At 54.0% G+C, this 244,425-nt stretch overlaps 2 protein-coding genes across 2 annotated transcripts; both read left to right on the top strand.

Annotated features, from left to right (window-relative positions):
- Window positions 1-22,496: 22,496 nt before the first annotated feature.
- HMCN2 (hemicentin 2) lies at window positions 22,497-171,872 on the top strand (the record flags this gene model as incomplete). Its single annotated transcript, XM_079706160.1, has 98 exons — window positions 22,497-22,746; window positions 42,542-42,612; window positions 43,914-44,072; window positions 45,146-45,268; window positions 51,420-51,591; window positions 52,248-52,354; window positions 53,234-53,354; window positions 55,381-55,644; window positions 58,060-58,204; window positions 58,742-58,863; window positions 60,680-60,952; window positions 62,052-62,193; window positions 62,670-62,797; window positions 63,515-63,628; window positions 66,122-66,271; window positions 73,398-73,586; window positions 74,494-74,589; window positions 74,894-75,021; window positions 76,668-76,812; window positions 79,938-80,050; window positions 80,178-80,337; window positions 81,390-81,555; window positions 90,942-91,069; window positions 93,521-93,775; window positions 94,407-94,493; window positions 97,787-97,981; window positions 98,876-99,006; window positions 99,335-99,482; window positions 99,893-100,019; window positions 100,846-101,000; window positions 101,991-102,269; window positions 103,778-104,059; window positions 104,716-104,824; window positions 105,071-105,240; window positions 106,094-106,248; window positions 106,691-106,787; window positions 107,262-107,357; window positions 108,876-109,052; window positions 111,018-111,175; window positions 112,015-112,138; window positions 112,562-112,737; window positions 113,762-113,858; window positions 114,054-114,173; window positions 116,662-116,823; window positions 117,647-117,928; window positions 118,955-119,122; window positions 120,278-120,391; window positions 120,824-120,910; window positions 121,644-121,835; window positions 122,696-122,869; window positions 122,998-123,111; window positions 123,614-123,756; window positions 124,350-124,500; window positions 125,098-125,316; window positions 126,949-127,062; window positions 127,471-127,658; window positions 128,303-128,399; window positions 129,167-129,328; window positions 129,503-129,616; window positions 130,590-130,792; window positions 131,496-131,577; window positions 133,159-133,290; window positions 136,212-136,355; window positions 136,444-136,603; window positions 136,692-136,816; window positions 137,276-137,459; window positions 139,720-139,817; window positions 140,363-140,629; window positions 141,373-141,563; window positions 142,015-142,096; window positions 142,194-142,330; window positions 142,951-143,092; window positions 143,179-143,323; window positions 144,213-144,340; window positions 145,198-145,354; window positions 146,153-146,274; window positions 147,127-147,291; window positions 148,565-148,672; window positions 148,906-149,040; window positions 149,354-149,488; window positions 150,046-150,236; window positions 151,617-151,830; window positions 153,128-153,262; window positions 154,256-154,446; window positions 155,871-155,952; window positions 160,155-160,424; window positions 162,563-162,712; window positions 164,383-164,520; window positions 164,621-164,742; window positions 165,078-165,315; window positions 165,459-165,521; window positions 165,633-165,755; window positions 166,443-166,577; window positions 167,659-167,787; window positions 168,349-168,666; window positions 169,418-169,537; window positions 170,386-170,512; window positions 171,527-171,872. 98 exons carry the CDS (start codon window positions 22,497-22,499, stop codon window positions 171,870-171,872), a joined length of 15,219 nt encoding a protein of 5,072 aa, XP_079562286.1.
- Window positions 171,873-189,633: 17,761 nt separating this feature from the next.
- On the top strand, window positions 189,634-234,045 carry ASS1 (argininosuccinate synthase 1; the record flags this gene model as incomplete). Its single annotated transcript, XM_079706623.1, has 14 exons — window positions 189,634-189,738; window positions 191,676-191,744; window positions 194,013-194,201; window positions 200,012-200,068; window positions 202,058-202,132; window positions 205,440-205,510; window positions 206,088-206,118; window positions 211,086-211,176; window positions 214,139-214,223; window positions 214,755-214,819; window positions 222,958-223,089; window positions 228,311-228,467; window positions 232,477-232,542; window positions 233,767-234,045. 14 exons carry the CDS (start codon window positions 189,634-189,636, stop codon window positions 233,810-233,812), a joined length of 1,239 nt encoding a protein of 412 aa, XP_079562749.1. The 3' UTR covers window positions 233,813-234,045.
- Between the last annotated feature and the right edge of the window lie 10,380 nt (window positions 234,046-244,425).

Below are 244,425 nucleotides of genomic sequence, written 5' to 3'. Positions count from 1 at the left end.
AACCCTGAACTGTTTGCTAGGGTCTCAGGCATCATCTCATTTACTCCTTACGGCAGTGTCCCCTTGAGGCCAATCCTAGTATTACACCCCACATTTTCACACACAAGGCTATGGAGGCCCAGAGAGGAAGTGGCAGGTCCCATCTTCCAGTCTGTAAGGGGCTTGCAGGCTCCAATACAACTGTCTTGGCCAGAGGCAGGGTGTGGCGGGAGTAGCTTCTGTTAAGTCCAGATGTGGGCAGTGGCTGGTTGCCTCTGGTCTCTCCCAGATGCTGCTGCTTGTGGAAGTGAAGTCTTCGGGGAAGGGGGCCTGCCCAGCTGGGGCACATCAGCGGCGGGAGCCTTGCATCTGGAGGGAGAAGCAGCTCAGAGGGAGGCTGGGGGAGATGAGGGGAAGGGGGCAGGGGCTGGGCCCAGGGAGGAGAGTCCCACAAACAGCCTGCTGGGTGCTGGGGGCACCAGACCCTGAGAGTGCCCAAGCCTTAGAGCCCCTCTCTGGGCGGGGAAGCCAATCAGGCATAACTTACAAGAGCAGGTGGGAGGGGGCGGGAGGGGTGCAGGAATGGAGGTGGCCAGTGGGGAAGGGTCCCAGGGTGCCTCCTGGGCGGGCCTGGAGCTGTCAAATGGGGTTGATCAAGGGACTCACCCTGCAGGGTGTGGTCGGTAGCATCCCATGATGGGGGGCAGGGAGAGCTTGGCCCTCCCTGCTGGGCTGGGCCACATACAGCTGCTGCTCCCCTTTGGCTCTGCCACCACTACACCTGTGTGCTGTCCTCTTATACCCAATGGGGTAGCTACTGTCCTCATCCCCATTTTCAGATGAGGAAATTGAGTCCCAGAGAGGTTCAGTGGCTTCCCCAGAGTCACACAGCTAACACATAGAAGAGCAGGGATTTGAAGCTAGGCCTACTGGACACAAAGCCATAGCCATCACTGTGATCCATCACTTTTGGCCTGGCGTCCCCTCTCTCGGGATGCCTGGAACTGGCACTTCCCAGAGTCTGATTTTCCACCAGGCCATAGGCTGAGTCCTCATGTGGAGAGATGTCACTTTCTTGATGCAAAGACGAGTCTGACCCTTGGCTCCCTGGTGCTGCTGGCCCCCAGCTGGGCGTCCCTGGCAGGCTACTCCCTGCCCTGGATGCTGCAGGAAGAAAAAGATGCAACAAGCCAGCCACTCCCATGACCCCCACCCTCACCCTCCTGGCCGGTCTTGGGACAGGGCAGGGAAGGGTTTCTTCCACAAGGAGGGGTCAGATGGACCTTCGTGGCCCAGGGAGGCCTGGAATTCCAGGGGCAGGGTGGGGCCTGGGAAAGCCCGCTCTCTTCAGTATTTTTTGGCTGGCTTCAAGACATCCCCAAGCCACCCCACTTGCTGTACCAGCTGGCTATAAATTAAACACTGCAGAGGAGGTGAGGGCTGAGGGAGGATTTTCCTCTTCTCCCAAAGTTTTCCATCTCATAATGTAGTTATGTTTTTTCCCTGGGTTCCAGTCCTGGCTACACCCCTACCAGCTGTAGGATCTGGGCTAATATTGACTGTGAACCTAACTGAGCCTCAGTTTTCTCATCTGTCAAGTGGGGATGAGAGAAGCCAGAAGCCCATTTCTCATAGGGCCGTCAGTGAGAATCAATAAAATGATGTGTCTGAAGCCCTTCTGTAAATGGAAGCAGTTACTATTATTGTTTTTATCCAGTTCTCCCTGCCCCAACGTTGCTGCCCTTTCGTTTGGTCCAGCAACATGGCTCCTAGCTTCTGTTTCTCACTGCCCCAGCCACTGGAGAAACTGCACTCCAGATCCTGATCCGGGTCCGAGTCCGAGAGGAAAACACCTTGAGTCAGGAGCTCATGCTGAGCCAGTCAGTAGCAGAGGCAGGCTCCCTCTGCGCTAACACTGCATCTGCCCTGCCTAAGATGCCCCTACAACTGCCCAGGGAGCTGTCTCTGGAGCATCTTAGAGCCCGAAATTCCTCGAGGTGGGAAAGGGACGTTTGTGCAAACAGCAGGAGAAAGCCCCTGCCTCCCACTCAGGTGGGGCCCAGGAGTTCATGGTCAAAGCTGCCAAGCGCATCTAAGGAGGGGTTTAGACCTGCCCTTGCCCTTGCTTTACTGGAGCTGGGAGGATTCACAGGGAAGCTGGCCCCAGGGCCTGTGTTGAGTCTGCATCAAATGCAGCCCTGCTCTTTGGCAGCCTCTTTTATGAGAATCGATTCTTGGGAATTCCCCAGGTCAATACCCAGTGCAAAGTGGGCTGAGCTTCACTCGGGCCAGAGGAAAATTGAGAGGTTAGAAAGATGCAGGGGATGGTGAAGGATGTTAAAATGTTCCCCATAAAGTGAAATGAAATGATTTATAACGTGTCTCTATTACTTTACAAGTGGAAGGAGCTTCTCCAGGGAGCGCCAGCCAGGAGGACACACAGCCACTTGCAGGGTGTCACCATAACAACGCCCTGGCCTCATGTCAACCAGACGAGGTTCAAATCCAGTGGAGGCGCTGGCTGGTGACTCTGACCAGCTTCTGTCCCAAATCTTTGTGTGTGAATGTGTTTTACAATTGAAAACATTATATATATATATATATATATATATATATATATTTTTTTTTTTTTTTTTTTTTTGCGGTACTGTGGCCTCTCCCGTTGTGGAGGACAGGCTCCGGACGCGCAGACTCAGCGGCCATGGCTCACAGGCCCAGCCGCTCCGCGGCATGTGGGATCTTCCCGGACCGGGGCACGAACCCGTGTCCCCTGCATCGGCAGGCAGACTCTCAACCACTGCGCCACAAGGGAAGCCCGAAAAAATAATATATTTAACACCCTGGTGCTGTGAGTGCGCTACAAAAATGAAAGACCAAACTAAATTATATCAGTGGAACGGGTTCAAATATTTAACAGATCCTACCAAAAACACAGGGGAAAAAAGATCTTTTTATTCCCATGAAGTTTGAGCATTACTTTCTGATACTATGTGTTACTGACTACACATCAGCAGTTACTAACTGAGAGTGTAAACACTCTAATTGTTTAGACATTAGGCAGCAAAGTTGTTCCTCTCCTGAGTCATTTTCTTTTAAATCGAGGTAAATTTCATGTAACATAAAGTTGACCATGAATCATTTTAATGCGTACAATTCAATGGCATTTAGTACATTCATGATGTCGTGCAGCCATCACCTCTGTTTAGTTTCAAGACATTTTCATCACCCTAAGAAGAAGCCCTGTTCCTATTAAGCAGTCACTCCCATTGTCCCCTGTCCCCAGTCCTTGGCAGCCACTAGTCTGCTTTCTGTCTCTACGGATTTGTCTCTTCTGTATGCGTCATGTAAATGGAATCATGCGGTATTTGTCCCTTTGGGTCTGGCTTCTTCCACTTCGCATGATGTTTTTGAGGTTCATCTACGTTGTAGCAGGTATCAGGGCATCCTTCCTTTTTATGTGCTCCCTATCCTTTAAGGTGGGGGTCACCAAGCCCATGTAGATCCCTGGGAGAGGAGGAAGCTCCACTCCATAGTGGGTTTGATAAAGGACAGACCCTCCAAGTGGCTCCCGGGATCTGCCTCCTGGGGTCAGTGTGAGACTCATACAGTGATGCACAGAAACTTTGTACATAGAAAACACTCAACATTCCTTAATTTTGTATCTATATGAGATGATGTATGTTCACTAAGCTTATCGTTGTAATCATTTCAGGATGTATGTAAGTCAAATCATTATGCTATATACCTTAAACTTATACAGTCCTGTATGTCAATTATATCTCAATAAAACTGGAAGAAGAAAAAAGAAAGAAAGAAAACACTCAACAAATGATACGATGATCCTCATTGCTATTCCTCCTCCAGGCAGACCTCCACAGGAAGCCCCACTGGTCAGAGGGTCTTTGATACAGTAAACTCTAAGGGCCAGAGGCTCAAGTCCCATCCTAGGAATTCTCCAGATCTAAAGGCTGAAGTTTTCTCTCTCTGGACTGTGCTGGATGTCACTGTTCACTTGTGCTTTAGTCCCTGTCTTAATTTCAGATCCCCCAGAAAAGGTTGTGAGTTAAGGATTCGAAGGCAAGAGGTTTTTTGGGAGGTGATCCTAGGGAACTGAGGGCAACAACCTTGGAAGTGGGTATTATTATCCCCATTTTACAGATGAGAACACAGAGGCTCAGAGAGGCTGAGTAAATGGATATTAATATTATAATTGGACTCGATAGATTTTTAAATTGTATTTTTCTTTCTTTTTTTTAAAGTGTAAAGAAACTGGAGGGACTAAGTGGTCTGTGGGTAGACAAGTTATTCTGGTTCTGTTTGGTACCATTGGATAAGACTTGTTCTTTTTTTTTTTAATGCTAGGCTTATTTATTTATTTTTGGCTGTGTTGGGTCTTTGTTTCTGTGCGAGGGCTTTCTCTAGTTGTGGCAAGCGGGGGCCACTTTTCATGGCGGTACGCGGGCCTCTCACTATCGCGGCCTCTCTTGTTGCGGAGCACAGGCTCCAGACGCGCAGGCTCAGTAGTTGTGGCTCACGGGCCTAGTTGCTCTGCGGCATGTGGGATCTTCCCAGACCAGGGCTCGAACCCATGTCCCCTGCATTAGCAGGCAGCTTCTCAACCACTGCGCCATCAGGGAAGCCCTCGTTTTTTTGTTTTTTAAAAAAATTTTATTGTAGTTGATTTACAATATTGTGTTAGTTTCTGCTGTACAGCAAAGTGACTCAGTTATACATGTATATATTCTTTTTCATATTCTTTCCCATTATGGTTTATCACAGGATACTGAACAGAGTTTCCTGTGCTATACAGTAGGACCTTGTTGTTTATCCATCCTATTTATACTAGTTTGCATTTGCTAATCCCAAGCTCCCAATCCTTCCCTTCCCCACCCTTCTCCCCCTTGGCAACCACAAGTCTGTTCTCTATGTCTGTGAGTCTGTTTCTGTTTTGTAGATATGTTCACTTGTATCGTATTTTAGATTCTACATACAAGTGACATCATATGGTATTTGTCTTTCTCTTTCTGACTTATCTTAGTTTGATAATCATACTGATTATCTTAGTATGATATTCTCTAGGTCCATCTATGTTGCTGCAAATGGCATTATTTCATTCTTTTTAATGGCTGAGTAGTATTCCATTGTATATATGCACCACATCTTCTTTATCCATTCACCTATTGATGGATATTTAGGTTGTTTCCATGTCTTGGCTACTATGAATAGTGCTGCTATGAACATAGGTAAATTGTATTTTCTTAAAAACACCACTTTCATGGCCAGAAAGCATGTTGAAAATGTTCAACTTAAGTAGTAAACCAAGACATGTAGACAAAAATAAGTATGAGACATTTTCATCTACCATATTTGTACAGATTTTCAATAGTGGGGAGGGTAGAGGAGAGTAAAGACTTCCACCCGCTGCAGACAGAACGATATATCGGTACAGACTTTTTGAGGGCAATTTACAATATGTACCAAAAGCCATAAATACACACTCTCTTCAACTCAGAAACCTGCTTGTGGAAAATTTTCCATTGAAAATGATTATGGATATGTGCAAAAATTCAGCTACAATGTGCTCACTGAGTGTGAATAAAAGTAATAGCCATGATCACCATTGCTTTGTTTGTGTTGAGAAAAACAACTCAAAAAATGGAAATAAGGCAAAAATAGGGCTCGGAATCCTTTTAATGTCGGTAGAGCATTTTCTAACAAGCCCACATGAGGGCCAACTGATTCTCTCAGGAGTTGTAACCTCCTTTGACTTTCTAATTGCCATCAATTAAGGATCAGACGTTTTACAACTCTGTGAAGTTAGAGGATAATTTGTAGACAACTGATTAGGTGCAAAGGTTGTCTTTTCTGCCAGGTTAGAAAATAACCTCAAAGATGATCCCAGTGCTGTATCTAATTTAGCAATCTATATCCACATTCTTTCTTTCAGCAGCTATATACAACCCCAATCTTTTCCACTCTGCCGATCCCCTTGCTAATGGACTTGGCCACGCAACACTATTTATTTGTTTGAGAAGTTTCATCATTTTGAAAAATTTGCCTTCACATATGTAATATTAAAGACAGGACACAACATACATGTCTCATTATAGGGCATTGGCTAAACAGGTTATGGTATACTCATGGTCCAATGGATTACAAAGCAGCCACTAAAAATCCGGTTGTAGAAGACCCTTTCATGACATATTGTTAGTAAAAAAGAAGACTCCAAAACTATAGACACAGGATGATGTCATTCTTGTTAAAAACAAGGTGCTATGGACAGAATGTTTGTGTCCCCCACCCCCCAAATTCATGTCGAAATGCTAACCCCCAAGGTGATGGTATTAGGAGGTAGGGCATTTCGGACGTGATTAGGTCATGAGGGTGGACCCTTCATGAATGGGATTTGTGACTTAAAAGAGGCCCCAGAGGGCTCCCTTGCCCATTCTGCCATGTGAGGATACAGAGAGAAGAAGGCTGTCCATGAACCAGAGAGCGGCCCTCACCAGACATGGAATCTGCCAGCACCATGATCTTGGACTTCCCAGCCTCCAGAACTGTAAGAAAATAAATTTTTGTTGTTTATAAGCCACCCAGCTTGTGGTGTTTTTGTTATAGCAGCCCCAATGGACTAAGACACAAGGCAAAGACAGAGGTCTGAAGTTGTATTCACCAAGATAATAACAGTGGAGTATCACTGGGAAACTGGTTTAAGGAATGGTTAAAATTTCATCGTGTCTTCAGTTTTTCTAAATTTCTGTAATGAACATGTCTTGTTTTTATGATAAGATAAATATTTTTATTTAAAAATTCATATACATTAAGTTCTTTTCAGAACTATATATTGATAGCTCTTACTAATCTACATTAACTTTTTAGGCTTCTGTATTATTATTATTATTTTTTAGAAGATGTTGGGGGTAGGAGTTTATTAATTAAGTTATTTATTTTTGCTGTGTTGGGTCTTCGTTTCTGTGCGAGGGCTTTCTCTAGTTGTGGCAAGCGGGGGCCACTCTTCATCGCGGTGCGCGGGCCTCTCACTATCGCGGCCTCTCTTGTTGAGGAGCACAAGCTCCAGACGCGCAGGCTCAGTAGTTGTGGCTCACGGGCCTAGTTGCTCTGTGGCATGTGGGATCCTCCCAGACGAGGGCTCGAACCCGTGTCCCCTGCATTAGCAGGCAGATTCTCAACCACTGCGCCACCAGGGAAGCCCTTCTGTATTTTTAAATTTTATCTTTTAATTTAATTTAATCATTTAATTATTTATTTATTGGCTGTACCATGCGACATGCAGGATCTTAGTTCCTGGACCAGGGATTGAACCCGCGCCCCCTCCAGTGGAAGTGTGGCATCTTAACCACTGCACCACCAGGGAAGTCCCTATTTTTTTTTTTTTTTTGAATTGAAATACAGTAAAACTGTTTTTATTTTTTGGTGTAAAGTTCTGTGAATTTTTTAACATATGTATAAATTTGCATAACTAGTACCACCACCAGGATACAGAACAGTTCTATGACCTCAAACAAATTCCTGTATGCTGCCCTTGTAGTCACACCCACCCCTCCCCTAACCCACAGCAACCACTGACCTGTTCTCATCACTGTATCACTATAATAGTTTTGTCTTTTTGAGAATATCATATAAATGGAAATACGCAGTGTTGGAGAAGGTCATCAAGAGGACGTGATGGCTGGTCCACCCAAGAGCTGGATCCAGGCAATGAGAGGCTCCTCACTCCCTCCCTGTGCTTGGAGTGGAGTTCTGCCCACATTTCCCACAGTGGGAGCCGCTCTCAAGGACACAGCCTTGTGCGAGTATGGTGTGGTTGAGACCATCTGGGCGACAGATGTGACTGCACCCAGGTAAGGCCTCTATAGACACTTGAAGCTTCTGGCTGGTAGGTGTGGAGATCTACTTGTCCAGCAGCCACCCAAGACAAGCCCCATAAATCAGTCCCTTTGCTTATGAACCCTGCCACCTACCAACCTGGAGTGACCTGCCTCTTTCTTTGGTCTCTCCTGTCCTCCAAGTACAGAGGCCAGTTTCAGATTTCACCTGGGAAGCTCCAGAGGGTGTGAACCAAGATGCAGTGTGTAACCTTCTGAGGCTGCCTTCTTTCTCTCAGCCTAATGTCTTAAGATCCATGCAAGTTGTTGCTTGTTTGTATCAATAGTTCATCCCTCTTTGTTGCAGAATATTATGCATGTAGCGTGAGACTTGTTTATCCATTCACCCATTGAAGGATATTTGGGTCATTTCCCAGCTTTGGTGATTATGAATGGAGCTGCTATAAGCATTCACGTATAAGTTTTTGTATGAACATAAATTTTCATTTCTCTAGTGTAAATACCTAGGAGTGGGACAGTTGGGTCCCACAGCAAGTGGATGTTTAACTTTAAAACTGACAAACTGTTTTCTGGAGTGGAGGAACCATTTTGCTTTTCCACCTGCAATGAATGAGAGTTCTGGTTTCTCTACCTCCTCACTAGCATTTGGTATCGTTGGTCTTTTTTTTTTTTTTTTTTTTAAATCTTGTTTTTCTGCCAGGTATGTAGTGCATGTCACAATGGCTTTAATGTGCATATCCCTGATGGCTAATAATATTGAACATTTGCCTTCTATATGTCTTCTTGGGGTTGTTTGTTTTCTTACGGTTGGGTTTTCAGAGTTCTTTATACATTCTGGATACAAGTCCTTTACTGGGTGTGTGATTTGCCAATATTTTCTCACAGTCTGTAGCTTGTCTCTTCATTCTCTTAACGGTCTTTCACAGAATGAACATTTTTGATTTTGATGGAGTTCGTCAGTTTTTTCTTTTATGGATTGTACTTTTGGTGGTATGTTTAAGAACTCATTGCCTAGCCCCGGATCATGAATATCTTATCCTCTATGTTTTTTTTTTAAGTTTTATAGTTTCATGTTTTTTCATATTTAGATCTATGACCCATTTGAGTCAAACTTTGTATAAGATGTGAAGTTTAGGGCAAGGTGTTTGTTGAGTTTTTGCATATGGATATCCAATGGTTCCAAGACCGTTCATTGAAATGATTATCCTTTCTCCATTGAATTGCCTTTGCACCTTTGTCAAAAATCAACTGGCCATAATTATGTGTGTCTATATCTGGACTTCCTAGGCTGTTCCATTGATCTAGGTAGCTATTCCTTCACCAGTACCACACTGACTTGATTGATAACTTCTGCTGTATAGTAAGTCTTAAAACCGAGTATTGTGAGTCTGTCCACGTTAGCCCTCTTTTCCAAAATAGTTTTGGTTATTCTAGTTTCTTTGTCTTTCAGTATAAATTTTAGAACTGGTTTCTTTATGTCTTAGAGACTGCTAGGATTTGTATCGGAATTGCATTAAGTCTACAGATCGGTTTGTGGAGAATTTACATCTTTACTTATTGAGTCTGCAAGCCATAAACACAGTATGTCTTTTCATTCCTTTAGGTTTTCTTTGCTTCCTTTCATCAACACTTTGTAGTTTTCAGCATATGGAGCCTATAGATGTTTTGTTAGATTTTTACCTAATTATCTCATTTTGGGGAGCTATTGTAAAGCAGTATTAAAAATTTTTTTTTTGATTTCCAGTTGTTCACTACTACTGATATAAAAATAAGATGAACTTTTGTGTGTTGATCTTGACCCTGCCACCTGGGTAAACTCACTTATTAGTTCTGGGATTTTTTGGCGGGGGGTAAATTCATTGGAATTTTCTATTCTGACAATCATGTCATCTGAAAAGAAGGACAGTTTTCTTTCTTTCCAGTCTATAGCCAGCTCTCTCCGCACCCCCACCCACTTTTTTCTTGCCTTGTTATACTGACTAGGACTTCCAGTATGATGTTGAAAAGGAGTGGTGAGAGTGGACATTGTTTCCTTGCTCCCAATCTTAGGGGGAGGGTGTTCAGTCTCTCAGCAATAAGTCTGATGTTAGCTCTATGTTTTTGTTTTTGTTTTTGTTTTGTAGTTGCCATTTATCAGGGTGAGTCAGTTCACTTCTATTCCTATGGCTGAGAATTTTTCCAAGAATGGATATTGCATTTTGTCAAATTCTTTCTCTGAATTGATTGATATGATCATGTGGTTTATCTTCTCTTTTTTAAACATCTTTATTGGAGTATAATTGCTTTACAATGGTGTGTTAGTTTCTGCTTTATAACAAAGTGAATCAGCTATACATATATATATGTTCCCATATCTCATCCCTCTTAGATCTCCCTCCACCCTCCCTATCCCACCCCTCTAGGTGGTCACAAAGCACGGAGCTGAGGGGCTTCCCTGGTGGCGCAGTGGTTAAAAATCCGCCTCCAATGCAAGGCACACGGGTTCGAGCCCTGGCTCGGGAAGATCCCACATGCTGTGGAACAACTAAGCCCGTGTGCCACAACTACTGAGCCTGAACTCTAGAGCCCACAAGCCACAACTATTGAGCCCACATGCCACAACTACTGAAACCTGTGCACCTAGAGCCCGTGCTCCGCAACAAGAATTAGCCCCCGCTCACCGCAACTAGAGAAAGCCTGTGCACAGCAACAAAGACCCAACACAGCCAAAAATAAATAAATTAATTAATTTAAAAAAACAAACAAAAACCAAAGCACAGCGCTGATCTCCCTGTGTTATGCGGCTGCTTCCTACTGGCAATCTATTTTACATTTGGTAGTAAGACAACCTTCAGAATGGGAGAAAATATTTGCAAATGAAGCAACTGACAAAGGATTAATCTCCAAAATTTACAAGCAGCTCATGCAGCTCAATATCAAAAAAACAAACAACCCAATCCAAAAATGGGCAGAAGACCTAAATAGACATTTCTCCAAAGAAGATATCCAGATTGCCAACAAACACATGAAAGAATGCTCAACATCACTAATTATTAGAGAAATGCAAATCAAAACTACAATGAGGTTTTTCTTCTTTAGGCTGACCATATAGTGGGTTACACTGATTGCTTTTGAACAGTGAACTAGTCTTAAATTCCTGGGATAAACCCAACTTGGTCTTGGTGTATTATTCATCTATTTCTGAATTTGGTTTGCTGATGTTTTGTTGATGAGTTTTGCATCTTTGTTCATGAGAAATATTGGTCTGTAGTTTTGATTGTTTGTCTTTATCTGGTTTTGATATCAGGTTGTGTCATAGAATGAGTTACAAAGTGTTCCCTTCTCTTTTATTGGGTAGGATTTTCTCACCTCTTTGAATATTTGGTACAATTCACCAGTAAATTATTCAGGCAAGAAATCTTCCTTTTTGGAAGGCTTTTAAACTATAAATTCAATTTCTTTATTAGTTATAGGATGAGTCAGGTTATCTATTTCACCTTGGGTGAGTTTTGGTACTTTGTTGTTTTTGAAGAATTTCTCCATTTCGTCTAAATTTTTGAGTTTATGTGCACAGAATTGTTCTATTCCTTGTTATTCTTTTAATGTCTGTGTGCCTGTAGTCATCTCTTTTCTTTCATTCCTGATATTGATAATTTTTTTGTTTTCCTTTGTCAGTTTGCTGGCAGTTTATCAATTTTATTGATCTTTTCAAAGAACAAGCTTTTGGTTTCACTGATTTTCTCTGTCATTTTCCTGATTTCAACTTCATTGATTTCAGCTCTTATCTATTTTCTTCCTTATGCTTTGGATTTATTTTAAGCCTCTTTTTCTTGTTTCTTAAAATGGAAGCCTCGATTATTGATTTGAGACCTTTCTTTTCTAATATGAACATTTAATGCTATAAATTTTCCCCTAAACATCGTTTTTCTTATTGATTTCTAGTTTAATTCCACTATGATCAGAGAACATACTTTGTATATTTTAATTCTTTTAAATTTGTTAAGGTTTGTTATGACCCAGGATCTGGTCTATCTTGGTCTCCTAGTTGCAATCAAAAAGAATGTGAATTCTGAAATTGTTGGGTGGAGTGTTCTATAATATGGCACAAATGAACCTAACTACAAAACAGAAACGGACTCATAGAGAACAGACTTGTGGTTGTCAAGGGGGAAGGGGAGGGAAAGGGATGGACTGGGAGTTTGGGGTTGGTGGATACAAATTCTCACATTTAGAATGGATAAACAACAAGGTCCTAATGTATAGCACAGGAAACTATATTCAATATCCTGTGATAAACCATAATGGAAAAGAATATAAAAAAAGAATGTATATATGTGTATAACTGAGTCACCTTGCTGTACAGCAGAGACTGGCACAACATTGTAAATCAAATATACTTCAATTAAAAAAATGAAACGAACAAAAAAAAGAGTTTGAAATGTCAGTTAGATACAGGTGGTTGATGGTGGTGCTCAGTTATTCTGTATCATTACTAGTTCTATCAATTACTAAGAGAAGCTGAGTCACCACAAGTAGCAGTTGCTCAAGTAGGGGTCAAAATGGCACTTTTGAAGGACAAGATGGCTGAGTCCTCATGGCTGCATTGGGTTGTTCATTGCACCATCTTGGGAGGCAGACACACATGGGTTTGAATCTCCACAGTCCCCCTGCTTCCTAAGGGAGAATTCATGGTTAACAGCTGAGCTTCAGACGTCACCTATGTACATCCAAACACACACATGCCTAGAACTAACTTTTCATTTCTTATGACATTTTTGAGGAGGGAAGTTTCATGGAGTCTGGGTATTCACTGCCTTTCCCCCTCCTTGACCTCCTAATAAACGTTTTGTGGTTTTCTCTGAGACTTTGTGGGCTGATAAGGAGTAATGGTTAGAGAAGTTGGGGTAAGTTGAAAGGGGCTAAATTAAGTTGCATTTAAAAAAGAGCTCATTGCTATGAAGGAGAAAATACTTGATTTGGAAGGGAGTGAAGAGGAGAAATTTAGAGGCGCAGCTGTGAGGATGAGAGGGCTTCAGGGGAGACGTGTTGAAGGGGGACTTTTAGGGAGCTGAGCAAAATATCATGAGGTGTAATTCCCCCTCTGCCAATACTCCAAGAGTCTTCGGTAAAGACTGACTTGACTCTTTGATGCTTTTGAGTAGCACTTGTGTTTCTTCGGGCTATGATGTCTTGCCGAATTGGGCCTGAAGGTCAGACAGAGGCCAAGCTGTCATTCAACGCATTACTTTGTGCGACACCCTAAAGGAGCTCGGGGGAGTAGGGTTTCTTTCTTTCCAGGCTCAGAAGGCACAGAACTATGCTCCCTACGCCAGCAGGGGAGAATTGGCCAGAAGTTTACACGTTGGAATTCAGCGAACTCCTTAATTTTGAAAGAACTGTATTTAAAGTGGATCACTTCCTCCAAGAGCAGGTCATCAACTCCCTCAGAGCACAGTTGTCTGGTTACTTCAAAAAATATATTTTTCCCCTTTGTCAAGTTCACAGAACTAGGAGGAACCACTTGGTGGTGGTGGTAGTGGTGGTGGGGCTTTAATTAGAAATGTCTGGGGGAAAGAAAGGGGAAACAACCCATCCCAGATCTTGAACCCACTCCCTCCTGTCACTTGCCCCCAACTCTCTGGGTTTTAAATGGGAAGGAGATAATTAGAACCAATGATAATAATAGCTTGTTGTACCCAGCAATTATTGAGTGCTTGCTGGATGCCAGATCATTTCACATGCTGTGAAAGTGCCTAGGCCAGGACCTGACGTTAGGAAGATGCTCAAAAAGTAGTTGCTGACTGACTAATATTGGCCTATTCTGCCAATGATGTTTCAGTGCTCAGGGATTTTGTTCTTTTTAACTGTAAGTCAGCTGTCATCTCAAGAGAAAGACAGGCCCATGACGCCATCTCCTGAATAAAAGCAACACTTCTCCACCTTCAATATTTCAGACTTTTGTTATAAATGGCAGAAACCCAACCCCAAAGAGCCTAAACAAAAAAAGGGAACTTATCAATTCATATGATCACACCACAGAAAGTAGGGGGTGGGGAGCAGGGACTTCTCTCTCTTCCTCCCTCTGCTTCTTGTCTCTGCTGGCTTCCTTCTCTCCTAATGCGGATGCCCCCCCACCCCCGCCTGGGGGTGGGGAACATGGCTGCTGGCATCTCCCCCACTCACAGCCTCTGAGTCTTGTTAGCCTGGAAACAAGAAAGATTCTTCCCCAGTAGAAATATCCCAGGGAAGGATGTTGATTGGCCCCACTTGGGACACGTGCCCATCTCTAGACCAATCCTAGGGAAGTATTTTGATTGGCTCTACTTGGGTCACATGCCCATCTCTAGACCAATCACTGTAGCTGGAGAGATGGGACAGTATGATTACGGTCACGTGACCCTCTTTGGTTGGGGGAAGTCTGTTGGTATCCATTACCTGAAGGAACGGAGCAGTGTTCTTAACTGTAGGCAACAGAAGCTAACTTTTGCTGATTTAAGCAGTGCAACTGGGTGCTCACACGTGAGCTAGGGAATCATGCTTGGTGCTAACCAGGTGGAAACAAGCCCCCAAAGCCATCGCAGCCCCAGTCTGATAACTACAGGCTGTGGCTAGCACCACTGCCCCACCATGCCGGGAACGTGATCTTGTTGTCACTGCCACCAAGGGGCCAGCAGCTTCTTTGCCTGGCTGTGGACCCAAAGGCCAGCCTGAGTGTATATGATGGGTGCAGCCCATGACACCCATGCTTCAGCTGCAAGGGAGGATAGGAAATCAAGGAGCTGTATTTTAGTGTTGTGGGTGGCCAAAACTCACAAAAAACGTACACCACAGGGTATATACTGTACATTTGTGCGCGGCCACTAACCACTTTGTTCCTGGAGATTTTGTTCCTTCAATGTAGACCTGTTTCTACTAAATGTCAAATGAGAGGTAACCAGATCTCCTTCTGCAGTGGAGTCCACCCCATTAAATCTTGGCACTTGCAAGCGGCTCCTCTTCATGCTAAGAAGGTCACGACTTGATGTCTGGGCTGGCGAGCATCATTTCTCTCTTTCAGATTTTCCGAGTGGGCTTTCTTGGGAAGCAGCTCCAGGCATCATCAATTTAAACATCTTTAATCTGTTTTCTTTTGCGATTCTCTGCTTTAATCAGAGGTCAGCTGTCACAGCTCAGTTGTTAAGATGGGTCAGTTTCCTTGATGGACATCATTTCCGTGACACCTTGGATCCTTTGCTGGAGATTTCCTGAGGGCAAACTGAATTGGCAGGAAGTGAAAGGAGACACGGGGGTAGGGGTCCCGGGTGGTGGGAGAATTCATTATCCTCACTGCAGCGGCTGAGCTCAGCTTCACTCAGAGGCAGAGGGAGGCCCTGGCTGCCCTCCCCAGATCCCCTGGTCACTGGGAACGCCTTACTCTACTTTTCCATCCGCCCTCCTCAGGCAGCCAGGCCCTGCCTTAAAAAAAAATCTTTTTATTGTGGTGAAATACACATACCGTAAAGGTCGCCATTTAAATTACTTAAAAACATACAGTTCGGAGACAGTTTGTACATTTACAATGTTGTGTAACACCACTACTGCCCAGTTGGAGAACATTTTCATCACCCCAAAAGGAAACCCCATGCCCACTAAGCAGTGGCTCCCTCCCGGCTCCTCCTCCCAGCCCTGGGCAACCACAGGTCTGCTTTCTGTCTCCATGGGTTTGCCTATTTTACATTCTGGATATTTCCAGATTTGATGCATGTGATTCCATATACGTGGAACCATACATACGTGGCCTTTTGTGTCTAGCTTCTTTCATAATGTTTTTGAGGTTCATTCATATTGTAGCATGAGTCAGTGCTCCATTCCTTCTTATTATTGAATAATATGACATATTTTGTTTATCCATTTATCTGTGATGGACATTTGGGTTGTTTCCACCTTTTGGCTAGTGCGAATAATGCTGCTGTGTTGGTGTACAAGTTTTTGTTTGAACACCTGTTTTCTATTTTTTGGGGTATACACTTAGGAGTGGAATTGCTGGACCATGTGGTAATTCTGTGTTTAATTTTTTGAGGAACTGCCAAACTGTTTTCACCGTGGCTGACCCATCTTACATTCCCACTGCCCTGCTCTTCTTGACCTGGCGTCTTTAAATGCTTTGCAGTGATTTTTCTTGGCTGTCACACTTCCCTTCCATTACCTTGGAGTCAGGCTTTCAGAATCTTCTGGTTGACAAGAGCCAGTCTGCTGAACAGTCCAAGCTAATGTACTGGGAGAGGGTTAGGGATGTCTTGTCTGAGCCAAGTGCTGTATCACGGGGGCTTCTGGAGTTAATCCCTTCATCTGTGCCACTTAACACAGAGGAAGTGGTGCTGACAGTGGGCATTTAGTCCTGGTAGGAGGGGAACTATGGCTGTGACAGGAGTGGGGGGTGGGTCCCAATTTGGGGGCAGGTGGAGCTTTATAGAATCGCTGGCTTTAATGACCCTGTCCCCAGTACAAAGACTGTCCAATTCTGACCTTGTTCTACAACCATCTGAGGGAAATTATTCAAATAATGGGCGAGTATAAATTAAGGGGAATTACTAAAGAAACTTGGGTACAGCTTATGGTGTTTAAAATGTACTGATTAAGCTCGTGAGTTTATCAAACAATGAATGAAAGGGCTTGGACTCTTCTTGTTCTATCCATCCATTCACACCACTTATTGAGCTCCTACTATATGCCCGTGTGTGCTAGGGCTTGGGGACATGAAGGAGACTGAGTCAAATGTGGTCTTTGTCCTTTGGGGGACACTTTCTCATGGGTCACTTTCTGCAGTGGACAATCACAGCTCTTTCCTCAGGGCACCTCAGCACCTCCTCCAGGGGCTGGATTCCAAAGGCAAAACATAAGAAGTCTAGGTATAGAAAAATTGTTTGTTGATTCCTTTAACTACTCATGAAGATCACTGTACATGGGTTTTTTGTGTGCTGCTTGAGTAGAAATAGTTGGGTAAAGCTGTGCACCATATGAGGGGAAACAGAAGGACAGGAAAGTCACAGTGAGTATGCTATTGGCTGCAAGTAACAGAGAATGCAATGCAATTGGCTTAACTCTGAAGGAAAATGCATCATCACACGTGACAAGAAAGGCATACATAGGGCAGCTCCAAAGTTCTCTTCTCTTTGCTCTTTTCTTCTCCCCAGGCTGGCTTTCCTCATGGTTTCAGGCTGCAAAGTTCCAGGGGTCCTATGCAGACAGGACATCACTGAGTGGAAGAAGAGGGGCTCTTTCTTCCTTGTGCCTCTTTTTCTAGAAGCTTTATAGCTTAGCTTTTACACTTTGGCCTATGAGTCATCTCAACTTAATTTTAGCATACGGTGTGCGGTTGGGATCCAGGTTCATTTTTTTCCATACAGATATCCAACACCATTAGCTTAAAAAGACTTCCCTTTCCCATTGGCACCTCTGTCAAAAATCAATTGCCCAGGGATGTGCAGATCTATTTCAGGACTCTTTTCTGTTCTATGGGCTGATTCATCTTTCTTTTTGCCTATATTACTCTGTCTTAATTACTGTTGCTTTAGAATAAGTCTTCAAATCACGTAGTGTAAGACCTCTAACTTTGTCTCTTCTGGAGACACACTAGCAGGGTTCCTTCTTGTCCCATTGGCCAGGACAGCCTCAAATGCCCATTCCCAGCTCAACCACTGGCCAAGGGACTGGGACCACATGGGTGACCTAGCCCATCAGAATTTCCCTTGGAACGGGTCACTTCTTCTTCAAATCACGTGGAAGAAGAGTAGACACCTGAACCTGAAAGTCAGAGGGGAAAGCCAGGCTTTCCAGGAAGAAATGGGTAAGACTTTAGGGTAAGAAGCCAAGAGTGTCTGCCAAAATGCACAAAGCAGTTCAGTGGAATTTTTAATTATAGGAGAGAGAGAGAACAAAAGAATAAAAGGGACATACAGTAAACCTCAACTCATTCTGGATATTCTTCCCAGCCACTGATGACGATGACAAAGGTGACATCATGGCCATAAGTGACAACAAGGCTTAGCACACAGCACAGTGAGCAACGACCCCTGCCAACGAGGCCAACGAGGCGGGCTCCTTCTCCCCCGACAACAGAATCAGGGGCTCGGCAATACATGAGCTCCATCCGGGGGATGACAGGCCAGGTCTGGGTGGTGGGGAGCGAGTCTTTGAGCTCTTGGCTCTGGCTTAGCTCTTGTCATTGTTCGTTCTTGAAGGCATGGGGATGAGTAACAGCTCCTGTAACTCTCGAGCTACTCAAATATTTCTTGGGACCATCTCGAACCATTCCTTATGGTACATGTGACTTGGAGGGTGGTCCCACAGAGGGACGGCTTCAGCAGTACATCACTCAAGTGCCCGCACACAGCTATGCCGATTCTGACTCCCTTGTCCCCCTCCTTATCCTCAGTAGCTCCATCTTCCCAACTTATTTGTCAGCTCCTTCGACTCCCCACTAGTCCTGTCCCCCGGGGCCCTCACTTAATGCTTCAATTCCTTCTAGAAGAGAGAAACAAGGCTTTGAGGCTGTTTCTACTTCTCAGGCCCTGGGCGTGTGACCGCAGAAGGATGGGCAGACTTATCTACACCATTGCTTCTCTCTCTCCCTTTCATTTTCCCCAGGCACTTTGGTGAGACATGGTAGGATATGACTTTACGGCATTTCAAAGGTGCTGAGGGTCTGAAACTTGAGTCCAAGTCCAGCCCAAGGAGCTGCCCACCCAGGTCCACGTTAGCTCCAGAAGTGCTGCTTGCAGGGAATCCTGTACAAATCATCCCCCCGTGTTTCTGAGGCAGCGTGGAGGAGCTGATCGTGGGTCCTGTAGAAAGGAAGGCATGGATGCCAAGTCCAGCCTGGACACAGGACTTCACCTCTCTGAGCCTCAGTTTCCCCACCTGTCACATGAAGGGTAAATATTGACCTCAGCGGAGATCTAAGGGGGTGTTTTGCAGGGTGTCTGGCACTCAATAAGGATCTGGCAACTGCTATCCATCATTAGTCTTTTCACTCTTTCAGAGGAATAAAGCAGTTTCCTTCAGGGAGAGGGCTGGGGTGGGATGAGGTGAGAGGTGGGTGTTAGAATCACGGAGGGTCTGATAGGACGGAGACTAGGACGCCTTTAGGGAGTGGGACGTGAGGAAGCGAAGGGCCCGTTGGTCGGGAGGGGCCGCTTTTCTGGGACCAGCCAAGTATCTAGAGCCCTGGGTTCTGATCCAGACGCTCAGCTGGTCTTGGATCCCAGTGAAGACACAGTAGACAGGCCTGGATTTCCAAGCCAAGGCTGAGAGCAGGTGACGGGTGGGGGGAAGCCATAACAATGCACGCCTCCTTTAAGCTGATGGGCCAGACCCACGGGGCTGTCTGTAGCAAACATGTGGTATGCTAGGAAACAACTCCACTGAGGCTACTCTTTCTGGAAACAGGGGGAGAATGTGGATTATCTCGAGTTCAAAAATGTGGGCTCCCAGGAGGTCTGTAAAGTCGAGGTGGGGTGGGATGGAAGTTGGTTGACGAGGTTCGGTTGTGTTTTCTCTGGCCTCCTGGGCCTCCTGTGCTCAGGCTTGGCACAGTGGGCCTCGTCACTTGTGTGACCATGTTTACATTCTTGGGAGCATTGAGCGCTGGGAAAGGCTCAGCTAGGCCATCCTGGATGACAGGTGCCTGCCCAAGGCTCCCTTCCACGGCAATTGGGGGAGGTTTTGCTACCATGAGCTCAGACGTTCCCTTGCATCCTTCTTGTGTCTCCAAGGGACCCCGGAGATGGTTCTAGAGTGGGGGAGTTGCAAGAACCACTGGAGGCCATCTTGTCAGCCCCCTTCCATCTCCCAGATTCTACAAATGAGGAACCAAGACAGAGAGGGTGAGGACCTCGCTCAAGGTCACAAGGCTATTTGGGGACTCAAATCCATGGTCCAACTTGTTCTTGTGATCAGCCTGAGGAGAAGCATCTTGCTTTCCTTGGGACCAGTTCTGCTCTCAGCTCCTCGGGGAGAAGGTTTATGGCTTCTTGGCATCTACAAGTTTGACCCTCTGAACTTCGACCTTTCTGAAATGCAAATTGGAACAGGTTGCTTCCTGAGGGACAGTCTTCAGTAGCTCTCCAGGGCCTCTGCAGAAACCCCATGTCCTCTGTAAGACACGTAAGGCCCCTCAAGATCTGGCCTTTGTCCTCTCGTCTGTCATCACCCTCCAGTTGTATGGGGTAGCAGTGGTAGCTCGTGTCCTCCTGCCTTTGCACATCCTGTTCCTACTCCTCGAATGCCCTTCCCCTCTTGTTCTTGAAGGCTTCTCAAGCTCACTCTGTGGCCTCTTTTGACTCCTGGGCTCAGCCACTCCTTCCTCTGAGCTCCCAGAGCTCTTGGTAATTCCTCTATTAGCACTTAGCTCATTGACTTAGAATTATTTGTTTACATGTCTCTTCTCCCCTGGGTAGGAAGCATGTCTTACACATCTGCATGTCCCCCCTTCCCCAGCAGGGCCTAGCAGAGTGCTGGACACCCAGCTTAGGCTCAGCCAATGTATGTATGCAGAGTGAATGACCGAAGGACTCATTTGTCCTCAAAGGTCCCCTGCACGGTGCCTGAAATGTCACCGTCTGTGAGCCCTGCCTGGTTCCTGGCTCCTGTTCGCCTTTGCCTTCCCACAGCTGGGGCCTCTTTTCTCTCTCCAACAGCTGGCCCAGCCCTGCCCAGATTCTGGGGCCAGCCACAGCCTTAGCACAGGAAGATTTAAAGAGCCAGTGTTCAGAAGTGCAGGTGACTCAACCTCCCATGAGCTGGACCGTGAGTTCTACTGTCACCTGGGTCTAGGCACTTGGTTCCTACCCTATCCCATGAGACAGGCAGCTCCCCGGAGACCATTTTCCCTGGACCCTAGTCCTTCTTATAAAAGGTCCTTTCCCTGGTCTAGAACTGGGTCCCTGAGGATGTGTGTCACTTCTTCCCCATGGCCAGCGCCCAGACATAGGGCCTCTCTGATACCTGCTGACCCATTTAGGTGGCAAACCTTCATCGGGCACCTACCATGTGCAGGTACTGGGTCTCTGCTGCCCCAGAGCTCAGAGTTAGGGTGGGAGGGGCAGAGAAGACATTGGTGATATAGTGTGGTCAGCACTAGGACAAGGGGTCAGACAAGGGGCTGTGGGGTCACAGGGCAAGGTGCCGAAGTGACCTCAGAGGCGGGGTCTGAGCTGAGATGGAGGGGGAAGGAGAAGTTATGGGCAGGAGGTGGGGGGGCGCTTCCTCCTGGTTGAGGGCTCCGGAAGGGAGGGGCTGGAGAAATCCACCGCCCCCACCCCCCATACAGACCCAGAACTTTCAGCCATGTCCATGGGGCTGCCTGTCCCTGTCCTGGAGCATGATCTTCTCAGGGGAGGGACTGAAAAGTGAGAGGACCAAGCTGGGCTCCCTCCCATGTTTCTCAAAACCAGGCAGGCCCACAAAAGCTGTCTCTTCTTTATTTATTCAGTCAATATTGAGTGAGTCCCCCCCACGTGCCAGGGACTGGGCTGGGGAACTGGAGGCTGACTGGGGGAAACAAGATGCAGCCCTGCCCTCAAGGGGCTCCTAGGCCGGTAGGGAGAGAGACTCAGAAATAAGCCATGAGAGCACAGGCTGAGCTGAGCAGTGGTGGGGTGCCCGACCCTCTCCAGGTGGTGGGAGGGAGCACTGTCTGGGAGGGGATGGCTATAGGCACCCAGGCAGCACCACTAGCATCTCCCATGTGTCCCAGAACCCTCACATGGGATCCAGGGGATCTAGCGAGGCAGGTGGGCAGAGGGGCATCCCCCATCCTCTGGAGTCATCAGATGACCTTAGACAATGTCTGATAACACTTAGAAGAGGCAGCAGAGCCCAGGGGCTTCGGAATCTTTCTAGAGCTGGCTTCTAATCGACTCTCTACTACTTGAGAGCTGAGTGACTTTGGGCTGATGACTGAGCTTCAGTCTGCTCATCTGTAAAATGGGTCTAGTGTTAGAGCCTCCCTCTAGGGTTGCAGCGAGCACTCGAGGAAATAATAACTATGTGAAAACGCTTAGCACATAGTAGCTGCTCAACTTCCGTTGCTTGATTATGATAACAGTAATAGACAATAACTGGGGAAAGAAAGGGAGTTACTGTGTGTGTGTGTGTGTGTGTGTGTGTGTGTGCGTGTGTATCGGGGGGTCAGTTTTTAGGGGGCTGGGTGGAGGGAGCCACAAAAGCCAGGGCCCGTGGGCAGCCCTCCAGGGCAGGGGCAGCGCCGTTCCCCCTCCCTCTCCCGCCCCCGCAGCGAGGCGCGCGGTCGGCGGGAGGCGCAGGTGTCCAGTGCCTCCCGTGCGTCCCCATCCCTTGCGGCTTTGGCCGAGGGCCCAGCTCCCTTCTGCCGTCCGCCCCGCGTCCTCCCCTAACCCCGGGTCTGGACTGGCGAGCAGCGGGGCCGGGAAAGTTTGAGTCACAGTGAGGGGAGCGGAGGAGGCGGGGCCGTGACCCTGAACGGGGTGGGCTCTAAGGCCGCCTCGGTCTCCCAGCAGGGGGACCCCGCCGCAAACCCACGTCCCGCGCGCACCGGCCGCGGTCCGACGGAGCGAGGCGCCGCGCTGCAGCCGTGCGTCGGGTGGCCGCTGGGTGCACCAGGGCGGTCGCGCTCTCAAGGCCCCGCGAGCCTCCACCGCGGCAGCCGCAGCCCCTCGGCCGCGCTCAGCAAAGATGCCCCGGGCGCCGCTCCTGCGGCTGCTGCTGGTGGTCTCGGCAGCAGCGGCGGTGGCCGGCGAGCCCGGGACGGCGCTGCCTCCTACCACGGGGGATGCCACCCTGGCCATCGTCTTAGACGTTACCGGCTCCATGTGGGACGACCTGATGCAGGTGATGCACGGCGCCTCGCGCATTCTGGAGCGCAGCCTGAGCCGTGGCAGCCAGGCCATCGGCAACTACGCGCTGGTGCCCTTCCGTGATCCAGGTAGCGTCCCCCCGAGCCCCCGGCGTCCGCCGCGCCCCTGGCCCGGTGCCCTGGCGCGGTGCGCTCACCCGCCCGTATTGCGCCCCGGGCGCACTGGACGCCCGCAGGCTGTACCGCGGCCCGGCGGGGGGCGCCTTCTCGACGCCTTCACTCTGCCCGAGGCCGGGCACCTGGGGCAGGCCTTGCAGCCGCCGGGCCCTTTCCCCGGGAACCTGCTCTCCCCTTCTCCCGCGTCTCCTAGCTTGCGTCGTCAGGCCAGTGACGGAGAGGCGGGGGCACTGCGTTCAAATGCCGCGCAGCCACCTCCTGGCTCTGCGACTTCAGCAAGTGACCTCACCTTCCGGAGCCGCACCTTCCCCCTTTAGGAAACGGGGCGAGAACTGCCTTCACAAACTTGCTGAGATGTTGAAATGGGTCCTTCGTGTCCAGGGCCTGGCACGCATGAGCCTCCGCAAGGTTTGCGGATTTGCCTTTGTTAATTCTTCCAATTCGCTCCCGTCGTGGGCTTCGGGGGCCAGAAGAGCCACCCAGGATGGAGAACTTCGCGTCTTGCCCCTCACCTGTTCTCGCGAGAAAAACAGCAACCACGTCGCCTCTACCCGCAGTATTCTCACTGCCAGGTCCCCCCACCTAACCCCTTCTACCCTGCAGACAGCAGCTCCTCGCCTGCAGCCCCCTATCTTTCAACTAGGTGTCAGGGGCATGCCCTTGAAAAGATCCCTGGGAGACCCCACTGTGGGGAGTTTCAGGGAAAACAGCTGTGGAGCGTGCTTAGACTCCCAACTTTCTGAGTGGCAGGACTGCTTTTTCTCCAACATTTTTAATGAAAAACTTCAGACTTACAGCAAAATGGGGGGGTGAGGGTAGGAAATACATAAACACCTGTCTGCCCACCCCCCAGATCCTGTGATTAATTTTACTCCGTTTTATCACGTTTCTATTAGTCACCTCTCTATCTAGTAGGATAGCTTTATAAAGCCAAAAAATAAAATAAAAATGGCAGATTCCTTGCAGAATTGCTCTGCAAAGTGTTCTTGTGCTGAAAAAATACACAGTGGCCCAAGGCTATATGAACTAGTAAGCCCTTTTAGAAGAATTTTTCTTTGTTAATCACAGCATCATTACAGATATTTGAAAAATGGGCCACAGTCGGTGTACATAATCCCATGCAGCCCTTCGGCTGAGTGTGGAGTCCCTCTGCTTCCAGGAGTTCTGGGCTCTGTAGGGCTCTGCAGCTCAAAGCACAGAAGTCAGGGGTCTAGAAAAAGTTTCCTGGGAACATCAGAAGGACAGCTCCCGTCTGAGGGTCAGGGGGCAGCAAGGCTGGTGGAATTGTGAAGACGTGGGGTGTGAGGTGTGTCCTGGGGGTTTCAGCTCTGACGCAGGTCACCCTCTACCCCCCTAACTTTCTCACTCCCTTTCTGGGTCATTCTTGGGCTTCCAAAGATATTGCATTGAGAGAGCTTAGGGATCATTTAATCCAACGCTTCTCTTGCAATTGGAGAAACTGAGGCTCAGGACACGGATGGGACTTATGCACGGCCACCTGCCAGGCTGATGTAATTTCTGATTCATAACCCATATTTGTCTCTAAAATGCTTGGCTGCACTTGTAGGGCAGGAGAGCAGCCTGTTGCAACCAGACATAGTGTCCCGGGACCCATAGCATCCTCACTGCCCCCTCTCTGGCCATCATCTTCATGAAGCCCTCGTGCCATCCCCAACCTCTCCTCTCTGGGCGCCGAGCGCGTGTGTGACTCTCCAGCCTTCACTCCATCTTCTATGAAACAAAAAATCCCATCCTTCTCCCCACCCCTGCTCCCCAAACCATACTCCCTACAGGCACCCCAGGTCCAGGGGAGGGGGACCTCAGCATTTATTGAGTCTCTGCTGTGTGCACAATCTTGTGAGGCTTCCGGTGTGAAGGGGGCAGGGTTCACACCAAGGAGCCGGCAGTCTGCTGGCGACAAGCCAGGCAGAGGGTGGAAGTTGTCACTGCTAACGGCTCCTGACTATCGGCTAGCAAGGGAAAGGACTAACCAAAGGCTCTCTGAGGAAGCATCATTGGAGCAGGACTTGAAGCAGATGAAGGGAAATTTAGCAGCTTTGGACCATTTGGCAATGCTATAGCTGCCAGGGATGCAGTGGGACGGAGGTCTCCCTGAGCACATGGAACTCGCTGGGTGGTGGCTAACATGTAGGGGCAGGTGTGTGTGGGTGTGGAGCCAGGGCGTAGGAGGGGTGAAATGGGAAAGCGGGGAGAGACGAGATTGGTCCTGGCTGTGACTGTGGAGCTGAGGACTCGGAGCACTTAGATTTCCTTCTATGGGCTGCGAGCAGCCACTGAGGGCTTCTGAGCAGGGATTGGATCTGTGGTTTAGGTTAGGCTGTGTTTTTTGAATCAACCAATGGAATTCCCTTTGGTGGAAGAGGAGCTGAGAGTCAGGGGTTTTAGCTGACAGTTCAGGCCCCCCTAGGGCTGCATCCTGGGAGGGCCTTCTTAAAGGAACCCCCTACCTTCAACCCCCAAAACCATGCTTTGAAGGGCAAGTTTCAGTGGTTCTGGACTGCACATGCTTGGAGATAAACCAGAACCTGTGCTTTGGAAATATTTTTTTAAGTGTTTAAATGAAAAAAAGTGGTATGTTCCCAAACTGCAAAGTTAGACTTTTGCTAATGGTTTTATTTTGGCTGAAATTTAGGTTGTTTTCGGGTTTTCTCTATTAAAATGTTGCAAAAAGCACTCTGGTGTGTAAATCTTTGTCTGCATCTTTGATTGGTTTTTTCATTGGATTAAGTTTTTGGAAGTGGAATTCCTAGGTCATTATAAACACACTGAGTGGGTAGGCAGCTCTTCAAATTGTTTTCCAATGTTTTGGGAGTTTAAACTTCTATCAGAGGCATTTGAGGGGACCGTTTCAGAGCAGCTGCCCCCAACCCTAGGGATTAGGATAACATTTTTTTTCCTAATTCAAAAGATGGAAAATGATATCTTCTTATTTTAATGGCTAGTGAGGCTCAGTAAGTTCTCAAGTGTTTACTAGATGTTTCCGTGTGTGAATTTCTTCTTTTGTAAATTGTCAGTTCCTTTACTCATTTTTCCATTCGGGGTTTTTAGTGGTCTTCTTATCAGTCAGTGTGGGGACTTCATATTGATGATATTAGTTGTTTTTTGTTATGTGGTTAGCATTTCCTAGTCGTTTGTCTTTTAATATTTGTGATTCGTGATGTTCTGAAGTTTTAAATGTTTATGTAGCAAAATCTATTGCCTTCTTCCCTTTGTAATTTCTTCACTTTCATTCTCAGAAAGATTTTTTTCTATCACAAAATCAGTTAGGTACATGTTCTAGGTTTTTTCATTCGTTTTCTTTTTTTTCTCTTCATATTTAATTTTTTAACCTGGAATTTAAAAAAAATTGGCAGAGGTATTAAAAATAATTTGATGTAATTCTTCCAGAACAGGATAATTGATGGTACAGTTACATTTTATCAAATAATCCTTTCTTTTTCATTCATTTAGATCCTGCCTTTATCCAAAATTACTTTATATCTATTCGTTTACCTGGGCTTTCCATTCTGTCCCATTGTATGACAGTTCTTGTGCCAGGAGCACATTGTATTCATTATTTGGCTTTATAATAGGGTAAATCCTACCTCCTATTCTTTTTTTTTTTTTTTGGGGGGGGGTGGGTAGGCGGGCCTCTCACTGTTGTGGCCTCTCCCGTTGCGGAGCACAGGCTCCGGACGCGCAGGCTCAGCGGCCATGGCTCACGGGCCCAGCCGCTCCGCGGCATGTGGGATCCTCCTGGACCGAGGCATGAACCCGTGTCCCCTGCATCGGCAGGCGGACTCTCAACCACTGCGCCACCAGGGAAGCCCCTACCTCCTATTCTTAAAAAATATATATATATACCCCCAGCCTTATTGAAATATAATTGACACATACTATTGGGTTAGTTTAAGATGTCCAATGTATTGATTTGATACATTTATATATTGCAAAATGATTACCACCATAGCAGTCAGCTAATGCCTCCATCATGTCCCATAATTACCATTTCTTTTTTTGTGGTGAGAACATTTAGGATCTACTTTCTTGGCAATATTCAAGTACATAATACAGTATTATTAGTGATAATTACTATGCTGTTCATTCGATTCCCAGCACTTATTCATAACTGTAAGTTTGTGCCCTGTACTAACATCTCCTCATTTCTCCCACTCCCTGATTCCTGGAAACCACCACTCTCCTCTCTGTTTCTCTGAGTTTCACTTTTTTTTTTTTAGAGTCCACATACAAATGAGATCATACAGTATTTGTCTTTCTCTGTCTGACTCATTCCACTTAGCATAATGCCCTCAAGGTCCATCCAAGTTGTCCCAAACAGCAGGATTTCCTTCTTTCTTGTGGCTGAATAGTATTCCATTGTGTATATAAGCTGTATCTTCTTTATCTTTTCATTGGCTGAAAGCTTTAGAATTTTAATAAACTTTTAATTAGAACAGTTTTTTTAAAAAAATATATTTATCTTTGGCTGCTTTGGGTCTTCGCTGCTGTGTGCGGGCTTTCTCTAGTTGCAGCAAGCTGGGGCTACTCTTTGTTGTGGTGCACGGGCTTCTCATTGTGGTGGCTGCTCTTGTTGTGGAGCACGGGCTCTAGGCACACAGGCTTCAGTAGTTGTGGCACGTGGGCTTCAGTAATTGTGGCCCGTGGGCTCCAGAGCACAGGCTCAGTAGTTGTGGTGCACGGGCTTAGTTGCTCCGTGGCATGTGGGATCTTCTCAGACCAGGGCTCGAACCCGTGTCCCCTGCATTGGCAGGCGGATTCTTAACCACGGTGCCACCAAGGAAGCCCTAAAACAGTTTTAAATTTACAGAATTATTGCAAAGAAGTTCCCATACACCCAACACCCAGTTTTCCCTTTCATTAACATCTTAGATTACAATGGTACATGTATCACAATTAACAAACCGGTACTGATATGTTGGGGGTTCTTTAAAGATTTTTTTTGATATGGACCAATTTTAAAGTCTTTATTGAATTTGTTACAACATTGCTTCTGTTTTATGTTTTGGTTTTTTGGCCTCGAGGCATGTGGGATCTTAGGGATCCCGACCAGGGATCGAACTCGCACCCCCTGCATCGGAAGGTGAAGTCTTAACCACTGGACGGCCAGGGAAGTCCCCATATGTTATGATTAACTAAAGTCCATTACTTTTTTTTTTTTAAATTTGGCTGCATTGGGTCTTTGCTGCTGCGCGCGGGCTTTGTCTCTAGTTGTGGCGAGCTGGGTCTACTCTTCGTTGTGGTGCGCGAGCTTCTCATTGCGGTGGCTGCTCTTGTTGCAGAGCACGGGCTCTAGGCGCGCAGGCTTCAGTAGTTGTGTCACGCAGGCTTCAGTAGTTGTGGCTCACGGGCTCTAGAGTGCAGGCTCAGTAGTTGTGGCAGACGTGCTTAGTTGCTCCGCGGCATGTGGGATTTTCCCAGACCAGGGCTTGAACCTGTGTCCCCTGCATTGGCAGGTGGATTTTTTTTTTTTTTTTTTGGTGTACGCAGGCCTCTCACCGCCGTGGCCTCTCCCGCCGCGGAGCACAGGCTCCGGACGCGCAGGCCCAGCGGCCATGGCCCACGGGCCCAGCTGCTCCGTGGCACGTGGGATCCCCCCGAACCGGGGCACGAACCCGCGCTCCCCTCACTGGCAGGCGGACTCCCAACCACTGCGCCACCAGGGAAGCCCGGCAGGTGGATTCTTAACCAATGCGCCACCAGGGAAGTCCTAAAGTCCATTCTTTATTCAGACTTCCTCAATTTTCCCCTAACATTTGTTCCAGGAGCCCATTCAGGATCCCATTTAGTTGTCATGTCCCTTAAGGCTTCTTTTCATTGTGATGGTTTTTCAAACTTTGTTTTTGATGACCTTGACAGTTTTGATGAGTATTGCCCAGATGTTTTGTCCCTCAGTCATGATTTGCCTGATGTTTTTCTCTGGTTAGACTGGGTAATGGGAGGAAGACCACAGAGGAACAATGCCATTCTCATCATATCATGTCAAGGGTACATTCTATCATTATGACTTATCACTGTTGATGCTGACCTTGATCACCTGGCTGAGGTTGTCAGGTGTCTTCGTTGTAAGCGTACTCTTTTCTTTCTCCTTTTCTGTACTGTCCTCTCTGGAAGAAAGTCACTTACACGCAGCCCACACTTAAGAAGTAGGGAGTTGTGATCCACCTCCTTGAACATGGGGTATTTACATAAATTGTTTGGAAATCTTCTGCATGAGAGAGTTGATTCTTTTCCATTTATTTGTTTATTCAATCATTTATATACATCAGTATGGACTCATAGTTTTATACCTTGGGTTATAATCCAATACTACTTTATTTTGTTGCTCAAATTTTTCCAACTTCAGTCTTTGGGACTGTTTCATTTAGCTTCTGTGTGCCTTTGACATACCCCTATTGTTGTGAATTTTTTTAAAGCACTTTCTTACTTTCTGGCACTACAGGATATTTCAGACCCATCTTATGAATTTCCTTCCCCAGTCCTAGAATTAGTCATTTCTCCAAAGAGCCCTGGTTCCGTTGATGGAAAAATGGTATTAGACACCAGCATCTGGGTGCTAGGTGTGCTTGTTGCTACTGGGGTGTCACCGCTTCTGCATCTTTAGCTGACAGAGCAAGGAGATACATGTTGTATATGTAACCTTTGTGTATACCCATATCTATAAATAGTTCTCTGTTTAACTGTATCTGTATTAAGCTGAACATGAGTTCATTCTGATGTCTCCAGCTCTCATTGATTACCACGTGGATCCTTCCAGCCTCTTATTCTTGCTTATCTATAACCTCCCGCTCTGACAGTGACTAACCTGGCCCTCACCATTCACCACTCACTCGTCATTTACTTAATTTTCAGTTCTAGTCCACATTTATCGTGGTTTTAGCATTGCTAACTTGCACCCCGTGGAAAACAACTTTGTTCACTAGAGTACAGTTCTTTTGCCTTTAGTCTTATAGATGCAACTCATTTCCAGAGTTACTTAGCCCTGCAGATTCTTCATGTTCTTATTACTCATCTTCTTCGTTTTCAAAATATTCTTGAACATGTTTTCTTTTCAGGTGAAAAGTAGAAAACATAGTCAACTTCCAAAAAAAAATTCCTACTGTGAATTTGCTCAGAATTGTGTTAAATCTTGATTTGGGGAAGAATTATCATTTAAAAAAATCTAATTGTTTTCCTCTAGGAAACCTCTTCCTTTTTTTTTTTTTACATATTTATTTCCTTTTGTAAAAAACTTATAGGTTTTTTTTTTCCTTATAGGTTCCACCCATTTCTTTTGAAGATCATTTCTAAATATTTTGGGTTTTGTATGACTATTTTGACCAGGAATTTTTTTCATTACATTTTTTGCAAATGAGTATTGCTAGTATGTTGGAAAGCAATTTATTTTCATATATTTATTTTGTTTCCAACTTTCTTACTGAAGACTTTGTAAAAAAACTAGTTCTAATTTTTTTGGGGGTAATGTTTTGAGTTTTCTTGGTTGACAATCACAGCCTGTCCAAACTGTAATATTGTCTCCTCTTTTCCAATCATATTTTTTGCTTGTTTGGAATGTTTTGTGGTATTTAGCACAGTGTTAAGAAATGGTGGTAGCTGAAGTCGGTCTTGTCTTGCTTCTGATTGTATATCATTGTATGATATTGGTTCTTGGTTTGAGGTTTTCTTCATCAGGTGAAGGAAGAGACTTTCATTCTTAATTTTCTAAAGGTAGAAAAAAACACCCCCAAAACAAAAATCCCAAATGGGGATGGTGCTGAATTTTAGCCAGTGACTTTCTGGCTTTGTTGAGATATTTGTAAGATCTTTCTCCTTTTGACCTCTGGATGTGATTCCTTCATTTTAAACCATTTCCACATTCCTTGCATAAGCCCTCCTCAGTCATTGTGGATTATTCTTTAATATACAGCTGGATTCTGTTTGCCAGTGTCTTCTTTAGGAGTTTTCCATTTACTTCAATATGTATGATCAGTAAATGATATTCTTTCTTTGTGCTCTTTGTCAAATTTGGCACCAGGGCTTAGCTCTTTCAGTGAATAACTGAAGTTATTGTTTCCTCAGAAAATTACAAATTTAAAACATGCTTTTTAAATGTTCTAATAACACAACTCTCAAGAGATGCAAACGCTTTTAATCATTTTGTGTGTTTCCAGACCGTGTGTGTGTGTCGTTCACTTGTATACATATATACACTTAGTTTTTTTATTATATAAAAAACGGGATTATACTATGCATACTGTTTTGCAACTTGCTTCTTCTCCCCCACATGCTATATCAGGGATCTCTTTTTATGTTAGGAAATATTGATCCCCTGCATTGTTTTAATGACTACAGAAGGTGTTACAGGAGGGATCTTAATTTATCTTACCTTGATTTATCCAACCATTCCCACATTATGAAAAATAGTTTGCTTTCAGTTTCCTTACAATATACACACACATTTGCAAAAACATATCTATAGGAACGGGACTTCCCTGGTGTTCCCAGTGGGTAAGACTCTGTGCTCCCAATGCAGGGGGCCTGGGTTCAATCCCTGGTCGGGGAATTAGATCCTGCATGCATGCCGCAACTAAGAGTTATCATGCCGCAACTAAAGATCCCGCATGCCACAACCAAGACCTGGAGCAGCCAAAATAAATAAATATTTAAAACCCACAACATATCTATAGGATAGATTCTCAGAACTGTAATTGGTTCGTTGTTAAAGCATATGAACATTTTTAAAATTTTAATTGGTATCAGCAAACCGTCCTCCAAAAATGCTGTACCATCTAACCCTCCTACCAAAAAGAGTGTGAGACTGCTTTTTTCCCAAACACTTGCTGGCATATGGGGACGTCACTCTTCTCTTTTTTGCTAATTTGATAGGTGAGAAATGGTGACCTGTTTTAATTTGCATATGTCTGATAGAGAGTGAGTTTGAGCATCTTCTCTGGGTCGCCAGGTGTGCTGTCAACTTTCCCCAGGGAAGAGGTGGTTTTAGGGACTTTGCTAGTGGCGCAGTGGTTAAGAATCTGCCTGCCAATGCAGGGAACACAGGTTCGAGCCCTGGTCCGGGAAGATCCCACATGCCGCAGAGCAACTAAACCCATGCTCCACAACTACTGAGCCTGTGCTCTAGAGCCTGCAAGCCACAACTACTGAGCCTGTGCTCTGCAGCAAGAGAAGCCACTGAAGTGAGAAGCCCTCACACCGCAACGAAGAGTAGCCCCCGCTCGCTGCAGCTAGAGATAAAGCCCGCGCAGCAACAAAGACCCAAAGCAGCACCCCCGCAAAAAAAATTTTAAAAAATAATAAAGTATGTTCTGTTATAAAAAAAATGTTTATTAAAAAAAAAGAAAAGAAACGGGAGGACTGAGTCCCGGAGAGGGGACACAATTTGCCCACAATGGTGGCAGATGGTGAGACCCTGCTTGGGGCCCCTGCAGCGGGAGGAGGGGGTATGTGCACACCCAGAGTGGCCCCAGGGTTCAAGCCCTGCTTTCAAGGAGGTGGGAAAGGCAGGCCCGGGGAAGAGTCCTGGACGTGAGGTCTTTCTGAGACTGGCTCTCTAGCGCCTGGCTGTGACCGTGACCACTGGGACACACAGACTGGGTGAGGGACTGGAGGATCCCCCACGTGAAGGGCTGGGTGGTCTTCCTGTGCGTGATCCTCATATGTCCTAGAGGCTCCACACCCTCGTCTTATCGAGTGGAAAATATTTCCCTATGGAGAGGTGGTTCTGGGCCAAGCTTCTGGGGCTCATATGCTCAAGGGCAGCACAGTGGAGACAAGGTCATGGGTTTAATCATCCCTGCACCTGGCAAGCCCTGCTCAGAGGGAACCCGCGCCACATCTGCCCAGCTGTTTGGCAGGTGCCCACCTTCAGTCACGAGCCTCCTGACCCCTTCAGGAACAGAAACGAGGGCCTGGGGAACAAGTGCCATATGTCTGCAGCTTCATGCATGGTTGAGAGCTTGGATCTGGGGTCCGATGGACCCAGGTTTGAATCCTATCTCTGATGCTTCCTCATTGTAAGACCTTGGGCAGTTTGCTCTACCTCTGTAGCCCTCAAATTCTCACCTATAAAATGGAGATAGTAAATAGGAGACTTCATAGGTTTCTGTAACGTTTTTCTCAGTGAATGTATGTCAAGTGCATAGAACAGAATCTGGTGCTTAATCAATATTAAAACAATGGTAGCTGTCATCATCATCATCATCACCCTCATTTTTGGAGGCAGTATAGCCAGTGGCAAATAGAACAGGCTTTGGAGCCAAATATGTGGATTTGGACATTATTCTAGATTGAACAGTGTTGTTACAGAATTCCTGTCCTTCCTAGAACCTCAGAATGTGACCTTTTTTGGAAATAGGGTAATTGAAGATGTAATTAGTTAAGATGAAGTCACACTGAAGTAGAGTGAGCCCTTAATCCAATGTGACTGGTGTCCTTATAAGGAGAGAAGAGACACAGGGAGAAGGATTGGAGTGATGGTGTGTTTACAAGTCAAGGAATACTGAGGATTGCTAGTATCACGAGAAGTGAAAAGGAAGAAGGTATGGAGCAGATTCTCCCCAAGAGCCTTCAGAGAAAGCATGGGGGCTTCCCTGGTGGCACAGTGGTTGAGAGTCCGCCTGCCGATGCAGGGGACGCGGGTTCGTGCCCCGGTCCGGGAGGATCCCACATGCCGTGGAGTGGCTGGGCCCGTGAGCCATGGCCGCTGAGCCTGCGCGTCCGGAGCCTGTGCTCCGCAACGGGAGAGGCCACAACAGTGAGAGGCCCGCATACCGCAAAAAATAAAATAAAATAAAAAAGAAAGCATGGGCTGCTGACACCTTGATTTTGGACTTCTAGCCTCCAGGACTGTGAGAGAATGTACTTCCATTGTTTAAAGCCACCGGGTTGGGCTTCCCTGGTGGCGCGGTGGTTGGGAGTTCGCCTGCCGATGCAGGGGACGTGGGTCCGTGCCCCTGTCCGGGAGGATCCCGCGTGCCACGGAGCAGCTGGGCCCGTGGGCCGTGGCCGCTGGGCCTGCGCGTCCGGCGCCTTTGCTCCGCGGCGGGAGGGGCCGCAATAGTGAGAGGCCCGCGTACCGCAAAAGAAAAAAAAAAGAAAACATAAAAGCCACCAGGTTTGTGATATTTTATTACGGTGACCACAGGAAACCAGTACAGTTATTGACTACCACTTGCTAGCTGTATATGACCTTCAGCAAGGTCTTGGCATCCTCAATTCTAACAGGGAGCTGTTAATAGGACTGAGCTAAACACTGTAAAATAATAAGTACTCGATGCATTGAAGCTGCTGTCAGCATCCTCACCCACTTCTACCTCCACCACCATCATCATCATCATCACATCATCATCACCATCAACATCAGCAGCATCATCACTGTCATCATCATCATCATCAGCAGCAGCAGCAGCAGCAGCATCACCATCATCATCCACATCAACATCATGCTAAGAAGGGCTTTTTATCCAGATCCAGTCCTTCCTGGACTGGGTGAAGGAGGGAGATGGAGAGGGGCTCAAGCAAGCCCTCTCAGTGGGCAAACTCACATGGGGACATGCCAGGTGTCCTGCCCTGTCCTTGTACGTCACTCCGTCCTGCCGGAAGACAGGTCTTGAAATAGTTACCCTGCTGAAAACACCCCGTCCTGGGGAGCTTTGGCATGATGAGTGATGAAGGTGCGGTAGGTCCCAGGAATGACAAATGAAGCCGTGGACCAGCATTAATTAACGACAAGAAGGCATCTATCTCTGTCTCACTGCCTGGAGCTGTAGATGGATGGGTGGGCAGGTGGACAGTCGGGCAGCAAGGAAGACAGATGGAGAGAAGACCTCCGTGCTCCCAGCCCCGTGTGGGCATCTTGAAAGCTGGTCCAGCCCTGGAATGATGGGACTGGTCAGTAGCAACCAGCACCCAGAGCTGGTTTGGGGATTATCTGTTCAGTAAAAGGAAGAAATCAGACTAGTTTTCGCACATCAGTGCATCTGTGTATGTAAGTGTGTTCTCCCCTGAGAGCCTTCTTTGTTCAGAGCTTGGGGCAGAGCTTTTAAAATGCCTGCCGTCTAACTCAAGAGGAATCACAAACACTTTTGTCCATCTGGCCAGCTCTCCCTTAATATGGCCAACCCCTCTGCATGCCCCAAATAACCACATTTGGTTTCCTGCCTCATTTTGGATCTGTTTCTCTGAGTGACGGGCAGCGGCGTGCTGTGGTGGGAGTGCCTGGGGATCAGGCAGGCTTGGCATTCAGAAATATTTGCTGGGTGTTGATTGTATGCCTGGCATTGTGCTGGGCACAGGATATAAAGATAAAGGGTCCTGGACTTACCTGGTGGCACAGTGGTTAAGAATCCTCCTGCCAATGCAGGGGACACGGGTTCGAGCCCCGGTCTGGGAAGATCCCACATGCTGCAGAGCAGCTAAGCCTGTGTGCCACAACGAGTGAAGTCCACGCACCTAGAGCCTGTGCTCCGCAACAAGAGAAGCCACCGCAATGAGAGGCCCGTGAACCGCAACGAGAGGCCCGTGCACCGCAACGAAGAGCAGCCCCCTCTCACCACAACCAGAGAAAGCCCGTGTGCAGCAACAAAAGACCCCATGCAGCCAAAATTAAATAAATAAAAGTTAAAAAAAAAATGATAAAGGGTCCTGACTTGGAGCTGCTCAAACAGTATACTCAAACAGTATTTGTTATGAGTAAATAAATGTTATTCATTTACTCATTTGAACAGTATTTATTAAGCACTTACCATGTGCCAGACGCTGAGGTTGGCAGGAGTTCTGTGACGATGAACAAGAGAAGGGGTCACTGTTGGTGTGATGTAGCCAATCAACCCTAATACCAAATCTTCCCACCTGACCTTGAAGGACTCTCTTCCCCTCTCTGGCCTCAGTTTCCCCATCTTTTTAAAGGTGGGGGTCTTCAGATCTCTTCATTCTCAACATTGTTATGTTTGGCACATAGGTTTGTAGTCAAATCATTTTTCTCCCCAGCGCATTCCTTTTGTTTTTTTTACTTTTTATTTTATATTGGAGTACAGTTGATTAACAATGTTGTGTTAGTTTCAGGTGTACAACAAAGTGATTCAGTTATACACATACATGTATCTATTCTTTTTCAAATTCTTTTCCCAATTAGGTTGTTACAGAATACTGAGCAGAGTTTACTGTGCTATGAAGTAGGTCCTTGTTGGTTATCCATTTAAAATATCACAGCGTGTACATATCAATCCCAATCTCCCAAACTATCCCTCCTTCCACCCTTCCCCCCTGGAAACCATAAGTTTGCTCTCTAAGTCTGTGAGTCTGTTTCTGTTTTGTAAATAAGCTCATTTGTATCATTTTTTTTTAGATTCCGTGTATAAGAGAGATCATACGATATTTCTTTTTCTCTGTCTGACTTACTTCGCTTAGTATGACAATCTCTAGGTCCATCCATGTTGCTGCAAATGGCATTATTTCATTCTTTTTTATGGCTGAGTAATATTCCATTGTATATATGTACCACATCTTCTTTATCCATTCCTCTGTCGATGGACATTTAGGTTGTTTCCATGTCTTGGCTATTGTGAACAGTGCTGCTATGAACATAGGGGTCTAAGCCCATTCTTGAAGGAGACAGGATGGTGGAGGCTATGATAGGCAGGAAAATGCCCCCCCTCCCCTGCAGATGTCCATAGCACCTGTAAATCTCATACTTGACATGGCAAAAAGGACTTCGCAGAAGTGATTAAGTTAGGAATCTTGAGATGGAGAGATGATCCTGGATTGTCTACTTGGGCCCATTGTGATCACAAGTGTCCTTTTAAGAGGGAGGCAGGAGGGTCAGAATTAGAGAAGGAGATGTGATGACAGAGGCAGAGGGAGAGGGAGATATTTAAAGATGCTACATTACTGGCTTTGAAGATGGAGGAAGAGGACCATGATCAAGGAATGAAGGAAGCTTCCAAAAGCTGGAAAAGACAAAGAAATGGATTCTCCCCTAGAGCCTCTGGAAGGAACACAGCCCTGCCGGAACTTTTATTTTAGGGCTTCTGACCTCCAGAAATGAATGTGTGTTGTTTTAAGACACTGAGTCTGGGGACTTGCCTGGTGGCGCAGTGGTTAAGAATCCGCCTGCCGATGCAGGGGACACGGGTTTGAGCCCTGGTCCGGGAAGATCCCACATGCCGCGGAGCAACTAAGCCCGTGCGCCACAACTACTGAGCCTGTGCTCTAGAGCCTGCGAGCCACAACTATTGAGCCTGCATGCCACAACTACTGAAGCCCGCGTGCCTAGAGCCCGTGCTCCACAACAAGAGAAGCCACTGCAGTGAGAAGCCCGCGCACTGCAACGAAGAGTAGCCCCCGCTCGCCGCAACTAGAGAACGCCCGCGTGCAGCAACAAAGACCCAACACAGCCATAAATAAATAAATAAATAAGTTTATTTAAAAGAAAAAAGACACTGAGTCTGTAGTAATCTGTCACAGCAATAATAGGAAACTAAGACAGAGTTCTTAAAGTCCTTTCCAGGGATCTCCAGCCCAGGGGCTCCTCCAGGGCTTCTGGAATTTCCTGCGTCCTGTGTTTGCATACAATCCCTAGTCCTCAGCATGTGCTGGCCGAGTGCTTGGGATACCAGGAGGTTGGATGAGGTGGTAACTGCTGAGGGGCATTGCTGAGAGGTGTGCGGGAGTTGGAACTGGGCAATTTCCCAGAAGACTCTTCCTCCCTCTCAAAGCGCAGAGTATCTCAGAACATTGTTTTTCCATGAAAGAAAGAGCAATTGTCAGCTCCCCGAGCAGGAAGCAGATGGACCGAAGAATAAAGGGTGGTCCTTCCAATTGGAGCACATTTAATTTATGATAACCCACTTTACCAACTTAATTTTTCTCATGTGGCTGTGAATGGGAGAGAATGTGGTCAGCCTAGCGCTGGACCAGCCTTGGGAACTGTTGGGTAGTCTGACACCTGTGATAGATTGTGATGGGAGAGGGCGGGGCCACCCAGATTCAGAACTGGGTACCGCAGAGGCTTCTCTCAGTTTCCAGGCAAGGAGAAGTTGCTGTCGATTTTTGAGCAGGGGTGATGTGAGCAAAACTGGCCCCAAGGGCGGCTTCTCTGGCAAGGACAGGTAGATGGATCAGAGGCAGGAACGTCTGGGGATGAGGAGGACAGTTATGAGGTTACTGAATTTGCATCCAACGTCTTTACAAATGCCCTTACCTTTGGCCCAGCAATTCTGCTTATGGGCATATATCCCAAGGAAACAGTGGAACTAGTGCTTGAATGTAGCGGATATAAAGATGTTCTTTTTTTTTTTTCTTTTTTTTGCGGTACGCGGGCCTCTCACTGTTGCGGCCTCTCCCGTTGCGGAGCACAGGCTCCGGACGCGCAGGCCCAGCGGCCATGGCTCACGGGCCCAGCCGCTCCGCGGCATGTGGGATCCTCCCGGACCGGGGCACGAACCCGTGTCCCCTGCATCGGCAGGCGGACTCTCAACCACTGCGCCACCAGAGAGGCCTTATAAAGATGTTCTTAATAACATTGTTCATTATAAAAATTGGAAACAAAACAATATGGGCAAGACCATTATTGGACATTTATACAAAGGAAATACTTTGTAGCCATTAAAAATGATTTTGAACTGAGTATTTGACCTTCTGGAAGGATGCTTACAATGTGTTGTTCAGTGAAAAGAGTCAAATTAAAAATAGTATGTTATTTATACTTAAATGGAAATTCTGCTTCAAATAGTGTGCACTTATATAAGATTTATAAATATGCATGAAAGTTTTGAAGGTTATATATAAAAATAAGAGTATCTCTGGTTGGTAGAATTCCCTTCTTTTTCTGCATGTGAGGAATTTCTATGTACAGTTCGCAGAGAACAGCTGTCAAGAGCTCAGATTCTGGGACTCCCTGTGGTTAAGAATCCACCTGCCAGTGCAGGGGACATGGGTTTGAGCCCTGGTCCGGGAAGATCCCCCATGCCACGGAACAACTAAGCCCATGCATCACAACTACTGAGCCCACATGCCACAATTACTGAAGCCTGCGCGCCTAGAGCCCATGCTCCACAACAAGAGAAGCCACAACAATAAGAAGCCCGCTCTTCGCAACTAGAGAAAGCCCGCGCGCAGCAACAAAGACCCAACGCAGCCAAAATTAACTAATTAATTAAAAAAAGAAAAAAAAGAGCTCAGATTCTGGAGTTGTACAGACCTAAGCTAATATTCTAGCTCTGCTGCTTACTGACTGTGTGTCTTTGGGGAAGTTACTTAGCCTCTCTGGGCTTTCATTTCTCCTCTGTAATATGTGGGTAAGAGTTGGACTTAACAGGTGGGAGGGAGGATTCAGTGAGCTAATAATACACAGGAAGCATCTCAGCACATAGGCTGGTACATAGTAAGTGCTTAGGAAATGTCAGAATCATTAATGTATATTTTTTAATGAATGTATATTATTATGTAATAAAGAAATAACCAACGTTGAGTAAAATTATTACTCTCCTCAGTCAAACTAACATTTGAGGACCTCATTGGAGCAAGACTGTCTTTGCCTGTCTGCCTCGTGTGAGATTGCCCAGCAATTGTGTGTTCAACCAGCCAGAATGGCCATCGTTAAAGTCTACAAATAACAAATGCTGGAGGGGGTGTGGAGAAAAGGGAACCCTCCTACACTGTTAGTGGGAATGTAAATTGGTGCAGCCACTATGGAAAACAGTGTGGAGGTTCCTCAGAAAACTAAAGCTAGAGTTGCCATATGATCCAGCAATCCCACTCCTGGGCATATATCCAGACAAAACTATAATTCAAAAAGATACATGGACCCCTATGTTAATAGCAGCAGTATTCATAATAGCCAAGATATGGAAACAACCTAAATGTCCATCAACAGACGAATGGCTAAAGAAGATGTGATATATATTTATATATACAATGGAATACTACTCAGCCATAAAATAGAATGAAATAATACCATGTGTAGCAACATGGATGGACCTAGAGATTATCATACTAAGTGAAGTAAGTCAGAAAGACAAATACCATGTAATACCACTTATATGTGGAACCTAAAATATGACACAAATGAACATATCTACGAAACAGAAACAGACTCACAGACATAGAGAACAGACTTGTAGTTGCCAAAGGGGAGGGGGGATGGGAGAGGGAAGGACTGGGAGTTTGGGATTAGCAGATGCAAACTAGTATATATAGGATGGATAAACAACAAGGCCCTCCTGTATAGCCCAGGGAACTATATTCAATATCCTGTGATAAACCATAAGGGAAAAGAATATATATATGTATAACTGAATCACTTTGCTGTAAAGCAGAAATTAACACAACATTGTAAATCAGCTATACTTCAATAAGATTTAAAAAAAGAAAAGAAAAAAAAAAGAATTGTATGTTCAGATCAGCAGGGCCAGCTCCTGTTTGCTGAGCCTTTGCTCTAACCCAAGCCAGGTGTTTCCTTCCCTGCGTTTACTGGATTCTCACAATGATGGTTCTCAGCTAGGAGAAATGCATCATTTTACAGATGGGGAAACTGAGGCTTGGGACGGTGAAGTAAGCTCTGAGAAGCCGCATGACTGGTGAAGGGTTGAGCCAGGATTCCAGGCAGCTCTGCCTGAGGTCAAAGGTGAGGGTTTGGCTGAATGAGTCACTGCAGAGTTCAGGAGGAAGGCAGTGGAGAAGGCTTGGTCAAGGCCAGAGCAGGTGTGGAAGGGGCCGTTGGATGTGGGAATAAATACAGAGCAAAGAGGCAGGGCCCTCCAGGCGGTGATTCTGAAAGTATACAGCAGAAGAGCTGGTGTCCAGACCCCTCCTTGGTAATGGTGGATGAATGCCGGATAATTCCATGCGCTTCCTTTTCGAAGAAGGACTAAGGTCTGTTGACGAGTTGCCAAGTATGGGAATTTTTCTTAGGGTGACTGGAATTTAGAATTTTTTTGTTTTGTTTTGTTTTGTTTGCCGTACGCGGGCCTCTCACTGTTGTGGCCTCTCCCGCTGCGGAGCACAGGCTCCGGACGCGCAGGCTCAGCGGCCATGGCTCACAGGCCCAGCCGCTCTGCGGCATGTGGGATCTTCCCGGACCGGGGAACGAACCCGTGTCCCCTGCATCGGCAGGCAGGCAGACTCTCAACCACTGCGCCACCAGGGAAGCCCTGGAATTTAGAATGTTTGAACTAAAAATAGTCCATTACTAGAGTTCACCAAGGACTCAAATGAAATATTTCCTGAAGAAATCTGATGTCCACACCATCTTGCAAAACCCGCACTGTGCACATGTCCACATGGTGAGTTGGAATTCTGGCTGTGTTCTCAGTGCACTGGTAGCCTTGTCTTATGTTAGCTGTGGCTTTCAATTACTGCTCTTTAATAAAAAACTATTTATGAGGGAAAATTTCAAGTATATACAAAGTAAGCAGAATAGTATAATGAATCCCTATATCCCTCTCACCCAGCATCACCAAATATTCAAAAAAATCTGCCATTCTTGTTTCATCTATATCTCCTCCCACCCTCCACTCCCCCACTCAACGATGATCATTTTTTACATTTCTTTTTTTGTGAGGTAAACTGAACATACATTGAGATGGGCAAATCTTCGCTTTACACTTTTGACAAATGGATACACCCGTGGAACCCACATTCCCATCACAATATAGAGTGTTTCTGCCTTCCCAGACAGTTCCTTGGATCTCCCTATCCCACAGACAACCTCCGTTCTGATTCTGTTCACCTTTGATTAATTCTGCCAGTTCCAGAGCTTTCTGTAAATGGAACCATATAGTAGGCACTCTTCTGTGTCTGGCTTCTTTCGTGCAGGATTATGTCTGCGAGATTCATCCATCTGGTTGCCTGTATTGGTAGCTCGTTCCGTTTTCTGGCTGAGTGGTATTTGATTATATAAATGTACCTCAGTTTGTTTATTCATTCACCAGTTGATGGACATCTGGCTTGTTTCCAGTTCTGGGCTATTGTGAAAACAGCTGCTATGAACATTTGAGTACAAGTCTTGGTGTGGACATATGTTTTCATTTGTCTTGGGTAAATACCTAGGAGTGGAAAGACTGGATCCTATGGTAGGTGCACGTTTAACTTTGTAGAAACTTCCATTTGTTTTCCAAAGCGGTTGAACCATTTTGGCATTCCCACCGGCAGTGCGTGAAAGTTTCAGTTGCTCCATCTCCTCGCCAACATTTGGGATCAGCCCTTGTAATTAATCCTGCTCTTTTCAAGTGAGCTAATATATGGATGGAGTTTCTGGAAGGTTTAGCTTTTGTTGGTCAGTCTGGTGTTGGCCAGTTGCTCTGCGGTCCGAAGCTTTATTTGCTCAATTCTCTGTTTCTTTGTCTTCCCAGAATTCCCTTCCCGCTGATGCGGGGCTGGGTGGGCTGGTAGTGGGGAGGTTTCTAGGGGAGTCATAGTCACAAAAGATCGGGAACTGTGGGTCTGGGGGCGGGACTGGAGGTTTGCCCCCTGCTCCTTCTCTGTGCTCCCCTGGAGCTCTGGGTCCAGTTTGGAGCGGGCGGAGGGCCAAGTGGCCTGACCTCCCTTCCAGATCTGACCCTGGCAGCCCTGGAAGCTGCTCCCCTACCAATTCCCCATTTGTGAGGTCTCTGAGGTCCAGGCCTCAGCTTCTCTCCCCTCTGATGGTGGCACATCATGCAGTTGCTGCCCCAGCCCATGGGGGCTATGCTTCTGGGGGTCCAAGCTCACCTGGTCTTCTCTCTCTTCCCTGCAGATATTGGCCCGGTGACCCTCACGGCTGACCCAGCGGTGTTTCAGAGGGAGCTGAGAGAACTCTACGTGCAGGTAGGCTGCCCCGCCCCTGGCTGCTGGCCCTCTGTGTCCTTCTGACCAGCCCATGCCAGAGGCCAAGGTCTTTGCCCCACTATGACCTGCCTCCCAGCTCTGCCTGGGGCTCCCCCCCAGCTTGGGGGTCCTGCAAATTTTGTATTTTGGGGGGTTCCTTCCTTTATTCAGTGAACCAAGTACCTAAAGGAGTCCCTGTGCCTGGCGTGTAGAAGGTAGTTATTATTTACTGCATGGATGCAGGCTTGGAAGGCGGGGGTATGTGGTAGCTGAGCGAGGATTCAAGAGGGGTCAGTTCAGACCCCCCAAACCTGGCCCGAGACTGGGTCAGATGTCCCATGGCCTCCTCGGCTTTTGGGCCACACTGAACACCCTGGTTCAGCATACGTCTCCCCCACCCAGCCTCCTGAAGGTGGGGATCCCTCGGATAGGTCTAGCTCACCGCCAAGTCCCCCAGGGCCCAGAACAGGGCCCGGCACATGGAAGGGATGAGTGAACCAAAGAGAGAAGCGCTTACTGAAGTTAGCACGTGCACACCCTGCTTCCGGTGCTGGGTGTGCGAACCTGGGGGGCAGAGAGCTCCTGGCTGGTGGGCGGGGAGGGGAGGGCTGTGTGTTTCTGTGGAATCGGTTCCAGGGCGGGTTACAGAGAGGATCTGAGGCGGCGGCTTGGAATGCTTTCCCCTGCCCGCCCCTCACCTCTCCTTCTCCTGGCGACCCCGCTACCCCTCTATCCTCCAAGCCTTGGCTAACACGTGGCTACTTTGGCGTGTCTGTTAGATGTCCCGGTGGCTCCCATCCCTCCTTTCCCACTGGTAGCCGTCCTCACGATGATAACTAAATGCTTGTGTTGTGCTTGTTAATGTAAAGTCTGCCTCCCATCCAGACTCTGTGGGAGGGACCGTGTCGCTCGGGCATGGGTGAGTGAATGAGTGAATGAATGAGTGAATGAAGGAATGAGTGAGTTAATGAAGGAATGAATGAATGAGTGAATGAAGGAATGAGTGAGTGAATGAAGGAATGAATGAATGAGTGAATGAAGGAATGAGTGAGTGAATGAAGGAATGAATGAATGAGTGAATGAAGGAATGAGTGAGTGAATGAAGGAATGAATGAATGAGTGAATGAATGAGAGATGAAGCGGATTGGATGCTACACTGTGTCTCAGGGAAGGGAGTGGCTGGGGCCCTGGCCTGACCCTGGATGGGGGGGACAGAGGCCACTGGAGGGGACCCCCACCTCCCTGGGTGGTCCCCACGGCGAGGAGGCGGGCGGCAGCCGCTGAGCTGCCCTGTCCTGCAGGGAGGCGGGGACTGCCCAGAGATGAGCATGGGGGCCATCAAGGCTGCCGTGGAGGTCTCCAACCCCGGCTCCTTCATCTACGTTTTCTCGGACGCCCGCGCCAAGGACTACCACAAGAAGGACGAGGTGCTGCAGCTGCTGCAGCTTAAACAGTCACAGGTGAGCCACCACGAGGGGCTGCTGGGGAAGCTGGGGTCTCCGAGGGCCGCCCCAAGCCCCGCCCTGCTGTCCCTCCCTCCACCCGCCGCCAGACAGCTGAGCTGGTGCTTCTCTGGGTCCAGCCTCCGCCAGCGGTGCTGACCAGCCCACTGACCGAGCTGGGCTGTGAGGTCCAAGTGTGTTCTCATGCTCCCGTCCCGTCCGCCAGGCCGCAGGCCTCCCTGGCGAGACCCTTTTTTTTTTTTTTTTTAACATCTTTATTGGAGTATAATTGCTTTACAATAGTGTGTTAGTTTCTGCTTTATAATGAAGTGAATCAGTTATTCATATACATATGTTCCCATATCTCTTCCCTCTTGCGTCTCCCTCCCTACCACCCTCCCTATCCCACCCCTCTAGGTGGTCACAAAGCACCGAGCTGATCTCCCTGTGCTATGCGGATGCTTCCCACTAGCTATCTACGAGACCCATTTTTGATAAAGGCCACACCACGCCGCTCCCTTCACACCCCGTCAGAGCCCGGGCAATCCATCTTCCTCCTGGCGTCGCCTCTCCTCCCCGTCATTCTTCTCCCATTGTCTAAGGGTCTGGAAGATGTGCTGGGGCTTTTGCTTTTTGCTTTCACAGAGATGGGTTGGGAAGGAGATGTGTGCAGGGAAGGAAGGAGGGCCCGCCCGCTGGAATCCTTGGAAAAGACCTCAAGGGCTGGGACGCCTCTCTGCTCTCCCGTCTAGAACAAACTCGGGTTCTCCAAGGTTCTTCTAGCTCTGCGGCCTCCAGGGCCCACTTGGAGCAGAGTTGATTTCCATTCCCTTCCTCGTAGATTTGGTAACGGCTCCCATTTATCGAGCACCTACTGTATTCCTGGCCCTGTGATGAACACGTGACCTGCATCAGTCCTGACCCGCACGGGGTGGGAACTCATATCATTCCCATTTTACAGATGCATCGCCTGAGCCCAGAGAGAGGAAGGTGCTTTCTCCAGGTCACTCCTCCCTGGTTCTGGCCCTGTGACTCACACCTGTAGAAGGTGGCAGACGAGCCATGAGCCAGGCTGCCTGTCTCTCTTCTAGGTGGTCTTTGTGCTGACGGGGGACTGTGGTGACCGTACTCATCCTGGCTACCTGGCCTACGAGGAGATTGCTGCCACCAGCTCCGGGCAGGTGTTCCACCTGGACAGGCAGCAGGTGACCGAGGTGAGCTGGCCCTGACATGCTGCATCTCTGGGCGGCTCGGCCCATGGGTTGGTTGCCGTAACAGATGAGCAGTGCTGAGCGCTCACGTCACAGCAGGAAGCGCAGGAAGCCCGATTCTCAGGGATTTGGGGCATCATCTGGCCAAACCCTCTCACTCGCCCCAAAAGCAGGTGCTGCGGGTTTCTCAGTTTTGCCGGTAAAAAGATTGGGGCTTGAAGGAGCACCCTGGGTTTTAGCCCGGGTGCCCCAGGAGGTCCAGGCTGGTAGGATAGATCTAACAAAGACTGGCAGAGTGGGGGTGTAGGGGGAGCTTCTCCCCAGAGTCGAGGAGCCCAGGAGTGGGGGGTGGAGGAGCATGGGGGGCGGCCATCAGATTTGGGCTGTGTTGCTGGGACAGGAAGTCGAGCTTGGGGACTTGGCAGGGAGAGGCTTGCTTGGCCCTGAAGCCTGATGTGCAGGGCTGCTGATGCCCAGCGCCGACCAGGTGTCTGCGTCCTCATCTCGGTCTTGGACCAGGTGCCTGCCCTTCCTCCCCTCCAGGCTCCATCAGTTGCTCAGGTCTCTCCCCGCTTTCCCTCTGCCCAGCATGTCCATTCCTCCCCAGGAGCCGGAGGGATCCTTCCGGTGGCATGTCGGTAAATGTTTCACAACCATCTCTCTCTGGAAGGAACAAAAATGCTCACTTCCATGGTGTAAATACTACTTTGGCTGGTTTCAAGCTGCCGTCATGAAGTCACAGAGCATGGGAAGTGATGCTTATAATCGGCTTTCTTGAGCCTGTATGAGCCGGTCCTGCATCCCACTGGATCCTCTCACTCACTGACCAACAGGTCCCGCCCCATTGTCCCCTGAACAGGTCCAGACCCTTATCTGAGCTCCGTCTCTCTGAGCCTATCGCCTGTGTTCTCCCCCGTGCCCTCTGCTGCCGCCCTGCTGGCCTCTCTGCTCTTTCTTCAGTGCCCCGTGTCTTTCCTCCCCCAGGGCCTTTGCTCGTGTGGCTTGTTTTTCCAGCTTCTCCTCCCCTGGCCCCTCATCTTCCCAGTCTTAGCTGAAATGCACCTTCCTCGATTTCCCATCAAGATTAAGTCTCCTTTCATACCCTCTCCCAGCTCTCTGTACTGCTTTATATAATCGTAATTTTGCAGCTGTGCGATTATTTAATGCCATTAAGCTGTGAGCTCCCTGAGGGCAGGGCCCTTAAGTCCCTGTTTGCTACTGTATCTCCAGCACCTGGTACAGCCACCACCAGCATGGAGCAGGTGTTTGGTAAGTAGCTGGTGAATGGATGACATGGAGTCCCTTGTGCGTGAGGAAGAGGAAGATGAGAGGAACAGCATCTCTGAGGCCACCGTGGCCTCGAGCCAGCCCTGCCCTTGCCTCCGGGAGAGGGTATGGTATGTTGTATATTTATGATCTGCAGGGCTGTGTTTAGGTTAGCGCCTTCGCTCCCTGTTGAAAGATGGCGTTTATGGTTCTCTGCTACACATTAGGATTTATTTCTTTTGGCATGTCAGCTTGCTCTGGCACTAAGCCGCCCAAGCAAGGGTGGGAGGCATTTCAGAGTGGAATGATGGCTTGGTCCTTGTTTGGGGGGTTGTCCTGTCTGGGCAGTTGCTCAGGACCTGGGTTCCTGCTGGGGCAAATCAGATGTCAGGCATCTGGGTGGGTCGGTGGAGGACCGCTTGCTCAGGTGTGGGGCTGGTCTCTCCTAGCCTCTCCCTCGAGCCATGGAACCTGGGGCGAACCCCTGGCTCCTGGCCGTGGTGCCAGCCTTCTGCCGTGGCAGCCTGGCCGGGCAGGACACGTCTGATGTGGTAGGATATCTGATGGCCAGGATTGGCTGCCCCTGGCTAAGGACCTGGATCCCTCTCCTTCCTGAATAGAGCTTCTGCCGTGGCAGCCTGGCCGGGCAGGACACGTCTGACGTGGTAGGACATCCGATGGCCAGGATTGGCTGCCCCTGGCTAGGGACCTGGATCCCTCTCCTCCCTGAATAGAGCTCTGTCGTTCGTTAGCTTCATGCCTTGTACCTGGCCCCTTCCAGATGTCCCCAGACATTTGGAAAGCCTGGGAAAGTAGCCGGGGCAGCCAGGGCTGTGGTCATCCCCCCAGGAGAGGGAACAGTGCCTTTGCCCAAGCCAAGGGGGCTCCGGCTCGAAGAAGTTGCAAAAGTCCCCCAAACCCTGCCTGTGTAGTCAGTTCTTCGACCATTTCAAAGTATGTCCAGTATGGCAGGAACGACACATTTTGCATTCCCTCTTCCCTTCGTTTATCGAGCACCTACTCTGCGCTGGTGCAGCTTTAGGTGCTGGGCGCCGAGAGATAATCCATCAAGCTTAGGTCTCTGTGCTTTTGGGCGTTTAGCTTTTTCCACCTTTGAGATTCCAGAGTAACTAAAGGAGGGTGAAGATCCTCTCCCCCGGGAGGGGTAATCTGTAGCTTTTGCCATCCTTCAACGGACAGGGGAGGCAGGCAGTGTGACCCCTTGGGCGTGTCCCAGAGGTGTGCATTTTTTTTTTGGCCATGCTGCGCAGCATGTGGGGCCTTAGTTCCCCGACATGGGATCGAAACCGTGCCCCCTGCATTGGCAGCGCGGAGTCTTAACCCTTGGACCACCAGGAAAGTCCCCAGAGGTGGGCATTTTTAATTAGGACGTAGCTAGGTCCAAGAACCTCCTTGCCCCGGCACATCTGTCCCACAGGCTTCCCCCCAGCTCAGACCCAGCTCAACGTCCTGTCCCCAGCTCCAACAGAATGGTCAGAATTTCTGGGAAAGCCCATCATCCTGAAGCCCTCTGGGGTCCTGGAAAGTCCCATTCTGGGGGCTCAGACCCTTTCCCTGTCCAGCAACAGCAGGTACAAATATGACAAATTGCTCAGAATCTGGGCATTAACCAGGGGAAAGGTGAACTGCCCTCTAAGACAGTAAGGGGGAGGGGGAGGGGGAGGGGAGGTCAGATTAACAGGTCGTTTGGATTAACAGATCAGGAGACACAGGCCCTGGAGATAACCTCATCCTGGACCCTTCCCAGAGGAGGTGCGGTGGTGGGGGGTTAAGGTCACATGCTGTCTTCAGACCCCAGCTCTACCACCTGTCTGCTGTGTGACCTTGAGCACAGCACTTAACCTCTCTGGGCCTCTGTTTCCTCAGGTGCGCAGTTGGGTTATGAGGGCTACTGCCTGGAGAGATGGTGACAAGGGTAGGAGGAAGACCTCTGCATGAGGCCAGGCACCAGGGAGCCCTGGGTGAGGGTTAGTGGTGGCCGTACCTCCAGCCCCTGTGCTTCTGTGTGGGGCGCAGAATACACCACCCCCCCAGCTCTAGCGAAGCCCCCTCAAGGGTAAGAGCTTTCTCTGGAAAAGGTTCTCAGGAAGGTAGAGGCTGGGCCCCGTGCCCAGTTGTCAAAGGCCCTCAGTTTTCTGATCTGTGGTTCTTGAGGCCCATTTGGCGCCCCCGTCCCCAGCTTCCCCTCTCGGCTTCCTCACCCTGACTGTCAGATGCTTTGGGGGGAGCCTCGGGGGATGATTTATCCGCTGTGAACGGCTGAGCGGCAACCATCTGGCCAGGGTAGCAGCGCCAGATTCTCTCATTCCTTCCCCATCAGCAACAGAGATGAGCCCCAGTGCATTGCTGGCTCCCAGGCACCCCCGTCCTGCTAACATCTGGAAGCCATTACCTTTGCAAATAAACATTACGCTTGCCCGATGAAGTCTCTCTGCTCAGAAGTTTCCCTCGATTCCTCTCTGAGTCCCCGGGCCATCGCCAGGTCCAGAAGGCTTTGCCCGCAGGCCTGGGCCTGCAGCCGCCTGGCCTTGCTGTGGGCAAGAGGGTTGGCACCCCCAGGTCCCGAGGGGTGATGTGCTTCACAGGGCAGCCCTCATGGGCGGGCCGCCTCCTGATGGGGTCGCTGGCCTCTTGTCCCATCTCAGCCCTCTCGGTGCAGTAGCCTGAGCTCTTGGGCATCTTCTCTCCATCAGAAAATCCTCGAAAGAGCTTGTAATGACAGTTGCAACACAGTAGCGGGTGTGACTCGTCTGGGTAGTTGTCAACTGGTGCTGCCACCACCTCCTGGCAGCTTTGCTCATTTCTGATTTCCTCCTGACCCCTGACAAGGCCTGGCCCCGGGGGGAGGAGGACAGTGGTCACAGAGCTGTTGCTTTGCTGTCGGAGAGCTGCCTCACTTACTTCACCAGCTTCTGTCTGCCTTTCTAGCTGGGAGCCTTGGCTGCTGCTTCTGGTCTACCTCCACCTGGACAAAGAGCCTTGTCCTCATTTCTTAACCAAAATAGGTGGGATCTTTTCAAGAGAAACATCACTTAGAAAGTTAGGCAAAACCAGAAGAATGAAGTAGCTCCAAATAAAAAAACAGAGGAGTTTTCAGAACACAGAATTCTTGTCCAGTGATAACTGAAATCTAGCTGTACAATCTAGGCGCATATGTTCCAGCTCAGTCTGACCAAAACATATTCATTTTCCAAATCTCGAGCAATTCTTCCAATTCCCTTCTGTTTCCTTTCCCTTCCATGGAAGATCACATGGTAGGCAGAGCTGGAGGACTGTCATTTAGAGCGAGGAGGGCCAATATGTAGCATGCTAGACACCACGTTCTAATTCCAGATCCATGGCAGACACTGCTGATCAATCACAGACGTTTTTCTAATTGAGGCTGAATGTGGCTTCACATTTCTCCAAACAGTATTCCAGGAAGTCACTTCCTGTTGCCTATGGTTGCTCAGGTATATTCTAAAGTTATGCTTGTAAAGACATACTTGTTCCTTTTAATTGATTTTTGCTTAAAAATTTTCTGTGAGAAGTGTCAAAGATATAGAAAAGGAAAAACAGGGACTTCCCTGGTGGTGCAGTGGTTAAGAATCTGCCTGCCGATGCAGGGGACACGGGCTTGAGCCCTGGTCCGGGAAGATCCCACAAGCCGCAGAGCAACTAAGCCCATGTGCCACAACTACTGAGCCTGCGCTCTAGAGCCCGTGAGCCACAACTACTGAGCCCAAGTGCCACAACTACCGAAGCCCACTCGCCTAGAGCCCGTGCTCCGCAACAAGAGAAGCCGCCGCAATGGGAAGCCCTTACACTGCAACGAAGAGTAGCCCCTGCTCGCCGCAACTAGAGACAAAACCCGCTCACAGCAACGAAGACCCAATGCAGCCAAAAATAAATTAAAAAAAAAAAGATAGACTCCAGCGTAACCCACAATATCACCTGATAAAATGACTAGTACTTTGCTAGTATCAGCTGATGCCAAGCCCATATTCAGCTTTCCCTATTTGTCCTCAAAATGTCAAATCAGGATTTAATCAAGGGCTGTGCATTTCATTGGGTTCTTATGTCTGTTAAGTTTCCTTAAATCTGGAGTAGTCCACCATGTTTTCATGCCACTAACTTGTTGGAGAGGTATTGATTATACAATGTCCCGTGTTGCGGATTCATCTGATTGTTTCCTTATTCAGGAAAATAAGTGGTATGGTATTTTGCAGAGAGAGTTACCTGTTACCTGATTTTCAGTGGGACCTGTCTGAAAGAGTAAGATTTTAGAATGAATAAAGGCAGTTGTAGAAACAAAGGATATAAGATTTCTCAGCATTGTGACAAGGGTCAGGAGGGGGCTGCCTTTGTTGTCTGCTTAGAGACATGGTCCTGCTTAGACAGCATGGTGTCCAGGTGAGCGTGTGGTCTGAGGCCCCTTGGGCAGGGGATGGTGAACCACATTGCTCTGGGAGAGATTCCGGATCTCCAGAGTTCATCAGTATATAGGAGGCATCAGGAGGGCTTCCTGGAGGAAGTGATGGGTGTCACAGAAGTTGGCCATGTGACGAAGGAGGGAAGTCTTCCCAGCAGAGGGCACCCTTTGCTCCTTCTGTCCTAGCTGAGTCCTCTGGATGCCTTCATTCAGGTGTCACAGTTCTGAGCCCACAGGCCAAGAGGGTAGTGACGTGTGAATCGGGCCTAGTAGAGGGCAGTGGGGAGTGGGGTGGCCTCAGGTGACCTGGAAAGCCTGTATGCTGCCTAAAAGCCACTGGGGGACCGGATTTTGCACACAGCTGGCAGCGTGTTAGGGACCCACCTCCTGTGGGCCAGACACAAGCAAGACATCACGGGCACCTGCTAGTGTCAGCTTCTCACACCTGCCTTCCAGGTGCTGAAGTGGGTGGAGTCAGCAATGCAGGCCTCCAAGGTGCACCTGCTGTCCACGGACCACGAGGAAGGCAGTGAGCACACGTGGAAGATCCCCTTTGACCCCAGCCTGAAGGAGGTCACCATCTCCCTGAGTGGCCCCGGGCCCGAGATCGAAGTCCAAGACCCGCTGGGTACGTGCGCCCCAGGGCTGGCCTCCACCTTGGCCCTGAGACTGAGCTGGGAGTCCAGAATGGGACAAAGAGGCCCTGGGGTGATAGGGGGTTTGGACATAAGGCTCCAGGAGCAAGGAGGGTAGGGGGAATGCCAAGTGAAGGGCACAGAGGGTACCCGTGGTAGGTGAGGAAGCAGGAAGGCCATTAGCAGCCCAGCTGGGGAATTAAAATAATGACAGTCCCTGGGCTTCAAGGATCACATGGCCTCTTCCCCGTGTTCCCTCAGTGGAACTGTTCAGTGGTCTGTAGAGTCAGTGGGGGCAAGAATTAGTGGCACATCGTAGAGATGGGAAGCTGGGGCTCTGGGAGGTGGAGTGACTTGTCGGGTCGCCCAGGGTCAGTGTGATTTGGACTCGGTCTCCTGGCCCCATGGTGCCCTGCGGATGTCCTGAGTGTTCAGGTCCAGAGGCCAGGGGTACAGCCGGCACCTGGGGAGGGATGAGGATGGAGATCAGGGTAAGATAGAGGCCCGGGTACCACCTAAGGCCTCTTGTCAGTTCCTCTAGGAAGCCCGAGGCTGGTGTTTGGAGCGCTATGTGTCCCAGGGGACAGGGTGGGCCGCTGTCACCCCCAGGAAGTGGTTGGGGACTAAGCCGTCCTTGGGGCTCCCACAGGGCAGATCCTGCAGAGGGACGAGGGCTTCGACGTGCTCCTCAACATCCCTGACTCGGCCAAGGTTGTGGCCTTTAAGCCTGAGCATCCCGGGCTGTGGTCCATCAAGGTAGGGGGCCTTGGGGAACTGGGGTTGGGGAGACCAGCTTCACCGACCTGAGATACCACCTCCCTCTTGCCTGGCCCCAGGGAGCCTGGGGCCCTGCGAAGCTGAGAGCTGGAGCGTGGATAGTGATGTGGGCATATCAGTAAAAGTAGAGGGTCAAGAACAGAGGAGGAGTATTCTGCCTTGTGTCAGTGAGAGGAAGTGGAGCGGTTTGGGGTTAGTCAGGGAGCTTCTAAGAAGGGCTTACAGGAACCACTTGAGTGTCCAGGTGGGTGACTGAGCTGTCCTGTGAAGAGTGCACAGAAGCAGCAAGGGTGACCTTGGGCTCAGAGGGACAGGGCTGGCGGGGGAGCGGGGTCTGCTCTAATCTGCAAGGTGCTGGGGGCAGGCTGGGCTCCTGACAGAGTATCCTGGGATGGGGCAGGCTGCTGCTTCGGGAGGATATGACTCTTGCTGATCAGGCGTTTGCCTAATGGAGCCCCTACTGGGCGCCAGGCACAGGGCTGTGTGCTGCAGGCACCGCTATCCTTCAAACTCTGAGCATCTTTGAGCCAAGAGCTCTCATGCCAATGGGGAAGGCAAGGCAGGGGTTAGACGTGCAGGGGGACAGACCAGACCCGCGGGTGTTGGGGGCGGTGGTAGTGGGAAAGGCAGGGCAGCTTCAAGAGGGCCGCTCAGGACAGTGCCCTAGCTGGGTTTCTTCCACTTCATTTGGGGAGCATCGTGCTGGGCCCCCAGGGAGCAGGTAAGTTGCCCACCTGTATGCAACGGCAGGAGAATTCCAGCTGCCGACTCCAGGCCGGGTCAGGTGGCCCGCCTCCCGCCTGGAGCTGGGGTGCTGGGTTCGGATGCCCCGGTGACGTGGGCCTGGGCCTGTGCTAGGTCTATAGCAGCGGCCGCCATTCGGTCAGGATCACGGGCATCAGCAACATCGACTTCCGAGCTGGCTTCTCCACTCAGCCCTCCCTGGACCTCAACCACACCATCGAGTGGCCCCTGCAAGGTACGGTGCTCCTGGCCCCAGGGCGATTCAGGGCCGCCTTCTGCAGAGGTGGGGCTTGCCTTTGGGAAGTGGGGGGAGCTCTGGGGGGAGCCACGAGTGTGTGACGATGGAACGGGCCTGCAGAGGCTGGGTCCAGCCTCTCTGTCACATCACAGTGAACTGCGCCCAGGGCCAGCACTCCCTCTGTCGGCTCCAGCCCAGGTGACCGTGGGACCATTTACCTTTAGAACTTCCTCCCTGCCCCCCAAGGCCTCCAGGACCTCACGCAGTCCCCTTTACTAGTCCTTCCCCTTGCTCTTTGCCGAGATTTGTCTGTCCAGAGCCCCACTTCTTCCAGTAAACATCAGGCTGGTCCAATACATTCAGAGGTGCCTGAGTGGACACCTTCCCCGAAAGGGGGACCAGTGTCTCACTCCAAGGCAACGAGTGTCCTGATGGACATTTAGATGCCCCTGGAGGCTGATAGCCTGGGGGGACGTTGGAGGCGCAGGATCAGTTTTCCAATGAGAAGCTGTGCACTGGGTTCTGAGGTCGCCTACATACCCCATCATGGCTCCACCTGGAGAAAGCTGGGCCCCCGAGCAGGCAGAGGCTTCTGGCTCAGGGTGCCAGAGCTTCATGCCAGAAAATGCCATCTGGTAGCCAGACCAGGGTCCCCATTTATAGTTTGGAAAATATGGTGTCTTGCCACGGGTCCATCCAGAGGATTTTGCTAGGACCAGCTGAGCAGAGATGCGGGGGACTAGACCAGGTCAGGCTAACTTTGGACCACGGAATAGTGACCCCAAATGGTGTGTGCTGGATCCTTAGGGCTTTCTTTCTAGTCTGCATCTCCTCTAATGTCTGTCATGCTTGTCAGCCCTTGTAGGTTTCCCTGCCAGGACCAGCAGTAATATCTTCAAAATGAGAAGGGGTCTGCTTGCTCATGTCGTGTTTGTTTTTGCCAGTAGGAGGGAGGGCGCGAGGCAGAGAAACTTAGTTCCTATTCTAAAGCCAAGAGAGAAAAGAAACCCTACATGAAGTGCTACAGTGGGGGTTGAAAACTGGCCAGTCTCCAGTGGAAGAGGGTGAAGGGGCCCATCTGTGACCCTCTTTGGTTTCTGCTTTTGATAAAGATGTGGGTCCCAGACATCCAAAAGAGACAGAGAAACAGCAGGGCAATTGCAAATGATAAATAGCGATTGATCTCAGTGCCAGGGGCACCAGGGAGTGGGCGAGGCTGTGGCTAACTGGACAGTGGGGGTCCGGGCCACAGGAACAGCTGCTACACGCCGTTGGCTGCTTGTTGCAACGTGGGAATGGCGCCCAGCACTGACACACTTGATTTTTCAAAGGAATCTGGACCTCTAGATTTGTATATGCCCCTTCCAGATTGTTTGATATTTTTTCAAAAATTTGAAGGCACTTCCTGGACCACGTCCTCTGGTCCCCAGTTTATGATCAGTGAGAGGAAAAAAATCAATGAAGAGCCATCTGCAAAAGGAGCGACCTGACCGCTTCCACATCAATTTAGGAGATTATAAAACCCAAGTCCAGTTCTGTCTGTCCTGGGATAGTGTGAAAAGTACATTTCAACAAGACAGAAAAGGAAACCAAAGGAAAGATGAGCATGGGGAAAGGATGGGCAGGAGTCAGCATTCCCAAACCGGGGCGTGTGTCTCACCTCGGCCGGTCCCAGAGCCTACCTGACGACCGCCAGCTCCAGAGTTAGTGGCCGGGCAGGGGTGGGGGTACCCCTTCCCAGTTCTGCTCAGTGAGCACCCCAATCTGCACAGTAGAGGGGATGTAGCCCTGGGAAGCCGTGGGTTGGAGGGACACTGGTGTTTCAGGACCACGGACAGTAGCAAGCCCCCGCTTCTCTCCTTATCCCACCCAGCATTAGTTAGCCCGGGGAAGAGGTGAGGGAGCGGGTGAAGGCCGGCCAAGCAGGCTGCTCTCTGACTGTGGTCCTGGAGCCCCTGCTTGGGGAGGATGGTGGAGCCCAGCACAGATGGCAGCATCTCCTTCCTCACCTTTCCCTCTGCAGGGGTGCCCATCTCCCTGGTGATCAACTCCACAGGCCTGCAGGCGCCCGGCCGCCTGGACTCGATGGAGCTCTCGCACAGCTCAGGGCGGTCCCTCATGACTTTGCCCACGCGGCTCCTCTCCGACGGATCCACCCATCAGCTGTGGGGCGGGCCGTCCTTCCGCACCCCCCAGGAGCGCTTCTACCTCAAGGTGAAGGGCAAGGACCATGAGGGAAACCCCCTCCTCCGTGTCTCTGGAGTTTCCTACCGTGGGGTGGCCCCAGGTGAGTGAGTGGCTCTTACCACCCCCAGCTCCCTGGTTCCCTTGGAGGCTCATTTCTTTCCGGAAGGCTCTCCTGATTAGATTAGATTAGATTAGATTAGGAAATACTTTTTCATTCAACTTCTCTGGGCAGCAGGCTCTGCAAGGCATTATGCCAAATAGTGAGATGCTTCAGATGTAGCTTTCAGCTGAAGCATTTGCTGCAAAGTCATCCACCCATCCACACATCCATCCATGCATCCATCCACCTGTGCATTCAACATTCATTTTGTGTCGGTCATGGTACTGGCAGTGCAGACACAGCAGTGGGCAGGGCAGTGGGCATGGGTATGCCCTTTCCTAGTCATAATTACTATCATAGTCAAAATCATGGTAATACTAATCTAGTCACCATTTTGAACACTTTCCATGGGACAGTCCTGGGCCAAGCACTTGCCATGCATTAGCTCATGGAATGCTTACACCAGTTCTGAGATGTGTCCCCATTTTATAGCTGGGGAAGCCGAGGTCACCCATTTTTTAGGGTTGCTCGAAGGGTTCCATAAGCTAATGCACATAACAAGACGGCTCTTGGGTACTCAAGAGGCTGCACACAGGACGTGGGAACCGTGGACCGGGGCCCTCCACACGGCTGCTATTACTGTGACGTCATTGTAGGTCACGTTGTGTTGGTTCCCATGCGTGTGGCTTTTGCTCGTTTCCCGTGTGTCCCTGAGGTCTCACCATCCGGGCTGGAAGCTCCCAGAGGGCAGGGCAAAGTCTTTGGCTTTCCAGATCTGCCTCTGGTCCTGGGGTGGGGTGGGGTCTGAGTTCCCTGGCCATCGGCCTCCTTATTGGGCTTTGTTCCCTCTTCCAGTCCACTCCCCCCTCCCCTGGCAGTGACTGCGGAGGAGTTCAGAGGTGGATGACACTGGCATTCCATCATCAGCTTTGCTGGGGGTCATCCCACTTCATTTAAGGGTGCAGGGAGGGTGCCAATGTGCCGGTGGCGAGGTGGAGGACTTGGCAGACCCGAGTGGGGCAGGGCAGGGTCGGGGTTTGGGACCCCTTCTTTCAGTCTCCTGGCCTCCACTCCCCTGCTGTGACCCCTGGACTTCTCCTCCCTTGGCCTTTACAGCTTTGAGGAGGAATTTTCAGGAAGCAATTTCAGCAGCTTCCGTTTCTCTCTCCTGTTCTTTCAGATGGCTCTCAGAGTTTTGAGTTTAGCGCTGGCTTTTGGTCTCCATGTCAGCTGTAGATTAAAGTGTGGAGGCGGGGTTGGGGGGGGATGTGCCTCCCCTACTTCCCGGGTCTGGGAGGCTGGGAGTTTGACTGAGAGAAGGAGGCTCTGGCTTTGGAGACATGGGGGTGGGGAGGGCGGGGCCTCAGCTCCCTGGGCTCTTCAAGCTCAAGGAAGAGGGAGCCGGAGCTGGGCCGGCAGAGGCTTCCAGTGCGTGGGGGTGAGTGGTGGCTGCTGTGCACGCAGCTGAGGACGTGGCTGGATGGTCCAACGCCCCTCTCCCCTGGGATGTGGCAGGGAGCCTGTAGCATGATGTCACCCGCCGCCCTCCCACCTCCAGCTCTATGCTCAGAGGAGGTCTGGCACGTTGCCTCAGCCTCGGAGCATTTCTGGTGGGGATGGGGGAGAGGGCAGTGCGAGGGTTGAGCCCACGTCCGTGATCGCCCAGTGAGGCACTCACAGTCCAAGACGGACCCTGGGAGACAGTTCTCAGACTTTTCCACTGAAGTAATTCCAAGAGCCAAGGAAAGAATATGTATCACCCCAAGGCCAGGGTCAGACGAGGGGGGCAGTGGCATCTGATGGGGCTCCCAAGAGGCTCATCCCAAGCTGTGAGATTTCATGGAAGTCTCTTATTTAATCTCAAAAATGCGTGTGAATTTTGTATTCACAGCCATGCTCCAAGTATGCTTATTTTTCAATAAAAAAGGTTTCCCTCCCACAACTTTGGGTCAAACTGGCCCTCCAGGCAGACGAGCAGCCTCACAGCCCTACCCACACCCCTGGAGAGTCCTGTCTGGGTAGCATTATGTTAGATTTCAGGGCTGGTTTGACTTCTCTGCCCCACAGAATTGCTAAAATGGTGGCACAGGCTGGTCCGTCCTGGCCAGGCTTCTCACAAACCATAAAAACCCCATGAGTTTTCCTTGACAGAGCCGGTCCTGCCACATGCATGTGCCAGGTGCTTTCCACGCCCCATCTCTCACCAGCTCCTCACAGCAACACGATGAGGTCAGTAACCCAACTAACCCCATTTTACAGAGGTGGAAACTGAGGCTTCAGGAGGCTATGCGACCTGCTCTTGGTGACCACTGGGTGGTGGTGCCAGAGATTGTATCCCGGCCTTCTCTCCCCTGGCTCATCCCCGTGGGTCTCTGTGTCACTGGAGGAATCCTGAGTGCTGGTCCTTGCCCACAGGTGCCCCCCTGGTCAGCATGCCCCCCAGGATCCACGGCTACCTGCACCAGCCCCTGGTGGTCTCCTGCTCTGTGCACAGCGCCCTCCCCTTCTGGCTACAGCTGCGGCGGGATGGAGCCAGGCTGGGCCTGGAGAGGCACTTCCAGTGAGTGGCTCAGGGCCGCCCGTTGTTCCCAGCCCCAGAGCTCCTGGGCACCTGATGCCCTGGAGGGATCTAAGGGGAGTGGGTGGCAGGAGTGGGACCTTGGTCTCAGTCATATTGTCCTCCTGGGCACCTCCCAGCTTGGCCAGGGATGGGGGAGGGTGTTTCCCTGAGGCTCCCACTGCTGCTGGGCCATCACCCCATGGAAGAGCCATGGGCCTTCCTCAGCTTCTGAAAACTCAACCCATTGCAGGCCCAGCTCCGTGCTGGTCAGGGCAGGAAGGACCCTCTTGAGAACCTCCCCGCTATGGTTGGAAGTCCAGGGCTCAGAGAGGGGAAAGCACTTAAGAGTCACATCGCATTTCACGGGATTTGCATGTCCTTGGCCGTCTGCCTCTTCTTACCAAGGCTCCAGGAGGATTTGCGACCTCCCTTCTGGGCAAGATTCAGGGGACCAAGCACCCCAGTGTCTGGACGAGGCTGGGGGACCCTGACTGGGGGCAGTGCGACTGTGTGTCTCCAGCTGTTCTTTGTCCACAGGGGGTCAGGGAACAGCAGTTGGGAGATCCCACGGGCCTCTAAGGCTGAGGAAGGCACATATGAATGCACAGCGGTCAGCAGGGCTGGGACCGGACGAGCAAAGGCCCAGATTGTCGTCACAGGTCTGTCTCTTTGGGCCTGTCCGCGTATCCCCTCCCCACCCCCTTCCTGATCTTTCCCTCTAGGATTTCCTCCCAGGGTTTCTCCACCTGTGGGCAAGCATGCCAGCCAGCTGCTGGGGCCTGTCCATCATCCAGAGTCTGATGCCCACACGGCACCTGCTTGCTGGCTCCCCGCCCCCCCTCCCCGTTTGGGCTGTTTCACCCATGAATGGCCTGTGAGTCTCAGCTGCAGCTCGGGCTGTGTCCCCCGCCACCAGCCTCAATCCCACCCCTGACCTCTTGGCCAGCCCCCAGGCCCTCACAGGGGCCGCCGTCCATCCTGTCGTTCCGAACCCTTAATGCTTCCAGGTCCCGCCGCCGTGGCACTGTTGAGCTCAGGGAGGCTGGCAATGCCACAGACCCTCCTAAAATGAATGGGCTTTATTCTTAAAATAATGAACCTAAGCTGTCTTGAAGAGTAGAAAAGGGGCCCAACGAACAGGGAGAGATCAGCCACTCTAAGTTGTCCTAAACTCACACGCATGCTCCCTGTAGGAAGACTGGAAAATATAAACCAGCAGAAAAGATCGGAATGACCTGTGATCTCTCTGTTCTAGAGATGACCTTGATAGCATTTTGATTTACTTTCTTTCAGACCTTTATCTATGTGTGCATTTTAACAAAAATGGGATAATATTATACGTACTTAAAACAACCTGATTTGTTGTCATCTAACACTGTAGCGGGTCAGCAAATATTTTACTATATATGGTAAGTACAGAAAAGTAGAACAGTATAAGGAAATTTTCACGTGCATTTATTAGACTTAATAATTGCTAATCTTTTGCCATATTTGCCTTTTCATTTTATGGCCAAACTATTTTATTTTAAATTTTAATTTTATTGGAGTGTAGTAGATTTACAACGTTGAGTTAGTTTCAGGTGTACAGCAAAGTGATTCAGTTATACATATAACTGAATATATTCTTTATATACATATAACTGAATATACGTATATTCAGTTATACATATATTCATTCTTTTTTTAGATTCTTTTCTCCTGTAGGTTACCACAGTTATGGCTAAACTATTTTAAACTAAATGGTAGGCATCCTGACATTTCAGTATGTATCTCTTCTAAAAACAGATTTTCCCATATCATAAAGATTCTATGATTACACCTAATAAAATGAATAGTAAGTAATGCCTTAATACTACTTAATTTTGCCCGGGGTCAAATTTCCCCATTAGTATACTTGCACATCATGGTCATTGACATGTGGATCCAGCTTTTTTCCTGCAGGTCCTGCAGACTGTCCCTGGATAGACGGTGTCTGACCTGTCACTTCTTACGACCTTTTCTTGCGGAGAGTGAGGGTTTCTTAGCTCTTTTCTCCTTTGGGGCAGTGGCCTTCCTTAGTTCCACGTTTGGCTGCTACTTGTACAGAGAATCGCTCTGTACTTGTTCCTCTTTCCCTCTTGAGGGTGATTTCCGAGGCTTTATCCCCCAGGGCGGAATTATTGGCTCAAAGGGTGTGAAGAGTGGTGTAGCTCTTGCTAAATATTGCAGTTGGGTGTTGTGTGGAAGGTAGGCGCGCGTGCGCACATGCGCGCACACACGCGCACGCACGCATGCACTCAGTCCCCTCGATGGGTGTGTGATGGCCATGGGGTGGCACCGTCCGGGCATGGTGAGCAGATGCTGGTGAACGGCTCTGCTGGCTGATGTGTCCTGAGGCATGCGGTGGGCTCTGGGGTCTGGACACCACCAGGGCCTGCACGATGGCCCCCTCCCTGTGTCAACCCCTCAGTGCCTCCTGTACTCCTGTTCCTGCAGGCCCCCCGCCGCAGGTGGTCCCTGTCCCCAACGTGACCGTGTCCTCTGGAGAGACCGCCATCCTGTCCTGCTGGGTCCTGGGCGAGGCCCCCTACAACCTGACGTGGGTCCGGGACTGGCGAGTCCTGTCGGCCTCGACGGGCAGAGTCACCCAGTTGGCCAACCTGTCCCTGGAGGTCAGGGACATCACCCCCAGTGACGGCGGGCGGTACCAGTGCATGGCCAGCAACTCCAACGGGGTCACGAGGGCGTCCGTCTGGCTCCTGGTGCGAGGTGAGGCTGCTGTCCTCCCAATTCAACACAATACCTAGCATTTCCCTCCAAAGCCCATCAATCCATCCCTCTGCCCAGACGTCACCTCTGGCAGGCAATGTCAGCCCTTGCAGTGTTTTCTCAACCTTCAGAGGAAGAGGATTCTGTAGCCTTCCAGCCTAAGTGTAGTGGTCTCACTGTTGGGAAGTTCATCCTCATATCTGACCTAAATTTCTGCTGCTGTAGGTCAAGCCAATTGCATTGAGTCCTGTCCTCTTCCCCTGCCATTGAACACCTCCATTACCTACCCCTCTCAATATGCAGGACAGAGATGGAACGGTGGAAACTTCCGAAAGCCCAGAGATCAGACCTGCTTGGCAGGGGTTGGGTAGCACCGACCAGATGGGGGTGGAGGAGGCAGTGGGAAGAACCCACGTCGGGAGTGTTGGTGCCTGGATTAGGTACTAACCTAGGATTGAGGTCCACCCAGGATTTAGACAGATGCTCCTCCCTGGGGTGCTATCTCCCCAAGTGTAAAAGTGAGTGTGTTGGAACAAGTTTTCTCCCTTATGCTAGTGGCTGTTGATTGACTGCCTAGAGTGTGTTGAGAAGGATTCTGAGGCCATATCTAGGCCACTGGTATGGGAGGGGCGTGTTTGCCATGTCTAGATGAGATGGCCCACGATGTCTGTTTGAGCCTGACAAGTCTGCTGCACTGTGAGTTGTCTGAGGGCCAGGATAGAACCTACGTTTGCAGCCAATACTTGGGCAGACCTTGAGGTCCACTCAGGTCTCCAGCCCTGGCATCTCGACAGCTCCCTAAGCCTCTTCAAGGTGCTCAGCTCAGAGCAGAAATCCAGGGAGCTCAAGGCTCCCACTGGGGGGTATTGGGAATTCAGGTCCCCGTGTGGCCTGCGGATGTGCCTGGGAGGCCGCCTGGCAACACTCCCCAGTTCCCCAGCAAGCCGCTCCCAAGGATGCAGGCCCCTTGGGACCTCTGCTTCCTTTGTCTACACCGTCTGTGGCTGCCGGGAGGGGCTGGGGGCCCGGGGCTGGGGGCCTGGGACAGCACAACTGCTCTGACAAGCTCCTCCCCACCTGTCCACTCTCTGAACTACAGAGGCCCCACAGGTCAGCATCCACACCAGGTCACAGCACTTTTCCCAGGGCATGGAGATGAGGGTCAGCTGCTCGGCCTCTGGATACCCTGCACCCCACATTTCCTGGAGCCATGAGGGTCATGCCCTGCAAGAGGACAGCAGGTGAGGGCTCAGGGCTTGGAGGTCTGGGACTGGGAACAGGTGGACTCACAGGGGACCTCTCTGAGGCTCAGTCTTCTTAACTATTAATGTAAATGGGGGAGTAGCATTTGCCCTGCCTTCTTCCTGGGATGATGTGAGGCTGAGGAGAGACATCACTTGGGACACATAACAGTGTGGGCTCAGGGGTCAGGAGCTACAGCTGCAGAATCCAACAGACCTGTGCTTGAATTCTGCCTCTGCCATTCAGGCTGTGTGACCTTGGGCAAGTCACCATACCTTTCTGAGCCCCATGAATGAAAAAAGAACATACGTAAAGTGCTGAACACACAGCCTGGCACAGAGCAAGTGGTCAGTGTAGAATGGTGTCACCAGTGATGTCGTTAGTTAATTTGTTATTAATAATGACTGGGGCAACCCCATGTGACCCGACCTAACCAGCCCCTTGCTGTTGAACACGTTTCATGGCACGACTCCAGAGTCCGCGTGGATGCCCAGGGAACCCTGATCATTCAGGGAGTGGCCCCAGAGGATGCTGGGAATTACAGCTGCCAGGCTGCTAATGACGTTGGCACAGACGAGAAGACGGTCACCCTCTACTATGCAGGTACTCGGGTCAAGGGTATCTGCAGGAGAAGGATCTCCAGCCCATCCTCCCTCCCTCCCTCCCATCCCCAGATACGTACTGAGCATCTACTTTGTGGCAGGCACTGGGGCTACAGCAGTGAACACAGGGTCCCCATCCAGGTGGAGTTTATATTCTAATGGGGAGGCACAAAGCAAACATGCAAACAGATAAGTAAGGTACTTTCAGATGGTGAAGGTACTAGAATGAACACAGAGCAGGGTGGTGTGATGGAGTGACGCGCCCCTGGGCAGAGAGGGAAACGGCTGGTACACACAGGACCAGACCCTTGCCGCAGGTGGGAATGGGAACAGCGGTCCAAGCAGAGGGATCGGGTGGGGCAAAAGCCTGGAGGTGGGAATGAGTCTGGGCTGCCCAAGGGGCTGCAAGGAGGCTGGCTGAAGTGACGGGGCGGGGGCGGGGCAGGCAGCCCCTGTAGGGCCTTTTAGAACCTTGTAGGATTTCGGCTTTTATCTCAAGATCAATGAGGAACAAAAGGGGGTTTGGTCCCGGGAGTAACTGGCTTTGTAGAAACCAGCCGAGGCTACATCTTTCTGGGGTGACTGTCCCGGTTGGTGGGGGTTGGGGAGGAGGCAGGTGCTCAGCCCCACCTTGTCCCCGCTGCCCCTCCCCCAGCTGCATTCTCTCTCTAGGGAGTCTGTGGGTTGGTCCCCGATTCCCCATCTGCTCCCCACACAGACCCACCGTCCGTCTCGGCCACGAATGCCGTGGTGCTGGCCGCCGTCGGGGAGGAGGCCGTGCTGGCGTGTGAGGCGTCCGGGGTGCCTCCGCCCCGGGTCATCTGGTATCGAGGTACACTGGGCGGGGGGAGGGGCCTGTGGACGGTCCCACTGGGGCCCTGGAGGGTCAGCTTCCCAGGACGGTCGTGGGCGGGGGGCACTCCGAATGGGGTGTCTGGAGAGAGAGGACCGTTTCTGGCAGCCCCACTCCCATCCCCAGGCCAGCGTCCACGCGGCTAATGCAGGTTGGCTCCGTGGTTAGGAGAAGGATCTAGAATAGACCTCGATTTGAATTCTGGCTCCCCTGGGTGACCTCAGACAAGTGACTTGGTATCTCTGAGCCTGCTTCCTTCGCTGGAAAGTCAAAGATAGGTGGTTGTATGAGCATTAAATGAGTCCACGTGTGCAAATTGTTTAGAACGAGCCTGGCACACAGGCAGGGCTGTGTTCTTGATGACGGTGACGATGGCGATGTGGTTGTCTGAGAACTAGCAGTAAAGGTAAGAGGGCTGTTCTCAGGCTCTCCTGAGTTAACGAGTGTAGAGGGTCTTGTCTGTGCCAGACGCTGAGCTGGAGTTTGATTGACAGGAGCTGCTCTTGCGCCCACACCAGTGGGCCTGAGTCCTGGGGCTCCTGCCTCAGACGTTCCAGGGGCAGAACACTGGGCTCCTTCTCAAGCACAGGCACCTCCCACCGGGATGCACTCCAGCCTTTGCAGCACCTGTCTGTGATCTTGTCAGAGCCTCACCTTGACACTGACAGGCAGAGTTAGCTCAGAGTTTGAGCATTTCGTCCATGGTCACCAGCTAGTGGTGGCAGAGACCTCGGGACTCCTTACTCTGTGCTCAGGTCAGTGCCTGTGGTGGCTGAGAGCTCTACCAGCCCAGCCTGGGAGCCCCTCTATAAAGGGGGATCTCTCAATGGAATGTGGCTCAGCCTTAAAAAGGAATGAAATTCAAGCTGTACAATGATGAGAATACAGTTACCACTTAAAAATGGTTAAGATAATAAATTTTATGAGTTTTATTTAAAATTAAATTAAAAATTTTCTTAATTTGACTCCTATGGCAAAGAAAAAAAAAGAATGAAAAAAAAGGAAAAAAAAAAAAAAGGAAAAAAAATCAGGCTTATAGCAGCTGCTGTGTAGAAATTTCCCCCTACTTCTAATTTGCTGAATGGAGAAAAAAATCTTTTATTTATGGTATTTTCACAGACTTTTGCTCTAGTATGGTGTATTTAAGTAGTAAAAAAGTAAAAGAAAAAAAATTTTTTTCTTAATTTGGAAAAAAGGAATGAAGTTTTGACACAACATAGATGAACCTCGAAAACGTTATGCTAAGTGAAATAAACCAGACACAGAAAGACAAGTATTAAATGATTCCAGTTATGGGCTTCCCTCGTGGCGCAGTGGTTGAGAGTCCGCCTGCCGATGCAGGGGACACGGGTTCGTGCCCCGGTCCGGGAGGATCCCACATGCCGCGGAGCGGCTGGGCCCGTGAGCCATGGCCGCTGAGCCTGAGCGTCCGGAGCCTGTGCTCCGCAATGGGAGAGGCCACAACAGTGAGAGGCCCGCGTACCGCAAAAAAAAAAAAAAAAAAAAAAAATGATTCCAGTTATTTCAGTGGAATCTCATATATGAGATGCCTAGAATATGCAAATTTATAGAGACCAAAAGGAGAATGGTGGTTGCCAGGGGCTGGGGGACGGGGAAATGGGGAAGTTAGTGTTTAATAAGTAGGGTTTCAGTTTAAGAAGATGAAAAAGTTTTGTGGATGGGTGGTGGGAATGGTTGCATGACGATGTGAATGTACTTAATGCCACTGAATTGGACACTCAAAATGCTTCAAATGGTAAAATTCTGTGTTACGTATATGTATGTACCACAATTTTAAGTGTAAAATATTAAGTTGTAAAAAGAGTTCAGAATCAGGGTGGTCCCTCAGGCCTCAGGAGGGGGAGGCCTGGAGTTGGGGTAGGGAAATAGTGCACAAGGGAAATGAGAATAAGGCCTCAAAGAGGCAGAACTGGGGGTAGAGTGGTCATCTCCGTGACCCTGGGCTCCTCCCAGAGCTGATCCAAGCCTCAGTCTGCACCTGAGCAGAGGGTGAGGATCCAGGAGGGAGGCCCAGGCAAGGAGTTCTTGGGTGATGAGCCTGTCGCATGCAGGGGAACAGGCTGAGACTCACTCGTGGTCAACAAAGGGGCTCAGGGAACTGGACCCAAGGGTGCTGACTTTAAAATTGTGATAAAATTCGCCTAACATAACATTTACCCTCTTAACCATTTCTAGGTATCCAGTTCAGTAGCATTAAGTATATTTACATTGTTGTACAACCATCACCACCATCCATCTCCAGAGCCCTTTACATTTAGCAAAACGAAAAATCTGTACTCATTAAACAATAGGGGTCCTGATTCTGGGGGGAAATCCTTCCTTCACCCACACCCCTCCAAGGTCCCTGCTTTGTGGGGTTGTAGGAACCCAGGGTCAGGAAGGCAGCCTGATCCCCTGGCCTCCTGTGTTAACCACGGGTACCTGCCTGATGTTTTCTCATCTTTGGTCCAGAGGGTCTTGAAATGATTCTGGCCTCTGAGGGCTCCAGCTCTGGGATGCTGCGAATCCCGGTGGCTCGGGAGAGGGATGCTGGCGTCTATACCTGCCGAGCTGTCAATGAGTTGGGCGATGCCTCTGCAGAAATCCGGCTGGAGGTTGGACGTGAGTGTACACCTTGTCCCCACTTGCCCTGCCCCTCCTGCCTTCCCCCTTCCCCGTCCCCCACCACCTGCCCTATTTCTGAGCAGGGAGGAGAGAGTGGGACCCTGTAGCCTGCCAGTGGGGAATTTGCATCATTTGGATCCAGAGCACATGGGATGGGGATTTTAGAGGGAGATGGTGTATGTGGTACCTCTTGCTGCGTAACAAATTGCCTTAAAACTATGTGGCTTAAAACAATAAGCATCTATTGTCTCATGGTTCTGTGATTCTGGGAGTGGCTTTGCTGGGTGGTTCTAGCTCCAGGTCTCTCATGGGATGGCAGTTAATACCTTGGCTGGGGATGTGGTCATCTGAAGGCTTGACTGGGGCTGGAGAATCCACCCTAAGTTCACTCATGTGGCTGTTGGCAGGAGGCCTCTGTTCCTTACCCAGATAGGCTTCTCCAGAAGGCTTCTTGTGACATGAGTTTTCCCAGAGAAAGTGAGTCAAGAGGGATAGAGATAGAGATAACATCCAAGATGGAAGCTGCAGTCTTTATAACGTCTTGGAAGTGACATGCCATCACTTCTGCTATACTCTATTGGTCACACAGACCAACACTGGTATGTGGTGAGTGGGAGGGACCGCTCAAGTGTGAGAATCCCAAGAGGCAGGGGTCACTGCCCATCACAGAGATAGTTTGGTTCCAGCATGGGTGTCGTCATATCCTTGAGACCTGAGTTCCAGTCTTGTCTTCATCACTTACCATCTATGTGCTTTGGTCAAATCATTGACCCTCAGTTTCCCCATCTGTAAAATGGAGCTGACCACGCTACTTCCTTTGTTGGGTGGCTGTGAGGCTTCAGTGAAATCAGACACACAATGCTTAGCACAGGGTTTGGCCCATTGTGAGTGCTTAATAAAGGGAGAAGCTATTATCCCCTTTTTACAGATGGGAAGTTTGAATTCTTCTGTGGCTGGTACATGGCCTTGGCTGTGATTGTCATGATGTCTAAGTTCCAGGCCTGGATCCTGGGCACTGGGAATTGCTTGGAAGTTGTGGGCACAGCTCCTTGGCATGCTGAGCCGGAGCGGATTGTGCTCTAAGGGTTGACTGCGGCCATGACGGGAGAGACAGGTGCTGGGAGTTCTAGGGAAGTGCAGAGAATAGAGAATGGGCTTGACTGGGCCAGGTGGGATGGCCAAGGGGCTCCCCAAGGAGGCTCAATCAGGAGGGTCTGGCCCTGGGGGAGATGGTGCCAACTCAGGCTTGGGGATCCTCCCCATCTGTTCCATCATCTATTCCTCCAACATGTGGTCACCTGGTAGCCAGGCCCTGTGCCCCAGACCCTGTGTTGGGGCTCCAATGGTATCTGCCTTTGTGCTGTTCTTGGTGTCCAGAAGAGAGATGGTAAACAGACCATTAGAATACTCAGTGTACTGAGAATTTGGAAGTGGCATCCTTGGGTCCTGTGCCCAGAGAAGGGGGCTAAGCCAACACTGGAGGCCGGGAAGGCTTCTTGGAGGAGGTGATGTCTAAGCTGAACCCAGAAACAGTCAGGTGACGAGCTGGGGAACAGTGTTCCAGGCAGAGGGGACAGTGTTCCAAGCAGAGGGAACAGCATGTGCCGAGCTCCCCACGGCAAGAGGAGCAAGGCAGCGAGTGAGGCATAGAGAGGGTGGGGAGGGGATGCCGGGGCAGCTGCCCAGTTGTGGGTCACTCCCGGCCTTGGGCTAGGGAACCTGGTGGAGTTTGGGCTTTGTTCTGTGGAGGCGGTAAGAGATTTCTAGGGAGGAGATTGATGTGCTCAGACGTTCCCTATCTACAGTGCACTGTGTGGCTGAGCTCTTGGGTGGGGTGGGGTGGGTATGGAAAGCCATAGGAAAGCCTAGAACTCCTTGGGCTAGGGAGCCTGGTGGAGTTTGGGCTTTGTTCTCTGGAGGCGGTAAGAGATTTCTAGGGAGGAGATTGATGTGCTCAGACTTTCCCTATCTACAGTGCACTGTATGACTGAGCTCTTGGGTGGGGTGGGGTGGGTATGGAAAGCCATAGGCCTAGAGCCTGATAATAAAAATATAATAAGTCTTCCATGAAATCTGCCACATGCCGGGCCAGCTCTAAGCACATTTCATATACTAGCATATAATCCTCATGACAACCTTTTGAGATGGGTTCTACATTATCCCTTTTATAGATGGGGAAAACGAGGCACAGAGAGGTTAAGTGCCTTGCCCAAAGTCACACAGCTGGTGAGTGTCAGAGCTGAGATCTGAACCCAGGGTCCGGGCCTTTAGCCCCTGGACTTGATCCTGATGCTCCCGGCAAGGAGGGCTTGGATGTTGCTTCCCCACTGTGAGCCTCGGGCTCCTCACCTGCAAGATATTTCTGGATGTTGTGTGAGTGAGAGATAAGAAAGGCCTGGACACAATGGGCTCTGACAAATGTCACTGTCCTTGTGATTAGTCAGTAGGTTCTGGGTGAGCAGAGAGGGTGCTCCAGGGAGGACTGCCCTTGGCATTGTTACAAGCAGTCATCCTTTGCTCTGTGTTTAATTTCTGTCCAGCAAAACTTTATTTCTTTGGAGCGCAGGCTGACATGCCTGTTCCTTCACCTGTTAGCCATTGGTCTTGGGGTCTTTTCCCCAGGTGAGAGGTGGCGGGGGATGGCTGGCATCCCAGAGGCAGGCTTCTGGGGCACAGGGCCACTGGTGGCCTCTGGCCTTGAGGTCAGGGACAGCATGGACAGTGGCCCAACACTTGTGTGTCTGGGGCGAGCTGGCCTGGCAGCAGTGGTGGGAAATTCAATTTCCTGCCCATCTGGGTGGCAGCTGTGTTGCAGCCTTCCTGGCCAGGCTGGCGGAGCCTGCCAGAGCTGAGAACGCGTGGGCACTGTGCCCACTTCCTGCTGTTCAGCTGGGAACTGGCTTCCTGGTGGTATTTGGGGCACAGGGAAGACAGCAGCCTCCTCCTGTACTGCCAGCAGGTGCCTGTATTTGTGGACCAAGCCTGCGAGGTGATTTTGCATCCCCTCTGGACCTGGCATTTAGCTGATAAGAGTCCTGGATCAATGTCCTGGTCCTGCTGCTTGTTTGGCCAAGTTATTTACCTTTCTGAGCCTCACTTTCATCATCTGTAAAATGGGGATGATACTGATAGAGGCTGTTCACAAGGACCTTGAGAGATTTAATGAGATAATGTGCTTCACTCAGGGCTTGAATAGAATACATAATCAGTGCACGGCCTGTGGGCTGGACCAGGCTGACAAGGGCCTGGGGAGGCAGAGTGAGGCGGAGTGATTATCACACGGCCGGTGTCTGGGCTCCACGGTCGGTCGGCACAGGCTCCTGGAGCTCGGTGCTCTTTCTATTACCTTTTTTTGTTTGTTTTTTGGCCACACCACTCGGCGTTCGGGATCTTCGTTCCCTGACCAGGGATCGAACCCATGCCCCCTTCAGTGGAAGTACAGACTGAGTCTCAACCACTGGACTGCCAGGGAAGTCCCACTCTTTCTATTACTTTAAAACTGCCCTGAGCTAAGTTCCCTTTGCCCTGCTGGATTTCCCTCTAAATGGATGTTCACTCAGCCCTCTTTCTATCCTCTCGTTTTAGTCTCTGCTTCTTATTCCCAACTCGGAAGCCCCTGATAGCTGGGTGAGTGAGCAGGGAAGCTGGGGGTGTGCTTTTGTGGAAGCAAAGACCCTCTGGCCAGCCTGGGGGAGCAGGAGGGAAGCAGAGCTGGGCTCTGTGGCCAGTGTGGTCAGTGTCTGGGTGGCTTCTCTATCAGGCACAACAGGCAAGGGCCCCGAGCCCGTGATACTTTTAGGGCTGCTGGACAGGGCTCTGATTTTATTGCCATCAGAAGAAAAAAGTGAAGAATAATAAATAGATTAAAAACGAATCCGGATTGTGTTTGTCTTTATAAACAGTCATAAAATATCATTTAAAATATTTTTTTAGAGAGGAAAGTCATCCTGCAGCCCTGGCCAATGGGGCTGTGGCTCCAGGCTCGACCGAACAATCTTTCTATGGGGAAAGGAGTCTTCCAGGGAGGCGGATGCGGAGGCCATCCCCAGCGTTGTCTCATTCACAGATACCCTGGAATTCCCCCTAAATGCAGGGCAGGGCCTGAGGCCAGCCTCTCCCGGGGCCACCCTGCCTGTCTACACAGTCTTTGGGCCTGAGACCCCCTCCCTCTTCTGACCAAACTGAGTCAGGACTGATTGGAGCTCTCCTTCCTGAGCTGGTGCATCCCCACCAGCTCTGCCCCAGGGCTCTGAGCCACAGGAACTGGGGGGATGGTGGAGGAAGCTGGCAGGCTACAGGGTCTCCAGACAATGATAAAGAGTCCTGGAACTTTAAGGTACTGGAATCAGGGTAAAAATAGTTCCCTCTTTCTGGATGGGGAGCTGAGGCTCAGAGTGGTGAAGGGGTTCATCCACGGGTGTCCAGTGGGGCAGGGGCGGCAGGGGGGCCCTGCCCAGGCTTCAGGCCTTCAGGCTGGTGTCCCTTGCCCTGGGGCCCAAGTAAGAGGAAGGGACCGCATCACCTCTGTCAATTTCACTTCTCTGGGAAATCCCTGGGGGTGGAGGGAGTGGCCCAGCAGTGCTGTTAAACGAAGTCTCAGCCTTGGCCACACCCTCCTGTCCTGCCCCCTCCCAGCCTGGTGGCTGGCATCCTTGGTGGGGCTGTTCTGTCTTCTGTGGTGTTCCCGGTTCCCCCGCACAGAGCTGCGTCCCCGCAAAAGCGCTGCAGCTTTCAGGTGATGAGACCTGGGCCTCTCCAGGGAGCACGGTAGCTGCTGTGATGTCTGGCTGTCTCTGGGCACTTGCAGCTCCTGACCCAGAAACCTGCCCAAGGTCAAGGCAGAAAGGGCTGTCCATGGGGAAATCCGGTGGTTGTGAGGCCAGCTCACGATCCCTCCCTGTCGAAGGTCACCTGAGTCTGTGAGGAGGGGTCTTCGAGCCTGAAAGCAGAGGCGGCTGAGCCTCGCTATGGGACCCTGGAAAGGGCATGGGGCTGGGAACCCGTCCCCACACCCGACATGCTGCAGGATCAGGGTGGGCCCCGCCCCCGCCCCCGCCCCCGCCCCCGCCCCGCCCCTCCCTCGGGCTTCAGTCTCCCATCTACACAGTGAGGAGACCAGAGGCCCTTCAGCTCTGGTGTACAGGGTTCTGAGGTCCCGCCTTATTTGGGGGACTTCAGTGAGGGGCAGGGGGATGGCTGCACGGGAGACGGAGTCACAGTTTTCTGGGCAGGATGTGAGTCGGGATTCACCTCTGAAAGAAGATGGAAGAGATGCCAGGTTACCCCTGAGTACTAGGGGGTACGGGGGTGCGGTGGCTGAGAACTTGGGTCTTAGCAGCAGCCAGACCTGGGCTCTGATCCCAGCTCTGCCACTGACTTTGAGCTGCACCTGGGGCAGGTTCCTTAATCTCCCTGATCCTCAGTTTCCACATCTGTAAAATGGGGTTGTGATAATACCCACTTCATGAGTTTACTGAGGCCATGAATGAACTCTAAAAGCACCATCACCATGCCTGTCATTTAGTAGGTTTTCCAAATGCTACCTTTTGTACATGTTATTTGCTTACTATTATAAGTCAGCTGTCCTCTCTCAGGGGAGGAATTCAGGACGAGGCCTGCCTGGAGGAGGGAGGTTTGAGCTGGGCCCTGCCGTGGGCTGGGCAGAGCCGGGGAGGCAGGCTCTGGGGGTACCTGGCCCTGGAGCTGAGCCACGGCTCTGCTCAGGATGGGAAGAGGGGAATAGCAAAGCTCTGCCCCTGGGGCCAAGGCTCTGCAGGACCAGTGACGCCATCTGAGGCACCTGGATGGAAGACTTTCTTGGATTCTGAGCCGAGGCAGCTGCCAGGCCCCAAATGAGGAAGAAAAGCAACTCGCGGGTGGTGTCTGAGGTTGGGTCCAAGACTGTCTTCCTCCTTGCAGTGATTTTCCAAGTTGTGCTTCTATCTCCCTGGAACTTCCCTACTCCCTGAGGCCAAGAGGGAAATTTGATGTCATGATTTGGATGGATGGGGGAGATTTCTGGAGAGAGACAGCAAGAAAAAAAGAGGTGGAGGTTTTTCCACAATGCTGGATGCAATGGGTTCAAAACAGGCCGGGGACCTTCCTGGTTGTGGGTCTGGGGACAGGGACCTGGGGACAGGGACCTGAGGGCAGTGCCCAGAAGCCGCAGGGAACAGGGCCTGGACCTGTCTGGCATTGGACCTGATTCTGGCCAGCAGAAAGGTGTAAAGGATCATGAGCTTCTGTTTTGGGAAATAACTTATTTCCATGCCCACTCCCCCCCCAAATCATAAAAGTAAGACAATGCTTAGAAAAAAAGTTTGGAAGAAACACTACAAACCATTAACAGTGGTTACCTTGTGGAAGGGCATGGGAGTTCGAGTGTGTGCAGCAAAAGTTAAGGAAATAAATCCTCGTGTGTTGCTTGGATGTTTTATAACTCAGGTGAGCAGGGCTGCCCTTGTTTGCATCTGTTATCCTGGTGTCATTATTAATATGGCTCTTTTCACTCTTAAGTGTCCCATTTGGACCATAAAGTATAAGGTCAAGTTATTTATAGGCTTGTTTTGATTTTATAGTAGAGATTTATGTGCTTCTTAGAAAACGTTCAACAGCAGAGCAGGATGAAGCAAGGTAAAGATGAGCTAGAATCTCCCCGTGAAGTTGGCTCTTTGGGAAATGGTTGCCGGAGTCTAAGAGACCCGTGAAAGGAAGCTCCCGTGGCCCAGGAAGAGGGCAAGGGAGGTGACACTCAGAGCTGGTGGGCCTCCTGTGGCTGAGGGTGACTTGCAGCCCCTCTGAGGTGGGCTTCCCAGGAGGTGTAAAGAGAAGAAGCAGGAATGTTGCCCCCCCCCGTATGGCTGGGCAAAGCGGGGTCCCTGAGACCCCATGTAGGGTGTGAGGACTCCATCCTGCCAAAGGGCACTTGCTTTGCCTCATCATCCTCAGGAGCTCTTCAGGGTGGACCCTGCCAAACTCCAGTTGGCCCTGGGAGCCCTGGATATGAGTCAGGCTTATGAGGGCGCGGCTGGAAGAGGGAAACCCCCCCAGCAACCAGAGGGGAGGCAGTCCTCCAAACAGTGCCCTGGGGGCTGGGTGAGGCTGACCGCTCACCTCCCTGCAGATGCGCCCCAGCTGACAGAGCTGCCTCAGGATGTCACCGTGGAACTGGGGAGGAGTGCCCTCCTGGTGTGCCGGGCCACGGGCCGCCCGTCCCCTATGGTCACCTGGCGCCGTGGAGATGGCCAGCCGCTGGGGCCCGGGCAGGGCAGCAGGACTGGGCGGCCCGATTCAGGAGTGCTGTTCTTTGAAAGTAAGAGATTGGGGCTGAGGGAGGGTGGGCAGGGGAGACAGAATGGCTTCCGACACCCTCAGCCCCCAGACTGGGTGGCCGGGAGCAGGGTCCTGACCCCCAGTGCTGACCATAGGTCAGGCTGTTGCAGGGTCATATTTCAGTTGGGTGACTCTGGTCACGTCATCCCACTACTCTGCACTGGTCACAGTAGTGATAATGACAATACCTACCACCTGGGTTTAATAACAGGCCACCTTAAGGAGCTATTGCGTGAATAATACACGTAAATCCCTTAGCACAGTTCCTGACACATATTAAGTGTCATATGTGGTAACCATCATCCTCACCATCATCACCATCACCACCATCCTTACCATCCTCACCATCATCCTCACCATCCTCACCATCACCACCATCATCATCACCACCATCCTTACCATCCTCACCATCACCATCATCCTCATCATCCTCACCATCATCACCATCACCACCATCATCATCACCACCATCCTCACCATCACCACCATCCTCATCATCCTCACCATCATCACCATCACCACCATCATCATCACCAACATCACCACCATCATCATCGTCACTACTACAGCTTCTATTTACTATGCGCCAGGCCGGATGCTGAGCACTGTATTTGCATTATCTATTGACCCCTCCCAATCACACTACAGGCTGCAGTTATTGCTAAATTATCCCCATGCTACACATGAACAAGCCGAGGCCTTCTCACCCTTCCAAGGCCTGCCTGTATCCCCCATCCCTCTCCTCCCTGCCATCCCAGCCCTCCTACCTAACCTCCACAGGGCCAGACTGTGACAAGGGTGCGTCTGCACCTGGGGAGCTGGAGCCTGTGGGCCCTGGAGCCGTGATGTGCTCTGACAGTCAGGCCTGCCTCTTTCCTGCCCCTCAGGTGTGATTCCTGAAGACCAGGCCCTGTATGTCTGTGAAGCTCAAAATGTCTTTGGGAAGGTCCAGGCAGAGGCCCACCTCCTTGTGACTGGACATGGTTCGCTGGTGGATCTGGAGAGGAGGGTTTGGGGGGGACACCAGGCACCCCCAGAGACACCCCCCAATGACTGCCCATCCTTTGGGACAAGTGTGTCCACAGCCAGGTTGTCCAGGAGGAGCACCTGGACCCCTCCTTCCTGGGCAGTGTACCCCAAGAAGTGCGCCCTTTGACCCTTTAGGGTCCCCAATCCTGATGCTTCCGCTGGTTCCCTGGGGAGGAGACAGTGGGGAGTGGGGGCCTCTGTCCCCCGGATGCCCACCCACAGGAGTCTCGTGTACCCCACTGTCTCCTCTCCCTATAGCACCTCCACAGATCGCCAGCAGCGCCTCCACCGTCCGGGTGCTGGAGAGGCAGCCCGTGTCCCTGCCCTGCATCATCCTGGCTGGGAGGCCCCGCCCCGAGAGGCGCTGGCTCAAGGCCGGCCAGCCGGTGAGTGCAGGGCCCCTCTGGGTGCAGGGGAGGAGGGTGCTGTCACATTCACACCTCGGTCTCTGCTTTGCGGTTCCCCTGTTTTGGAATGTCCTCTTCCTTCCTGCTTCTTTCCAGAACCTTCTCTGATAACGCACTGATAGCATCCTTCACCCTCTAGAGTCCTTGGCCGGAGGGGCTTGTGCATCATTAGTGCTGTGTGTGGGGGCACAGACGCAATGCATTCGTCACCCCTGTTCGGATGATTCCAGGGCAGAGACGTGACCCGAGCGGCTAAACATCTGCCCTGGCTGCCTGGCACACTGCTGGGTGCACGGGGGCTGCTTCGCCCATTCCCATCCATTTGGTTTTCTTTACTTCCCTCTATTTCCTTTCTGCCATTCACTCCTTCTTTGCCTCTCCCTTTTCCTCCCTCCTTCTGGCCTGTCCTCAGACATCCCGCGGTCCTTGTGCCCTGAAAGCTATAAAAGAGGTGCCCTCACCCCAGCAGACAGCAGACGCTGGACACCCAGAGAGGCAGTGACTGTGTGACCAGATGGCTGCCCTGGTCCCGGGCCTGTTGTTCCAGTCCCTGATGCAGTGCAGACAGGGTCCAGCTCCCGGAGCAGGCAGGCTTTGCCGAGGCTGCTCAAGTGGATGACTCCTTCCGCAGCCTGTGTAATTAGATGTGACCCCGAGGAGGACCCTGCCTGGGCACGTAGGCTGGGGCTGTGAGGAGCCTTCCTCAGTAGAATCCGATGGGCATGTGGGGAGGGGTGGCCCTGGGCCTTGTCCACACCAGGACAGGAAGTGGCTGGAGACGCAGAGCTTGTTTAGTTCAGTGGGGACACTGGGTGGACCTGCGCCTGCCCAGCTGCCGAGTGCAAGGGGCAGAACCCCCCTCAAGCTCACTCAGCCTGAAAGGGCCTGGTACCGAGACAGCCCAGGAGCCTCTCCCGGAACCGGAGTGCAGAATGTGCAGTCGGGATCGCGGGACAGGGACAGGGAGGCTTAAAGCGGGCTCAGGCCTGGTGGAAAGGGTTTGGGGCCCGTCACCAAGGATGGACTAGCTGGACATCTTTATAGAGGTTGCCCCAGGCCCCATTCTGGACCAGCGCCACCTGCCCCACCCCGGTCCTGATGGGGACATTCCGGGGCAGCCACCAGGAGTTGCTTTCTCTGCTTCTCTCTCTGGGACCACATCTGATGCGGCCACGCCTCTGCTCTGCCCTGCATGGCTCTGTTCTCTCCCCACAGACGGGTTGTCCCTCCTCTCTGTGGCCTCAGTGTGCAAGGGCCTTGGAGCTTCAGCCCCGACTCAGTAAAGGCTCTGGCTCCAACCCTGCACTCCTGGGAGAGGCTCCCATCAGCCCCCTTGCGTCAGGTGTCTTGCCCTGGACCAGTTGGCCCTGGGAGAGTGGGGTCAGCGGGAGGCCGGGGGTCAGGCCCACCTGGCCCTGAGGGTCTGTGGGGGGGTGGATGAACATCAGGGAAGGGGTAGGAGCATCAACGCCCCCCAGATTCCCCCACCGTCTCCAAACCCCTGGCCTCTCTGTCCAGGCTGCTCCCTGCTGGCCTGGTGGGCGGTGAGGTTTCTGGGGTGCTGTCTCTTAGCTGGCTCTGAGTGGGGCCCTCGGCCCAAGCTGGTGCTTCCTCGCCCTCACCAGCTCCCACCGGGCAGCCAGCATTCCGTCCGAGCAGATGGCAGTCTCCACCTTGACCAGGCGCTGTTGGAGGATGCAGGGAGGTACACCTGTCTGGTCAGCAACACGGCGGGCTCTCAACACAGGGACGTGCAGCTGGTTGTCCAGGGTGAGTCCCAGGGCGGATGGTGGGGGCAGGATGCAATGGGGGAAGGCACCCGGGGGGAGCTTGACCTTGAACATCTTTGTTTAGACAAATTGCACAGATAGTACATATTCACTGTAGGAAATTTAGAGATTGGACAACCCCCCCCAAAACCCCAAAACAAAACCAAACAAACAAAAAGAAACCTCCCTTAATACCAGTAGCTAAGAAGAACCAGAATAATTTTACATTTTGGTGTGTATCTTTCATACTTTATACACACATGAGTTTGCACATGTACATATACACACACTGTCTATATGTATATAATATATACATTGTATATACTCTTTAGATATGTTGTATATAAATTATTTTTGCATGATATATATTCTTTATATAAATTAGGTATAAATCTTTTGTGTACACATACATAGAAATAGTTAGAAACCAACTGGAACCAGGTAATACTACTGTTTTGCAACCTGAGTGTTTCTTGTGACAATATTTTATGACTCTTTTCTGTCAGTAATACTCAGAAGCAGTGGTTTAAGGCTGCGTGTCCCCTGTTTGGATGAGCCAGGTGTGTCGAACCTGTCCCCTAGTGTCCTGTTTCTCACCAGCATGAACACCTGGGGATAAACATCCTCATGCTCCGCCTCTGCCCATGTGACCAGTTCTTTCCCTAGGATAAGCTATTGTTGTGGAATTGAGTTTTGACTCACAGAGATTGCACATTTTTAGGGCTTTTCAGGTATTTTGCCCTGTTACTTTCCCACCCACAGCGTTGGAGAGTCCCTGTTTCCCTTCACCCACCCAACCAGGTACCACCGTTCTTTTTAACGTAAAACAAGAAGTTTAAACTAAGTCTGGTTATGTTTTGTCATTTACTGCATATGTTAATATCCTCTTTTTGTTTGTTTGTTTCACTTGTTTTATTAAAACCCTGAGGGATGAGCAGGAAGAACTCATCATTCCCCATTTTGTAGAGGAAAACTGAGGCGCAGAAGAGGCTGGGTTTAGAATCCAGCTGTCCTGTCTCTTCATAATTCCAATTAATAAGAGTGATCAAAGGTTGGGCATGTGTCATGTGCCAGACCTCTGAGAGGTTGTGTGCAGGTTTCACTTAATTTTCCTAACTGCTCCAAGAGGTGGTTTTAAAAGACTCCATGCTTCTTTGAAGTTAAGGAAGCTGAGGCTCCGAGATGGAGGTAACTCACCAAGTCACAGGATCAGCAAAGGCTGCCTCTGTAGAAAGCCTCACCCCCTAACTTCCCACCCTGCCGCACAGCCTCCTCTGTGCAGTGGCGATCAAGCCCATCTCTCTTGGCTAATTTCATTTCCATTCAACAAATGCTAATCGACTTGCTGGCTTTTGCCACCTGGGAAAATCCAGAAGTGCATTTCCCACCCTAAAGGAACTGAGTGTTACCGTCAGAGCCCTTGGCTTCTGACTTTCCCTCCCGGTTCTGGTTTTTCCATGCCCGTTTCCCCCTCCCTTGCTCCTCTTGGAGACATCCCCCCTTCCCGCCCTGTTTTAATGCCTGCAGATCTGGATGGTGCCCAGGGCGGATTTTGCACTTGTTTTCAAGTTCACTGTGTCCTGTGAACACTATTTTCTGCCGTTTCTCATCCGTCCATCCCCAGAGAGTGAGCAGGGAATTAGGGTTAATTTAGCTTTTTAGCTGATCAAGGAATACGGGTACCAAAAGATTAAGTGGTTTATCCAAAGTCCCACAGTTAAGAAACGGCACAGCTGGTTCCTAAACACAGGCTACCCTACGTCTGGGGCATGAATTTACAGCAGTGGTGGCTGTCTTCTTCTGTTAAAATTGTTTTTTTAAAAAAAATCATGATAAAATAGGGACTTCCCTGGCAGTCCAGTGGTTAAGACTCTGTGCTTCCACTGCAGGGGGCACGGGTTCGATCCCTGGTCGGGGAACTAAGATCCCACATGCCACGTGGCACGGCCAAAAAATAAAAAAAATTTAACAATCATGGTAAAATATACATAATATAAAACTTACCATTTTAACCATTTTAAAGCCTACAGTTTAGTGGCATAAATTAAGTGGCATAAGTGGCATTCACATTGTTGTGCCACCAGGTTTGTTTGCCCAGTGCACCACAAGCCAAAAGGCTGAGATGCTGAGGTTTGCAGCAGAGAAAGGATGTATTCACAAGGCAGCCAAGCAAGGAGACAGGAGAACAAGCCTCAGGTCCACCTCCCCAAAGGCCAGGGGCTTGGGGTATTTATGGGATAAGGAAGCAGGGTGGTCTTAGGCATGGGGAAAGGTGATTGCAGGTAGGGAAAAGGTGAGCTAGTCAGTGTCCTGTGCAGGTGTATCTGGGTTACATGCTTCTTCATGGGATGCATGTTCAAAAATGGAGGCGCCTAGCATGATCTGACGGTGGGGTTTTTGGCCCTCTGATGTCAAAAGGTCATTCACCAGATACCTGTGCAGGCCCAGTTTTAGGGTCTGTGGTCCCAACCAGTCTTAGCTGGCTTCAGCTCAAACTAGACACCAAGTTCCTGGAAAACAACTCAGACAAACATCTTATTGTTTAGGCTACATGAAGCTTGGAGGGTCTGCAATTTGCAACGAAACAATTAAGCCAGCTTGCTCAGTGAAGGCGGGCTCAAGCAGAGGGGTTTTTAGCAAGCTGTAAGACAAGCCAAGAATTTCTGTTAACCCCATGGGGCACAGTTTCAGGATGGGTTTTTTTAACCTTATGGGACACGGTTTCACAACCATCACCACCATCCATCTCCAGAACATTTTCACCTTCCCAAACTGAAACTCTGTACCCACCAATTCCCCATTTCCCCCTCCCCTAGCCACTGGCCACCACCATTTTGCTTCCTGTCTCTATGAATTTGCCTGTTCTAGGTATCTTGTGTTAGTGGAATCATGCAGTATTTGTCCTTCTGTGTCTGGCTTATTTCACTTAGCATAATATTTTCAAGGCTCCTCCATGTTGTAACATGAATCAGATGTTTATCCCTTTTTAAGGTTGAATAATATTCCATATGTACACATCATATTCTGTTTATCCATCACCCTCTGTTTGGATTGTTCCCACCTTTTGGCTGTTGTGAATAGTGCTGCTATGAACTTTGGTTTATGAAATTGGTTTGTTTTTAAAAGTGCCACCTAGAATCCAGCCCACTGCCACCCACCATATCACCAATGAAGGCGTTCCAGCCTCTCTCCCCTGTGTAGCCTCAGGAGTGCCCACCCCTACCGTCACCTGGACCAAGGTAGGTGAAGCCTGTTTCCACAAAGGTAACCAGAGAAGTAGGCCCAGTGCATCATGGGGAGAGGAATGATGCAAATCGCCGTGAGGTGTGGTGGGCTCTGCTGATGTCACCTGTGACTCTACCACAGGAAACCAATGCCCTGGCCTCCAGGGATCCCCACTACAATGTGAGCAAGGATGGTACCCTGGTCATCGCCCGGCCATCTGCCCAGGATGCAGGGGCCTATGTCTGCACAGCCACCAACGCCGTGGGCTTCTCCAGCCTGGAGATGCAGCTTTCTGTCAACAGTGAGTGATTGCCGCCCCTGTCCTGGGGGAGGGGCTTGGCAGGCATCGAGGCAGGGGCATGGACCATCTGACCTCACCTGCATCTTCCTTGCATCTCGTCAACCCTGCCTCTAAATTCCTCATGTCTGAAGGGCATGTAGACCAAAGCTGTCCTTCAGAGCACTGTCCCCTGTAGTGTGGGCATGCTCTAAGAGTGGTTCCAACTCAGCCCTTGGTCACCGGATGGGGGGAAAGCGTCACATTAACAAGCCTTGGAAAGACACAAGGCCCTACACTGGACCCCCGCCCATCTTGGCAGCCCCTTCGCCCACCTTTCTCCCCAGCTCTTTGTGCCCAGACCCTTTGGCCTCCTTTCAATTTCTTAAATGATCCATCCTGCCTCAGGGCCTTTGCATGTGCAGTTCCTTCTGTTGGAATGCCCTTCCCTTGCCTGGTCCAGCCTACTTCTCCCGTCAGTCAGATCTCAGTTCTCTCTGATCTCTGAGGCTGTGTCAAGTCACCTTGCTGTGAACTCTCTGGAATGTCCCTTTCTTAGTGCCCATCACAACTGTGATTAAATAATTAACTGTGTGTTGAACTGTTTGGAACCCGTGTTTCCCTGGGGCCCTTGGCACAAAGGGAAACTGGGCATCATCTGATGGTTAATCCCATTTATTCCCGAGAATAAATGGGATAATCAAGGGCGAGAAGGGAGAGAGAGGAGAGGGAGGAGAGAACCTGCCAGAATGTCCCCAGGGAAGGGAAGCAGGATGGAGCGAAGCAAGAGGAGGACATTGGGGCAGGAGGGACCATGTCAGGGTCATCAAAGCAGGACGAGCTTCCAGCGGGAGGATGGGGTAGACAGGTAGGGTGGGGTATGACTAGGGGAAACCATTGGATCTGAGCCCACCCTGAAACCTACACTCTGCCATTATAATAGAGCCCACCCACCTTCTGCACCTCTGGGGTGGTAGTGCCACCTCAACTTCCTGGGGGAGCCGTGCTGGTCCCCTCTGGGCTGCGACCCCTGACTCCCTGCTCTGTTCACACTCCCTGCATGATTCTACCAACAGCCAAGCCCAGGATCCTTGTGAATGGGTCATGTGACACAGACAAGCCTCTGAGGGTCACAGCCAAGGCCAGTGACGAGGTGACCCTGGACTGTGAAGCCCAGGGCTCTCCACCCCCACTGGTCACCTGGGCCAAGGACTCCCTTCCTGTGCCACCCGTCACCGACAGGTAACCCCAGTTGCGGGGCCTTGGGTCTGGGGATGGACGGAGCTTGGGGTTTGAGGAAACGGAGCTTGGGGTTTGAGGAAACTGACCTCCAGGTGACCCGTGAACCGGCCAGTGTGTGGGACCCTGTGGACACCCCCAGGGGCATGCAATCCGATTACACACACAGCACTTTTGGCCATTGGCCTTTAAGGGAGCGTGGATGCCCTTCAGAGGGGGAAGGCCTCTGAAATAACACGCACGCAGTGCTTCACGCATGGCCGAGGGGTGCTGCGTGCAGGATCGCCTTCAATCTGCTCAGCAGAGCAGAACTGAGTGGAACTGGGGCTCAGCGAGGTGGGGTGACCTGCGTGTGGTCACTCAGCTAAGAAAGAGTGATGCCACGGCTGAGACAGCCTCCTGAATGAGACACGTGCGCCGTCTGTGCCTGCTCCGCGGACCAGGTGTCTGGCAGCCGGGATTTCAGGGATCCTGAGAGTAGGCAGAAATGGAGAAGGTGCTGGGGCATCCTTTAAAGCCTGGCTGCGCCTCCCCAGGCAGGGGTGTCGGGCGGGGTGGTTCCAGACAAGAAGGCCTCAGACTCCTGGGACCCTTGACCCTCGAGGAGTGGGGCTGTGGCGAGGGGACAGCTCTGGCCGGTGACATCAGCCCTGGCGGGGCCTTTGTGAAGTTCCAGATGGAGGAGGAGGTCTCAGAGCAGCCTGCTGTGCAAGATCCCACTCCTGACACCCACACGTGGGTCTCTACCTCTCAGAGCATCTGTTTGGTGCGCCCTCCCGTCCTTGGAGCCTGCATACCTGCACACGGCTGGGGTCCTGGGGCTGGGCTGGCGCTGTGCTGCCCCCATCCGCACGCCCTTTGGTGTCTCTGCAGCACAGGTCGTAGGTGGGGGAGGGAGTGGTCGTCTGGGGGAGCCTGCATCTCTCCGCAGAAAGCCTGGTCCTGGCTCCTTGGCTGGGCAGCCGCCTGGCGGGTGCTTGTTTATTTATGGTTTGTTACGGAAATGGCACACCGCATTTCCCATTTGTTCACCCCTCCTTGTTGTGGTGTGTTAATAGATCATCCGGGAGCCATAAATCTGTGAGAGCTGCTTTTGCAATCCTGGAGTTTTGTTCCGTTCCTTCTCCCCTGGCCCCCTCCACTTCGCGCTGGCTTACGGCTTTCTCTTGAGGTTTATGAGATTCCAGGAGTTCACCTGCATGAGGTGGGAAAATATGCCTGGAGGGTGGGGCTAGGGTGAAGGGCTCAGACCCTGGAGTTCATCAGACCTGAGTGTGGATCCCGGCTGCTTCTGTATTAGTCGGTGGCCTCAGGTGGCCACTGGTTCCTCTTGGACCGTTTCTCCATCTGTAAAGTGGACAAGGTTTAAACCCTGTTCTCAAGATACAGTGATGGATGTGCGATGCTTAGTACATTGTCCGTGGTGGAAAGTCACTCCCTTTGACAGCATTTTCCTGCTGCTGCTATAAACGAAAGCATCATTTCCAGCTTTCAAAAATTATCATCATCCTATCTGTCATTTAGTTCTCACCAACTTTTTTCAATGAAAAAGCTTTATTGAGATATAAATCACATGCTTTCCAATTCTGCGTTTTTAAGTACATTCTGAGTTGTGCAGCCATCACCACAATTAACTTGAGAACATTTCCAGCACCCTCCTCCACACAAAAAATCCCCGCACTCATTGGCAGCCCCTTCCCATCCCTGCCCGACCCCAGCCCAGCCCCCGGCAACCACTCATCTGCTTTCTGTCTTTGGATTGATCTCTTCGGGACGTCTCTTGTAAATGGAATCATGCGCTCTGTGGCTTTTTGTGTCTGGCTGCTTTCACTTAGCGTGATGTTTGTGAGGTTCCTGCATGTTGTAGCAGGTGTCAGGACCTTGGTCCTCTTTATGGCTGGATAATATTCCGTTGCCTGGATAGAGCACCTTTTGTCGATTTATTCACCAGTTGATGGACACCTGGGCTGTTTCCGCTTGCTGGCGATTGTGAATAACTTCATAGACGTTTGATGGTATTGATACTTCGTTTGCGGGCTCTGGGTCCCCGTGGTTCTTTGGGCCTCCCTGTGGCATCTGACAGCTTCCCCGCGCAGAGCAAAGCTCCCTTTTCTGCCAGACACACAGTTCCCCTTAGTCCCACAGCCATTCAGACAGAAGATGCAGATTTTTTTTTTTTTTTTTTGCGGTACGCGGGCCTCTCACTGTTGTGGCCTCTCCCGTTGCGGAGCACAGGCTCTGGACGCACAGGCTCAGCGGCCACGGCTCACGGGCCCAGCCACTCCGCGGCATGTGGGATCTTCCCGAAGATGCAGATTTTTAAAAACCCATGGGAAACCCACAGGGAGCAGTGGTGGGTGGGGGCAGCTTTGCTGTCTGTCTGCTCCCCTCCCCTTCTCCCTCCTCCACCTCTTCCTCTTCCTTCTCCGAGGGACCCCCAAGGCTCAGCTTCAAAGCTGCCGTTCTGGAAGCTTGAGAACTTATTCTGATGAGTCGTGGGTGTTCGTCTCCCTCCAGGTTCTGTGCTCCTTCTGCCTGGCTGAGCTGCCCTCTCTTCTGTGGTGGCCCCCTTCTCTGTCCTTGGATGGGGGAAGGCCTGAACCTATTCGGGTTGCCCGGGGCCTCTCTTTCCTGAACCTGTGCCAACCTTGGCCAAGGGCTGCAGTCAGGGTCACCAACAGACCTCCAGTGTTGGTGTTTCTTCAAAGCTCCTTGGTAACTCTGGTGCAATCAGGGTTGAGAACCACAATGTGGCCGAGCCTCTGAGGCCTCCTGCATCTCTGTTTGGGCGGGGGGTGGCCCTCTTCTTCTGCTGGCCATCCTGGAGGTGGGTGGGGTGAGCGGCATCATGCCCAGTGCCTTGAGGGGGAAACAGAAGCCATGGGGTGTGGGGAACTGGGATCCTGATCTTCTCACTTCCCGGGCTGGGCCCTAACGTGCACACCCACACACCCGCAGACACACATAGACATGCACAGACATATACAGACATGCACGGACACATATAGACATGAATACACATGGACAGGCGCACAGACAGACACAGACACACATAGACACACAGCCATGCACACTGACACAAACACAGATACAAACACATGTGGACATGCACACAGACACACCAGAGATGCAGACATGAGAACATGTGGACACACACATATCAGGCTTCTGGGCCAAGATCGGGCAGGCCACTGCTCTTTCTGGGGATTCTAGAGAATATTCCGAACTCAGGGAGCCTTGACCTCCTGGGTCAGAAAGTCCTAATGGAAAGAAAACATAGTAGGAGCTTGAGTAGCCATGAAACTCTAAACCACCCACCTGTGTCCACGACCCCTTCCAGTGTGTTCTTGTAGATGCTTCTAGGGAATTAAATTTAGTGCATCTTCCATTCTGCCCTTATCATTGATATTTTTCCACATTTACCCATTTTCTAGATTCATCCTGGTCCACGTCATTGCTTTCCATTTAAAGGGCAAGATAACATTCCAGGGCGTTCAGCTCTCATCGTTGCTAAGCTCTTTCTCTGTTTGGGGCAGATGCTCCATTGCCAGTTTTTGGCGGTAATAAATGGGGCTATTGGAACATTTTTGCACAAATGCTTCTCTTTATCTCCTGGGTCATTTCCTTGGGGTATAGCCCTGAAAGCCAATGGCTGAGTCCAAGGCTGGGAATGGTTATCGGGTGCCTCTTACCCTGTGGGACTGCTGTTTGTGAAAGGACCATTTGAGTTGTGAATTCAGAACTGAGAAGTCCACAGGATTTATTGAGCATCTCATGTGCCCAGGACTGTGCCGAAACTGTCTAGGAGAGAGAAGACGTGGGCTCCAGCTGTGTGTGACATCAGGTAGCAAAAGACCTAAAGTCCCATCCCAGCCTTGCCCCCAACTCTCTGAATGAACCTGAGCAAGACCCTTCCCCTCTCTGGACCTCAGTCTTCCCGTCTGAGAAATGAAAGGGTTGGACAGAGTGCCTAGTGGCTCTGGTCCCATGATTCAGCCCAGGGATGCTGGGGCGAGGTGGTGTTGCTAGGCAACAATGTTTGTTTCTGGTTCTGATGTGTATCTGGGACAGCTGCGAGTACTCCTGGCTTCAGCACTGGCTCCCGGGGGCAGCCGGCCAGGGTCCCACACAGGGCCAAACCAGCCGCATCCGGGGGAGGGGAGGGGACAGGGAGAGGATTGAGCACCCCGGGGATGCTGCAGGGCAGTCGGCACACCCACTCCCTCTCATGGCCCAGCGGAGAGGTGGGGGCTGCAGCTGGGTTCTGATGATCCAGGAGAAAAGCTGCTTCCTCCTTAGAAGCGAGTGGCATGGCATGGACTGCCCGGGGGCCCCTCGTGGGGTCTTTACCTTGGTGGATCTTCATAGCTCATCTGATTCCTGGCCTGGTGGCTGGGTGACCATGGACAGCAGGACTTCATCTCTCTTGGTCTCTGCAAAAGGGGTGATGATAGTAGGATCTGCCTGCCTTGCAGGTTTGGCTGTTGAGAGTTTCAAGTGACAGTGTGCGCGGAAGGGCTTAGCTGTGCAGTGGCGCATAGGAAGCACTCAAGTGTAGACAGCTGTCACCTGTTAGCATCTCTGGGTTTATGTTGCATGGGCTCAGAGGATGTGTATTCTCCCCTGTGCTCATATATTGTGCTTGGCCCTTTCGTTGGTATCCGGCCCCTCTTCCTAAACTGCTCCAGCTTCAGGTTTCCGTTTGGGGCTTCCTTATAAGGGTCTATGGTGTGGGTCAGGGTCAGAGTGGCCACTGGTGGTTGAAGGTGCTGTCCAGCCTGACTGGTGCTGGGGGCGGGGGGGATGGGCAATCCCTGCTGCAGGCTCAGACCCCACCCTGGACCAGCAGACAAGCGCCCAGCATGTATCTGCATGTGGTGGATGTCTGTTGAGCGCTGTTCGACTGCGTGCTGTGGGTGAGGATCCGCCTCTGGTGGGCTCGGTTCTGCAGGGGGTGCCATTCATTCATTCGACAGCCTCCGCCCAGAAGGCTCTGCTCACACAGTGAGGTTGGACGGGCCCTTTAGAAACGGGGGCAGCAGGGTGAGCATGGGACACAGCAAGAGGACCTGGGCACAGGCCAACCACCCAGATTCTGAGCAGCCTGAGGACGGGGAGCATTTCCTTCACCCCAGTGGCCCACCTTGAACCCAGTGGCTCTTTGTCATGTGAGTGCATGAATGAATGTACGAGAAATTGGCTGAACTCAGCTCCATGGAACTCAGAGCAGGGGAAGTGTAACCTGCCTGCACTCGGCAGGGAAGGGTTCATGGGGGAGCTAGAGGCTGTGCTGCCTTGAAGGGGGTCTGGGGGCAGGAGAGCTGCACTGAGACAGGGTGGGGTGTGGGAAACAGTGTGAGTGAAGGTGGGAAGGGGCACGTGTGTGGACAGGGACAGCTGGGATTTGCCACCAAATATTTATCGAGCACCTGTTGTGGGCCAGCCCCTGTGCTAAGCGCTGGGAACATGGCAGGAACCACCTGGGCAACCTGGCCGCTCCCTTCACGGAACGATCAGACAGCGACAGGTGATTACGGGTGTGTTAAATGCCATAAAGCCTCCAGGAGTGTGTAAGTGAGAGCAGGGGTCCAGCTGGGGCAGCAGGGGCAGCTTCCCTGAGCCACAGAGGAGCTGGAGAGGGGACCCCAAGCTGGGTTGCAGCGAAGGTGTGGCCTGGGATTTGCACTTTCTATCAGATGCCCTTTGGTCTCTCCAGGCGGATACATCCCCCTTGGAGGTCATAGGGCCCGGGGGACACGGCAGGGTAGGTGGATCTCCCTCCCCGTCCCCCATCATCTGCATGGCTGTGTGATCCTCGCAGCCAACAGTGAAGCCTCCAGCGCAGTGGAGGTCATAAACAGGAAATTCCCCTCGAACCTCTCCGTGTTTTCATCTGGGCCACACGGAGCCATCTGGCTGCCCTGCCTCCGCAGGGAGGCTGCTGCTAATTACACCACAGGCACAGGGCACACGGCAGCACTCTCCCCACTTCCTCCCACCTCCCCCCTGCCCCTGACACCCCTCCACCCCCAAACCCCAAGGAGCCTTGGGAATGTGGAGAGAGAGCACCCGGGGACATGGGGCGGGGGGCGGTGCAGAAGGGCTGCCCTGGAACCCCTAGACCTCTAGGTCCTGTTTGGTCTGCCCCAGGCCCCATACCTTTTTCCTGTATCTGGTCCGAGTGGGGTTTGCTCTGTGCCAGGTCTGGGCTAGGTTCTGAGGATACAAAGACAAATAAGATGGCTGGGGATGTGTCCTCTCAGGACCCGCAGGTGACAGGTGGTCACAAGCCGGTGCGGTGGGGGTTGTGATGGGGAGGGCTCTGCAGGCCTCAGCTTGACCATTTGTAAGATGGAATTTCCATTCATTCCGTTTCCTCCTTTGTGGTATAGCGAGCAGCCTTCCCTTTCTAGGAAATGACCTGGGGGTCATCATGAGAAAGACAAGATGCCTACATTTATTGTTGAGAATTGTTTCCACTTTTGGAAGTTTCTTTCATTATTTTTTTTTTTTTATCCCAGAAGCTCCCACTTCCTCTCCTTTTAAGGGCTTGGTGAGGGAGGAAGCAGCTTCTCTAAAGTTCTTAGAAGAACTAGAAGGCAACCTCTGAGATAAAGGAGTCCAGAGCAGCCTTTTCAAATATGAAGAAATTGGGGTTCGGAGACATTCTCTGCCCTGCCTGGGCTGGCTCAGCACGTCTATAGCAGAATTGGACCTCAGATCCAGAACTCTGGTGCTCAGCCTAGACCTCTTTTTGCTGACCCATGCATCCCTGCTTGGCTAGTCGAGGTTTGTGGCAAAGTCCCCTGAGGGAACCGTGTCCCTGCATCAAGTGTGACTCAGTGTGTATGTTTCAGCCTCAAACTGATTTGGCTCGTGTTGGGTGGATATCAACATTATTTAACTTAAGAAAAAAAACTGTGGTTGAGAAAAGCCAAGCCAGGGGAGGGGAGCCGCACAGGGGAAATGTTTACTTGTCACTGAGACAAGAAAACATCTGTGTTGTGTTTTTTCCTTTTTTCTTCCAGTTTGGAAGATTAAGGGACCTACTTAGGGCTGCCCAGCTGATTGGGGGCTGGGGGACAAAACACAGACATGTTGAGGGGGGTGTGGTTTTTACTAGCAGCTGGGCTGTTTATCGAGCACTTACTATGTCCCAGGGACCATGGGCTTTGTGTGCATCGTGTCACTCCATACATGCCGTCTCCTGTGATCCCAGCTGAGGACACCGAGGCTCAGGGAGACAGAGTCCTTGGCCCAAGGTCAGCCTTCAAGAGGCCGAATGGTGGTGGATGCGGGGGCCACTTGCTGTCAAAACCCAGTTCCCACCTGCTCCGCCGGGCTGCTTCTCAGGGCAGGGGCACTTCCCTGTGTCCTGGGGCAGTGCTCCCAAGGGGTGGTCGCCCTGAGGACCTTGGTAAAACCCCGATTCCAGCCTCCGCCCACAGATCGGAGTCTCTGGATGGGGCCTGGGAATCTGTATGTTTCACATATAGCTGGAAGATTCTGATAAGAAACCCTGCTCTACAAGGGGGAATGATGGACCCTACCTGTGAGAGCTGATGGCGTGTGAGCCTGTGGCGCAGGAGTCCTGCTCCTGTGCGTGGGGACACATACATCAGTGTGCAGAGAACTCTGGTGGCGAAAGAAAGAAAGAACGAATGAAGAAGCGGGGGGGGAGGAAAGAAAAACCTCAATGTTTCAATGCCCACCAAAAGGAGAACAAATTAATCCAACTGTGGTACGATCACACCACAGACTACTATACAACAGTGAAAAGTGAATGAATTAGACCCCCACACATACATATGATGCCATTTATATAAGAGTTTTAAACGAGGCAAAACTGCATTGCGTATCGTTATGGATGCACTGACGTCACCATGATAACAGCTGACCTCTGTTGAGCACGTCTGTTCCAGGCACTGTGCTGTGAATTAGGTCTTTCAGTTCTCTGGACAACCCTATGAGGGATAAGTACCACTGTGTCTCTTTTTTCCAAAAGGAGACACAACCGAGGCACAGAAAGGTTAAGTGACTTGCCCGGCCTCACACAGCAAGCACACGGCAGAACAGGGTCGGACCTAGTTGTCCCAGCCCAGTGCCTGGGCCCTAGAGACCACTGCCTGGTCTATCACTCACAACTGTCCTCAGAGAACTTGCCCCAGGTGCCTGCTGGATGCTCAGGGCAAACTGGACGAAGGGTTTACTGGGTAGGGGGATTACAAGCCCACTTTACATATGGGGAGACAGAAAACCAGCAGAGCAAAGCTAGTCACCCGTGGTTGTCCAGAGAGTGAATTGCCAGCAATATTGACCCGTTTAATAAGTGCACGTCCAGCACTTGGCTTGCAGCTGCTTGGGAGATGGGGCTATTGTCATCCCCGTTTTGCAGAGGAGGGATCTGAGACTCAGCAGAGAGGGGAGTGGAGACCAGGACCGGAGCCCAGCTGTACCCTGATCAGCATAGGCGGGGGAAGAGCTGGCCCTTGGAGGTTACCACCCCCACTCCCCACCCCTGTGCCAGCTGCTTGTACTTGGGGCCCTGCTGTGGCCAGTGGCCGCAGCTGCCAACCCAGTTCTAGGGGGGCAGGGGCTGCACGGAGCCAGCACATGTGGGCTGGTGACATCATATCTGCTGGGGCCCCCTCGGGTCCAGCCCAGCTGCAGGAGCCTGGCTGGGGGTCCCAGATCCCTGTGGGATGGGGACCAGGTGACTTCAGCAAAGTGGGACAGGTTGGGGAGCACAGCGATGGGGGACCTCTACAGTTTCCTCCTGAGGGCCCAATACAGCGCCGGACAACAGGACACTGAAAAGCCCTGGATTCAGAGCCTGACCAGACCTGGCAATTAGACGCAGAGGGTCTCTGGGCTGCAGCTTCTCCCTGGAAGCCGTTGGGGGGGACCTCCAAATGGGGCCTCATCCCCACTCTCAGGGCAGGGTCGAGGAACGGTAGGCATGTGCATTAGAGGAGGGAGAGTTACTGGCGACTAGGTACCAGGCCCTGGGCTGAGCCCACGTGGAATCTGTTCACCAGCCTCAGCCAGAGAACTTCTTAATGTGCCCATTTTACAGATGAGGAAATGGAGGCTCCAAGAGGTGAAGGGCCTTGCTTCACCCAGCTGGGAAGGGTTCAAAGTTAAACCCAGCCAGCGGACTCCTAGTCTAGTGCTCTTTGTCTGTTATGCAAGTTGGAGGGGACCTGGCCTTGGCCTGTGGTTTGGGGGAAGTGGAGGCAGGGCAGGGGGAGGAGTGAAGGGTGGGTGGCGGACACTGCCTCAGTCCTGGCAGGCTTCCTGGAGGAGGCAGCTGGTTCAAGTTGGGTCTTGGGCCTTTCCAGCAGAGGTGGGGTCGGTTGGGGTCTTACCAGTGCCCCTCACTCCCACAGGCATTGCCTCCTCCCATCAGGCTCCCTGCATCTGGCCCAGGCCCGGGTGAGTGACAGCGGCCTCTACGAATGCACAGCCAGTAACCCTGCAGGGTCCGCTGCTCAGTACTACATCCTCAGGGTGCAAGGTAAGGCCCTGGCTGGCAGCCTCTGTCTCACACCGCTCCTCCAGCCCCCATCTTTCTTAGGCCTCTCATGCCCCTCCCCCATCTCCACGCCAGGCTCTGTCACCCCCTCATGGCCCTCCAGTGTTTCTTCCATCAACTCTATTTCCTGTCTTTTTCAAGCCTTATCTCTCCTTCTTCTCACCCCTCGTCTTCCCCTCTCCTGAACCCCTTGGTTGAGCCCGGAGAGTGTGTTCAGAGGCCCCCTGAGAGCAGAGGGCAGGGCCCCGTGGCGTTGGAGACTTGGCCGTTGGGAGGGGGACCCACGGAGGGGGTCCTGGTTCCTGGCTCGGGTGGGGGCCCAGGAGTGCATGTTCACCTGGGTGTCCAGGTTCCATTCACAGAAGCCACCCAGTCACTCCACCAAAGAGGCGGGGACCTTGTCATCTCCAGGAGCACGGGGATGAGTTGTCTGAGACAGGGGTCCTCTGACTGCAGCCCTCAGCCACTACTGACCTACATGCCGTTTTCATGTGGCCCACGAGTGAACAATGATGTCTACATTTTTAAATGATTGGGGGAAAAAAGACAAATAATGTGACATGAAAATTATATGGAATTCAGGTTTCAGTGTCCATAAATACAAGCCTTATTGGAGCGCCATCACACACGTTCGGTTACGTAGCGCCTGTGGCTGCTTTCACGCCGTAACGGCAGAGTTAAGTGGTTGAGACAGAGACCATCTGGTCTGCAAAACCTTCTCAGAAAAAGCCCTTTCCAGAAAAAGCCGACCCCTGATCTAAGCTGACTCCCCATTTTACAGGTGGACAGGCTGAGGTTCAGAGAGGGAGGGGCTCAAAGCTTCTCTATAAGTTTGCATGAGCATGGGAGTGAAACAGAGAAGCAGGAAGCAGGGGGATGAGCAGGGCCTCAGAGTCGGCAGATCTGGGTTTGAATGCTGACTCTGCCACGGACTGGCTGTGTGACCTTAGGCCAGCTGCTTGGCTTCTCTGAGCCTTGGATTCTTCTTCTATAAAGTGGAGGCAATAATGCCTATCCCATAGTTGTCAGAAAGGGTGTGGAAGACATCAGGCATTCATCACGGTGGAAACTGCTGTTGTTTGCAGCAAGTGTTTTTGGTGGGGGTGGGGGCGCGGGCAGGGCATGTACACCCTCGTGCTCCTGGACAGTGAGGCTCTGGGCTCCGGGTGGGGGAGCTGATCTCTGCCCAGGGGCCAGCTTCCATAGATGGTCTTATCTTCGGGCTCCTACTCTGAAGCTGGGAAGGGATTGGGTGTCCTCAGCTTCCCCCAAGGGCCCAGGACACTTGTCCTCGTCTTTGAGAATTCTCCCGGGCTCATCCAGTCTGGCCCCACGGAAGCCACCTGGATTTCTGGTCACACAGACTCAGCCTTGGGGCCGGTCCAGCTCCTATGAGCCGACGCAGTGGGTGACTCTGGTCAAGTCACACAACCTTTCTGAGCCTCAGTTTCTTCATCTGCAAAATGGACATAGCATCACCCACCCCGTAGGAGGGACCAACTGGGACGGAGGATGGGAAAGTTGCTTGAAAAACACAAATGCAGAAGAAACAATACCCACTATCCTCCCCAAGCCAGGAAAGGGAAAGAGCGAGCTGGGAACCCTGAGAGTGAGTCTAGCCGCCGTGTTTTAGGCACCGCTGTGGAGCAGGCTCCATGCTGGCTGCTCTAGTGCTGCATCTCATTTCATCCCAGGGCTTCTTTGTGAGGAGGGGAAACCGAGGCTCCAGCCAGTGTGGGGTCCTGTGGCCGAGAGGGGCAGGACTGGGATTTGAACCTCCCCTTCTGTGCATGCTGCCGCCTGGGCTGAGTCAGTCCCGCCGCCTCGTGGGCCTCAATGTCCCCATCCAGCACTGAGCTGGTGTTTCCCAGCTGGTGGTTCTCAAATGGTGCTGGGTGCAAGCCTGGGGGTAGGGATGGGGGTGGGGGCTGGGGAGGGGTGGAAGGGGAGTAAGCTGAGCACGGAGGATCGATTTTTTTTTTTTTTTTTTTTTTTTTTGCGGTACTCGGGCCTCTCACTGTTGTGGCCTCTCCCGTTGCGGAGCACAGGCTCCGGACGCGCAGGCTCAGCGGCCATGGCTCACGGGCCCAGCCGCTCCGCAGCATGTGGGATCTTCCCGGACCGGGGCACAAACCCGTGTCCCCTGAATCGGCAGGTGGACTCTCAACCACTGCGCCACCAGGGAAGCCCGAGGAGCGATTTTTTGATGGCAACACGTGTGTTCAAGGGAAAGGCTGATTCTACTCTTGTGGGGAGGTCCACACGGGATGCCCTACTGTCAATCGCCCCCCATAATGACGATTTCTGCTGGTTGGCGACGGCCAGTGGTGTGGGGAGCCCTGCAGCAGGCTGGGCCCTCTCTGTAAGTCTGGGCTCTGTGACTCCCCCCACCCGGGGCCCCTGCCTTGACATCCCTCCCCGTGGCCCTGTCAGTGCCCCCCCAGGTGCAGCCGGGCCCGCGGGTCCTGAAGGCACTGGTGGGAGAGACTCTGGACCTGAACTGCGTGGCCGAGGGCAACCCGGAGCCCCAGCTGACCTGGTCCAAGGATGGGGTGCCCCTGCGGGGCGGGGGGCCCGAGGGCTCCGTCCACTTCGTGGCCATCCGAACCTCGGACGCTGGGATGTATCGCTGTGAGGCCTCCAGCAGCGCTGGGGTGGATGCCTGGGAGCTGGAGCTCAGGGTGCTGGGTGAGTCTCCCCTGAACCCTATAGCTTACTTCCCCAGCAGCAGCCTGGGCTTCTGAGCTGCTGGACCCCTTCCTTCCTCCCAGCCCCCAAAGCCGTGTCGGGCCGCTTTCGTCAGCCCTGGGGGGGCTCCATCCTCGGGGTGGGGTGCAGGCGCCGCGAGGTGGTGGCTGAAGAGCAGCGGGCCAGCTTCTCCCACTTCCCAGCTGGACAACCATCGGTCAGTCATTTACACTCTCTGACCCTGTAACATGGGTCCAGTAACATGTGAGGGGTCAGTGAGAGAATGTGTGTGAGGTGCCTGGTGCATAGAAAGTTCTGGATCCCTGGTGCTAGCATTTTCACTATGATGAATTTGAAACACACTCAGAGAAGGCAGGGCAGGACGATCCTGAGCTCAGCCCCCCGAGCCCGCAGGGTCGTGCGTGGCACTGAGCGCTGTTCCATGGGCCACCCTGCAGGGGGTGAGCTGGTGCCATGGCCCTGACTCTCCCTGAGGCTGAGGGCTGGAACGCCTTATTCCAGCTGGGGTTCTGGATGGGAATGCCCCCTCCACCAGCCCTGGGCTCCTGGTGGGGGGAGCACCAGGCTTTGGGTTTGGGCGTGTGAGTGTGGCCACATTACCTTCCACCAGAGCCGCCATACTGGGGGCCCGATGAGACCAGTGGCCTGCTGGAGAGGGTGGCAGGAGAGAACGCCAGCTTGCCGTGCCCTGCCAGAGGTGAGGCTGGGCCCTGGGCTCTGGGCTGGGAGGGGGAGAAAACCCACCCATGTTTCAGTGCCCTCGGTCACTGTGGGCAGTGCGCGTGGGTATGGAGGCTTATGGGGTCCCCACTCCTGTCCAGGACCATGCCAGGCACTTCATCCCATCAGCAGCCCTAAAGGATGGGTATTAGCATTAGCTCTATTTTTTATTAGGGGCAATTTAGGCCCAGAGTGGTTAAGAGGGTTGCTTGAGGTCACAGCCAGAAGGTGACTCACGGAGTATAATCTGCTTTAACCCCAGCCCCGAGTGCCCGTTAAACCCTGGGCCCCTCTGCGCCTGGGTATTGTAACAACTGGGGCTGAGGAAGGCCCCAGGGTCCTAGGATCGGTGCTTGGTGACCCCTGCCTCTCCCCAAGACCCAGGCTTTCTCACAGGGCATGGATTCACACAGTCCTGGGCAAACCAGTCCCTTGGGACCCCCTTTGGGCTACAGCACAGTGTGGGGTGGAGATAGCCACCCCTGGGTCAATTCCCTGGTGCCGGGCAGTTCACACCTCCTTTCTGAGCCTCAGTTTTCTCAGCTGTCCAGTGGGGTCACACCTGTCCCTCCACACAGGGCTGCTGTGAAGGCCCAGTGGACAACAGGAAGTTTAGGTCCCAGCACCGTGCCTGGCACATAGTAGGAGCTTGAGGAAATGTGTTGAATGGATTCCACTGTTCTGTAAAATCTCCCTGCGGCACCCAGTGGATCCCACTGGCTGCCAGAGTTGCTTCTGGCTTTGGGTCAAAATGGCCAAAATGTCTCCCCTGTGCATGGATGGTGCTCTCTAGAAGGGCAGGTGTCTGGGTGTCTAAGACGTAAGTGGTAGCTTACAAAAAGCCTGGCAGGAGCCAGCAGAGCTGGTTCTAGTCTGCACTGCACTCCTCATGCCACAGGATCCAGGGAAGTCCTTGGAATGGGACAGAGGGAGGGCCAGGTAGGAGGCAGGTGGGAGCAGACCACCTGGAGGGGCCATCGTCCCGCTCTTGACCAGGGCGCCACCTTGTGTCAGTATCTGGTAACAGCAAGGAACCTGTAGTGCCCTCCCGGGACCACCAGCCCCAGCCTCCTACCCTGATACCCCACAGTCACTCCCAACCCCAGCATCATCCCTGGTCAGCCAGGGGCCTGTCCTCTGGGCCTGACTTCAGCCAAGTCAGCATAAGCCAAGTCGCCTCCATCAAAACTGCCTGTCCCCGCCCCGCGCCCCACCCCACCCCCCTTGGCCTTCTCTCTTTCAAGCAGGTGGCTGCCCGGTGGGCAGTATTGGGCGCTGGTATTCACCAGCCATGTGACCTTGGGCTCGGAGGGCTCTGAGGGAGAAAGGAGAAAGCCTGGAGCACCAGAGGGCGTGCCCCATGGGAACCCTGGTACCTGCAGTGGGTGGCACCATCCGCCTCCTCCTCGTGGGGTGGTACAGAGGCCAGGAGCCTGGCCACCAACTTGCTGGTGATTTTGGACATTGCTCCTCTCTTGGTCTCTGTAAAATGGGAGTGGAGGCAAGGTGAGTGGTTTTTCAGCAACAGCCCTGAGTCACTGGAGCCTTCCCGTCACAGAGCAGTGGTGCAGTTCTGTGTGGTTAGAGCTCATTTAGGGATTAGATGTTTGCATTAAAAAAAAAAAAAGCTTCCAGGGTTCAAAACTCAATACCCCTCAAGGCTGGCGGCTCTGAAGTCCTGGTCTCTGGGTGGTGGGAGGATGGGCTGGGGCCTTTGGGAAAAGATGAGGAGCTGGGAGGGGCATGTGTGTGTCTGTGGGGTATATGTGTGTATGTTGTGTGTATGTGTTCACACATGTGTCTCCGTGGTGGGGAGCAGCTGGGACACTCCAGCAGGCATCCTGGGCAGACACAGAGGAAACGGCAGAGGGTTCTATGAGAAAACAGACACACAGGATTAAGTAGCCCAAGGATCGCAGAGCATGGGTGGCCCTCCTTTTCCCTCAGGGCCAGCGGGCAGAGTCCCCAGCACTTAAGCAGGAGCAGTCAGTACAGGGTGGGGTGGGTCAGGGGCCCTCCCGAACGAGACGACACCCAGGATGCCTTGGATGTGCCGCATCTTGATCGTAGCCCCATTCCCCCCTAGATGGGGTGTCTCACCCCTCCCTCTGAAAGTGAGGATAAAAGAGCAAGTGAGGCATAGAGAGTGTGCTTACAAAGCGCCCCGAGCTGCCAGGGGAGTCAGCAGATTGAGTGGGGGGTGTGGTGCATGATAACTGGTATTTAGCAACGATTATGACCCCAATGGGGGGTGGTGGAGGGGCTGCAGGCTGCCCTCCCGCTCGGCGCTAGCAGAGGTAGGAAGGCAGGTGAGGGCCCAGCAGGCAGGGCAGTGAGTAAGGGCTGCCCTCGTCCTGAGATCACTCAGCAAGTCTGCGGAGTTGGGGCTCACGTGACCCAGGCCCCGCTGCGACCACTGGGCGCCATGCCTCATGGGCACGTGTGCTGCTTGGAATGCTGGGTCATTCCTTCAACACTGATCTGAGGGCCTACTGTGTGCCCTGGCCCAGTGGGGCAGCTGTTCATCCCGCACCCACTGTGCGCCGGGCCGTGTGAGCCGACAGGCTGATGGCAGAGCCAGACGCTGCACAGTCCGACGTGAGGAGTGTCGGAGAAGGGCCTCCAGGGGGACTGCGGCGCTCACGGTGGGGCTAGGGGTGTGTGGCCAGCGGTGCCCGCCTCATGCCTGTGAGGGGAAGCACAGGCCTGGTCCACCTGGGTCCTCCACCGTTTATGTGCGGATCCGATGGGACAATATGGGTACTGAGCACGGCGGTCTCATTCATTCATGTAGCACCTACTGTGTGCCAGGCGCTGGGCTTGCAGCTGGGGGTGCAACAGGGGACAAAGCAAAGACTTCGGACCTTGTGGGGGGAACAGACAATAGGCCAAAAAAAAAAAAAGCCTAAAGAAGTGCATCTTATGTACATTAGGAAGTTGGAGATGGCAGGCAAAGGAGAAAACACAGGGCAGGTGAGGGGGCTGGGAGTGCGGATGAGGTGGGGCCTCTGCGAAGGGGACCAGAAAAGGCTCTGGCCCCTGTGCCTGTGGCCCTCGGGCCGCTGGGAGGCCATGTGGACGCACAGCACTGGGTGGGGAGGTGACAGGTGTGTGAGCACCTGCTGCTCCTCCAGCCTGGGGGGCAAGGAGGTACCTGAGACCTCCCCCCACCCCGGAGGGTCAGCATCACTTGCAGGGGGGTGGGGGGCAGTGTGGGTGTGGACAGGGAAGGGGACAGGTTTTCGTGCTGATGACTCTGTGCCCTGCCAGGGACGCCCAAGCCACAGGTCACGTGGCGGAAGGGCCTGTCCTCAGAGCCCCTGCGTGGCCGGCCGGGCCTGGCAGTGCTGGATGAAGGCTCTCTGTTTCTGGCCTCGGTCTCTCCCACCGACGGTGGAGACTACGAGTGTCAGGCCACCAACGAGGCGGGCTCCGCATCCAGGAGAGCCAAGCTCGTAGTCCATGGTGAGCAGGGACCCCAGGGCTGGGGAACGGCTTGTACACACCTCCCAGTGGTACCCATGGATGCCTGGGTGGGGCAGCGCCAGCTCCCCAGCCTGAGAGCTCACCGCAGGGGAGGCCGCAGGTCCCTGCCTTCCCCCACCCCATGCTTGTTGGGGAGGGTTTGAGGGTGTCAGGAAAGTGGCAGGTTGCATGGGCATCCCCATCCCCAGAGAGACCTCCACCGAGACAGTGTAAGGAGAAGAACCTGGAACTCCATAAATGGCTCTGAAATGGTCTAGTGAATTTATTCTAGAAGGCTCACTGATGGCAAATGAGAGTCCCAAAGCCCACCTTCCACTGAAGCTGCTGAAACTACCCAAGGTTCCTATTCTTCCCGCAGCAGGAAGAGCTTCCCACAGCTCCCGCCCCTGGTGCTGTGTGCAGGGGGAGGGGAGCCCTTCTCCTCAACACGGGCTTATGGAGGGGGTGGGAGAAGCAGTTTTATGGTTCCCGGGAAGTTTGTTTCAAAGACATACCTAGGCCCCATCTTCGGAGATTCTGACTTGGGGTGGTGGAGGGTACCCCCCTAGGTGACCACGACAGCAGTTTGGGTGGAGAGCCAGATGGATCCCGGGGCTCCCGCATCTTACAAAGCTGGATGTCAGAGCCCGTAGACAGTTCCTGGGCACGACCAGCACGAGGTCCCAGGGCGAGGCCGCTGTGGCCATTCCCAGGCCCACGGGGCTCCTGATGGCCACAGCAGGGGCTGGGGCGGGCATCCTGGAACCCCAGAATCTGGGGAAGGGCGGGAGTTGGGGCTGCCCGTCCAGGTGGGGAAGAATGGCCCAGAAGGGGTCCGGGTGGCCGTGGCTGTCCTGGGAGGGGGCAGCTCCTCTATTTCTCCTTGCTCCCAAGTGCCCCCCAGCATCCGGGAGAACGGGCACAGGGCCAACGTGTCAGGCATGGCCGGGCAGTCCCTGACACTGGAGTGTGACGCAAATGGCTTTCCGGCCCCCGAGATCACGTGGCTCAAGAATGGGCAGCAGGTGGGTGTCCCCTGGGGTGGATGGGCTGTGGGGGGGATTTGGATAAAGTACAGACCTTCTGGACGGGTTCCTGCATGTGCCAGGTGTGGCGGGGAGGTGTGACAAGTGGCAGGAGTCTTTGGGGATGCACTGGGGCTCAGGGCCACGGAAGACCGTGATGAAGCCTGAGGGGCTGCCTGGTGGAGAGGGCACGGCACCGTTCTGGGAATCAGAAGCCCTGGGTTCCCGTCACCAACCAGCTCCCTGGGCCTCAGTTTCCTCATTGCTGATGGGGGGTGCGGGGTGGCCAGACCCCGCTCACCAGCTCCCTCTGGCCTCTTCTGCCCAGATCCCCGAGGTGGGCAGCCACCGCCTCCTGGACGGGGCCCGGGCCCTCCACTTTCCCAGGATCCAGGAGGGCGATTCTGGCCTCTACTCCTGCAGGGCCGAGAACCAGGCTGGGTCTGTGCAGAGGGACTTCGATCTCCTTGTGCTCAGTGAGTGAGGCTGAGCCCTCCCAGCTCCCAAGTGTGTCTGGCCCTGCAGCCCCTCCCCTTTTAGGTGGGGCGGGGGAAGGAAACTACTGGCTGGGAGCCGGGGGCATAGAGGGGCGCATGACAGACCTGGTCCCTGTCTTCACAGAGCTATGGGGGCAGACATTAGATAATCACATCATTAGCTTTGTAATTACATTATGCATTATATGCTACAAAGGAGCAGCGGCGGCAGCTGAGGACACACAGAGCAGGGGCCGATCCAGCCAGGGGTTTGGGGGAGCTTCCCATGAGGGCCGGGTAGGAGAAGAGAAGGGTGACCAGGCAGGGGTCCTGCACGTGCAAAGGCCCTGCAGCAGGCGGGGCTTGTAGGGGTTGAGGATTTTTCTCCGCCCACCCTTTCTTGCCCCCAGTCCCACCTTCCGTGCTTGGAGCCGAGGCCGCCCAGGAGGTGCTGGGCCTGGCTGGTGTAGGGGTGGAGCTGGAGTGCCAGACCTCGGGGGTCCCCATGCCCCAGATGGAATGGACCAAGGATGGGCAGTGAGTGACCCCCGACGGGTAGTGTTGGGGTGGAGCCTCGGCCTGGGCTGGTGGAGAGGGCCTCTGGGGAGATGGAACTCTGCAGGGTTAGAGCTTGACAGGCATTGCACGAGCCAGCCAGGGCCCAGGCAGAGGGCGGTGTGGGGCACATCCACCCCCCAGCCTGAGATCACCCAGGTGAGACCCTGCTTTCAAATGGCAGGGTTTTCTCATCACTTAGCCAGCCTTCCTTTCATTTTTAAAACTTTTTCAAAGGTGTTTTTTAAGGTATTTAAAATTTTAAGGAATTAATATGATGTTTACTATTCCAAAGTGCACAATTCAATACGCTGTGTTCAGTACTAAATACAAGTACATCCACAGTGTTGCACATCCGTCGCCTCTGTCTGGTTCCAGAACATTTCACCACCCCCAGAGGAGGCCCTATACCCATTAGCAGTCACTGCTTTGTTCCTCCCCGGCCCCAGCCCCTGGCAACCACTAACCTCTGTCTCTGTGAATTTCCCTATATTTCATATAAATTTCATGCAGTCATACATATGTAGTCTTTCGTGTCTGGCTTCTTTCACCTAGCGCACAGTTTTTGAGGTTTTTTCATGTTGTAGCAGGTTTCAGTACTTCATCCCTTTTAACGGCTGAATAATATTCCATTGTAGGGATGAACCACTTTTTGTTTATCTGTTTATCCATTGATGGGCACTTGGGTTGTTGGTACCTTTCAGCGACTGTGAATCTTCCAGGCTTCCTTTTCCCAAGCAGCAGGCTCCCCTCTGTGTAGCCTGCCCCTGCCAGCTGGCCTTACGGACAGACTTGACCACCTTTCCAGACCTGTCCTTCCGGGGGACCCTCGCATCCAGCTGCAGGAGGATGGCCAGGTTCTCAGAATCACCACCAGTCACCTGGGGGATGAAGGGCGGTACCAGTGCGTGGCCTTCAGCCCAGCCGGCCAGCAGGCCAAGGACTTTCAGCTCAGAATCCACTGTGAGCCCAACCCCTTCCCGGCCCCCACCATGGGCTGCCCACCGCATGGAGGGCAGACGAGGGCAGACACGGGGGCCTATGAGGAGCGAGCCCCCGGTTCCGTAAAGCTGGGGGGGGGCCGGGGGGGGTGGGGTGGACCGCGAAGAACAGAGGGAATCTGGCCCAACGTTTCCCAAATCCCACTGTCCCCATCTGAGCTTCACAAGTTTTCCTATTCCTGATACCACTCAGGATGATTGTTTGCTTAAATCAAGTCACTTTTCTTTACACTGAAACTCATTTATGTAAAAGGATGTGTAACACTTCAAAGGGAAGTAGGAAGCAGGGCTGCTTGGCCTTGGTGGGAGGAAGCTGTGAAAACAAATGCAACCAAAGAGGGATTTTGGAAACCCTTAGGCTGTGAGCTGCCTGCATGTGGTAAAAAGGGCAGAGTAGAAAGTTCTAGAAAGGTTACGAACATAGTCGCACCAAGCACACCAAACAGCCTTTTCCTTTGTCGTAATCAGGCAGGAAGGAGATTTGGGGAGGGTGTAGCTGTTCTGTTACGAGATGCATGCCCACGTGTCCTGAGGATCAGCTTAGGTACCACCCAAGGTGTGTGACCTGCCCTGTAGGAACCCCGGATCCAGTTCGGCCCCTCGTTTTACAGATGGGGAGACTGAGCCCCAGAGAGGGGAAGTGACCTCTGCGGGTCATACAGCGAGTCAGAGGCAAAGTGGGGTCCGGAACCTGACCTGTGGCCCCTCCCCCGCTTTCTGCGCCTCTTGTGATGGCCGGGCTTGCCCCCCACGTCAGCGTGTCCCTAGCCGGTATCTCCTGTCTGTCCCCAGAGCCCCCCGTCCCTCCTCCCACCCCTGCAGTAGAAGCCTGTGACATGTGCGGTGCTTGTGGCCCACAGACAGGTGCATGGGGCTGCAAGGGATGGGACACCAGCCACCTCGGTGCTGGGCAGGCTCCCTGTGACTGCCCCCCGCCCCCCATTGTCCTCAGCACCTCCCACCATCTGGGGCTCCAACGAGACAAGTGAGTTGACCGTCATGGAGGGCCACCCCATGTGGCTCCTGTGTGAAGCCCGAGGAGTGCCCACGCCTGACATCACCTGGTTCAAGGATGGGGACCCCCTGCTGCCCAGTGCCGGGACCGTCTACACCAGGGGCGGCCGACAGCTGCAGCTGGAGAGGGCCCAGGGCTCGGACACTGGCATCTACACCTGCAGGGCCAGCAACCCCGTGGGGGTTGTGGAGAAGGCCACCCGGCTGGAGGTTTACGGTGAGCGGCCCGGGGTCGCAGCAGGAGCAGTGGTCAGCTGGGGCGAGTGGTGGGAGGGACTCTGGGCCGGGGTGGCCTCCGTCTGGCTCTAAAGGTGGGTGAAGGGAGCAGCCAGAGGCCCAGGAAAATGCGAATGAGGGGTTACCCAGGGAGAAGGGTCATCTCAGCTCGTCCAGCCTTCCTCAGGCGGGTGAGGAAACAGACACCAGGGGAAGGGCCTGTCTCGGGGCCCCAGCGGAGCCGAGTTGAGAATCCACGTCTCCCCCTCGCGGTTTAGGGCTTCTCAGGATATTGCGCCCACACCCCCATGACCACAGCTAATAACTAAGTGCTCTTAATTAGCCACGTACTGTGGTCCAGACCCTCTGGGGCTCATCACAGCGCTAGCTAATTTAATCACTGCACAGGGACTAGGGCCCTTGTCCTCCCACTCATGGGTGAGCGTGGTGGGCTCTGGGGCTGGCCCAGGTCACCCTGCTGGGAGGTGAGAGGACCCAGTTCCTACCTCGAGGGTCTGACTTGTGCTCTGTTAACCTCAGCGTTGGCCTGCCTGGAGGGGCTTGGCTCTGAGGACATGTGAAGAACTCAGAGGACAGGGTGTGTGTAAGAGGGCAGGGATGGGTCTGAGCAGATGAAGTCTGAGAAGGCAGAATGCAGCCTGGTGGGGTCATTCTGGTCCCTCTCGAGGAATCAGCTCCGGAGCTCTGGTCCCCAAAGATGCAAAGGGCTTGGGTGCTGGAGTCCTGGGGACCCCAAAGGGAAGTTGAGGTGTGTGGGGTCTACGGGCAGCCTCTGAGGTTGAGGCCAGCAGCCAACTCCGGGATTCTTATTCAGGGATCTGAGAACCTCCTGGAAATTGATGGAAAATGCATGTGTGTGTTTTCATTATATTTTCAGTGGGGCTAGTGACCCAGGCAATGTTGAGAAGCCCATGCCGTTCCCTCATCGCCCCATGTCTCCTGGCAATGACTCTGTGGGCTTGGCAACTTGGGGGCCCTCCCCAAGGGGAAGAGAGAAGCCCCCCCTCTGGCTACGCCCTTGGCCATCACTGGCTGAGTTAGGAGCCCCCAGAGGCTGGGCCGTCGGGCTAGGGTCTGCTCGCTTCCTCAGGCCAGGCAGGGGACCAGTCGTAGGAGTAGAGGTTCTGGCCTTGGGCCCTGGGGACCCATCGCTTTGGGTTCAGCGGATCTTGAGACCTACTGTGTGCAGATACCGAAGACGCACAGAGACAAGTGTTGTTCCGCTCAGGCTGAGCTCACGGGGGTAGCAGGGTGTGGAGAGAGGATGCAGGCAGGGTGGGGGTGGGGGTGGGGATGGCACCAAGGGGCAGAGGAGGGAGAGAGAGAGTGCTTCCGGCCAGGGTGCCGGGGGAGGCTCCCCGGAGGAGGTGATGATGTCTGAACAGGGGTTCCAGCTAGTGGAGGGGAGAAGGCATTTCGCATGGGTTGGGGTCTGGGAGGGACTTAACCAGGCTGCTGGTCCCTGAGCAGCCCCTGCCTCTTCCCTAGTCCCGCCCACCATCGAGGGCGCTGGCGGAGGGCCCCGTGTGGTGAAGGCCGTGGCCGGGAGGCCCTTGGCGCTGGAGTGTGTGGCCAGAGGCCACCCACCCCCCACCGTCTCCTGGCACCGCGAGGGGCTACCCGTGGCGGAGAGCAATGGGACGTGGCTGGAGGCGGGCGGCGGCATGCTGAGCCTGGAGAGCCCGGGGGAGGCATCTGGAGGCCTGTACAGCTGCGTGGCCAGCAGCCCCGCCGGGGAGGCCGTGCTGCAGTACTCCGTGGAGGTGCAGGGTGAGCCCAGGCCTGCCCCACCCGAGTCACCTGGGCCGTGGATCCCCCCTCCCATGCCTAGTGTGTGCAGAGGGAATGGAAGCGACCAGTGCCCTGGACTGCATGAGACAGATAAGGGGACAGATGAGGACCCTGCGACCTGGGCTGGGGCCCCTCAGGGATACAGTGTGGGCAGGGTTGATTCCCGGGATCAAGGGTCCCTGCTCCTGCCCATGACCCTGGGCCAGGTCATCCAGGGTGAAGGACACCGCTCTGCCTTCCAGGAGATGCTCCCGGTCAATGGGATGGACGTTTATACCCTGAGGCCCAAAGCTGGGTGGTGGGCGCTTGTCCCGGGGATGGGTGGGCGGGCCCTTCGCCTGCTTCTTCCATTTCACGGACACTTCACAGCCATTAACTCTGGATAAGGCAGGGAACAGGGAGACGGGACTCCTGAGCCCTGGGTCTGGTGGGAAGACATTGAATAAACAGACCAATCCTGTGGGGAGGCTGAACTTGGGTGGTCCTAGAAGGCCTTCTGGACGAGGGGCCGTTTATGGGAGTGCTTGAAGGGTGAGGTGAAGCTTGGGCCTGGCTCTGGCGGCACTGGGACTTGGAAGGGCTGTAGGCCGGGATTTCCTCAGCTCCAGACACCCAATGGTGGCTCCTGCCCACAGTGCCCCCGCAGCTCCTGTTGGCTGAAGGCTTGGGCCCGGTGACCACCCTCGTAGGACAGCCCCTGGACCTTCCCTGCCAGGCCTCAGGCTCCCCAGTGCCCGCGATCCAGTGCGTATGGGGTGGTGGAGGCCAGAACTGGGGGGGCTGGGGGACAGGCAGAGAGCATGCTTTGGGGGTGGGTGGGGACGGGAGATGCTTCCCCTACCAGGAGCATGAAAGAGGCCCCGGAGCCAAGGACCATGGAGCCAGGGACGTGAGAACAGGAGAGAGATGCTGCCTGGCCTCTTGGCCTGTCCTGTTGCCCCTACCTTCTCTAGCCTCAGGCTGACCTGTTCCCCTCCCCACACACCTTAGGTGGATGCAGAATGGCCGCCCAGCCGAGGAGCTGGCCGGGGTGCAGCTGACCTCGCAGGGGACCACACTGCACATCGACCATGTGGAGCTGGACCACGCGGGCCTTTTCGCCTGCCAGGCCACCAATGAAGCGGGCACTGCAGGGGCTGAAGTGGAGTTGTCTGTACACGGTGAGGGCAGCCTGGGGTTCTGGGGCAATGACAGCCCGAGATGCCGGGGTGGGTGAAGCCAGCCTGACAGACATGGGAAGGGCATGGAGCTGGTCTTCTCTGGACAGCATTTCTGGTCTGGACTTCCCAGCTCCCCAAAGAGACACAGGTGTGAGAGGGTGGTCTCAGCTGCTCACCACACTTGTCTACAGCCCTTCGATCCCCTCCCCAGCCTCCCCCCGACCCCGGCTTGCTCTCTTTATGCTGACCACGCTGAACTTCATTCAACTGTTTAAATACGTTGGCTTTCTTACCTCCAGTCCTGCAAATGCTGTTCCCTCTGCCTGGAACATTCTTCCTCTTTGCCTGATTAGCTCCTCCCTATCTTTCAGGTCTGTCCTAAAAAAACACCCCTTCCTCCAGGAAGCCCTCCTTGATTCCACCATGGTTATAATCTGCACTGCCCAGCCTCTCGTGGCCATAGCCCCCCACCTACTGTATTGGGATTTCTCGTTTGGCTGTTCATCTCCACTGCCCAGCTTGGGAGCTCTGAGGGCAGCACAGAACTTTCTCTGCTGTGTCCCTGTGCACAGTGCAGTGTGGGACACAGAGTAGATGCTCAGTGCACATATAGATGGATGATGGATGGATGGATGATGAATGGGAGAATTTGAAAGGGAAAGACTAGCTCTGCCGGCTCTCAGTCTGGCGCTCTTTCCCCTAAGGCCAGGTGTCTGGAGGGTTGAGTGGGGGGAGGCTAGAGGCCAGCCCTGCAAGGCCACTCCCTCCCTCCCCAGGCATTGAAGAGGTTTCTGGGTGCCCACTGCACCCCTCCTGACCCTGACTGGGCCTCCCTGCCTCTCCCTCTGCCCAGAGTTCCCATCGGTGGTCATAGTTGGGGGTGAGAACATCACAGCCCCTTTCCTGCAGCCTGTGACCCTCCAATGTGCAGGGACTGGGGTACCTACCCCAAGCCTCCGCTGGTGGAAGGATGGTGTGGCCCTGGCGGCCTTTGGGGGGAACCTGCAGGTACGTGCAAGGGCCCCAGGGCTGGCAGGCCGACCTTGCACAGGGGGAGGGGCTGCTTTTTAGTGGCCCCGGGGAGCCCAAGCGGAACTCTGGCAGCCTAGGGGCAGGACAAACAGAGTCCACTCATCCTAGAAATGCTCAGTGGACCTTGGGGTGCTGGGTCTGAAGAAGGAAGGGAGCCCTAAGCCTAGTCCAGGTCCCTGGAGTTTGAGCTCCCGGAGGGAGAAAATGGGGGGAGGGGAGTGTCCCCAAGACCAGAGGGATCCCCTGGAATCTGAACGTGTGGCTAGGAACTCCACCCGGAACCAAGCTTGTGCCCATGCCTCACTTCTCCTGCACTGGGGTCAACAGCAGCCTGGCCACTTGCTATGTCCCAGTGTTGCTCTGACCCCAGGCCCCGCCCACATCCTGGCACACACCTGCCCTTCCTCCTCTCCACCAGATCGAGAAGGTGGACCTGAGGGACGAAGGCATCTACACTTGTGCTGCCACTAACCAGGCTGGGGAGAGCAGGAAGGACGTGGTGCTCAAGGTGTTGGGTGAGGACGTGGGTGGGGGCGGAGCCTGCACCTGGGGTGGCGGGTGACTGAGTGCCCGCAGGGCTGCCGTGGGGGGTTGGGGACGGCTGGGGGCTCTAAAATTAATGTCACGTACTTAACTTTAGAAGTAGAAAATCATTTGCTCCGTGGTCACTTTTGGTGGTTTTCTGCCGGATTTTCAGTGGACAGCCTTGTTCTCATTCATATTTATCTTTGCTTGTTCTCTTCATTTGGGGGCTCATTTAGGTCCTTGTGTATATGGGCAAAGCCTGGCCCTTGTCACTCTTCGTGACTGTCTAGGGTCCACCTCCCCGGTGTGCGTGATGCTGGCTGTTCCTGGGGGGGTCGGGCACCAGGGTCGACCTAGTTGCCCAGCCCACCTTGGGAAGGCTGGGGAGGGGCACTGGGGAGGCCGAGATGAGCCACCCAGAGCCTGTACCCCCTCCAAGCCAGGGCTCTCCTCGTCTCCCCTAGTGCCCCCCAATATCGAGCCGGGCCTGGTCAAAAAGGCAGTGCTGGAAAATGCCTCTGTAAACTTGGAGTGTCTGGCTTCAGGCGTACCCACTCCTGGTAAGTAAGACCCCACCTGTTGGCTGAAAGCCACCTCCAGACAACCCCAGTTCCCCATCCAAAGAGGCGGGGCAGTGCCGCAGGCACCACTCTGGCTGTGGACGAAGCAGGATGAGATCAGCAGGGCTTCCCCCTCCCTCCCCAGTGTTCCCCTCTTCCTTGTCAACAGCTGTTTATGCAATGCCCATTACATGCCAGTCACTGCCAGGGCCCAGAGCCTTTGCACTGGTGTCTGAAACAAACCTGCCGGGTTTCTGCTGAGTTTGTGGCTTCACGGGGCTGCCCCGGGGCTGGCGGTGAGAACCAGGACCTCCATCTGGGCCTCTTCTCTAGACCAGCAGTTGAGCAAAGGTCTGGGAGCTAGGGCTAGGTGTGGGTGCCCGGCAGACAGGATGGGCCCAGGAAGGGGGTCCGTTTCCTGTCCTCCATCTGAACCAGGTCAACCCTGCTTTGCCTGGGATGGTGAGCCCTGGAGGTATTTGCCTTCTGCCATGGGGAAACCCTCTTCTGGGATGGACCCTGGCAGGAGGTAAGGAAGTTGAAGATACAGTCGGTCATTACTAATTTATTTATTATCTCTTTATTAACTTAATTTTTAAATTAAAGTATATTGGTTTACAATGTTGTGTTAATTTCTGCTGTACAGCAAAGTGATTCAGTTATACATATATATACACATTCTTTTTTTATATGCTTTTCCATTATGGTTTATCATAGGATATTGAATATAGTTCTCTGTGTTATACAGTAGAACTTTGTTGTTTATCCATTCTATATATGATAGCTTACATCTGATGACCCCAACCTCCTACTCCGTCCCTCCCCCAACCCCCTTTCCCTTGACAACCACCAGTCTGTTCTCTATGTCCACGAGTCTGTTTTGTAGATAGGTTCATTTGTGTCATATTTTAGATTCCACATATAAGTGATATCATATGGTATTTGTCTTTCTCTTTCTTACTTCACTTAGTATGATAATCTCTGGTTCCATCCATGTTGCTGCAAATGGCATTATTTTGTTCTTTTTTATGGCTGAGTAGTATTCCATTGTATATATGTGCCACATCTTCTTTATCCATTCATCCATTGATGGACATTTAGGTTGTTCCCATGTCTTGACTATTGTGAATAGTGCTGCTATGAACATGGGGGTGCACGTAGCTTTTTATAATTGGTCCATATTTATGAGGCTGCTGTTTTGGGGTATACCATGTTCTCCTCTAAAGATCTCCCTCATGGGTGGTCTCCTGGCAGGGGGAGGACGTGAGGGACTGGGCTGACTTTGACTCTCCTTGCTCCTGGCTGCCCCAGCCTTCATCCCTCTCTGCCTTCGGTTCCATCTCAGACAACGCTGCCCTGTTCTGCCCCGCCCCCTTCCTGGAGAACACTGGCTTTCTCCAGTGCCTGAGATAAAGGCACACCATGTGGCCACCCAGGAAGCCTCTCCTGGATGCCCATGGCACAGGGCACAGTCTGAAGGGCTGGCAGGGACCCTTTCGTCTCTCTTCTCTTCACCAGATATCTCCTGGTTCAAGGGCCACCAGCCTGTCTCTGCCCAGAAGGGAGTGACGGTGTCAGCTGATGGGAGAGTTCTCCTCATTGAGCGAGCCCGGTTTTCTGACGCTGGGAGCTACCGCTGTGTGGCTTCCAATGTGGCGGGCAGCACAGAGCTGCAGTATGGCCTACGGGTCAATGGTGAGCTGCCCTGAGACTAAAGGGATCCTTGTCCCCAAAGTTGTCTTGCATCCATTTGTCCCTCAGTCTGTCCATCCATCTGTCATCCGTCCATCCTTCCTTCCATCCATCACCCATTCATCCATCCTTCCTTCTATCCATTGATAATTTATCCATCCATCCTTCCTTCCATCCATCATCCATTCGTCCATCCTTCCTTTCATTCATCTTTCCCTCCTTCCATCCATGGATAATTTATCCATCCATTCTTCTATCCATGCATGGAAACCCCCAACTGTTCTTCCACGGATCCAACCATCCATCCAGTCCTCTGCCTATCCACCCATCCATCCATCTAACCATCCATTTATTCAAACATCAATTCCTCCATCTACTGAGCACAGGCGTACCTCAGAGATACTGCAGGTTCATTCAGTTCCAGACCACCACAATAAAGCGAATATCAAAATAAAGCAAGTCACATGAATGTTTTGGTTTCCCATTGCATAGAAAAGTTCTGTTTACACTATACTGTAGTCTAGTAACTGTGCAGTAGCACTATGTCTAAAGAAAGTACAGACTTTAATTAAAAAGTATTTTATTGCTAAAACATGCTAACCATCATCTGAGCCTTTGGTGAGTCGTAGTAGCAACATCAAAGATCACTGTTCACAGGGCTTCCCTGGTGGCGCAGTGGTTGAGAGTCCGCCTGCCGATGCAGGGGACGCGGGTTCGTGCCCCGGTCCGGGAAGATCCCACATGCCGCGGAGCGGCTGGGCCCGTGAGCCATGGCCGCTGAGCCTGCGCCTCCAGAGCCTGTGCTCCGCAACAGGAGAGGCCACAGCAGTGAGAGGCCCGCGTACCGCAAAAAAAAAAAAAAAAAAGATCACTATTCACAGATCGCTCTAACAGATAGAACAGTAAAGGAAAAGTTTGAAATATTGCGAGAATTACCAAAATGTGACACAGAGACCAGAAGCGAGCCAATGCTACCGGAAAAATGGCACCGATAGACTTGCTCAAGGCACGGTTGCCACAAACCTTCAGCTTGTAAAAAACACAACATCTGCAAAGTGCAGTGAGGTGGAGCACAATAAAACGAGGTGTGCCTGTACGTGCTCTGGGCAGACCCTGGGGCTGCAGCCCTGGCCAAGACGGACCCAGGAGCTTTCAGTCTAGTGGAGGATATAGTAATTGGATACTTACCCAAAGTAGTTTCATGACAATTGTGATAAGAGCTAGGAAAAGTGGGGTACAACTGAATGCCTGGAAATGGGGCGCTGACCTGGCCTGGGGGGTCCCAGGAGGCATCTTTGAGAGCTGGATGCCTAAACGGAGACCATGTGCAAAATGCTAAGGCTATAGAGAATCTGAGAAACTGAAAGGAGGCTGGGGGCTTGGAGCTTACAGAACAGTGAGAGGAGGGGCCAGAGTGGTGCTGGGGAGCAGATGGAGGCTGGAAAGATTGGGTCTTTATCCTGAGAGCAGGGGGTAGGTAGCTGGACACAAGGCTGGGACCCTGAGTGTCATGGCTCATGCCTCCCAGATACAACTGAATCTTCTGACCATTTTCTGCCCACGAGGGGCTGTCTGTAGGCTGATACCTCTGGGTTGGAAAGCAAAACCTGCCCAGGGATTCTCAACCCTGGCTACCCCTATGCCATCCCCCTGATAATGGCCTCATGCTGACCAGAAGGCCCAAGTTCAGGTGCTGCTTGTGCCAGTTCCTAGCTGGTCAGCCCTGGGCAGGTGACGTCCCTCTCTGAGCCTCAGTTTCCCATCTGTGGCAGCCTCATGGTGGGGTTGGAAGGGTGAGATGAGCAACCTCAAGGACCGTGGAGCGCTGCGCCCATGTTGGGAGTGGCTGTCCCTAAGCTTTTGTTTGTGGCCGTGTGCGGGTACCCAGCCAGGTACCCAGCCAGGGACCCTGCCTGCTTCACCCCCAGCGGGGCTCAGCCTGTGCCCTGTGCCGCCCTCACCCTGCAGCGCCTCCCCGCATCACTCTGCCACCCAGCCTGCCGGGCCCCGTCATGCTCCACACCCCGGTTCGGCTGACCTGCAATGCCACGGGAGCCCCCAGCCCCATGCTGATGTGGCTGAAGGATGGAAACCCCGTGTCCACGGCAGGGACCTCCGGCCTCCAGGTCAGTGGGGGTGGGCGGTCCTGAGTCGCCTCCCGGGTGCCGCAGTAGGTGCTGGGAGCAGAGGTCAGGGCCTGGGAGTGCCGAGGGGAGAGGGCAACAGTGATGGCCCGGGATGGTCGGCTGGAGGGAGGAAGAGGAGCTGCTGAACGGAGTCTAGAGCCAGGTGGTCTCCAGAAACTTAATGCACACCACCAAGGTGAACCGAATATGTAATCTAAACATTTCTAGTAGCTGCATTAGGATGAATGAAAAGAAACAGGTGAAACCAATTTTAATAATGCATGTTAAGGACTTCCCTGGTGGTCCAGTGGTTAGGACTCCTGGCTTCCACTGCAGGGGGCATGGGTTTGATCCCTGGTTGGGGAACTAAGATCCCAAAAGCCTCATAACGCGGCATAAATAAATAAATAAAAGTGTCCTTTGGCTACTTTATTTATTTATAAATAAATAAAAAGTGAATATTAAAAAGAAACTGCTGTATAAAAAAATACATTTTAGTTTACCCAGTATATCCAAAAAGTATCATTGCATCACGTGATCATTATACAAAATCATTAACCAGACATTTTACATTCTCCTTTTTGTACAAACTCTTTGAAATCAGTTGTGCATCTTACACCTGGGGACCAGCCCTCTTTCAAGGGCTCCCTAGCCATAGCCCTACTGCAGGGGACTTTCTCAGGACCGATGTTATTCCCCACCAGCCAGCAGAGGTCCTGAGGTCTGGGTAGAGCTCGAGGTTCCTCTGCATTGTGGCGGGCCCCGGGGGTCTGGGACAAGCTGCCCGCTGTGCCTGCTAGCAGGGCCTGACCTCATGTGGACTTCCTTCTGGGCCACAGGTCTTCCCTGGGGGCCGGGTCCTCACGCTGGCCAGTGCCCGGGCTTCCGACTCTGGCAGCTACTCCTGCGTGGCTGTGAATGCAGTAGGCGAGGACCGCCGGGACGTCACCCTGCATGTCCACAGTGAGTGTCAGGCCCTGGACTCTGCCGGCTGCAGGCCGGCGGCTCAGGAAGGCGGGGCTGGGGCATCCCCGGGGGTTGGATGTGGGAGGTCTGGCCTGAGACTGTGTCTGCCTTCATGTAGGGGTCAGTTGGACCCCCAGAGCCCTCTCCTAGAGTGTGAGCTCCCCTGTTGTGGACAGGTGGGCGGGTGGGCCCTTTCCTCAGTGGTAACATCTGGTACGACTAAAGTACAAAATCATATTCAGGATATTGATGGTATAATGCACCATCCTATTCAGGTTTGGGGGCCTCCTCTGAAGGTCATCAAGGGGAGGACAAGAGGGCTGCAGCTCAGGGGGTGGGCCCTCATCCTAATGGTGACTTCCCATCCCTGGTATTTGCTCCTGGCTGCTGAGAAAGCCCCTGCCCCGCCCCCTCCCGCAGTGCCCCCAAGCATCCTTGGAGAAGAGCTGAATGTGTCCGTCGTGGCCAACGAGTCAGTGGCCCTGGAGTGCCAGAGCCACGCTGTGCCCCCTCCCGTGCTGAGCTGGCGGAAGGACGGCCGCCCCCTGGAGCCCCGGCCTGGCATCCGCCTCTCTGCAGACAAGGCCTTGCTGGAGGTGTGCGGCCTCCCAGGCCACCAAGGGGGCCCCCACTGTGAGCAGAGCTGAGCCCTGAACAGGGCAGGCTGAGGTGCCCCCGTGAGCCTCAGTTCAGCTCACTGTGACCTGCAGGCCCCTCCAGTCCCAGGACCCATCAGAGCTGCTTCCAGCCAAAGAGGGATGGAGAGCGAAGCCCCAGGACTGAGTCCTCAGTGGCGGGGTGGGGGGGTGCACTTCCCTCAGGACCCCCACGAGTTTTTCACTCCTTGTTCGAAAGTCTCCTTGCCTTTGGGCATTTAAGGCCCTTCGTCTGGCCCAGCAAGGCAGGGGTTAATTAGGGTCAGGGACTCTGGAGTCACAGCCTGGATTTAAATTTTAGCTCCACCTCCTCCCAGGTCTTTGGGGGGTCATGTTCTGACCACCCTGGCCTCCGCTCTCTCACCTGTGAGCACCTGGTGCCTTTCTTCTGGGGTGGCTGGGAGAGTCCTAGAGAATGCCTGTGAGGCCCCAGAGAACAGCTGGTCCATGTCAGCTGGGGGAGGGGACGTACCTCCCCAAGGCGCGGGGAGAACCCTCCACTCCAGCCTGTTCTTCCTTCTCCCACCCCTCTACATCTTGTGATACGATCATTCCCAACTCTGAGCCCCTTTGTTTGGTTTCCTCTGCCTGGAATACCGCCCCCTCCTTCCCTTCATTCTACTAAGCCACAGCCTAGCTCCCTCACCCCACTAGGTCAGGATCTGACCCCTGAGGACAGGGTCCCCTCTGCCTCCTCCTTGGAACAGGACCGGGCTGCGGATGTGAAGTGGGGTGAGGCTGGCAGGGCCGCCATTTGTGCCCAGTCCATGTCAGGCCACCAAGGCCCTGGCTTCCAGAAACTTCCCGGTACAAGAGGCGCAGCAGGTGCTACCACTGCTCCGTGGTTCCGGGTGGGAGGGGGGACTCAGCAACGTAAAGTGACATGCCCAAGGTCACACAGTCTGTCCGGGGGTAATCCCATCTGTGCCGCCCCCGCTGATGGGCTGTTTTTGCTCTCGGCCAGGTGGACAGAGCCGGGGTGGCGGACGCAGGCCGCTATACCTGCGAGGCGAAGAACCAGGCAGGCTGCTCGGAGAAACACTACAACCTGAATGTCTGGGGTGAGGGTCTTCTGGGCTGGGCTGGGGTCCCTCCCCCTGCCCCTGGGAGGGCTGGCTCTCAAGCCCTGGGGTTGGGGCTGCCTTGAGTGGGTTCTAGGACACAGCCCTCCTCCACCCCACCCTCACCCCCCCGGGGTCCCTTTCTTATCCCAGCCCTCAACTTCCTGCCCACCTCACCTCCTCTCTTTTACTCAGTCCCTCCAGTGTTCCCCTCACCAGAGCCTCGCACCCTGACTGTGACCGAGGGGCGCCCCGCCAGGCTGTCCTGCGAATGTCGGGGCGTCCCCTTCCCCAAGATCTCCTGGAGGAAGGACGGTAGGATGGCTGACCTCGCCCAGCCCTACCCACATTGCCCCATCCAAGGAGGCTGCTCCCTGCCCTCGCTGGGTGCCCCCATTCTTGTTGAGTTGGAGGTGGGTGGGCTTACAGCCCTAGGGGGTGTGGGTGCTGGTTACAGAAGGCCCTGCAGCCCCTCCTCAGCCAATGAGAGCTGGATTGATCCTCAGGCCTCACTTCAGATGTCTCTTCTTCCAGGAAGCCCTCCCTGACTTCCACCCCAGTCTAGGCCTCCTTGACGCCACCCCTGTATGTTAGCTCGTCATATTACCCACCTTAGTCCTTCAATGTCTGCTCCTCCGTGAGCCCGTGAGCCCTGGGAGGCACTGTCTGGGAATTCAGCAGTGGCTAAGACAGTGCCCGGTACAAAACAGGTGCTCAATAAATATTTGGAATTCATTCATTTAACCAGCATTTGTTGAGAGCCTCTCTGTGCCAGGCCCCATTCTAGGTGCTGGACATACGGCACTGGATTGAGGCGGTCAGGTAATAAATGAGAAGTTAGTATAGGCATACCTCTTTTTATTGTGCTTTGCTTTACTGAGTTTCGCAGACGTTGTGTTTTTTATAAATTGAAGGTTTATGGCAACCCTGCCTCCAGCAAGTCTATTGGTACCATTTTCCCAACATTTTCCAGCATTTGCTCACTTTTCGTCTCTGTCACATTTTGATAATTCTCCCAATATTTATAACTTTTTTATTATTATAATTATGTTTGTTATGGTGGTCTGTGATTAGTGATCTTTGAAATTACTATTGAAAAAAGATTATGGCTTGCTGAAGGCTCAGATGATGTTAGCATTTTAAAGTATTTTTCATTAAGTTATGTACGTTGTGTTTTTAAACATAATAGTGCACACTTAATAGACTAAACATAATTTTTATATGTACTGGGAAACCAAAAAATCACGTGACTCGCTTTATTTCGATATTTGCTTTTTGCGTTGGTCTGGAACCGAACCTATGATATCTCCGAGGTATGCCTGTAAATGACTTAATACCTGACATGGTAAGTGCTATGGAGAGAAATAAAATCCAGGAAAGGGGAGAAGTTGTGAGGGGGGAGGGAGGTGGGATTTGCAATTTTAAGTTGGGTGGCCAGGGACATTTGACCAAGCAGATGTGGAGAAGGTGAGGGATGAGCATGAGGATATTGTAGGGAAAAGCATTCCAGGCAGAGGTGATGGCGGGTGCAAAGGTCCTGGGGCAGGGATGAACCAAGCATGTTTGAAGAACAGCAAAGAGGCCAGTGGGGCTGGAGTAGATTCAGCAAGGGGGCGGTAGCAGGAGATGGTCACCTGTGTGATGGGGGTGGATCAAAGGCTGTAAGGATCTCAACTTTTACCTTGAGCGAGATGGGGCTTCTGTAGGGGTCTGATTTGTACTCTAGATGGTTCCTACCAGCATGATGAGAATAGAGCATTGGGAGCAAGGGTGGGAGTAGCGTGGCCAGTGAGGGGGCTCCTGCAGGGACTCTGGGCAAGAGATGCTGGCCCTTGGACTAGGTGGGTATCCATGAGGTGTTGGGTGGGGGCCATAGTCTGGATGCATCTCAAAGGTGGTGCTGGCCGGATTTTCCGACGGCTGGGATAGGGGGCTAAGGAGAAGGAGGAGTCGGGGATGACTTTTGGCCTGGCAGTCAGGAGAGTGATTCTGCCGTCACCCAGATGGAGAGGCTGCAAGGGCAGGTCTGGGGGAGCAGATAGGGAGTTCGGGGCATTTAATTTTGAGATCTGTTAGACACCCAACAAGTTGGCAAGTGGGCAGTCAGACATAGGTGTCTGGAGCTCAGAAGAGAGGTCTGGACTAAGAATAAATCCAGAAGTGACAAGACAACTCGAGATCACCAGGGGAGAGAGCATGGACAGAGAATAGAATGTAAGAGCGAGGAAGAATGTCATGTGGCCACCTAGTCTCCTCCCCCTGCTGGGACACATGCTGATGGTTGGCCAGAGCCCAGAGGGCCGCTCTGCTGTGAACAGGTGCAGGATGTTGGAAGTTAGTGTTTAATCCAGTGCCTCTTGGTTTACAAAATCCTTCCCTGCATCGGGGTCTCCTTGCTGCCAGGTGTACCAGCTGCTTGGTCTCCCTCCCCCATCTCTGTAGCTAGATGGATGGGTCATTCATTCGATAGCCTTCACTGAGCGCTATTATATGCCAGGCCCCGGAGAACCTCTAAGGATCCCAGGGGGAAAGTGAGGCAGGGTCTGCCCTCCAGGACAGCCCACGCCAGGGCAGGATTCGGACGTGCCACCTGCAGGCTTATCTGTGTTGGGGAGAGGCTCGGTGTTATGGGAGCTCAGAGTGGGTTCCGGGATCAGATTTGGTGCTCAGGGAAGGCTTCCTGGTGGAGGTGACATCTAAGTGGGCACCTGACGCATGAGCAGGAGCTGGCCAGGATGGATGGGAGGACAAGTGTTCGAGGTGGAAGGACCAAGGACCAGGGGCTTCTTTCTCATGCATCCAGGTCAGCCTCTGCCCATGGACGGGGCCGGCCTTGGGCAGGTGTCAGCTGTGGGGCGGCTGCTGTATCTAGCACAGGCCCAGCCGGCCCAGGAGGGAACGTACACCTGTGAGTGCAGCAACGTGGCCGGAAATAGCAGCCAGGACCAGCAGCTGGAGGTGCATGGTGAGTCAGGCTGGGATGACCTGAACCAGGTGGAAGGGGCCAGAAGGGGCCCAAAGGGTGGGCAGCCAGGTGCCCTGGCAGGGAAGACCTCACCCCAAAACCCAAGCAAAGACAAAACAGGGCTGATGAGAGCACTGGCCTGTTACCCCTTAGCTCTCTGGCGTTTCAGCTGCCCCCTACCCCCAGCCAGCTTCTTACAGCTCCTGACCTCAGCGTGAGAGAGGGGGCAGCGTGATCCTAAGAAGCCCCCAATGGTCCAGAGGGGGAGAAAAACACAGCTTGAAACAGTTGGAAACTAAAGAAATGTAACATTGATATGAAGCTCCTGTACGTGATGGAAACATAAGTCTCCATCTACTTCTCCTGCCGGGATGAAATTAAATATCTCAACCTTGTAAAAATCATTCTAGAAAATAAAACCAAAAAAATGCTGTTCTGCATCCTGGGGAGAACCCCACCTGTGGAATAATCCCTCACCCTTGGCCAGTCCTAACAGCTGTTTCAGTTCTGGGAAGCCTCTGGTTTCTAAGGAAGGAAACCCCTCACAAATCTTCAGGGCTGTTCTGTGAGCTCACTGTCCAAACGGCAGGCCTTCTTGTGATTCACAGGGTGTGGAGAGGGGACCATGGGATACTTTTCTGACCCCATTATAGAGGTGCAAAGTGGAGGCCCAGAGAGGCGAGGTCACCTGGCTAAGGTCACACAGCCAGCGAGGGGCATGGAGGAACACAGGCCAAATGGAGGCGAGCCCAGAGCCTGGCATGTGGCGCGTGTTTGGTGCCCGGCGGCCCACGTTCCCTGACGTGCTTTCTCCCCATGCCAGCTCCCCCTCAGATCGCGGGCCCCCGGGAGCCCCACACACAGGTGTCCGTGGTCCAGGACGAGGAGGCCACTCTGGAATGCAACGCCACAGGGAAACCCCCGCCCAGGGTGACGTGGGAGCGGGACGGCGAGCCAGTGGGGGCCGAGCCTGGCCTGCGGCTGCAGAGCCAGGGTCAGAGGCTGCACGTGGAGCGGGCTCGGGCTGTCCACGCCGGGCGCTACAGCTGCGTGGCCGAGAACGTGGCCGGGAGGGCCGAGAGGAGGTTTTCACTCTCTGTGCTGGGTGAGGACTGGCGGCCTGCTGGAGGAGGGCAGGAAGGGAACCAGACTGGAGAAGGCAAGGCTGCTTCCGTCCCCAAGCTGTGCTCCTGGGGCCACCCCTTTTCCTGCCAGGAGTCAGACCCCTCTGGGTAGGGCTCCTGTTGGGAGAAGCTGCAAACGCTGCTCCCAAAATCAGGATTGGCTCCAAATAGCCCTCATTTCCCTCCCTCCCTGCCTCCCGTGTTTGCTGTTCCCCTTCTCTGTTGCGGGCATTCTTTATCCTGCATGACTCGTATGTGATGGGGGAATTCGGGGGTCCCCGAGAGATCAGGAAGATCCTGACCGCTGTCCTGGGAAATCAGGGCAGCTTCCTGTAGGAGGTGACCTTTTAGCTGAAATGCAAAGGCTGAGTAGGGGTTCGTCGGGAGCCGGGGTGAGAGGAAGAGTGCCAGGCAGAGAGAACAGACTCTGCGGAGAGCTGGGGCACATTCACGGTGGCTAGAAGAGCCTTGTGATTCCAGTCTCTTACTGAGCTCCTACTGCATGCCTCAGGGTGGAGGCAGGGAGTGGAGAGAGACAAGGAGAGAGAGGTGGGCAGGGGTCCTTTAGGGATGACCCTCTCACGTCTCCATCATTGCTGGGATCCCCAGCCTCGCCCACCTATCCCTGCCTGATAGGGTGTGGCTTCCTTTCTGAATGGAACTCTGCTCTGTGGATTTAGGGACCCATCTGGTGTCCCCCTTTGCTCTAATTCCCGTCTCGTTTGCTCAGTCTTTGCTCCATGCCAGGCTCTGTGCTAAGCGCTCTACACATGTCCTTGTCGAAATCTCTTGGCATTCCAACGAGGGGTCGGGGACACTGGGGCCCAAGCCTGACACCAAAGCCCAGCCCGTGGCCATCACTCACGCAGCTCTGATCTTGTCGCTTCTGATCCTCAGGCTTCCCTGACTGGGGGGCGGGGGTCCTCGGCGAGGGCACTGGTGGGGAGCCAAGCAGGAGTGTACAGCCCCCGTCTGCATCCTGAATGCGGCTTCTTCTCTGTGTCTAGTGCCCCCAGAGCTCACTGGAGACTTGGACCCACTGACCAATGTCACGGCTACCTTGCACAGCCCCTTGACGCTGCTCTGTCAAGCCACAGGCATCCCACCTCCAGGGGTCCTCTGGTTCCGAGGGGAGGAGCCCATCAGCCCTGGGGAGGACACCTACCTCTTGGCAGGTAAGGTGCCAGTCAGGAGAGTATCTGGTTATCGGGTCTGGACCTCTACCTCTGTCCATCACATGCCTGTGACCTCTGATCCTGCACTGCCAGGCTTGGTTGGGATAACCGTTTTAGCTGTTGGTCCCCTGAGAGTGCACCCAAAAACACTGGTCAGGTGAGGTGCTCCAGGAAAAAAAAATCAGATTTAAATAAGTTTGGAAAAGTCTTCCTGTTCTGCTCTTCTGGAGACTCACAGTGACCATCTGTATAGTCAAGGTTCTGATAAGTCCTGCAGAAAAAAATTCTCACGGCACCTATGAAACATAGCATGGAACCGTAACAAACTTTGGGAAATCTGATCTAAGCACTTTCTCCTTTGAATATTCATCTTCCTCACAAAGTTGGTTTGTGATGGTTCTTGCTGGAATACAAATGGGGAAACTGAGGCCCAAGAGACAATATCCCATCAGAATCTTTCAGGGACTTCCAGGCCCCCTGAAGCTCAGCCTCAATGACCCGTCAGTTGTTCCATGCAGCCAAAGCTGGGATGGTAAATAAGTTTCCCCTTGTGCACCACTTCTGAGCACTTGGTGGGGGCCGCCAGATTCAGTGTGATGATATGAATTCAGAGACTGCATCTGGGCCCAGCAGAAAGGAGAGTGGTGATCAATTAGTGATGTCTGCCCTGGGTGCAAGAATAGCGGTGATGATGTATATCTGCCTTCCTTGGGCTGGTCTTAGGAGATCCTTGCATTCCTCTGAGAGGAGCTGGTTCACCTCTGAGAGGTCCCTGGGAGAAGGTGGCCTTTTACCAGGTCCATCAGAGTCGAATGAGGGTTCTGATCTGAGCCAGAACTACATAAATCATTGCTGTCCTTTTAGCCCCAGCCAACCCACAGAAGAGAGGGTAGCCAGGTGACAGATCCTTCTTACTAGAACAGGGTCCTCAAGTTTACCCTGGTGTAGGTCTAATGTCCAGGGGGCTCCATCTATCTGTTTACCCTCCTGGGCCTCAGTTTACCCGTCTGAGGAATGGAACATTGTGGGAGGCAGACACCTATACCTCTAAATATAATGCCTGGCATGCTCCTCTTCCTGGCGGGCGGCCTGGGCTCAGCTTGGGAGAGAAGGCTGCTCATAGCTGTGCTTGGAGCCCACTCCCCGCCTCCCCAGGTGGCTGGATGCTGAAGATGACCCGGGCCCAGGAGCGAGACAGAGGCCTCTACTCGTGCCTGGCAAACAACGAGGCTGGGGAGGTGCGAAGGAACTTCAGCGTGGAGGTCCTGGGTATGTCACCGCCCCATTCTCATGGGCACCCACCAATCCTTTCCCTCCGGCCTGGGAGCTTCTGAGGGTGGGGTCTGGCACCGGCAGGAGGGAGAAGCCAAGCCTTGTTTTCTTTGCCTCATCAGCAATCTCTTCTCTGAGGCTGCCATAGAACTTTCCAGAAACAGCTGGAACTAACCCCAGATGAAAGGGGGAAAAGATTTTCAATACCACCCAACTGCCTTCCTCTGTTCAGGGCCTTCTCCCAGAGGCACTGGTACTTCCCTCAGCCAGCTGCTGAGGGTTAGGGTTAGGGTTTATTAAACTCACAGCCCCATGGAGGCAGGCGTGAGAGGATGGGGAAATGGAAGAGAGGTGCCAGGGGCTCTTAGCTTCCTGCTCTGTGATTGTTCAGCTTGGTCAGTTAGTGTCTGTCTTCCCTGCTTCTCCCAGTTCCTCCCAGTATCGAGAACGAGGACCTGGAGGAGGCAATCAAGGTTCCCGAGGGGCAGACAGCTCACCTGACGTGCAATGTCACGGGTAAGGGACACACACAGTGAACTAGAAGAAGGGTGAGAGGCAGCTCCGAGAAGGAGGGGGTCCCCGGAGATCTGGGCTGCCTGCCCCCAGCCCTGCTGCTCCCCACGGAGGGTCTCTCACCATCTTGGCCTTTGCACTCTCTGTGCCTCCGCCCCAAACACTCTTCCCTACTCCTCATCTGACTTCAGAGCTCAGCTTCCAGGACCCTCCACAAGGAGTCTTTGGCTGACCCTTTGGGCCCATGGGCTCCTACAGGTCCCAGTGCTCCCCTATCCCAGCACTGACCACACTGGACCATAGTGGCCTTGTGATATCTGTGTACCCCAGCCAGGCTCTGAGCTCCTTGAGGACCAAGGGCTACCTTGTCACCATGATTCCCCCAGTGCCCAGCAGAGTAGGCTCCCATTAATGCTTGTGGGCTGGGAGAGATGGATGGATGGATGGATGGATGGATGGATGGATGGATGGACGTGATAACTTGCCTTTCTGTCCTGCCTGTCTGTACCAAGCCATTCCTGCCCACAACCTGGGTAAGGAAAAGGCAATCAAACCACATAGGAAAGGACCCAGGCCAGGCTTGGTGGCTGCTTCTGTGTCTTGCCCTGTTGCATGGGTCTGGACTAAGATGGAGAATTGATGTCCCCTGCCCCATCTTGGAGCGGCCTCTGACCTCTTGTTTGACCTGGTCAAAACCTGCTGAAGCATTTCACTTGCCTCTCCCCTCTGCATACAGGCCACCCACAGCCCAAGGTCACATGGTTCAAAGATGGCAGACCCCTGGCTGGCGGAGATGCCCACCGCATCTCTCCAGATGGAGCCCTCCTGCAGGTCCTCCAGGCCAACCTGTCTAGTGCAGGCCACTACTCCTGTATTGCGGCCAACGCCATAGGAGAGAAGACCAAACATTTCCAGCTTAGCGTCCTGGGTAAGTGCTAAGCCTCTTCTGGCCGCCATAGGTGCCAGCAGGCTGGTACCAAGGTGACCAGCTCCTTATAGACAACTTCCCACAAAGCACTTTACTATTTTTTCTTCCACGTCAACAACAACAAAAATAATAATAACAGCCCTATTGGCTGAACATCTACCATGGGCCAGGCATTTGGACAGGTCTGATTAGCTGAATCTTTTCAACAACCCTAGGAGGTAGGAGATGTGCTTGTCCCCATGTCACCAATGAAGCCCTGAGGCTTAGAGAGGTGACAAGACTCCAGGCCCCAGGGTCGGGGCTCACACCCAGGCAGTCAGTCTCCCAAGGGCTGTCAGCATGAACTGTCTCATTAGGAGACACAGGGGTCTAGAAGTTGGGAGGAGCACAGATCTGTTTCTTAAAATGCTGTTGGTAAAAGGGAGGGTCCCCAGTGAGAGCTGAAAGAGAAAATGTGGGGACCAATGAAAGCAGAGCTATTCTACCCAGCAGGGAGTAAAACTCCATCCCCACCTCTGCTCAGAGAGTGGTAAAAATTGGAACCACAAGCAGAATTGAGAAGGCTCTGGTTCAATGAGTAGATTCCGGATGTTAAGAGACTATTGGGGAAATTGAGGCACAGCTGACCAGCTTCCCCTATGGTATTGCTTAGTGATGGAGGAGCCTGGGCTCTGGGTCACCCAGGCCTGAATTCAAGTGTGGCCACATGGTGCGTGGTTCCTCCGAGCTTCAGTTTCCCCTCTGTGCCATGCAAGTAGCAAAAGCACCGAAGCCAAACACCAGGGTCTGAGGCTTTTCTGGGTCCTTGGGCCCAGGGTGGGGGATCTCCGTTAACGAGCACACTCCCTGCCCCACCGCAGTGGTTCCCACCATCCTGGGGTTGAGCAGGGACAGCGCGGACGAGGAGGTGACCGTGACCATCAACAACCCCATCTCTCTGATCTGCGAGGCGCTGGCCTTTCCCTCCCCCACCATCACCTGGATGAAGGACGGGGCCCCGTTTGAGGGCTTGAACAACATCCAGCTGCTCCCAGGTGATGCCCTCGGGGCGGGGAGGAGGGAGGGAGGGGGCAGGTGATGGGTCAGCGGGCTGGGTCAGAGGACGGCAGCGAAGCGAATGCCTGGGGGTGACCCTGGCCGCTGCACCCCGCCCCCCAAGCAGGCACCCACGGGCTGCAGATCCTGAACGCCCAGAAGGAAGACGCGGGCCAGTACACCTGCGTGGTCACCAATGAGCTTGGCGAGGCCATGAAGAACTACCACGTGGAAGTCCTCAGTGAGTCAGGGACCCTCCAGGGCACCAGTCGGGTGGGCAGGAGGCGGCCCGGGAACCCTAGGGCTGCTTTTGACACCCCAGACGCCTTCACATGGCTTGTCTCCTCTGATGGTCACTGGCCAGCCAGGGCCGGCTCAGTCATTTCAGGGCCGAGGACCTAGGAGGAGGGAACCAGTGAGCTAGGACTTGGGCCACGTGGACGCCCAGAGCCACACCAGTCCTGGCTTCCTTCTGCCACTCACACTGTGGTACAACCAGAGACCCCACAACTTGAGACCTGGTACCCCCAAGAGGGCTCCCAGAGGTCACCCCAGGAACCCCCCCACCTCAGGCCTGACCTGTCCCGTAACCATCTCTCCCCAGGAGCGGGTGGGTTTCCAGAGCCCCTCCACTCTCAGAGAGCCAGCACCCCGTTTCTGGGACAGACCCGGGACCAGGGGGAGCACAGGGTCTCAGCACCTCTTCTGCTGGCCTGCTTCTCAGACTGCTTTGTGGTTTTCAGTTCCCCCTTCCATCTCCAAAGATGACCCCTCCGGGGAGGTCGGCGTGAAGGAAGTGAAGACCAAGGTCAATAGTACCTTGACCCTGGAGTGCGAGTGCTGGGCCACGCCCCCACCCACCATCAGCTGGTACAAAGACGGACAGGTGAGCCCGGGACCCCCTGGCGGCCTCAGGCTCTCAGTCTGGTCCCCCTCGTCTGCTTGGAAGCTTCCAGAAAAGGCAGTCAAGGCATCAGGTCCCAGAGCTGGCCTGGGCCCTGCCCCGCCCTTTGTATTTTAATAAGAAATGCAACTCTTTATAGGAAACAAGTCTCACAAACATTAAACCCTATATTCACCCACTGAATTCTCTTCTAATTTTTAAGTTGTATGGATTTGATGTTACAAAATTGTCGGGGTGTTCTTATCACTTTATGTTGTATTCCAAAAACTGTGTGAAAATAGAAGTACACTCGTCTGGGGACTTTCGGCCCCTCGTTTCTTTTTTTTTCTTTTTTTTTTTTTACATCTTTATTGGCGTATAATTGCTTTACAATGGTGTGTTAGTTTCTGCTTTATAACAAAGTGAATCAGTTATACATATACATATATTCCCATATCTCTTCCCTCTTGCGTCTCCCTCCCTCCCACCCTCCCTATCCCACCCCTCCAGGTGGTCACAAAGCACCGAGCTGACCTCCCTGTGCTATGCGTCTGCCCCTTATTTCTGTTGTCTGTTTCCCCTCCTTCCACCCTCAGCCCGTGACCCCCGACCAGCGTGTGCACATCCTCGGTGAAGGACAGCTACTCCACATCCAGCCCACGCAGGTCTCGGATTCTGGGCGATACGTGTGCATGGCCACCAACGTGGTTGGCGAGGATGACCAGGACTTCAGCGTGCTCATCCAGGGTGTGTGGGGCCACAGGGAGGCGTGGGGCGGGGGCCAGTAGGACTGCGAGGCCGCATAGCTGGGGGTGGGGAGTCTCAGTGCTGCTGGGGTGGCCTGGCGGGAGGGCTCTGTTCTCATCGCTGTCTGCATGTCTGGCCCCCAAGCCCCTGGCCTGGGCTCTTTCATGAACTGACCTTGTGACAAGGACATCGTTGCCCCCCAGGCCTTGGTTTTACCTTTGTAAAATGTGGGTGATCAAATCAAGTGACCTTGAGGGCCCCCCAGTTCAAAAAGCCAGTGATCCAAGGCATACACTCTGGCTAACGCTTAGTATCTGGCATTCTCCTCTGAGAAATATCAGCGTGTCACAAGACTGAGTCCATTAGACACGAGCTCCAGAGAGAGGAGACTTATCCTAGTGCCCAGCATAGTAGTTGCTCAGTAAACACTGGTTGAAGGAGTGAGTGAATTTAAAAACTGCCTTGACTGAAGGATTTGGCTTAAAAGGTGGAATTTCTGTGCCTGGGGGTGGGTGCTGGGACGGGAATCTCTTTTAGCGGAAGTTCATCCCTGTCCCTCAGCTGTAGGTCCTAATGGCTTTGTCCCCCACTCCCCAGTACCCCCCATGTTCCAGAAGGTGGGAGATGCCAGTGAAGCCTTTGAGACCCTGTCCCGGGAGGAAGAGGCCCGGGGTGGGGTGACGGAATACCGGGAGATCGTGGAGAACAACCCCGCCTACCTGTACTGTGATACCAACGCGGTCCCACCCCCGGAGCTCACCTGGTACAGGGAAGACCAGCCCCTCTCAGCCACAGATGGGGTGTCTGTTCTGCAAGGTAGGCTAGGGCTGCACGGAGAAGCAGGGCATTTGCAGGCAGGCACCAGGCTCACACCCACATCAGAGCTGGTCTCCTCTGCCTTTCTGTAAGTCCTTGAGCTCTCCTGTGTGCTGCTTGCTGTGTGACCCCGGGCAGGGCACGTGACCACTCTGGACCTTAGCTGCCTTTTGTAAACGGGGGCTAGAAGTTCTTTACCGGTTTGAAGGCAAGAATGGGGTCCCCTTCTGCCTCTGGTTTTTAGAACAGAGGTTCTCATCTCGGCCGTGCCCACCTCTGGGCTTCAACATCTGTAATGTCCTGGCCCCTTTCTCTGGAGGTGTGCCCGGTTCCTTTATTAAGATCTCGTGACCCCAAATGCTGAAGAATCTCTCACTGGGCTCTGATGACCACCCAGAGTCCAAGCTCATGGCTTATGTGACCTTTTAAATTTCTTCTTACAACTTTAAATATTTCTTTAAGGTTATTTAATTTTTGTAAACAACTGCTTTATTTCAGAATAATTTTTTGTGGATGGCTTTGAATTAAAAGCCTCCGGGGATGGGACTTAGAAATGCCTGGCTTCCCTAGGGTGGCCCACAGCTGGGAGCTATTCGAGACACAGAACCTGGATGGGGTCCTGCCGGGTCCTGCCAGGTCCTGCCTGGTCCTGCCAGGCTTGGGCCAGTTGTGGTGCTGTCCAGCAGAGGGGGATGACGTGGGTTGCAGGATGAACAGGGTCATTCCAGGGTTTGTACTTTGGTACTTGCAGAAGAAGGTGGCCCCTTGGAGGTCTGGGAGAGGCAATGCTTACGGAAAGCTCGATTGACCTCTTAACCTGGCACTGCCCTCTGACCTAGGGACACAGTGAGCTCAGTCACATGCTGATTGGCCTCTGACCCTGGCCACTGACCCCTAATCCTGGGTACACAGTGGTCAGTCACAGCTGACTTTAATTCTGGCCCCGATCACAGATTAACGTCATGTATCGAGTGACCCCTCCCCCAGCCATGGCCACTGCCTCCCCAGATCCCGGGTACTGTCTCCTGGCTCTGCACATAATGAGCCCCTGGTTGTAACCCTGCTCACAGCCCACCACATCCTGGGTCAGAGATCCCCCAACCCAGAGTCCTGAGCACACAGCGACCCTAGCCCAGCTTCCACTAGAGACCAGCTCCAGTCCCACAGATGCCAGGGTCCGGCCCTGGCTGGCTCTTGTGCACAGAGGGTCCCAGGTGATGCCCCCCAATAGCCCCCACGCCCAACCACCGCCGCCTCCTGAGAGCCCCTGCCGACATGTGCCAGGCTCTCTGCCCCTTCCCTCTGCCTTCAACGAGGAGCTGGGCTCAGCACTGCTGGGCACTCTTTGGGAGCCTCAGTTTTTCCATCTGTAAGATGGGCGTAGTAACAGCACATGGAGTCAGAGGCCAGGGAAATGCTCAGCCCAGGGCCTGGCACAGAGTAAGCCGCTACTGCGCTTTATTTGATCCCCTTGACCCGTGACCTGAGCAGAGCAGGCGATTCTCTGCGTTTCACAGATGAGGTGGGGGAGCGGGAGTGGCCGGGGGGGACGTGATGTGTCCCAGGTCCCCTCCAGGGGGAAGAGCGGGTTTCCTTGCCCCGGCTCAGGCCTCTGTCCCCATGTCCCCGCAGGAGGCCGGGTCCTGCAGATCCCCCTGGTACGTGCGGAAGATGCCGGGAGGTACTCTTGCAAGGCCTCCAACGAGGTGGGCGAGGACTGGCTGCACTACCAGCTGCTGGTGCTGAGTGAGTGGCCCGGCCTGGGGGCGGGCGCGGGGCGGCGTGGTCTCATGTCTACAGGTCCCATGAGGGGCCCCCTCCCAAAGGGGGTCCGAGTAGAGAGGATGTTCAGTTCTACTGTACTCAGACGTTGGTAAGGTAGGGGTTACGAGCTTGGGCTCTAAAACCAGGCAGGACTGGATTCAAATTGCAGGTGAGCTGCTTCCTAGCTGTGTGACCTTGAGCAAATCACAGCCCTCTCTGTGCCCCAGATTCCTTAGCTGCGGCAGGGCCTGGGAGCACTTGGTGGGCAGGGGTCAAGGAGCCCCAGCCAGTGCCCGGCCCCAAGTGGTGTCCTTGCCTCCACGCCCGCCTCCCCCGGGACCTTTCCCAGGGAGGCTGCCCACTCCTCACCCTCTTCTCCCCCCTACCCAGCCCCACCTGTGATCCTGGGTGCCACAGAGGAGCTGGTGGAGGAGGTGACTGTCAACGCCAGCAGCACCGTCAGCCTACAGTGCCCAGCCCTGGGCAACCCTGTGCCCACCATCTCGTGGCTCCAGAACGGGCTGCCTTTCTCCCCAAGCCCGTGGCTGCAGGTCCTGGAGGACGGGCAAGTCTTGCAGGTCAGGGCGACCCCCTGCTCGGGCTAAAGGCAGCGGCTGCTGCGACTCTGCTGCTTGTCTGAGGACCAATGAGCTAACCACGCTCTGTGCCAAATGAGGCTCTTTGCCTGAAACCACGTTGGAGCCCCTGGGATTTAATTCCGCCCACCAGATAATCGTATGTGAGCAAGCTTGCTGGGCTACGCATGGCACCTGAAAAGGATGCACAGGCATGCCACACTTGGAGCCCAGCACAGCACAGGGCAGCCTTCCTCGGGAATGCCATTGGACGCTTACAGAGCTGTGCCCAGCACCTAGGAGCTCAGGCAGCTCCTCGGCCACCCAGTGTCCAGACACAGCCCCACAGGACCCCTGGAGTCCAACACAGCACACAGCACCCTCCTCGGGGCTGCTGGGGGGGTTGGGCTGTTGTCACCATCTAGTTTGCTCCAGGGAATCATCCATCAGCTTCACACCCCCCCAGATGTCACAGAAAGCCCTAGATGGCTGTGGGGTGAGCCCCTAAGCATTGCTCCATGTAGGCAAAGGTGGTCTTCTGAGGGGGCTGCTCCTGGTCCCTGCCGTGCCTGGAATGGGTGGGAGGAACCCTCACACTAGTTTCTGGTGGGACCCAGAGCCATCCGGCCGGTGGCGTGCACCCACAGGTGTCCACGGCAGAGGTGGCCGACGCTGCCAGCTACATGTGTGTGGCCGAGAACCCGGCGGGCTCCGCGGAGAAGCTCTTCACCCTCAGGGTGCAAGGTGAGCTGGGCCGAGCAGGAAGCCCCCTGGGTTCCCCAGCTGAGGAGGGACTGGTGCTCTGGGTCTGCCCCACGCGCTCCGAGGACTCACCGTGCGGGCAGACACAGCGCCTCGGTCCTTCCAGTGTCCTTGGCTCTGGGCCTGTGCCAGCCATACCCCAGGAGCGCATTTGGGGGACCCTGATCACTAGATAATTTTAAGCAGCTTCGGAGGCTGCCGGCAAAATGGCTCTTCTGAGGCCTTATGGCACCATGATTGCGCATTTACTGTGTACCTGGCGTGGGGCTGAGTACTTTCCCCGGACTCATAGCTGAGAGGTTAGCCCAATTTTAGGGCTGTGGAAACAGACTCAGAGATGTCACCCAGTGGGGGTCTCCCCGCCCTGGAGTAGGCCCTCTCAACCTCTGCATTCTTGTGACACATATACATCTCAGTGGCCATGAGCTCTGCCTCCAGCTGTGGGGCAGCTGTGGCCTCAGGGCGGAGGGAGGATGGTGTTACTCAAGGTCTAGGACTCAAACCTGAATTGATATTCTGGCTCTGCCACTGAGCAGCTGAGTGACCTTGGAAAAGTGTCTCTCCCTCTCTGATCTTTAAGCCCCCGTGTTCGCATCTGTAAGATGGTTATGACAGATAGGAGCTGCTGCACAGTGAGATTGGAAGCTCCAGGAGCTAGCGAAGGCCCCGTGTTTCACTCGGTGGCTGTCCGCTCCCTGCCGGTATGCGTTGTCATGTGTCTTTCTTTATCCTGGTGGCCGCGGGGACAGTTCCACCACGAATCGCGGGTCTGAACTCGGAGCAGGTCACCGCCATCCTCGACAGCAGCGTCTCCTTCCCATGCGAGGTTCACGCTCACCCGAGCCCCGAAGTCACGTGGTACAAGGACAGCCGGGCCCTCTCCATGGGAGAAGAAGTCTTCCTCCTGCCTGGTGAGTAAACTGAGACTGGGGACCCACCTCTGAGGCTCTGTGAGAAAGCAGAGCTGCCTCCCCAAACGTGGGACAGGACTGGATGTCGGGGAGGGCTTTAGGACTGTGGACGTGGGGTCTGGGGGCTGGGGCCTGTTCGCTGGTGCCAGGGGCTATCTCCCCCACCCCTGGCAGGCACGCACACGCTGCAGCTGGCTCGGGCACAGCCATCGGACTCTGGAACGTACATGTGTGAGGCCCTCAATGCCGCCGGCCGAGACCAAAAGCTGGTTCAGCTTAGCGTGCTGGGTATGTCCTGTCTGTCCCCCCACCTGCGCTGTCCCCCACTCCTTCAATCAGCCCTCACGCCCTCAGACAGCACAGCCAGGAGAGGGGCAGCCGGCCCTGGGGGAGCCTGGGATGCCCTGTGCCCTCTGCTGCAGTGGTATCTGGGGGGCATGGTGGTTAAGATCCTAGTTTTTAGCGTTTGGACATACTTGGGTTTGAAACTCAGCTGTGCACTTATTTGCTCTGTGACCTTGGGCAAGTCACTTCCCCTCCCTGAGCCTTGGGTCTCTCATCTGTAAGGTGATGGTTGGTATAAGGGTAAGATGATGGTATGTGAGCCCTTAGCCCAGTGCCTGGTGCCCCGTGAGCTGTGAAGCTGAGGAGGGGCCAGTAGGATAACAGCCAGAGCTGGCCCAGGAAGGGCCCTTCCCAAGCCTGATGGATCACAAAGTTCTCCGCATGGAACCTTTTTGGGGGCTTCTGGTCTTCAGAATCCTCCTGGGGAAAGGCTGGCCCAAGATGTCATGAGCCAGCACTCCCTGGAGGGTTCTTTCAAGCCCTGGGGCAAGTTCATTCATTTGTGCCTGTTCACCAACTGTGCGCCCGGCACCGTGCCAGGTCTTGTGGGCTCACAGCTGGGGTGGGAGCTTCTACATTGGTTTGCTGGAGGGACATGGGCCTGTGGACCCCCATGGAGGGCCCTAACCTAGCTGGGGCTTGCCCTGTGTAGGAAAGAGCCTAGGAGGGTTGTCATAGCATCTCCCCCGACTGGGAGGCTGAACCCAGAGAGGGCAAGAGGCTTTTCCCAGGTCACTCAGCAGGCCCTTGGCATGCTGGCCTGGATTCTCTTCTTCCAGCTCCCTGGGTCTGTGCCATCCCCTGCGGCGGGGTCCACTGTGTGACCTTGTCTCTCCATAGGCTGTTAGACTGCGGCTGGGGCCAAGGAGGACACGGGGAAGGCCACGCCCCTCACTCAGCTCATCTCCTTCCCCAGTTCCCCCAACCTTCAAGCAGGCTTCCAGTGGCCCCCAGGATGTGGTCCTGGTGAAGGCGGGGGACAAGGCCGTCCTGAGCTGCGAGACCAACTCACTTCCCGAGCCAGCCGTGACCTGGCACAAGGACGGGCAGCCCCTGGTCCTGGCACAGAGGACCCAAGCTCTGCTGGGCGGGCAGAGGCTGGAGATCCAGGACACCCAGGTGAGATGTCTGGTGGTGCGGGCAGCCGTGGGCAGCCCTGAGAATGTCGCCTCCTGGTCCTGGTGAGCCGAGGGTGGGTGTGGGGAGCAGCTGGGTGGCAAGATGGGGGGGCTGCTGCCTCCTTGGCCTGCAGGGCCCCAATCCAAGGAGATTAGCAGCGGCCGGGGTGGGAGACGTGGGAAGAGCGCGGGGCCCCAGATCCGGCTCCACACTGACTCACAGAATCACTTTGAGCAGATCCGCCTGCCTGTTGCCCCAGAATCCAGAAGCCTTTCCAGGCCCCTCTGGTTATGACTCCCTGGGCGTCTGTTCCACCTGCCCACGCCCCTCCCTGGTATGGATTAGACACTCACAAGTGTTCTTTGGATGAACATTTCCTGCTCCTCTGGAAATGCACCCGGGCTCCGTCTCCTGACTCAGCGCCGTCCCCACTGTGAGGAAACCTTCTCCTCCAGGCTCCACTGACAGACATGCAGCCCCAGGGAAGGGTGGGGTCTGGATCCTGTGCACTCACCTTCCATCGGCCCTCCTGCATCTTAAGGCTCTTGGGAAAGGCCAGAGGGTCCCATCTCCCCTTTGGCTTCCCAGGCAGGACCAGCATATTTGGGGAGTCCCTGCTGTGGAAGGTTCTGGATGTTTTGGGGGAGCCGTAGGGATCCCCACTGCAACCACACACCGTCTTCATGTGCTCTCTCTGTCCCAGGTGTCGGATAAAGGTTTATACAGTTGCAGAGTCAACAATACAGCCGGCGAGGCCGTGCGGGCCTTCATCCTCACGGTCCAGGGTAAGCTGGGGACCAGGCTTCGAGCGTCGCTGTGGTACCCCTAGCAGCACAGGGAGTTGCCACGCATGGGAGGGGCCATAGCTGGAAAGGGAAGGTGTGGCTAAGTGTCTAGGGCACAAGATCTGGAATTGAAAAGACCAGGATCCGAATAGGACTCTGCCAATGACTTGCTCTGTGGGACTCAGTAGAGTGACTTTACCCCTTTGAGCCTCAGATTTATCTTCAGTAAAAGGAGCTAAAAGTAGTACCTGCCTGTGTGGCACACAGGAAGTGCTCCATCTATGGTCTGCCATGACTGTGTCTAGAAAGTGCTGGGCACGGGGCCCGGTGTGGAAGCACTGGGACAGGAGCCCTAAGAGATCAGACCCTCGGAGTGCAGGGGCCATGTCACCCCCGCCTGAGCCCTGAGGTGCCTGCCCCAGCAGCTCAAGAACGGAACATAGATGGCATTTCATTGGGTGTAGCTCAAGCTGCGGATGAGGGAGAGCCTGTTGGAGCTGCCTAGGGAAGCAAGGGATGAAGGCTTGGCCAGATTTTCTCAGGATCAGCTATTGTGTCGGTTAGGGAATAGACTCAGCTGGGTAACAAAAAGACCCCAAAATACAGTGCATCAAGTAAGAGAGACGTTTACCTCTGTCATCCAAAAGCCCAGAGGTGAGTGTCTAGGCTGGAGGGTAGATCTGTACCTACCAAGTGGTAATTTAGGGAACAGGATCCTTCCATCCGGTAGATCTCCCATCCCCTGGGGGTTGTCCCCATCTATGTCGCATCCTGTCCCAGCCCACGAAGCAGAAATGAGCAGATATAGAGGGCAAACATTTTTATTTTAAGTGGGTGATGCAGAAGTTGCATCTGTCCCCTGTGCTTGTATCCCATGAGTGAGGACTTTGACAGCTGGCCACAGCAGGCTGCAGGGGAGACTGGGAAATGTAGTTTCTACCTGAGTGACCCCGTGCAAGATGGGATGGACAGTCTGGGGGGACACCAGCTGTCTGCTGCTCATGCCAAACCCTGTAGCCTCTCCAAAAGGGGGACAGTGGATGGATTCAACCCTGAGCCATATTGAGTATCAGTGATGAAAATTATTGACACCAGGTCTGCTGCTCAAAGCTCATAGCTTCTTCTCCTGGTGGCCACCTTAATGAACAGTGGGAAGGGAGGAATGTCTGGTCCTTGAGGGAGAAGACGTTTCATCCTGAGCACAGCTATCTCTTTTCCACTGATATTGGCTACCTGGGATGCATGACTTCATTCTGGCTGAGCAGGGAAGAGTGTTGGGATCAATTAGTGATGTCTGCCCTGGCATAGTCTAAGATCTGCTGGTGCAATAGCCATGTATTTACTATCCTTGGGCTAAGTGGTCCCCGCCTGGGCTGTGCTTTGTAAATGTTTTGAAATAGCCAGCTGCTGGTTGTATTGACATTTGTGAATAAAACAACTCATATCATCATCAATGGCAAGGCATAAAATGTCAACTCCTAACCACAGGGAAGGGCTTCTTGGGCATCCCTGATCTGCCTGAGAGGAAGAAAGTAGGAGGCAGGGTCTTAGGGTTCTGGGAATCTGGCTTCTCTCCTGCAGTGCCCCCAACATTTGAGAACCCCAAGACGGAGACCGTGAGTCAGGTGGCTGGAAGCCCCCTGGTCCTGAGCTGTGATGTGACTGCAGTCCCTGCACCTAGTGTTACTTGGCTGAAAGACAGAATGCCTGTTGGTGAGTGCATTAGTCCTTATCTTTTTGGTGCCAAGTAATCCTTTATTTAATGAAATGGCAGTGAAAACAGAAGGGGTAGTCGGTTGTTAACGGTTCTTACTTGGCAAAATCAAAAGCTGGCAGTGCCCTGTTGGTCCCATCACCCCCAGTTTGTCTTTCAACCCTGTTGGCCTTGAAATCCCAACACTGAGGACCATTTGAGTGGGGCCTCAGTGGCTCCTTGTGTTTGTATCCATAGTCAGCTCCCACGGGACAGAAATGCAGAGTGGGTGCTGAGGGTCTAGCTGGCCCGACCCTGGGCCTGGCGTTGGCTCCAAAGCTGCTCCTTCTCCAGTAACTCAGCTCCGTTCGGCGCAGCTGTTGGTCACCCCCATCCAGGCCTTCAACCTTGCCCTGCTCTCCTCTCCCCCGACCCGCCCACCTATCAGTCAGTACACACCTCGTCTTGTCAACATAAATGCCTCTGGTGCCAGCCCTGCTCTCCATCCATAGCCTTTCCCGTTCCAGCCACCGCTGTCCACACCCCTGGGTGAGGGCAGCAGCCCCTACACTGCTCTCTTGGGTCTACTCCATGCCTCCAGTGCAGGCTCCACCGGGGCAGAGGGAATCACAAAGTGCAACTCTGAGTGGGTCAGTTGTCTGTTGAAACTGAAAATCCTTTCGTGGCTGGAGTCCTCAGAACCACAGCCCAGGAGGCCCTTCGGGGCTGGGGCCAGCCCGCCTCTCCCTGCCCTGCTGCACGCTCCAGACAGACCCAGCTGCTCTTGACTCCTTGCATATGCCTATGTCTGTCTGTCTGTCTCTGTCTTTCTCTCTCTCAATAACAGCTTTATTGAGATGTAATTCACATACTCTACAATTTACTCAATGAAAGCATATAAATCAATTCTTTTTTCTATAATCACAGACCATCCCCACAATCAATTTTGGAACATTTTTTTTCCAACTGTATATTTTCTTTCTTTTTTTTTTTTTTTTTTTTTGTGATACGCGGGCCTCCCACTGCTGTGGCCTCCCCCGCCGCAGAGCACAGCCTCCGGACGTGCAGGCCCAGCGGCCACTGCTCACGGGCCCAGCCGCTCCGCGGCACGCGGGATCCTCCCAGACCGGGGCACGAATCCGCGTCCCCTGCATCGGCAGGCGGACTCCCAACCACTGCGCCACCAGGGAAGCCCGTATATTTTCTTTTTTAAAAAATTGAAATATAGTTGATTTACAATGTTGTGTTAATTTCTGCTGTACAGCAAAGTGATTCAGCTTTACATATATACATTCTTTTTATATTCTTTTCCATAATGATTTATCATAGGATATTGAATATAGTTCCCTGTGCTATACAGTAGAGCCTTGTTGTTTATAATTTTGGAACATTTTTATCACCCCAAGGGAAATCCCTTACCCATCGCCTTCACTCCCAGTCGCCCCAGCCTTAGGCAGCCACTAACCTACTTTCTGTCTCTATAGACTTTCCTGTTCTGGACAATTCATATAACACATGGAATCATACAACACGTGACCTCTTGTGACTGGCTTCTTCCACTTAGCATCGTGTCTTCAAGGTTCATCCATGTTGTAGCATGTGTCAGTTCTTCATTCCTTTTTTAAGTTAATTGTTTTCTTTCTTTTTTATGGCTGAACATTCCTCTGTGTAGATATATCATGTTCTGTTTATCCATCCACCAGTTGATGGACATTTGTGTTGTTTCCACCTTTTGGCTATGATGGATAGGGTGCTGTGAATGTTCGTGTACGAGTGTTTGTGTGGCATATGCTGTCCTTCCTCTTTGATATATACCTGGGAGTGGAATTGCTGTGGACCCTGTTCTCTCTTGGCTCCAGCTCTTGGCACGTGCTGTTTCCTCCCAGAAATACTCATCCCAGGCTCCCCGGACCACCTCCACTTTCACCTGGCTGATTCAGACTCACCTTCAGGTCTCAGCTGAGACTTACCTCCTCCAGAAGCCTGGCCTGGTCTCTCCATGCTTCGTCAGGGTTTCACAGGGCTGGGCACACAGAATTGTACCTGTGTCACTGTCTCTGATGTATTTTGAACTCCTTGAGGACAGGGACCATGTTTCACTCATCTTTGATTCCCGAGCTCTCTTGCTGTTGGACATATAGTAGTTGCTCAATACATTTTGTGTTGAAAGACTGGCTGGACAGATGAGGATCTGGGGGAGGGCAGACCAGTCTGGACTGGTGCAGTTAGAGAAGGCTTTGGGGCAGAGGTGCTGCTGGAGAACATGAGGGGGAAACATTCTAGGCTGGGGGAGGGGTGCAGCCTGAGCAGAGGCCCAGGAGAAGCCCCTCACTGGACTCATGTTGGAGTCAGTGAGTGGCTGGTTCACCTTGATCAATGCGGGGAGGGAAAGGTTGGAAGGAGGATGGGAGATGAGGGCTGGGCCTGAGAGTCAACAGGAAGAGAAGCAAGTCCTGGACTCTAAAGGGAGCGGGGGGACTTCCCTGACTGTCCAGTGGTTAAGACACCGAGCTCCCAATGCAGGAGGCACAGGTTCGATCCCTGGTCGGGGAACTAGGATCCCGCCTGCCACACGGCATGGCCAGAAAAATAAATAAAAATAAAAAATAAAGGGAGTGGGGTCCCTTGGGAAGAAATGTCCCCAGTGAGGGAAGTAGGGAGGGGTTGGTTGTAAGGACCGGAGCAATCAAAGGAGTCCAGGCTGGGGAAGGCCGTGACGTAAATGGCTAGAGGCCCTGCCCATGTCTGGGCCTCAGTTTCCCTATGAGCATAAGAAAGGGGTGGGTGATTCAAGGGTTCCCAGGGTCTTTCCAGCTTTGTGAGTGTGGGGGTCAGGCGCCCTCTGAGGGAGTCACGAGACTTCTCTGTCTGGACCCAGTGGTGGCACCTGGGGTGGTGGGTCTGAGCAGGTGAAGTCCTGCCATACCCCTCCATCCCACAGAAAGCAGTGTGGCACGTGGTGTGGTCTCCCGGGGGGGCCGCCTCCAGATGAGTCACCTGCAGCCAGACCAGGCTGGCACCTACACGTGTGTGGCCAAGAATGCCCAGGGGGAGGCCCGCAAGGACTTCGTGGTGGCCGTGCTGGGTACGTCTGCACCCTGCGCCCCCCATGTCCCACCCCCATGCCAGCCCCAGCCACTGCCCCGGGACTTACCACACCCCCTCTGCCACAGTGGCCCCCCGGATCCGGAGCTCGGGTGCCACGCAGGAGCACAGCATTCTGGAGGGGCAGGGGGTGCGGCTGGACTGCGAGGCTGACGGACAGCCACCGCCCGATGTGGTCTGGCTGAAGGATGGTGGCCCGCTGGGCCAGAGTGCCGGCCCCCACCTCCGGTAAGACCCAGCCTGTGACATCCCTGCCCCAGGAGGCAAGGCTGCAGGCCCTCACACACCTGCTCCCGGCTCTCCCTCCCCGGGGCAGGTTCTACCTGGACGGCAGCTCCCTGGTGTTGAAGGGCCTGAGGGCCTCGGACTCGGGGGCCTACACCTGCGTGGCCCACAACGCGGCCGGTGAGGACGCCAGGCTGCACACCGTGAACGTGCTGGGTGAGCAGCTGAGGGGCGAGGAGAGCCAGGCCGCCCCACCGTCCCAGGGCGGCAGCAGCCTGGCCGCCGTGGGGCCTCCACTGGGGCACCTGGAGGGTGGTGCCAGGGCCCGGATAGGGGAGCCCTGGTGAAGCCCCAGCCGTGCCCACTCTGTGAGCCAGGCCAGCCTGACCTCTCCGGGCCTCTCCCCCATCCTCAGACTAGGGGCACAACCGCTCCAGCCCAGGGGCGCAGTGGGGGAGTCGGGATAAAGGAGAGACCCACGCCCCCAGGCAGTGGGCTTCATCCTCACCTGGGTTGGGTGTGGGTCTAAGACCCACGTGATGATTGCCACACGATGGCTGCACGTGGCAGAAGTCGAGGTATCGGCGCCACCTTCTGGGACTTCCCTGAGAGGAGCCCACCTCCCTGCCCAGGCCCCCTCACTGCCCCTGTTTTTCCTCTCTGCTCACCCACCAGTGCCTCCCACCATCGAGCAGGGGGCAGAGGGCACGGGGAGCCTGGTGAGCAGGCCTGGGGAGCTGGTGACCATGACGTGCCCTGTCCGGGGCTCCCCGCGCATCCACGTGAGCTGGCTCAAGGATGGCCTGCCCCTTGCACTCTCCCAGCGCACCCACCTCCACGGCTCGGGCCGCACCCTCAGGTAAGGGAGTGGCTCCCCTACCTGCCAGCCAGCAGACGGCAGGCCCCAGATAAACTCTTCAGGCAGCTTGGGCTTAAAAGCACATCTGAATGGTTTTTAGACTAAAAATAACATAAACATACAGAAGTTTTTGATGGGGAGAGTGGGAGGACCCCACCCCCGAAAGGGAACTTCAGAGATGAAAGAGGCCTCTGCCCTCAGGCTTTTACAGCCTAGTGGGGGAGGTACAGATCCGGGTGATGACATCTGGTGGCACCTAACTCAGCCTGGCTCCAGGTAGAAGAAATCTGGGAAGGCTTCCTGGAAGAAAGTGCCTGAGCAACGTCTTCATGCATTCAGCAGCACTTAACGGAGTGCTTGCTGTTCCAGGTGCAGTTCCAGGTACTGGGATGGAGCAGTAAAGCAAGATGAAGCCTTTGCTCCTGCAGCTTTGGGGAGGGAGGGGAATGGAAAATAAACAGATATAAAAATGACATGTCCCAAGGGACGTGTGCTCAGAAGAATAAAGTAAGGTGAGGGGATGGGAGGTGGCAGTGGAGGGTGCTATTTTAGGGTGGCCAGCAGTAGGCTCTCAGATGAGGTGACACTGAGCAGAGGTGGAAGGCGATGAGACGGGGAGGTGAGTGGATTCCATGGCAGGAAGAATTCCATTCCTTCCAGGCAGGAAGAGCAGGTTCAAAGGCCCTGTGGTGGGCGTGTGGCTGTGTGTCCTAGAAACAGAGTTGGAGGGTCGGTTATGAAGGGGGCAGTCAGGTGACATAGGGCCTCGTAAGTCCTTCAAAAGACTTGGGCTTTCCTAAGGAGAGAAGGGAAGCCCTGAGAGGGTTTTCAGCAGAGGAGAAGTCACATCATGATGTGACTTAAATTTTGTGTATGTGGTAAAATACACATAATAGAAAATTTACCATTTTAACCATTTTTAAGTGTACAGTTCAGTGGCATTAAGTACATTCACATTGCTGTGCAGCCACCACCACCATCCATCTCCAGACCTTTTCATCTCCCCAAACTGAAACTCTGCCCCATTAAACACTAATTCCCCAGCCCCCTCTCCAGCCCCTGGCACCCAGCACTGTACTTTCTGTCTATGAACCTGCCTTATTCTGAGTACCTCATATAAGTGGAATCATGCAGTCGTTGTCCTTCTGTGACTGGTTTATTTCACTTAGCATCATGTTTTCATCCATGTTGTAGCATGTGTCAAATTTTCCATCCTAATTTTTAAGGCTGAATAATATCGCCTGGTATGTGTAGAACACATTCACCCATCGATGGACACTTGGATTGCTTCCACATTTTAGCAGTTGTGAATAATGCTGCTGTGAACATGGGTGTTTGCTTATCTGTTTGAGCTTCTACTTTCATTTCTTTGGGGTTGTGACTTAGGTTTTTAGACGATCCTTCTGGCTGCAGTGTGGACAGCAGACTGTAGGGCCAAGGGCAGAGTGGGAGGGCATTTTAGGGCTGCGGCCACAAGCCAGTGAGACGTGGTGGGGCCTGGATCAGAGCCATGTGGTGGAGGTGCTCCAGCTGGGAGTGTTTGCGGAGAGATGGGGAGGGGTTGAGCAGGGCTCTGGGGTCTCTAGCTGGGAACCCGGAAGGCTGAAGTCCCATTTTCTGAGATGGGTCCACAGTGGGAGGGGCAAGTTGAGGGGCGAGACCGGTGTTCTGTTCCAACCTGTTGGTTGGAGAGGTTCTTGGACATACAGAGAAGATGGAAACCAGGCATTTGATACTCCTGTAGGGAGTTTAGGAGGTAGTAGTTTGGAGATTGTCAGTGAACAGTTGGTGTTGGAAGCCAGGATGCGCTGCAGGCCCCGGGAAGCGAGTGTGGACTGAGCCTGGGCTGCCAGCGTTAGGGTGGGTATAACAGACGTTTCAGGGTCACTGGGGACGTTGACAAGGGCGGCTCAGGAGGAATGGTCGGGGCAAAAGGGGGTCTGAGAGACAGTGAGGGTTCAGGCAGTGGAGACAGTGAGTAGAGACGAGTCTGGCGAGTCCTGAAGGCTGAGAGGAATTGTCTAGAAAAGGGGGTGGGAGTAGCAGGCTGTCCGGGGGTGGGCCAGTGGAGCTTCCAGAATTTGGGAAGCAGGAAGTCTGGCTGCAGAGTGAGGTGGGCAGAGAAGGCAGCAGGGGTGGGGGGTGAGGTGGGGAGTCTCCCTCTCTCTCTCTCTCCCTCTCTCTCCCTCTCCCTCTCTCTCCCTCTCTCTCCCTCTCTCTCTCTCTCTCTCTCATCCCCCCCGTTGCTCGCGGGCTTCAGGATTTCCCAGGTGCAGCTGGCAGATTCCGGCATCTTCACCTGTGTGGCTTCGAGCCCAGCGGGCGTGGCCGACAGGAACTTTACCTTGCAGGTGCACGGTACGGAGCGGTGGAGTGGGTTAGCGGGTCCTTCGGCCTCAGGGGCGAGAATCAAGGCTCTTGTCCCCTCCCCTCCGCCCATCTGGGTGAAACCAAGGGTTGGCCCTCAGGGATGTCAAGGCAGGGCAAATACTCAGTCTCTGATTCATTTGGTCACTCATTCGTTGATCTCACAAGTAGTTGTTGGACACTAGTGTGCCAGGGCCTTGCCAGGGGCTGGAATATGGCAGTGAGCAGAGGTAGCCCTGACACCAGGAAGTCAGTGAGGGAAACAGCTCTGTAAAATTAAAATTCCACGCAACTAGTGATACCAGGGTAAGGAGAGGGTGCCCCAGGAGCACAGAGGAGGGCACCTCCCCTGGCCTCGGGGGATCAGGGAAGGCTTCCTGGAGGAGGTGAGGTCTAAGCTGAGGACTGGAGATGAGAAGGAACAGTCCAGGAGGAGGGCATTCTGGCCAATAGTTACAGTCTGTGCAAAGGTCCAGGGGCGAGCCCCACCTGGCATTGGATACATTGGCTCGTGCCCACTCTTTTGCCCTGTGCAGTGCCCCCTGTCCTGGAGCCGGTCGAGTTCCAGAATGACGTGGCGGTGGTCCGTGGCTCCCCGGTGGTCCTCCCCTGTGAAGCCCGGGGCAGCCCCCTGCCCCTCGTGTTGTGGATGAAGGATGGGGAGCCCTTTTTGCCCCGGAGCCTGGAACAGGGGCCTGGCCTACAGCTGGAGACAGCGGGAGTTGGCGACTCAGGGGTCTACTCCTGCGTGGCCGTGAGCGAGGCAGGGGAAGCGAGGAGGCATTTCCAGCTGACGGTGATGGGTAGGTCACCTGCCCCCAGCGCCAGCTTCTCTGGGCCAGGGACGGGACGGGGGCCCTCTGGGGGTGATGGAGGTGGTGAGAGAGGTGAGCACCCTGGAGGCTTGGGGCTTAGGGAGCAGGCCTCGCTGACCTGGCTGCAGGGGCTGGGGGCCAGGACGCTTCATTCTCCTGGGGCTGTGCCCCTCTGTCTTGTCCTCGGAACCTTTTAAAGCAGGAACAAAGCCACCGAAATCTTGGGGCTCTAAGTCTCAAGCACAAGATTTTGCAAGTGTTGTGCCCTATTGGAAAGATGCGTTTCCCTCCGTACTGTATCCTTTTTTTTTTTTTTTTTTTTTTTTTTTTTGCGGTACGCGGACCTCTCACTGTTGTGGCCTCTCCCGTTGCGGAGCACAGGCTCCAGATGCGCAGGCTCAGCGGCCGTGGCTCACGGGCCCAGCCACTCCGCGGCATGTGGGATCTTCCCAGACTGGGGCACGAACCCGCGTCCCCCGCACCGGCAGGCGGACTTTCAACCACTGCACCACCAGGGAAGCCCTCCTTGTTGGTTTTTAAGCGCAAATCATTGTCCCAGGCAGATGGGCCCATGGTCGGACGTGTTTAGAACCCTCCAACACAATCACCCCCCGCCTGTTTGCAGGCCCATGTACTGTCAGCATCTGGATGGTGGGGGAGAGGAATGAACCCCAGCTCCTAGTGTTCTGGGCATGGCCCCCATGGCTGACCCAGGGCGGGGTGTCTTGCAGACCCCCCCCACATCGAGGACTCAGGCCAGCCTGCAGAGCTGTTGCTGACCCCCGGCACCCCCTTGGAGCTCCTCTGCGATGCCCGGGGCACCCCGCAACCCAACATCACATGGCACAAGGATGGGGAGGCCCTGAACAGGCCGAAGGACAGCAAGAGGGCCGGGCGGCTGCTCCGGGTGGAGGGTGTGCAGGTGCTGCTGCTCCGCCTGCTGTGGGGTGAAGCTGGGGATGGGAGGGGAGGGACCCAGTGGCACTTGGCAAGGTTTGCCCAAGCTCCACTTTTATTTGTGAAGAGGACCCCGCACCCCGGCCCCGGGCCATGCCCTTGGGAGCTCCCAGTCAGGTCAGACCCAAGGCTGATGCAGAAACCAGATAAATCCCTGACCTCACCAGAAAAGAACTGGTACAGTCAAGGGGGACTCCCTGGAGGAGGCAGACTCTCCCCTAGCCCTAAAGCAAGGGTAAGCCAGTAATAGGGAAGAAACATCCCAGAGAGGAGAAGGGGTTGGTGGGAAAGGCAGGATGGCTGACTCAGCAGGCCTGAGTCTAAATCCTGGGTCCTCAGCTGTGTAGGAGGGAAATCAGATCAGGAGGTGGGCAGGGTGGGGCCAGAGGTAGCTGCTCACCCTGCTCCATCCCCAGGTGGGTGATGCTGGGCTGTACACTTGCCTGGCCCACAGCCCTGCTGGTGAAATTGAGAAGAGCTTCCGGGTCAGAGTTCAAGGTAGGGGGGGGTGCCAGAGTGGGGGCAGGAGAGGGAGGCAGGATGGGACCTGCAGGGGTGGGTCCATCTCTCATGTCCTCCCTACCCACCTCACCAGCCCCACCAAATGTCATTGGGCCCCAAGGCCCCCGCTTTGTGGTTGGTCTGGCGCCGGGACAGCTGGTTCTAGAGTGCTCGGTGGAGGCAGATCCAGCACCAGAGATTGAGTGGCACCGTGATGGCATCCTGCTGCAGGTGGGTGCCAGGCTGGGGACCCAGGGGCACCGCCTTCTGTCCCTCTCAGGCCCCAGACCCTGATGAGACTCGATCCCAGGTGCCGAGGGCCTGTTCTGTGCCGGCACTTTGCGTACCTGCTCTCCTGATGTTTTCCACCCCTGTTACTATTGTCACCCCCATACTGTGGATGGGGACACCGAGGCAAGGCTAAAATTTTCACCCCAGGGCTTCTGATGAGTATCTATGCTGTACCTTTGAGCTATGCTTAGTGGCTGTGTGGCCTGGGGCCAGTTACTGAGGTTCTGTGTGCTCACCCCTGAAATGGGGCCAATTTGCTTCTGTGGACCCAAGGATTGTAGATCTGGTGGAAGCTCCAGCTCCTAGTGTGAGCACGAGTCCCCCCTGCAACACGCCCGACAGGCAGAGCTCCAGGGAAGATGCTCTTTCCCTCCCAAAGGAGCCTATTTCCCCAGAAAGTCCTCAGCTGGGCATCAGTTCAGAGGTTGCAGGCCAGTCCAGAATGAATGGGGCAGAGACCACTGTCTGGCCCCGCTGGTTCCTTGGTCCTGGTGCGTGGGGGGCTGGCCTGGCCCAGCCCAGCACTGATGAGGGTCTCTCCACCCTGGGGGTCTCTACAGGCAGATGCCCACACCCAGTTCCCAGAGCAGGGCAGGTTCCTCCAGCTGCAGGCCCTGAGCACGGCCGACAGTGGCAACTACAGCTGCACAGCCCGCAATGCTGCAGGCAGCACCAGCGTGGCCTTCCACGTGGAGGTCCACAGTGAGTGGCCCCACCCCACCCGCCCTGCCCACCCCTCTGAGAGTGACAGGGTCCCAGCACCCACCCCCTCTGTGCCTCTCCTCCAGCGGTGCCCACCATCCGGCCGGGACCACCTGCAGTGAACGCCTCCGTGAGCCAGACGGCTCTGCTGCCCTGCAAGGCAGACGGTGCACCACCGCCCCTTGTGAACTGGCGGAAGGACGGCATCCCTCTGGATCCTGAGAGCCCCAGGTGGGAGCTGGTAGGGGAGGGCATCAGGGAGGGGCTCAGGTACCTCTTTATGGGTTGTAAATGGAAGCCCACCTGGGCAGTTGGAGCAGAAAGGACATGGGTCTTCTCAGAACCCAAGGACATACATGCCCATTCGTTAAGGGCGTGAGAACCCCTGGTGGCTGTCTGTCTGTCTGTCTAGTTTTGACTCTTGGTTGCTACTCTCTGTTTCTGTGTGTGAGGGCTTCATGCCTCTCTCTCTCTCAGACCGATTTTCTACACCTTCTTTCTCTAAGAACATGGCAGAACGGCTCCCCCCCCACACCTCCCCCCCGCCCCCGGCCAAGTTATAGCTGCTCTGTTCACACAACCTGCAGACCCTGGTGAGCTGTCTGTGAATCCCAGTTCCAAATTCCCAGGGCAGAGAATTCCATTGGCTCAGCCTGCATGATGTGTTCATCCCCCGTCCAACCGGCTGTGGCTGGGGGCGGGGTCACACAGTACAGACATGGCCCCTGGGAAAAGGCAGTTTTCCGACCTTATCGAGGGGCTGTTCTCAGAAAGGGTTGGGGTACCACTGCCCTCTGGCTCTTGGGGGGAGGCTGGGCCCAGGTGGGAGCACGGGAGGCCCAAAGCAGTCCCTTTCACCCTTTCCGATGCTGGGTTGTGGTGCAGGTTGCTGCCCAAGGCTGTGGCTCCACGCCCGCCCCCCCAACCACCGACCTTGGCCTCACAGATGCAGGATTCCTGAGTTAGCATCCTCTTGCTCAGAAAGCCAGAGACCAAGGGGAGGGTCTTGCTGGAGACACCACCGGGGGGGGGGGGGGGGGGCGGGGGCGGGGGGGTCCAGCTTCTCCCTAGGGACTTGCTGGTCTGCCGGTATCCATGGCAACCCCTCCCTGTGTTCCAGGTTTCAGGTTCTGCCTGAGGGTTCCCTGAGGATCCAGCCAGTCCTCACCGAGGATGCCGGCCACTACCTCTGCCTGGCGTCCAACGCTGCTGGTTCCGATCGGCAGGGCCGTGACCTCCGGGTCTTCGGTAGGTAGAGGAGGGAAGGTGTGTTTTTTTTTTTTTTGCCTTCAGCATCCACCCCTGTCTGGACCAGGTACTGCTTAGTTTCTGGTTCATCCTAGCTGTCAGGAGCCAAGAGCAATGATCTCCAAATGTTTTTGACCATGAATCCTATTAATAAAAAGCTTTGAACGTGTACACTCAAAGATGCATATCGGGGCTTCCCTGGTGGCACAGTGGTTGGGAGTCTGCCTGCCGATGCAGGGCACACGGGTTCATGCCCCGGTCTGGGAAGATCCCATGTGCTGCGGAGTGGCTGTGCCCGTGAGCCATGGCCGCTGAGCCTGCGTGTCCAGAGCCTGTGCTCCGCAACGGGAGAGACCACAACAGTGAGAGGCCCGCGTGCCGCAAAAAAAAAAAAAAAAAAAAAAAAGATGCATATTTATCTTTATGCATACATTATATACACTTACTACTATACTATTATATTGAATGACAAAACGTGCACAAGCTGTAAAACACTCAGGATCACTGAGCCAGGTGCTCTAATCTGCTCTTCAATCCCGTTGATCACCTTGGTGGAGGCTGCGCTGCTGGGCCCTAGCCTCGGGTGGGGCTGCTGGGGAGTTGCGCCCTGGAGGCCCCATTCAAGGACATGTAGTTAGGGGGATGCCAGCCTCAGGCGTGGTCAAAAGCCCCATCGCCCCAGCTTTGGGAGCCCGTTGGAAGATCCGCTCGGAGAGTTTCTCCTGCCTCCTCCCCACTGCTTCCTCGGGGATGGGCTGAAGGTGGTTGGAGTATCTCCTGCTCCTGGGCTTTACCTTAGAGACCCCCGCCCTGCCCCCATCCCACACCCCGTCTCCTGATCACTGTTCTCTCCCCAGAGCCTCCAGCCATCACCCCTGGCCCCTCCAACCTGACCCTGACTGCTGACACTGCCGCCTCACTGCCCTGTGAGGCCAGAGGCTCACCCAAGCCCCTTGTGGTCTGGTGGAAGGATGGACAGAAGCTGGACTTCCGCCTGCAGCAGGGAGCCTACCGGTACTGAGCTGGTCCTTCTGGGAACGTCAGGAGATGTCTGGGGTGGGGAAGGGCGTGCCCGTCTCAGAGAGGGGGAGCCAGGCCAGAACCGAGGCAGGGGTGCGCTCAGGTCTCACCAAAGCCAGCACCAGAACTTGTGTCCTGACTTCAAGGGGCCAGGAGGGTCTTTACACTAAGATACCTGGTCGGAGGTGGGGGCATTTGGGACATACAGCCAAATGGAAAATATATGGCCTTTGCAACCACTTTAGTCACTATTTAAGAACCCACGTAGAAGCCCAAGTTCATGCTGGTTGAGCCTGGACCCATGGCTCCTGCAGGAGCCTCGGTCTCCCCGTTTCTCAAATGCAGCTGACCCTGAAATGATCCCTGGGTGTATTAAGAGGTCAGTTCACCAATTAATTCACCAAATATCTGTTGTGTTAGGTTCCAGATCATCGTGGAGCTTTGTGACTAAGCAGGTGTTCACTGAACACAAGCAGTTCTGATCAGGGCTTTGGATATGGTTACAATTACAGAAGCTATCATAGGTGGTGACTGTAGAAAATTTTTAAGATTATGGAGAAACCCAGAGGCAAACATTAAAATTGCCCACAAACTGAACAGGTAGACCTTGGGAGGTAGAAAATTCTAGGAGAAACTTCTAGAGTCGAGGCTGGGGGCCAGTTACAGGAAGGGAAAATAGTCATGAAACACATCCCTTGCCTCCAAATTCCCCAGGTAGGAAGGCCACGGCTGGCTGGTTTCAGGTCAGCCCAGCCAGTCACTTAGCAGACAACTGTCTATCTGTCTGTCCAGGCTCCTGCCCTCCAACGCCTTGCTCCTCACAGCGCCCAGCCCTCAGGATTCAGCCCAGTTTGAGTGTGTGGCGAGCAATGAAGTGGGCAAGGCCCACAGGCTCTACTGGGTGACGGTTCACGGTGAGTTCACGGTCAGGAGTGACTGTTCACAGCGAGGGCAGATGAGGGAGCCGGGATGGGGACAGTGCCTCCCTCTCCTGGCCGCTCTCTCTGCCTCCAGGGACCTGCACGGGTTCCCTCTGAGCCTTTCTGTGCTTCCCGGGTCACCGCCTCCAGGAAGCCCTCTCTGATCCTGCCCTCCCACACTGACATAACCCAACTCCAGCACAGTTCCTGGCCTGTGGGAGCTCGTAGGCGAGGCCTCTCCCAAGTCCAGAATGTTCTGAACCCAAATCTGACCTTGTCATCACCCCAGTTAAAATCCCTCCCACCATGGCTGCCCACCACCCTCAGGATAGAATGCATGGTGTCATCTGGGCCCAGAAGGTCAACCCTGCTGACCCTCCAGGTTCAGCTCACCTCATGGCCTGCCTCACTCTGGGTTGCATTCATGCCTCTCAGCTTTTTGTTCCTGACCTCGGGGCCTTTGCACATGCTGTTCCCTCTGCTGGACACTTTTCCCTTCACCCAGGCCATATCTGCTCTTCCTTCAGATCTCAGGTTAAATGCCGCATGCCCCAGAGGCCTTCTCTGGCCTCGCTCACTCTGTGCCCCCTCCAAGCTCCCTGGTCTTGTGAAACGCTCCCTGAGATACCTGGCTGGTATCTAGAGAAAGCAGTTCGTAACTATCCCACACGCCCAGCAAAACACATCTGAGTGAGGAAATGTGACCGCTGCACCTCCCTCCCTGGAGCTTTGTCACTGATGTCACCTTGTGTCTCAGTCTGTTTATCTTTCTCGTCCACCTGGCCCCATGGCTGTGTGTTCCCCAGGGGACCACAGCAGGGCCTCGAGCCTTGACTTGCGTTTCAGTGCCTCCCACCATTGCTGACGACCAGACAGACTTCACCGTGACCATGATGTCGCCCGTGGTCCTCACGTGCCACAGCACAGGGGTGCCAGCCCCAGTTGTGTCCTGGAGCAAAGCAGGCACCCAGCTGGGGTTGCGGGGGAACGGCTACCGTGTGTCGCCTTCGGGTAAGTAAGGGTGAGCCACGTGGGCCTGCTGCTGAGGGGACACTAAGGGGCATTGGGCAGAGACTGTGAAAGCAGCCCGCTGGGGCCTGGTGGTTGAGAAGATGGAAAGTTCTGGCCTGGCTCTGCCATTCCCTCACTGTGTGACCTGGGCAAACCCCCTCGCGCCCCCCACCACCCGGGCCTCAGTATCCCCATCCACGCACTAGAGTATTGATATCCATCAGTCAGTCCCTGGTGCTAGTTGGTAAATTGGTGCTCCTTATGGCAGAATGATAAAAATAACAGCTACATGAGAGTTTTCATCAAGCTAGTTTTAGCTCATTAGAAGGATTGGCCTTTATTCTGAAATAATGCTTTTCTTAATAATTCGGTGTTGAAAGTGCCTTTCTTTTATGAAATTAAGGTGATAGTACGTGGTAATGTTTTAAGTGTCTTTGCTTGTTAAAATAAAAAGCTGTCAACTTTATGGGGATTCTCTAAATTAAATGTATTTTTTAGTTGGCTGGTTAGTGAAATCCTAAAGTCTGTGAACCACTGGCCGGATCTGTGGTTTCCAAACTCTTCCAAAGCAATAGAACACTTCCTTCTGACACGTGGTTGTGGGGAAGCCCAACACGTGAGAGAAGCTAGGTTCTGGTTCCATCTGAGGCTGGGATGGGGGCTGTGGGGTGGACCAGAGTCAGGTGGGCCTTACCCCCTTTGCCCCCTCAGCAGGCCCTCAGGGGTCCACAGGGGATGGTTTAGAAACCACCTCACCTGACTTGCAGCCTATGGTCTGGGAAGGTTAAAATGGTGTTCGTTGAGCAGCCAAGGCTGAGGGAGAGAGGGCAAAGGGAGGAAAGAGGAGGCAGCAATCCGGGGAGGCTTCCTGGAAGAGGCAAGTTTTGAGCAGAGTGCAGCAAAGGATAGCAGGGTGAGGGCCCGTGGAACCAGGCGCGGGCGGTCCAGGGATTCCAGGCCGGGTAGTGGCAGATCCTGGCTCATCACAGCCAGAAGGGTCTAGAGATCATCCTGTCTGATTCCTCATTGTACACCCGGCCCAGAGACTAGAAGTACCAGACAGCAGAAGGGACTTGCCTACAGGAATGGTCTGAGCAGGGAGCAGAGGCAGGCCCAGGTTCCCCCGTGCTGCTTACAAATGGGCAGGGAGGCAGATTGAGGGGCCTGTAACAGAGACACCAGGGTTGAGTGTGTAAGAGCCCTGCCGGCTCCACCCCTGGGACATCTGTCCCAGGCCCCCTCAGCCCTCTCTGGGCCCTGTTCCCGCCCACAGGTGCCCTGGAGATCGGGCAGGCCCTCCCCATCCATGCCAGCCGATACACCTGCACGGCCCGCAACTCCGCGGGCGTGGCCCACAAGCACGTGGTCCTCACCGTGCAAGGTAAGCGGCCCCGAGGCCAGACAGCCGTGGCTCTTGGGGCGGGGAAGCCTGCAGAGGGCTAGAGGATTCTCTGGGAGAAAAGAAATAGCCCGCCTGTGTCCTCCTTCTGACGCTTCCAGAACCCCCTGTTCCCTTTAGCAGCCTCTCTCTCCGGTGCTCAGACGGCCCCTGGTTGGAGAGGCCTGGGTGTTAACGGTGTCCCCAGGGACCTCTGCAGCCCTGTTCCTTTGCAGCCTCCCCCGTGGTAAAGCCACTACCCAGTGTGGTCTGGGCGGTGGCAGAGGAGGAGGTGCTGCTGCCCTGCGAGGCCTCGGGCATCCCCCGGCCGAGCATCACTTGGCAGAAGGAGGGTCTCAGCGTGCCTGCAGGTGAGTCTCCTTGGCAGCCAGCGTGGGTGGGAGGAAGACAGTATGAACCCGTGGTCCTCCTTCCGGCCCCCGCTTCACCTCCTGCCCTCGCGTCTCCCCTCACCACCCCAGAGCCCTTGATTCTGCCTGAGCACTCGGTGGCTGGGTTGGGAGGTTGGGTCCGGCTTCCGTGCTCGCTCTGGCCCCTCGTCACCCTGTGGCCACAGCAGGTCACTTGTCTGGTCAGACAGAACAGCCCAAGCAGCCTTCCTGCCCTCCTCGGGGGTCCTGTCGCCCCAGCGACCAGCCCCCAATTCCTTCCCGCCAAATCCAGGGGTGAGGACCCAGGTCCTAACCAGTGGACAGCTGCGGATTATCCATGTCAGGCCAGAGGATGCTGGGAATTATTTCTGCATCGCCCAGAACAGCGCAGGCAGTGCCCTGGGGAAGACTCGGCTGGTTGTGCAAGGTGGGCCCCTGGGGGTGTGGCTGGGTCTGAAGTGGACCCCAGTGAGCTAGGGGCTTTAAGGCCCCTGAGACCCCCTCCCTTCTCTGCCCAGCCCTGGTCCCGGGCGGGGCGTGTCCCCGCACCCACCCCTACTCCAGCACGGCTTGTGGTTCTAGAAGGAATTCAAGAAAAAACGGGCTCCCATTTTGCACCCAAGGTCTGGCTTCAGACAGTAACTCCAGAGTCCTCTCTGCCTCCTCTGGCCCCTCCTGGGAGACTAGTCTGGTCATTCTTCGTTCATTTTGGCTTTCCAGTAGCAATAGCCATTTCTGTCCCTTTAGTCACTGTGTGTGCATGTGGGTGAATGGGTCACTCTGTCACAGCATCACCAAACTCCAGAGAGTCCCCAGGTTATCCAGACCACGAGGCCTATGACCAGGGGCCAGTGGGGGCAGCAGACAGGGGTGGAGGAAGGGGCTGAGGATGTGTCAAGTGCCAAGGGCACTGGGGCAGGGATGGCGCACCCCAGCCCACCCCAGCCCAGCCCAGTCACCGAGGGGACCTCCCTATCCCCACAGTCCCGCCTGTGATCGAGAATGGCCTTCCCAACCTGTCCACCACCGAAGGCTCCCACGCCCTCTTGCCCTGTACGGCCAGCGGCAGTCCTGAGCCCGACATCACCTGGGAAAAGGACGGCCAGCCTGTGTCTGGAGCTGAGGGGAAGTTCACCATCCAGCCTTCCGGGGGGCTGCTGGTGAAGAACTCAGAGGTGAGGGCCTGGCTCCAGGGAGCAGAGGGAAATAGTAGTAACAGCAGGAGCAGCAGACACCTGCTGAGCACCCCCCTGTGTGCCATGCTCTGTGCTGAATGCCGTGCAGTTTCTTAATCCCGGAACCTGGGGAAGTAGGTGTTATCACCCTAGCTGCAGATGAGGAAACCGAGGTTCAGAGTGTACCCAGGTTTTGAAGACATGCTATTGACAAGAAGCAGAACCAAGATTTGAACCAGGACCTCTATGGCTAGTCCCAGGGGGAGGGAAGGAGCCCTGGAAGAGAGGGAGGGAGGAGCGTGGCGATGACTTTGTGTCCCCAAACTGCCTCAAATGTTCTCAACCTGAGCTACAGGTGTGGGTGGAACCCCGGCTCCCTTCCCCCATCAGTGCTCATCATGTTCTGTAATTACAAAAGAAGTCACTGTCCAGATGGGTGGGTGGCTGCTGGGTGGGCACATCTCGAGGGGGCCGTGGGGGTGGGGATCCTGCCACACAGGGAGCCAGATGTGCAGTGGAGAGTGCACCAGCCCTGCTGGGATGCACCACAGAACTTCTCCTCTCGGAGAAGGCACCGAAAGCAGGACCCGCCTCAGGGGTGATGGATGAGGTGAGCACAGGTGAGCGGAGCGCAGGTTCCGTTCTGAGCGCATAGGAGGTGCTTAGTAAATGGTGACTGTTACAAACGTGTGGTCAGGCTTAGATTATGAAGGCTGAAAATTCAATTAACAATCAAATGAAGAAGGAAAAAAAGGGAATTTTTTGGAGCCAAACTGAGGATTATAACCGGGGAGACCTGTTAGAGGTAAAGGCACGGTCACATACACTTTCAAGACAAGGAATCATACATCAGAATGACATACTCGTATTTTACATAAAGTTCACCAAAGATACATAGTCCGGGTAAGCAGGTACAAAGTGAACAGCGAGTCACCATGACCCCTTACAGAGCTGGGAAAGAACGCTATTCTGTTAAGAAGTTACATTGCTAGCGTCAGGAAAGGAAAAAAAAAGATCTTTACAGCTGAGCAGGCACACCCGTCCTTGAGGAGCTCTGGTTAATGTGTAATGCAGATACACACTGCACATTAGGGATGGAAGGAGGAGGCCCCAAAAGACAGAGAATTTTATGTTTAATTTTTCTTGTCCTGCCTTAAAATATAAATTGTATTTTATCAAAACGCATAGCCATATGAAGGCTGCAGGGAGGTGCAGTGGTGAAGCCGAGCTGTTTGCTAGCTGTGTGACCTTGGGCAAGTCACTTTGCCTCTCTGGGCTGCATGGTCCATGGGAACCTGCCAGGGAGCAGGTCCCCGGGGGCATTCTGGCCCATGTTGGGGTGGGGGCAGTTCTCAGACTGACCCCTCCCTGTGCCCACAGAGCCAGGACGCTGGCACCTACACCTGCACTGCCGAGAATGCCGTGGGCCGCGCCCGCCGCCGCATGCACCTCACCATCTTGGCACCGCCTGTCTTCACCAGCCTGCCTGGGGACCGCAGCCTGAACCTTGGGGACAGGCTGTGGCTTCACTGTGCGGCCCGTGGCAGCCCTACACCCCGAATAGGCTGGACTGTCAACAACCAGCCAGTCACAGGTCTGGGCCTGCTGGGGGCAGGTGGGACAGAGACCCAGGACCCTGGGAGGTTGAAGAGGGTGGGCGGGGTGGGGGGTGACCCAACCTGGTGAAGAGGAAGAGGGTACCAGTCAGCCTGTGGGTTCTGGGTCCCCAGACTTGGCCCTGCGTTGGGGCACAGGGCAAACACACATGTGGCCCTATGTGACCAGTCACATGTCAGACCCAGCAAGAAGCCACCTGTGAAAAAGACTCAACCCTGGAGACCTCAGGGCCAGGAGAGGGGCCTGTGCTCCAGCCCAGCGCTGCTGCTCCCACTGTGGGCCCCTCAACAAACTCCATTCATGGGGGGCTCTCTCCTCTCACCTGGGTTCCCAGTGGTGTTTAGGGGGGTCCAAGCCCTGCTCAGGCCCTGTGGTGTATATAGTAGGTACTCAAATCAATGTCTGCCAAATGGATGAATTGCTAAGCCTCCTCCACTGCAAAGTGATATTTTCATATCCTCCTATACCCAAGGCCAGGTGCTGGGAAACGTGTGCGGCTCACCTTTGCACACCTGTGCAGAAGGCTTTGCCTACCTGTGCAGAAGGCTTTGCCTCAACCTCACTGCTTCCTGGGCGGAGAGATCAGGAGAGAGATTCAGCCTCTCTGAGCCCAGCTCTTCATCTTGAAATAGAGATAACAGGGGTCCTGAGGGCGGAATGATTTAATGCAGGAGGCTCGCTTGGCAGGACCTCACCCAGAGTAAATGCCCCATCTGTGTCCAAGTGTCCAATAAGCACTTGTCCTTATTCCTGGGGTAGGGGCACTGTCTAAGGATTACAGGGAAAACAAAGGCTGTTAATAGCATCCATCTAGGGACTTCCCTGGAGGTCCAGTGGTTAAGACTCTGGGCTTCCACTGCAGGGGGCACGGGTTTGATTCCTGGTCAGGGAAATAAGATCCCACATGCGGTGTGGTACAGCCCCCCCAAAAAATTAATTGAAAAAAATAGCGTCCATCTATATGTAACTCATGACAATATCTCTATAAGTGCTACATGTTAATAGGCCCCCGAAGACCTACCCTTGGCCACTCATCATACTCGCGGTGTGGACTTGAAAATGAGAAAAGGCAGGTCTTCAACCTCAGCCTCATCATCCGATCCTGTGCCTGCCACGATCGGATCCCACTTGCTTAGGCTTCCAGCAGGGAGGGGACACTTTGTGCCTTTATGAAGCACCAGCTGGATACCGAGGCCGGAATTAAGTGTTCAGGGCAGGAGGTCCCTGGCACCCTGAGCTCAGAGCCCGCTGGGGCGTCTCTTTCTCTGCCACAGAGGGGGTGTCCGAGCAGGACGGGGGCAGCACACTGCAGCGGATGGCAGTCACCAGAGAGGACAGCGGGACCTACGTCTGCTGGGCCGAGAACAGAGTGGGCCGAGTGCAGGCGGTCAGCTTCGTCCACGTGAAGGGTAGGGAGTGACCACGTGGTCTTTCTCCAGACCTCTGCTGACCCAGCCTAGTGGGTTTTCTAAGAAACTGGCCTCCTAATCTCTGAACTGGTACCTCTCCACCCTGGCTGGGCATTAGGATCTCCTGGGGGACTTTATAAAATACCGAGGCCCAGGTTCCACCCCCGACTCCGTAAAGGTGAGGCCTCGACATCAGTATTTTTTACCCTCCCCAGATGACCGGCTGTAGGTAGAACTGAGATCTGACTCATCAGCCTGAAGCACTACCCTCAGCTGGATGGTGTCACTGTGGGAGGGGGATGGGGGCTAAGGTACCCTGGCAAACAATGCGTGAATCTCGCCAGCCTGCCGGTTGCTCCCCACAGCCCTGCACAGTAACCCTCATGTCACTGTGACTTGTATGTCCAACTTTAGGATGGGAGGGTGGGGCTCGATGGAGGGGAATGAGCTGCCCAAGGCACCAGGATTCAACTGTACTGTTGGTAGATTCAACCTCAGGAAACCGGCAAGGATGAGAACCAGCACAGGGCATCCAAGATGGTTTAAGAGTTGCATGAAATGAGAATCAGGGATGTCTTCGTGTTGCTATGTCCAACAGAGGTGTCCTAATGATTGTGTAGTCCTTGTTGTCCAAAGTACCCTGCTGCTGGGCCAATCCATCTCTGAGCGCAAGTGCATGACACTCATACACTTTCTCCCCTCCTGTGCCTGTCTCAGGCATCACTAATCGATCATAGCACTATTCCTACTCAACTTCAAATCCTTCTCAGCACAGTGTTCCTGGCAGCCACTGCCAGTCTAGTTCTCTTGACCTGCGACATGGAAGCTGTATGCCATCCCAGATGTATTGACTCTACACAGCCGTGCTGAGCCATCAGGAGCCTCCATAGGTTCCTGGGGTCTGTCTGGCAGGCTTTTGGGGACGGATTTATGGGAATTTTAGCCTGAAGGAAACCTCCTTTCTCACTCCTTGTCCACTGTCACCTTGTGCAGAGGCTCCTGTCCTACAAGGGGAGGCCTTTTCCTACCTGGTGGAACCCGTTGGGGGCAGCGTCCGGCTGGACTGTGTGGTCCGTGGAGACCCAGAACCCAACATCCACTGGATCAAAGATGGCCTTCTGCTGCAGGGCAGCCGGCTCCGGCACTGGCTGCAGAATGGCTCGTTGATCATCCGTAGGACCGAGGCAAGGCGGGGCCTGGGCTGGGGCCACCTGGGACAACCCTCCACTTTGTCTGATTATCCAAGATGGTTCTTTAGGTTGGCACCACCCTCTACAGTCTACAAAGCATTTTCCTGCCTGTACCCAGAGATTCTCGCCTGACTAACTAGGGTGACCTCCAGCCAGTGGCTTAACTTCTCTGTGCCTCAATTACCTCATCCATTCAATGGGGCTAATAATTGTTCTACCTCATAGATTTATAGTGAGAAATCAGTGAGATGACCCACACCAGGTATTTAAGAGTGATTGGTCCCTCAGTAATGCCAATATATGTTACTAATAACAACCCCATGGAACAGAGTAAGCGGATAAGAGTGCCTCATTTTACAGATGAAGACACTGAGGGTCAGAGAGGCCCACAGCCAGTAAGCACCTGAGGCAGGACCCCAGCCCAGGTCTCCTGATTCCTACTCCACGCCATTTCCAAAGCCTTGAGCTCGGGAGCAGCCCCTGCTTACCTTCCCTTCTGTGTCCCAAGTCCCAGTGGTCTTGCAGAATTCCACAGTTCGATGATGTCAAGGACTCATCTTAGGGGTCCTTGATCTTGCCCATCTGGCAGCCTGCCTCAGACTGGTAAAGGCAGCAGCAGCAGCAGCAGCAGCAGCAGTAAGGGTTGCCGTGACCTGAGTATTTGCTGTGGACCAGGCACCGTGCCTCGCATTTAGGGAGCATGATTTCATTTGATGCTTACAACAATCGTATCGGTTATTATCCCCATTTTAGAGATGGGGAAACTGAGGCTCCAGAGACATGGTGAACAGTGGAGCCCGGATTTAGTCCCATCTTGGACTGATGCCCAAATCTATACTTTTAATTGTGTGCCGTGCTGCCCGCTGACAGTCCCTTGGGAGTGGCCTCTGGGATATTATCTTCTGGGCGTGGACAGTGGCTTCAGGCTGCCCCGGCTCCATCTCATGGTGGTGCTGCCACTCGGAAGCGAATCTGAGCCAGCATTCTTCCTGAGTTGCATCACTGCCATGGTCGTGGATATCCTGGGAAGAAACTTCCCTATCACCAAGGCCAGGAAGTGCTGGAATTCCTAATAATGTGCCGTGGAGTCATAATACTTTAACGTACACAATTTGGAAGAGGTGGATCTAAATCATGCTTCTGCAGCATAGAGCTCCCCTTAGAGCAATGAGTAGTCACCACCCCAAGTTCCAGGGGTGAAAGGGGCTGGATTCTCTTTGGATTCTATTGACAAGCAGCCATGGAAGCCCCTCTGGTGGAATCTGCGGGCCCCCAGCTGGTTTATGCTCTAAGCTCCTCCTGGTTAGATGGGTCGTGCTCCAGGTGCCCCTGTCTGTGCCCAGCTGTCCCCAGATGCTCACCGCCCCCTCGTTCTCCTCTCCTGAACGCCACGCCCCTGCTCCCGTGCCCACCCACAGAAGGAAGACGCGGGACAGTACCAGTGCCTGGCGGAGAATGAGCTGGGCGCGGTGGAGAAAGTGGTGGTCCTCGTGCTGCAGAGTGAGTCTCAGCCCCACCTTTCCTGGGCCCTGGGTGGGGGCTGGGTGAGGTGGGCACCCAGTGAGGTGGGCACCCAGGGGGCAGCTGTGCCGAGGCTGCGGCTGCCGCCGCCCAGGCTGCGATGGGAAAGGAGGGCCATTCCGAATACTTATTCAGAACACACAGCTGAAGTCCCATGAACTGTCTCCCTGATGTGGAATGGGAATTAGGGGCTGGTGAGTACTGGAGACCCAACAGCCAGGCCTGGGGGACCTGTTTATTCAGAACTCAAAACTGTCATTGAGATCATAGTGACAGCGCCTGTGTTTGCCAAGCAGGTTATAGCTAACAAAGCACTACGTGAGCCTCAAAGTAACCCTGTGAAATAGTCTAAACAGGGATTTAAAAAAAAATTTTAATTGGAGTATCATTGATTTACAATGTTGCTGGTTTCTGCTGTACAGCAAAGTGAATCAGTTATACATATATATATATATATGTCCACTCTTTTTTAGATTCTATTCCCATATAGGTCATTACAGAGTATTGAGTTCCCTGTGCTACACAGCAGGTCCTTATTAGTTCTCTATTTTATATATATTGGTGTGTATATGTCAGTCCCAGTCTCCCAATTTATCCCTCCCCCGCCAGAATGAAATAATGCCATTTGCAGCAACATGGATGAACCCAGAGATTGTCATATTGAGTGAAGTAAGTTAGACAGAGAAAGACAAATATCATATGATATCGCTTATATGTGGAATCTAAAAAAATGATACAGGGGCTTCCCTGGTGGCGCGGTGGTTGAGAGTCCGCCTGCCGATGCAGGGGACATGGGTTCGCGCCCCGGTCCGGGAAGATCCCACATGCCGCGGAGAGGCTGGGCCTGTGAGCCATGGCCGCTGAGCCTGCGTGTCTGGAGCCTGTGCTCCGCAACGGGAGAGGCCGCAGCGGTGAGAGGCCTGCGTACCACAAAAAAAAAAAAAAAAAAAAAGATACAAATGAACTTATTTACAAAACAGGAATAAATAAGGATTTTTAATGAAACTTTTCATTGAAGATGAACACACAAGGAGGAGGGCACATGTCACAAGAGTACAGCTCAATGAATTTTCATAACATGAACCCACCCAGGTAACCTGCACCCAGATCCAAAAATAGAACTGTAACAGTTCCCAGACGCACCCCCCCCCATCATGCCCCCTTCCAGTCTCTACCCCCTCTGGAGGGAATCACTGTCCAGAATTTTGCCTTTTTAAAAAATAGCTTTATTGAGACATAATTTACATACCATTAAATTCACCCATTCGTATTATTCACCCTTAAAAAAGAAGGAAACTCTGTCACGTGCTACAACATGGATGAGCCTTGAGGACGTTATGTTAAGTGAAATTAGCCAGTCACAAAAAGACAAATACCGTATAATTCTAATTGTATGAGGTCCCTAGAGTAGTCGAATTCTCAGAGACAGGCAGGGGAATGCTGGTTGCCAGGGGCTGGGGGGAGGGGAATGAGAATTAGTGTTTAATGGATATAGTTTCAGTTTGGCAAGATGAAAAAGTTCTGGAGATGGATGGTGGTGATGGTTGCACAACAATGCAAATACAGTTAACACTGCTGAACTGTACACTTAAAACCGAGTAAGATGGTAAATATTATGTTATATGTTTTTTACCACAATTTTTAAGTGAAAAAATCCACCCATTATAAGTATACAGTTTGGTGATTCTTAGTAAATGTATAGCATTGTACAACCCATTTTTAGAATATTTCCAAGTTCCCTCTGCCCATTTGTAGTCTATCTCCGTTCCCACCTCCAGCCCCAGGCAACTGCTGATCTGCCTTCTGTCGCTATAGATGTACCTTTTCTGGTAATTTCACATACATGGAATCATATGCAGTGTTTGGTTCCAACTTCTTTCACTTACCGATGTTTTGGGGGCTCATCCATGTTATAGTGTATGTCAGTACATCATTCCCTTTTATTGCTCAACAGTATTCCATTGTCTGGTTGACCACATTATGTTTATCCATTCCCCAGTTACTAGACATTTAGATTGTTTCTAGTTTGTGGCTCTTGTGAATAATGCTGCTGTGAACATCTGTGTATACATCTTTGTGTGGATATATGTTCTTTCTCTTGAGATTCCTGGAAGTCTAATTGATGGGTGACCTGATCACTGTATAGGTCACTTTTTAAGAAATCACCAAACTAGCTGTACTGTTTTACTTTCCTTCCAGTAGTGTATGAGGTTTTGGTTTCTCCACATCCTTGTCAGCACTTGGTAATGTCAGTCTTTTCAATTTTAGCCATCCTTGTGGTTACAAAGCAGTATCTCACTGTGGTTTTAATTTGCATTGCCCTAATAACTAATGATATTGAGCATCTTTTCATGTGTTTATTACTCTTTCATATGACTTCTTTGGCTAAGTGCCTATTTAGGTCTTTTGCTCATTTTTAAATTGGATTGTCTTATTAATGAGTTCTAAGAGTCGTTTACATAGTCTGGATACAAGTCCTTTATCAGATAGATGATTTGCAAATATTTTCTCCCAGTCTGTGGCCTGTATTTACATTTCCTGTATTTTGCCTTTGAAGAGCAAAAGTGTTAAAATTTGGTGAAGTCCAATAGTATTTTATGGATTGTGTTATATTTTAAAAATCTTTGTTTGACCTCAGGTCACATTGTCTTCTGTAATTTTTACAGTTTTTGTTCTTATAGTTAGGCCAAATCCATTTAAGTTAATGTTTGTGTGAGATAAGGATCTAAATTCCTCTTTTTTTTTTTTTTTGTTGGCGTATAGATATCCAGTTGTTCTATACCATTTATTTAGATCTTTTCCATTTCTCTCAGTGATATTTTGTAGTTTTCGGGGTACAAGTCTTGTACTTTTGTTAAATTGATTACTAAGTATTGCATGATTTTCACACTATTGTAAGTGGAATTCTTCTCTTAGTTTGATTTTTTTGATTTTTCATTGCTAATATATAGAAGTACAATTGATTTTTGTTATCTCGATCTTAAATCCTGCAACCTTGCTAAATTAGTATTTAGTTCTAGTAATTTTTTGGCAGATTCCTTAGGATTTTCTACATGTCCTCTATGAGTAGAGCGGTTTTACCTCTTCCTTTCCCCTCTGGATACCTTTAATTTCTCTGTGTTGTCTATGGCATTGATTAGACACAAGGTTGAATAGGAGTGGCCAGAGCAGGCAGCCTTGCCTTGTTGCCAGCTTAAGGAGGAGAGCATTCAGTCTTACACTACTGAGTATGATGTCAGCTATGGGTTTTTATAGATGCCCTTTATCAGGTTGAGGAAGTTCCCTTTTATACCTAGTTTGTTGAGAGTTTTTGTCATGGATGGGGGTGAGGGAGGGAGGTTTCTGGTTCCAGACAAGATGGAATTAGAGGCACTTCTGCTTATTCCTCTTGCTAACGACAGCTTAAAAACCCTAGACTTTATATAGAAAACAAACACTGAAAGACTCTGAAAGGTAGAGAAAAGAAGGATAGGCCAAGGATCTTGGGACCTATGGGATGATATGGCAGCAAAACCCCTAGTTTTTCTTTTTGCCTCATATATCCTGGGCAGGATGCTTGAGAAGCCAGCAACCTGGAAATACCAATGGGCTCAGACAAAAAAAAAAAAAAAATGAGGGCCCCCCAAAAGTCTGCTCTCTCTTGCTAAAGGACCAGAAAAAGGACAGCATATCAAGCTAGAAAACTTAGGTAATAACACCCTATTCCAGCCAAACACTATGAAAAACTGCAGCCTCACCCTAAACCCCATCGACAAAGACCAAGTGGGAAACCTACGCTTCTGCCTTTTCCTTGCTGTCCTGAGGCACCCCTCTCCCCACACTGCGGACCCAGCCGTTCCGCGGCATGTGGGATCTTCCCGGACCGGGGCACGACCCCGTGTCCCCTGCATCGGCAGGCGGACTCTCAACCACTGCACCACCAGGGAAGCCCCGCAATCAGTTATTTTTAAATTAAGATATATAGGTTGTGTTTTTAGACATAATGCTATTGCACACATAATAGACTACAGTATAAACATACTTTTTATATGCTCTAGGAAACCAAAAAATTCATGTGATTGACTTTATTGTGATATTTGCTCTATTGTGGTGGTCTGGAACCGAACGCGCAGTATCTCCAAGGTGTGCCTGTATACAAAAGTAATAAGTTGTTTCTAAAAGCTGTCCTGGGCCTCCCACAGGTGCCCCGGTGTTCCAGGTGAAGCCCCAAGACGTGACAGTGAGATCTGGGGATGCCGTGGTCCTGCGGTGCCAGGCCTCTGGAGAGCCAGCGCCCACAGTGGAGTGGCTGCGAGCGGGCCAGCCCTTGCGGACCAGCCGGCGGCTCAGGACCCTAACGGACGGGAGCCTGTGGCTGGAGCGAGTGGAGGCTGGGGATGCGGGCGCCTATGAGTGTGTTGCTCACAACCTCCTGGGCTCTGCCACAGCCCAGGCGTTCCTGGCCGTGAGAGGTATGGAGCCTCCCTGCCCAGACCTTTGTGGACAGGGGTGGGATTCCCTGCCCAGTGGGGCCTAAAACAACAGAAGTGTATGATCTTGCAGTTCTGGAGGGTGAAAATCTAAGATCAAGGTGCCAGCAGGGTTGGTTGCTTCTGAGATATGTGATAGAGAATCTATTGCAGGCCTCTCCCCTAGCTTCTGGTAGTTTGCTGGAGTTCCTTGATTGTAGAAGCGTCACCCCTCTCTCTGCCTTCATGATCACATGGCATCCTCCCTGTGCTCGTGTCTGTCTCTAAATTTCCCCTTTATGTAAGGACACCAGTCATATTAGGTTAGGGCCCACCTTCATGACCTCATGTTAACATGGGTACCTCTGTACAGACCCTACATTCAAATAAGGTCACGTGCTCAGGTACCGAGGGTTAGGACTTCAGCACATCCTTTTAGGAGGACACAATTCAACCCATAACAGCAGCCTTACTTTTTTAATGGTAACAACTAATTTTTACCTTGTATATGTTAATTGTAGAAAGGCCAGATAATTTTTTTAAATGTGTGAAGAAAAAAGTAATGATCAGTTATCTCCCATAATTCATTTAGAAATAGCTCAGGTAATTATTTGGGGTATATATTTCTACACTTTTTCTCTGAAGGTAAAGAGATACACTTTTTTCTTCTTACAAATGAGGTCAAATGTACAAGTTGTGTTTACAACCTGCCATATTTTCTTACTCCATCACGGACAATAGCCCATGACAATAAGCCTAGTCCACACCTTCTGTAATGATTTCATACCATTCCATAGGAACATGTTTTAAACTTAATTGCTGTTGGCTTCATTAAATAAACAACAGGTTTGTGGGTTTTTTTTTTTTTTTTCCAGTTTCCCCTCCAAAAACCATGCCTGTGGTGCACATCTTTGTGTGCTGGACTGAATATTTCTATAGGATAAGTTCCTTCAAGGGACATTGCTATATAAAAGATATTCAAAGGCGTTGAGGCCCCCTAACTCTCTCCCTCCTTTCCCATAAGTCTGGGAGGGGCATCCTGGCCTTATGGGGGACAAGAGGCTGCTGAGTCACCTCATGTCTGAGAAGGTTGCCAGTGGCTTGTCATTCCTGGCCTCCAATTTCCTGTCCCCTTCTAAAACTGCCAGGGTCACGCTGCTGCCTTCTTATCTGCTGCTCCCAACACCTCCTTACCCCCTTATTACAAGGCCAGGGGAAGGTTCATGGCCTTTTCCTGTCCCCCCCGTAAATCCCAGAGCTGCGGATATTGACGAGAGACATCCCAGATGGGCATCCAATCTCATCAAACCCCAGCTAAGGGCTGCAGGAAATGGCATTGCTTCCTGGAATCCAAAATTAACCAGCCCCCTGATCTATCCACTTAGGATCTTGGCAGTTGAGTGTTGTATGTTATTTTTTTGATAGATCATTGGCAATTTGTTGTCAGTTTCCCCTGAGGGCTGGTGAGTGGAGAGGCAGGCTAGCTTCTGTCTATTGCAATCTATCCAAACGAGACAGCTGGCCCATTAGCCAGAGGAAGCATCCCCCTGTGCCTGTATAATCCATTTGATTAGTGCTGAAGAGCATCTGCTAGCAGACTGCCTGGCGGCTGCTAGGAACTCAGCCCACCCCAGCTGGGCCAGCTGCAGGGCAGCTGGAGCCAGGGCCACTGATGGAATGGGAAGTGTTCAGGTGGCAGCATTCACTTCCTGGCCCGGTGCCCTGCCTCTCCTCCCTGGCTCCTCCAGTGTGCCAGGCCCCCCGCCCCCATCACTTGGCATTTTAGAACCCAACAGGTCTTTAGTGCATCTGTGGTCCCACCTCCTCATTTTATAGATAAGCCAACTCAAGTGTGGCTTGGGGGCCAGACTTGCCCAGGTTTTCAAGAAGGTGATGGCAGAGCCAGAATTAGAAGCTGGCACCATCCCTGTGTGGGGCTCCTCTTAAAAGTCTCCCTTCTGTCTAGAAGCCAGGATCCCCTGAGTGTTGAGTTCATCACCCATTAGCTGTGTGTCCTTGGGCAAGTTACTGCCCCTCTCTGAGCCTCAGTTTACTCCTTCATGAAATGGAAAACAGTACCTGCATATCCCTGAGGGCACAGAGGTGGATAGTGTCACTCTTGTTCTCTTCCTTCCTCACAGGGGAGCCCCGGGGGAGCCGGGGCAGCATGTTTGGGGTGATCAATGGGCAGAAATTTGGTATGGCTGTCCTCAACACCAGCGTGCAACAGGAGGCACGTTCTGGGGTCACCACCATCTGCGGCAGCATCAGCCACATCCCGGCGAGTGTGGGTAAGTGGGGGCCAGAGCATCTCCTGCGTCTGGGGACCCTCCGACCTGAGCTGAGTCTGAGCCAAAGTGGATCGAGGTGCAGGCCACTTCCTCTCCACCCCACAGCCCCCAACCAAACAAAATAACTGCATTTAAGATCAGCCCGAGAGTGCGAAATTACCAGTATTATGTGAATGCAGGGTCAGATTGTGACTTTTGAAACCACTGATTGCTATGTGAGGTTTTTTTTCCCACTGTTAAGGCAAGAGCTGCTACCGAAGTGAAGGGATCGCTAATAAGGAGTAAGGGATATGGGCTGCAGGGGACAGAAAAGGGGAAACGTGGAGAATAAAATTAGCTAGAAGGCCCAGAGAACCAAGAAATGTCCTCTGTCAAACAGATTCATAAAATAGTGTGTCCTAAGCAAATGGAATGTTCTGGAGAGACATTACAGACGCTGCTGTAATGGACCCTGCCGTCTCACCCTGCCCAGGGGGGTCCTGCATCCCCTCATGGGGGTCCAGAGCAGGGAGAGGGCAGTGTTGACAGGGGCTTTGCTAAAAGCAGCTCCTCCAGAGCTGCCCTCGACCACAGACTGTGTGAGCAGTGGGAGGTCAGGGGACTCTGGCTTGTGGTGGTGGGGGGTCACTCCGGGCTGGCTGTTGGCAGAGAGGGAGTGAAGTGAGACACTGCCCAGGTGTGGCTGCTGCTTCCAGCTTCAGGAGCAGGAACCATAGAGAAGCATCTGGCTCCAGGCCGGGCATGCCTGGCTCTGTTTAGTGGAAGCAGAGGCACAGGGAGGCCGAGAAGTTTCTGCTCCCAGGGACAGGGGCACAGCTGGCTCCCGTGAACATCAGCCCTCTGGTACCTCTTCTGAGCCAGCAGTTTGGCTGAGAAGCTGGACCATCCCTGGTCCCAAGCAAACAGCATTGCCCCTTCCCCAGTCCCAGGCCCCACCTGGCCTGAGAGGAGGGCTGGGCATCATGGGAAGGTCTGAGAATCCATGTCCAGGGCACTTTTGGGCTCTTTTTTCCAAGTCAGTGGTTTAGAACGATCCTCCCTCTCCCAGGCTCTTCTGGAAGGTGTCTGCAGGTTAGGAGACAGTTGATGTTCTGCTTGGTCCAGCATGTATGTAGTGATGGTCGATGCAGTCCCATGCTCTGTGGTGACCCAGTAGCCCTCAATATTTATTGAATTCAGTTGAATATTAAAGGCACTTCTTTGTATAAATATATGTTGCTAATTTTCACAACTACCCCACGAAGTAGGTTTTTTTGGGGTTTTGGGGGGTTTTTTTTTTTGCGGTACACGGGCCTCTCACTGTTGTGGCCTCTCCCGTTGCGGAGCACAGGCTCCGGACGCGCAGGCTCAGCGGCCATGGCTCACGGGCCCAGCCGCTCCGCGGCATGTGGGATCTTCCCGGACCAGGGCACGAACCCATGTCCCCTGCATCGGCAGGCGGACTCTCAACCACTGCGCCACCAGGGAAGCCCACGAAGTAGTTTTTGTCTTCACCGCTTCCCACCTTCTGATCTAATTCCTGGCGCAGGCAATCACGGGCTAGGCCTGGGTAGGGAGGGAAGGGGCTGAGCTCTCCTCGGGCAGTAGGGAGCTGCAGAGGGACCTTGAGCAGGAGAGCGGCTGCCCTCGGGACCTGGCTCTAACCCAGCCTCTGTGTCCACCCCGTCCAGGGCCTCTGATGCGGGTGCTCGTGGTCACCATCGCCCCCATCTACTGGGCTCTGGCCAGAGAGAGTGGAGATGCCCTGAACGGCCACTCCCTGACGGGCGGCCGCTTCCAGCAGGAGTCGCATGTGGAGTTTGCCACGGGTGAGCGGGGGTCTCCCCGAGGTGGGCCAGGTGGGGCTGAGGTCTGAGCCCAGGGCCTCTCCCCCGAGGTGACTCCAGGCTGGGTGGGGATGGATTGCAGGGGAGCTGCTCACGATGACCCAGGTGGCCCGGGGCCTGGATCCCAATGGCTTCCTACTCGTCGACGTGGTGGTCAATGGCATCGTCCCCGAGAGCCTGGCGGACGCAGATCTGCAAGTGCAGGTGGGGGGAGAGCCCTGGGGTGTGCAGATGGGGTGCGCGCGCGAGACACTGGCATGTCCTGCCCCAACCCTCCCCGAGCAGCCGGGCCCACTTTCCTTCCTGACTCCCCAGCAGGGTCTGGGGCGTGGCCTGGCTGGGCTGAGGGGAGGACTAACCCCACAGCAGGAGGATGCTCTGGCCCAGCTTCGCAGACAGCTCAAGGGTGCTCAGCTGGTTGGAAGAAGAGCTGAAAGGCCCACCAGGCCCACACCCCAGCATCCCCACTGGAGGCTGAGGGTCCCTCACCCCTTGGAAGTTGATACCGTGATGTCCTCCTCCCCACCGGCCTGTTGCAGGACTTCCAGGAGCAGTATGTGCAGACGGGGCCCGGCCGGCTCTTTGTGGGCTCCACGCAGAGCTTCCTGCAGGACAGCCTTGTCTCGTTCCTGCGCGGCAACCACAGCATCCGGTACGACGCGGCCCAGGGCCCCCAGCCCCAGCTTGTGCAGCATCTGCGGGCCTCCGCTATCAGCTCGGCCTTCGACCCCGAGGCCAAGGCCCTGCGCTTCCAGCTCTCCACGGCCCTGCGAGCTGGTGAGGCCCCCATCCTGTCTCCACCCTCCACTGCCCCAGCCAGATGCTGCCAGGGCCCCCACATGGGCCTGGGCTCTCTATCCCCGGGCGCCTTGGGCACTGGGGCCCTCGTGTCCTCAGGGTCTCTCCCCTTTGCCTAGCAGAAGAGAATGACGTCGGCTGCCCAGAGGGCTTTGAGCTGGACACCCAGGGAGAGTTTTGCGTGGGTGAGCACACCTCCCTACCCCGGCAGGGACGAGGGAGGCCTCAGCCTGGGAGGGACGGAGGGCTGGAGGGCCTGTGAGCGCCGACCACCGGACCTCTCCCCCTGCCCGCAGACAGGGACGAGTGCTCGGGCAGTCCCAGCCCCTGTGCCCACTCCTGCCGCAATGTGCCCGGCCGCTTCTCTTGCTCCTGCCCAGCTGGCTTCACCCTGGCCAGGGATGAAAGGACCTGCAGAGGTGAGTGGGCCCCAGGTGGAGAGGCTCATCTTGGACCTGGCCCAGGTGTGCTCAGGGAGATTCCGGGGCTGGGACCCTGGCCAGGGGGCACATCCCTCAGGGGACATGAACCTAAGGGTTCCCATGCCCTGTTCCCACTGAGAACTTCTTATTTTGAGGGCCACACAGGGGAGAGGCTCAAGTACTGACGGGCGATAGGGATCTCTAAAGACATGCATGTGGCCACCACGTGCTCACGGCACGCACACCCGCTGAAGCTTTCCCAGCCCTCAGCGGGCATTTCCAGTCCACCGGGCTTGGAAGTGAGCTGATACCCATCTGGCCTCTTGCCCTGCTTCCCCCATAATGAAGCTGCTGGACGATAAATCTGACCCCGAGACGCTGTCTGGACTCTGATCCCACACCTGTGTCCCTCCATCCCACCAGTGGGGCCTCGTGTGGCCAAGTCTCTTTGGGGCACCCAAAGGGCATTGTGTGCAGCCTCACTTCAGATGCTACAGGCCAGGGCCTCCGGGTCCCTCAGAGGAGGCTCTGTGTTTCTGGGGCTGCGGAGATGATGGACAAAGCTAGCAGGAGGGGTGGGGACCTTCCTGCCAGGGGCTTCTGGGCCTAAGGACGAAGCCTGTGTGGGTAGGCTGGGCCTGGGGACAAGTGTTCATGCAGCCCCTGCCCCCGTTCCCCCCACAGATGTGGACGAGTGTGCTTGGGAGGCCGATCCTTGCCGAGAGGGACAGCGCTGCGTGAACCTGCTGGGGTCCTACCGCTGCCTCCCTAACTGCAGGCCTGGCTTCCGGGTGGCCACTGATGGAGCCGGTTGTGAAGGTGACAGGGGCATGGTGCCGGGCTGTCCTGACTCCCGGGAACCCAGTGGTTGCCAGGGTTCAGCAGAGGGCATGCTGTGTGTCACTGGGACGCTGGGCCTGCAGGGAAACCGGAACTCTCTTGGCAGAAGGAGTCGAGTGAGGCCAGGGAGAAAGCCTGAGCTGGGCTCAGGAGGTCTGAGTCCTGACCCAGCCTGGCTGCTGGTGACTTGAGTCCCTTTGGCAAGTGTCTTTTCCTTTCTGGGTCTCAGTTTTCTTATCTGTCTGATGAAGGGGGACCAGGTCAGGGATGGCAAACATGTGCTACATCTACTGCCACTTCTCCTCTTTCCCCTCGTGGATCATGGTCCAGCCCACACACAGCCTCTGAATCCTTCTCAACACAGCTTCTCCAGCTACAGTGGCTACTATGAATCAGTTGCAGTGGGCCTTTGAGACAAAACCTAGGTGCCACCCCTGGATGGGTGACCTCTAGGGTCCTTCCTGTTCTAGAATTCTAGGCTTTCATGACTGTGGGTCCTCCTGGTTTCCCCAAGAGAGGCCGTCAGTGGAGGGGGAGAGCGTGGTAAACTTGGACTCAGAAGAGGCAGTCGTCCCATTTCATCCCATTTCTAGGCTCCTCCTGCCTTCCTCCCGCCCTCCCTCCCTTCCTTCTCACCAGTTTTTGAGCCCGGCCCATATACCAGGGTCCTAAGCCCTTCATGTGCATGATCCAGTTTTCTCCCCATGATCCCATGAAGGAGTCCTATCGTGACCCCTTTTTACAGATGAGGAAACTGAGGCTCAGAGAGGGAGAGTTACTGGCTCAAGGATCAAGAGACATGGCAGAGCTGAGTCCACACCCAGGACTCTGCCTCCAAAGCCCACCTTTTAAGCCCCTTTCTTCTTTTGGACCCAGAACCTTCTTACCCTCCAAAGCTGGTATAATTAGGAAGGGTGGTTGCAAACGCTGGCATTCCTCCCGGTGGCACTGAAGTTGAAGATGGGGATGGGGATGAGGCCCAGACGCAGAGACGCATGGTATGTCCTAGGGGGAGGGACTGTGGGCTCAGCGCCCCCCACCCTTGCCCCTGCCTTTCCAGATGTGGACGAGTGTCTGGAGCAGACAGATGAGTGTCACTACAGCCAGATCTGTGAGAACACCCCAGGCGGGCACCGCTGCGGCTGCCCCAGGGGGTACCGGGTCCAGGGCCCCGGCCTGCCCTGCTTAGGTATGGGGAGAGCCACCCCCTCCCTGGGACCCTGGTCAGCACCCACAGCTCACAGGCAGGGATCGGTTATGACAGGGGTGACACTGAGTTCTGTGAATAGAACAGCAGCCAACACCGATTGCGTGCCCACCATGTGCCTGATCCGTGCTTTGCCTGATGTTTCCCACCGAAACCTCACCCCCTGCCCAGCAAGGTCACCTTCCCTGGGAGCCCAGGAGGAGGAGGCGGGTGGAGAGAAGTGGGTGGGTCTCAGAGAGGCTTTGCAGGTGGAATGGACCTCACCAGGAGGCTGAAGGGAGGGGTGCTGAGGGACACTGGGGTCCGGAGCTCAGAGCTGGGGGTGGGGTGGGGGGCCTCTCTGAGCAGTAGAGGCTGGAGTGGGAGAGGCGGCTGGGGGTGGTCCAGGAGAGGGAGGGCTTGGGGGCAGGCCTGTGTGCAGCGGGTGAGGCAGCTGGATTCTGGGGAGCTCCGGAGAGCAGCGGAGGCGGCTGGAGCCCGGTGGAGTGGCTGCAGTGCGCCCTGAGCCACCTTGGCACCCTGCCTGGTTCTGCTCCTCTCCAGATATCAATGAGTGCCAGCAGCTGCCCCAGAGCTGTGCCTACCAGTGCCACAACCTCCAGGGCAGCTACCGCTGCCTGTGCCCGCCAGGCCAGACCCTCCTCCGAGACGGCAGGACTTGCACCCCGCTGGAGCGCAGTGGACCAAACGTGACCACCGTCAGCCACTGGGACCCCTTGGTGGCCTGGCTGCGTCCCCGCGCCCCCGTCCCCAGTGGGTCCTACCACGCCTGGGTCTCCCTCCGACCGGGCCCCAGAGCCCTGAGCGTGGGCCGGGCCTGGTGCCCGCCTGGCTTCATCCGGCAGAATGGCGTCTGCACGGGTAAGACGGAGCCCCAGCCGTGCCCACCGGGGACACACCCCGCTATGTTGTCTCAGGCTCCTGGGCTGGGCGTGTGGGCACCACACCCGTGTTCAGAAACCCAGGGTTCACAGGCAAGCGGGGTAGGCGGTGCAGGCAGACGGAAGCCTCCTCGCTACGAGGTTTCTTGGAGTCCTGGCTGTGCTCATCGGCAAGGGGCTTCCAAAGCGGATGGAGTCCTTTCCAAACCATTTGACTTCAGGACACTTTACCCAGAGGGAGGGCAGAGGTTCCCAGGAACCCACTTTGAGAACATTCCTCTTGGTGTGCAGAGGTGAAGCAGCCAGGGAGGGAAGGAGTATGTTCCAGGTTGACATGAGAATGTGAACAGGGACTGGGGGGTGCGACAGGGGCAGGGGGTGTCGAGGAGAGTCCCTGGGCCCTGCGGAGACTGGCGCCGGGCTGCAGAGGTGCAAAGGGGGAGGGTAGCCTGGAGGGCGGATGTGCTTCAGCGTTGCCACCTGGGCAGAGGGTGTCCTGGAAGCGCTGTCTCCACCCCCCATGCCTTGGTGCGCATCAAGCCCAGGGACTCTCCTAACCTCGCAATCCATGGTTGGGTGGGGCAGGGCAGGGAGAAGGCCCGGGTGCCTAAGGCAGGGACTTCCCTGGCTTGTCCTGAGCCCTGCGGTTAGTCGTGTGGCCACCTGGGCATCTGTGACGCAGTGTTTCTCTGTCCCCATCCCCCCCACCCCACTCCCATGCCCCGAGCCAGATCTGGACGAGTGCCGGGTGAGGAACCTGTGCCAGCACGCCTGCCGAAACACCGAGGGCAGCTACCAGTGCCTCTGCCCCGCTGGCTACCGCCTCCTCCCCAGCGGCAAGAACTGCCAGGGTAAGCAGGAGGGGGCTTCTCTCACCCAGTCTGCTCTCTCCAGCCCCTTCCCAACCATCTCATGTGAGGGAGGGGCAGGGAGGGGGTAAGTGCCACCCCCAGGTGGCCAGAGCCAGGCCGGGACCCACACTCCAAGCAGGAGCTCAGAAACTGCATGGGCAGGCTCTGAAAACAGCCCTGGGGGTCGACTGCTGCTCTGCTGTGTGTCACTGGGCAACTCACTTCACTTCTCTGTGCCTCAGTCTCCTGGTGAGATGGGGCTAACAGAGCCCTCCCCTAAATGCTGGGAAGAGACGTGTGGAGGGCGGGCACAGAACTGGTGCTCGCAGCAAGGCAGCTGCTGCTGGGAGTAGCAGGGAAGTCCTCCAACTCCCAGGCCAAGTGCATTTTCCCTAACTAAGGTGCTCTGGGGTCCGGCCAGTCATGCTGCTTCTTCCCTGTAAACCAGGAATCATGTCTGCCTTGCCAGTCTCCATCCCTCCCTCTCTGTCACGGGGGTCAGTGAATGTCCCCTGAGAGAGTGGGGCTCCTACGGGGGGCAGAGAAGGATCATGGGCAGTGGCTGCTCTGGGTCCGAGGGCAGCCCTCATCTCCCCCAGCCTCTCCACCCCAGCTCTAGGCTCAGGAGGTCCTCAGAGTGCCCACCTGGGGAAACGGGGAGGTGCTAGGAGACTGCCACCTGGGCTGTCATGGGTCAGGCTGGCTGGGGACCGGGGAAGGGGCCGTGCACCTTGCTGCCCTCGGAAGGCATCTCTCTCCCACTTAACCCTCCCCCACGCCTTCCCTGGCCCCTCCCCACTTTGCTCCATCTTTTCACCCCCCATCTCTTCACCTACCTCCCCGCCCAGACATCAACGAGTGTCAGGAGGACAGCATCGAGTGCGGGCCCAGCCAGATGTGCTTCAACACCCGCGGCAGCTACCAGTGTGTGAACACGCCGTGTCCTGCCACCTTCCGGCAGGGCTCCAGCCCTGGGTAAGGGCTGAGCTGGCTGGGGGATGAATGGGGAGGATTCCCTGCCAGGATCTGGGCAGCCGACACTCTGGCTCCTGTATAGCCAGAAGGAGGAAGGAGGGCCTCCAGGAAGGCCCCGTCTCGGGCAGAGACCCTCTTAGGGTCAGTGGGTCAACCCTTCCAGGACTCCTGGGCGGGGCCCCTGAGCTCACGGGGCAGTGTGCCCTCAAGCACTTTCCTGCAGCCACTTGGGGTGTGAGCTCACCTGGGCAGTATCATTTCCTGCACAGTGATGCTTGGGCCATGCATGGAGCACCGGGGGCTGGGAGACACCAGAGTCGGGAGAGAACTGGAGGGAGGGAGGGGTGCTGGGAGATGGACACACAGGGACACTTGGGAACACATGCATACATTCAGGAAACTCTGGACCCAGGAACACACGTGCAGGCGCATAAATCCCACCCAGTATCCCACACACAACCCCAGGGCTCAGACATGCGCAGCTACACAAACACAAAATACATTTCTCTCACTGTGGCTACAGACACTCCTAAACACGCACAGACATGGGGACGGACCTTGGCTGGCACCAGCTGCAGCTGTTAGGGAAAGGATCCTGGGGTGGCGACTTGCCCCGGACTCTACTAACCAGGAAGCCTAGGCTGATGTGGGGGGGAGAGAGGGAGTGGGCACCCTTGGCAAGGCTGAGCACGAGTCTTTGAGCATAACCCCACCCCCCCAAATCCAGAGCCCGTGACTCAGCTCTGGGGCTGCGGGGGACCTGGAGGTCTGTAAATTTTATCACCTATGGGGGGGACCTGCTCGGATGGGAAAGGGCACGTCTCTGGCTTCCTGGGGCCTCAGTTTGCCGCTCTCTAAAATGGGCTAACAGTGGCACTTGTGGAGAGGCACAGGGCGCGTGGAGTGGGGGGTCGGCACATGGCTGAACTTCGGGGGTCGGGGGTGAGATCCGGTTTATGCGACCGGGCACGCTCAGATGGCAACCCAGAGTCCGTCGGTCTGTCCCGCCCGCAGGACGTGCTTCCGGCGCTGCTCGCAGGACTGCAGCGCGGGCGGCCCCTCCACGCTGCAGTACAAGTTGCTGCCGCTGCCCCTGGGCGTGCGCGCCCTCCAAGACGTGGTCCGCCTGGCCGCCTTCTCCGAGGCCGGCGTCCCCGCCAACCGCACGGAGCTTAGCGTGCTGGAGCCCGACCCGCGCAGCCCCTTCGCCCTGCGCCCGCTGCGCGCCGGCCGCGGCGCGGTCTACACCCGCCGCGCGCTCACCCGCGCGGGCCTCTACCGGCTCACCGTGCGCGCCGCGGCGCCGCGCCACCAAAGCGTCTTCGTCCTGCTCATCGCCGTGTCCCCCTACCCCTACTGAGGGTTGCGGTCATGGGCAGCGGCTTTGGGGCCAGCGACCTCCGGGGAGGGGGGGTGGAGAGGCCCCGGCCGCCCCGCCCAGGTGGCCCTTGCCCACGCCACCTGCTGTGGCAAGCGACGTCATCTTCTCCTGTCCCTGTGCGTCAGCGAGACCTGCAGCAAACACGACCCTGCGCGCAGCGCAGCCTTGACCCCGGGACAGCGGGAACCCGAGCTCCCCCTACTCCCCCGCCCCCCCGTGGGGGTGGAGCCCGGCAGGCAGGTGACAATGGCTGCCCTCAGGTGGCAAAGGGCAAAGGGTTGGGGTGAAGCCTGACCAGCTTCTCCAGGCTTGCCCCAAGCCCCAGGGGAAACTGGCTCGGGACACAGGGCACCAAGACACCCGAGGGGAGGGGCGGACCCTACCCTGTGGTGACGGCAGGAACTGTGACCCGCCCATACCTGGCACTGTCATGCTGAACCCGGTGTGTGTGTGTATACTATAAAAACGTTTGCTTTTACCAATTCGATTTCTTGATCCAGTTATTTTGCTTTGGTAAGGAGGGGCTTTGGCTGGGAGGGAGACCACCACCCTTCTGGTCCAGGAGCACCAGAGGAGGAGTCCAGGAGCCTTTGCTCTTTATTCGCAGGGTGGCTCTGGCACCTTTCTGGGCTCAGTTTACTCATCCAAAAATATAAAAATGCGACAGTGTCCCCACCCGCAGGGCTGTGGGAGAATTAAATGAGAAGGAAATTTATCACACAGACAGCAGCTATCTAGGGGAGCAAAAAGTAATGCTTAATTAAGAATAATTCCTAATTATATTTAATGAAGTAATTAAATTTAATCATTCCGTCATCCACCAAAGATTCATTAGGTCCTGCTTATGTGCCAGGCAGTGAACGTGAAAATCCCTGTGCTTGTGAGCTTATGTTCTTCGGGGCGAAGGGTTTATAAACAGCAAGGAAATGAAGAGTGAAATGTGTACTTGTCCGTCAGTGAGGGTGCTGGGGAGAAAACCTAGGTTGGGAAGTGCGGGTTAGGGGGGCAGTTTTTAATAGGCCGTCAGCACGGGAGCAGACGTGCTGAGGAAGGTGAGGGACAGACATCTGCAGGAAGGGTGTTTTGGCAGAGGGAACAGCAAATACCAGGGCTCTCTGGCAGGAGGATGCTCTGGGGTGGAGGTCTGGCAAGGAGGTGGGGGGGGGTAGCTGGAGCTGGGGGTCGGTGGGGGGAAGGAAGAGGGAGGTGTGATTAGAAAGGTAAGCGGGTTGGGGAAGATCCTTAGGGTTCTTGGCTTTGACAGGGGGAGCTGGGGAGGGACACGATTAGAATGTCTATGTATGTATTGACCTGTCTCCAGTGTGCTGGGACAGGACTCCTGAGAAGCCCAGCGCTGCTTTTCCTCCCACTCCCCCTGACCCTTTCCCTGCTCTCCTGCCTGGGCTGCCTGCAGCCCCTGCCAGCTGTCCCTCAACACAGTCTGGCAGAAGGAGGCTGTCTGTCTCTCTTGCACGTGGTTCTGGAGGGGAGGGATCCTTTCTTCCCGCTGTCTTTGGTCAGTGTGACTCTGTCACCTACCCCTTAGCATCCCCGTCTCTCATCTGGGCAGCAAGGAAAGCTGAGTTATTTCCCACTAAGGTATGAATGACCATCAGCTTTCATAAACGGAGCCTTCCAGCAATGCTGGGGTGAATGGAGAAGGAATCTCTGTGTGCATTTTACAGATGGAGAAAAGGATGCCCAGAGGGAACATGGCCCAGTCACTTGCTTGATAGGTGACGGGTTAATGGTTAGACGGGGACTCCTGACTCCCACCAACAGCCCCAACTGAATCTTCCCCAGGGCACTCCCACTTTCAAAGCTGGTTTCTTTTTATTTTTTTTTTGCGGTACGAGGGCCTCTCACTGTTGTGGGCTCTCCCGTTGTGGAGCACAGGCTCCGGATGCGCTGGCTCAGCGGCCATGGCTCACAGGCCCAGCCGCTCCGCGACATGTGGGATCCTCCCAGACCGGGGCACGAACCCGTGTCTCCTGCATCGTCAGGCGGACTCTCAACCACTGCACCACCAGGAAAGCCCAGCTGGTTTCTTTTGAATCAGAGGTCTGCAAACATCTTCCGTAAAGGACCAGAGAGTGAATCTTTTTGGCTTTGGGGAACGTATTAAACTACTCCCCTGGCCGATGCAGCACAAAAGCAGCCGCAGTCAACACACAGAGGAGGAACGTGGCTGAGTTTCAGTGACACTTTGTCTGTGGACTCTAACTTTGAATTCATGTAATATTCATGTGTCGTGGAAGTCTTTTTTTGATTTTTTTTCAACCATTTACAAATGCAAAACCCATTCTTAGCTTGCAAGCTTTACAAAACCAGTTAGGGACCATAGTTTGCCAATCCCTGGTTTAAAGCACAGACGTTACCAATGGTGAAATTTCAGGCTGGGTGGGGAGAGATTCCAGGAAGGAGGGAAGCAGGGAGGGAGGGAGGGGCTTCCCAGTTCCCCCTCACACTCCATTTGTCCGGGGCCCAACCTGTAGAGACTTTACTTGGACTGAACTACCCTCATTGTGCAGCCCTAGGGGCCATGGGTCACAACTTGAACCCTGCCGTTTGCTGGGCTGTTAATATTTTATGGAGCCAGGGACTTTGCAGCCCATGCAAGTGTCAGCCCTGGGGCCGTGGCATCGAGCGCTGAGAACTGCTGCTCTCTCCTGCCTCGTGTTCCCCAGACTCACCCTGGCCCTTCATGTTTGTCAAAATACAATTTGTTGACTGTTCAATGCCCTATAGACCTGAGTTTATTTAATTCTCCCAGGAAGTCCAGAGGCAAAGAATATTATGTCCATTTCACCGATGAGCAATGGGGGCTCAGAGAAGGTGAGCCACTTGTCCAAGCTCACACAGCATGGAGGGGAGGGGAAGGGAAGGACTCGATGCAGGCCCATCTGACTCTGCAGCCCAGGCCTCCAGCCTCCAGGCTCCCCTGCCTCCATTCTCCTAGGCAGAGGAAGGTCCAGGCGCAGAGGCTGAAAAGGAGGGATATCAGCCACTCAAGACCAGAGGAGCTGCCAAGGGAGTGTGCGTTCTGTCAGCCTCCTTTCTCTCCCACCTTCTCTTAAATTTCCCATTTGAGGCTCTGAAACTGAGGCAAGTGAGAAGGAGTGATTGCTCAAAGTCCTACAGCAAGCCAGGGGCAGACTTGGCCTGGAATCCAGGCTGCGATTCCGAGTCTCATGCTCCCCACTCCACCCACATCCACAGGATGGTTGCCGAGGAGAGGAGATGCCTCCCAAGGGAGCTCAGCCAGCTCCAAAGGGGTGTTTTCCACTCTGCTTTTCCAGCTACCGCCACCATTGGCCAGGGCCCCATCCAGCTGCCCGACCTCTGAGGCTTCTCTGAACCATCAGGGGTGGAAAACAGCCTTGCAGTTCACTCATTAAACTCCCTGATGCAGCTTTTCCAAGAACCCACACTGGACTCTATGTTCCCTCTGGGCGGGGACTGGCAACCTGGGGTCCAGCCCAGAGGACACTCTTTGCTCCTGGGGCCAGTGCCCAGGCCTGGACAGCAGCAAAGTGGCTTCTGGGGCCAACCATGAGATGGTTGCTGGGCGAGGTGCTTGGGGTCGCTACACGGCCAGGCCCCTCCACGACCTGCAAGTGCAGAGCCCTTGAGTGGCAGAGGAGAGACGGAGGAAAAGAGGGACCTACTCCACGGTTAGGTACACAGGCTGCATCTATGTTTTTAGGTTGCCAGGGGACTTAACAAGGTCACATCCATTGAGTGTGCCCTTCAGTTCAGACAAGTTGACCCCACAGTCAGAGCTGACCCTTGGAAAAGGCACCCTGGCTGCAGTGTGGAGGGTGCATTAGAGCGGACAGGAAGACAGGTGAGGTGTCTCCTGCAGAGGTACGGGTGAGAGGTGATGGTGATCTAAGACCACAGCGGTGAGGGGAATTCCCTGGTGGTCCAGTGGTTAGGACTCGACACTTTCACTGCCGTAGGCCCAGGTTCGATCCCTGGTTGGGGAACTAGGATCCCGCAGTCTGCATGGCACAGCCAAAAATAAATAAATAAATAAATAAAATAAAAAGGGGAAAAACAAGAAAGACAACAGCAGTGGGGAGAGGGAGAAGGGACCAGAGCCCTCATTTTCCTCTCTTTTGTTGCCGGAGATTTCAGGCAGCTACTGTGTGCCAGCATGAGAGACAGCATATGACAAGGGACCAATCTGGTGGGAGGAAGGAAAGGGGTCAGAGAAGCATCCCCAAGGAATAGTATGTGCAGCGACCGTAAGACAAGGAAGAGCTTGGCACATTGACGAAATTGCAAGCAGGCCAGTGCAGCTGGAGTGCAGTAGGTGAGGGCAGAAGAGGAGGTACAGGGTTCTAGATTTTACCCTAAGAATGATGGGGGACCATCAAAGTCTTCATAGAAATCATTTCAATTCATTAATATTTCAGAATTCATTATCTCTACACTTTAAAAAATCTTTTTAAAAAAGATATCTACAATACCATTATCATACTTTCAACCATTATCATACTATCCAAAAAATCAACAATAATTCCTTGCTATCATCAAGCATCCTGTCAGTGTTCAAACTTCCAATTGCTCATAAAGATGGTATTTCTTTTTTGCTTAAAAAACCACCCCCAGGATCCAAATAAAGTCTACATGTTATGATTGATTACAGCCTCTGTGTGTCTTTTAAAGTTCCCCTGTCTCTCTTTTTTTTTTTTTTCTTAAAAACAAACTTTATTGAGATAGAATTAGTCTGGGAATGCAAGGTTGGTTCAACACCTGAAAATCAAGCAATGTAATTTACCACAGTTACAGAATAAAGAGAAAATCATATCATCTCAATAGATGCAGAAAAAAACATTTGACAAAGTTCAGCCCCTACTCATGACAAAAACATAAAAGCAAACTTCTTCACCTGTGAAAAACATCTAATAAAAAACTACAACTAACATCATACTTAATGGTGAAAGACTGAATGAATGATCCTCTAAGATCATGAGCAAGCCAAGGATATCCACTCTCACCAATTCTATTCAACATTGTACTGGGGTCCTCACCATTGGAATAAGGCAAGAAAAAAAGGTACAAAGATAATACAGGGAAAGAGTAAAACTGTCTCTATTCACAGTCAACATTATTGTCTGTATAGAAAACCCTAAGGTATTTACAAAAATCTACTAGAATTAATCGGCAAATTTAGCAAGTGCAGAAGACAAGGCCAGTAAACAAAAATCAGTTGTGTTTCTATATATTAGCAACAACTGATTGGAAAATAAAATTTTAAATATTATTTACAATAGTATCAAAAAACTTAAAATACTTAGAAATAAATTTAATGAAAGATAAGCAAGACCTGTACACTGAAAACTATAAAACATTGCTTAGACATCTGAGTCAAGATGGATCTTTCGGCACTCCTATTGAAAATGAGCACATTTGTACCACTGATCAGAGATGCCCCCACATGCCAGGTCTTCGTCTTCTCTAACTAAAAGACTGGGGTATTTGCCTGAGAATAGGCTTCCACCTGGCCAGTCATCCAAGGTGTCCAATAAAATATCCATCTCAAAGCTGGGCTCTGGAGCAGCCATACCTGTGACCCCAAGAAGCCCTATCTCTTCTAGCACAAGAGGTGACCTGTTCATACTGATGCCACAGACCCCAGCCCTTTCCCATAATAGCCACACATTCTTTCCCAGATGGAGGAAGTCTACTCTCGCCTAGTCCATTTACAACCCCTGATCACCAGCAGGGACCTTTTTTTTTTTAAATTAATTTTTATTGGAGTATAGTTGCTTTACAGTGTTGTGTTAGTTTCTGCTGTGCAGTAAAGTGAATCAGCTATACGTATACATACATCCACTCGTTTTTAGATTTCCTTCCCATTTAGGTCACCACAGAGCATTAAGTAGAGTTCCCCGTGCTATTCAGTAGGTTTTAATTAGTTATCTATTTTATACATAGTAGTGTATATATGTCAATCCCAATCTCCCAATTCATCCCACCTCTCCTTCCCTCCTTGGTAACCATAAGTTTGTTTCTCTACATCTGTGACTCTATTTCTGCTTTGCAAATAAGTTCATCTGTACCATTTTTCTAGATTCCACTTATAAGCGATATTATATGATATTTATTTTTCTCTTTCTGACTTACTTCACTCTGTATGACAATCTCTAGGTCCATTCACGTCTCTACAAATGCCACTATTCCATTCTTTTTTATGGTTGAGTAATATTCCATTGTATATATGTACCACATCTTTATCCATTCCTCTGTCAATAGACATTTAGGTTGCTTCCATGTCTTGGCTATTGTAAATAGTGCTGCAATGAACATCGGGGTGCATGCATCCTTTCAAATTCTGGTTTCCTCCAGATATATGCCTAGGCGTGGAATTGCTGGGTCATATGGTAGCTCTGTTTTTAGTTTTTTTAAGGACCCTCCATAATGTTCTCCATAGTGGCTGTACCAATTTACATTCCCGACAACAGCGTAGGAGGGTTCCCTTTTCTCCGCACCTTCTCCAGCATTTATTGTTTGTAGGTTTTTTGATGATGGCCATTCTGACCGGTGTGAGCTGATACTTCATTGTAGTTTTGATTTACAGAAATGTATATCAATGGAACAGGATAGAAAGTCCAGAGATAAACCCACGCACCTACGACCAGCTAATCTATGACCAAGGAGGCAAGAATATACAATGGAGAAAAGACAGTCTCTTCAATAAGTGGTGCTGGGAAAACTGGATAGCCACATGTAAAAGCATGAAGTTAGAACACTCCCTGACACCATACACAAAAATAAACTCAAAATGGATTAAAGACCTAAATGTAAGGCCGGATACTATAAAACTCTTAGAGGAAAATAGAGGCAGAACACTCTTTGACATAAATCACAGCAAGATCTTTTTTGATCCACCACCAGAGTAATGAAAATAAAAACAAAAATAAACAAATGGGACCTAATTAAACTTAAAAGCTTTTGAACAGCAAAGGAAACCATAAAAAAAGGAAAAGACAACCCTCAGATGAGGAGAAAATATTTACAAATGAAACAACTGACAAGGGACTAATTTCCAAAATATACAAACAGCTCATGCAACTCAATATCAAAAAAACAAACAACCTAATCAAAAAAAGGGGTGGAAGACCTAAATAGACATTTTTCCCAATAAGACATACAGATGGCCAACAAACACATGAAAAGATGCTCAGCACGGACCTTTTTTTTTTTTTTTTTAAATAAATGTATTTATTTATTTTTATTTTTGGCTGCATTGGGTCTTTGTTGCTGTGTGCAGGCTTTTCTGTAGTTGCAGCGAGCGGGGCTACTCTTTGTTGCGGTGCACGGGCTTCTTACTGGGTGGCTTCTCTTGTTGCAGAGCATGGGCTCTAGGTGCATGGGCTTCAGTAGTTGTGGCACTCGGGCTCAGTAGTTGTGACTCGCAGGCTCTAGAGTGCAGGCTCAGTAGTTGTGGAGCACAGGCTTAGTTGCTCTGCAGCATGTGGGATCTTCTCAGACCAGGGATCGAACCCGTGTCCCCTGCATTGGCAGGCGGATTCTTAACCACTGTGCCACCAGGGAAGCCCTCAGCAGGGACCTTTGAAACTCTAGCTCTTGTAGCTCTGGGTCCTGCTGGTCTATATCCTTAAAAGATTCTCACCTGAGATTTCATGTCAAATAAGGAACTGTTTTGTGACACTTGCTATATTTCAACATTATCTCAGAGCTACACTTCTGATCTAAAGCACATATTGAATTCACCACAAATGAAGACCATCTCAAGATGTAGACTGACCTGAGTTTCTTTCTCATTGCTCATATAAACAGCAATTAATTTTTTTTGAATAAACAGTTTTAAGTATTTTTTAATGTTTGGAAATTTATAAAGATATAAATAAATGGAGAGATATACCACGATCATGGATTGAAAAACTCAATACTGTTAAGATGTCCATTCTCCCCTAGCTGATAGATTTATTGCAATCCCTAATCAAAATCCCAGCGGGCTTTTTATATAAACAGACAAGCTGTTCCTACTATTTCTATGGAAATGCAAAGGACCTGGAATAGCTAAAATAGCTTTGAAACAGAACAAAGTTGGAAGATCTATACTATCTGACTTCGAGCTATAGCAATCAAGATGGTATGGTATTGGCATTAGGATAAATAAATAGTGGAACAGAAGAGGGAATCCAGAAATCGATCAACACTTACATGGTCAATTAATTTTCAACAAAGGTGCCAACACAGTTCAACGGGGAGAGAAAAGTCTCCAACTAATGTTGCTAGAACAATGGGGAACCGATATGGGAAGAAAATGAACCATCCAAGTTCAGTCTCTTCTCACCTTGATCTGTGCCCCTGGGCAACTATCCACCCTGGTGCCCAGTGGGCAGGGCCCCTGCTGGCAGTTAGGCCTGCTTTCCTCTCAGGAGAGCTGTGACCTCACTGCCCTTCATGTAACCAGTGCCTATGCAACAGGAAGGGACAGTTTTCTGGGCTGGAGCCATTTCTGCAGCAGGGAGTAAAGGTCCCCACAGCCTGTGGCCCTGGGACTGAGGCTCTCGCTCCTCCACCAATTCAATTGAAGCCTGAGCTAGAGTAGAGGGTTTGGGCTAGAGCTCCAGACCCTGGGTTCTAGTCCTGCTCTGCCACTTACATGCTGTATGGCCTTGGGGAAGATACACCCTCTCTCCGAGCTGCAGGTTCCAGTCTGTAAAATGGGGATGACAATACTAGCGACTTCATACAGGGTAGCCGTGAAAATCAAATGAACGTAAGCATAAGAGAGTGTTTAGTGATAACCGTGAGGGTTGTGGTTATGGCCCAGATCTAACCAGACATCCTAGGGAATGCTGACCTTACCTCTTCTTCCACCCCATGCCCCCCACCCATACCATCCTAGACTGGAGGGGCTCAGCCCTCACCCCACTCTCTTCCTAAGGTCTGGGTAACAGGGATTCTCTCTGGGGCCACCATGACTTTGGGGAGCTTTGGAGAACGTTAGGTCTGCCTGCCCCAGGTTCCCTCTCCACTTCCTCTGCAATAAGTCCAAGGAGGTGGCCCCTCTCCATCCATGCCTTCCCCAACTTTCTCGAAGGGCAGTGACATCTTAGAGGAAGAAACGAGGAGACTCCAGGGCATGGAGACTTAAAAACAGGGCAGAGGGGATTCCTGGTGGTCTAGTGGTTAGGGCTCCGGGCTTCCACTGCAGGGGGCATGGGTTCGATCCCTGGTCAGGGACCCTTGAGGGAGTGTTGTTCTGTGGCTGCCCCTCACTCGCCTGCTGCTAGTGTGGAAGGCCAGGGGCGGCTCTGTGAGGCCCCGAGGTGGCCCAGTGAGTGGACTAAGGGGTTTCAGCCACCATCCCACCCTCCTGCGGGAAGGTGACTCCAGTCACCACAGTCACCCAGCCCCACTGGGCTCACAGGGGCCCCCTTGCCATCACGGCCACTTCTGGGGCTTGGGTGCCAGAGGTTGGGGGGCTCACAGGAAGCTGCGGCTTTGCTTTTAAGTTGGTTTGATGTTTTCTCCCTCCTGAAGGACTCACAGCTACTCATCTGGCCGAGGTGCTTGAGGGACTGGACGGGAGTGTGGGGCAGTGGGACAGGGGACCGGGCGGCAGAAGGAATAAGAGTGACTAGACCAGCAGCCTTCACCCCTCTCTGCAGAGGCTCGCTTTCTCTGGCTGCTTCTTGGTTGTAGGAAGGGGCATGGGACAGGGCTGCCTCCTTACCGTGACCTACACCCCTACGTCTTTTCCATGATGGCTGGATGGCTAACCTGGCAGGGCTGCCTCAGGGCTCCCACCTCCAGGGCAGGTTCGGGGCCGGGAGGATTTGGGAACCTGCCCTCTGGGAGTGAGTCCTAACTGAGGCGTTGCCTTGGACAGGTTGTGGGACCAGCTGTTTTACTGGGTTGTGGTTGCAGTGATTGGTGCTTTGGGGCCTATAAACCAGGCTGGAAAACTTCTGACACAGAACCTTCTGGAGGCCAGACAGGACACAACTCCCCGTTTATTTTGTGAACCTCAATTTTCCCTGCTGTTCAATGGGTTAGCAGTGGGCCAGTCTTCTATTCACTATTTACTGGGTGCCCTTGGGAGTTTGGTCAGGTGCCAGGCTCTGGGGAGACAGCCAGGAACCAGCCCTGGACTGAGGGATGAAACCCCGACCTTCTAGGGCCACCTCCACCTCAGTTTTCTCACCCATACAATGGGCTCCGGCTCACGGGGACTAGAGAGGGGGGAAGGGAGGGGCTTTGAGGTCTGTAGAAAGGCCACAACAAGACAAAAATGGGCATGAAACTCACAAGCCTAAGGGGCTTTTATTCCACTCCCACGGCGAAGCGCTTGAGCGTTCCCCACGGGCGAGGCGGCAAGTCTGGCAGGAGGGCCTGTCACCCTGTCAGTCGCGAGGATTCCAGCCACTACCGCGCCCAGGGGAGCCGCCAGCCCGCGGGCCGGGGCCGCCAGACCCTGCAGCCAGGGCGGGGGACCGGCCGGGAGGGTGTGTCGGCAGCTGGGTGGGCAGGAGGGAAGGAGGGAAAGGGGAGGAGCGAGGAGGGAGGGAAAGACCCGGCCCCGACCTCCCGCCGGCGGCCGCGAGCGCTGAGCCGCTCGGCGAGGGGGCCGGGCCCGGGGGCGGGGTCTGTTGCTCTCTTCCTCGGACTTGTCCCCGGGCCCCGGCCCTGCCCTCTGCCCCGTGCTTATAACCCGGGATGCGCGCCGCAACCAGCGCTGCTCCGCCGCCTGCCGCCGCCGCCTGCCTCCCGGTAAGGAGTCCCCTTCCCACTCCCCAGCCTAGGTCGCCCTCTGCCCGGACCCCACCGAGAACGAGCCGAGGAAACGGAGGGGGCCGCGCGCCCCGGGCTCGGACCTGGACAGGCGGGCAGGGGGCCGATGGCCGGACTCCTGTTGCTCAAACGCTTGGCGGCCGGATTCCTGGCTCCCTTGGGCCGCGGAGAGGGGGCCGGGGCGCGAGTCCGGGGATCTGAGGCGCAGGTTGGGTTACTTGTCGCCTTTGCGGGCCGAGGTCCTTTCTGGATTTTCCTTCTCCGATCCGATTTCCCTTATGCCGCGAGCCCCACAACTGGAGACCTTGGGAACCCGGGGGGTGTGAGGATTCCCGATTCTCTCGGCCCCTCTCTGGCCCTGGTCTCTGTCTCCGCCTCTTTTCCTCTGCCCGCAACCAGAGGTCCAGCCTCACCGCTGCGCCTCGCGCGCCCCCGGGGCTTGGGCATCTCGGCCCCTCCCACAGCCCCAGCCTCAGTTTCCCCCGGGCGGGTCGCTCCGGGCTCCGGGTGGCCCACCCCGTGCCTTGGGTGTGGCTGGGCTCCCTCCCCTGCAGGGGGCGTCCGTCGCGCGGCTCTGCCTTCTGAAAGGGCTCTGCGTTCTCTGGCCGGTGAGGCGGGGGCCTCGCCTGGCCGCGGTGCCCGGTTTCCGGCTGGCACTGGTCTGTGGGAGGGGCCGCTCGTCAGGAAATGTCAGCCGTCCTGATGCCTGTTGCCTTTGGCCCCTGAGGCGGCCTCGCCCTCCAGGGAAGGAGGGTCTCTGTGAAATGCAGGAAGCTCCTCTCCCATCCCGCCAGGGCTCTTCCCGTGACCTGGCTGCCTCAGTGCTCCTCTCTGCAAAGTGGGGCGTCTCCTCCCGAGAGCGGCGCGGTCTGGCTGCACATCCCGGGTAGGAGCAAACCTGTCCTTTCCCCAGGGATGGATCAAATCGGTCCTGGGCTTTGATCCCTCCCCTCCACACCCAGGCTGGTGACAGAAGAGGGCAGGTTCTGGAGGCCCGCAGACCCCAGCCCGGAAGGCAGGCACAACTCCACAACTGGGTGAGCCTTCGGGTCAGCCTCCCAGAGTCCTAAGCCTCAGTTTCTCCATTCGTCATGGCTGGCACAGGCTCAGGGCTCAGAAAACAGTAAGGGGATGTATACTGTTGAGAAGGGTGTCTGGGTCCGTTCACTCCCTGTGTCTGGGGAGCGACTCACCGGGTGCTACCAGGCTGGGTGTTCAGAACAGGAGACAGGGTCCTTGCCCTCCTGTCTTAGGTTCTGGTAGGGGAGGGAGACAGTAGAGGCAGAAACAGCCACAAAGGGCACGGGAACTGGATCGGAACTGGAGGAGTCTCCATTCTACACTCCCTCTCCCTGCCCATCCCCGTCTCAGAGCCAGGGCAGGGGGTCCTGTCCCGGTGGAGCCACCTGTGGTGGAGCCACCTGTGCGTTATGCTGAGAAGTAATTCTGGCTCTGCCAAGTGCTCATGAATGAGTGGTGAATGCTTCCGGCTGAGCGCCTAGATCCCAGGCCAGGCACAGGATAGGGTGGAGGGAGGCCCCCAGTCAGCACAGTCTGAGCCCCCCTGAGTACCCACAGGTGCCCCCGTCAGCTGCCTGCCTCCCCTGGGCATGTGTGGTCAGTTGGCTCTGATGGTAACCGTTTCCCTGGCCCAGGGCCCCAGGAGCCTGACTAGCGGGGGGCCAGGCCCAGACTCACCTGCTGGGCAAGCACTTTCCCATGCCCCATCTCATCTTCGTCCTGTGGGTCCTGGGAGGCAAGCCAAGACAGCCAGATGCCTTCATCCGAAAGCTGAGCGCACAGCCTCTGAATCGAGCGCGAGCGCCTTGCATCCATGCCGAGAGAGATAACCTCTGGAATTCAAGGTCTAAGGCTCTGATTTCTGCTGAAACACTTTGGGCAAAGTTGATCTACCAGGCCTTGGCTCCTTCCTGTGGGGCAGACGCCCTCCCCAGACTTGGGATAGGCCAGGCACCGATAGGCATTTCAATATAGTAAACAAATGAATGAACTCATGCTTTCTTCCATAACCGAATGCTCTGGAAAGGGTTTAAGTGCCTGTCACTGGGGCCTGGTGAGGTCCGTTTAGTCTTCCTACCTCCTACCTCAGGACATTTTCGTCGAAACTGGAGACCCAATCTTCCTAAGCCAAGGCACTCCCAAAGGACCCCCCGTACCATGGGCAGAGGAAGTTTGCTGGAGTGGTGGTGTCCCGAAGAGAGCCTGGCATTCCTGATTTGAATCTCAGGCCCCTGGAGCTTGCAGCTGAGAGCCAGCTCAGGATGTAGCCTAGAGCACCCCTACTGCCCTCAGCTTTCTCATCAGACACAGAAATCCTTCCTCTGTGTCTCACCAAGTATGCAGATGAAATGAGCTGAGTGTGTCAGGCAAATAAATGTTCAGGCTGAATCCTGACACTTTGACCTCCTGGTCAAAGTGTGGAATTGCCCCCTAGCTCTATCAGACACGAATGAGCGCAGCAAAAGGATAAGAGTTGCGGTCTTAAAATGAGCAAACCCCTAAGTCAGGGAGAATTCTGTGGCCTTGGCGGAGCTAGGCTTTTTAGAAACTATAATGAACTCAGCTCGACTGAGTTAGAATGGAAGGGGAGGGGTTTCCAGGGGAGCATTCGTGTTGCTGCAGCACAGAGAAATAGAATACTGACCGGTGATGGTTGAGGATTTTGTCTGGCAGACAAGTAACGGGAGGGGGAGACAGTCTGTGGTCTCCTAGAGACCAGAGAGTGTAGGGCAGAGAGCAGTAAAGACCAGGTGGTCTGCAGTCAGCCTGGGTTTCTATCCCAGCACTGCCGTCCACTAGCTTGAGACCTGGGCAAGTCACTAACTTTTCTGAGCCTCGGGTTCATCATCTGTAAATAGGTGGTAATAATAGTCCCCGCCTTGAAATGATGCACATGTGGCACTACACAAAGTAACTGCTCTTGTCATCCTCCTAGCTTTGACATTTTAGAGCCACATGAATTTTCTTAGTGCTGAGCAACTGCCCAGGCTGGCCTGGCACATTCACTGGGAGCTGGCAGGATGGGTCTGGCGGGGGCACTGGAGAATGCCCGCTGCCTTGCCAACTAAGGCCAGGCTGGCAGGCATCTTGGCATGAGGCCCTCTTCTTCCCTTCCTAGGTGTCCCTCTTCTGGAGCAGGATGTCTGGGCTGGCCCTGGGAGCTGGGGGCATGTGGTCATGCCCCCAGTGGTCATGTGCAGTGGTCATGTGCCTGGGAGCTGGGGCAGCTGCCCTGCGCCCTTCATGGAGGGTGGGGTGGCGGCAAGGCTGGGGCTGGGGGAGGCCGAGACTCAGGAGCCCCAGAGCCCCAGGAGTCCAGCCCCCCTGGGCTGGGGGAGGCTGAGTCCTCAGGCAGGAAGCCCGGTGTCCTGGGGTGTCAGAACCAGAAGGGCTTTCAGGCCTTCAGGTTGTTGTGCAGGCGGCGATATTGACGCCTAGAGAGTGAGGGGCTTGCCCAACGTCAGCCAGGACCCAGTGGTAAGGAGAGTTTGGTGGGCACAGGTGTGGTACCCAGCTCTGGGCTCCTCCTGGAATCTCACGGAATCCACGGTCACACTGTGGAGGGATGGGCTGTTCTTGCTCCCGTTTGCAGGTGAGCAGCTTAAGCTGCTTGAACCCAGGTCTGGAGGACCCAGCCACGGTGCTCTGCCCGTAGTCTCTTCCACTCTCCCTCCCCCAAATTGAGGCCTCAGCTTCCTTCAGTTTCTGCCCCACGTAGTCTGCCGGGATCTCACTGGCAGGGACCTCACTGGCTGAGGGAGGAGGGAGCTTCGCCAGGAACGGCGGAGCAATGCCAGTGTCAGATTATATCATTGTCTCAGCCCACCTGCCCAGCTAATCTCTGGACGTGCACACGCAGACTCAAACGCCACACACACACACACACGTGGGTGTGTGTGTGCAGACACAGGTGCATGCATGCTGTCTCAGGTACATTCTCCCCAAGAAATGCAGGCACACATATGCACACGCACACACACACACACACACACCTCTGCACTCAGGCACACACTCCTGGGTGCACCCATTCCATCACGTGTCTCAGACCCAGAGGCTGAGGCCCTCTGTAGCCGTGCATGCACGTGGCCTGGCAGGCAGGAGGGGCTCACAAGTTTCCGGATGAGAACGTGCATGGAATTCCAGACTTGGAGGGGACTGTAACCCTCTCTTTTTATAGGTGAGGAACTGACCCCCAGGCCGCAGAATCGGCAGCCTTTCTCTGAGTGCCTGCCATGTGCCAGGCGCTGAGAGATGGTCCCTGTCCCCACAGAGCTCACAGTGGGCAGTGGGGGCAGTTAGAATACATTGTGACTGTGCTGTGATGGGCCATGCATCAGGCACAGGGGGATCACTGAGGCAGAACAGGGCAGGCCCAGGAGGTCTGTTTCCATGGAGCTGCCCCTCCCCCACTCCGGTGCCCATCCTCTGGCTCCAGGGCCTTTGGGAGGTGGCACAGCAGGGGTGACTCTTGGGCCCACATCACCTCTCCCTGTCACTCCAGGGTGTCTGAGCCACCTGTGGCTTCCCAGACCACACCTTGTCCCAGGGTTCCCCTTCCTTGCGCCTCCCAGAGAGGGGAAGCCTTGTACTTATGAGTCTAGCTGATCTGGGTTTGAATCCTGACTCTACCACTCACCAGCCAAGCAAGGCCTTGAGCAAGTTCCTTAACCTGAGCCTCAGTTTCCCTGTCTCTAAACTGGGATAACACAAGTGGAGGACTCAGCTTATAATGGATACCTTCATTATCTTGATTGTGGTGATGATTTCCTGGCTGTAGATACATGCCCAAACTTACTAAACTGTATGCTTTAGATATATGCAGTTTATTGCATGTCAATTATATCTCAATAGAGCTTCACAAATATGCAACATTACACTCCCCACCCGACCACACCACCAGGCCCTTCGCACACGGACACACGGCTGGGAGCACGCACACTGCAGCAGGGCGCTGGACGGGGCTCTGGGGCCCCTGAGTCTCCCCACTCAGCGAGGCTGCCCAAAGGGGAGTCCAGGGGCTGGGTAGGCTGGGTTCATGGCTTCTGGTGTCAGCCAGCTGCCTGCATTTGCAGGGTGGTTCGCTGAGCCATCAAGACAGATTCTGGAAGCCCGCAACCCACACCTCCAGCCCCAGGCACTTCCTACCTTGAGTCCTTCCTGCCTCCCTCCCACCTCCTCCCCTCCATCCTGGATGGCCTGCTGCCTGGCTGTGGTTGCCATGGGCATGTCTGCTGGCCCCAGCTGGCCTGGGACAGCCTGGCAGGTGGCTGAATGCCCACCGAAGGGGAATTGTGGACATCCATCCATCAGAGCTGCCCCCAACCTCACTGTTCCATGAAGTCTTTCCCCTTCCAAGTCCAAAGGGCAGTAAAGACATGTGAGCCCTGGGACTGGCTGGCAGGTGGCCTGGTGAGATGCCGGGGACAGCACATAGGATGTGTTCTTGTCCCTCGGCTGGGCTGGGTTCTACTGCAAAGGGCTGGGTGACCACTTTGCCTCTAAACCTCCAGGCACACAAGAAGTCTTCAGTATACAGGAGCCTGCATCCTTGGGGAGAGGCCCTTCCAGATGAGGCCCACATGCATCTGTGCAGTGATGTCTACAGCCTTTCCCAATAGATTCTATTAAGGACCCTGACTCTGGTCAGTCTCCAGTGCAAATGCTCCCACCAGACACAAGCACACACCCAGGAAATGCAGAATGCTGGGGCCATGTCCATGGAGGCTGGAGACAGATGGACTGGATCCAAATCTGGCCCTGCCACCTGCTGACCGTAGGACCTCAAGCCTCTCTGACCCTCGGTCTCCTCTTCAGCAAAGTGGGCACATAACAGCATCTACTCTCAGGGCCGTGTGGAGAGTGGGGGCCTGATGCAGCCCTAGGGTTCAAGGAGAGCCTTCTGGGTAGAAGGAACAGTGGTTGCAAAGGCAAGGAGTGAGGAGGCCCTGGTGCCTTCTGGAAGCTTCAGTGTAGCTGAAGAGAGGGAGGGATAGCGTGGGACACATCTGTCCTGCTGCAGAAGGACAGATCCACCATCTGTACATCCTGGTTACCTTCCTCCTCTGGGCCTCAGTTTTCCCCTCTGCACATGGGGAAGTCGGTCTCTGAGCTCCTCCCAGCTGATCATTTTGGAGCTGAGTTCACTGAGGTGTTTGGGGTCTCTTGTGTTTCCCCTCTCAGAGGTACTTGCTTTTAAAAAGAGCCTAAAGTCCCATTGTGTGAAGGTTCACTGGGGCCCCGGTGGGAGAGGTCCAGGGGGGGATCCTATTCCCTGTAGAGCTGGGAGGCAGCCCTGCATGCTGGGAGGAACCCAGGTTCTGGAGCCAGACACAGGCACGTGCTCTGTGACCTCGAGCTGGCCACTGACCTCTCTGAGCCCCAGTCTCTGCTGCCCCGACATGCGTGACAGCTCCTACCTCATGCGGTCATATTCGGGGTGCAGGGTGATCTGTACGAGTCCCCCAGGGCCATGCCTCACTCGCACTGGCCCAGCCTAGCAAGGAGCACTTCTGACTGGAGATGTGTGGGCTGCCCGAGCCTCAGGGCCACGGCCTCTCCCAAGTCTCCTGATGCGGTGCCCGCTTCGCGTCTTGACCTTGACCCTGTCGTCTTCTCTAGCTGGTGGGGAACTGGCTCCAAGACATGCCTCCACCTGCCAGGCCCTAGCGTGGTGTGTGTGGGTCCCCTGAGAGGGTGTCGGGGGGTGCAAGGCGTGAGGCTGCAGGAAGGAACAGCGCCTCCGCTGGTCCTGATGTCAGACGAACATCCTGTTCCACACCTCGCGGTGGCGGCCTGTCCAGGGAATAAGACTGCCCAAGGCCGAGGTCGGGGCTGGGGGACAGGCCAGAAGGGAGCTGTCGGGAGGGGCTGGCGGACGGGGAGGGGGCAGGGCTGGATCTGGGTCACTCACATTCTTCCTCATCTCCTCCCTCCAGACGAGATGTCCGGCAAAGGCTCCGTGGTTCTGGCCTACAGCGGGGGCCTGGACACCTCCTGCATCCTCGTGTGGCTGAAGGAGCAAGGCTATGACGTCATTGCCTACCTGGTGAGGGGGCGCCTGGCATGTGTGTCTTTCTCCTGTCGGCCCTGCTGTCCATCCAGCCCGCCCACCTGCCCACTGTCGCTCATCCAAGCCCAGCTCCCCGTCTCTAAGCCTGTCTGGAACTGTAGGAAAATGCTTCTCATTTACTGCCTCCTTCTCTTCATCTGTCGAGTGAACACCTTGGAAGTCCCCCAGGTCTGAGATGCCCCCCAGATCACGGAGGAGGCCGAGTCTCCATGCGAGTAACTGGACAGGGGGCGCAGGAGTGAGCGTGGCAGAGCTGCTGGGCCAGCCTTCCTGGAGAGGGACCAAGGGCTTGAATCTACTGAAGGCCACGAGAAGGCATACAACCTTCCCCTATCCCAAAGCCTTCAATAATTCAGCAAAGAGTGTAGGATCCTACACTGGCTAAACTAGACGAGCCCTTGGAGATCACCTAATTCTGAGATAGCAAATAGGTCACGGGCCATAGGTTATGTATGATGCCATCCCCCATCCAGGGTCCATAGCAGACATCCCTAATTAAACCAGCTCAACTTCTGATAAACCTGGACATAACCTCTGAATCTTCTTCCATATGACTGTGCAAATTCTAGAAACCCAGCTTAAGCCAAACAAAACCAAAAATAAACAAAAAAGAAAACCAAAATAATACAGTTCTTCATATAACTGAGAAGGCCAGGGGTATAATGGCTTCAGGCAAGGCTGGATCCAGGTGCTTATCCAGATCTGCCTCCATCTCTGCTTGGCTTCATTTTTGGCCTCTCCACGGGGCAGGCAAGGCTCACATCATCATACCCAAGTTTTCCCAGAGAAAGGAGAGCTTCCTGCAGAGGCTCTGACAGAAGGGCCAGGGGGGACTCTCATTGACTGGCCTGAGTCCCTGCCCACCATGCACTTGTCAGTATGGCTGTGTCTCAGAGGGCTCGTCCCTACGGTGAGCAGGTGACGTGATGTGCTCTCACCCATCCCTGTGGAAAGGGGTCCCAGGAGAGAAGGTTCTCTTTGCAGAGGAAGTGAGGATGGCGCTCTGGGCAGGAAAAGTTCAGCTATTGTCAAGAACCGTTTGCTTGCAGTTGAAGTCAACCTACCATCCGTAACAGTGCCGACCCCGGGTCCCTCGGGTTGGGGAGGGGAAGTGCCTGGCTCACAGTTGCCTGCTGAGAGAGAGCCAGGGCTTTGAGCGGGTGCAGAGAGCCTGGCGTGTGTGCACCCTGTCAGCAGCAGCAGCGGTGGGCCATCCAGATCCCGGGCTCCCCCCAGGCAGATTTAAAAGCTGAGTGACCTCAGAAAAGCACCTGCAGCTGGACTCTGGGAAGATTCCAGAGTCTGTTGAGCAGAAGCCAGGGCCAACGTCTAGGCAGGAAGCCAGAGTGCAGCCAGCAGAAAAACATGCCCGTGTCTACGTGGGGCTGTCGGAACCGGAGGCTGGGCTCCAGCAGGGGGACAGCTGGGTGCTCATAGCCCAGGCCTCAGCCTCGAGCCGGCTCAGGAGCCCTGGGACAGTCAAGTTGCTGCACTTGGCTGGGGAAGTGAGCTGAGAGTCGGGCAGCTGCTGACTATCCAACCTTTGTACTGACTTTGGGGGAATTGGGGGAAGAGTTAGACGGGTTCAGGGGAAGCCTTAGACCTTCAAGGCAGTGACAGCAAATGTTGCAACCTAGCAGCCTGGGTGCACAGGGCCGGGCTCGGCCCGTCCTTCAACCAAGTATTAGCTCTGGAGAGTGTTACAGCTTCTCCAGACCCTGGTTCGCGCCCTTTCTCCTTCCTACTTTGACCTCAGCGATCCAGTCGAAACCACCACCGTCTGAGGGCTGTTGTGTGTGAAACACAGTTGCCCAGGGCTCACCCCAGGGTAGGGGAGGGGCCGGGGGGGACATTCTTCTCAGCTCTTCTTTCTGCCCCTGGGTTAATGGGTCCTCTCTGCTTCTGCTCCTCAGGCCAACGTGGGCCAGAAGGAAGACTTTGAGGAAGCGAGGAAGAAGGCGCTGAAGCTTGGGGCTAAAAAGGTACCAAGCGGGAGGCAGGGTTTGGGGTGGGAAATGGGATTTGACCTGGTGGAGGCAGCTGTGGGGGGTCCTGTCCCAAAGCTCCTTGTCTCTTCCACGCCTTCCACCTGGTCCTCTTGCTTCCAGGAGTATAAGGTCAATTCCTTCTGCTTTTGGTGTGCAAAGGGCATCATCTTCTGGTCTCCCCCAGCCACTCTTCTACCCAGTCACCTCCCCAGCCCACCTCCCCATCCGTCTGTCTTTTCCTCATCCATCCATCCACCTGCCCATCCCTCTTTTATCTCGCTGTCCATTCACACATCCACTCACTCAACCATCCCTCATCCATCTACCTGTCCATCCCTCCTAGCTCTCTGTCCATCCACCCATCCTTCCATCCATTCAACAGAATCAGTGCATTGACTGAGCATCTAATCATGTGGTGAGCAGGCCCATAAGGTGAACGTGGCCAGCGTGGTCCCTGCTCACATAGGCTAACAGTACAAAAGAAACGCAATATCTGCAAAGCACAATAAAACGCAATAAAACTCACATCAGAAGTATTAGGGGGGCTTCCCTGGTGGCGCAGTGATTGAGAATCTGCCTGCCAATGCAGGGGACACGGGTTCAAGGCCTGGTCTGGGAAGATCCCACATGCCGCGGAGCAACGGGGCCCGTGAGCCCCAACTACTGAGCCTGCGCGTCTGGAGCCTGTGCTCCGCAACAAGAGAGGCCGCGACAGTGAGAGGCCCGCGCACCGCCATGAAGAGTGGCCCCCGCTTGCCGCAACTAGAGAAAGCCCTCGCATGGAAACGAAGACTCAACACGGCAAAAATAAAAATAAATAAATTTATAAGAAGTATTAGGAAGCTGTCAAGTTCATGGTGTCAGATACAAGTTTTCCATAATTCTAACTTTTACTGGAAAGCTTGGCAACAAATTCTCAGTTTTCCTTAAAGTGATAGGGTCACTTCATTCTTATGAAAATGTTGGCTGAAAACCCAAGTCTGCATTGACCCTGTTTTGTCTGTCGGTCCTTTGTTCAAGAACGATGTTCTATGAGAAAAGGGGCTAGTTGAGCTAATAACTCACTTGTGAATGCAGCAGATATGCTTCGTGTATATTTCACATTTTGTACTCGAGTCGAGATATAACAAAAGCTAATCATTTTTTACTGCATTTTCAAGACCACTCTTTTTTTTTTTTTAATTTTATTTATTTATTTATGGCTGTGTTGGGTCTCCGTTTCTGTGCGAGGGCTTTCTCTACTTGTGGCAAGCGGGGGCCACTCTTCATCGCGGTGCATGGGCCTCTCACTGTCGCGGCCTCTCTTGTTGCAGAGCACAGGCTCCAGACGTGCAGGCTCAGTAATTGTGGCTCACGGGCCTAGTTGCTCCACGGCATGTGGGATCTTCCCAGGCCAGGGCTCGAACCCACGTCCCCTGCATTGGCAGGCAGATTCTCAACCACTGCGCCACCAGGGAAGCCCAAGACCACTCTTAAGAGAAATCTGCACTGTGAGAGCAAGGTGTGAGGAACACCATGTCTGCGGAGTGTGGTGCCTCTGCCCTGATTTGTGCTAAGGTGCCAGCCTCGTCCCCCATCATCACTTTTGCATATTCAATGTGAATGTCAACAGCGTGAAGAAGGCAAATATCAACTGAGTATCATAAAAAGTGTTTTCAGTCTCCCTAAAAGGGTCTGGGGAACTCTAGGGGGTTTACATTTCTAGAATAATTCCTCTAGATTAGAATTTCTCAACCTCGACACTATTGACATGTGGCTGGCTGTCCTGTGCATTGTAGGATGTTTAGCAGCATCACTGGCCTTTACCCACTAGAGGCCAGAATGACCCCCACAACCCATCAGTTATGACAACCAAAAATGTCTCCAGATATTGCCAGTTGTCACCTGTGGGACAAAATAATCCCTGGCTTTTGTGGATTACATCTAGATTTAGACCTTAGATTTAGATCTTGTTTCATCTCAGGCCCAGAATGCTGTGTTGGGAGGGATTTAAGGACCACATCCAGTTTCACCAGGATGGTCTATCAGGATTGATTAGTAATGTCTGCCATGAGTGCAGGAGGGAGAGTAACTACGCTGTATGCTGGATTGACTTATGATGTCTACTACAGATGCAGAAGGAAAAGTGGAGGTACAGCTTGCCCTGGGATCCATTAACAGCGTCTGCCTTAGATGCAGGCCCCTTGAGGCCTCTGGGACCCTGCTTTCTGCCTGCGTCCCGTCCCTGCCGAGGCTTCCTCTCATGGGCTCCTCTCCCCCTAGGTGTTCATTGAAGACGTCAGCAGGGAGTTTGTGGAGGAGTTCGTGTGGCCCGCCATCCAGTCCAGCGCGCTGTACGAGGACCGCTACCTCCTGGGTACCTCCCTCGCCAGGCCCTGCATTGCCCGCAAACAGGTGGAGATCGCCCAGCAGGAGGGAGCCAAGTACGTGTCCCATGGCGCCACAGGAAAGGTGAGACCAGGATGGACGGCTGGGGACGGAGAAGGAGGCAGGGAGCCTGCGAGGGGCACACAGGCAGCCAGGCAATGGACGGTCCTCAAGCAGTTGTAGGTTCTCCCCCAGCACGGTCAGGCATGCAGAGGACAGACTGGCCCGTCCAGTCTGAATAAGAGGAGTGGTTTTAGTAGCGAGTTAGGGACGGCTCTGCCCTGTACCCCGAGTGTGTGAGTCCCGTGTGCCTGTTCCACATGCGGTTTGAGCAGTGTCACCCCGTTGTGCAAACTTGCTGCTGAGGCGCAGGGACCAAGGTCTCTGTGGGCGTCTCCGTTTAATGCAGTAGGCAGGGTCAGAGACCACGAGGTAGCAAAGGGCTTGAATCCCAGCTCTGTGGCCTTGGGCGAGACCCTTGCCCTTCCTGAGCCTCAGCTGCTTCACTTGCAAAATGGGGATGAGGCCTTGCCTTAGTTTCCCGGGGCAACAGCACCACAGACTGGGCGGCATAAACACCAGGAACGGATCCTCTCACGGTTCTGGAGATTTCAGAAGTCCAAAATCAAGGTGTTGGCTGCCATGCTCCCCCTGAAGGTGCTAGGGAAGGGCCGCTTCCAGGCTCTCCCCTGGCTTTGGGTAGCTCAGGTGTCCTTGGCTTGTGGGTGCATCACTCCAGGCCTACATCTTCACGTGGCCGTCTCCTCGGGGCATCTTCACATCGCCTGCCCTCTGCACATGTCTGGGTCTGTGTCCAAATTTCTCCTTTTTATCAGGACACCGGGTCATACTGGATTAGGGCCTGCCCTAATGACCTCATCTTAACTTGATTACTTCCGTAAAGGCTCTATCTCCAAATAAGGTCACATTTTGAAGTATTGGGAGGGTTAGAGCTTCAACTTATCTTTTGTGGGAGACACAGTTCAACCGATAACACACCCGCTACTTCCGGCCCTTGTGTGCAGGAGTGCAGACTGAAGAACGACCCTGGGGGTGGAAGGCAGGAAAGCCCTCAGCCCCTGTCCCGCAGGTGGCAGGGCTCAAGAAACAAGATTCCTAACGATGTAGGTGACCGTAGGCAGTGTTACTCTGGAGTCAGGAGCTCGCAGTTAGCGGACACGCCACCAACAGCTTGCTCCAGGTTGGGGGGCAGGGGGCCTACCTCTCAGCACGCATGTCCTGACCTGACCCAGGCCCGCCCCCCGCAAGGCTGGTCGAGGCAGTCGGGGGCGGGGGAGCAGGTCCTGGCTCAGTGTGACGTAGGGACACGCACAGCTCAGACTGTGACAGAGGAGGTGTGATTTGGGGGTGGCCTTGCAAACAGTCGCCCCACCAGGTGGTCGTGCTGTCTTTGGAAGCTCACTCATTTGCTTGGTGCTCGGTCAGCCAGCTCTTACTGGCGTCTGTACAGGGCTGAGTGCGTGCTGGACACCGGAACAGTGTTGAACTGCGCGGGCCCTTTTTCCTGCCCTCAGGGGGCCTGTGTCCTAGCGAGGGAGAGAATGGATGCAGGAGAGGGTGGCAGTAGGGTCAGTGCCAGGGGAGCCGAGGGGGAGCCATGGGGGCAGCAGGCAGGGGCCGAGGGAAGGCTGTCGTGCAGAACATGGCCCTGAGGGAGGAGGAATGGGCACAGGAAGAGAGTGCCAGGCGGAGGGAACAGCCTGAGCAAAAGCCTGGAGACGAGGGTCCTGAACGTGTAGTGGGAGCTGTAGCCTTGGGAGGAGCGGCTGGGCCGGGGCCATGCTGCGGGGTTTGGCTTCAAACCCCCAGGTTGGACAGGGGTGGCCAGTGGCCCTCCCCCACCCCCATGGTATGTAGGGGATTGTTCTGGACTGAAACCATGGGCTCCTGTAAAAGAAGCAGACTGGTGAGCGTGGCCCTAGTTTTCACGAACACCCTAGTCGTGAGCACATTTTGAGCGAGGAGGTGGGAATCATAGGCGGAGCAGAGGGTGGACCGGGCCGTTTGGGCAGAGACCTGCATACCGCCTTCCACTCAGGCGGTAGGAGAGAGTACAGAGGAACCCAGAGGTTCAGGACTTGGGACTTTGGGGCCAGTACAGCTGGGTTCAGATCCTGGCTCCCCTGCTTTCACACTGTGTGACTTCACCCCATGAGTCTCAGTTTCCTTATCTGTAAAATGGGGATAAAATAGAACCCACTCATGGGGCAGTTGGGAGCTGTGAGTAGGATCATTCCAATAAAGAGCTCAGCATAGACCTGGCACGTCGTAAACCCTCAATGAGGGGGAAGTGCCCTGAGCGCACAATCATCAGACCTGTACTGGGGCTTTGAGAACAAACATCAGTGCAGAATGAACCTCTGAGACATCTCACCTGTCTGTGATGAAATGAGCTGGACAGTGAGCTCCCTGTTCCAGGAGGTATTCAAGCTGAGGCCAGGAAGTCAGGATTATGGAAGGGCTCCTGCCTGGAGAAGTTCCCTCCAGAAGTACCATCAGGACTGAGGAAGGGTGGCTTTCAGGGCTAGTGGAGTGAATGTGTGTGTGGTGGGTCTGCCTCTGGCCTGGGAGGCTCTTGGGGTCCAGGGAGAGACACCCCACCACCACCACTAGACTAGCTCACATGCAGCTGGGAATAGCTGCCAGAGGCTGTGTGCACTGCTCCATTTGGCCACAAGAGGGCACCAGAGGTTTGGGTTTGAGGCCTTCCGAGGCTGACCCTGCAGGGAAGCGGCTGGAGGAGGCCCCGGCCACCCAGGGTCCTGTTTCCCACTCCGGTTCTGCGGGGCTTCGGTTCTGAGAAGAACGCCCTCTGCGGCAGTTCTGTAGCCTCTTGAGATTCAGGGACGTCCCTGCAGTTCATGCTCAGTGTCCACAAGAGGGACAGTCAGACTTGAAACAGCCCTGGGGGGCCTCCAAGACCAGCAGCAGGAAGGCCACAGGGGATGGTGGGGCCCGGTGCCCCCCACCCCGAAATCTCCCATCTCTTCTGGGGGTTGATGGGCAAGGCGTACTCCTGTGCCTCAGTTTCCCCTTATTTAATAGGACCTGGGGAAGCCCCCAACAGCCTCTGCAGACAGTTTCCTAGAAGAGGTGGGTGTGAGTGAGGAGGAACTGGAGGGCCTGGACTGGGGTCCAGAGGGACGCCAGGCTTGAGGCAGGGGGTGGTGGGGAGGGAGGGGCCCGCTACCTGCAGGGGCTGGTGGTCTGCTTGGCTCAGGGGGAGGGGGGCTGGGGGGCATGCATCAGTGACTTTACACGTCAGGAGATGGGTGTCCAGAGTAAGTGAGTGTGGCCTGCAGGAGGCTGGCACCCAGGGGCAGATCTGGGTAGGACACTTGGCCGAACTTTCTGCAAGGGATTCACAGTGAAGAGAAAGAGCTGGGTATAAGCAGACTGCAGGGGGGCTTCCCCAGATGGGGAGATTCTAGCAGGGACCGTCCTGAGCCCCCGGCCTCTCCCAGCTTCTGGCTCCCGAGTCGGGTGATGGAGAGACCCAGGGCCTCTGGGCCCTTGTTCCAGCCCTGCCGATGTCGACTTCATGCATTGGCTCACTGAACCCCCCCACTGAATACCTACCCATCCCTGGCTGTCCACACACTGGGACACCCATACAGGGGACTTGGGAGCCCTGACCCAGCAGGGGGTAACGGTGATGCTGAGACCTCCAGGGGAGCAAGAGTTAGCCAGTGAGGCCAAGGAGGAAGGGCATCCCAGGCCGCAGGAACAGCTTGTGCAAAGGCCTGGAGGCCAGAGGCAGCTTCTCACCCAGGGCCCAGCCCAGGCGGCACCTGGTGCAGAGAGAGCTGGGGTCCACCCCTTCACACCCCGCGGGGACCCTGAATCCTCCCCACCAGAGAGCTGCACAGAAGCTGGGATGGCCCTTCGAGGGCCCCCTTCCTCCCCCCAGTTTTGGAAGAGGGGCCTGGAAATAGGAGCCTGAGACTCGGGAAGGGGTGTGGCGGCAGGGGGTTTGTAAATGGCGCCATCTGTATGGCGAGGCCAGGAGCAGATGGGAGAGCCCCGTGCAGTCCCGGAGGGCGCGGCACCCGCACTTACACATGTATATCAGCACGTGGACACACACGGGGTGTGTGGGACCTGCTACACCTCCTCCCCGGCCCCCAGGGAACCTGACAGGGCCACCCTGGGGCTGGGGCTCCTGGGGTCAGGGAGGGAAGGATTGGACAGGCCTTGGCTCTTGTCTGGGACAGAGTTTGAACCTGGGGAGCCTGTTTGGCTTCTGAGAGGGTCTCTGGCTCGGGAACAGATGGGTGTCCCCATGGTGATCCTGATGGGCAGACCCCAGCCCGGCATGCCCGTCCAAGGAGGCACAAGCTGCCATTGTGCTGGGGGAAACTTGAAGCCCTGGAGAAAAAAATCACCGGGATATGGAACACTAGACCATATGCTTTACGAATCTAAAATAAGTCTGCCTTTTATTGTAGACACCATTGCTCCAGGAACTGTGCTGGTCACTGGCCCTCGGGCAAGTATTACGGCCTGTGCCTCAGTTTCCCCATCCAGTGAGATGAGGATAATAATAGAACCCACCTCAGGGGCTGCCGTAAGGGTTCAATGAGTTATGCGTGGAGCTCAGACCCGTTACCTGATGACTGTGAGCTGTTAGGATGGGAGTGGTGCCTGCTGGCTGTGTGTCCCTGGGCAAGTGACTCCACCTCTCTGAGCCTGAATTGCCTCATCTGTAAAACAGGGTTAAAAATCCCGCTGGTGCCAGGTGGCTCTCCCGTGTGGCAGCCAGCGCATGGTAGGCGCTCACTGAAGGGATGGGATGGAGGGTGAGTGGGGCGGCTGGTCCCGCGCAGCTTGTGGCCCCGGGGGATACCAAGAGAGGAGCGGCCTCGGCCCCTTAGCTCCTGGCTCCGAGCAGAGGGGCTGAAACCTGTATTTCCGCGTCGCCTGACAAGACTCCGGAAAATAACATGTTATCCCCGCTGCTGCCTCGCTGCGCCTGTGCAGTTTTCACAGTAGGCGAGGGGGCCCTCTGATATTTCCACAGCGCTTAAGCCTCCCTCCAGGCTGCCGAGCTGATGGGAAGCGGGCGGGCGGCTGGCAGCCATTGTCTCTGAGGACAGGACGCAGGGACGGGGAGGCAGGGCCGCCTGCCCAAGGCTGGTGGGGGCCGTGGGGGCCCTGTGCCCCTGGACTTGTCCCTTCCACCTCTGGGCCTGTTTCCCGGTCTGTGCAGAGGAGCCCTCGGTGGTCACCTGGATCCACCCCTCCCCCAGCCAGCCACTGTATAGACAGGGAAACAGGCTCCCAGAGGAGACAGGACTCCCGGTTTTCTGGACAAAGCACCGTGGAACCATGGGAGTGGGGCAGGCGGGGCCAGGCAGGTGGGAGGCCCTCGGGAAGAGGCTGACAGTGTGGGCAGCTCGGGGGCTGCCTGGAGTCTCGGCAGGGCCAGGCCTCCAGCCCTGCATGTGTGTGCACCCCCTGAAGTGCAGACACACGTGATGACCCGTGTGCACGGCCCCTCACACACCAGTGCACACAAGGTCACGACCATCACAGCTCAGCACACAACGGGCACGTGGGCATCTTGCGGACACATAGACACACGTCCTGCACACTTGAGTGCCCGCACAGCTCAGCTCTGTACTCGGGGAGTCCTGGGTTTGAGTCCAGAGCAGAAAGCCCTCTCCAGGAAAACCCAGTCTTCATCTTTCAAACAGGCTCGTAGGACCCACCTCAGAAGGTTGTGAGGTTGGAGGTGAGCACATGCGGGGAAGGGAACCACCCAGGGGGTCCGCCCTGAGTGGCCCTCGGGTGCATCGTGGAAGGTCACGTGGCATGGCCCCCGCAACTGGTCCCTGTTCTGCGGCTCCTGACCATCCCGTTTTATGTCTCAGGGGAACGACCAGATCCGGTTTGAGCTGACCTGCTACTCACTGGCCCCCCAGATTAAGGTAAGATGTTGCTCCTCCACCTAAAGGGTGGGCGCTGGGGGCTGAGGCCCCTGGGGGTGTGGGGCATGGGGTTCTGAGAGGTTCTCCAGACAGGGGCCTTGTGGTGGATGGCACTCTTCTTTCCCATGGAGAGCTGCCTTCACTCGCACCAACTGCAAGGGACAACACTCTGTCCCTGACCATTTGTCCTTCCCGAGACACCGCCCAGGTGCCTGGGTGGGTCAGGCACTGGACGGAAAGATGAGGCTGCCCGTCCGCCAGGGTCCTTGCAAAGCCGGGTCTGGATTCCCGGGTGCAGATTGGAACCATTCTGAGACACGGTTGGCCAATATCTGGGCTGCTCACAGCCCTCTCAGCCCCAGTGGGGGCCACCCAGCTAAGGCCCTCCTCCTCCTGGCTCCCCGAGCCCTGACCCCCAGGGTCTTGGATTCTTTCCTAGGATGGGAACCAGTAAGATCAGGCCTCTGGGTATCCAGTGCACAAGGCCGAGCCATAGACATACACTGAATGCCACAAACACAAGGCCTAAGGGTGATTGCAGTTTTTCTAGTGGCCACGTAAAAAAAAAGAAAAAAACCAAGATAAAAAGCAACAGGTGACATCATTTTACTATGGTTTATTGAACCCTATGTATCCAAAATGGTACCATTCAACATGTTATCGATGTAAAAAAATTATTGAGATGTTTTACATTCTTTTGGTACTAACCCTTCGAGACCCACTGTGTGCTCTACGCTTAGCTGGGACCGGCCACGATTCGGGCCTTGGTGGTCACACGTGGCGCCCGGGTGCCATCTTGGATGGCACAGGCAGGCGTGGGTCCAGCTCCTTTGAGGCCACTTCGGGCGAAAGCTACAGAAAACGTGCCCCTCCCAAGCCCACAAGGGTCCCTAAGGGGTTTCATTTTTTTTTCTTTTAAGTGGAACATCTTTCTCTGTCCCTTTAACCAGCCAGCAGCTGCTTGGGGGGTGAGAGTGGCCTGGAGGTGAGCAGTAATGAACTCTAATGATCTGTTTTGACCCCAAACACCAGGCGGCCGAGAAGCCCCCAGAAGGTAGCTGCCTGTTGATGCTGTAGGCGGGTGGGCGTGAGGCCCTTCCCCGACCCCCATTCTCTGTTCCCCCAGCAGCTTGGGGGGCCAGGGTGTCCGGTTTCTGGGTCTTTGTCTGCAGAGGCCGAGGCCAGGGGTGGGATGGGGCTGGGGACAGGGCCCCAGGCTGGTCTCCAGGAACCAGGATGAGGCCAGAGGGTGCTCCGCGCCCAGGCACTGCTCATTCCAGGCCTGGCGGACCCCACTCACGCCACTCTCATCAGCTTCCCAGCCCGGAAATCACACCGGCTTCTCCGTCTAGATGACACCTCCACCCCAATTAGGCTGCTGTCGGCAGAGGCAGGGGCCTGGCTGGCCCCACGGCTGAGTGGGAGCTTTTTTTGGGGACTTGTCCCCGACCCCCCAGGCTGGTGGGATGAATTCGGTCCCTTCAGTCAGGCTCCAGCCAGAGCAGCCCCGGGGGAGGGGGAAGGGAGGTGAGCAAGAGGGGTGGGTCAGGGGACGTTGCATGTCGCATGGGCCTCACTGCCCCGCAGCAGGGCCAGGCGGTGCAGCTGCAGCACCGTGAACCCCTCCTTAGTCACCAAGGGTGCGGGGTCCTGGCCCTCTGGACAGGGGTGCCATCAAGAAACTTGAGGCCTCTCTAGTTCAAACCCTCAAGTCTCAGTTGGAGAGACTGAAGCCCAGAGGGGCAGGGACCCACCTGGGGACGCATGGTCATTCTGCCACAGAGCTCGGGCCTCTCCAAAGTCACCCTCTAGGATGGCAGGCCGTGTCATTCCCCTGCCCAACGGGGTCCCCCTGCCCACACCCCGTGGGCTACATAGAGCCCCCACCCAGGTGCCCAGTGGAGCCTCAGGCCCCTTACCGGAGCGGCCAGCTCTGCGGCTTAAAGCCAGGAGAGGCTGCCCGGGCCTGACTCCTTGCCCCGTGTCCAGGTCATCGCTCCTTGGAGGATGCCCGAGTTCTACAACCGGTTCCAGGGCCGCAACGATCTGATGGAGTACGCGAAGGTATGGCCAGACCCCACCCACCATCACCCCGGCCCTGGCCCAGTGCCCTCCAGGCACAGCCCTCCATGGGGGTTGTCTGGGCCAGAGGCACGAGGCTGGGACTGATACCCACGCCTGGAGACTGAACCTCTGCCCTGGCTGCTACCCTCTGCCCCGTTACACCTGTTCCCTGGGCCGGCTCCGCAGAGATGTGGTCACTGCCAGGGGCATCTCCCAAGGGAGCCCCCCATCCGCCGAGCAGGAGGGTGACCGGCCCCCTCTGCTTCCTGTTCCAACTGCCACCTCTGCGGTGTGTGTCACTCAGGGGACGGGCGGACGGGGGGTGTGGGCCCGGCTGTTCTGTGCCCCTCTGTTACCTCATTGTCCCCAGTGCTTTCCCAGGGACAGGTAGGCGCTCCGAGGGGCAGAGGCAGACAAAGACTTTGTTGCACCAGCCCTTTTGAAGTACAAGTTGCAGTAAAACATATTAGAAGTTTTGCATCAAGATCCTTAGCCACTCCCCAGGGTACCTTTCTTTTTAGCGACTCGATGGCAGCCCTTGACAAACAGCCTCAATCAGTCAGACAGGGGAAAGCAACCCCGTGCACACACCAGAAAATTGCTCGGGGTTTTAAACAGCAGTCACCAGGGCTGGCTGTGAGCTCTGGCCGCGGCCAAGGGGCCGCGTGGTAGGGGACGCGGCGGGGACGCAGCCCTGCCCCTACCGCCAGCATCCCATTAAGACCTGGAGAGCTTGGAGGAAAGCTCTCCTCTACCATCTGTTGTTTTATTATTAAAAGGGGAGTTTACAAGAGCAAGCCCATATGTTGCCAAACAAATTTTCAAATAGCAGAGCTATTAAGAGAACAAGGTTAGGGGCTTTTTTCCCCTCCTCGGTCTCCTTGATGATACAGAACACGAAGCACGTTTTATCTTTAAGAGCAATGAATGGAGACCCCCGCCCATCTACATTCTTACGCCTGTAGTTGTGGTTCAAGAAGGGGCTGACCCATACGCGCCCTTCATTTCCGTGAAGCTCCCAAACAAAAGCGGCTCCTGGTTTTTCCAGAAAAGATGAATTTCAGGAGTATTGTTGCCCCTCCTTCCCAGATTTTGGGGGGAAGGCCCTTGGCTCAGCTTCTGTCTCAAATAACCTTTTAAACAGGAAAGTTTGCCCCGGAGAGATGAGTCTGTGTCTCCGGCCACCGACCCTCCCTTGGATGCTGGGATCAGAATTGAGCTCTCGGCAATCTGACCACATTCTAGGACGGAGGCAGTGTCCCTGCACCCGGGGAGTGACCAGAATGACTGAGCAGCAAGCAGACTCTGTCCAAAATTCAGAGCCAGGCAGCTGCTTCAGCTGAGACAAAAATCAATGGGGCTTTGAAAAGCCCTGCTTTCAAGATTCGTTAAGTCGCCAAGGCCACAAGGTGCTGTTAGGAGACTCATCAAAAACATGCATTTGCATCACTTTCCACCTCCCCGCAAATCCATCGTCCAAGGGAAAAGCACTCAGAATCACCCCATCCTTATCGCTGTCACCATAATTCTTTTAAAGCCAGTGTGCAAGGTTGGGGGCTGGAAAGCAGGGCAGTCTCCTGTGTACACGCTGAAGATGGTTTTGTTTTCTGTTCTCAGTTGCATCCAGAATTTCCAGTGTGTGTGTGTTGGCGGGGAGCTCAGGATGGAGAGGGGAGGGGAGACAAATCTCTTTGGTTGAGGGACTACATTTGCCATTTGTATGTCTCTCTGCTGAGGAAGGGCTGCCCGTCGTCCTGTTCTTCTCTCCTCCGCCCCTTACCTCCCGCTCGGATGGAGCCCCAGTGGGAAAGAGGAAAGGCAAGCGTGTTTCCAAACCACCGCCCCCCACCCCGAAGAAAGGCTCCAGGGAACCCGCCTGCTGGTTTTCTCAGCCCCCAGCCCGGGGAGTCCTCGCTGAGGGGATTTCAGCCCATCTGGCACAGGGCCCTGGTCCCCACACCTGGCCACTCTACCTGGAGACGGCACAGGGCAAGCGTGTGGATTTGACTCTGGGCAGCTTCACGGGGGACAAGGAGCCCCCTGACCTTGATCAGCCTCTAAATGAGGTGTTCCGTTTGCCCATGCGGTTTACATGGAAGAGTATGCAAATTTTAGAGTGGGTGTGGGCTGTTTCTTTTAAAAGGAGCCTCTGGGTAAAGCTTGACAAAAATCAAGAGGGGATAACCTAATTTACTTTGAAATTTTAAGGTGCTGATGAAGGAAACAGCGGCTCCCTGGAGGAAGCCTCTAGAATCTTAGTCGTGGGCATGAGCTGAGCCTGGGCAGAGCCCCATTAAGAGAGATGGGGCGATGCTGGTGGAAGCTGTGGGACCCTGGGCTGGCCAGGTTGGAGGACCCACCCAGGGGGCGAGGTGCTGAAAGGGGGCCTGGGAGGCGGAGCGGACGATCTCGCTGACTTAAAGGGGGCCGGGCTGGGCCACTCAGCTTTTGTGCCCCGTAAGCCCGGGAGGGGAAAGCAGGATGTAATGCACATGCTGGGTCCAGCCAGGTGTCAGCCAGGGCAGCACGGGGCAGCTCAGGAAGCCAGCCACATCTTTAATCCAAAAGGCCTTCCAAGTGTCATCAACAGCCTTTCAGGCCCAGGGTCTCCAGAGGGATAACTTTTCTCCTTGAACCAAGGCATGGATCATCTGGGAAGCAAAGCATAGTCAGAACCAACAGGGAGGATGGGGGCTATTCCTTCTCAGGGCTGCAGAGTGATGTGTGTGGTGACGGCTGGGCAGTGGGGAGAAGTGGCCCCGGGAAGCGCCCGGCCACACCCCGTAAACAAGTGTCCTGAACGAGCAGCTCCCATGGGCGCCTCTCGCTTCCTCAGGTGAATGTTAAGCACCCCTGTGGGTGCAGATGCCTTGGCTGAGATCCATATTGGAAGTTGGGTCCATTCCAGCTCCCGGCTCATAGGGCCACGGTGGGGGGGTCAGCCGGTGGTGCTGGGAGACCCTCAGCACACCGCCTGGCACACTCTTAAGTGCTTGGGGGGGCACTTGAAGTATAGACTCAGAATCTTCTGGAAGAAACCTCCAAGGCCAGCGTCCACTCCACAGCATCTCAGACACAGGGTCTTATAGTTTCTGCCTGGGCATATCTGGAAATGGGCCCTCCCTCCCTCCCTGAGCAGCCTGGGGGAGGGGAAGGAAACCAGGGGTTGCGTCCAGGGCCTTGCCTGCATGGGAGCCAGAGTTTGGGGATGTCTCTGACCTTGAAAGAAAACCAAGGCAGCTGGGCCTGACCCTTGTGTCTACTTCAAGCTGCCTCACGCCAGCGCGGTGTTGCCTCTTACCTGCAGCAACATGGAATTCCCGTCCCAGTCACCCCCAAGAACCCGTGGAGCATGGACGAGAATCTGATGCACATCAGGTAAGACGTCGCCCACCTGTCCACCGCTCTGCTTAGCGTCCGTGAGCGCCTGTCTGCGTCGGGCCAGGATGTAGTGGTGGCCCACACGACACATGGTCCCTGCCCTTATGGAGCCCGGGGGCCTCGAGGAGACAGGCCACCTCATTCCCAGCTCTTGCCACAGTTCTGCTGAGTGCCAGCCATAGATAAAGGGCACCTGGCCTCGGCTGGGGTGTCGGGGAGGGCTTCTCTGAGCAAGTGGCATTGGAGGTTAAAACCTTAAGGATGAGGAGGGACCGGCCGGGGCTCAGGGAAGGGCATCGAAAGCAGAGGGAAGGAACAGCATCGGGGAACAACCCTCTGAGAAGGCCCCCTGGATCTGGCGCCCTGAAGACTGAGGGAAGTGTCCCAGGCCCTTGCTTGTAGCCCGCAGCTCCCACGGCCAACTGCGGTGGGCCCAGAATGTTCCAGGCGGGCTTGGCAGCAGTTGCTTTGGCGGAGATGAAAGGACAGACCGGACTTACGATGGGGGTAGGGGTGTCAAGGCTGTGTCCCTCTGCCGCCCTCCACTGACCCCCATCTTTCTTCTCCCCTACAGCTACGAGGCTGGAATCCTGGAGAACCCCAAGGTAATTCCCCATTTCCCCAAGCCGGCTGTCTAGCGGTGGCTGCTCCGTGCCGATACTGTCTGGTGTGTTTGTAGCCTAATTTGAAATTTCACGGGGGGCCGGGCATGGGGCTGGGGCCGAGTCCTGCCTATGTTCCCCGACCCTCCCCACCGGGCGCCCCGCCGCCTGGCCACTCCACACTGCGTTTTAAGATCCACCCCCCTCTCTGGTGCTCTTTTTCTAATTGCTGTTGGGATGAATAGGAGAAGGAAATATTTCAGGGCAGCATAGAGCCAGAGTGTGATTGTGAGACAATAAAGAAGCAATTAGGCAGATGAGACACTTGTGGGAGGGCCGAGCCTCTGCCCTCTCAGGCCGCTGCTGCCATGGGGGGAGGTGGCACAGATCAGAGCCTCAGGACCCATTCGTCTGGGCCTGTGCCCGCCTGCGTCAGGCCGCCCTGATGCCCCTGTCCCCAGCCTCCCAGGCTGGGCCTCGGCCGTGTTTGAAGTTTAGGATTTCTCTCCCTGGGGGGTTTTCCTTTGTATCTCCCCCCCGCCCACTGTGGGAGATGGAGCGAGATCTACCCTGGGAAGAGAAAGGTCTCTTTGTCCCTGAGGGACTGTGTCTCAGCCTGGCTCAGCCCCCCCACACCACCACCACCCCCACCGGCGGGTGGCTGCTTTGGGGGTGGGGTGCTCATCTGATGTTAGGGGAGAAGTGTGCTGGGAGGCCGGGCCTGGGGGGGTCCAGGAAGACCAGCCGGAGTGGAGGAGGCTGGCTGCTTCGGGGGAGGTGGGGTGGCTCCCCACAGGCACCAGGCCTCTTGGTCGGAGTTGGCAATAATATAACGCGTACCAGTGACGTTTCTGGAGCCCGGCCTGGCATTCACATTTTCCCGGCTCACTTTCCTGGGCTGCTGCCTCTGAGCCTCCTAGTTTCGTGGATGAGGAAACTTGAGGCCCAGGGAAGTGACTCGCCCCGGGCACCAGCTGCTCGGCAAGGGAGCAGGCCTGGTGGCCGTGTCGCCCCATCACAGGAGTGGCCCTCCAGCCTCTGTGGTTCCCCAGCGACCCGCACCTCCCTTCCGCACCCAGCTCAGTCCAGCCGTGTCACTCAGGAGAGCCTGGGCCTTCGTCCCCCCGGCCCCGGGCTTTTCCAGTTCATGCTCTGCCGAGCCCACGGCACTCGGGCCAGCCACCCCTAATTAGCCAGTCAGCCAGTGCCCAGGGGGGCGGAGGGGGCGCGGCTTGCAGGTGGGTGTCCCCCAGGCTCCAGGCCTGCTGGGCAACCATCCCACCGCTTCTGTAGTGGCCTGTGGCCTCTCACCTCAGGACTGGGGAAGCAGAGCCAAGGCCAGAGGGGGAGTGCAGGTCCCCTCCCCTCTCAGGCCTCCTTTCTAATGAGAGCAGTGGATGGGTAAGTAAGTGCTAAAGAGTGCATTTTTCAGGATTCTATCACCCAGTCAAGGTGGGAAAGTTAGTGCTTGGCTCCCAGAGATCTGAAACCTGGGTCTGAATCCTGACCCTGCTTCTATTGCTGTGCAACCTTGGGCAAGTTACCCAACCTCTCTGAACCTCTGACTCTTTATGCAAACAGTGGTAAATCACAACACCTCTCTCCTGCGGCATCGGAAGCACTTGGCCTGTTCCTAGCACAGGGCAAGGCCTCAATCATGGAGCCAGGGGTCCTGCCCTCCCTCCTCAAGCCAGCTAAGATTATTTGGGGGGGAAGGAGCCAAGGTTCTCTCAGGACCCCTCTCATCAGGCAGGAAAGGCTGGGCTGCGTGTGAGTCGAGGGGGAGACAGCATTCCCGCTGAGAAGTGTAGGGCCAGGCCGAGGGACTCAGGGTCTGGCCACTGTGGCCCTGCTTTCCCAGGCAGCTCCGCTGCAGCGTGCGGGCCAGGGGAGCCTGTGGTCCTCTCGTTGCCACCAGTAGATCCCAGGAATGAGGGGGAAGCCGCTAGGGGCCCGGGGGCACTACTCTCCACGGTGGAGGAACGCTGTACCCCGGGCAGCCCCGGGCCCCTTGGAAGGCGCTGGGGAGACAGAGCTTCAGGGAACCGGTGCCCCCTCCCCCTCTCCAGAAAAAGCCCGAGACCTGCTGAGGGGAGGGTTTGAAGGCAGATGGCGGAGCCATTTTCTGCCTCCATGAGGGCTGATTGAAGGGCAATGAGGCAGCTAATGCGAAGAAAGATAGAAATTTACTTGCTTTAACTTCATACGGCCCACAGTGAAAGAGCGCATTCAGTTGCCGGCCCGCCATATCTGATGGATGAATAAACCATTTGCAGCATCCATCATGCCTGTACATCATGGTTTAGTTCATGGGCCATTTGCTTTCAATTTCTCCTTCTCGGCCCTGTTTCATGCTTTCTTTCGCCCTCTCCCCACCCCACCCCCACTCTCTCTCTCTCTCTCTTTTTTTTCTTCACTCTCTTCCCTCCCCCAACACCCCCCCCACCAAGATGACATTGGAAGTGAGCCCTCCCGCTGGGATGGATAAATAGATGTTATTGATACTCAGCAACAAACTATTTGTCATTTGAACTGGGCTTTTAGGAGGGAGAGTAAAAAAGAAGGCAGGCGTGAGCCACCTTGGAATGCAAAGCAAATGTCACTTTATTTCTATTTAGTTATTTTATTTAATCGGTGCTGTCAGGGTGTCAGAAGCCTCCTACTTCCCACTGCAGAGAGCTGGGATGCTGGTCCCTCGAGGGCTTCCCACCTCCTCTCTCCTTCCATCCTGTTTGTGGCTCCGTTAAGTGTTTGGGAACTGATGGGCTGGCAGGCGCAGAACAGGTGGAGGTGGGAGGGAGGCGGCCTCAGGTGGAGGCGCCGGGGCTCTCAGCGCTGGTACCTGCTTTGAGTTCAGGCTGGGCTGGACAGCCAGTGAGGAGCCCCGGGCAGGTGGGAAAGGAGCTCTGGAGTCCTGTTGGTCACCCAGAGGTCCCAAGCCCTGTTTCACTTTGCCTTATGGCCGAGGATGGCCCTCGGGCCTGTTTCCAATGAATGTGGTGGTCGGCAGGACCCAGTAGGGCCTGGGGAGCTGGGCATTTCTCTGAAACCAGCCTGATGCCCGAGCTGTCTCTGGCCACATCCCTGGTGCTGTTTCTCGGCAGAGCCGCTGGGAAACAGCATGGGGTGCTGGGAAGAGCACAGGATAGGGATTCTAGGGTCCTCGGGGCTGAGTCCCAGGTCGATGGGGTGGGGTGGTATGATTTGGACAAGCGGCTTCTCTGGCTTTAGTTTTCCAACTGGTGCATGGAGGCATCAGGCTGGAGGTCCTTAAGGACCCTCCTCCTCCTTGGGTCTGTCTTGGAGTTCCGTTCTGGGTTCTTGTTCCTGCCCCACAAAAGGAAACAGATGAAGGGATGCAGCTGGTCTCAAGCCACACAGCCCTTTGGAGGTGTGAGGGCTTCATCACCGGCCCCATCTGAGCTCAGAAGTAAAGCTAGAAGGATCAACTGTCCCTGTTCGCCCAGGACTGGGGGGTTTCTCAGGGTATGGGAACTGGGATGGTTGGTCACCCTGACATAGAGTCAAGAAGCAAAGTGACCGCAGATGAGGGATCTGAGGCACTCCTGGTGGCCCCACCTCTCCTGGAGCAGCTCTTTCTCAGAGGGTGGCCTCACCAGGAGGCTGTTCCAGCAGTCCTGTCGCCTGCAGGGCAGGTTACAGCTTGCACCAGGCCCTCTCTGGCATCTTCTTGGGTGATTTTCATGTCCAGCAAAAAGATATAAAAATTGTCTATACATTTAAATTGTAAGGCAGTCAAAGGCAGGTATCATTCCCTCCCCCCCATTTTACAGATGAGAAAACCGAGGCTCGAACCGGTGAAGCAACTTGCCCAAGACCCCACAGCCTGAGGTCTCAACTCCCGGCTTTGGGGCTATTTTCCACCACTCTGAAATCCAACACATCATTGTTGAGGGCCTCGTGGGCTTCCTGCCCTGGGCCATGTGGCCCCACCTCCACACAGCATACAGGGTTGCACCTACAGTCCCCCTCCGCCTCTAGTTCTTCCTCCATAGGTGGGGTAACAGTACTTGACCTTCTTACTAAACGGGGCTGCAGAGAACACAAAGGAAGCTGCAGTTGCAAAGTGGCATGGGAATGTTTGCAGGGTTTTGAAAGGCAAGCTTTAAGGGACTGCACTTCCCAGGATGTCGGCAGGTGGATAACAGCGCTGGGCCCTGGCATGCCCCGCGCCCCCCACCCCCACGACGGACTTGAGCAGTCAGGCCCAAAGGGCCCCGGCCCCCACCGTGGCAAGTGTCCAAGCCACAGCCTGGGGGCGGGTCAGGGCCTCGGGAGTGGGAGGCAGGAGGGACTTGGAGGGTTCCAGGCAGCCAGCGGCCCCTCCGCTGCTGCATCAAGACGAGGGAGAGGCCCATTTTCCAACACGCCCAAGAAAAAAATATACATAAAGGTTGATGTGTTTTCAAATGGGTTTTTGCTTTGCTCTTCTCTTTTCTCCCTGTGAGTATTAACCTTGGGGACCCCGGGGACGGCTCTGCTCGCCAGAGCACCTGCTGGGGTCATGCGCAGTCATTAGCTTTGCGGTCAGTGCAGAATAAACCCCAATTCCCGGTGCCGGTGCCGGGGAGAGCGTGTGCGCCTGAGCCGCTCCCGGGAAGCCCGCCTAGCGCCTCGCTCCCCCAAAGTCACGCTTTTCCTGCCTGACTGGCTCCTCCTGCTATATTCTACCTCCAGCTGCGGGGGCGTCAAAGAAAAAGATGAGATCAAGTTGAGGGGAAAAATTGTCTGATTTCTTGAGCCCTTTGTTTCCCAGGCCCCTGGCAAGCGGGGCTGGCTCCGGGTGGGGGGCTGGGAGGCCTGCTGGACTGGCCAGCCGATGGCAAGTGCCAGCAGCTCCCTGGTTCTGGAGAGGGGCGCAGGAGGCTGCGTGCAGGGTGTCCAGGGACTGGCATGGCACGGTTTGGCTCTGGCACACTGCCCTCCAACCTCTTTCTGTCTTTTGTCAGAACCAAGCGCCTCCAGGCCTCTACACAAAGACCCAGGACCCGGCCAAAGCCCCCAACAGCCCAGACGTCCTTGAGATCGAGTTCAAGAAAGGTAGGTGCCCTCCTGTGGGGACTCCAAGGCGTGGACTCTTGGGGCCCTGGCTCTTTTCCCCTCCTTGCCTGGGAGCCTGGGCACGAGTCCTCTGCATCCCTCCTGTGTTCCTGGAAGCCAGGGTCCAGGCTGGGGCTTCAAATGTTCCCAACTGCCCCCTCCCCAGATGGCGTGATCTGTGGAAGCCTCCAGGCTTGGGAAGAAAGCACCCTCTGCTGATGTCTATCAGTTCGTGGGCACCAGGGCTGGAGGGAGCATTCTAGTCCCCGAGCAACCACTTGCCGACTGCTTTGGCCCTTTGGGGAAGTCACTCCACTTTCCTGGCCTCAGTTTCCTCATCTGTAAACTGGGGATAAAAGAGTATCCACTGCCTCGTGTTTTCATGGTAGAGAATAAGATCTGGACGACGTGTATCCAGCGCAGGGCCCTGCACCACAGAGGTGCTCAGCCAGTATGAGTCTTACAGAGCCAGCCTCGGGGGCCCCCCTGACCCCATAGCTAGTTCTAAGTTAGCTGCTTGATGCGTCTCCCTACCCCCCATCCTGGGTTCAACGCTGCTGCCACTCTTGCTTGTGTCCTGATCTCCTCATCTCGTCTGCTACTACCATCAAGAAGTGTTTGCTGGCCTGAACTCGGTGCCCAGCCTTGAGCCTGGCACCAGGGACAACCCCCTTGCCCTGAAAGATGGAGGGAAAGCAAGGCACGCTGGGTAATGGAAGGAGCAGGACCAGGTTCAAGGCGAGGGCTCAGAGTGTCCAAGGAGAGGACTTTCCCAGGAGGCTGCAGCAATCGGAGAGGCAGAGGTGGAGGAACCAAGAGGGGTTGGGAGGGCATCCCAAGCCCAGGCAGGGAGGCTGGCCCTTCTGTGGGCCAGGCAGCGGCAGGGAGAGAGCAGAGGGAGGGGGCTCTGCAGGGAGGCCTTTCCCAAGGCACCTCGGAGCCGGAGGACGGGGAGGGGCAAGCAGGGGCCCGGATAGATCCCCGGCTCTCACCTGCCAGCGTGACCTTGACAACCAGCTTCACCTTTCTGGGCCTCAGGCTCACTCGCCTATAAAATGGGCCACAGAAATGATGCTCGCGGGTGCCGAGCACGAGGTATGGAGGGAGGCGCTGGGGAAAAAAAAGCCTGTTGATACTTTAATAAACTGCCTCCTCCAGGCCTTTCCCAAGAGCCCGGCCAAGTCAATGGGCATTTTCATCGCTCCCCCCACCCCAACCCCGCCCCGCCGCTATCAGTTCAAACCCTTGAGTTTCATGCCCCCTGGGGACCAAAAGGCCCTTAGTCTAAGGCCCCTAAAGGTAGCTGGAGCCCTAAGTCCATCTCAGGCCCACTCTCTCTGACCCAGGGCTGTGCTGGCGTGGGGCCTCTTTGGGCATCATCTCTGAGAAGTTGGTGAGATGAACCCAGGCAGCACGCCCCACCCCAGGTCCCCCGGAAAACTGGGAGGGCGGTGAGGGTGGGAGGTGGGCAGGAGGCAGCAGAGGGTCCTGAACACAGGCTCTGACCCCCTTCCCTCCAGGAACCGGGCAGCTCCGGGGGCTGAGCCCGAGAAGAAACGTGATCCATTTTAATGATCTGGGGACTGTCTGAAAAAAAAAGAAAAACGTAGACGGGAGGAACCCTCCTCGGCCACTCCCCATTCACTCTCTGGTTAATTTATTTGAAGTTTTAATCTAATTATTAACTATTTTAAAGGCTAAGAGGCTTTCTCTGGCAGCAGCACCAACAATGTCAGCTCCTCTCCGGGGCAGGCCCCATCCGAGGCCCCGTGAGGGCCATAATAGGACCCGGAGGGAGAGAAAGGAAGAGGGGAGAGGCGGGGGGTGGCAAGAGGGGCTTAAGGTTCATTATTGGGCGGACTTACATTTAATAGCAATTTACAACCAAGTTATAAAACCCCTGGAAATGGGGGTTAAGAATGGTGAGGCTGACAGCCCCTGAGCGAAGCCCCTCCAAGCGGCGCCTGGCTAATAAAGACTCGAAAGCCGCTATTGAGGCCTGATTGGCACCCGATGGCTGGCTACATGGTAATGAGCTGGGCAGATGGGTGGGGGATTAGCCGCCAACTTTGAACAGCTTTTCTTTGTCACTGTTACAGCTCTCTTGTTAGTCCTCTAATACATTTATTGCTCATTTCACACCGCTCGAGAAAGTGCCCCTTGCTATTCAAAGTCAACCCCGAACCCACACACTGCCCCCCTCCAGCCACCGCCCCCACCCCCGGACTTGGCCCTTCCCTCTCCGAGCGGCTGCCTCCCTCCTGCCCTCCTGCCACCCCAGACCCAACTTCTCAGAATGCAGACGCCTCCAGCACCTCGCCTGCCGGCGCGGGCATCATTTCACCCCCATCAATCAGATGGCTGTGTGCGGGTCTGGGGTACAGGGTTGGGGCTTGGGGGTCCGCCTGACAGACGTGGCCGGGGGCCGTGTGTGTGTGTGTGTGTGTGTGTGTGTGTGTGCTCAGCCGCACCTCAGCCAGGCGCTCCCCCCCGCCGTGTGTGTGTGTGTGTGTGTGTGTGTGTGTGTGTGTGTGTGTGTGTGTGTGTGTGTGTGTGTGAGCTCAGCCGCACCTCAGCCAGGCGCTCCCCCCCGCCCCGTAACTGGTAGGACAGACGGTACTCCCGGTACTCCCTGGTAAGACAATGGTGGAGCGTGAAATTCAATTAGTTCAGGGCCTGGTTCCAATTTCACAGCCCCTAAATGCAAAAGGAGCAAAGAGAATGGGAAGGGTGGGGGAGAGGTTTTTATTGCGTTTTCCCTTTCATTCTGGGGGGCTTTCTCGCCCCTTCTCTCTCCCCAGCAGGCCTCAACCTGCACAGGGCTTTTCAAGGAGTCATTTGGAGTCCATATCTGTCACATCCATTTAAGGCATTTCGGGGGGAGGGAAGGGGCGGGGTAACAGGCACAGGCTCGTCCGCTGAGCTCCAGCCACGGGCCCACTGCGCTCTCCTCCCACCCTAGGGGTCCCTGTGAAGGTGACCAACGTCAGGGATGGCACCACCCACAGCACGGCCTTGGAGCTCTTCCTGTACCTGAATGAAGTCGCGTGAGTGCCCGCAGCCCTGCCCGGCCTCCTGGGAAGCCACCATCTTGGGCAAGCACCAGCCCGGACCACTGGGGCTGATGGTCCCAGCCTGAGGCTGAAGGGCCAGGGAGGACAGGCCAGTGTCCTGCAGTCAGCCTCGGCACAGCCCCATCGCCGTGGGGTCCTCTGGTTCCGTGGGAGAGTCCTGGTGGCTCTCAGCCTCGGAAGGTAACAACCCCAGGGGCCTACTGCCTCCTAGGGATGGTCCGGAACTTCCAAGCTCTCTGCTGGATCTGAGACCAGGGTAGAAGGAAAGATGAGCAGTGGATAGGGCTGGGGGCCACGTGAGGCCCAGGACAGAGATAAAGGAAGTTGCACGTTGAACTCGCTGTGTGTCCTAGGATAGCCCTTCCCTCCTTGGGCCTCAGTTTCCCCACCTGTCCAATGGGTGTTTGGACCAGGGGGCCTGGCTCACATGTCCTCTGAGTCTTGGATCCCGAGAGGGTGCCTGACGCCCTGCCTGTGACCCCAAGTGACCGGTTCTCCCCACAGGGGCAAGCATGGTGTGGGCCGCATCGACATCGTGGAGAACCGCTTCATCGGGATGAAGTCCCGGGGTGAGTCTGCCCGCCGCCCTCAGGGGCATGCCTCGGCTCCGAGCGGCCCCTAACACGCCAGTCACGTGCGGGTGTTGCTACTCCCAGGCTGACTTTGGGCAAGTCCTTTCACCCCGCCAGACTGTTTCCCTCCTGTGAAGTGGGGATGAGGGGCCCTTGGCCACTGATGTCTGAAGGCATCACGAGAAGAGCTGTCCCAGGGGCAGGGAGAGGCTCAGAGGAGAGAGGAGAGGGCGGCCAGGCCTGGAGGTCAGGCTCTCCTGTGGCCCTGGGGCGGGTCGGCCAGGCTTAGAGGCAGACCATGCAGGGCTGATTTCGTGGTCATTAAGCCTGCGTGGACGAGGCCAGCTGGCCTGGTGGGGTGGGAATCCCGCCAGGGGTGGGCGCTGTGAGCCATCCAGGGCCTGAGGGCCTGTTCCAGGGTCTGGCATGGCATGGGGGCGGGGCTCTGACTTGGTGCTGAGTGGCTGCCACCTTGGCTAAGCTGCCCCGCCCATATCCACCTGCAGCTGGGCCCGGAGGGAGGATAGGCTGGTCCCCAGGCAGGGGCTCTGTCTCCTCTTAGCAAGCAGAGCCCCATGGTTCCCTATCAGTCACTCATCGTGTTGTCTGGACCACACCCTCCCCCATCCATATGAGGGGATCTCCTGTTCCCCAGTGGTAAAGCAACGCTGCGTGCTTCCGGACTTCAAGATGGAGGGGCAAGCTTTCAGCGGTCAGAGTCCCTGGGCTGGGCACTCGAGTCTTTAAGCACCGGGGATGGGGTTGAGGCCTCTTGTGTGGGCAGGTGTTTAACTCGCTTTGCTTAGGGTCAATTTAAAAGGATGACACAGCCAAATAAAACCAGGGCAGGGTATAGCCATGGCCCTTTGTCTTTCAGGGTGCTTTTACTAAGATTCTAAAATCCAAAGAGAGCCGATGGCTGGGTTTCAGCAGTTAGAAAGGGCACTGGTCCGGAGGCAGGATGCTGGGGCTTTCATGCCAGGTTCGCTGTGCCTTGCTAGATGACCTTGGACTTGTTACCTCTGGGCCTCAGTTTCCCCAGGTGTAATGCGGTAGGCATGGGGATGGGAGCTGGATCATTCTGGTTCTGACCTGTTTGAATTTATCTCAAAAGGGGAGGAAGGAAGGAAAGTGGCTTTACCTGTTTCGTGTGTTTTTTCCTCTTCGACACACATATACTCTGTGAGAAACAACCTAATTGAAACTCTCTCTCGGGAAGGCCTTGTGGAGAACAATATTACTAATTTGCTTCTCCCTTTTATCCTCACTTACCTTTGTATCTTACCTATATTAACATCTGATTAAATGTCCCTTTGTCTCAGTCTGCCCTTGGGAGCCAGCACAATGCAAACTATCCAAGGCAGACCCCGGAGGGACCTTGGGGAGCCAGAGACCAGCACCCTCATTTTACTGACAGGGAAACCAAGGCTCAAAGTCACAGGCACCAGGACCAGGACTCATGTCCAGACACAGAGAGGCATGGAGTGGAGGGCTGAGAGATTGAACTCTGCTAGATCCGGGTTCTAGCCCATGTGTAATAGCAGGAAGTGGCCCAGTGGAGGAACTTCATAAATGGCAGCAGCCCCACAGGGATGCTGAAAGGGCAAAGGCAGCCTATGCCCTCTGGGTACCGTCCAAGTGGCTCAGAGATGTCCACTCGGGGCCTATTGTCACATCCCTCCCATGCCCACGGCAGGCATCACTAATTGATTGTGGATGCTGATCAGTGCTGCTGACAATGGAAAGATAAGGGCTAGCCTGAGGTCACTCTGTGAAATGGCACGCAAGTGAACTTGAACGGAAGGAGGTAGTCATAAAGGCGCGAACTGGGCTAATCTGGGAAGACATCCTGAAAGAGGTGGCAGGAGAATAGGCTTCAACTGGTAGAACATGGAACAGAGTGGAGTGGGAGCCTTCCAGCGGGAGTGGTAGAGAAGGTAGGAGGAGCCCCAAGTGGCCAGCTGGGTGGTGGGTTGGGTCTGAGGCTGACTGACCCCCGGGAGGCACATTGAAGGGCTGGTGTCAGGGGCCAGGCCCTGTTTACCACGCTTGACTCCCCATCTTGGTTCCATCACCATTGGGAAAGCAACATAAGCCTCTCTGAGCCTCAACTTCTTCATCTGTGAAATGGGTTGTGGTGCAGATCAGAGACCTGTTGACCCATAGCAGGAGCTGTGCCTGGATGGTAGACTTCCCACCTTTTCCCCAGAACTGGGGGCGTCATCACCACTGAAGGTGGGAGTCATGAGATTAGCACTTGGTTCCGACTCCCTTGGCTTCTGACCACCCACCTGAGGAGAAGATTCCTGAGGCACAGCCCTGACTCTGCCCAGGTACTGTGTGTGCACCTGTGGGGGGCTGTCCCTAAAAGCATAGCATTTAGCCTGAGCGTGGTACAGTCTTTGGGGAAGACAACCAGGGTTCTAAGTCCCAAGGACTTGCTGTGTGACCTTAGGCAAGTTGCTTTCCCTCTCTACGCCTCTCACCAACAAAGGTGGGCACACTAGGTGATCTCACCATCTCCCTCTGGAAGTTCTAACTTGCCTATTTTCTGACTTGGGTTGGGGGGGTGAGAAAAGAAAGTTGCTTCATAATTTTAGGGGGAGGTCTTGTTTTTTATTTCTCCACTCCCCAATAATTCACTGTGAGAAAGAAAGGCAGGGGGTAGGGGCAATAAATGGGGACGAAGTGGATTCACCCACAGGTCTATGGTCACCACAGGTCTATGGTCACGGGAGAAACTGTTAATTGTCAATTATATTGAGGGCACAGCAGGAAAGTGCTATTGTTTGTACCTTGGTATACAAGGGGGAAATGTCATTTGTATTCATTTTACAAAGCTCGCCATTGAAATCCGTTAAGGGCTTGGGGTTTTTTGGGGTGGGGGTGGGTGGCAGTGGGTGGGTAGGAAGTTGGGCAGTGCTAGTGCCCTGGGTCTGGGGTGGCCGGGTCAGCAGCGCTCGGGGCCATGGGGTCAGCGGGCCGGGGGCTGGGGAAGCTGCAGATGGAGTCGCTTTCGCTGTATTGTGGCTGTTCACATCGTCATTATCACATTATCTTTTTAACTCTGGAGGGGGGCTAGTTAAGTGAAGTAAGTGTAATCAGCGGGGAGGGGAAGCGGGGTAAGGAAGGCAGGAGGGAAGCAGGGAAGGAGCCAGCACGGGTCCTTCCCTCGCCTTCTCTCCGGCTGGTTCCTCTCCTCCCGGCCCTGCCCTGTGGGGCTCACCCCTGCCTGCTTTCTGTTCTTCCCTCCACCCCTCCTGTCCACTCCCCCCTCCTCCACCCTCCCATCTCTCTCCCACTCTCCCGTCCTCCCTCACTTCCTCCTTACTCCTCCACTTTCTGGCTAAGAAGGAACAAGGGTTGCCGCCCACCTGTCCAGGCCTCCCAGAGGCTCCACTCAGATAGAATGTTCCAGAGTGGAGGGAGACCTGTGAAGCAAAGGTGTTTGCATTCCCAGAAGCCTGGAATGGCCAGACTCGGAGGCCTACCCTGATTCCCAGGATGGGGCCTGTGGGGTTCCAGGAGGACAGAGGATGGCTAGAGCCCCACCGGGACTTGCCTCCCCCTCACCATGGCAACCGCCTCGATCCTTGGCCCTGGTACCTAAGCGGGGAGCCCCTGGGCTCCAGCCAGGCTCCCTTCCCCTGGCCTTTCCAAATCCCTCCCTCTGGATACTGCTTTCCCAAAGAATCGGAGGCTCTGGTCCAGGTGCCCTAGCCCCCAGCCCCGCCCCCGCCCCCCAGCCGAGTTGGCAGGTCCCACTCAATTCTGCCAAATTGCTCAATCTGGGCTAACCTGGCAGCCTCAGGAACAGATGAGAAGGATTTAAGCGGTGGCAGCTGTCTCGGTCCCCACCTCTTCCTCCTTGGTCCCCTCTCCCCCCAGGCTCGGCCACCCCCCAGCTCCTTGCCCTTCCTCCCCACCCGCTCCTTGGCAGTAATTATGGTGTGATTGAAGCTGCTCCACGGAGAACCGCTGACACCTCTGTCTTTTTCCTGTAAACACGGAGAGATGAAAATAGACACTTGAATCCGCTGCGCGTGTCACTCCGAAGATGTCTGCTGTCTCTTCCACAGCGACACCGAGACTCACCTGTCATTTCCTCCTTCTTTTTGCGCAGTGGTTTGTATGCCGGCTGTCAAAAGCCCCAAATCCATCGTCTTTTAGCATCAGGTTTCTGTCACTGGTTTTTTTAAAGTCATTTTTTTTTCCAGAAGAAAGACACAGAAATCATCTGTACCCCCTACCCCTGTGGAGAGGAGAGGGAAGATCTTTAAGATCACACACACACACACACACACACACACACACACACACACGACAGCAGCAACCTGAAAACAACAAGCTTTTTGATCAGTCACAATTAACTTTAACACCTTCTAAGAAAAGGAACAGGAATATTAACTGTGCTCGTGTGTTTCACGGCTGCGGCTTTTCTTCTTGCCTGACTCTTCCTGCGGCAGCCCTGGAGGGTTGACAGCTGTGAGGCTGGTTCTAAGGGCGCAAGAATGGGGGACTCTGCCCGCCAGGCACGCTCTGCTCTTTTCCTGGGGAGCCCCTAAGGTGGGGCAGTAGTGGGGGGCCCTAGGGCAAGCATAGCTCTTCCTCAGTGGAAAGTGTGGATGTCTTCTCGCCCTGCAAACCACCCGTGCTGTTCCCTCTCTGGACTGCGGGGAAGTGGTGCTAGCGAGCTGGCTACAGCGTTCCAGAGACAAAACCACCAGTACGCACTGGGGGACAGTGTCTGGGTGCCCACCAGCATCTGGGTGCTCACCTTCAGGCAGGTCTCGGTGGAAGTGAGAAGGAAAAGCAGCAGACACTTGCAACCTTCTCCTTTTCCGGACAGGTGGCCGGGGCCTCAGGGGGGAATGAGGTGAGTCAAGGTCACATAGCAGAGATGAGCTGTGCACTCTCCATAAAAGTATAAGTTGCGACGGACTGCTGGTCTACAGCTGGGGCCCTACAAATACACCTTGCACCCTGCCCACAGCTGGCCAGATGAAGACAGGAGAGCAGGAGACAGCTGGGATCTCCAGGAGCTGAAAATGAGGAGGGCCCCTGCTCTTGGCCTGCCGTATGAGCGTGTGTGCCAGCACGAGGAAGGCTTTGCAAGTTTCTGAGTTTTTACAAAATGTGGCAAAAGTAATAATGAGGAGGAATCAGAAGGCCCATTTCTAGTCCAATATATATTGAGTTCTTAGTATACACTAGGATGAGAAGACAAATAGGGCTTTGTTCTTGTCTTGCTTTTGGTGGCTCTTGGTGATAAAGTTTACGGGGTGATTGAAAACTTGCTCCTTTCACATTGCGGTCATTTCTGCCATTTGGGGGAGGCAGATATTTCCAAAAGCTCTGCGCATCTCTATCTTTGGAAACAGACTGCTGAACCATCAGGCCTTTCTCAGTGACCTGGGGCCATTGGGAGCCACTTGTTTGTGGCACCATACTGTCCCCACAAGGAGCAGCCCCAAATCCTATGCTGAATTCTTGTCTGCTTTTCATAGGTTTTTTTTGTGTCCCTGCACCCCCCCTCTCATGCTGTCATCTTCTCGGCCACCTGTCTGACTCCAACCCCATCAACCTTTCTAAGCCCTTTCTGGGTGGTGTCTGAGCCATTTTGCAGACGTGGATGACGGAGCCTGTCTGAACCATGTTTATAAGGGTAACGACGAAGCCTAGTGAGAGCCTGAGGAACTCCCCAGAGAATCGAGGGCTTGGGCCTGGTGCGTAAACTTGGGGATGTGGGTGTTTTCCTACTGGGGAGACATTTACTCCCACAACTGATTCAGGACAGCAGAGGTGGCCCAAGAGCTGCGGCCACACAAGTGAAACAGGACAGGCACGTTGTAATCACATCAGCTCCTGGTCTCTTTGATGTGCATGTCCCCCGAGACCAGGATATCGGGTTTGCAGATGAGAGACTCACCCCGCGCCCCTGCCAAGAGGCTCTTTTCTGCTAGGGAACATCTCAGAGCCTTGGGAACAGCCCAGGGTCTTCCTCGGCCACAGCACCTCAGACTTGGGTGTCCTTTTCACGCCTGGTGAGCACTGGATCACTTGGCAAAGGCCCTAAGAGGCAACCTGGAGCAGAGATGGAAAACCTAGGTGCAGGTTCCACTCCCCCTGGGCAAGTCATGTCCCTCCCCCGGGCCTCTGTCTTCCCATCTGTGCAATTGGTATGTTGGGCCAGATTAGCGTTTGAAGGACCGCTTGGTGGAACCCAGGGTTTGCAGAGGGGCCTCTGCGCCCCACAGTGGGACATTGTTTTCGATTGTATATGCTGAGCTTCCACCTGAGACTGTTCGAATACAGCATTTGCAGCTAAGTTAGGAGAACGCAGGTGATCCTCTAGGGCCCTGACCTTCCTGTGGTTCCCAGACTTAAAGATTAAAGACTAGAGAGGTTCTCTAAGGCGAAAGTTTCTGGCTACTCACATCAGACACAGCCTTGCCCATGTCCCCTTTGGACTTCAGAGTTGAAACAATCTCCTTTCTGGTTTTGGGGGGTTTTTAAGCATTTTTCTAAATTGTGGTAAAATATAGAACACATAAAGCTTACCATTTTAACTGTTTTGAGTGTACAGTTCAGTGGCCTGAAGTACAGCATTCACATTACTGTGTAACCATCACCACCCCCCATCTCCAGAACTGCTTCATCTTCCCAAAGTGAAGCCCCGTTAAACACTGACTCCCCATTTCCCCTCCTCAGCCCCTGGCACCCAGCATCCTGCTTAGTTCCTATGAATTGGATTCTTCTAGGAGCCTCACGTAAGTGGGACCACACAGTATTTGTCTTACGGTGACTGGTTTATTTCACTAAGCGTCCTGTCCTCGGGGTTCATCCGTGGTGTAGCGTGTGTCAGAACATCCTTCCTTTTTAAGGCTGAACGTTTCATTGTATGTAGTTATATCTCACTTTGTTTATCCACTCATCTGTTGATGGGCATTTTGGTTGCTTCCACCTTTTGGCTCTTGGGAATAATGCTGCCATGAACCTGGGTGTACAAACCCTTTCTGTGGAAAGACGAGGGCGGTCAATTTTGAGGATAACTGAAAACTTGCCCCTTTAACGCTGTTCCCGTTATGTGGTGGGAAGAAAGGGACTTTGGGGGGGGGTGGCATTTGTGGGGGTGGGGCGGTTATTACCCCTCCCTCAGGACAGTGGACACGGGGCAGGTTTATCCAAGGTGCTCACCTGAACTTGATTCACGAGGCTGCACTGCTGGGAAGAGGGAGCCCGGCCATGTGCCCGGGGGCCATCCTGCCTCTTGGAACCTTAGTGCCCCCACATCTGGGGTGGTGCTCCTTATAAGACCTTCCTCTCAGGGCTACACTCAGCCAGGGCCAGGCGCCCCTTGTCACTTGGAGACCATGCAGTTCAAGCAGATTGTTTAGCAAATGCAGGATTTGGGCCTGAGATGATGGGGAGGGGACCTAGCAAGACCGTCTTCCCATGGCCTTTTGGGTTTGGCCCCCATAACCTGCTGGTCCACAGGGCAGCAGACAGCGCTGCTCAGGGACTCGGGGGCCTAGATTCGGTTCCCAGCTCCACTTCAGCCAAGTCCTTTCTCCTTCAGGGCTCAGTTTCCCCGGCTGTACAGTGGGGTCAGCACAGGTGACCAAGGCAGTCAGGATTTCTCTGCAGAGACACAGCTGCAGGCGAGCCGCCGGCTGAAGGTGGCCTGTGTGTGCACACGTCCACGCGCGTGCATGCGTGGGCACAGCCGTCCCCTCCCCTGGCTCCCTGGTGGAAGGCAGGAAGGGACATCCGGGGCCCTGGGCTCCACCAGACTCGGTTTAATTACAGGTTTTCAGCTGCGGGCCGGTGGGCACGAGTTGGGAAGGAGCGGGGAGCAGCTCTGAAACCCTGTTATTTTCCAACGTCTGAGGGCCTCTTCAAAGGGGGGCATCTAGACATTTTCTCCACAAGCTGCAGAGTGGACTGTCGTGGCCCCAGCATGAATATAATGACGGATGCATTTTGCAGCAAGCTGGGAGTGAATGGGTCCGACTGGCTTGTCTCCTGTCAGACGAGTCATTATTATTTTTTTCTTTTTGTCATTTGCTGACACTTTGGGTTTCATGCGTTTCTCTCTTTTTTCTTCTTCTCCCCCTGCCTGGAAAAATGGCTAGGTATCTACGAGACCCCAGCGGGGACGATCCTTTACCACGCTCACTTAGACATCGAGGCCTTCACCATGGATCGGGAGGTGCGGAAAATCAAACAAGGCCTGGGCTTGAAATTCGCCGAGCTGGTGTACACGGGTGCGTAGACCCTGCAGCTGCTCCGCTCCCTCACCCAGGGGCGCCCTCCTCCAGTCCCGCCTTGCTCGAGAGCCCGAGCTGGAAGATGCAGGGTGAAGCGAGGTGGAGAGAGGGCAGGGGACGAGGAAGCGAGGAGGGGACGTCGGGACCTGCCTTGTTCACAGGTGTGGAGGGAAATGCACCAGTTCCCCAGGCTGTCCCGCTGCCTCCGCCACCTGTGACCCGCATGACGGCCGCAGGGCCAGGGAAGCATCTTGTGTCATGCCTATGGCTGCCAAGTTTTATCCAGCACGTGCCGGGTACCTGGCACCGTGTGGGAACACAGGTCATCCTAGGGGGCTTCCCAAGTTTTCTAAGAGAGCTGCGGCCAGAAACTGAGGCTCCGAGCAAAAGGAGCTTATATAAAGTTACATAACTGGATGTGGCCTAGCTGGGTTTGAGCCCAGGTCAGCCTGTTTCCAGGCAGAACCCAGAGCCGCTACAAGAACTGCCTCAAGCAAGGGAAAGCCTACCTTGACCAAGAACGGGGCCCCAGGCCTGGGCATTGCCTGGGCCAGATCCCCACTGGGAAGCCACCGGGACGGCTGAAAGCCCAGCGCACGTGTGGAGTGTGGGCTGGGCTCCATTCTACAGGTGAGGAGACCGAGTTTCCGTGCCTTACCTGCTGTCACAGAGTAGAAATCCAGTCCTCCCGACTCCAAATCCATCCCACACGTTATACCAGGGGTGACCAAATCCAGCCCGTTGCCTGTTTTTGTTCAGCCCATGAGCTAAGACTGGTTTTTACATTCTTCAAATGGTTGGGGAAATTTTTTTTTAAATAATACTATTTCATGGCACGTGAAAATTATAGGAAATTCAAATTTCAGTGTCCATAAGTAGGTTTTTGGGCACCGCCTTGCTCATTCGTGTCCATGTTGCCTGTGGCTACTTCAGAGCTACACTGGCAGAGCAGAGTAGTTGCTAGAGAGGCCACGTGGCCTGCAGAGCCTAAAATATTTACTATCTGGCCCTTTCCAGAAAGGGCTGACTCTATTCTATGACATTAACATCTCCCTAATTTGAGAAATCCCATCGAACAGCCCCTCTGAGTTGTTGGGGGGCACAGGCTGCCGTCTATGGGGGCCTGGATGTCAGAGGGACCCCAGGAAAGTTAATAGTAATAGTAACTGCCTGGTAGAAGCCTCCACCGCCCTCACCTCTTCCCCTCGGTCCCCACTCGGAGGTTTTGTTTCCTCTGAAACCTCCTAATCGCTGGAACTCATCTCAGGGTTTCAAGGGGACATGGTGGTTATTGGCTGGCATTATTTTTCCCTCCCATTGTTCCCAGGAGCTTTGAAGCCCTGTCTCCCCCTTCCCAGGTACAGACAGGTGTTTAAATAACATTGTCTCCTGTGGGCTCTGTTGCTCAGCGGGGTTTCCACACTGAAAGGTGGATTTTGGTTACAAAGTGGGAGAGTCGTTAAGACGCGGCAGGCTGCGATGGGGGGACGGCACCTGGCCGGGGCTGCTCCTGCTCTGGGGGGCATCTGTGGAGGCCGATGGGGGGCCAGGCCGCCAGCCTCCCTCCCCATGCTAGATCGGCTGCCACCTCTCTTTTTTTAAAATTAATTAATTAATTAATTAATTTTATTTATTTATTTATAGCTGTGTTGGGTCTTCATTTCTGTGCGAGGGCTTTCTCTAGTTGCGGCGAGCGGGGGCCATTCTTCATTGCGGTGCGCGGGCCTCTCACTATCGCGGCCTCTCTTGTTGGGAGCACACATTCCAGACGCGCCGGCTCAGTAGTTGTGGCTCGCGGGCTCTAGAGCGCAGGCTCAGTAGTTGTGGTGCACGGGCCCAGTTGCTCCGCGGCATGTGGGATCTTCCCAGACCAGGGCTCGAACCCATGTCCCCTGCATTGGCAGGCGGATTCTCAACCACTGCACCACCAGGGAAGCCCGGCTGCCACCTCTCTTGCTTCCCAGCCCTGAGCTGGGCACTGACGGGTATTATCTAATCTTAGCTGCACAGAGGTGAGATGAAGATGCTTGCCCAAGGTTTCACAGCTGCTGAGAAGTGGCTTGGAGCCCAGGACAGGCCAGCTTCAGAGGCCAAGTTCTCGGCCACTCCAGCAGATCCGAGGTGGGTAGGAAGCTGGGCTGGGGCCATTAGCAAGGGGTGATCAAGGGGCGCAGTGGTGTGTACAGGGCAGCCCTGGGTGTCAGGAGCACAGCTTGGCCCTTGGTGTGGGGCTGGCATCCCTGGACCAGGCTGCCTGGGTTGAGTCCTTGCTGTCACCCACCGAGCCCTGTAAATCCCCAAATGTTACAGTGATTAGGTTTGAAAGGAAATAAAATCTCAGAGTGGAGGCTCCTTCCAGGTAGTTATTAACATTAACTTCGCCCAGGTGCCTGTGACGTCCAGGCTCCCACAGATGTCAAGGTCGGCCTCTGGCAGCAGCCCGTCCCCACTCCCCAACAGCTCAGAGGGTCGGTCTGTTTGATGGGATTTCTCACATTTGGGATGCATAAAGGTTAGAGAGCAGGGATTAGCTTGAGCAACTTACTTGACCTCCCTGTGCCTTGGTTTCCTCATCTGAAGAATGGGGATAATTCTGCCTGTCTTATAGTGAGGACTCAATGCATGGATATTTGCAAAGCCTCCAGGACAGTGCCTGGCATGGTCTCTGAGCATGGACGCAGGAGAATGGGGCCTTGCCTCTGGCTGGCTTTATGATCTTGAGTAGGTCTGTTTCCTCCCCGAGCCTCTGTTTCCCCTCCTGTAAAATAAAGGCACAGGCCCAGGTCCCTTCTCCATTCTGTCTAGCTCCCCAGTTATAGAGCCACCACTCTGCTATGGCACTCAGCTTCCTCGGAGCCCCCGTGGTCTCGGGGCCCAGGGAGACTGAGGCCCTGGGAAGCCCTTCTGCCTCGGTCCCACTCCTAGCTGCCCTGACTGCTGTGACCACTGTCTCCCTCTCCTCTCACCCCATCCCCAAATTTCCTGATCTGCCTGTGTGAGGTTTATACAAACCCCCTCCTCCAGGAGCACACTGGCCTCACCCCACAGGGTCATTCTGGCAGGACCCCAGCTTCAAGACCCATCTCATTTAGGGGGTATAGCTCACCTCTCCCCTCACCTCAGTTTCTTCAGCAGTAGAATGGGTATAATGCACAGAGGATTGTCATCCTGATTAGTGCAGAATTTGGCCCAGCTCCAGGCCCCACCCACTGTGCATCCCCCAGCCTGGGACACGCAGGCTCTCCCCAGTGCGGCACTCAGGACTCACTGCCCTCCACCCCAGACTGGGTCGGCTGGGAAGAGAAATCTGAGCACAAGGCCCCCATGGCGGGAGGGGAGAGATCCTGAGATAAAGCCCAGGCCAGGCACTCCCGCAGGGGGTCTCTGCCCCCATATCTCTGGCTCCATCTCCCACCTCTCTTCCCACCTGGGAACCTAATGGTCTAATTATCCTGACTTAGAAAGATGGCGAGCCACTGGGGCATGGTGGGGGGTGGCCATCAGTGTCCCCTCCCACGGGGCTCTGGGCTAGAGTCAGGAGCACTCTGGATCTCGCTGTGTGGCTTTGGAAAGGTTCTTTCCCTCTCTGGGTGTCTGTCTCCCTGTATACAGTGAGGGCTGGCAGAGGCCATGTTCAAATCTTGAAAGCAAAACCTCTCACTGAATCCACACAACCCCCCCGGAGAATGGTTAGTATTACCTCCTTGTGCGAATGAGGAAACTGAGGCATAAAGAGCTCACGTGGCTTGTCAAGGTGGAACCAGAGGTGAACTCCAAAGGCAGGACATCGGAGAGTGAGGACGCAACCCCTTCTCTCCCTGCCCGTCCCTCCCCCACGTCTGGAAGCCACCGGACCCATCGTGGAGAAGGCCTGCTCTCCTTTCCCACGGAGGGCCTCAGCAGGTGCCCCTGGAGGCCAGGGCTTCCAACAATAGCCACAGAGCCGGGGCTGACCCAGCCCTTTATCAGGGCAGGAGATCGCGCACCATCTGGCCTCACAGCTGCCCAGGTGGGCTCACCTTCCCGGCTCCGTTTCAGAGAAACCCTACCCCTCTCGCTGTCCCTCCCCCAACCCTGGCCACGGCCCCCCTGCCCTCGGCAGAAACTGAGAGGAGCCACTGTCCAGACCCTGGGCAGACGGGGGACTGAGCCCGCGGCCCTCTTTGGCCTGAGGGATCTGGGGGACAGATACGGGTAACGGGGGATGGGGGCAGTGCATTTCTCAGGCAGCTCGGGGGTGTCGCAGATGTAGACGGGAAAGCTCCAAAATGATCATATGAAGCGCAGTTGTTAGAACTTGGGCCGACTGAGGTCAGGTCCAGGCCCCCCCCACAGCCTGTGTGATCGCGGAAGAGTCTCTCAAATTCCCTGAGCCTAACTTCCTCACGCAGAAAAGAAAGAGGCTAAGAGAGGTTTTTCTCCTGTGACTGGGAGGGTTCAAAGAGCTGGTCCAGGTAAAGAACTTAGCGTGGTGCCTGTGCTTCATCTGTAGAAATCTTTGCGTGTGAAAATATTAGCAGTATTTTAAAGACAGGTCACTTATTTCCAAGGGCTCTGCCCATCCTGAGGGGTGGGGCTCTTCCCAGCAGCATTCACATCAGCCCCTGAGCCCAGGGCCTCCATGTACAATAAGCCTGCTAGTCCTGGGAGCGCGAGGCAGTGTCATCCCCACTCAGCAGATGGGGAAACAGAGGCACAGAGAGGTGAAGGCCGCACACACCTGGTCTTTCTGACCCCAAACCCACCACCCAGCTGGGCACCCCCATCGCTTGGCCCCGGTAACATATGTCTGGGTCTTGCTTGAGGTCTCCTGCCCAACTGTCTGCTGCCCTGATAAGACTGAGCCCCCTGTGGGCAAAGGACGGGGTCTCTTCACCAGTGAATGTCTGTGGTGTGAAGCAGCAGGTTAGATCCCCTGACCCTTAGGGGGTGACTGCATTGCAGGGTGTAGAGGATGCCTCCTTACCGCCAGGAGCCCTACAAGGTCACAGGACAGGGGCAGGCGGGCTTGGTCCTCACTGTTGTCATTTACAAGTGCATGTCGTGCCAGAACTCCACGGTGAACAAGGCAGATGCGGGACTGCCCTCCCAGGCTCACGTCTGCCATGACGGGGTGAGGCGCGGGGTGCCTTTCCTGGACCCCAGTCCTCCCCACATCCTGGCCCGAGGCAGGCACACGGTGGGCCTCCCCGGCACACTCGCTTCTTCCTCCCTGCAGGTTTCTGGCACAGCCCCGAGTGTGAATTTGTCCGCCACTGCATCGCCAAGTCCCAGGAGCACGTGGAAGGGAAAGTGCGGGTGTCCGTCTTCAAGGGCCAGGTGTACATCCTCGGCCGGGAGTCCCCACTGTCCCTCTACAACGAGGAGCTGGTGAGGTAGGCGCCCCACCCCTGCCCCCAGCTGGGCACAGACCCTCATGTCCAGTATCTCCTCTGACTGGCTTTCTCAGCAAAGATATGCCCAAGCACGTGTAAGGTATGGGGGAGACAGTCCTGAGGATTATCCACACCACCTCTGCCCTCATGGAATGTACAGGCTAGATGGGGAGAAAGGCCCCAATCAAAGGATCACCCGAATGCAGGATTAGGGAAGGAGGTGCCGGGCTGTGGGGAGATACAGGATACTTGGGCTGGGTATAATAACGGGGGTGTGGGGAAGTTTCCCCATGGAAGTCATTTCTGAGCTGGTCTCCCAAAGAAAGGAGTGAACCAGGTGGAGAGGGGGCAGGAGAGTTTCCAGAGAGACTGTCCTGTGCAGAGGTTCTGAGCCTTGGAAGAACCCAGAACATCCCAGGCACTACAAGAACTCCAGAGTGGGAGGGTCCTGGAGCCAGATCTTAAAGGGAAGGACACATCAGATCTGTGGGGTTTTGAGGCCCCTCTTGCTGCTCTGGATTTGAGGGAGGTGGGAGCTGGCAAGGGTGGACACAAGGGATCCCCGTGGGACATGCTGGTGGCTTGGACCAGGCTGCTGGTTCTGGGAATAGAGAGCAGCAGATGGATTTGGCAAATATTTAGGAGGTGGGATTGAAAGGGCTTGGATGGGGAGGGAGATGGAAAAGTTCAGAACCACCCTGGGTTTTCTGGCATGAGCCGCTGGGTACACTTTGGTGGCAATGACTGAGTTGAGGGAATGGGGGGGAAATCATGCACTTGGATTTGGACAACTGCAGGATGAGTTTTCTTTGAGATAGGCCAGGAGATCTATAGTCGGCCACTGGACACACAGGGCTAGAGTTGAGGAGAAACATGGTCTGAGGACACTGGATGATGGGGCCAAAAGGAGACAGCCCAGGGGAGCGGCAGAGCTGGATGAGAGGGAGCCAGGAGGGAACCTTGAGGAGCTGCCTCCCGACGGGCCAGGCTGAGGGCACTGAAAGGACGTGGGAGAGGCTGGAGAGCCCTGGCGGGCTGGGTCCAAGGTAGCAGTTGCCTATCAGCTGCACCTGTGTTTGCATCCTGAATGATAGACTGGCCTTGACCGAGGAGCAAGGTGATCCCTCTGGAGTTCACCTGGCCAAACAAGAGGTGGGGACAGGCAGCCCCACCTGATACAAGTCCCAGGTCCAGCTTGGCTCAGGCTGAGGCCAGCTCTCCCCTCCCGGAAGCCGGTCAGGAATTACAGTACGAGTTTTGTTTAGCGGTCAATATTATTTTTCTCTCTCCCTTCTCTTTGCCGTGTTGCGTTTCTCTCCCCCCCTTCAATCTTCCCAAACACTTTAGAAGCCATAAATAGAGCCGAGTCCGTTTAGATCAGTCGGGGTAAATGTCAAATTATCTTCTCTCTTTCTCTCTCTGGCTCTTTCTTCCCTCCCCCTCCAAATCAACAGCCTCTAATAATCTGTCCAACCCTTCATTAAGCCTTACAGTCTCACTCAGGGAGATTAAATGAATAAAGTAAAAAGGGAACGGGGAAAAAAAGAGAGAAAAGCAGGAGCATTTATTCTCACTGTGTCTCCGACCATTTCCCTTTTCTTTCTGATTTCTACATCGCTGACTTGAAAGCCCTTGAGTGACAGCGTCACAGGGACCAGCGAGGAAACCGCGAGAGGTAGCAGAACTGGAAATGCCGCGGCACAGTAGGTAGAAAGTACCGTAATTATAGAGCAGGTCAGAGCCACTCGAATGAACAAAAATAAAAGCACAGAGGTTTTCTGTAGACCGTCAGGGGAGGTAAAAAAAAAAAAAAAAAAAAAAAAATCATTGTAAACTTTTTCCACCGGTACCCCCTACCCCCCGAAACCACAAATTTTAAAAGAGGTTTTTCGGTTCCCGAGAAACACCTCTGGGAGTACTTCAGCAGTCCCGTGGGACAAGTTTGTCCCTGGATGTGGGCGTCTCTTTGCAGGGGCTGCTGGGGTGGTCTGAAGGGCCTGTGTGGGGGCAAGGGGATGGCAGAGTTTGTTTCGACTCGTGAGACACGGAGGTGAAAGGACGGATGCACGCGGGAAGCAGGAAGGGGGTCCAAGCCCTGCTTTCTCCCTGGGCTGAGCGCAGGGGCCCTTCCAAAGGGGACGAGCGCCTCAGACAGCGGGAGCGAGGCCAGGAGTCCGAAGCCCGTGCGATGGTTCGGGATGGGGGTGTGGAGGCACAGGGCGGGGTCGTGTGAAGCTTCGTTTATCGCCCCAGCAAGGTCTGCAGAACCTATTCGAGGAGGCTGACGCTTTAGGTGGGTCCAGCCTTTCCCCTGCCCGGTGACAGGTGCCGAGCCCAGCCCCTCGGATGTCTGACATCTTCTCCCTTTACGGGGAGCTTGCTAGTCGGTTCCTGGTGGCTTCAGCCACCTGAGCCCTGGAGGGGCCGATGGAGGTGAAAAGGAGGGTGCATTGAGAGCGTGGGAGTTCCAGCTTCAAGGTCCCCTGAAGGTCAGGGCGAGGGCGTGGCAGGGGGAGGCACGGAGCCCAAGTCCTGACAGGCTGCAGGGCAGCCGGGCGCAGAGAGCCCGTTTGTTGTACAAAGCCCACAGTCCACAAAGAGCCAGTCAGAGGCACAGCCTCGGGGTCTCAGAAAAATGGCAGAACCCCTCTGCCCTCCTCCTCCCCGATCTCACCTCTCTGGAGAAGGCTCCTGAGGGGACAGGCCACCTCCTTGTCATCGAACCTTGAGACTGCTTTGTCCTGAGGCTGGAGTTCTGCAGACATGAAGACAAGGGGCTGATTCAGGGCAGGACGCAACAGGGACCCGTGAGAAACGGGAGGGACCCCCTTCCCCCAGGGGGCTCAGAGGGTGGCCTCGTGGAGTCAGATCTGAGACCACAGCGCCCTGAACTTGTCCTCAAAGACCATATCACAGCCGTAATTATCGAAGGCAGATGGATGATTGATTGCTTATGTCTGCACTCGCCGCTCCCCCCCCCCCGACCTGCCCCCCGACGTCGGTGCTGCTCTTGTCTGGTTCTTGTTTCCTCAGCACCTGGCACAGCGCCTGGCAGGTAGTAGGTGCTTAATAAATACCTGAGTAAATGAATGAGTGACTGAATGATGTTAGTAAAACTGAGTGCTTACCTGGTGCCAGGCGGCAGCTACATCATTTCACGTGGAGCCAGTGATAAGGCTGAGAGCCCCATCTCACAAGTGAAAGACTGAAGCTCAAAGAGCAAGAATATTTGCCCTAAGGTCTATGGCAGAGGTGGAGCCAGGATGCTCACCCAGGTGGCTGGACCTGACTGACTGTGGTTGGGAAGGGTTCCAAAGGGCAGCTAAGCAAGAACACCCAAAAGATGAAGGCTGTTGAATCTGGAAGATGGAAACTGCAGATGTGGGGGAAAAAATCTGTTCCATTGAGTATAGCAGGGGTTGACTGGGCACTTTTCAAAACCAGCTGGCATCGGGTGGGTGCCCACGTTTCAGGATGGATTAGACTCGGTCTCACTCAATGGGCAAACAAGGTGAAAAAGACGTAGTGGACAGATCTTAACTGCTGGGGCCCCTCTGCAGCTTGAGGGATGCCGTCACGCATATCTGAGGCTGTTTGGTGTGTAACTCCTGGCCTCCCAGGCCTTCAGGCCACTGGACATCACCAGCTGTTCCTGGGCACTTGTCGAAGCCCTCCACAGCCCGAGGGCAGAGCTGGCTCCAATGCGTGTCCTGAGGTTACAGATGCAGTGCTCTGGTTCATGGGAGGAGTTCACTGGGCTGGCGCTAGCTGGACCAGGACCCAGCCTGCCCATTTGTGTAGCAGGGATATGGCTCCCTGCTCTGCAGCCCCGGCGTGATCCCCGGCCCCGGGTAGGGCTCCCTGAATTGGAAGGAATGGAATGAAAAGCCCAAGTGCAGGGAGTGTTGGATCAACACTGAGGAAATGCCTGGGTGTCTGTGAGGCTGAGGTCCCTTGGATGCCAAGGCCAAGGCCCGGGCGATGCTGACGAGCTCCTACTCTTTTGCAGCATGAATGTGCAGGGAGATTACGAGCCAGTTGATGCCACTGGTTTCATCAACATCAACTCCCTCAGGTGAGAAGCTCTGGGCCCTGATGGGTCCTCAGACCCTCCAGGTGTGGGGAGCAGGCTCTGATGGGACCTCAGTGCTCTGACCACTGCTCTGCCCTAGACAAGCCCCACCTTCCTGTCCCTCCACCCACCACATCCTCAGCGCCTGCTTTGGACCCAGCCTGCTCCCATCCTCTGCGGGGCCAGAAGGCACACTTGTGACAGCCAAGAGCAACAGAGGGTCCTGGGCACTCGAGTTCCAGGTTTCTGGGTTCTGCTCTTTGCCTCTGACACTCGCTCCCACCCTCTCCAGCCACTAGGGGCCCCTTTCCTGGGCAGGTTAGCAAGGGAAATGGCCGAGGGGTAGAAAGAAGCCACAGAAGGTCACCTGGCTGGCTCCTGCCTTCACGTCCACATACATGAGCTTCAGGTCTAACTGGAACCATGGATCTCCATGGCCCAGTGGGGTGATACACACCATCTGAAGCCACTCAGACCTGGCTTCGAACCCTGCCTCTGCAGTTTGGTCTCAGAAGCCTTCTGAACTTCTGGAAATCATAGGATGTTAACCGTACCTGCCTCACAGGTGCAGTGAAAGTTTGATCTGAGTCCGTGGAAATCAAGCACTCTGCCCAGAGCCTGGCACCCAGGAAGGGCACAGTGCCTAGCAGCAAGTGCTCAGTGGGGCTGAGTCCAGAAGGCCTGTCTGTCCAGCTCTGGGTTCTGAATCCCCATCTTCCTTCTCCTGGGGCTTGGGGTCAGGAAGAAGGCAGGAGTTTCTCTCCTCCCGCTGATAACATGCCCCCAGCACAAAACCATTTTCTCTCAGAGCCAGCCTCCTGTCCCTAGAGCCGAGACTGGGAGAGACATGGATTCCAGCCCCACAGTCACCTCCACCTCCCCGCCTCCTTCACCCCGTTTGTGTTTTATGACTCTATAAACCCTTTTAAATGGCTCTGAACACACCGGGTTTTCATAATGGCCTCTTCATTTCTCCCATTGCCAGTTTAACGCTTTGTCTTAAACAATGGCAAGCAATGTTTTCCCCCTAAGATAAATTAATTACATTATCCTGATTGGAGGGCAGGAGGGGCCAGAGCAGGAGAGGGAGGGAGAAAAGAAGACAACTCCACACACATCTTAACAAACAGCTGCCCCCGCCACCCCACCTCTGCCTGAATTAATTGAACTGAGTGCATGTTGTTATTGTTAATTTACATTTTTCTTTGTTTTGGATCTGGTTTACAGGCTGAAGGAGTATCATCGCCTCCAGAGCAAGGTCACCACCAAATAAACCGGCTGATAAAGGGGAGCTGGGCCTCCTCGCTTTGCCCATCTCCCAAGTGCAGCCGCTAATTGTTGTGATAATTTGTAGTTGTGACTTGTCCTCCAGGGCTGGCAGTGCAGTGCGGGTGCCAGGCCCCGGCTTTGTTCCCTGGTCCCCTGGAGCCTGCAGAAGTGGTCAGCAAACGGAAGGGGTGGGGGCCGGCTGCAGTCAGGAGCTGTAAAATGACGATTAAAAAAAAATGATACATTGGTCTTTTGTTTATTTCTGCAGAGAGAGGAGTGAGAGAGAGAGAGAGAGTGTGTGTGTGGGGGGGGGGTGAATCATGCTTTTCTTAGACCGACCTTTGTGTCTTCTGACTTAAGCACTGCCGAAGGCCACCTTTTGCCAGAGAACCTGTTTATCTGGAAGAATCGACCCCTCTCTCCGGCAAAAAGCATGGAATCCAGAAGCACCCACCCGTGTCAGACCCTAGCCCAGCAGCCTGGCATTTTGTTACCAGCTGTGCCCCTGTGGCACATGCCAGGGAAACCGAGGAGAGTTTAGGTGACAAACTTGGGGGCAGTCGTGCCCACAGCCCGCAGTGAACTCCCGGGAATGGTGGCCACGACTGACCACACCAGGCTTCCCCACTGTGGCTGGGTGGCCTGAAGTGTCCTACATCAAGGAGGAGAAAGAACCCCAGTAAGAAGAGCAGCCTGAGCACAGAGGACAAAAACACAGACATAATTTGGTGGTGGTGGTGGGGAGTGTTTACCTGGCTTACACGGTTCCCTCCACCCTTCCTCCACAAACCACGGCCCAAAGCCGCCATGTTTGTACTTGACTCCACCCCCTTTGGTCATATCTGATTGGACCATGGCTGGGCACCTGACTAGAGCTGGGCCAATCAGAATCTCAGTCCGAGCAACGGGGCCCAGGGAACCGGTCAGAAACGAGGACAAGGGAATTTAGGCGTGGTGGGATGCCCTGTGGCTGGAAAAGCAGAGAGGGAAAAGGGAGTGATGGGCAGAGTGGGTGTCCTGTTTAGAATCCCAGTTCCCATCCTGGTAGGCCTCATGGAAGCTGGCAGCATTTCTTAACCTGGATTCTCTGAGACACTGTGCTATTCTCATAACCAATTACCGTTTAGAGCTTAATTAAGCTGGTGAGACAGTTTGTGGTATTTGCAGACAGAAGCACTGTTACGGGGAAGACTTGAGTGCTGGTTGCTCTGGACCCTTCCCTGGTTCTGACCTCCACTCCATTGCCTTCGTTAATGAGGGTTGCTTTCAAAAGAAATTTTGTTTTTAAAACTTGTTTTCCTCTCATTGTGAAGGTTACAAATGAATTATTCAATGAACCTTAACTTTGTGCCAGACACTTTGCTACACACTTTATTCATATTACCTCTTTGAATCTTCAAAATGACACTGAGGTAGATGCTTTTATCTCTGTTTGGTGGAGGAGGCAACTGAGATGCAGAGGAATTGCTTTGCTAGCTTTCAGTCAGCTAGCAAGTGACAGAGCCAGGAACCAAACTCTGGCCTGGCTGACCCCCCAAATCTTGTGTGTTTATGTCCTTAACCATCATTGGGCTGCGTCTTATTAAAAAACAAAACAAAACAAAACACAATCTTATAGAAATAACTATCACCCATCATCTCACCACCCAATTATAAACACTGCTTATACTTCGTGAATTTCTTCTCAGTCAGATTTTTCTATGCTTATAAATATTTTTACAGAGTTATTTAGGATAAAGTATTCTTTTTTCTTTTTGGCCGTGCCACGTAGCATGCAGGATCTTAATTCCCCCACCAGGGATCGAACCCATGCCCCCGGCAGTGGAAGTGGGAAGCCTTAACCACTGGACGGCCAGGGAAGTCCCTAAAGTATTTTAAAAGCAAGTGTTTTGACCTGCTTTAAACTAACATTACACCATAAACAGTTTTCTTCATCAAAAACTCTTAAACACTTTCAACAACTATGTAATATTCTATTATATTGATAGCTGTTAACTTAACCTTTCCCCATTTATAGATTTAGTTTTTCACTCTAAACTATTTTCCTGCCTTTTGTTGGATTTAATTGAGTATTCTTAGTAGCTGGTTTACTAGCTATGCTTTTTGTCTTTTCAGTGGTTTCTCTAGGGTCTACAGTATCCATATACCTTTAGTTTACAACAGGCTACGTTCATTAATGTTGTACCGTCTCATGTGTAATATAATAATCTTACAACAATACAATCTTAGAACATTTCAGTTTGTGCTTTTGTTGTCATATATATTGCTTCTACAAAAACCCACAATATGTTGCTATTTTTTCTTTAGGTAGTCAAATATCGTTTTTAAAAGATCAAAAATAAGAAAGGTATGTGTTTTATATTTATCCTGTGTAGGATTGGTAATGTTTCTTTCATAAATATCTGATAGAATTCACTAGTGAAACCATCTGGGCCTAGAATTTTCTTGGCGGATGCTTTTAAGGTATAAATTCAGTTTCTTTTATTTATATTGGGTTATTCATGTTGTCCATTTCCTCTTGGGTCAACTTTGGGTAATTTGTGTCTTTTGAGGAATTTGCCCATTCCATTTAGATTGTCAGTTTCACGGGCGTAAAGCTTTTCATAATATTTTCTTATTATCCTTAACTGTTTGCAGGATTGATAGCCATGTCCCTGTTTCATTACTTACCTTGGTGATTTGTGTCCTCCCGTATTCTTTTCTTTTCCCCCCAGGGATTGCTGAGACATGCAGAGATTTTTTTTTTTTTTTTTGGCCATGCCACGTGGTTTGTGGGATCTTAGTTCCCCAACCAGGGATTGAACCCGGGCCCTAGGCAGTGAGAGCGCAGAGTCCTAACCACTGGACTGCCAGGGAATTCTGAGAATTTTTATTTATCACATATGTTACTACTTATTTTTACTTGTAGAACAGAGTCACAGATAGAAGAGCAGGCTGTTAGTAGGTATTAGTAGAGCTCAGGGGTCTAGCATAACATCTAGTACATAGTAGGCTGTCCTCCCTTATTCTTTTTTTTTTTTAAACATCTTTATTGGAGTATAATTGCTTTACAATGGTGTGTTAGTTTCTGCTTTATAACAAAGTGAATCAGCTATACATATACATATATCCTCATATCTCTTCCCTCTTGTGTCTCCCTGCCTCCCACCCTCCCTATCCCACCCCTCTAGGTGGTCACAAAGCCCCGAGCTGATCTCCCTGTGCTATGCGGCTGCTTCCCACTAGCTATTGGTTTTACATTTGGTAGTGTATATATGTCCATGCCACTCTCTCACTTTGTCCCATCTTACCCTTCCCCCTCCCCATGTCCTCAAGTCCATTCTCTAGTAGGTCTGCGTCTTTATTCCTGTCCTGCCCCTAGGTTCTCCATGACCATTTTTTTTTTAGATTCCATATATACGTGTTAGCATACGGTATTTGTTTTTCTCTTTCTGACTTATTTCACCCTGTATGACAGACTGTAGGTCCATCCACCTCACTACGAATAACTCAATTTCGTTTCTTTTTATGGCTGAGTAATATTCCATTGTATATATGTGCCACATTTTTTTTTTTTTTTTTGCGGTACGCAGGCCTCTCACTGCTGTGGCCTCTCCCGTTGAGGAGCACAGGCTCCGGACGCACAGGCTCAGCGGCCATGGCTCACGGGCCCAGCCGCTCCGCAGCATGTGGGATCTTCCCGGACCGGGACACGAAACCGCGTCCCCTGCATCGGCAGGCGGACTCTCAACCACTGCGCCACCAGGGAAGCCCAGGAACACTTTTTTATTCAGCAACTGTGGGTCTCAGGGCTCCTGGCTCCTCACCGCAGCGTGACAGCCCATGTAGCACGCTTACAGGGAGCGGCTGCTATCGGTGCGAGTTTGGCCTGTGTGACAATTCAATTTTTTGTTATAAAGTCACAACATGGCAGTTGGGTGCACTCTGTTTATTGGTAGCTGCTGCCTCTGAGCTGGTGAGCCTGGGCCCTGACAAGGGCGACCTTCTTGGCCTTTGAGGTTAAAAACCACATCCTCCAGCTTTCCTTAAATGCCCAGCCCTGGACATTTCTGGGATGGATTCCATTTCCTTGCAGGCTGCAGGCAACCCTGGGAGCAGTGACCATGTCTGCTGTACCCACACTATCACCTGGCACTCAGCACAGGGCTTAGCAGGTAAGAGGCTCTCAATGAAATTGTCTTGAATGAATGGTGGGATTCTCCCATCCCCTCTCGGTTATCATTTTATTATTTTCTTTACTGTTTGTAAATCCCCCCACTCCTTCCTCTAGCTCCTGGCTGGGCAATGGGGGGTTTCTCATGTCTGGGCGAATCCTGAGAAGTCAGGAGCTGGGAGGCTGGGCTTCAGCAGGATGGGTCAAGCAAGGACCCCAGGCTCCCTCACCTTCTGTGGCTGGGGAGCTTAGGAGGGGTCCAGGCCGCCGCCAGCCAAACACACCTTCCAGGCCCCTCCTGCTTCCCTGGAAGAAGCAAAACATTCCTGTTCAAAGGCAGAAGAGAGAGTTGGTTTTTGTTGAGGTAAAATATACATACACAGACACGTGCATATAAACATGCACACATATGCACATACACGTGTACATGTACACATGCATACACTCGCATAGACACGTACACACACAGAAAAGTGCATACATCTGAGGTGGACAGCTTGATAAATTTTCCCTGTGTATCCACCTGTGTAACCACCACCCAGGTGAAGCTACGGAAACTTTCCAGTGTCCAGAAGGCCCCTTGGTGCCACGGTGAGACTGGTGGAAATCACAGGGTTAAAAAAAGAAAAGGAGAATGTCTTTCTTCTTTTAAAAAATGAAGGGGGGTGTGCTGGACAAATAAGAAAGCTTCAAGCCATCTGGGCTGCAGCCGTCACAGTGCCCATGGATGGCCGGGGCCGGCGAGAGCATCTTGCTTGTGGGAGAAAAGCTCTGAGCTCTGATTGGTTACTGCCCTGCGGGATTCCACAAATGAGTGAATGCGTGAAGGAGGCTGCATCTGCCTCTGACGCTCAGCTGATTTCTACTGAGGCATTCCACCTCTCACGTGGGCAATGCGCCCAGCCCTGTGCCATGGTGGGGGCGGGGTGGCGGGGTGGGCAGGGAGGAGCAGACACAGCCTCTGCCCTCAGGGAGCCTACCTCCAGGACCCAGGCCTGTGGGCATCCCCTTTCCATTTCCGGTGCTCCAGTGCCTGAACCGAGGGAGAAGGAACAGACCTTAGGAGCTGCCAGCAGACCAGGCTGCCTGGAGAGGAGGCTGGATTCTCAAGGGGCAAAGGTGGAGTTGAGGTCATGTCACCTCCTGTCCCAAAGTTTGCACTGCCCACCCAAATGCTGGCATCAGGCCGTCCTCCCCCGCCTGCAGCCTGCTTCTCCCTCTCCCAGGCGCCCAGCCAGACCTCACTCTCGAGGTTCTCCACTGACCATCTTTTCCCACCTTCCCACCTTTGATCATGTGAACTGCCCTCTCCCCATCTCCCTCTTGAAAGCAAAGAACCTGTAGAGCCCAGGCCTTGGCCAACCCAGATCAGCGCACCTGGCGGGGCTGCTGTCAGCTTCCCCTGGACCCTGAGCACCCAGGGGGTGGGGGGTGGGGTCGGGCTGCAGATAGGAGGCGGCAGGGCCCCGGCAGCTGCCGGCAGGGTGCAGAGCTGATCTGCACGCCTCTCAGGCTGGGGAAAGGGCTCACCTGGGGTCAGTGCAATCGATATCTCATCTGCAGCTCTCCTAGCGGAAGTGATGGCTGTTGGAACATGGTAATGGGTGTTGTCTAGTGGAAGAGACTAATCTTCCCAGCTGTGGCGGGCTCCGCAGGTGGCCCGCACCGCTAGCTGCTGCCACTGGGGCTGTCCAGGCACTTTTAAAGCCACAGCAGCCTCGCTGCATGCTGGTGTCCGTCCTGGTTTCCCAGCAGCTTCCTGGCACAAAGCCTCAGAGGTGACCATGACCCAGTCCTTCTGGGCATGGTTGAGGAGACTGAAGCCAGTGATTCACCCAATGTCACTCAGTCAGCCAAGGACCAGAAATAAATTCTGGTCTTCACGCTCCTGATCCAGTACTACACAGCATGCTGGCCATGGCAAACCCATGGCCATGGGCAATACTTGGCCTTTAGATATGTCAGTGTTTTCCATTGTCTGGCTCGATGCTTCTTGAAAAAAACTAGGATTCAAAGACCATCACTGTTGGCCACAGTCCCTACCTCTCCCTAATGTCTCACACTCTACCCGCTTCATACATTTAGTTCCCTGTCTGACCTGGGATCAGGGAAACTGAGGTCTTGGCATAGAGGGGTGAGGAGAAGGAAGAGAATCAGCTTTCTCCCCTGGAAAAGAGGAGCCACTGCCTAATCTTCCTTACCCTGGCTCACAGGCCACAGAGGCCTGACGGGCTGTGAGCCCCTTAACAACAAGGGCTGCGTCTGTTTTGCCCACTGCTGTGGATGATGTTCAGTGCATATTTCTAAAATATTAACTGAGCAATTTCTATATTCCAGGCCCCGTGCCAGGCTGGAACACATCAGCCCAGCTAACACAAAGCCCTTTATTTTAATGGCTTCATGTGCACCTGAGAGAACTTGGCAGTAAGTACTAGCCCTCCAGGGATGGAACCCCAGACACCTGTTGCCCCAAGTAGCTTGACATCATGGAAAATTGTTGAAATGACTCTACCACTAACGTGCTATGTGGCCTTAGGTAGGTCCCTTAAATTTAGGGACCTTAGTTTCCCCTAATGTAAAACAAAGGGCTTAGATTTCACAACCTCTAGCTTCCCTTTCTTTTCAAATGTTCTTTTTACAGCTTGTGAGGCTGTGAAAGCCACTCCAGCATCCTCCCCGTGAATCTCCAGGGTCCCAGCTGGTGAGAGCCTGGAGAGCTCAGTGAGGACAAGTCAGAATTTTAGACGTGGTTCCAGCCCACTTGTCTGCGTTCTGGACGAGCTCAGGGAGGCCAATGAGACAGCACTCTGGGCTCATTTCCTTTGTGACTTCTGAAATGGTAGAGCTGTGGTTTGCCACTGGTGGTGTGATGTTTCTTGATAAACAGGCAGATTCCTGAGTTGGGCCCTTCTTGTCTGTTTAACAAGCTACCTGTGTGATTCTGATGCTCACTGAAACTTGAAAACCATAGGCCTGGAGAGATGGTGGCTGATTGCATCCACCGAGGGGGAGGCCTGATAAATGTGTTCTGTGATGGTTCCTCTTTACGCATCTTCCCTCCATAGGATCTAGGTGGGGCCAAGTACCTGTGTGTTTAACCAGGACTGTGCAGACTCAGCCGGCACTGGCCGTGTTCACCAGCCTCCCTGGGGAAGAGGGCCAGAGCTGCCAAGGCCTCTGAGGGCTCCCTGCAGAGCCACGTAACAATGGAGAGCACAGTGGCTGCAAACTCCAGTGAGAACTCAGGTGGACCTGGCTTTGGAGCCGGTCACTTCATCTCTCTGAGTCTCAGTTTCCTCATTTGTAAAATGGGTCCAATAACAGTACTGACCTTTTGAGGCTGGCCTGAGGAATAAATAACGCACTTAAGGAGCTTAAACCAGGCCAGGCCCCCTGGTAACTGTCCAAGAAACAGAGAACTGTTATTCTCTTATTTTTTATTTTTTTGCGGTACATGGGCCTCTCACTGTTGTGGCCTCTCCCGTTGCGGAGCACAGGCTCCGGACGCGCAGGCTCAGCGGCCATGGCCCACGGGCCCAGCCGCTCCGTGGCATGTGGGATCTTCCCAGACCGGGGCACGAACCTGTGTCCCCTGCATCGGCAGGTGGACTCTCAACCACTGCGCCACCAGGGAAGCCCTGTTCTATTATTTTTAATGATCACAACTCCACCAGCACCCCACACACTTGCTTCCGCCCCCCCACACACACCCTGACCCTGAGGGTGGGCACAGGCGCCAATTGTGACTAATCACGACGTTAGTCACCTCCGCTGGGGCTCCTAGGGACCCAGCCGGCCATTCAGTTAAGACAGTAATGAAGCGGCTGTGACACAGGATGCCTTCCCATCTGGGACCCCGGCTGACCCGACTCCTGCCTGAGGTCTGAGAAATCACTGTGTGGACTCCAAACCCCCCAGCCCGGCTGTTTATGCCTGGTGTGATCATTTATTTACGTCCGTGTTACACAGGCACGGCCCGGCTCCCACCTCCCGTTGGTCTTTGCTGGTCTTCCCCTGGGCCTCACCCTGCACCTGCCAGGACCCGATCATGAAGACAGATGTCCCGGCCATGGCTGTGGAGAGGCAGCCCCCAGCCCTTCAGCACCACTCAGAGGGCAGGGTGGGTGATGAGACAGAGGTGGGGGCACAGGGACCTCTCCCCTTTCCTGGGGTGGGAGTGGCCCAAGGGCGACACTCTACAACTGTGGGTGGGAGATTGTGAGGGCCTAGAAAAGCTTTGGGATAAACACGGGCAGGCTCCAGGCCCTGGCCACTGCTTCCACTGGCTGGGTGACACCCCCTCGGGGAAGAGGACTGCTTCTTTTTTAATTTTTTTATTGAGGTATAGTTGATTTACAATGCTGCGTTAGTTTCTGCTGCACAGCAAAGTGACTCAGTTATACACATATATACATTCTTTTCTTTTTTTTTTTTTTTTTTTTTTGCGGTACACGGGCCTCTCACTGTTGCGGCCTCTCCCGTTGCAGAGCACAGGCTCCGGACGCGCAGGCTCAGCGGCCATGGCTCACGGGCCCAGCCGCTCCGCGGCATGTGGGATCTTCCCAGACCGGGGCACGAACCAGTGTCCCCTGCATCGACAGGCGGACTCTCAACCACTGCGCCACCAGGGAAGCCCTATACATTCTTTTTTATACTCTTTTTCATTATGGTTTATCCCAGGGTATTAAATATAGTTTCCTGTGCTCTACAGCAGGACCCTGCCGTTAATCCCTTCTATACGTAATAGTTTGCATCTACTAAACCCAAACTCTCAGTCCAGCCCTCCCCCTTGGCAACCACAAGTGTTTTCTCCATGTCTGTGAGTCTGTTTCTGTTTCGTAGATAGGTTCATGTGCCATAGTTTAGATTCCACATATACGTGATGTCACATGGTAAGTGAAGTAAGTCAGAAACAGGGCTGCTTCTTTTATTCGACAATTATTTACTGCCCGTGTCCTAGGTGCTTGGCTGTTCTAGATTCTTCACTGTTGTAGGTGAAGAAAACAAGCTCCCCCCACCTCCACCGTGTCCTGGAGGGACGTTGAGAGGGGGAATAAATGGGGTTTGAGGTGGGAGCGGGGTTGGACAGGGGAGCCAGGGAGGCCTCCGAGGATGGTGAGCAGGGGGCAGCCATGTGAGAAGTGCTGGGAAGGGCATTCCAGGCAGAGGGAACAGCACGTTCCAAGACCTGAGGTTCAAGCATCCGAAAGGGCTGAGCGGGCTCAGGAGAGAGAGAGAAAAAGGGCCTGAGGAGGTGGGTTCAGCGGGGTCACCCACAGCCTCATGGGCCTTGGCTTTGCTCTAAGAGCATCCAGGGTAACGGGTGGCTTACGTGGTTGAGAAGAGCACCCCCAAATCCAGGAGCCCTGCTCTCAGGGATCCAGGCCCCTTAGTCCCACCCTCTCTGCCCTCCTGCGCGCAGGACTCAGTGAGGCAGATGCCCTGCCCCTGGGAGCAGCTGGCCCCATGCACCCTGGAGAGACCCTAAGGGTAAGGGTCTCACCGGAGCGGTTGGTGGGGGGGGTCCCTGCTCTCTCTGTACCCTCCCAACAAGGCGGCTTTGTCTGCCAGCTCCAAGGACCCCAGGACTCCTCCCCGGCCCCCTGCAGCGGCCTGAGCGAAGCTCTGAAAGGCGGCTTTATGTGTGTCTCAGGGCAGATCGCTGGGAAACGGACAGCCGGGGCTGGCACATGGGCCAGGCGGCAGCCTCAGCCTTGACTCCTGAGGCCGCAGATGCAGAAAGAGGCCGGGGACAAACGAATGCCCTGGGGGGTGGGGGCAGCCTGTCAAAGCTGTCCCCCACCTCAGAGGGGGACAAGAGAACTACACAGGCACCCTCTTGCAATCTGGTCACTCCATCGCACTGGTCAGTGACATGGCCCTTTGTGCAGCCCTGCCCTCTGGGAGAAGGGAGACAGGTGAGGCTGAGCCGCCTGTAACCAGATCTCCTGGGCCTGCTCCCCACTCCCTTTCTCTGGTCCTGGGAAGCGTCAGGGTGGGAACAACTGTCAAGGAGGGCAGTCTTCCAAATGAAAAGGAACCTCTGGAAAGACCTATGCCCTAAGCCACCATCGGGCAGTCTGGAGATGAGGACCAGAAAGAGAAAGAGATGCCTTCCAGCTGCATCTGTCACCCCTGCTTAGCCCTGGTTAATGTTGACCATGGCATCCGTGGTGTCCATGACGTGCCTCCTCGGAGATTACCTCTGAGGTCCACAAGACCCTCTGTGGCAGGGGATGGCAGCCCTGTTTCACAGGTGTGGATACAGCAGCTGAGAGGTTAGACTCTGCCTAAAGCCACCTAGCTGGTGAAAAGCAGAGTCAGGGCTCGAACCCGGGACTGTCAGAGGCCAGAGTCCAGGCCCTGAACGCCAGGCCTCCCGGCTGAACTGGGTCTGCCCACCAGCCAACTTACTTCACTCCATACGACAACCTCTAGGTCCATCCATGTTGCTGTAAATGGCA

This window comes from Hyperoodon ampullatus, assembly GCF_949752795.1.
Source record: "Hyperoodon ampullatus genome assembly, chromosome: 6".
Classification (NCBI taxonomy): domain Eukaryota; kingdom Metazoa; phylum Chordata; class Mammalia; order Artiodactyla; family Ziphiidae; genus Hyperoodon; species Hyperoodon ampullatus.
The sequence above is the reverse complement of the archived record's forward strand: the minus strand, read 5'-3'. Positions and strand labels throughout refer to the sequence as shown.